Genomic DNA, 288,358 nt, shown 5'->3' with positions numbered 1-288,358 from the left:
AGCCAATGGTTTATAGCACCTCTTATTCTATATAATTCACATTTTTGCACTAAAACCAGATGATGAATAGTGTCAAATGGCATACATAAATCAGTAAACACTCAATGCAAGATGTTTCTTAGAAACATTTTTTGGTTTATTTTCCACAAATTCAATTACATCTGGAGAGGTTGGTTGTTTTTTCTCAACTCATACCGATGATTTCCAAGCGATTCTTTTTTCTTCAAATAGTTATCAACTCTTTTACAAGTATTTCACCTAGTATCTTAGAAAACTAAGGCAACTGAAACACAGACTTATAACTTAACAAAGATTGCATCTCCATAGATAGATTGCTTTTGGTACATTCATCTTATCCAGAAAATGTCTGTTAGGAAAGATTGTTGCATAAACATGTAAATGGCTTTAATGCAGAAGAAATGACTACTTTTATTAGCAAATTGATAGTTAAGTGGTATATTAGAGAAACATTTTAATAGTAAAGGGTTTGACATGATTCTCTTCATATGCGTGTCCATATTTGTCATAATGGTGTGGAGGTTTTGTAGGACCAACTTGAGAACAGGAGGGTGGGAGCCAGAAGGTGAGTTGAATCTTTAATAATAATATTTGAACTTACGATAAGGAACAGAGGCAGGTAGGCAGACGTGGAACAGGAAATCAATGGGGACATGGAGCAGGGAATCAACAGTATGTACCTGTGATGTGAACAGAAAATCAGGGATTCTAAATATCGAGGAAGGGAGGAGAATGGAACAATGAACTAGAGGAGGTAGTCAGGGTGAGAATCAGGAGCAGCTGGTGGAGAAGGTAACTGAGGTAAGGTGACTAATGAACACAGATGATCATGGAGTACAGGGAGGTAACAGAAAACATCTAGGTAAACAAACATGAACTGGGGGGAACCCAATCTACAAAGGAATATAAACAAACATAACACAGACTGATCAGTCTAATTATTGCTTTTCAATGCATAATTCAGAGACTAAACAACAGATCTAGCCTGCTGGTCAAACAAACACACAAACTGCCTATTAAATCATGTGCTTGTAAATTGTGCACAATAATGGCTGGTATTGTTTTGGTGAAATAACCATGAAAGTCACCAGGTCAGCAAGGTCTTTTTCATGTGTGCAAGGCCATAACCAACTCACAAAAGCTCGTATTTACACTAGTTTGGGGAAAGCTGTGACCCAGCATTTGATTCATTAGTTCCATGCGCCAGTCAACTAGGAGCTGATCTTGTGCTATTTGTTCAACAACAAAGAAAGCTGCCAAGAATTTAGACAATATTTCATTTTTCTTTTAACTTTCCATTTTCAAATATGTTCTGCAACTGAAATATATGGTAAAAAAGACTGACCAAAAATAATGACCAGAAGGCAACACAGACAAAGATTGTTGAAAAATGATGGCATTATATCTGGAAAACCAAACTCTGGCATCAGTGCATAACCAAATTGCCATGCAAGACCAAAGTATGAATGGCAAAGTCCCCAGCAGGAATTTGAGATCATAAAGTGACGATTTATTTGTGACAAGGGGGACATCAGGAGAACTGTTGTCTGACTAGGAACCTAACAAACTGGTACCACATGGGATTTAAAGGGATGTAAAAATAGACTGTAGTGAGTCCGGTCTGTGTGTATTTCAACACACTGGGGAAAGATTGCTGATGACAAAAACTGCAATTTAAACTAAAATTCTGGCAGCATTCAGTTTAAGTTTTGCTCCAGTTCTGACCAGCATTTTATCTGATGGCCTCCCAATTCTCAAAATCTCAAAGTCATCTGAATACTTGAGCTTTGCAGTGAATTTCCAGGTCTAACCTACCCCGTCTGTATTGTACTTATGAGCGCTTTAATGTATCACTGTCTATTCGGGGGTTCTGGAGAGGAAGGACTGTCAGATAGTCGAACCTCGGATTCAGGAAGGGCAGTGTGGTTTTTGTCCTGGCCATGGAACACTGGACCAGCGCAGCAGGATCCGGGAGGGTGCATGTTAGTTCGCCCAACTAGTCTACATGTGCTTTGTGGACTTGGAGAAGGCGTTCGACCGTGTTCCTTGGGGAATCCTGTAGGGGGTACTCCTGATGTCAGAGCTTGGTCTGCATCACCGGCAGTAAGTCGGACTCGTTTCCGGTGAGGGTTGGACTCCGCCAAGGTTGCCCTTTGTCACCGATTCTGTTCATAACTTTTATGGACAAAATTTCTAGGTGCAGCCAAGGTGTTAAGGGGATCCATTTTGGTGGCCTTAGGATCGCGTCTCTGCTTTTTGCGGATGATGTGGTCCTATTGGCTTCATCAGCTTGTGATCTACAGCTCTCTCTGGAGCAGTTCGCAGCTGAGTGTGAAGCGGCCGGGATGAGAATCAGTGCCTCCAAGTCCGAGGCCATGGTCTTGAGCCGGAAAAGGGTGGAGTACCTTCTCCAGGTCGGGGGCGAGGTCTTGCCTAAGTGGAGGAGTTCAAGTATCTTGGGGTCTTGTTCACCAATGAGCGAAAAATGGAGCGGGAGATCGATAGATGGATAGGTGCTGCATCAGCAGTGATGCGGGCCCTGTACCTGTCTGTTGTGGCGAAGAGAGAACTGAGTCAAAAAGCGAAGCTCTTGATTTACCGGTCGAACTACGTTCCTACCTTCATCTATTGTCATGGGTCATGACCGAAAGATTGAGATCACGGATACAAGCAGCCAAAATGAGTTTCCTCCACAGGGTGTCTGGGCTCTCCCGTAGAGATAGGGTGAGAAGCTCGGTCATCCGGGAGGGACTCGGAGTAGAGCCGCTGCTTCTCCTCATCGAGAGGAGCCAGTTGAGGTGGCTCAGGCATCTGGTTAGGATACCTCCTGGACGCCTCCTTGGTGAGGTGTTCCGGGCACGTCCCACTCGGAGGAGGCCCAGAGGAAGACCCAGGTCACGCTGGAGGGACTATTTTCTCTCGGCTGGCCTGGAAACGCCTTGGGATTCCCCTGGACAAGCTGGCCCAAGTGGCTGGGGAGAGGGAAGTCTGGGCCTCTCTGCTTAGGCTGCTGCCCCCGCGACCCGGCCCCGGATAAGCGGAAGACGATGGATGGATGGATGGATGGATGGATGGATCTATGACTGTCTATAGTTAGGTTTTCTCTCAACATCATGTTATTGGGCTCTAAAACTTCAAGATTATCCTACAAATGTTCTGGTTGAAGGAAAGCCTAAAATACAGATGGCCTCTCCAGTCGAACGTTCTCACCTTCGTTTAGGTGAGACACAAACTAAAAAACAACGATACTGTGGCTAATTATTTGTTAAAGAAACTTGGAGGTCTCATTGCCCAGCATTCCTTTCCCTAAAACCAAGAATTCTATTGTTTTTATAAAGAGATGTTTTTAATGATTGAGAAAGCAACCATTCATGTATTTGCTTTTTGCTGAAGCCACATCTGTAAGCTATTTTCACAAAAACAGATTCTTGACATGGCTGCCATCTTCAAGCTGCCTCTAGCGATTCATAAATCGCACACAAAGGCCACTTCCCAGGATCATGTGTGTTTTAATAATGAAGCCAGCATAATGGGACCAAAGGAGTCTTGGTTCAGCATTGCCGGGAAGTGTATCAAACTTCTTCTGTCTTCAGAATTGATTATGTTCATTTTATTTTTTTATGTTTTTAGATCCTGCTCATACAAACTTTTCTCACCACATTCCACCACTGAGCCACAAAGCCAGCATTCTCTCTCATTTGTAAGTCTTAATGGCTTGGTTGTTACCTACCTTGGCAGCTCAGAAGGAGTGTTGTCTCGAATCCCCATCAGTTCCTTTACAAATCCAACTGAGAAATCAAATGTTTTGTGGAAGACCCTACAGTCCCTTAGCCACTTAATGGTTTGTTGGGTAGTTGTCACCTGTGGCTGTCTTCTCATGGGAAGAAGAGGATGTGAGAGGAGAAGCTCCTAAATGGGTGTAAAAACAGAAACTCAGTGATTGCTTGTATTCTCTGTGCAAACTCAGACATCCATAAATGATGTTTCCCATGGATCAGACACACTTGTTACTTACTGTTATTGTAAATAAATGGAGAAAGAAAGAATGGGGCTGCGGCTTTTCGAACTTTATGCATTTTTTTTTATTAAACTAACTATGGTAAACACAGAGGCAGACATGCTCTGGGAATCCAGTTCAACCAACAAAGACAAGAAAGAACTAAGTTTTACTATTTACAAAAAAATGATACCGTAAAACCCAGATCATGTCTTCACACTTCACACCTGATGCGCACTGTGCCTCTGCACTCCCACAACTACACAGACCCAATGTCTATCAGGGGGATTAATATTGGGAACCCCAGCAAAGTCAACAGCTGAAAAGATACGGGCAGCGCACAGCTGATGGGTCACAAGACGGATCACAGCTTTGAATGTCTTTAAGTGGCTGATGAGACGCTTCCTCTTGGATCAGAAAATCCTCTGGTCTCTAAATACATATTCTCTTCATATTTGAAATAATCTCTATGATATTACAAATACTACTATCATTAATACTACTATTACTATAATTGATAATACTAATGTCTTTAACAATAATTGTTTCTGCACTAGTGTGTGCATGCTTTAATATATACTCATATAATTGTTTAGCTTCTTTTCATAATGTCACATAAAGGATCTGTGTGTTTAAGGTGTCGGCTTCAAACAAATCCACTGATGTATCTCTATTTATCACAAATTTCATGAATAATTCAATCAGAAGCTTTCAAAAACATGATATCAGCATCATATCGGCTTCCCAAAATGGTTTAAAGGCATGTCTTCATGTACGCAAAAAAAATGTATTCAAAGATTCTCAAACAAATTCTCTCAGTCAATTTTCTGGCATTCAGCAAATAAATAATCCTACATAATACTTCAAGTAATCCCAACTAATCTAAAACAAAGAAAGTTCAATCTGTTTTAATGTGAGGAAAAAAACATATTGTGTCTTTTAAACAGTGCGTTTAAAAAATCTGGTTTTGACCATATCTGAAACCACCACCTCTAAGAATAGTTACTTGCAGTGGCTGTTCTTTAGTTTTAGGTCACCGCACATTTCAAACACATTGGAAAAACTTCAAGAGTAACTCTGAACATGCTGATGGAGGTTGGAGAGAACAGCTTGTCTGCCTAACCCAGAAATAGTGTCAAGGGAAATGTTGAAAACATCTTCAGAATTGTCACGGGACTGATAATCAAAGCAAGGTCAGCATGCTGATCATCTTTAATTAGAGTAAAGAAAGTGAAGTGAAAAGAGTCATACATTTCACAGTGTTGCATCCTTCTTCTCTGTGATTCAGGGCAGTTTTTAATATTAGATACAGTTAACTTGAATGTGCAGAGGTTTTAGCAGCACAGCTACAATCTGATCTGGTTAATATTGCTCTCCCATATTGAACAGATCATAACACAATATTCTCATAGCTTTTTCTGTTATTCTCAAGGTGAAGGCTTCACAATCTTTCAGCAAATCAGCTGGTAGGATGATTCCTTCCATTTCTACTGTCATAAAATTACCAACACATCACTGTAAAACCCTTCAAAGCACCAGTAAGTACTGCTGTTAGCCACAGCACTTACTGGTGCTGCCGTTAGCACTGCTGTTAGCAACAGAAGAGACATATTTCCCACAGGAGGTATCAAAATAGCTTTTATAAAGTGTCATACGTATTCTATTATTTTGGTAAGAAAACGATTTATAACCAACCATAACAACTATCTTGCTGTTGTAGTTGCTGAAGGTAGAGTGCTATTTACATTGTACTGCACAATTATTGCCCAATTGGGGACAATAAAAATGATGAGGATGATGTTTTATCCAGTCAGGTATTCTAGGGTGATCACCTATCATATCCTGTATATATCCTGTAATATATATACAACCAGAGGTGTGTAGAGAAGCCACAAATTGTACTCAAGTAAGAGTAGCACTATAACTTATTTTTACTCAAGCAAAAGTAAAAAGTAGTCAAAGTAAAAATTACTCAAGTAAGTCTCCTCAGGTACTGAGTATCTGGTCATAACACCTGATTTAATATTTAGAAAATAATCAATCTATTATGATCTGCATGTGATAGGTTTTGAGTTTAAGTTCATAGTCTTTTTTCCCTATGTTCTTCAGTTGCTGTTATTTGAGTTTGTTTAGATTCGTCATTTTAATATATGTCCATTTCTGACAGTAAGTCAGAGTAGCGTTACTTCAAAATATTATTCATGTAAAAGTGAAAAGTACAGTGCAGTAAAGCTATTCCCAAAAGTACATTGTTCTCAAAAATATATTGAAGTAAATGTAACTAGTTTTTACTCTACCAGAAGCCACTATGTTTTTTTCTTTGAGTAAGAATATTTTTACTCAGGGAAAACATGTTTGAGTGTATTTATAAGGGCACGTCACACCACTTTGTTTTGAAGGGTGACCCCGAACCAAAAAAGATCATTATTTTAAGAGCCACAAAATTGTTCCCCGTCTTCCTCACGCTTGGCAGAAAATTTGCATGACCCACTTGCAGGACGCAAAATGTTAATTAAAGGGTTCAAAATTAAGTTGATTGGTAGAATGGGATAACTTTTATTTTTGTTCATTTTAAGAAAACCTGACAATGACAAATTTAGTAAAGCAGAATACATACACAAGTAAACATACATACATCAGCATTAAATCAGAAAATGGAGAGAAATTGTGGTAAGACAGAGCTGGGCATTTAGCAGCCGATGGACCACATCCAGCACTTTTAGTGTCTCAGAATGTCTTGCAGTAAGCAGTCTATAAACAAGGAAAATAAAAATGTTGCATCTGGTGTTACTTCCACATCAAATATGAATATTTTGGTTTTATTTTGAAAAAAAATATATATATTTTTTAGTTTGAAGGAGACTGCTATTATTCCTCTGTCTGTGGCTACATTAGGGTGCTCGTTGTTGGCTCATGCAAAAAAGAAAGACAGATACCTAATGTAGTTTTAACAATACATGCACTTCTGATTAAGCTGCACAAGATACAATCATCACAATATCAGTGTGTGTGTTATTAATATTGCAAAATGCTGAAACACAATATTTGTTGTGGTTGGTTGTTATTTCCAACTGTCATGAATATGCAGAGCAATAAAGATGTTCCTGCATGATATCTAACTGCAGTAGATGCTCACAAAAGGCACAGATGATGGTGCCCAAAATGCAAAAGGTTATAAAGTTAAAGGCATCATCACAATCCAATTTCCTCATATGTTGCAGTCTTTCTATACAGGTCCTTCTCAAAATATTAGCATATTGTGATAAAGTTCATTATTTTCCATAATGTCATGATGAAAATTTAACATTCATATATTTTAGATTCATAGCACACTAACTGAAATATTTCAGGTCTTTTATTGTCTTAATACGGATGATTTTGGCATACAGCTCATGAAAACCCAAAATTCCTATCTCACAAAATTAGCATATTTCATCCGACCAATAAAAGAAAAGTGTTTTTAATACAAAAAACGTCAACCTTCAAATAATCATGTACAGTTATGCACTCAATACTTGGTCGGGAATCCTTTGGCAGAAATGACTGCTTCAATGCGGCGTGGCATGGAGGCAATCAGCCTGTGGCACTGCTGAGGTCTTATGGAGGCCCAGGATGCTTCGATAGCGGCCTTTAGCTCATCCAGAGTGTTGGGTCTTGAGTCTCTCAACGTTCTCTTCACAATATCCCACAGATTCTCTATGGGGTTCTGGTCAGGAGAGTTGGCTGGCCAATTGAGCACAGTGATACCATGGTCAGTAAACCATTTACCAGTGGTTTTGGCACTGTGAGCAGGTGCCAGGTCGTGCTGAAAAATGAAATCTTCATCTCCATAAAGCTTTTCAGCAGATGGAAGCATGAAGTGCTCCAAAATCTCCTGATAGCTAGCTGCATTGACCCTGCCCTTAATAAAACACAGTGGACCAACACCAGCAGCTGACACGGCACCCCAGACCATCACTGACTGTGGGTACTTGACAATGGACTTCTGGCATTTTGGCATTTCCTTCTCCCCAGTCTTCCTCCAGACTCTGGCACCTTGATTTCTGAATGACATGCAGAATTTGCTTTCATCCAAAAAAAGTACTTTGGACCACTGAGCAACAGTCCAGTGCTGCTTCTCTGTAGCCCAGGTCAGTCGCTTCTGCCGCTGTTTCTGGTTCAAAAGTGGCTTGACCTGGGGAATGCGGCACCTGTAGCCCATTTCCTGCACACACCTGTGCACGGTGGCTCTGGATGTTTCTACTCCAGACTCAGTCCACTGCTTCCGCAGGTCCCCCAAGGTCTGGAATCGGCCCTTCTCCACAATCTTCCTCAGGGTCCGGTCACCTCTTCTCGTTGTGCAGTGTTTTCTGCCACACTTTTTCCTTCCCACAGACTTCCCACTGAGGTGCCTTGATACAGCACTCTGGGAACAGCCTATTTGTACAGACATTTCTTTCTGTGTCTTACTCTCTTGCTTGAGTGTGTCAATAGTGGCCTTCTGGACAGCAGTCAGGTCGGCAGTCTTACCCATGATTGGGGTTTTGAGTGATGAACCAGGCTGGGAGTTTTAAAGGCCTCAGGAATCTTTTGCAGGTGTTTAGAGTTAACTCGTTGATTCAGATGATTAGGTTCATAGCTCGTTTAGAGACCCTTTTAATGATATGCTAATTTTGTGAGATAGGAATTTTGGGTTTTCATGAGCTGTATGCCAAAATCATCTGTATTAAGACAATAAAAGACCTGAAATATTTCAGTTAGTGTGCAATAAATCTAAAATATATGAATGTTAAATTTTCATCATTACATTGTGGAAAATAATGAACTTTATCACAATATGCTAATATTTTGAGAAGGACCAGTATAGTATTTATTTACTACAGTTAAAGGCTCTGTTTGTCAAGAACAGACTGCTGTTCTCAGTGTTGTATTTTTTGCCTTCATGACTTTCAACAGAATACATAACCTTTAAGAATTTCATTTTTGTTGACAAGTTTTGTTTTTAGAAAATAAGCTTTTCTAAACAGCAATATAAAATAAATTCCTGTTTGTTTTTCACGTTATTAATCAGTTGCAATGACTACTGCTACCAGCAGCAGATAAAATCTAATTTAGTTTATTATCAAGTATATTTTTGGAACATATGTGTCCCTCCAGTAATCTGGCTCTCTCCAGCAATCATAGTTACTCATCTGATCTCTATTAGCAAAGGACATCATTGCACACCTTCAAGATTAAATGGTAACTGTGTATGCATCTGTACTCAAAACGATCTTATAAGCCTTTTAATAGAACTTATACCTGAGTGTCACTAAACTCTGTGGATATATAAGTGTAAACACAAACATAGAATTATAATTAATTATCAGGTCTTTTGTTTGGGGGTTTTCATTTCACCTTTCTCTTATTCTTATGAGCAAAAAAAGCCTAAAGGAAATCATTTAAGCCTGAACACTGACTGACAGATATACATATCAGAAACTGAAGGTTTATAGCAAAAGTTTAACTAGTCTAATTCTACTCAAAATGCAAGAATTTATAACATAAATCTAGACAAACATTCAGAAAATAATACAAATGGACTTAAAACAAGAAAAGTATTGAATGTTATGTGCCTAGAAGCACATGCTTTAAAGTTTGGTCTGTTTGGATTGAGGTATGACTAGTTTGTTTTGCTGAGGGAAATACATTTTGCAGCCACTGATCAATACAGGAGTATTTTTATTTGGTCCCTATACAGAATGTTTTCATGCAATATGGATGATTTGTTTTCTGAATCATGGTTTTCCTCCAGACTAACCTTAATCAGGTACTTTTTATTCCATGAAACAGAAATGATCTGCATGATCTAAGACTGAGCTTGGAGATTCTGCTTCATAATCTTGCAAATTACTCAGGAGCCATGGCTGATTGGATCTATTTTTGTTTGTTGCTGCTGTTTTTCAGCTATTTTTACGCTGTTGTGAATATGCTTCCAGTTATGTTTCATGCTGCGCAGCCTTTTGTTGCATTGGCGTAAACAACTGAATAGTTGGCATCTTTTTCTCTACCAATCTTCCTGTCACCAGATCAAGTTTTCTGATGTTGCGTATGCAGCGACGCTTTTGCTGCTCCTCGGATATGTCTCAGGGGGATTTTCTGCACAAAACCAAAAGGACAATTCAATCTTGCTCTTTGCTTTTGTTTTTTGTTGTTGAAGTTAAAACTATCTCCTGTGCCTATTTGGGGTTTCTTCAGGTAAAGGCTTACACATGTGGTTGCTGTGTCTCCTTGTTAATTGAATTACCGAGTTGTGAATAAAGTGGTATTTTAAAACTTCCATTTGAATCGTGGAAGGACCATAATAATTTTGCTATGTCCACCTGATATATTTTTCTTGGAGCCTCTTAGAGCAAACTCTGATGAGGTGCTTTGAATTAATAGGAATGCTTCCTTGAATTACAACTTGAACCTCCAACATATGTTTTCCCTATTTTGATTGATGTTTGGGTCAATTTCTTCATAATCTCTTTCAAACTTGGCCTGTTTTTAGGTTTACATGTTTACATGCTACAGGTTGTTTGAAATTGATTTTCATTACATTGGAGACCGTGTGAAACCAGCATATTTTTTACTAATTTGCTAATTTATGGGTGCAGCAATAGTGCAGCTGTTAAGTGTGCAGCCCATGTATAGATAGGCTGAGCTCCTTCGACGTGGTTGTCCCCTGGCACGGGTCCTGGCCAAGGTGAGCTGTTCTGCATGACTTCCCCACTATTTGCGCCATTTCCTGTCTGCCTACAATGACAAAATAAAGGCCACTAGTGCTGCAAAACAAATCTAAAATAAATTTGCTAATATATGTCCATTTCTGCCGGAAACGCATTCCAATAAGAGTTGGGAACTTTAAACACTTCCTAAAGCACAGATATTTTAGTGCTTTAGGAAGTAGTTTTAGGAAGGTAAACGTGAAAATACAATAACTTAGGAGGGTAAAAGTATATATAAAATCGAATTAATGTGAGAGATAGATTTTGACTAAAAGTATAAAACAACATGCCACGGCCTGTTGTTCTACTCATTTTATTGAAATTTTTTTATATAATCACCAAAAATATATATCCTTCTAAAGATAAAGCAGTGGTCAGTTCTTCTTATGTATGGGTCAGTCTGTCACTTTTAGTTAAATACGTCTTACATGGTGCCACAGTCAAAGCCCAGCCAGGGCCTTTCTGCATGGAGTTTATATGTTCTTCCTGTGCATCTGTGGGTTTTCTCAGAGTACTCCATCTTCCTCTCAAAGTCCCTTAGTAGTGATTGTGTGTATGCCTGGCTGTGCATGCATGACCCTAAAGCCTGTGCAACCTCCATCTATGATGATTGCTAAGCAGAAAGACTTATTAACCCAGTCCTCCCAGCTCCACCACGCATGCACCTGCATGCCATATAACTACTTTAGTTAACTAGTTGATTTGGTACAAGCAGAATATAGAAAAATATGCATGGATTCCAAACAGAAATCTAAGTACAGGTTTCAAAACAATCCTCATCTTCCTATGTGTTTACCTAAGCTTTGCCATTTACAGGCATATCCATCATAGCTCGAGGATCCCCTGAGGCAAACCTTGGCCGTAAACAAAACACATTAAACCCCTTGACACTCAAACGTTTGCTATTTCTGATCTTCATTCTATTTTTCTGTCTGCCTTGTATTCTTCTGAATGTACAATGGCATCTATCAAAAGTTGTTCTTCCAACATAATGCTTGCTAAAGCCAACTGCTTATATCAAATCTGTTGTCAAATCTTGCTGCTTCATGTAATGTTGTTGTGACAATTACACATAAAGATTGCTTTAAAGAAGGTTGACTGGAATGTTCAGAAGTTGCATTCAATGACCTTCAGACAACAATCATCAGCTATGTTTTTATTCTTGGAACAATCATCAGTGAAGGAAAAAACACCTTTACTAGATCCTTTTAAAAATCTCAACTCGTTCTCTTGTTGTGGAAAGATAAACCTCCAGACAGGCATGTCCAGTAGCTGCACCTATTTCCTCAACCATGCATTTTTAAAATTCTTTGTTATTATTTTGCATTGTTTTGTTGAAAAATGGATGGAGGTCCTTGTAAACAATCTTGAATACATATGTTGTCTGCTATTTAATTTTCTGCATTAATGCCGCCATTACAGCAGTGGAAATAAGATTTGCTGAAGGCGCTGATTCAATGATATACGCCATCCCATCTCTTCTAAAATATACCCCCACATTGCACCATGCTATTCCAGTCTAAGCTATCAGCAAAAATAAGAGTGACTTTTTAAAACCGTGAGAAGCCTTCTGAGCCAGTGTTTGCTTTATTTGTTCTGTGCTGCAGTAGAAACATGACCGTTAAACATTGTGGACTTAATGGATGAGGATCTGTGTTTTCTGCAGATGTAATAAATGGCTTGCTATAAGTTACAGAAAAGCACTGTTCTAATTTTTCGGTGATTATGCTGGCATAATCAGCAGTGCCATAATGCATTTGCAATTATGCCGTGAAAATTGGAAACACCCCTTATGTGACTGTGATCCTTTCCCTTTCTTATTCTTATAACCCCCCTTTTCTGCATCTAACGACTAAGATCTGCATACTTTGTGCAATGGAGACAGAAAATGTCCATGTTTTCACCCACTGCAGTTAGATTGTATTGTGGTATTTTATGTGTCTTAAAAGGCATGTCATGATAATGAAAACCAAATAGACGTTGCTTCAAACTGATGGCTAAAATAATAGGGAAAGCAGGTGCAAAAATGCAATATACACAGTATGTGAACTACCTATCTACGTGGCTATTTTTGACTTTAAACTGTTACATTTTAGTGCTATCAAATGGCTAAAATAAATAATTCTATAATTGACAAGCCTTGAAGGGTATAATCAAAGGAAGTGTCATTGTTTTAGGGATTTGTTTGACCCACATGGAAAACTCACTCAGGAGACCAGACAAGGTTCAAAGGTTTATTTACAACTACAAAGTTGAGTTCCACCAGAAACAATGGTTGGCAGGTTCTTCAGGTCCACTGAAGAGAGAAGTATTAATTAGTTCAGGTCACGAAGAAGTAATATCCATAAAGTCCAAGGTGTTAGCTTACTTTGATCACAGAGCAGAGATACACAGGGGAATCATACCACTGGGCTTCGGAGTTAGGTGATCCAGAATGCTTGTCCAATAATACAGTCCAGAGCAGGTCAGAGTTCTCACAGAGGCTGGAGTTAGGAAGGTTAGTAACCGAACCACAGTCTTGAGATGAATAGTCCAGAATCACAAACAGTAGTAGAGGGTGCAGGATGTCCAAGTCCAGGTAAGAAGGTAGTAGCCCACACCTCACAGGTTTCTAGCAGGAAGCAGGGAAAAACAAACAAGGTTAGCACAGGCTCAGGTCAGACTGACAAGGTTTCTCTGGCTTGGTGATTACCACTTGGGCAACAACACTCAGGCAACGAAGGACTTGTGGCAAGCTCCTAAATGCTCCTCCCAGGTATACACAATCAGCCAATGATCTGGAACACCTGTAGAAGAGTCAGCAGTGGCTGACCAGAAAGACACTCCCAATACCCAACAGTACACCCCCCCCCCCCCCCCCTTTAACGACCAGTCCAGAGGAGGTCGAAGGACGAGAGGCCAGGAAATCAGTGATCAAGGAGGAGTCACAAAGGTAAGATAGGGGAACCCAAGTGCAGTCTTCAGGACCATAACCCTCCCAATCCACCAAGTACTGCCACCCGCGACCCCGTTGCCAGGAATCCACAATACGGCGAACGGGGTAGACAGGATGCCAGAGGGCAAAGGTCACTGGTGTGGACGGGCTTGATCTGTGAGACATAGAAGGTCGGGTGAATATGTAAAGAAGCAGGTAGACGGAGACGAACAGCTGAGGGATTGATAATGAAGTCAATAACATAGGGTCCGATGTAACGTGGAGCCAGTTTCTTGGACAGGGACTTTAAAGGAACATCACAGGCAGACAACCATACCTTTTGGCCAGAAGTATATTCAGGTGCCGGGACGCTGTCGGTTGGCATAACGGCGATTCTGCTCCACAGTGCAGTGAGGGGCGGCCACTGCACTAGCCCACACTCTCTTACAGCGATGTATGTGGTGTTGGACAGAGGGAACAGAGATCTCCTTCTCATCGTCAGGGAACAGTGGGGGCTGGTAACCCAGGGATACCTCAAATGGGGATAGCCCTGTAGCAGAAGAGACATGTATGTTGTGTGCATATTCAACCCACGGGTTGACGGAGTAGTAACTGGGCCATCTGGAGAGCGGAAGGGAGTTTCTTTAATGCGATCAGGTGGCAAGACTCGGAGAATCTATCACGGTGAGGATGGTGGTCATACCACGAGAGGGTGGTAACCCAGTAACAAAGTCCAGAGCAATATGTGACCATGGTCTCTTGGGGATGGGCAATGTTTGAAGGAGTCCAGCCGGAGGATGGTGTGATGGTTTGCTGCGAGCGCAGATAGTACAGGCTCCCACAAAGCTCTTGATGTCATTGTGTAATGAGGGCCACCAGTAACAATGAGAGATCAGGGCGATGGTGCGGGAAGAATCAGGATGTGCTGAGAACTTTGAATTATGAAACCATTGTATTAGGCGAGGACGAACAGATAGAGGAACAAAAGTTCTGTTTGGGGGACAGTTGTCAGGGCCAGTATGAGAGGGTGAGATGGAGATGGTGAGATGATGAACCGGGAGAAGAATAGGGACCAACGGGACTGACGTGGGTTCAATCTCTTTGCCGACTGAAGATAGGAGAGATCCTTGTGATCCGTCCAGACCAGAACCGGGTGTTCCGTGCCCTCCAGCCAGTGGCGCCACTCCTCCAGGGCGAGCTTGATGGCTAAGAGCTCACAATCTCCCACATCATAGTTCCTTTCAGAAGTAGAAAGTCTGCGGGAGAAATAAGCACAAGGGTGGAGTTTGTTGTCTTCACTAGAACGTTGAGAAAGCACTGCACCTACCCCAAACTCAGAGGCATCAACTTCCATGACAAATTGTTTGGACGGGTCAGGCTGGAGAAGAATAGGTGCTTTGGTGAATCTTTCCTTTAAGGCCCTAAAGGCGACGTTAGTCTCAGGCGTCCAGGAGAAAGTGACTTTGGTGGAGGTGAGGCTTGTGAGAGGGGCAGTCATTCGGCTGAAGTCCTTAATAAAGTGTCGGTAGAAATTAGCAAAACCCAAAAACCGTTAGCTGCTTCCTGGAATCCGATATGGGCCATTCTAGTACAGCATTTATCTTGGTGGGATCAGAACATAACTGACCACTGCGCAGGATGAAACCCAAAAAGGACACTGTGGACTTGTGGAACTCACATTTTTCGGCTTTAACAAAATTTATTTTCAAGCAACTGTTGCAGCACAAGTCGAACATGTTTCCGGTGTTCAGTCAGATTCTTGGAAAATATTAGGATGTCATCTAAGTAAACGAAGACAAAAACGTTTAGAAAGTCACGCCGGACATAGTTTACCAGGGCCTGAAATACAGCGGGAGCGTTGTATAAACCAAATGGCATCACTAAATACTCAAAATGACCTAGTGGGGTTTTAAAAGCCGTTTTCCACTCGTCACTTTGTCTGATGCACATTAAATGGTAAGCATTGCGCAGGTCAAGCTTAGAGAAAACTGTAGCACCCTGTATAGGCTCAAATGCTGCGGACAAGAGTGGAAGAGGATGTTCATTTTTAATAGTGATGGCATTTAACCCCCTGTAGTCTATACATGGACATAAGGAACTGTCCTTTTTGCTCACAAAAGAGAACCCTGCACCTAGTGGTGAAGAAGAATGACGTATGAGGCCTGCGGCCAGGGATTTTGTAATATAGTCTTCTAACGTTTGTCGTTCAGGGCAAGAGATGGAGTATACTCTACTACAGGGTAATGGGGCCCCCGGAAGCAGGTCGATGGCGCAGTCATAGGGACGGTGTGGAGGAAGGGACAGCGCTTGTTGTTTGCTGAACACGGCGCAGATCAAGATACTCAGCAGGTACGTCGGATAGTTCACTGGGGTCCGCTTCTTCAGGGGGCACCGGCATGGGAGTTCGAAGCACAGCGGACTGCAAACAAGTAGAGTAACAAAGAGACCAGGATTGAACAGTAGAGTTAGCCCAATCAAGATGAGGATTATGTTGGCTCAACCAGCTAAAACCCAGAACGATTGATGTGTGAGAAATGGGAAAGACATAAAAAGAAATTGTCTCCCAATGATTACCTGAAAGGACTAGCAGCAGGGGTCTGGTACGGTGGGTAATACGGGGCAGCTCTTTCCCATCTAAAGCAGTGGCTCTTAAAGGGGTAGAAAGCTCCTCGGTTTCAATTCCCAACTGTTCAACAAGAGTACTGTCAATGAGGTCTCATTCACAACCGGAGTCAATGAGAGCGGTAAGATCATGTGATGCGTTTTGCAATAAAATCTTGGCAGGGAGAACTAAACGGGGAAATGGAGGCGAGGGGATCTGTTCAGTCAGACTCCCCGTTTCTACTGACGGACCCGGTCTTTTGGCCGAACAGGACAAGTGGCCAGAAAATGTTCAGGTGAACCACAATAAAGGCAGAGGTTAGCTGCTCGTCTCCTCTGTTTTTCTTCTGGGGTTAGAAAGGCTCGTCCCATCTGCATGGGCTCAACCTCCAAAGACAGACTAGAGAGAGTCTGGGGGTGAGCAGGTCTGAGAATTGTGTAATTCTCCCTTTTTCCAGCAACAGGATTAACAGGATGAGAGCGCTTCTTTTCTCTAAGATGGTTGTCTATACGGGTAGCCAAAGCAATGAAATCATTGAGTGCCTTCAGTTCATCTAGAGTGGCTAATGCATCCTTTAATGTTTTGTTTAATGCTTGAAAAAACGCAGACTTTAAAGCGCTTGGGTTCCAGCCGGAGGCAGCTGCCAGAGTGCGAAGCTCAATTGAAAACTCAGAAAGATCTTAGCCCCTGTTTGAGACTCAGGAGACGGCCGGATAAGCTAGGACAATCAGAAACAGTAGAAAAGGTTAGACAGAATTAATCAATAAATTCTTTGTAAGTGCAACCAAAGCAGGTAGGATTTTGAAATCATGCTTCTGCCCAACTTAGTGCTTTACCGGTTAGTAAGGACAAAATGTATGATATCCTTGCATCATCAATAGGAAAGGAGTGGGGAGAGCGATTAAACACTAAGTAACATTGGAGTAGAAAACCTCCACAATCCACCTCACCAGAGAATGTTTCTGGGTTTGGGGTTGTGACGTCACGTAAGGCTACGGCGTGTGGAGCCGGAGAAGCTCTAGCGCCACTAGGCAGAACGGAGGTAGTACCAGCACCAGATTGCAGACTGTGAAGAAGACTTTGCATATGTACTGCCATTTGTTCCAAACATTGATTGGTAACAGAAAGCTGGTCATGTAACGATCTGAGCTTGGAGTCATGCGACTGGATTAACTGATGCTGATCAGCTAGTTGAATCCTGAGTGAGTCTGCTGGGTCTTCTTGACCTGAGTGTTCTGTCATTGTCTTAGGGATTTGTTTGACCCACATGCACAGGGAAGACACTCCCAATTCCCAACAGGAAGTATCTTGCTAACATTGTTAATGTTATATGGAACAGAATAGGAAGGTTATATTGAGGAAAAGGAAGATTTCAGATAAATTATTTAATAGAACTTAAAATTATTGCTTTGATTTTTTTCCCCTTTAATGATCACAATGTAATTATATGGGCATATATAATTTGTTAAGATGTGTGTGTATGTGTAGCAATTGCTGTGTTTTAATTGTACTTAACTGTGCTGATAAATTCAAGTTATATTTTGGATTAATTTTTCTGCTCTCCAAAGACACTAGTCTCCAATTTTTCATCCAGGACACCATAAAAAAAATCAATCTGAATTTAATTCAAATGCATCTGTCTAAATCTGTGACGTCATGTCAGTTATAAACATGTTAATTACATCACCCTCAGTCTCTACTTATCGTGGAAGAGATATGTTTGGGACAGCACTTTCTTTTCATCTGACAGTCCTTGCTCATACATATTGTGTGTAAGCACAGCTACACTAACATTTGTTTGAATAGTACCCATCAGGTCACCCACCAGTTCACCTAAAGCTGAGGCATCACTATCCCCCCACTTTCACACATCATTGCCCCAACTAGAGCCTGTCCAAGTGCTGTCAACTGATTGTCATGGTGTTTGCTACTTATAACCCAATCTGTCATGCATTGTTAATGTTTCAAGGATGTAGATGTGTGTGTACCGTTTGTGGCAGCTACATCAAAGGAAGGTGGATGATGTGATTGGACAAGAGGGCCAATAGATTATGGATGCATCTGCCTGCGTCTTTGATATTTACATGTCTTGATTGTTTTGTTTGAACATGCTCAGATTCGTGTTGATTATAAATGACAATGTTTAAAGTCAAAAGAGTATTATATGGGTATATTATACAGGATTAAAACAATCTCATGCCAGACAACCATCTCCTTAAAACCACATATTCACTGATTTCACAGCTTCTTGAAAATACATCTACGATGATAAAGACAGCTAAAGTCAACAGGTCCCCTCGGCACCAAGCAAAAAATATTTTCTATACATATGTTGGATAATATTTTTTGATTTTTTGATTTTGCAAGTCCCAGAAATGGTTTGAGATTCTCACACTATGAAACCCTTGACTAAATATTCCACTGCCCAACACTGTCACTCCAATGTGCACAAGTGTGTCCCAGCATGGGTTACCCAATAGCTGTGTCGTAAAAATACAGTTTATAGTATATAAAACATAGCAGCAGTCAAGCAGCTGAAAGTCAAGTTTTTCCACATGCAATCAGTAAGTATTTTCTTAGTGAGGGACTAGGTACACATCCTGTCAGTATGTCGATTGACATGATCTGTCATGCCACTTAATTTCTGTACGTCTACAGTTAGTTTTAGAGTAAATGCTGATATACAATCAGACAGCAGCTGCAGGAAAGTACCCTCCTTCATTTGGCTCAGACACTGACAAAAACGCCTCACTGCTGCAGCTAATTATTGTGGGTAAGTATGCAGAAGAAATTTTGGAGGGAGTGACTATTAAAATAAGTTAATAAAGTAATAAGTTAACATCGGACATTTTATACCAGCAGAAAACATGTAAAAAATAGTAGGTGACACTGTTTCTTACCTTATGCTCACAAACAACAGCTGCTGTCTTCATTGCGGTCTGACTACTGACTTTGCTAGAGCTGTTTGTCATCGCTGTGGGATGAATTGCCCTATTTAACATATTCCCATTTGAAATGCTTTTTTTCTTGCAGAAAACAGTCTGTTTAAAATAGTCTCAGACAATATGCCATCATCAGTAAAAGGAAGAGCATTTCTGTTTTAGAAAATTGTTTCTGCAAAGACTTTTTGTGTTGATAAAATGCATTTTAAAAGTTCTATTTTGCTCTAAAAAACATTGAGAAGAGGCTATTTGTGATTTATTTCATGTATATATTTTCAAAATTCTCAGGTTTTAGGGCGCAAAACTAAATAATTGTTTGGTCACCTGTAGCTGCGCACTTACGGGCAGTGCACAGCAACAGGTGAGTGAGGGGCAGTGCTGTGCAGTTAGAGTAAACTACAGCCACCACCACCTTTTTACACCAAGGTATACCTTCATAACAGTAACATACTATATATGATATAAACAGGGGTGAAAGTAGTTTTAAATTATTGCCGGTACTTAGGGGCGGAGCTAGGGGGTAGGGGGGTGGGGGGTAGCTGGGGAGGCACTGGGGGCATATATGCATGCATACATATATGTATATCAATACATATCTATATCTATATATAAATATATACATCAGTGGCGATTGCTCTAAGACTGCAAGGGAAGCTCAGCTTCCCCTAAAATGTCAAAAAAATAAGTGATCAAATATATTGTTGTGTGTACATGTCATTAACTAAATATGCGCTACAACGCGCTGAACTTTTGTTCAGAATCAGCTTCTTATTGCGAAGCAAAAATGCTGGGCTTTGTCCCGCCCATCGGACGCTCAGCGTCTCTGGGGGTCTATGGGGCAGTGGGCTGGCCTTGGCTGGCCCGGACGCTCAGCTTCTGCATGATGATTGGATGATCTGTCTGAGGCTGAATCCCTTTTTGATTGACAGCAAAATGAGCGAATCAGCGATACACACACACACATACACACACACTGTGTTGTTGTAATTCAGCAAAATAACATGAAACACAACTAGGTACTCTCCATTTGCTTTTAACTGGGGTATTTAGCGGCGAGCAGACAGACATTAAACGTAGTGGTGCTCGTTTTAAAGACTGGGCGTTCACAAAAGCCTCGAGCTCTGAGGGGAGAGACGCAAAGCAAGAGCATTGAGGCTCCATCATAGCAGAACAGTTCAGAAACTATTTGGAATGAGTGGAAAAAAGCTATATTTATAAACAGATCAAGTCATGTGTTAGACTGCCTATTGGTAGTGGATCTGATCTGTGTGTGCTCGTGAGTTTTTGCAGCCGTAACTGGTTCTGGATGACGGCTTCATAGCAGAGAGCCGTTCTTCTCTCTTCCCGGTACTGCGTACCGGCACAGGATCTTTTAGTACCTAAAACTATGACAGTTGGGTTTGGGAAAACTGACCGGCTGACAGGATGCATCAGCATTTTAGTCCTTTTATTAGGAATCCTTGGGTGATTTTTGATAATAACTTCAAATTTGACAGACAGGTCAGTGCAGTAGTAGTTTCTAATCATCTGGGGCTAGTTAGTAAAGCCTTAGCCTTCTTCCTCATATTGTCCTTAAAAGGGTCATTCATGCTTTTTTTTTTTTTTTAAACTGGACTATTGCAACACTCTTTATAGTGAGATTGGCCCTTCTCCAGCTGGTCCAGAAATTCAGCGGCCCATCTATGAATCTTATTCTTGGTTTTGAAATGTTTAAATGGACATGTACCTCCTTATCTTTCTGAACTCCTACAGTTATCGTTCTGAAGATGAAATGCTCTTGGTGGACTCGACATGTGACTAAGGAAGACAGAGCCTTTTCAGCCGCAGCTCCTTAATTTTGGAATGATCTTGCTCTTTCTGTGAGGTCTGCCAGAACTCTTAATGAATTTAAATCTCTTTTAAAAACTCATCTTTTTACACTGGCTTTTAACTGAAGATCATAGGCCGGCCCTTTCACTGTCTTTTATCATGTAATTTTTAGTTTTTTATTGCATTGTTATTGCTTATTGCTTTTATTATTATGATTTTATCTTGTATTTTTTATTCTGCTGTGCAGCACTTTGGTTGCCTAATGGTATGTAAAGAGCTCTATAAACGAAGTTTTGATTTGATATCTTTCTATCCTTATAATAAATAGGTCAGAGAAGTCCATTCTCTCCTTTTATAAACTGTATTTTCAGCACGGTGAAAGCTCAGAAAAGCTGGTCAGATTCCCACTTTCAAGATCAATACCTTATAAATAAACTGTTGCTGAATCACAAACTTCATCTCCCTCCAACTGTGGAAAAGTAGATGATAAGCTACAAACTAGTCAAAAGAGGTCATGGACAAGTAGTAACTTTCTGAAGCCAGGTGTAAGAGCTTAGGGTCTAAAAAGTGCTACTGCTCCAAATTCTTTGGACATTTAGTTTTCTAATTTAGGTGCTGTGGAGGCATCAACAGGAGAAATAAATACTACAATCATTAAAATTAAATGTGATTTTGGGTAACAACTGTCACTATCTATGATTTATTTAATGACTGGAGTTCATTCAGTTCATATAATTTCCCATTTGAATATTTTAAACAAAATATTCAGAAATAAATTACTTAACTTTCAGTAAAACCTTTTTGTTCATGATAAGAAGTGCTAGAACTTTTAGAAGACCTAGCAGAGCATGTCTGCATATTTAATAACCAACAGAAAGTCTAGCATACTGTGTCATAGTGTTGCAAACATCATCGATTACCATTCAGCAATTATTATCACTGGTTTACAAATTCTTCTCACGTTACGTTTTTTATGTGGTAACAAGAAGCCATGCAAGCATCGCCCATCCCAAGTAGCAACATAATCAAGTTGGCAAGTAGGCAAGAAGTGGGGGCATTGTGTGCAATGCTCCATTATAACTAATAAGGCAGATTGATACTGCTGGCAGAATAAGCCACCGTAACTTTGCATAGTAACGCATATGTTGTACAGCTTTGAAAACAGAGACAAACCTATCGGCTAATATAATATTTACTTTAATTTTATTGGTTTAACAGGGACAAACATTTCATATGTATAAGACAAGGTAGATGTCAAGCATAAGATATTCTGGCCAGTCAGCCAAAACTAATTTCCAACCCCTGTCCTTGGCTAGGATGTTTAGCCAATGTTTCACATGTATCAGAAAAACTTTATTAAACTATACCCCATAGATATGAACTTTTTTAGTTTGAGTTGTATTAATTATTCTGCCTAATTAGCAGAACGTCCAACAAGCCTTTAGCCTTCCACTGTTCTGAGGATTTCTCTACGAACTTATCTGTCTATACAGGTAAGGGTAATATTACTTATAATTACTTCACAGAACTTTACTTCAGAAAATCACAGCAAACCCTTTAATGCATTCTGCAGATGGCTTGCATGTCACTGGAGTGAGCGCAGAACCTCCTGTGCAAGAATGATTCAACTAAAACTTTTACATTTCCTGGGCAGGAGACAAGCCTTCACTTATGCTTACAGTAGGTTTAAAGCATAGGTAGAGGCAAGGTAGAGTGAACAACTTTTCCAGATTTTTGTTTATATTCCTATATTCACTTGCAGGCTCAGTTTACTCCCAGCCACTAGAGAGCCTCATCACTTTGTCTTAAGCTGATGATACTGGGAGGTCTGCGGTGTCCTTATTTCTTGCAGGATAAAATATGAATCGAGAACAAGCTACCACTTTGCACTACCACGCTGGAGTTGTCAAACATTCCGCTGTGTTTGTGGCTAATGTATAATGCATTGGTTAATGTAACAACTGGCAAATAAAGTGTTTACCTTTTATAGCAGTTATTCGGAATGCACATCTGAACTTTGCGACTTCTTGTATCTCCATATCATGTAAATATTTATATTTGTTTTTGTCAGAGCTCCTCTGCAAATTGATTTCAAGCTGTTGTAGTCAGAAAATAATCTTTATTTGAGAAGGGAGACAAGAAAATGATGATTCTCCAGAAATCCCTTGTAGAAAGGGGACAATATAACCCCTTCCCCCCTTGTTTCCACCTCTCCTTCTTTCTCTTTGTTGAAGATTGTACTGATTGTGCTGCAATATGTCGCATGACCACAGTCACCGCTGCTGACTGGGGAGCAGTGTCCCATGCTTATTAAATCAATGGTGTGTGCTTTTTGAAGCAGTGTGTGGCATACATGCGTTCATCGCAGCATCTCACTGCAGGCTCTCTTTAAACAGAACAAAGCACAGGCTTGCATTTGTTATCAAAATGGAAAAAACCAAAAAGAAAACGACTCCCTTTTGATCCTTCATCACACATTTGCCTAATCTCATTCTGTGTGGGAATAAAAGAACTCTCCGAATGTGTTATCTGGACATCTTTTCAAGGAGATGCTTTGATATTTATGAGGATATCCTCATTAATATTCATTCGCACTAACTTGTGCATGTTGACTTTTTTACTTGCTGCATTGCCTGCATTTGTAGGAGGCATGAAACCGCACGTTGAGTCTCACTGCCGATTTTACCAGGAGTTAAAGTGGTTTGTGGGTGTTTGAGCACAACAGGACCGAAGTGAAAGGCTATTGAGCCTGTTTGACTGTTCACTGGGCTGAGTGAGGGATGTGCCCCTAGACATTTGCACTACAGTATCCTGCTGACTTGCTTTGCTTGCTCGCACTGCCATAGAAACAGGGTTCCAGAGTGCAGTGGAGGCTCATTCTGTGCAGGAGCAAGCAAGAGAGAGGATCGGGAAGAGAGAGTGAGGAAGCGGGGGAAAAAGAGAGAAAGAGGCAGAAAGGAACACAGAGAAACAGGGAGGGAAAAGTGAGAGTAAAGGATCAAGAGAGGGAAAAGTGAAAGGCGCTGTCATTGGTGAGTACACACCTGTCACAGGAGATTGAATCACAGGTTTAGATCTGATGCTTTGAGTGCTCCTTTTTTCCTCTTTGTTGGCTTTTGACGATTGATTTCTCCAGCTTTGGTTCAGTGGTGTGAAACAGGTTGCATGTCGTGTTTGTGCTCTGATGCAGAGCAGCAGTGGATTTATTGTATTTGCCTTGTAATCTCCTGTTTGTTTAATCTTAGTCCAACACTGCATTTACTGTTGAATAATTCATGCTGAGGTAAAAACTTCTTTTTTTGGTAGTCATTACACACCTCTGTATCATTCATGAAGCACGGCTTTAATATTTGATTAGAGTGGATGTCTGCAGCAGCACTTTCTGTCTCTGTCTTACACATCTTTGTCAATTAAATTAGTGCCAGAGCCACAGGGAAATTATTCAGATATTGACTCGTCTTCTCTGATGCTTTTATCAATTATTGAACAGCTGAACTGACGCTACATCGCTCCACCTGTACGGCAGAGGTGTAGAAACTCACTCAGCTGCATAGTGTAAAATGTTAACCCAGGTCACTGCTGTTGTTTGCCTGTGTGTGTGTGTGTGTGTGTGTGTTTTCTGTTGCATCCACTCTTGTGCGCACACTTTTTTTTTGCCTTTTCTCTGTCACTCCTACTGGGTTTGATCAACTTGCATCATGACACTTTGATGAAGCACCAGAGCTGTTGGGCTAATATGGGAGAGATACCGCAGCATAGCCTTTGCCTCCTGTCAGTCTTAGTAAGAGGAAATTGTGTTATCCTCATCACTGCTAGCCTTGTTGTCACTTAGGATTTAAAGTGCGTGGGATGTGATAATAGGCTAAGATTTATCTCAGAGCAAATATCCGCCTCAACTTGTTTCTGGTAGAGTGATAATCCTGTTTATCTGTGCAGCTCCCTGCTTATGTTCACCTGTTCCTGGAGTGCAGTTTTACGTTTTTCCCTCCCTCAGGCAGCAGCCAGAAGCCTGAATTAAACAAATACAGCCACCCTTATCAGTTTCTTGCTGCCTCCTGGCATGACTGGACCCAGTGGCCTTCCTGCAACATGTGTGTCTTAGAGTTTATGGATGCATGGGGACATACATGGTTGCAAAGCTCTTGTGACTGAGTGCATGCATGCGTGCAAGTGTGTGTGTGTGTGGGTGTGTGTGTGTGTGTGTGTGTGTGTGTGTGTGTGTGTGTGTTTGAGTGTGTGCACCGAGAGCAGGGCTGACATGATTGTGTGTGATCAGGATGGCCGCAGGGGTCGTTTGCTCCCCTTTTGTGGGCAAATTCAGGGATTCTGGCATTTTGTCTTCCTTCCTCTCTCCTGTGACACGTTTATGACTTCTTGTTAAAATGTCACTCACTAAGGCTGGACTGTAAAATACCCCCGCACTGTGGCTTACTGTGTGAACAATAGTGCGCCCTGGTGTGATAAAGCCCGCTAAAGCACACATCTGGGAGTACAAGGCTGCAGGATGGGTGAGATAACACTGAGCTCTCTCAGGGGCTGCCTTTTACTGGCACTTATTTGTTTCAGTACAATATAAAATTGGGTTAAAATTTGACAGCTTTGCAGCTTGAATCAATAAGCTGGTCACTCATGAGGGCAAACAACACCATTCTTGTAAACAAGAGTATATCCTGTGTTGACAGTAATTGTCCATGTTTAGAAGGAGCGAAAAAAGCTAATGTTAAATGCGGTACCTGGAAGGAAATCAGGATTCTGAGCTTACGAGTTTGCCAAATGGTGCTCCTCAGAGAAAAGCTGCAGCTAAAATGAAAATGGCTTTCCGGAAAGTAGACAGATTTTCATAACAACATCTCTCTTGGTGAATTATCTGGATTTGTTAAGCTCCGAGGCTAAAAAGTCTTCTACCAAATTTTTCTTTAACATAATCTACAGGAATTCCATGAAAGAAGCTTCAGAAGGACTGAATATTCCTCTCACATATTGCTTTCCAGCAGTTTTTCTTTTTTTTTTTTTTGCTTAATTGTGTGAACTTTATATGTTTCTATTGAGTTCACTTCTCTTCAGAAGATAGAACTCGGCTCTCAAAGTTAGGTATAGCACGCAACTTCAATGTGTTTCAACATGTAAAACTGGTGAAATTTCCTTATTGTTTTTCTTAGAGATCAGTAGTGGTGTGACTTTCAATCCAGCTCACAAGACAAGATGCTCAAAATTGAGTTCATGAGATTAAAATGAAAACTTTGCGGAAAACAAAGAACAACAATTTAATTTTTCTATATTCAGAAACAAAGGATTTACTAATGACAAACTGTGTAAGCAGTGTACAATAATTCAGTCCAGGTTTGACTAATCCATATGTAGAGGTTTTTATGTTTCTTTCTAATACCAAAACAGCATTGAAAATGCTCCCCTTTCTGTTACAAGTAAAATAACAGCATCAAAATCTTCACAATGTGTTTTTAAAAAAACTATGTGCAGTGTAGAGTAATTTTGTTCAGGTTTGATCAGTGAGTACTTTAGATTGTGAACCAGCAAAGGGTATGTACAGTCCTAGCTCATTAAAAACTTCAAAGTAGCTCTTTAGTGTACCAATAGTAAACTCTAAAACATAGGCCAACTTCATTTTCATTAGGTTAGCCACTCATGGCATTATTACAATGCTTTGTATGTTGTCTATGGTGGTCAAATAATTATATGCTAAATTATAAAAAAAATATCTATAATGTACTCCAAGCATTTGACATACTGATGTGAGTGAATCTCTATCAGTGTAAAACAACAGCTCATGCAACTGAATTTGTCTAGAAAAATACAAGTCAGACCCAAGGGTGACTATGGCTCAGTGGGAATAGTAATTCAATTCCAGCTTCCCCCTGCACATGATGTGCCCCTGGGCAAGCTACCTGCAGATATGCATATCGATGTATGAATGTTTTTGCATTTGTGATTGCATTTTGGTGAATGTGCCTAGAAAGTGGTTAGTATGACTGTCTTAGCTTGAGGTTACATTATGTATGCTATAGAATCAGTATTGACCCAAGCAAATAAATGTTAAACATGCCACTCACAACTTTCTCTTGTTTGGCATCTTTATCTATCAAACATACTTTTCACATAAGGAAGTTTATGTGGAACAAATAAGACATGATTCCAGAAGCCAACATTTAAACTCTCTTTGATCCTAATACATCTCCTGAATCAGACTATTCTTAGATGAGAGAATACACCACAAAGCAGACATGTCATTGTCCCTGCAACCAGACAAGTCTTACTTTTAGTACTGAGAGCACTGACTTTAATTAGCAACAGCTGGCAGTTTTATACACAAGTCTGTGGTATTAAAAAACTAGAGTTTAGAAAGTCGATGAGATACTGTTTTTCTTATCCAAGAACAACTTTCACCAACATCCATAAATGCATTCCCTGCCTCAAATATCCTCATCCTTATTTATGTTGCATGGTTGAGCAGACCAGCAGGGATAGTTGCACTAAATAAAGAAAAGGTTAAACATTGATCCAGTCATCATAAAAATAGACTTGCTGATTCTTTGCGTGAGCTTCATACATTTTTTGCCTTCACTATAGCAAGCCATTGTGTCACACATTTCTGCTGCAGATGTTACATTATTAAGCCTGGAAACACCAGATTAGCATCAACAACCTCTCCTCACCCTAAGTAAGGAAGCCAGCAAGACCTTTTGGCCACCCTGGTTCATGGAGGTGTCAAGTAATGTCTTCAGACTACATTCATTTGCACTGTGATTTCTTTAATTTCCTTAGCTGCTTCACAGCCGCAGCTGTGCAGCTAAAAAAAAAAAGCGTAAGGACAGGGTTAATGAATGTCACAAAGCGTGAGAAGCCTGACGCCTTTCAGCTCTGCACAGTCTCTCTAGTTTCAGGCTAATATATTATTTCACCCACTTACAAGATGATTTCCTATTCCATTAATCAATAACTAAATCCATGTGACAGTCTAATCGAAAGATTTCTTTGTTTTAAAAAAGGTAGTTGTCTTGGTAATCAGACAAGCACTGTCTACTTTTACTCTACATTTTTGTTTCATATTGTCTCTCGCTTAAATTTGTGTTTTTGTTATCATCTAAATATTTATTAATGAAACCATGTCTCTATTTGGTGTAAATCAGGTGGAAAAAACTGTAATCGAGAGCTCTGTAGCAATTTCCGCTTGTCTTTGAACAATTTTTGACAAAACTATCCCTCAATTTCAGTTGCTAGTCTTGAAAACTATTTTGTACATTCACTGGCCATTTATTGTGAACACCTGTTCAATATTTCTTAACACAAATTGCAAATCAGATAATCACATGACAGCAACTCAATGCTGATGACTTACTGAAGTTTCAACAGAATGGGGAAAAGGGGGATTAAGTGACTTACAACATGGCATGGTATGAGGGGCTCAGAGTATTTCACAAACTACTGATATCCTGGGATTTTGATGCACACCCATCACTCTGGTTTACAGAGAATGTTATGAAAATAGAAAAACTATCCAGTGAGCGGCAGTTGTGTGGATAAAAATGCCCTGCTTAAGTCAGAGTTCAGCAGAGCAGACATTTTAGATTATGGATAGGCAGCAGCAGCTCAAATAACCACTTGTTATAACCAGTATGAAACAATAGAGTGAGACAGCGGCTCTCAGTTTTTTTACTGATCCCTCCTTGCAGTCTGTAAGTATATGTTTAATTTTTCACTGAATATTCTTAAACTATTGGGATAAAATTAAAAATAAGAAAAGTTTGATAAATAGTTCCATTGTCCTTCTCTGCCAAGTTGGTTCAAGCCACCGTGCCCCTGTGTGTTACAGTCTGATTCAGAAATACAAGTCGCTTCATCGCAATAACATCATTTTAGTCACACAGTTCATAACCATGGACAAGAAAGGTAAAATAAACAGGATATGACTCAGCTTTTTATGTGTTATAACAGTGCTGTATATCTCTCACCATTAGGAAATGTTAACGGCATCATAGCCTGCCTCTGCAGGAGTGACATGTATGTTGCTACAAACTCTTTTAATTGGCTTTTTAAAAAGCATAATAATAGATTAATTCACCAGTTTGTTTCATGAACTGTCTGGCTGCTGTTTTTTTTTTTTTTTTATGTAGGGTGCAAGTACACATCAGAGAATTGTATTCCTTTAATCTGATTGGATTTCTTGGGTAATGATGGACGGGTGATGTGGTGGCTGGGCGAGGCTTCACTCTTTTTATTTACTTTTGTCAAATATCCTTTCCAACCGCCACTGCAGTCACTTAATGTTAAGGAATTTAGGGAATAATTTGGACAGGATCATCATAATTGGAAAAACATTGCCTGATTCAAGGAGTCTTTTTATTTGAGCTGTGGCATTCAGATGGTAGGACCAGAACTTGGGGTAAACAACATGAAATAATTAATCCATTCCTTGTATCAAGGCTACAGGCTGCTGGCGGTGGTATAATGGTTGGGGGATTTTTAGTTGGCACACTTTGGGCCCTTTAGAAGCAGTTAAATATCCTTAAGCATCACACCGTATGTGCGTATTCTTGCTGAGCATGTACATCCCTTTAAGGCCATAGTTTACGCATCTTCTGGTGATTACTTCCAACAGGATAATGCACAATGTCAGAAATCTCAAATCCTTTTTCTTTAGTTTCTTAAACTGGTCAAGGATTTCAGTGTACTCTATTTACCTCCACAATCACCAGATATCAATCCCAAAGAGCAGCTTTAGGATGTGGTGGAACAGAAAATTTGCATTATGGACACTGAGCTGTCAAGTCTGCAGCAACTCCCTAATGCAATGATGTAATTATGGACCAAAAGCAATGCATTCTTCTTCTGAGAGGAAAAGGGGGTCCAACCTGGTACTATCAAAGTCTACATAATAGCAGCAAGTGAGTGTATATACTCACTGGCTCACTGGAAAGCCATTATTTTATTACAGCTCAGACTTTCACTGGAACTCAAGTTGCAGCTACACACCACAGCTTTCAGCACAGCACATTGTTATTGTTCAATGCTAATCCCTTTTTACTAATATACACATAACAACTAAACACCCTGAAAGCACTGTTTTATACTGTGTCCAGTATAAAAAGTAAATTAAATATAGGTTTGCTGGAATTGTCAATCTTAAAAGTCAACATGTACAGTTTCAGAACTGTGGATTAAATTCAAGAGACCTATGTAAACAATAATATCCTTTCAGTGGTGTCACAGGATGGTGGGGTGTGGTTGGACCGAGAGGCTATGGCCACAACTACTACTGCACCTCCCTAGCCTGACAATCTTAAATGCACACTGCTTTTATGGGTAGCAATGCTGGAGGAATTAAGGCACAGATATTACTATTGCTGACACTTATTTATAAGTATGACTTTAAAAAAGGAGAGGACAAACTTTAATGAGGTACAACGCTGAGAGTTTGCTCAGGTTTTGGTGTTTGGTGTGACATTTCCATTGTCATCAGTGGCCCCCATCTGACCTTTGTATACTTCACCTATACAACATGCTAAACAATGAACATAGGTATTATGGTCCCTTTTGTTTGCAGAACAGATTAAACAAGGAATTCTTCAGGAAAGTTAATAAAATTGGTGCCATGTATATGCATTTCAACCTGGTCGCTTTAAAGTGTAATAAAATAAAAATGGTGTACTTCAGTATTATAATTGTACCCCACCCAACTTACTGACCAATGAAACTGAAGTATCAGGTTTTTTGTTTTTTTTTATATCAGCAACTATTGTGTGCCAATTTCATTTTCTGCTGGTCAGCCTTAAGGGCAGAACATAGTTGGGCATTGTGTAAGCAGCAAGGAGTTCGTGCACACTGTCCATGGACGTTTGAGGTTTCAAAGTTGAGCGTACAAATCTTCTATGTTCCTTGTGAGAAATTCCTACATTTCCCACACTTTCTGCCAATGGCGTCATTGGACAGGGAGGTAGAGCTAATATGCCGTGTTGCTTTGAAAAAACAAAAAGAAAAGAAGGTGGCGTTAAAGGCCATTAAAATACACTAGAGACGAAGAAGGGGAATACACCTGTCAGTGCGGCGCAGAGTGGCAGTGACGCTGCACATACTCGTGACCGGTGCTCGGAGCAGTATGTCACATATAAAACAGTTCAAAGTGGAGTCTTTTTCCTGCTGACCAGTTTGTGTAACACCATGTACGCAATCCTAAAAATTAAACTTTGTGCAGACATGTCTAGCGGACATGTGCTTTAAGTTCATGCGGACTCCGCGCATACGTCCATGGTGTCAAGTAGGCCCAACTGTGTTCTGCCTTTTACTCTACATGTCCAAAGCCACAAAGCTCACTAAACTAAATTTTTGCTCCTGCTGGCGAATGTTTTCATAATGAGCAGTTTGCTAAAGAACTAGGCTAACATCAGTATGTTCACCCTGTGTTGATATGACTTAATAATTCAAATGAGTGGGGTTCCATTTAATCATGTCATTCCTGCTTTATAAACAAAGAGATTTGATTTAAAAGTCATAAAATCAGATGACTAGTGCTTCTCTGCCCTTCAGCGACAGCTGTCTGAAGATAAATGAGCATAGTGCAGAGCCGCTCACATGACAGACAAACAGGAAGCTGCTGCACCCAATAAGGTCTTTCAATATGAAGGCTTTTGTAAAAGCTGAAAAAAAAATCTTAAGCTACTGTTATGGCTTGCGAGATAGAGGACCCCGGAATGCAGACTAGCAGGCAGCATGACGGTAAGTGCAAAACGATTTAATAAAAAAAATAAAATAAACTCACTCTCAGAAGAGGCAGGAACAAAACAATAAACGGAAAGGCAGGACAGGCTTGGCATGATCCACAAAACAAGAAATGAGCATGATCTGAGAACTAGACATGAGCATGATTTGGATATAATTCCGCCAGGAATAACCGGATAATGTCAATTGACAGAAGAACAAAACGTGGCTGGAGCAAAACAGAGACTCTTGAACACAAACTAACAAAAACTAGAAAAACATGAAACAAAAGCATAACCAGATCCGAAAACCAAACTTGACAAAACATGAACAAGACGACAAAACTAAAGCATGACCAGAAAAACAAACTGAAACATGATTCTGTCACGGTGTGGTTTTGGATCAGACCAAATTGCAGACAAGAGCTCAGCTGGATCATCTTTATGATTCATCGGTTTATTTACAAGATTCAAAAAACGTAGCAAAAAAAACACTGCAGGACTGAACCGGAGTCCAATTACAAAAAAACTCACAAAATCACTGCAGGTAACAAGGCAAGACGTAGCAAGGTTTTCCAAGGCGAGGCAAGGCGTAGCATGAACATGGGCGAGAACGAAGTATGACAAACACAAGGAACCAGCAACGAACAAAGACACAAAACCAACTTATATACTGTGAGATAACAAAGGCAGATAATCAACGGAACAGGGAACAGATGCGGCAAGGAGGCAGGGAAGCAGAAGGAACAGGTGAAACAAATACAAAGGCTGAGGATGGGCGAAGTAACTAATAAACAATAAACAGAAACACAGACCAAGCAAACCTATAGACAAAGATAAATAATCAAATGGGGAATAAGAAAACTAGAATCATGACTAAAGTAAACAGAGAAACTAGAGGGAACATAGGAACAACAATAACAACCTAAGAACAAACAAATAACCCATAAAGAAAACCTGAATACAAAAGTAAACAAACCTAACCACACTGATTGAATTAACTGAAAAGGAAACAGAAAATAAACTAGTAAACAAGACGAGTGCAAAGGAACAAATAATAAAACACAATTAAACACAAAGATACTAAAGAGAAATAAAACTAGAGAATCCAGGGAAGACCAAGAACTATAATAATTACAATAATAATAATAAACCATACCAAGTAATAAGAAAACAACCATAAAAGAACGTAATGAGGGAGGAGAACAACAAAACACCAGGAGGCAGTAGAGGGACCAAAACAAACTAATAAACTTAATAGAAACATCTAGACAAAATAAACCATCACAAGAAACCATAAAACAAAGTCCAAAATGTCACTCCATGACAGATTCAAAAATCTAACAAGAACGATAATAATAATAATAATAATAATAAACAGAAGAACAATTCAAAACCTTAACTGTGAAAAACATAAAGAAAAAACCCGAAACCAAAAAACCAAACAAACCTAAATCATAACAGCTACTGTCACACCATTCTTATCTTGCCATGTGTGTTGGTTTATTAAAAACAACCCAACCTAAATGGATCCCAAAAATGAAGAAAATGTGTGGAAAGAATCTAGTCTTGTCAAATCCATGAAGAATGTGTATCACTATTAATGTGCCTCATCATCTAGGGTATGTGTGCATTGAAACCTTTGCCATGATGTCACTGTCTTGTTTTATTCAATTTTCCCTTTGCAGATGCTTGGCTTGCTGGCTAAGACAGTGGGTGCAGCTAACATAAAATCTCAATTCACCTACAAAGAGATTGGAAGCTGAGCTTAGTTAGGGGCTCCACTACCATTCATAGTTTGCATTGAATTGGGACATCACTTTAATAAGACGTGAGACATCTTATAGAACATTAAATATTGCATCCTTTTATTATAGAGAGAGAAAAGTCCAGTGATTGCTTCTCAACTAACACTGTAATAGTGCAGAGTGGACAAATCTCCTTTCACTGGGGAGAAACCTCCAACAGAACTAGAAACTAGTAGGATGATGTGCAGAGTGGAAAAGATAAGTGCCAAAGAAGGATTTACCAGTAAATACTGGGACAGTTATTCTAGTCTGTAACCAGAGCAAGAAGAGCTCATTAATCACAACCATATGGAGGAGATAAATGAGTGGATTATGCTGCTCCCGAGCCATGCTGGAGCTCATCTTAGTCCGATAAAACCCCCATCATGATGAAGCCCCCTCACTCTGCCATTTTTCTTGTTATCAGCTGAGCTATCATGCATCATGAGGCTACTTGCTTCTGAGCACACAGGGCCCCAAATGTCAGGCCACTCTTGATTTATCTGCTCTGGGGAGATGGATGCATCATGTTCCTGAGCTGAGTTGTTATTTTCGCAATCATTCAGGGCCCCAAGGTCGAAGGTCACATACAACTGGAGGCCTGACCCCATAAAGAAATCTGATGTGGTGGCACTTTTTAGTTAATGACAGTGTCATTTAAATGTCCCACAAATAGACTTTTGAGAGATTTTGGAAACTAAAGTAAATGATAAATACACTTTTTGTCAGCATTTAATAACAATAACTCCCAATTTATTTAAAATTTCACAGTACCTTTATTTAGAGATTCAGCTGACACTTAAATTGTTAAAAAGATAGAAATAGATTTCTTGATCCTATACTATAAAGAAAAACTATGAAAAATGTGAAAAAACAAGTCAGAAAGATATTATAAAGAAGTTGTAGAACACTTCATTCACTACCTCCAAAAAGATTATATTGTTGAGCTGGACTGTTTGTCTTACTGAAAACCTAATTATATTTTATGGCATTACCTTTTGGTGATAACATATTGCTTGATTTTTGTTATGAGAACTAAGCAGATCTGTTCTTGTTAATCCTTTAATGAAGAATCATCAATATAATTATTTTGTTATATTATTTATAGCGCTCAATATGGGCATACTTTCTTAGAGTAAGGTTCAACCCTGCTTATCTAAAGGGCAAAAAATAGTCATGCGTACTTGATTCCACGGACACACGCGCGGTCCGCTGGACAGATCAGCGCAAAGCTAAATTTTTACGACATGCTGTGCACGCTGTGCCACACAATAAACTGCTTGGCGGGAAAAAGTCTTCACGTTGAATTGTTTTATATACAGGGGTTGGACAATGAAACTGAAACACCTGGTTTTAGACCACAATAATTTATTATTATGGTGTAGGGCCTCCTTTTGCGGCCAATACAGCGTTAATTCGTCTTGGGAATGACATATACAAGTTCTGCACAGTGGTCAAAGGGATTCTAACCATTCTTCTTGCAGGATAGTGGCCAGGTCACTACGTGATACTGGTGGAGGAAAACGTTTCCTGACTCGCTCCTCCAAAACACCCCAAAGTGGCTCAATAATATTTAGATCTGGTGACTGTGCAGGCCATGGGAGATGTTCAACTTCACTTTCATGTTCATCAAACCAATCTTTCACCAGTTTTGCTGTGTGTATTGGTGCATTGTCATCCTGATACATGGCACCGCCTTCAGGATACAATGTTTGAACCATTGGATGCACATGGTCCTCAAGAATGGTTCGGTAGTCCTTGGCAGTGCCCATCTAGCACAAGTATTGGGCCAAGGGAATGCCATGAGATGGCTGCCCAAACCATCACTGATCCACCCCCATGCTTAACTCTGGGCATGCAACAGTCTGGGTGGTACGCTTCTTTGGGGTTTCTCCACACCGTAACTCTCCCGGATGTGGGGAAAACAGTAAAGGTGGACTCATCAGAGAACAATACATGTTTCACATTGTCCACAGCCCAAGATTTGTGCTCCTTGCACCATTGAAACTGAGGTTTGGCATTGGCATGAGTGACCAAAGGTTTGGTTATAGCAGCCCGGCCGTGTATATTGACCCTGTGGAGCTCCTGACGGACAGTTCTGGTGGAAACAGGAGAGTTGAGTTGCACATTTAATTCTGCTGTGATTTGGGCAGCCGTGGTTTTATGTTTTTTGGATACAATCCGGGTTAGCTCCCGAACATCCCTTTCAGACAGCTTCCTCTTGCGTCCACAGTTAATCCTGTTGGATGTGGTTCGTCCTTCTTGGTGGTATGCTGACATTACCCTGGATACCGTGGCTCTTGATACATCACAAAGACTTGCTGTCTTGGTCACAGATGCGCCAGCAAGACGTGCACCAACAATTTGTCCTCTTTTGAACTCTGGTATGTCACCCATAATGTTGTGTGCATTTCAATATTTTGAGCAAAACTGTGCTCTTACCCTGCTAATTGAACCTTCACACTCTGCCCTTACTGGTGCAATGTACAATCAATGAAGACTGGCTACCAGGCTGGTCAAATTTAGCCTTGAAACCTCCCACACTAAAATGACAGGTGTTTCAGTTTCATTGTACGACCCCTGTATGACACAGGGTCACAGCTACTCTCTGCCTTGCACTGACAGGTCTCCGTCCCTAGTGTGATTTAATGGCCTTTAACACCACCTTCTTTTGTTTTTGTTTTTCCAAAGGCGTCATCGCAAAAAGTGTGGGAAATGTAGGAATTTGTCACCAGAAATATAGGAAATTAGAACGTTCGACTATTAAGGCGCGGACAGTGCGTGTGGAGTCCGCGCTGCTCACAGTAGGCCCGACAAATAATATCATTGATTAGTGTTAACACAACAAAAATCTTTAAAGAATATAAAGATAGCAGCTAATTAATGCAAAATAAAACCTTTGTCTTTCCTCTGTCTGTAAAAGTACATTTGTGTGGGCTTGTGGTGGATTTGTGAGGATTCTAACAATTTTCTACCTCAAATGCTGACTTCTCGTGCCGTTTCCACCTGAATTTTGTAATTTTATTTTTTAGATAAAATCTTGTATTTTGGTGGAGCTCTATCAGGGACAACTGTTTATGTTTTAAGAATGTATAAACCAACGTTACACAATACACAGGTATTAACTGTGTATTAGAAAGAAAAACTACCAAACAATTTAAGAGTTGCAATAGAAAAAGGACTGTAGGAACTTGAGGAGGTAAGATGAAAATTAGACAAAGCAAACAGAAAATGGGGCGTATCATAAACAGAGGAGCCAGGAAACTGTCTGTGTTAGGACTAATTTATTTAATTCAATTTAATTCAAAAGGTTTATTCCAAGTCGGTAAGAAAACAGATGCAATACAAAAATGTACTACAGAATACAAAAAAAAAAGATAACTTGGAAAGGAATAGGATGAAGAAAAACTTTACTCCCACCTCCCATTCCTTAATAAATTATATGATTGCTGTTATTTACAGCTTAGTAACGGAAGCTACGTTGTAACTATGGTTTTGTGAATTCCTGGATGACAGCCAGTGACAGTAGATAAAGTGGATATGTCTCCTCGTGCTCTGCACAGGCCGAGATTTTCTGTAAACAAAGTCACATATGTGACGTGTAGCTTGCCTGTCTGCTGCGTCACCAGGAGGCCACGTATTACAGGTAAGTTGCTTTATTGGCTCGCACAGACAATATTCTGGATTATGTAATCATCGGCCTCCTGGTGACTCTTCCTCTGCACTTTGGTCCGAAATAAAACCAAATCATGACAGAAGAACAACGCCACGTGGACCAAGCAGGGAAAAGGCTGATCGGGTTCAGAGTTGGAGAGGAGCTGTTCCGATAAGCTGCTTTATTGGCTCGCACTGGCAATATTCTGATCAGGCCACAGACTTCTCGACATCAAGACTTAATAACAACATCATGGGGAACAAGGAACAGGTGCGGGTCAGGCTACTGGGAGACATAGGGAGTGAGACCAATTAACATTATAACACAGACAGAAGGTAAACAAAGACTAAACCAGGTTTAAAATAAACAAAATACTATCTAATACACAGACAGATCCTGACAGTCTATAAATAGCACCTAGGAGGCAATGTTCGGTCTCCTGGTATCTTCTCACTGAAGAGAAGTTCCGAGTGACCGGTGTGACTGGCAGTCATCCAGGAATTCACACAACCATAGTTACAATGTAACTTCCATTCTGTTTCATTCCTTCCTTAATGGATGACTAATGCCAGCAATGTCATGAGGAACGGGGTACCCACCTATCGTTCAGCAGGTGGTCGCCCAGGATGCCGCTGCACAAATGTTCCCAAGCGGCACAACCCTTGTTGGCCTTATTGCTGCCCATGTAGTCACACTCCTGGTAGAAAGGCATACAACACACGAGGGAGCAACAGCACCAACAGATCTATACGTTAGCGAAATGGCATTAATCTTCCAATGCGAGAGGCTATGTTCAGAAAGTGCCTGCACCTTCTTCCCGTCGGGACATACAAACAACTGGTCCGACTCCTGAAAAGCACCTGTAACTGAAACACAGTTGCAGTGCTAGCACTGGGCACAGCAAGTTTGCCAACCTCTGAAGCAGTATCCCAAAATTGACCCCAAGGGTCTCGCGCACCTCGCTTCCTTGGATGCTGGTCCCATGCCCCCGCTGTGACCACCCCAAACTTCTAAGGCCAGACTGAATTGCCACCAGTGTTCCAGAGTCCTTTCAGCCTCCGGCCCGAATAGCTGGTCCGGCACTACCGGCAGACTCTGTACCTCCCCTGGATTGTGCGTGGAGGCCAGGGTTCTCACATCCCTGCCATGGTGACAGAACACCCTTGGATCCTATCAACAGCACTTCTTCCAAGTTCTTCCAAGAAGGCCAGTGACCATGGCCCCTCAAATGGAGGGGCCATCGGTGCATTATCCGGCCTGACTTTGGTCAGACCTGCCATGATAATGGCTTGCAAAGGGCAGGGCTCTTCCCCCAGGTCGTAACTCACCGAAGGAAAGTTCCAGAAAGTCTCGTTGACCTCCATACTTGGGGATTCTGGAGCACCCTTGCTCGAGGGTCTGAAACTCTGAATTGGAGGCCCTCACAGACATCATGTCATCCAAATCGCCACCTGACTCCCAGGCATTTTCAAGGGAGGCGGGTCAGGGGCTGGCGTTCCCAAAAGGGCCTTAAGGTCCTCCACCTAGGCCTTCAAGGAATCCACCTCCTGCCAAGGGAAATGCTGCAGCTTTGCCTTCTTTCGCCTTGGGATGCCACAATCCCCAGCCGACCTATCATCCCACCGCCCAGAACATGTTCAAGGCAGCTCTTCAGCAACAGGAGATCTTCTACTTGATTTCTTCTCTCACCAAGACGGGCAGGATGCTACAATTCATGCATGGGTCAGTCAGAGCCTCTTAGAGATGACCTACCCCTACTTGGGACACAACTTATGGTCGTTCTTCTACTTGGAGTGAAGCCCCACAAGAAGTGCATGCCAACATCTTTGGTACAGAAAAAAAAAGCGGTCCAGCCCCAAGCCAGGAAGACTGAGCGAGAGCTTCAATAAAACTGAAGAGCACAAACAGTTTTGCTGACAAAACTGGTTACTACACAAGCTAGATAATCCAAGCGAGAACTGTGGCAGCCACAGAGTGCGGTCATAACATCCAGCCACTTACCTAACATCAACAACTATCCACTTTTCCTCGACCAGGAAAAAAAAGTGCCAGCCAGCAAGCTGTGTCAACACTGGAAGCAGATGAGCTGTCCACCGTCGGATGCTCCACGCACCTCCTAGCAAAAACCAAAAACAAAAAAACCAAACACAGCCTTAGGGGGCAACAAAGTGTACTCCGACAGTAAAATCACAGGCAGGATAATGCTGTACCACACTCAAACGTGTGCCTACCTTTCTTACACCTGCAGAAAACCATTAAGTGCACAAACATGAACTTATGGAGCAATCAACCTGCGTAGCATGGCAAATCAAGGAGAATGAACGTGGCGTCCCAGGTGCCATTTATAGATGCAGCAGCCAGGTAGGCTACACGTCATGTATGTGACTTTACATAAAATCTCCTCCTACGTGGAGCACAAGGAGACATATCCACTTTTTTTTACTGCCACTGGCAGTGCAGAAGGAATGAAACAGAACAAATTCTTCACTGTCATAAAACATAACATATTACATTAATAACAATGTACACAAAAAAAGAATCAACATATGCAATACATAGTTATCATAGCAACAATATACAAATATATTTATTCGAGACCAAAATCCAAACATTGCACAAAAAGTGCCAAATATAACAATAGCTTCACAAAATAATTAGAACATTAGCCAACATTTGCAAAAAATTTAATATGTTCTTCCACCTGAATGATTTCTATAGGAGCTCATATGAACCAGCAACCAATATAAATTATTTCTGGTTGTAGCACAAATAGTGGCTCATCCAAGATGAGTAAGGCTTCTCTTGCACCACAATGGCTTTTTCCATCAAAGAGGTTCCTAAATCAGGGCTTTTGCTATAGACAGTTCTTAACTTCTTCTTATAATATGCTTGAAGTCACTGACTTGAAGCAAACTGCTGGGTTTCCTTAGAAAGCTTTTGACCTCATTGTTCGCCAGAAGGGCGGAGGAAGACTTAGAAGGAGAGGATTTTATCTTTTGACCAGTAAGTAGAAACATTCAAGTACAGCTATGGTTTGTTTATTTGTTGTTTATCTGGCAAATACCATTGTAAAATAAGCAAATTGTCAGCGTTGCGGGTTTGGTGGCAGGACCAAAATGCAGATCATGGCGAGGAGGCCGCATGGTGAGTAGAAGATGTTTTTAATATTAAAGCAACAACTTACATGCAAGTAGTCCAGGCATATAGTCAGGAGATAAACAAACCATAAGGAGAAACTCGGGAATACAACAAGGGTTGTCAACATAAGGAATACAACAAGGGTTGTCAACGTAAGGAATACAACAAGGGTTGTCAACATAAGGAATACAACAAGGGTTGTCAACGTAAGGAACCAGTGGGGAACAATGAAAACTAGAGATCTTATAAGCTGAGGGAAGTGGAGTATGGACCAATGAGACAGGGAGGCAGGTAATCAGAGGAAACATGAAACAGGTGTGGACCAGGCTGCAGGGAACTGAGGAAATATGTTACTATGGAAACGGGAACTAGAGAACACAGAGACAGGAGGGGAAAATTAAACTAAACTAAAGACAACTCTAGGGAACATAAATAGTAATTCTAGGAAGGACTAAACAGGGGCATGGGGAAAAGCTAAACTAATGGAAAACAGACCCAAGGAACACTATATAATATAAACGCTAACATAAAACACAAGGCTAAATCTGGAAAGAACACTAACTTGACAAAGCAGGGACATGAGGAACTATACTAAAGAGCTAGGCTGGGAAAGAACAACTAATCTTAAGGGGAACAAGCAACTGGGTAAATAACAACAAAAAGGGGTCTTAGACCGAGGGGAAAAGGGGAACTAATAAACTAGAAGAATGCAGCACAATAAAGAAGCACAGAAACACTAAGCGAGAAACTAAACTAGAAAACCCAAAGAAGCAAAGAGAACTGTTCTGATAATATTATTAATAATAATAATAATAATAATAATAACCAGAGGAGAAAACCATTCTGAGTAATAAATAAATGAGAAAGCAACCACCAAGGGAACTATGGGCGAGGGGAGAAAGAACTACTAAAACTTGGGGGCAGGAGAGGGAACAAAACTAACATCACAAAAGGAATAAACAAACATAACTACTAAACCCAAAGGAATAGAAACACCTAGCTGAAAAGTAAACAAAACACAAAATCAAAACAAAGTCCAAAATGGCAGATCCTGCCACAAATAAATACATCCTTGAGTGCTTGGGGAGAAGATTTGTGTTTACCTGTGTATGTTCATGTAAATGGAGGGATGGAGAGGTGCTTTGCTTACCTCTGTGAAGCTGTGCAAGACCTTTTATTACTCTTTGGACTTTTAGCTTGCTGTACAACTGTATGTCGAAGGATTCAGGCATTACAACCTTTTGAAGTTCATATATAGAGGTGTTTTGTTTAGTAGCCATTTGGAGACTTCAAATGGCCCTTTTGGGAAACGCAAGGACATACCCAAACAAAACCTCCCAGAACAGTAGTTTTTTTGTTTTTTTTTCATGCATTTTCATGCATTTTAGAAACTTTAAAACAAAATAATGTCATTAGAAGATTAGAACAAGCTCTTACATTTGTCTCTGTTTAAATTATGCTATTGTATTTTCCAAAGATTTATTTCAGTTCTCAACACTGCAATTCCCAAAAGTAAAAAAAAACAGCAACAGATAGATGTCTTCTGCTTTCACTTCCTCTGGTAAACAAATTATTTAACAGGCTCTCAAGAAAATGCCAAACCATCAACAGTTCAATTTTGTTTTTGTGACAATATTTTGTAACACATTAAGAGCTGATATCTTTTTCCAGCTACCTGAATATCTCTCAGTTCCTCTTTACACACATAACAGTGTTCCTGCTGGTCACATTTATTCATCATGCCTAATAATACAGTATTCCAAAGCAGTGGAGCATTGTTCAGTAGAGAAAAGGTTTTGTTAAGCAAAATCAGACACTCTGCATCCGTTTAAAATCCCTGGTGATATGGATTACTGAAAATGAAAATGAACTTGAGTTGTTTTTACAGCGGTGGATCGCAGATAGTTATTTTTATTGCTTTACCTCTGCAAATGAAAACATCCATACAGCGGTATATAGAAAGCACAGATCAATAAAGGTCCACCTGCCTTGTAATGTCATAAATTGCTAGCCTTTATTATTTGATAGCATCATGCAATTCACCTGCTTCACTGGTCTCTGGAGTTCCTATATTGGTGAACCACTAACTGGCGTTGCTTTATGATATTTCCTTCCTGTACATCTCATATAAAAACAAATTTGAATTCTCCATATTGAATAGAATATTATATCTCTCTATATGGTAAAAATTCATTACTCACATAGTAACAGGGTAAGTCCCTGAAACAAGGCTTGGGAGAATGATGAATCAGGCACAAGGCAGATGTATCACAGGTCAGCTGACTGGGGAATGAGGCATGCATCTAACCGACAACAGACGCAATGATGAGGCAACTCAAGGTTAGCGACTCATAACCTGAAAGACAGGAACGCTGTCCAGTATTCCATGGCTCTGAAAATTGCCCAAACCAAATAAAATCCCTGCAGAAGGGAGGATTGGTGGTTAGAACAGTTTAATTAGATGGCATACAAACTTAGAAACCTATTATTAGAACTCATTTGACACCACAGCACCTATATTTCCTATATTTATAATACACATGCTTTACTGTATTTACAATCTCTTTTTGCCAAGGTAAAACAGTCACTTCCCAACAAGAGTCCCTGAATCAGTAAGGGAAAGAATGACATTTTTCTGAGAAGTACATAATAGCCTAATGTTGCTTTCTGTGACGTCAACAAAATATTATATTTTATAATGGGAGAATATATTTTTATATTTCCATTTATTAGATTCGATTTTATTTCTTCTGATGATACAGTTTTAGTTGTAATGTAATGTAATACCATGTGTAACAGTAATTGTCAAATTTACTTAAATACTATATAATTGCTTAAAAGCATAGTTGATTATATTTTAGTGCTAGTCTGTATAACTGTAAAACTCTGTATTTCAAATTGGATGAGTAATTTTAAAAATGCCAAAATGAGGTTTTTAGAACTGTTGAACCTGGCTTTCAAAATCTGCACCACCATTTACCATGGGGTGCTGTATGGTATGGAACACAGACTTTGCTGAAAAACAGGAAATGGAGGAAAAGAGGTTGAAATGTTAACTGCTCTGTCAAACTTTCCCTCTACATGATTTTTTTATCCTACAATAATTTACTTGTCGCTCAAGTCATTTTTTGTAGATTAAAACCTGAAAGGGAAAAAGATTGGAGTGAGACAATTTACTTATGCCGAAGATCCTTTACACAGAAAATGTTGGAGAAATTTGAACTGCTTTTTTGACTTTATCAGTATTTTAACTTTTATCCACCATTTAGATGGACTTAAAAAGACTTTTTATTCCTAATAGCATTTGTTGAGAGAAATCCAACTGCCGGTGGACTTACAGACTTTGAATGGTGTGACTTTTTCATTACTACTTTATTGGTCGCCACTGAGTTATGCATTAATACCATAGATTGTTGTTTTATATGTAAAATCATGACTGTCAAGCAGCTTTTAAATGTGCGCTCAGCTGTCTTGTGCTTGGTTTCTTTCTGTTACACTTTGTTACCTGAGCACAATAAAAAAAATAAAACAAAAATTTAATCCTAGTAGAAATACCAAACTCACAAGAGGAGAACAATTGGAATTATGAGCTGAATAAAATAACAAATATTATTGTATTTAGGACAGCTGATGTGTTTTTTTTTTTATTTCAAGACCTTTTTATTTTAATTTAGATGAGTTGATAGTGATAAAAATTAAAGTTACCTTTGAGCGGTCTCTTGTCTTTATAGACATATCCTCAACAGGACAGAAAATTAGCCCTAGAGTGACCATAAAGATGCTACCATCCTGTCTTGTCATGTATGCTGCCATATTAAAAGATACATAACGTGGGTAGCATTAGGGCTACAAGATATTAGAAACTCTTGCAAAGGGAATAAGGTGTGAGCATCTGCTGCTGTGAGACGCGGTCTAACCTATTACATTAGCATGTAATTGCCTGTTCATGACACTTTGAATATATAACCCATCAATTATAGCAATCCAAACAGTCACTTGCGATATGATTCGAATTCACACTGTACTGCTGAGTCAGGACATGGTACGTCTCTTTTGTTGTGATGTCAAAGTCTCGTTTTAGTAGTTGTTTTCATATTTAAGGGCCAACTGATCATCCAATAATTGAATTTTAATTATCTATGGCTGCCCCCAAGTTGCAAGTTAATTGTTAGTTAAATTTATTACAAAGAAGCTAATGCCAGTAGATCAACATCTAGTTTCAAGTAGGCCTGTCACAATGAGCAATAAATCAGTTAATCACATGAATTAAATTAATTGCATGATAAAAAAAATGAGCTTGATAATTTTTGTTTGCATCCCTGTTTGATTTTTTGTCTCCCTCTCTTTCTAATAAAGAGACTGGTTGACAAAAGGTTTCACTCCGGTGCATCAGTCTTGACCTCCCTCACTTGAGCTCTTGCGTCAGGTACTTGTCAGGCACAAGGAGTACAGTGAGGAGTACCAAGCCAGAAAAATGCTGGTTGAGATTTGGAAAACCAGAGATGGAATTGGTTTCAAAGCCAAAAGCGACAGCTGCAGTGAGGGAGAACTTTGGATTCAAACCGAATGGTGAACCATTTAACCTGTGCAAGCCGGTATGTCGCATTTGTTGTAAAGCAGTAGCATCTAAACATGGATATACAACAAACACACATCTGCACCTAAAACATTATCATCCGATGCAGTTTTCCCATCTGGGAAAGAAAACAGGCTTCCCGACAGTCCACAATCACTGTAGCGTTTAATAATTTAATCATGCCAGACTAAAGTAGCTACAGATTCACATATGACCTGTTGAGGCATCTGCTCTTATTCAAATGAAGTGCTTTTGTTGTTAGTTTGCACTGTTTGCACTGCCAGTTTTTTATACAACTGGCAGTTTTGCCTGTTTTCCCTGGCTAAGCCTATTGATTAATATTTTTGAAGGGCATTTTTGAGGGGCAAATTTACAGAGACTTTATAATCCATTTTATTCATTGTTTTTGGTTGTTTATTTAGTTTAGATACTTAAAATGTCTTCAAGTGTAAAATGTTCTTTAGAAATGAAAGTTTATTGATCTTCAAGAGGGTGTAGCTACTTGCATTATTATGCCATTATCATTTTATTAGTTCAAAATGGTCTACAAATTACATTATTATCATTCATTGCAATAGATTCTGGGACAATTTATCATCCAGCAAAATCTGTTATCATGACAAGTCTAGTTTCAAGGATACAGCATGCTAAGGTGAGCGCAACATTTACAAAGCGTAGCATGATGTAACCCTACGGGCGTCACTTCTCTTGGCCAGTATAACTAAGTGTGATTAGAATCAGGTCACAGACACAGGACTGCTCTTCAATGTTCTTTACTGCAAGGATCTGGTATAATAAACAGCACACAATATTCCATCAGTGTGTGTTTGTGACAACTGTCTCTACCAGCTTCCATTATTGCTTAAACACCTGTGACAGATTTGTTAAATTAGCATAAATACGGCTTTAATCTGGTGTTAAGTGAAGAGCGGCTTCACTTGCACCTACCCTTACCAGTCTCCATCATTGCTTTGCTGGGAGAGTCTAGAGGATGCCTAAAGGACCCCTTGCATGCAGCTGCGCCGATCTACCAGTAGGTGGCTTCAAAAAACTAACAACCACTGCGCATCAGTTTTGGTGAAATCCGTTAAACTTTTCATCTCGGTTGAGACATTACATAATGTCAGTATTGGTTCAGTCCTGCCATATATGTAGCAGTGGCCTGGGTGATATATTTCATAAGTTGCTTTATGCCATTGAAAAAAAATCCAAAACAGGGCTGTTTTAGAAAGTTTAGCATTAGTAAAATAATATATAAAAACATTTAATTTCATGTCAAGGATTCCTTTGGTCAGTTTGTTTAAATATATTTCACATTTATGCCCCCAAACTGTCAGTTTTAAACAATAATTACATCCTGTTTTCCTCTCTCTGAGACAGAAGAGAAGGCGTGTGAATGACCCTGATGTGTGAAGGCGAGCTGTGTGCAGATGGGGTCCCATGGTCAACAAGCAGGTTAATTGTGTGACAAGAGCAGGTGCCAACACTTAGGTGGACCTCAATTCACATCCTCACCAGAGGTTCTCTCGTGGCTGCTCATTGGCCGAGGAAGACAATAATCAAGCAACTTTTAACAGTTTGGAGTGCGTTTTCAAAGATAAAAATCTGTTCTGCTGTATTCAGTTTAATATTTCAAGTTTGCTGTATAGATCATAGTTTATAAGCAGTTAAGCTACTTAGAAAGAATGGAGCCTGGAGACTGTGCTTTGAATAAACTTCACACTTGCAGAGGCGATAACTGCTCTCAGAGTCTCTGCTGGTGGATAATTAAGTGCAAATGTTGGCATCATTAGGACCCCTCTTAAGTCCAAATAGCAAACTTGAGTTTATATGGTAAGGCAGTGGTGCCAGAAGTGATGAAATTATGGATAGAGATGTTAAGTACAGAACGAAAGTTTAATATTCAACCTAAATTAAATTTATAAAAATGTTTAAATATAATCATAGCAACTACCAGATGATGAGTACAGTTTTACGTCCCTGTTGTCAGTACGTTAACTTATCGACACCATTGCACTTATTTGTGAGTTGTTATATTGTTGGGAGTATCAGCTGTGATGAAAGGCAATGCTGACACAATATTTAAGTAAGGCCTTGTATCTTCATACACCCTAACAACACAAGGCAGATATTTAACAGTATGGTGGGGGGATTAGGAAATTAAAATGTTAGTTTGTTAAAGCAAATAAGTAAAAATAATAATAAACTCTTTAATTTCGAAAACCCTCATCACACTACTATGAACCTGCCTTGCTTCTTTGTGGCATAGACAGACACGTTGACCTATAAATAATGCTTCAGAACCACCTTTATACATATTTAGACCTGCAGAATATGCAATTTGAAGAAGAAGTATTGAAGAAAATTCAGTAATCCAAATGTAGTAATCAAAGCAGGGGTGTACCAAAGGTAACACGCAGTTTAAGAAAACCTGTTGCACAAATATATTGTATTTTAATAAGATTATAAAATCACTGAAGTTCAACAGAATGGTTTTCTCATGATAGGTTTACTGGTATATTTTTATTATAGATCTTTATTTTTTTTAACCCATGCAAGGCTAACTTTCCTTGACCTCATAAAATTGTTCAGGGTACATTTTTCAGAAAAAGACATATTTTATTGCAGCTAAAGCCCAGATACCTACTGTGGAGACAGGTTAACATAGATAAAAAATAAAAAATGTTTCAGGGGTGATCTTTTTACTAAGACTCTAACTTTAAAGTCTGAATGAATTAACCCTGAGGTGTGAAAGTCAGATAGAGGGAGAGGTTCTCGCCTTGGGACCATACAGAGGAGAAATACCAAATCCCCACTTAATTTGTCCAAATGTTGAATTGTCGGCTTTTGCCCTATCTTCATGAGCTCACTCAAAATATTTAAGACATCCACAGTCTCATATTTGACCTTTTCAGTGTGTTGGTTAGTAATGCATTTCCTGGTGGATGTTTTTGTTAAATAGTTTCAATTCTTGCATTTTGCTCCATGAGATAAAATTATTTGAATCTGTGGCGCAGTTGGTAGCACTGTTGCCTTGCAGCAAGACGTTCGTGGGTTTGACTCCCAGCCGGGGGTCTTTCTGCATGTAGTTTACATGTTTTCCCCATGCATGTGTGGGTTCTCACTGGGTACTCCAGCTTCCTCCCACAGTCCAAAAACATGACTGTTAGGTTAATTGGTCTCTCTAAATTGCCCTTAGGTGTGAATGAATTTGTGCATGGTTGTTTGTCCTGTATATCTCTGTGTTGCCCTGTGACAATGATACTGGAATTTTTTTTTTTTTTCAATTAACCAAATACAGAATGTGCCTAGCTTGAAAGAATTTGGAACCTTTCTTTTCTAAAAATGCCTAAACTTCAATATAATTGATATTTTGCATTCCAGGGACAGAATCTATCAGGCTGCATGCATCCTTTAGCTGTCGAGCAAAGTTTAAACATCTTCACTGTCACGGCTTTCTGGACAAGACATCTCTGTGGCATATGTTGGCAAAACTCAGACTGAAAAAGCACCAGCTGCTCAAAACGACAACTCTAAACTATTTGAACAGACGTCTGCAAGGATATCCCGGGATTCCAGGTGGAAGCCAGATAGTGATTGAGCTGGAAAGAAAAATTAAAACAAGTTCACGGTTTCAATTTGGAGAGAAGGTGCATCCTCCAGATATTTTCTGTCAGTAATGTTGATGTATATATATATATGTATATATATATATATGTATATATATATATATATATATATATATATATATATATGTATACATATATATACAACCATCTTGTTAAAGTGTGGGAGCATGTTTTTCCTCTCCAATTTCAGATCTCACCTTGAACTGATTTGCTGGACTCTGAACTCCTCTTTGCATGTGGTGTTGAGGCTTTGGGGATTTGGGGATCCAAAGGATTATGGGATTTGATGATTGCTCTGGAAAGAAAAAAGACTCAGATACATAGAAATGCAAAAAACAGCTGAGGTACCCACATCAAGATTAGAGTGTATTATTTCAGCTGTTGGGGAAAACAGTAAAGCCACAAGTTACAGCTCTGAAACAAGTCTGTAAAACATGTTTAATTTCCAGAAGTTTAGACAAGCAAGCATAACGAAGTAATAGATCAGTTACACATAACTGGTGCATGATAATTCTATGAAATGTCTTTGCAGATTGTGAATGGTGGACTCTTTTAAAGTTATTCTGATCTCTGGAAATAATAACAATAATAATACAAGTTATTTATAATGCACTTTACATCATTTTACAGATCTCAAAGTGTGGTAAAAAGACAAATAACAAAGTTTAATTAAATAAAAAAGAATAAAATCACAAATTATTCAAATAAAGTTAGTTTAGAAATCTGGGAGAGACAAGGAGACAATGGAGGAAACAGAGGTCTGGTGGAATGTGGTTATGTGTTTTTAGTTTTTTTGTTACAATTCTGGCAGCACTGTTCTGAATAGACTGAAGCTTTTGAATATTTTTGTTTGAGATACCAGGAGGGAGGTCATTACACTAGTCCAGCCTTTAGGAGATGAAGGCATAGGCACGTTTTTCAGTGTCAAGGAGGGTGAATGATGGACAAAGGCTTGCAATATGTTTGAGGTGGAAGAATGGGGTCTTGCAGAGGTGCTCAATGTGGGAGTCGAAAATGATTTGGGGGTCATACTGGACACCAAGGCTGGTGACAGAAGAGGAGAGTTGGATGTCCTGACCAGAGAAACTGATGGTGGTCCTGGGGATGCGGGGAACTGATGGTGAGTGCCATTTAAAATTACTTTAGTTTTGGAGCTGTTCAGTTGCAGGAAGATGTGGTTCATTCTTGCTTTTGGCCCTATTTACACGACAACAATTTAATCAATCCATTGAAAATTGATTTTTTTTCTGCTAACACATCTACACAAAAACTTTTTAATTACAATCTCTGTTCACACGACAACAGTAGAGACGTAAAAATGGTGTAACTACCCTGCCACTCCATTAGTAGGCGGTATGGTCTTTGAAAGTCATGCCCAAACCCTTCCTGCTTACAAAACGGGAGAAAATGAGCAGTAAGAGATAAGTCCAAAGATTCAAAAATGCCAGTAGCATGAGTAAGTACTCTGTAGTCTGCTATTGTTATTTTTGATATCTTCATCTTCTGTGCCTTTCAAACTGGTTGGCAGCCGTTATGTTGTGCGCACACATTTTTCCTGATTTCAGTCATGCAGAAATCAGTAGAAAACGTGTGCCATTGTCATGTAAACAAACAGTAGAAATGCAACTAACGTCTTCCATTTTCACCAGAAAACGTCGTGTAAACAGGGCCTTTATCTCTCCCAGGCAGAGGGTGAGTGTGGACAGTTATGGCCTTGGTCCGTGGACGATGGAACAGGGGATGTCTATTTTTATGTATAGTTGAGTGTCATCTGCATTCCAGTGGTATGCTACTACATAGCGACTGATGACTTGGCGAAGGGGAAGCATGTAGATGTTGAAGAAGGTGGGACCAAGGATAGATCCTTGAGCAACTTCACACGTGACAGGGTGAGTCCTAGATTTGGATTTTCTGGTGGAGATGGACTCTGTCCATTTGGTGAGGATATGAAACAGTTCAGAACAGTGTGACTAAGTCCAATGATGTGTCAGAGTGGTTTATGAGCATCCCCTTGTGAGTGGTGTCAAAAGCCACAGACAGATCAAACAGGATGAGAAGGGATGGTGAACCATGATCTTCTGCCATCATCAGATCATTTGTGACTTTGACCAGTGCTGTTTCAATGCTGTGTGCAGACCAGAATCCACATTGGCAGTTTTCAAATAGATGATTGGTTTTGAGGGGGTCATGCAGCTATTACCTTTTCCTGAACCTTCAAAAGGAAGGAAAGGGTTGCCTTTGGTCAGTATAGCTCAAAATCTGTGGAGTGAGCGTGTTTTTTTTCTGCAGTGGCATTATTATGGCAGTTTTCATTATACATTTTAACATATCCAGCACAGAGGGACTGATTAATGAGGAACAGTACTGAGGGGAAGGGGACAAGAGCACATTTGGTTGGGTTCAACCTCTTGATCTTGAGAATCTCCTGCTGGGAGACAGAGAGGAAGGAATAGAGAGAATGGAGAGTCCCAGACTATAGAGGTCTGGTGGGGTGAATTGGATGAGGAACTCAGGGCAGAGTGTATTGTGCAACTATCAACATAGGCGAGTGAGCTACGTTAGATTATGTTAATGGTTGCACAATTTAACCGATTAACATTAATAATTACATAACATCTCATAACAAGGCGATAACTTATATGAGAAGTTATATGTTTCACTTACCGGTCCCCTGTCTCTGCGAGAAGCCATGTTGAGGTCTCAACTGTCTGAACCCCACCGAGTGCATCCGGGAACACCTCCTGGAGGCGCGGCTGTAAAGCATCATGTGTTGTGTTGCATAACTGCGAATGAAACACCCAACACCAATGTAAAGAAGAAAAGACCAAAACTCGTTACAAAAACAAGAAGTAACACGTCTATTCCCTGGGGATTAAATCTACTGACTGCATTGACAATCAGATTTGATGAGTAGGATTTTGATATCTGTTTTATTATTATCATTAAAGATTTCACTATCCCTTTAAGAGACTTGGATAATTTGAATTAGGTCCCATTTTATTTCTAATATTTGTTGCCTATATATTTATTCAGCTGCTGCTGAATATTGCAGTCTCCTATGACCGCCAGAAAAGCTTGCACCTCGTCGTTGCTCCAAGGGGTGTCTTTTCCGGATAACTGTGTGGACTCCATTATATGTTTCTCTCACTCGCTTGAATGCATGTTTGAAAAGGCCGATTGTTTTTTTTTTACGCTGGTTGACTCTTACGGCTGGCCGCATCCACGACCAATCAGCATTAGTTTACGTCAAATACAGTACCGACTCGGCCTCGCTTAGCCCTGCTAAGAAGGAGGTACCAAAAAAGTAGGTACCGGTACTGAAATAACAGTAATGGAAATGCTCGCGAAGCAGCCGAATGGAGCCGAGTCGGGCCAAATCAAGCCAGTGGAAAAGAGGCATAGTACAGATCCTGCCTTTCACCCAGTGACCTCTGTAGATAGACACAAGCCCCCAATGACCCTGCAAGGATAGTAGATATGGATGGATGAATTGATTTATTTTGATCTCATAAATTTATGGTCTTTTAATAAGGGTGTGGTGACTTTTAAAATCCACTGTACATGCTTTTGGTTCAGACTTTCTAAACTGTGTTTTTCTTTTGGAACCAGCATTTTGAGTAGCATTTATGGTTTTCAGTTACTTGCACTACCGGTCAAAAGTTTTAGAACACCTTTCTTCCTTAATCAGTCTCTTTATGTTCATGACTATTTAAATTGTAGATTCTCCCCAGAGACAACAAACCTGTGAATGAACACACATGGAATTGTGTGGTAAACAAAAAGTGTAAAATAACTCTTAACATTTTTCGATTTTAGATTTTTACAAAATAGCCACCCTTTGCTTTGATGATTGCTTTGCTCACTTGGTATTCTCTCCAAGAGCTTCATGAGGTGGTCACCTGAAAAGGTTTTCCAGAGTCTTGAAAGAACTTCCCAGAGATTAATTGAGAGATGGATAAAGGTTAATATTTCAGTCATCACAGCAAAGGATGGCTACTTTAAGGATTCTAAAATATAACATATTTAAAGTTATTTTAAAATTTTTTGTTTGCTACATAATTGCATATGTGTTCATTCACTGTTTTCCCTCATTGAGAATCTATGTACAATGTCAATAGTCAGAAACATGAAGAAAACCATTAAATGAGAAAGGCGTTCTAAAACTTTTGACTGGTAGTGTTGCTATTTGAATCACTGCCTGACTGTGTGGGAGCCCGATCCGACCAGAGAGCCCCCATGTCTTCATCTCACAAAAACACAATCTAGGGTGTTTCTTTGTGTGCTGTAGCGTGCAAATAACATGACCTCCCTATGAATAATAAACTGCATAAACTATAAAAACTATTATTTACTTAACCCAATCACTGTTTTATAGCAGCTGCTTAATGAACTGCAAATACTAACAATGAATACCTGAACTTGAATTGGTATAAAGTTTTGTCGACGATGCCTCTGTTGGAAGAGCTTTATACTCTGCTGCTTCTATTTGACTATTTTTTATTATGCTTTATCAGTTTATTTATGTCATTACAGTCTGTTTTGATTTTTACTCCTCTTTTATTTGCCAAACCAAATTCTGTGGTGACCAACAATGACTGTAAACTGAATCTTGTCTTGCTTTTTATGGTTGATCAACAAAACATTTTTTTCTTTACAGTGAAGCTGTAGTCTGTTTTAATGGCATTATTACATAATCTCATTACGATCTTATGGTGGTCCACCATTTACAAGACATTATTTACACCTATATGACCTTTTTAAAAATAGGTTCTGCAAAGGTTAACTGAAAATTAAAAAACAGAGGTCAATAAACAGAAGTGTTTCCTTAAATTGCAGTGACTGATTAGTTTATTTGTCAAATTGGTGACTGTGTGCCAGAACCTAATTTGAGTCCCAATCAAACTGCATGAAAAGCTCACTCATTGTGTGTTTCTATTATCTGAGCGTTTTCCATAATGGGGTGGAATATTCCTGCCACAGACAATTCAATTCAGCAAAGCAAACAGAGTGAACACTATAATGACTGTGTTACTATAGAAACCAGGTCAGATCTGAAAGAACTTGATTAGAAAAAAGGCACAGGATGTAGTTTTCTCTCTGACTTCAAAACAAACCTTAATTAAACATTTGTGTTGTCAGAAAGACCAGATAAGGTTTAGAAATGCTACCTCTGGATGAAACCTGAGCATCACTGGTTGCTTGCCACAGGGCACCAGCATACTTTGGTATACATCCTATAGTAAAGCATTTATTTATAAAGCTCTTCAGTCAAAGAGGAATGAAACACAGCACTGGATCCACCATCCATTTGCAGTTGCTTCCATTTTGTCTGCCACCTGCTTCAGTTTTGTACCTGTACACAAACTAGAGCATTATGTTGACGTGTGCTTAAATATAACATATAAGTTTATTTCTCTTGGTATTTAGGTATTCTCCTGAGTAATGGTGATGTCTAAATAAAAAAATAAATTCAAAGGTTTTCTTTCACCATTTTTGTACCAAAAATTTAATAAACAGTAAGAAATAAAATTAACATGAATCAAAAATTGTAATAGGTTTGGACAAAGCTATGCATGCCAAAAAGTAGGTGACACCTGTGAGCCAGGTCAAGCAGTCATCTTGAATGCTGCTTCACGTGTGATCTTCCACATACTCCACAGAACATTTTAAACATACCTTACCAATTTGGGTGGCTTATTTAAGCCTGTTTAAGTGTTCTGCATCATTCTGCATGTAATGTGCTACTCCTGCTTGCCTGCGTCTCTGCTGGTTTTCAGCCCCTCCACCACCCCAACAGCCATCCATGGGCCTTATGGTTAGACACTGTTTCCTCAATCCATGGGATGCTGAAAGACATGTTTGGAAGGAGTTACCATCACTCCATGAAATGTTGGGCATCAATCACGGACTGATGATGTCATAGCCTACACCAAAACCTATTGTACATATTCTTAAATAAAGATGTATATTTAGACATTTACGTGAGAGATAGTGAAAACATGGATTTCTTCCCTGACCATATGTGGAAAATGACGTGCAACATGGAAAAACTTGCAATGTCAGAAGCGTCTTAATTTGTGTGTAAGGTTTTTTTTCAAATATGAAAACATTGTTTTTTTTGTTGTTATTTTCTTTGGAAATAAGCCAAAATATGGTGCTGCCAAATTTGTTGAAAACGCGAAGGTGTGAGTATACATAAAACAAGCAGCATCTAACAAACCTCTTGATGCCAAAGCAGCAGAAGCCCCTCTGCTTTCGTTGTTGATTTTGTTTTTTTCTCAGTGATGCTCCACAAATCCATGTTACACAGATAGGCATTCTGCAAGCTTTCATAGAAATACTCAGAATGAACACTAAGTAGGAAGGGATGAAAGGGTGACCTTTTCCAGAGCTACCATACCAGGAAGAAGCAGTGCTGTAGCTGTTCTTTTTTCTAAGCTGCACCTTCCTAACAGCTGTGATGTCCCGTAGTTCTTCACAGTGACTTTATTTAGTCCTATTATTAGCTAATAAACAAGTAAGGACAATTATCATTCCCAGCCCATTCAAATTAAAAACTCAAGCAGATAGTGATGCAGATATACAGATTAGCATTCTGTCAAGGCTTGTGGATTGTCAGAGTAATAGCTCAAGCATAAAAGGCTAAACCTCTTTGTCAATTTACTCTTCAGCTGAGTTGAATTGCACATGGAAAAAGTCCATCATTCTATATGAAAGTGCAGAACTAGAATCTGTCTAAAGTTGCCTGTCAAGCATTGTGTTCATTGAATCCAACAAATCACCTCAAAGCCAAGTTGTTTACTACAATTATCACTGTACGTCAGTGCTTACAACAGGATGTTCGCTACTTGGGAATAAAAGTTTGCTGGTTTTTTGTGTGCAGTTAAGCTTTTAAATTCTTGACATTGTTTTGTTTGCTGTTGTTCGTTTTAGTTTAGAAGTATGCAGTTGTTGAAAGGGAAATGCATATTTGAACGTTTGCTTGAAAATCTGCTCTAGTCTCTCACTAGAAGGCGATACAGAGATGCCAGCACCAGAGCTCGTACTCGTACTCGTTGTCTTCCGCTTTATCCGGGACCGGGTTGCGGGGGCAGCAGACTCAGCAGAGACGCCCAGATGTCCCTCTCACCAGACATCTCCTCCAGCTCCTCTGTGGGGAACCCGAGGCGTTCCCAGGCCAGCCGAGAGACATAGTCCCTCCAGCGTGTCCTGGGCCGTCCCCTGGGCCTCCTCCTGGTGGGACGTGCCTGGAACACCTCCCGAGGAAGGCGTCCAGGAGGCATCCGGTATACAGGTCCTTCTCAAAATATTAGCATATTGTGATAAAGTTCATTATTTTCCATAATGTCATGATGAAAATTTAACATTCATATATTTTAGATTCATTGCACACTAACTGAAATATTTCAGGTCTTTTATTGTCTTAATACGGATGATTTTGGCATACAGCTCATGAAAACCCAAAATTCCTATCTCACAAAATTAGCATATCATTAAAAGGGTCTCTAAACGAGCTATGAACCTAATCATCTGAATCAACGAGTTAACTCTAAACACCTGCAAAAGATTCCTGGGGCCTTTAAAACTCCCAGCCTGGTTCATCACTCAAAGCCCCAATCATGGGTAAGACTGCCGACCTGACTGCTGTCCAGAAGGCCACTATTGACACCCTCAAGCAAGAGGGTAAGACACAGAAAGAAATTTCTGAACGAATAGGCTGTTCCCAGAGTGCTGTATCAAGGCACCTCAGTGGGAAGTCTGTGGGAAGGAAAAAGTGTGGCAGAAAACGTTGAACAACGAGAAGAGGTGATCGGACCCTGAGGAAGATTGTGGAGAAGGGCCGATTCCAGACCTTGGGGGACCTGCGGAAGCAGTGGACTGAGTCTGGAGTAGAAACATCCAGAGCCACCGTGCACAGGTGTGTGCAGGAAATGGGCTACAGGTGCAGCATTCCCCAGGTCAAGCCACTTGTGAACCAGAAACAGCGGCAGAAGCGCCTGACCTGGGCTACAGAGAAGCAGCACTGGACTGTTGCTCAGTGGTCCAAAGTACTTTTGTCGGATGAAAGTAAATTCTGCATGTCATTCGGAAATCAAGGTGCCAGAGTCTGGAGGAAGACTGGGGAGAAGGAAATGCCAAAATGCCAGACGTCCAGTGTCAAGTACCCACAGTCAGTGATGGTCTGGGGTGCCGTGTCAGCTGCTGGTGTTGGTCCACTGTGTTTTATCAAGGGCAGGGTCAATGCAGCTAGCTATCAGGAGATTTTGGAGCACTTCATGCTTCCATCTGCTGAAAAGCTTTATGGAGATGAAGATTTCATTTTTCAGCACGACCTGGCACCTGCTCACAGTGCCAAAACCAGTGGTAAATGGTTTACTGACCATGGTATCACTGTGCTCAATTGGCCTGCCAACTCTCCTGACCTGAACCCCATAGAGAATATGTGGGATATTGTGAAGAGAACGTTGAGAGACTCAAGACCCAACACTCTGGATGAGCTAAAGACCGCTATCGAAGCATCCTGGGCCTCCATAAGACTTCAGCAGTGCCACAGGCTAATTGCCTCCATGCCACGCCGCATTGAAGCAGTCATTTCTGGAAAAGGATTCCCGGCCAAGTATTGAGTGCATAACTGTACATGATTATTTGAAGGTTGACGTTTTTTGTATTAAAAACACTTTTCTTTTATTGGTCGGATGAAATATGCTAATTTTGTGAGATAGGAATTTTGGGTTTTCATGAGCTGTATGCCAAAATCATCCGTATTAAGACAATAAAAGACCTGAAATATTTCAGTTAGTGTGCAATGAATCTAAAATATATGAATGTTAAATTTTCATCATGACATTATGGAAAATAATGAACTTTATCACAATATGCTAATATTTTGAGAAGGACCTGTAGATGCCCGAGCCACCTCAACTGGCTCCTCTCGATGTGGAGGAGCAGCGGCTCTACTCCGAGTCCCTCCCGGATGGCTGAGCTCCTCATCCTATCTCTAAGGGAGTGCCCGGCAACCCTACGGAGGAAGCTCATTTCAGCCGCTTGTATCCAGGATCTCGCTTTTTCGGTCAGAGCACCAGAGCGATGTGTGTAAAACCACCAGCTGCTGCAGTCTGTGCAATCCGAAGACCTCACAGTAGTCTCCACATGAGGAGCTAAAGATCTAGATAAAGATCTAAGCATCTGTAATGCCAGGATTGGTCTGATCTTGTCACACCCTTTACCTGCTGATGAAATTAAAGGTTTTAATCAAACATTACCTGGAAATGTATTAGTCTGTTACTGCAGTGGTTTACACAGTCATCAATAGACAAACATTTTTTTAATTTTGCTAGTCTAATAACCAATAATTTCCTATTAATTAATCTCTTTGGTGACTGTGTTAAGTAGAAGGATGTTTAAGGTCATGTCACAATACCAAAGTCCTGCTGCATTCAAGCAAGTTACCTTAGCTGAATGTTAGATACATTCCTTTCTTCCCTAATGATCCACTTTCATCCCATGAAACCTACAGTAGAAGCATGCTAAGAAGCTTTATGGTGACACTGATTCATCCTTCGTAAAGCTGATGGTGAATGCTATAAAGTCTTATTTTGATTGACTGTAGGATAGCGATAAACTACTCTACCATGGGATGGGTATGATCAGTAAAAGAATGCTAAACCCTGAGGTTGGTCTAGGCTTGGGCTGTAGGGTGAGATTTGGTCTGGAGGTACTAATATGTTCACACAGCTCTGCTTCATTACCCATCTGTCTAGAAAGAAAGAGCAATGGCTTTTTCTTCCATTCTACATTTCTCCAATACTTACACCAGCTCTCTTTCTCTGACTCACTGCATCATTAGCTGTCTGCATTTAGTTTGTCTCATCTCCTCAACGCTCGACACAGAAGAAAGGAAGAAAGGATGAAGAAATTAGCATTTCAACGCCTTTATTTTGAAATTCATTACAGCATATATACAGAGAAAATCTGGAGTCCTCTCATTGACCTCAACTGACGTTTTGTGATAAGATTCAGCTGCTGTGATAACTGACAGATATACATCAAAGGTATAAAAAGTTAGAAGGTTTTCTGCTTCTTTTTCTCTGATTGTCAGGTTTAGAAGGTGACAAGGCCTTCTTTGGTATGCCTTTTTTTCCAGGAGCATAGCTAAACATAAAGCTCTAGTTGGGTTCGGACTCACTGATGTTTAAACAGTATGTTATTTTGCAGAAATACATTAGAAAATTGTTCATTGAGGTAAAAGGGAGCTCAAATATACCCAAATGCAGGTAAGGTGCTAGAGGCAGGTGATTTGGTGTTTATCAAAACTCAAACACATCTGAGGCAGATTGTCCAAGAATACAGCCAAAGGAAACTTGCAATAGAGAATGCCAAAAAGACATTATACATAAGAGGGAAACATAGAGATCAGTGAAAACTACAGTAACAATTAAACATGGGCAAAATAATTCACTACAGTTCATGTTAAACCTATAAACAAAAACTATAAACCAAACGTAGATGAAACATAGCAACAGATTCAACTAAAATATAAACCTCAAAAGACACAAAACTCAAAACAAAACCAAAGTGTTACAGATCATGAAAAAGCTCCATTTTAGCCACTTTTCAAATTTTGTTAATTTCTTTGAACCAGGAAGTATGTACAAGCCTAAACTAGCCCATATCTACAGACAGAGCAGTTATTATAAAGTGTAAAACTGGAACAGCAAGGCTGGATGAGAGCCCAAGTTTATTTTGCCCCCCCTATACAGTGAGGGAGCTAGAGTAGGAGAGTAAAAAAAAATCCCTAAAGCTCAATTTGTTTTGTGTCTGCAGTAATAAAAGATTACTTTTAAGCATTTACATATCTGTACTAGGGGTGCAAGCAAATATGGATGGCATCTGTGAAACACAAAATACTTAACAGGACAAACATCCCTTTGCAGGGCATTCTGAACATTGATAAATGTTTTTGCAGATGTAAAAATCATATTCCAAATTTTAATTTTTTCCTTTTTTTTCCTGTTTTCTGAGCTAAAGTCTATCCATGTCAACCTTTATTTACTGTCAAGTTTTGGAAACATTTATGTGTTTTAAACCACCAGCCTGAATGTCTGGCCAACGTGGAACAACTGAATGTTGCACCACCTTTCTTCTCTACATATATCAGGGTTTGTTTTTTGGCTGTCAAGGGTTCTACATCAGTATTGGCGTGGCCAAGGTTTGCTCTACAACAGGCAGATGTTGAAGGGCAAACTATATAGATGAGCAGGTACTTTCTCTTCTGGGAGTTAGGGAAATACACCAACCTGGCAAGAGATCAGTGGTTCATCATCACAGCACTTGTTAAGCTTCGGTGACACTATGACAAGACTTAAAATTTCCCTGTGTGTGTGGGTAATCCAATGCGACACATTTGTGAACCAGAGTTTAGTGGGTATTCAAGTAAATGTGTTTATTGGATTGGAATATATATCAGGATGACCATAATGACTGTGTGCTAATAAGCTTATCTCTGGTCAGCTGAGAAAAAAAAATCCTCTAAATAAACAAGGCTAATTAACACAATCATTTGTTCATTAGTCATGCACACAATGTGTGATCTGTGAGCATAGATGAGATATGCAGAATTTCTTTAATTGCCTCAGAAAATAGACTGTGCCAGAGTACGCTACTGTTTCCATCAACAGGCCATGATTGCCCAACAGCATTCTGCAGCTGGTTATGTCAGCTGAGTTTGAATTGAAATTCAGATGAGAACGGAAAGTAGTGCTATTGTTTGTGCTACGCTGATCTACCCTGGAGTGTCTGGCAACAGATCTTTTGCATGTTGAAGGGTGCCTTGCAGATCTTTCTTTGGACTAGGATCTATTTTTCAGTCTATTGGAGGACCTGAATGTATCCAGCCAGGATTAGTGGGCAGGTTTGAAAGGTGTGTTGTCCAGTTGGATCAAATCTGATGCTGTTCGGGAGTTCTGATTCTAGGGATGAGCATGGTTTGCCTTAAACAGTGAGCAAATGATTGCTTTAAGGTTATGAGGGGGTATGACAGTGTCTTTACATACAGATAAAACTCTACAACATATAAAGTGCATTGCAAACGTATTTGTACGTTTTGAATCTATTCATTTTTTTAATGATACAATCACAAACGTTTTTTTATTCTGATTGTATGACACAGTCCAACACAAAGTAGTGCAAACTGTAATTATCAAGTAGTAGGACAATTATACATTGTTTTTATACTAAGTGCATTCAGTGGGTATTGCCAGAGATTCTCAATTGGATTTATTTCTTGACTTTGTGACTGAGCCATTCAAACATAATTATGCTCCCATCTGACACAACACATAGCTCAGGTTGTTTGTTTGATAGTCTGTCTGAGTCTCAACTCTTTTTTTTTTTTTACCTCAAAAAGGTTTTCTTCCTGATTGCGCTGTATTTTGTTGCTCAGTATCAATCATCCCCTCAATTATGACCAGCTTTCCTGTCTTTATATATTGATATAGACTTTATAGACTTAAGGGTGATGTATAGTTTTGGTAATTCTCCACAAAATGGGATATATATGTAGGCCAAAGTAGAAAAGGAAGCAAAAGGGGAAAAAAATATCTCTCCAGAGCATTTTCTTTCACGTTTGATATGTTCCCTACATGGTTTGTGTTGAGTTTTCAATAGGACTTGCTGTGCAATCACGATTTTATTCTTGCCACTCTACCATAAAGGCAGATGTGTGGAATGCACACTTAATCAACAGATTCTTCCACTTAAGTATCTCTGTAGCTCCTCCAGAGTGACTGTGGGCCTCTTGGCTGCTTCTGTCATAAATGCTGTTCTTGCTTGACCTGTCACTTTAGGCAGATAATCATTTCTTGGTAGTGTTGGCCATACTCTTCCCCTTTTTTGATGATGGTTTAAACTGTGCTACATGAGATGTTAAAAGCTGAGGATATAGTATATACAATGGTTAAAATAGTCCTATAATCCTCCAGAACCTCTGCATTCAAAGATGATTGTGTCAAGGTCAAAGTGCCAGGTAAATAATCACAACCATATTAAGATCTTACGTCTGCTCACAGTCATTTTTTTGTGCCACGGATCTTTGCACCCTGTGAGGGTGAACCTCACTGGGTTGCATGAGAGGAGAGGGACCAGTGAAAGACTGTTATTATCTCTGTCAGCAGCCGAGCTGCAGCATTAAAATTCAGACTCAGATGCATTCAAATGTGAGCACACACAAATGATCCATTCCCATTCAATGGGACCTGGACTGCCACCGTGTCTGACGCACAGTCACGCTTGAGAATGTAATTTTTTCTGTAACATAATAATCAAGTCAAGGCTGTTTGTTCATCCGGTGCAAGCAGGGACTTCTAAAGTTAACAGCAAATTCATTCTAATTTGATCATGTCAGCTTGAAGAAATGTAAACAGTTCATATGTAAGCATGAAGCAAACCAGGTGTGATAAAATGCATTAATAAATCCACTATGACTGAAGTTCGGAATTACTTACTATAAATCAGGGTTGATTCAGTGTCCTACAGCATGTGTGTCAAAAATGTCCCTGCAGTAGAAAACCAGTAAAACTAGAAGGAATTACATGCTCAAATAGAATTGCCAACCCGTCAACACTTTTTGCAGTGAAAGACTGAGACGTATGGCAGCGTCTCTGAGAGCACAGCCTGGGATCAGCTTCGATTTGCTGTGACCAAGGATGAAAACTGCAAGCGACAGTCCAGTCCGGATGAAGCTTTGTGGAGAGCTGTGTGAAATTTCCCATGACATGTGGAGGCCAGGGCCGCGGACAGCTGAGACATGCTCCTCAGGGATAAATCCCTGAGAGTTGAAATCCAGTCCGTTGCATTACTATGCCCAAACGTTTCCTTAAAAGACTTTCCAATTAGCTCGGCTTCTGCACAATAAATCCCAAAAATTGGGGCACATTGTGATGGAAAATTTTAAAAGTAGCGTACTGTCACATTAAATGAGTTCCTTTTAAAAATGTATTAAAATTATGGCCTTTAGTACCTTCACCCTGATGCACATCCATATCAGTAGATTATCAGTGGGAACAAAACTCTATTTATTCCAATACTTTTATCTTAATAGTTTCAGGATGAATGTTACAGATTTATGTATTTAAATAGCAAAGATCTGCTCTTCCTCTGTGGAAATTGTCACTTATCATTTTTAATTTTGTTTAATTTAAATTAAGTTTATTTAGGTAACCACTATAAAAATCAATCCAATTTAAATTCAGTCTGTTCTTTTCAGTCACAACATTCATGTTCACATCCAGTTCAATAACAAACAATTCAGTTCTATCCAATTATAAAGTTGTCAGTCTAAGGAAACCAATAGATTGTCCTTTTTTCTGGGGGATTCCCAACAAGGTGCCTTCAGTGCCAAACCAGAGCTGGTGCCCTAGAGCCAGTTCTTTACGTTAAAGAATCAAACTCCATATCTCTTCCTTTGTTGTATTCTTAATTTTTGTACAGTTTAGGAGTGCAGAGAGACTGTTTATTTACACAGATTACTGTATTTGTTTTGTTACCACTGTCTACCATTGTTTTTCAATCACCAACCTAATTTTATAAATGCTATTTTACGCAACATTGTGAATGCATGAGACGGCTACCCATATCAAGGTATATAACGTTTTCTGTCATACTGTTCCTGCAGTTTAAGGTCAACCAGTCTAACCAGAAAAAATGTAAGCATTTAGTGTCAAAGCATCCAAACTTCACATAATGTATAGGAATGAAGTTGCAAGTGTTGTTTTTAGTTTACATTGACCTTCATTAATGACATAACAGGTGATATTTAAACAAGCAGGTGGAAGATGAGAAATAATGACCTTCTGTTAAACCAGTGCAAAACTACCTAGAGAGTATTGAACGTGGTGCTTACATTTTGTCAGCTCTTCCTTATAATATTTATTGAAAGATATTTTAACTAGAAAAGATCTATTATTAAAGTAAATGTAAAAATATATTTTTACAAAAATGCATAAAAGGTTGACTGCCTGCATCTTTTTTAAAAGCAAACAGGAGAGCCGTAAAGTTCCTGTTTTCATTCTAGCATAACTAAAATGATTCTATGGAACATTACACAGGTGGAAGAAATATTGTGGCTCAAGTTATTAGTGTTTATTGTTTCATTGGGTTTAATTGTCTCAATACTAAGAGACAAATCTGTGTTGGTTAATCCTCAGTCAAATTATGGCAAAATGACCTCATATTTCCAGTGTTTATGTAATTCTTCCCAAGATGTATCCAGCACTGCTGTACACTAAACATATGATCTAACCTGGAAGAACACCAGCAGCAGTTTTCTGCTCATGTCAGTGCTCATATTTGAGTTTTGGTGAGAAAAGGTCGAATCAGAGCCATTCTCACGTGTCTCCATACAACCTTTTGCTGTTTTTCTGGTGTATTTTGTAAAGAAGAGTTCAAGCATCCTCCAAGTGGCCACTCAAACTCTGCTCTGCATGTTTCGTAGATAAAACTAAATTGAAAAGGAACGCTGAAGTAGATTTTTGACAGCAGAGTTTAAATCCCCTGTGAAGAGCGTGAGAAAAAGACATTCTAAGCCACAGGTGCTGAGTGTAATATTTATTTAAAGGAAAAAAGGCTGCACTCGGAGTCTGAGTACACTTCCCTGTGGATTTTGTCCTTCGCTCATTGTGAATCCCTGCAGGGTGCTTGACAGCCCTCTTGGTATATGTCCAGCTCTTTGTGTGCTGCTCATGTGAAGGATTTTAATAGAGCAGAAAATAAGTAAGTTTGACCATGCAATAATTTTCTTTTCTGTCTCACCATTAAAAATACCAGAGATGTTTCTCACACATTGATCACTAAAATATTACATCTACAGCTAATAACATTTCAAAGAAAACAGCAGTTTGTGAAATGTAAGAGCAAGCTTTGCTGTCTTTGACATTATGTTTACATTGCTTATCCCTTGGCTGAATTTACTAATGGTGGTTTGTTTTAAATATTTATGAGGCACATTTCGCACTGTACTTACACAATGCTCTGTGTTATGTAGAAGCCACTGATGCAACAGCAGAAAAAACCATGTTCTAATAGACTCTCTTTCTCTCTGTTTCCTCTCTCATCCTTGTAATCACCATCTGTTTGTCCATATTGTGTGATCCTCTGCTTCTGGTCCCCGTGGCTTACCACCAGACGGTACTTTTGGCCTTGTGCTTGCTGTGTTTCTTGTTTGCGGCCTCGCTCTGCTGGGCCTCCTCACATTAGTCTCCTGGAAGCTCTGCTGGGTGCCTTGGCGGAGCAAGGCCCAGTTTCCAAGCCCATCTCTCAGTCCGGTCTGTGGCCCACAGCACAGCCCGCTCCAGCCATCCCTCCCACTGCCCAGTCCCCAGCAGCCAGTGGTCACCATGGCGACAGAGAAGGTAAAAGACCCTGTGGGTTCGATGGGCTCGATGGGCTTCCTGGAAGCGGCCGTGAAGATAAGCCATACTTCCCCTGACATCCCCGCCGATGTGCAGCTCTCCATGAGGGAGCACTTCCTGCGCCGCACACAGCGCATGCAGAGACAAACCACTGAGCCAGCCTCCTCCACACGGTTAGTCACACGCAGGCATGTAAATGGAAGCCTTATAACATACAAATCTGTCTGGTATGTTTTGTCCAAAATAAATAAACACGCTTGGGTTGTGTGCTGGTTATGAATGCAGAATTCTCATCACGCATTGTAGATGCTCCATTAATCCAACATGGAATATAAATTATGTAAATCAGAAATAACCTCAAGCTGCAACACATATCCAGAGAGTAGTCGCTGAATAACTTCAGTATAATAAGAGAATTCCAATTTCAAAGCGAATTTGTTCTGCAGAGATAAATTTTATGTATATCCAGGTTGTTGATTAGATTCTGCCACAACTCTCTGTAGGTCATCCTCATGAAACTAATATGAGTCCTCAAACTAATTAATGAAACAGAGTGCACAAACATATGTTGTACCATAAGCACTTGCAGTATGTATACAGCAAGTTAGGAAGCCAATATCAGTTTTTTAATAGGCCTGTTTTACAGTGCATTTCACACATATTGCATACTCGGGTAAGATGTGTAAAAAGCCTTGAAATAAAGTCAAACTTTATTAAAGCAGGATAAGCTCACGATGAAAAATGTTGAAAAAAATCTCACACTTAATTTGAACATTTTAATGTATTTTGGAAAAATGCCTCATTGAGAAAAAATTATTCATCACAAAATCACTAGTGCCACAATGATCCGTATCACTAGCAATTCCTTTTAAATAAATGAACCATATTTTTATTTAATTTACACTTTTCTTGTTTCATTTCAACAGCATGCCTAGAAACTTTCATTTATGAACCCGTTACTTTTGAAAATCAATGTATTGATCAATCATGAATGTCAAACTTCCAGTTTTCTAAATTCCACAAACAGCAGAACAGACCATCACCATGATGTAATTGCCACCATGCTTGACAGTGTTCAGAAGCCTGCTTGTGACATTTTTCTTGCTTCTGTTGGTAGATCTCTTAATCTTTGTCTTGTCTGACCATAAATCCAATCTTCAGAACTTATTTGGCATGTTAATGTGGACCGCATCAAATTTACACCAAGCTTGTTGAATTTAGATCAGTGGCTTCTTTCTTAGTTGGCACCAAGTCCATGCTGATGTTAAACTCCCTTAACTGTGGACAGTTCCAGCATCTTCAAGTTCATGACAGGTTTGAGCCTTGGTGGTACCTGGGTTGTTCTTCAAAATTCTAACCAATTTTCTTTCAGCTGAGGCTGACACTTCGGGTCAAATGAGCGAAACTTTTCAACACTGCTGGGTGTTCCAGCACATCCATGATCCCAAACAGACATCAAGAGTGCTTTTGGAAAGGATAAACCAGGCTAACTTTAAGCTCCTGAAATGAACCCAACTTCAACCTGCCAGGAAACCAAACACTTCAAATAAGCTCTTTTATTTCTGATAATGATTAAAAGGCAAACCAGGATTATTCCAGTCAATTGCTGATACCTACAAAACGTATGTGATAAAGATGTAACTTGCTAAGGGACACGCACCCAAGTATTAGTTTGACGTGTCAAATACATTTTTGATTTTAACATTCATTAAATGTATTTGTTGTAAAATCATACCACACCCAAACAACAATGGTTAAAAGCTTTAAAAAGTCAAAAAATAAATATGGCATTCATGCCAAAGTGTAATATGTGTAAACTTCTGAACAGCACTGGGTTTCAAACCATTAAACCTTAAATTGAGGGCCAAACCTCCACTCCAGAAATTGGGATAGAGGTAACAATAGAAATGATTGTATTACTCAACAGCCATAGCTACATATTGAGTTGGTGGAAAAATGTTAATTAAAATCTCTGCTGTATGTGATTGAAGCCATGAAACATGTTTATATTGTTTATAATTGCTCAGCATATTTAGATGTTCTTTCTATTAGAGATATCTGGGTTGTCCTGATTGTTAGAGTCTCTTACTTAGAGTGAAAAACAATCCTCTGCCCTTTGTCAACATGAGTGTGTCACTGCCTGTTAATTAAAACAACTCCCACAGTCATTCTCTATATTCTCCCTGCAGCTTTTTAACACAAACTTTATCTACTCATTTATGTCTCTTCAGGCACAACTCATTCAAAAGGCACCTTCCCAGGCAAATGCAGGTGGGCAGTTTAGATCTGGGAAATGACTACATGGTGGATAGGGACGAAATGCCAACCAGCCTGGGTCGCATCCAGCCAGAGCTCTACCAGCAGAAAGCCTCAGAGTCAGAGGATTCAACCAAGAATGGCAGCGAGAAAAACTGCGGGAGGATTAACATCTCGCTCAAGTTCGACTATGAAAATGAGGCATTACTTGTCAATATTCTCAGGGCAGTAGACCTACCGGCCAAGGACTTGTGTGGTACCTCTGACCCTTACGTGAAGGTCTATCTGCTACCTGACCGCAAGAAGTTCCAGACCCGCGTCCACCGGAAGACGCTCAACCCCACATTCAACGAAAGCTTCCAGTTTCCTGTGCCTTATGATGAGCTGCCCATCAGGAAGCTCCACATGAGCGTATTTGACTTTGACAGATTTTCTCGACATGATATGATCGGGGAAGTGGTGCTGGAGAATTTGTTTGAGATGTCAGACCTATCAAGGGAGACAAATATATGGAGGGACATCCAGTACGCTACAAGTGTAAGAATCTCCTTTTTTCTGTTTCTTCCTATAGATCTAACCTATACATCCTTCCATCCATTGTCTATACCTGCCTATCCTCGCAGGGTCATGGGAGAGGCTGCTGCCCATGTCCAGCAGTCAATGGCCGAGATGCAGGGTACACCCTAGAGACCCATTAGATTTATTATCAAATTACTAAACCACACACTACAAAGTGTGTTATTTATACCCCTTCAACGTTTAAACACTTTGACATATTATCCCAACTTCATTGTCTTATTTCTCAAGTCTATTGCTACCTCCCATGGGCTTTCTTCCAGGATTGTAAGATTTAGCTGAATTCATCTTTCCATCAAGTGTGGTCAGCTTTCCTGTCCCTGCTGAAGAAAAGCATCCCCACAGCATGATGCTGCCACCACCATTTTTCTTCACTACTGGGATGGTGTTCAGGGTAATGATCAGTGTCACATTTTCAACACAAACACAAAAAGTTTAAACAAATTCAGGTTTGTTGCTGAAACCTGAAAAAATGTGGAAAAGTTCAGGGGTGTCTAATATTTTTGAAAGACACTGTGTTTTTAGACTGTGGAGCAAAACTGCATTTTAATTACTTTATTACTTACTTTTATTGCTACTACAAGACCCATGATCAACTGTTTCGACACTGTAGACATGCCTTTAGGATATTCCTGCACATATTATTCATGATTTTGTTTTAATTATTTGGTTTTTCTCAGCCAGGTCAGGTAATATTTGAACTGCCTCTAAAGCATTTTTTTCCAAAGATTTACTGGAAGACGGAAGATGGCTAAAAGTATGGTTGGTTTAAAAGATCAGTAATTCCAACACATAATGCTTTCCAGATGCATAATCATTTGTCTCAGAGCTTTAAGTCTTAAGCCAATGTCAAAAAGGTATATTATCAAATGTATATGCACATTCAGTTTGATTTCTGACAGTATTTTTAATGGGTATCATTTCTTACTTTCATTTTTGAAATTCATTTTCACTGCCAGTTATTGTGATAAAGCTGAGCAGAAAAGCACAGGGAGATTGAGTTGTTGGAGCTATGCTGAGCTTCTTTAATGGATTACAAAAAATGTTTATACTCCACTTTCAATGCTGTTAGATTAAATATAGTTAATTTTGTATTTCTGAATTTTGTCTTTCATCTAACATTGCAAACAGGGCTTCTGCTGTTTCCATCCTTAAAATGTACGCTGATGATGTAGTATTTTGGTGCTCAGCATGCACCCTGCTTGTAGTTGTAAATTATTGCTAAAAAGAGGCATCTCACAATCACAAACTGAGCATTTGATTCTTCTCCCCTGTTGCCCAATCCTCATCTCTGCTTGAAGTTACATGAGTGCTGTGTGAGACCCCTTTATTTCTTACTACTCAGTATAACTCAGATGATTCTGGTATGCTACATTCCAAGCAACCTATTTTCAGAAATGCAACCTTTCATGTGTAGTAGCCCCATGGATGAAGATGTGAGGAGGGTTGATTTGGTGTCTGGTGAACTATTTCTGTGTTGTTTTAATTTTAAATCCCAAGGATGAGGTATTTTCAGTTTACTAGCAGAGGCCACCAGATTATATCCTAATATTTTGAAGAGATCATGAAACAAACATACCAAAACGGTTCCCAGGGTCTTTGGAGGAGAAATTGGAAGCAGAGCACCACAGATCCTCCACCATGCATAACAGTGGGCACGAGGTGCTTTTCTGCATATTCAGTCATTGTTTTTATGCCAGATGCTATAATTAAATGAAGAGGCTTTTGCTGGTAAACTGCCTATTTTAAACTTTTAACTGTTATTGGGGTTGAGTTTAGGGAGTACCTATTTTTTGCAGACATTTACTGACTCATTAGTTCTAGACGTGTGGGATTATGTGGGACCGCAAATAAAAGTTTTTACAGATCTTTATCCAAGGTACCAATCAGAGTTGGAGGCACTGCTGCACTCATAACTTTGAAAGCAAGTTTTGTAATTTCTTAACAATTTCCAGAGGCCATTTTCAAGAATGACATGTTTACTTGTTGCTGGCAGCATATTAGGCGCCTCAGAGCCCTTGTCACTTTATCAGCTCCACAGGGTGCCATTACCTGAAAGCTTTCTTCGCTCCAGTTGTTGAACTTCTTCAGGGGTAGTTCAATAATCTCAACATTATTGCTATGTGGGCAGAAAAGCAGGCAGCCTTTTTTGGTACACTAACTTAATTGAACCACCAATAGATTTTCTGACAAAATGCCTTGCTTTCATCAACTCCATGATAGGTAAAATAAAGAATGCACAGATGGTGAGTGTTCCGCTGAAACAAAAAGCAAATGTAATTGTTTTTTGGTGTAAGATGGTGTAAGGCTTAATGAGTGTAAAACACAACAATACTGAGCTATCTTTTGCACTCTTGGAAGCTCTGATCAGGGGTGATATCTACTGATGACCTCAACCTTGAAGATAAGGATTACTGGTGCTGCAGATAATAGATACATATTGATTTCAAGCAATTTGGGTTTAATCAAAACATGAAAGATTTACCAGAACGTTTTCACTGGCTAATCGCATACATGGATAGAGGTGATTATTGATCAGACAGAAGTGACTAACAAAGGTGACTGATATTAAACTAATAAAGACATCATAAAGATACATTAAAATAGAATAAAAATGGAAAAAGTAATAAGCAACTAGATTTAAAATATGTTTAAGCCCTCTTTATTTAGACTATAAAATACATTGACAATTTGACTATTTAGCCCAAACGACCTGTTAAAATTAAGCTTTAATAAAGTCTGGCTTGGTTAGCCCAGCCCCTAACACATGAATATGCTTTTAAATAAACCATTCAGTGGTTCTTGCTGAGTTTTATTAGAGAAATCTTTGAAAAATAACGCATAATTGTCTTTTCACTTCACAATAATGTGCTACTTGGTGTCAATCAATCACAACACAAAAAAATACATTTAGTGTTTTTTATGTGAGAAACGGAAGAGTTTAAGAGGTACTTTTCCAACACTATATCTCAGACTGTGCAGGCTTTTATTAAGTGATGAAAAATATAAGCCTATATGTCTCCTTCAAAGTTAGTAAACACTGAGACGTTGAAAGTGCTTCAACATTTTAAAAGTAATAGATGTCTTTGTGTAGACTTCTTCTGGCTTTTTACTTCTCAACTACATTTTAACGTTCTTTGGATGGAAGGAAATGTTATCTTTTATGTATTTGAAAGGAATTTGCTCAGGATTAGGTTGTATTTTCCATTGTTTACCAGTATATTAAATTCCCTTAATAAAGCTGGAATTTGATTTCCAACTTCTCTAATCTACATGTATACCAACCAAACATAAACTAAACACCAGCCTCTATTACGTAAAACCTGTTACCTTAACGTCACCTTCATATTAGTGTTTTGCTGAAAGTTGTCATCCTGATCAAAACAAAAAGTCAGCCACTGATATATCTTGGTCTCTATTCAATACTATACTTTCTGTGTGTAGGCACCTTTAACCACATTACCCCAGTGTCGCTAAAAAAGATGAGTGCAGTGCAGATGTTACTGACATTTTCCAGAACAGCCTATAATTCTGCATGGACAATCAAAGTGTCACTTTATGCTTTTATAGCTCTTGACATATTTGCTGTGCTCTCACATTATTCGTGAACCTTCCCACCCTTCGAACAGAATCCCACACTTACATACCAGAGAAATCCGGATTGCAGCTGTATGTGTGGAATTAAGACTGCAGCACTCAGACCGGCGGCTTGGGGATTTGCCAATCATCTGAGTTCTTCCCAAGCTCATTCAGTGCGATTAGGGCTTTGTGAGACTTTAATAGTGTTGATGGGGGTAAGAGCCCACATGTAGCAGATATCAGGACACTCATTCCACCTAATACTATTAGCCCACTAGGAACTCCCGCAGGACTTTCTTTAAATAAGTTAATATTTAGCATGTAGGCAGGATTATAAGTATGTTGGAAATTAGTCAATAAATGTGGACTGTCTTAAACACATTTCACCAACGATTACCAGGATAATTGGTCACCTAAAAGTATAAAGCTGTAGCAGTTATATTCTCATCTGAATAGCCTTGAAGGCCTAAATTGAAGCTGTCTATTTTAGGTTGCTGGTTTGGCACCCTCAGGCTTTTCTTTAACACTTTTTGCAACTAACACATCTGCCTGACTAATGGAGCATGTGGAGCAACAGCTTTTGTTAAATAAAAAAAACAATCTGATTCCTCCCTGCAATTTTACAAATTTGCAAGGTCTTTTAATTCTAATTTTGTTTTCGAAATAATTGCCAAATTCATGACCCATTATGCTTCACCTTTGAGTTGGTTTAGTTCAAATCATCCTGAGCCTGATTTTTGAAAAACAAGTCTTCGTAGTTCACTGTTATCTCTACCAGCATGTGGAGAAAACAAAGAAACAAAATCTTACTGGTGTTACAACAGTGGTGCATTTCTCATACTGGCCACAAATCAGTCAAATTAATGTATGATGGTTTGCAATATCTCAAGTAATTTGGTTTAAGCTGTTTAGATCTCATTAGTCTTCAGAAGTGACAGTGCTGTACATGTCTGCTTCTGAGGACATGCAAACACATGCAGGTGTTATCCAGTCTGTGTCTGGTTCCTCACAACTTGTAGAAACATCATTCCAGTGACCGTTGTAATGGCTTAACCCAGTGGTAAAATTACATAAAAGTGTAGCCAAAATTTGGATGGATACATGCATGGATGGAAAGATAATACAACGTTCACAGTCTGGAGATACATTGGTTAATAATTATAAAAGTATAACATTAAAATATAGTTCTAAATCTTCCCTGTCTTTCTGACTTTGCTGCCCCTTTGTGTAACCTAATCTGTGTCCACATCTGTGCAGAACTAGAATTTACCTGAGGTTTTAGCAGCATCAAAACTGATAACTCCCACAGCTGTAAACAAATTTTGAGTTCAGGACAAAGACATCTTTAATACATAATCAACAGTAGTCTTCCTCCATTACGTATTGGATCTATCAAGGAACCTGCAGCACTTGTTGAGACTTTACACATGTATCAGGTGGCAAAAGCCTAATCATTGCATCTGTAATAATGACCAAATTTTCCATGAAAACGCCTTGTAATGAAAACCAGCATCTTATATAAAAACCAGCATCTTATATAAAAATCAAACCATACAATTGCACACTACACGCCTTTTTTCTTCATTGGCGCTTATTCTGAGAAAAACTCTTAACGTAGCTTGAGGCCCCTAAACAACAAAAATCAAAATGACTTATTTTACAATATCTGGATTTCAATTTAGATTTGCCTATACCTGTTAGTGTATATGACATGATGTGTTCAAGAGAAATCTGATAATTATTGATACATGTTTTGATTCATGAAACATTTTCACCTTAAATATTTGAGAATGTCCCATTTTGTTGTGTACATCACACAGATCAATCCTGGTGAACCACATGAGATCATGTGTTTTCAAAACATGTAGCTGGTATCAAGGAACTAACGGGGGCATGGCATAACTCAGCAGCATTGATGTGCTTTAAGCACTTTTCCTGTAGCCAATAATATCTGTCTGAGGTCTGTCTGGCAGTCCTTATCCTGATTGTCCAAATGAATGCAGTGTTTGAAATACACGCACATGTCATGATCTGTAGGAACATCAATTAAGTTTGGTAATTCCGGTCAATTTGTAGCATCCTATGGTTCAGTGAATTACTAGTATTTCTCCTTTCACTCAGAGCCTCAGCCTCCTAGTCTCTCACAGCTGTTCCTCATCTGTTCATTTTCTCACCTGTGTAGCATTCAGTAATTAAACTTCCCATTTTAAATACTCTTTGGTTCAATTACTTCATTGTCTGATCCTTTGTGGCCTACAGCCTGCTGTTATGGTTGCCAGTCTGGTCCTGTCTCTTTATTTAACATGCCTGCCTGCCTTGGTCCTGCGTCTGAGTTCTCATCAATATACAAATATAACAAAGCTGTTGTGCTCCACATTTATTTATTGGCCGGTATGAATAGAAATACCTTTTTTTTTTTTTTTACACAAAAAATTTAAAACATCATCAAATTGCTTTTATTTGATTCAGAAGGGTAACAATTATTCAATCTAAAGCACAGCACTTATTTACTGTTATTTTGATTTAGATATGTAGACTAAAGCAAAAATGTAGAATAAACACCCATTTATTTAGTAGCACTCTTATGGTGGAAACTTTTTTCTTTGCCCTACTTGGCCCTTTATTCTTTGCAAAAATACCCCATACTCAGTCAGAGTAAATACAAAACATCTTCAAACACAAGTTTTCAACTTTTGCCACAGATTTTCTGTTAGAATTAGGACTGGACTTTGACTGGGCCATTGAAACAAATGTGTGTAGCACAAACCATCTTCCCAAGAAGTCTGAGCACCTTCCCTGTCTCTGCTGAAGAAAGGCATTCCCACAGCATGATGCTACCACCACCTTGGGGATAGTTTGTTAAGGCTGATGGGCATTGATAGTTTTCACATAACACTTTGCATGTAGCTCAAAAAGTTACATTTTAGTCCTATCTGACCAGAGCACTATGTTTCACATGTTGTGGCAATCTGCAAACAGGACTTTTTGTGTATTTTCTCCAATAATGGTGTTCTTCTTCCCATTTTTCCATAAAGGGCGGATTTGTGGAGTGAATTGGTGGGGTCCTTGGTTTTCATGATGTTTATTCACTAATGTTCTCACAGAGCAGCTGCATCTGACTTTAAATTACACAGAGGTGCCTTTTTTTTATTCTAAAGGCAATTAATTAAACTGGAATTATCCTTAGGGATATCAGAAAACCGGGGGCCATATAAAAATACTCACCACACTTTTTATTTTATTTTATTTTTTTGGGTGTGTGTGTGTGGCGAGCCATTTAGTATTTTCCTTTCCCTTTATTTGTTGCTTTGTGTTGGTCTATCACAAAAATCCCATTAAAATACATTAAATATATGTTTGTAAAGGGATAAAATGTGAAAAGGTTTAGGCCTGTGCAGAGTTTTATGGGGCACTGTAAATGCTTAAAGTTGAGGGGCAGTTCAACAATAACTTATTCAATTAAGAGTTAAAAAGTTTGTAAAAACTGCACTGAGAATCTAGTCTTTACAAGGAGTCTCCAGATATGTTGTATATCCGCTCACTGTGAACTGAAACTTCAGGGCTGTATGTAAAACTGTTTGATTTTCTTCTGTTTGTGTTCTAAAAGGAAAGCGTTGACCTTGGGGAGATCATGTTCTCACTGTGCTACCTGCCCACCGCAGGCAGACTCACACTTACCGTCATCAAGTGCAGGAACCTCAAGGCCATGGACATCACCGGGTACTCTGGTGAGACATCTTCTCTTAGTATGATTCACTTACAGTGACAGCAAGTCAAAATAAATGATCCTCCTCTAAATACCCATTTGTAGGCACGTCAGAGAGAATAAAGAAGCCGTGGAAGATAGTCTGCATGGTTGAATTCGGATTATTTCAGCAGTTATTAATACCCTGCATCTGCGTGATTAAATCTTTTTCAGCAAATAGTTGCAGGCGGTATGTTATTTTAATAGAGTGCCATCCCACTTCTCTATTAAACCTTCTCCTACAATTGGGAAATCACTTGTGAAAAGTGACATTTATGAGGCTTTAAATGCCAGAGTTCAGGTGGTATTCAGAATGAATGTGGTGTTTCTTTCCTCATACATTTAATGACATTTCTCAGTTTTGATGTGCCTTACAACTTTAATTCCCTGAGTTGTCAGAGCTTTTACTGTCAGCCATTATTTCAGTCTGTTCATTGTAAACCCAAATCTATTGTATTTTTGCCTCCCAGCATATCCAACTGTTTATAGATCAAGAGGAGCTTCAAAATGACTAAAACCCAGCTTGATGGATGACATGCACTGATTTATCACTCACAAATGAAGAGTGGAATCAGCATTCAGGAAGCTTTCTCAGTGATGCTACTTGGAAGCTATCTTTGGCCTCACATCCATTTTGTTTACGCACGGCGATGAGTCACTTTTATGAGCGTTACAGATGCCAGGTCCTCCAACATTGCTTTCCTGTTTAAGTAGAAACACTCATGGACTAGTTTATCAAAGCCAGAAGGGATGTTTCTTTGCTGATGGCAAACATTTAAGCTTTGTCTTTTTAAACAATAGTAAGTCAGATTGCTACTGCTCTGCCGGTGAAGAAATTAGATGAATAACAAGGAGGATGTACAAACATGGTGAAGTATAATTTTTTTTTTCTCTACTTCTTTTCTTCTTACCATTAGATCCCTATGTCAAAGTATCGCTCATTTGTGACGGCAGACGTTTAAAAAAGAAGAAGACAAGCATTAAAAAGAACACCCTGAATCCCACATACAATGAGGCCATCATCTTCGACATCCCTCCAGACAGTATGGACCATGTCAGCCTGCACATCTCTGTGATGGACTATGATTTGTATGTTTATCCTAGGGCTTAAGTCAAAAGTTATATTTCATGATGATTATGGTTGCCAATAAGTATTTGCCTCTTACAGATTTCTCCTCTTTTGCTTTCTTGTTAAACTTAAATGTTTTAAATCAAACAGGTGTTAATATAGGACAAAAATAACCTGAATTAATACAAAATGTAGTTTCAAATTATTTCAATTACCCAAGAACAAAAGCTATCCAATCTGAACCAGTCTGGCCTGAGGTAAAAACGTAATTGTCCCCCTTGTTGAATTGTAAATTTCATTAGCCACACCCAAGCCTGAGTACTGCCTGAACTGTAGAATCAAGATATCAAATACAACTTGTCTTTATACATGAATAACACTAAAATATCTCTAAAAACAACACATCATGCCACTATCTAAGGAAATTTAAGTACAGATGAGAAACAGACCAAACGTCACAAAGGACCAAGAACAACTAACCCACAGGTCCTTGTTCATTATTCAATACTAGGAAAGACACTTGGAAAAAAAGGTATCTGTGGGAGACTTCCAAGGTGAAAACCGCTGCTGAGCTAAAAGAACACAAGGTCTGTCTCACATTTGCTAATCCTTTTGACTTTTTAGAAAAAGTGGAACTGTTTGAAATGTCTCTTACAGTCAGTCAGTCAGTCATTTTCTACCGCTTATTCCATAGTGGGTCACGGGGAAGTTGGTGCCTATCTCCAGCAGTCTATGGGCGACAGGCAGGGTACACCCTGGACAGATGTCTCTTACATCTAATGTTATAATCTAATACAGCATTTCAGAGAAAGAATATTATATATACAGTATATTGTATTGTGTCAATATGTGCGTGATGTAAGAGGACCCCAGGAAGAGTAGCTGAAGCAGCACCCTACTAAGGGTAATGGTGACTTAAAATAAGCACAAAATCTACACAATCAAACATGGTGGTGGGAGAATGATGGTCTAGGGCTGCTTTGCTTTGTCAGGACCTAGAATATGTGGAAGGAGAATATCCTGCCATCAGTGTAGGACCTTAAGGTGAAGCGCACTTGGATTTTGTAGCATGACAGTGATCCACAGCACACCAGCAAATCCAGCTCTGAATGCTTCAAACTAAAAGAAAATGAACGTTTTGGAATGGCTTAGTGAAAATCTGAAATTAACTCTATTTGAGATGCTGTGGCATGACCTTAAACAGGCTATTCATGCCTGAAAACCCTCCAGTGGCTCTCAATAAAAATAATTCCGCAAGGAGGTGATTACTTTTTCACAAGTTGTTTTGGATAGCTTTTTCTCCTGATAAATGAAAACCATAAATTCACATCTGCATGTTGGGTTGTCGTTATCTGATAGAAAATTTAGTTTGATAATCTGAAACATTTCAGTGTGATAAAAAAAACAAAAACAAAGAAATCTTTGAGGGGCACATATTTTTCACTGAAATTATATGTCATGAAACAAAACATATCATGGATAGTAAATGAATCATAATAGACTAGACAAATTTGGATTTAGCACACTACACAGATTTAATTATAAGACACATTTGTCATTGCAATTTGGTGTAGTAAACACTGAAACTTCAGATAAAGATAAGAGCAAAAGCAGTGCAATATGGTGTTTTGTGTTTATAGAATGTGACTCTGTCCAAGGAATGTGAAAGGAATGGTTGGAGTGCAGACAGCTGACAGAATGAGAGCATGCATGTTAAAGGTCAGATTGTGGGTATTTTTCTTTTTCTATTCCTCTGTTGTAAAAAGGAGTGGATACCTGCAGAATTAGATTCGTAGCCCTTTGTGTTTTATTTACAACCTGCCATCATGGAAAGACCTTACCGGGTTATCTTAATAATCTAGGGAGTTTCAGAAGGAAAGAAAATGTACATTCATCCACAGTTTACTAAATTGTTAACAAAGATCAGCCGTAATACCTTTGCATCGACTCAGTTTAAATGCCACAGAGACAACCAGCTGCATCAGTTGAAATGTTGCATCAAGTAAAATCAGATTTATTCATAGTATTAAGTGTTTGTGCCTCCGCAGGGTGGGTCATAATGAGATCATTGGTGTGATGAGGGTTGGAAGCCATGCTGAGGGACTTGGCAGAGACCACTGGAATGAAATGCTGGCTTATCCACGGAAGCCTATTGCACACTGGCATCCCCTCTTGGAGTCCAAGAAATCAGAGAAGGAGGTGAGTAAGATCCTATGATTATCATGGAAGAAGTGTTTTATGAGGGGCTGAAGTTTTCCAGCTCTCAGATCAAGGCCAATTGAAGGACAGATTTCCACCATCTGGTACATCTCAAACTAAAAGCTGTGTTTACTCTCTCTCTCTCTCTCTCTCTCTCTCTCTCTCTCTCTCTCTCTCTCTCTCTCTATATATATATATATATATATATATATATATATATATATATATATGTCGTATCCTTTGCATCACGGAGTTGTTTTCTTTGTTACTATTTTCTTAAATGAAATACATCCATATTATTATGCCTCAGTAAACGCACTATAGGGGCCAAATGTTTCTTTCCACTGAACAGTTGAGACTTGTTCGTCTACTGGTGGTATATGCTAGTGACAGTGGCATTTGTTGCACAAATAGTGTCCTAGTGATACATGTATAACAATATAATAATAAAATGTCTACGCAAGACTGACGATATTTTTGAGAAACATTAATATTGCCCTATTTTTTAGCTTCTCAAATGGATTAAAGGCTTAACAAATTATATGGTGGGTGTCAAAGAGTCTGTGATTTATGCAAAACATTGTATTTCATTTATTGTCTTTATCTTATATAGTCCAAACCCCAAAATGCTTTACAAATGTATCTTTTCTATTTTTTGACTACTAAAATGTCACACTGTATTGAAAGGAATCTTTATTCAGTGTTTAACAACCCACTTGAGATTTGACCTGTCTTAAGGACAAAATAAAGCCAGGTGTACTTGATATAGTATAGTATATCAAGTACATATAGTAATGTAATATAGTGATGTAGAACTTGGTTGTAATAAGCAAACCTTTGAAAGATTAGGACTTTTATTTTGCAGAGAATCAATTCATTTTTCCTCACCAATATAGTTCAGTTTACACTGTAGGAAGTACTTACCACAACCCAAAGCTCCATTGATCTATTAAAGGATAAGCCCCCCACTCATGATGGAGCCTACTTTACTGTGACATGTGCAAAACATCTCCAGTGGGATCTTCTTGTCATGTCTCCAACACTGGATGCCATTTGGATCGTCCAGATTTATTTTCTTCTCGTCTCGTCATCTTTTAGTATCCCATATTTGCTGCTCCAACTCAGTGAAGCTGAACATTTACCTCTTCAATATTTTGTCAGGTAAACCTGAAAAAATTTTGAGCCATTTTAAATTGACTGTCTTTTTGCATCCAACCTTGGTAGTGAAGGCACATTGCTCAAGGCCTTCCTTGTATAGCTGAACAATTCTGCCACATTCAGAAACCCACAGCCAACATTTTTCTTTTACCATCACTGGGTCAAGACAGAGAGAATGTCTGGCAGAAATTCACATGAAATCTAAAGTCATGAGAAAATGTGACTTTTTAGAGTCCTAAATTTTTGATCAGCTGACAAAAAGTCTGTTTGAGTTTAAATGTTTTCAGATATTTGCCTACTATATTATTTTCTTGTAGCTCTGTTTTTTTCTTTATTTATTTTTTTCACTTCAAAGCTCTGCATTAGACCTGGCAAAGTTCCATCAACACACAAGGCAAATAGCTCAACTCACCGCAACAGAGCAAAACAGCAACCACATCCCCCCTGACGAAGCCCCAACCTGTCTATTCTTCTAGCTCTACATCCTACCATCACTCATGAACTAAACACCAAGATCCTTGAACGTCTCTGATCGAGGCAGAGACCAACCCCCAGCTCAGAAGGAGCAGACGTCCTACTTCATTTCGAGAAACATAGTCTCAGACTTGAAAATATTTGTGTTATTTATAAAAATGTGTCCAAACCTTAAGTGATACTGTAAGGAATGGCTATCAAGACCTAGGGTATAATCTTAAAGCAGTGAAGACATTAAGAAGATATAGTTCTATGTTTTTGAGAAAAATACCCATTTTGCCCAAATTGGTTTAACATTACAAGTTTCACAGCACTTTGTTGCTTGTTATTTGTTCCTGGAGTAGTTCTCTGTTTGCTCTGTAACGGAAGTGACTACTGCTGCATATGCCGAATGAATAACAGCCTTGTGTCTGCATGTCTGTCCCACAGTGGAAGGCGAGAACTGCCAGCTTTGACAGCCAGGGCTCCTGCCCCTCACCGAGGCCCCCTGCTAGTCCCTGAGATGAGCTACCTGTGATCCAACAGCCCAGAAGGGGTTTCTTCCCTCCTCCTGGTCCACGTCCTGTCTGTGTGCTTGAGGAGAAACACAATCCCACTGTCTCTCCCCTCTCCCTCTCTCTAATTCCTACCCCCTCACTTCCTCAAGTCTAGTCCCAGAGCACTCCTAAGTACTGAACTAGGACTTTCTGTCTGTCAGCGGTGTGAAGCTCAGGCTTTTCTCGACATAGCTGGTGTGATGGCCTGAAGCTAGCTTTGTTTTCTAGGAGAATTGCTAGAGATCCTGTCTGCAGGCATTGATTGTTGGTTTTTCCAAGCTGAGGTAAATCAAGCTTGATGGCCTCACAAAGGACTTGGAAAAACAGAGGTTTCAACTTTGAACCATGGAGTCTGTTTGATGTCGGATATCGCTCCATGAAAGCAGCAGTTGTTTCACAAAGGGAAGCTGAGCACGTACATTGCCAAGGAAGGAAAAAGAGACGACCTCACAAGCAAGCTGTTTTATCTATGCCACACTCACATTTATTTCTGCAGTCCTGGATGACATAAAATATATTTTTTTTTATAAATTATGTATAATTAACTTTAAAATGTATTTAGTTTACTGTATTGTCTATTTCATTATAACTTAAGATGTCCATCAGGCTAAAATATCAAGTATCTCTGGTTGATAGTTTACAGCTTTGGTGTGGCTTTTAAAATCATTTCATAAAGGCACAACAGTCTTACATTCTTTAAAACAAGAATTTTTGAAATGTGTGTAAAAACAAGGAACACTGTTAATGAACAGAGGTGCAAAGATCTCCACAAACCGGAACGTTTCAAGCACACTTTTAACACCCTTACCTTTTATCATGTTGGTGTTCAGTTTCTTCCAAAATAAAACAAATGCTTGATTTTCTTCCAAAATACACTACAAAAAAAGTCCTTTGTCTCCTGGTTAGGTTTATTTTTGTTACTTATTTTGGTGGATGTAAATATATTTATGTACAGATGTTTTGCTGCCTGTTTTGTTTTTCTTAATGAAAGAATAACAAATGATAACACATAAAATTCAAAAAGAGGATATTTTGAATCTATGTGACATTGTTGGTGATTATGATAAAAAAAACAAAAGAGAAAAGGTAACAATATTCCCCTTAATGCAAATTTTTTATGTCTGTTATTTCACTAAATATTAGCTCCATATGTGGGGATTTGCAGTAAATAATGATTCTTGAAAAAGGAAAAAAAAAAAGACCTTAGTATGTCTTTCTTCAACAAAATGCTCTAATCCCAAACCGAATATGTGGAAAGTTTTGATAAAACAAGCAGACAACCTTTCTTTCATGTTAGTTAGTGACATTAGCTATAGGCATTTAGTGCTTTTGGTATAGAGCTTGAGATTCCATTGAAAATTAGAACACTTTTAAACTGTAATTGACAAGTATATTTTTTATTTAACCATCTCACAGTGGAGCTTCTGCCTTCCTTAATTATTCAGCACCACAACATTCTGTAAAAGTTTCTATTTCTGCTAATGTTTATCTACTTATGCTAGTCTGAGAGCAAAATCTGTCATCTGATGTAAGTTATCTCCCGATTTGAGTCACGTGTAAACTTTCTTCATCAAATTGAAGTTGCACATGTCCTTGTTAACTGATAAGAAAATATCCATAAATGTGCACTTCATGATCGGAAAAAACACGGCTGACCTTTCCAGTGATACCTGCCTCATCGATATGGCACTAAAACAAAGTCAGAAGGTATTGCAATGGCTCACACATACGGTACATTAAGCTATAGGTAGGCTCCAGCACTAACAACAGTTCAGGGTCTTAAAAATAAACGGCTCCAAAACAACCAAAAATTTCCATCATACTTTTAAACAGGTACCAGACAGAGTGCTGGAGTGAATGTTTTAGACTAATGGCCATCCTCCAACTGTTGCTGCACACGTCAGGTCAGCTGGCTGAAAGAAGACAATACTTTAAAACTACAGTTGGCCATCTAAGAGCAGCATATCTGCTAAGAAGCTGACTGCAGCTGGCTACCTGAGCAGATAGCCCAACTATTTAACCAGCTAATCTAAGCTTTCTACTATTGAAGCAGAGATGGAGAGCAAAAAGAACATTCTGCAAAATAAGCGCATTTACTAGACAACTACAACTAAATTTAGTGAGTGTTTATTCTCTATCAATTTCCTAATTGTAGATATGAAAATTCTCCATACATGCATTGTCAATGCCTGCTTACCATTGAAAGGATGCAGGTAGTAATTGGAATAATTGTTGCTGTTCTGCTTTAAAAAAAGAAAAGAAAAAGAAAAACAGCAGTTAGATCCTGTCCTTCATTTATCAACCAGGTATAAACCAACCAAAGTTGGAAAAAGTATGTAATATTATCAAATTGTCGGCCTGGAAAATATATTATATATTTACAGATTCCTAATTAAATTGACAGACTTTGTCTTAGTCTATCTTGTTCTAGATATTACATTTAGAAAAAAGTATACATTTAATTTGTTCAAAATATTTTTAAAATTATATTTTGTGTTAAATGTTCAAAATATTATCTTTAACTTTAACAAAAATAGTACAGGTGCATCCATTATCTCACTGGTTTAATGAGTACGCAACTTTTAGAGTTGTAATGCTAACATTATTCATGGAACAGCAAAACGTATTGTTTATTCACTTCAGTATATATACTTTTTTCTAAACCTGTATAGGGTAGAAAGAGGAATACAAGGTGTGAATGTAACTCACATTCCTCGTATTAGTGACTCACATCGAGTGGCGACTCATATCGGGTAATGACAGGGTCTGGATTGTCTGTTTTAGATTCTGCAAACAACCATCTGCTGCTGAGTCTGCTAGCTGTAATCACATTTAATATTATTGCTACTCTTTTGTTAGCAAGCTAACATAAAACGTAGTGAATTCTACAAACATTACAGCTGTAAGATAAAATCACATCTATCTTGTATTTGTATTGGTTTATGATTGTTTTATGTTGTAATACTGAAAATTATTATAGTGGAAATGATCATGGCATTTTGGGATTTCCTACAGTACCTCTCTGCTCTGTGCTTGTTCTTAACCATCGTTTTAAAAATCAGAAACATGTTTGTTTTTACTAAAATATGTAAATCAGGTCCCATTTATTGTAGCTTCCCGTTTCAGTTTGTTTTTCAGTTTGAGCCTCCAGAAGCACTAATTGATGTCGGGCTCCTCATTAACACATTTAGAACACAACATGAGAAGCTGCACTCTGGAGACGATACCTTGCAGAACAGCTGCTTAACAACAATCACAGACTACAGTTTGGTACAGTTTGTACAGATGCATTTTACTTCATGCCGCAGAGTAGGTCATGGGAAAATCGAAGGCAGACATGAAGACATAAACAGATGGATTCAGCAGGCCCAGAAAGGTCTGCTTTAGACATTTCTGTAAAGGATACACTTACCCAAAGCATCGAAGTTCAGCACCGTGGTGTTAAACTGGAAGACTAAGATGACAGCGAGGGAAGCTGTTGGGCTGACAGGTCAGCATCAACAGAACTGTGGCATTTCTCTAATTGGCACTTGTTAGAGCAAGAATGAGTCAGTGCATTGCTCGTGCGTGATGTATTCTATCATAGCATCAACACTCTGGTGTAATTCAACTATTTGAATGTTGGAATTCCTCTTTAGACCAATGGCATTATTAGATTTTTACTATATAAACAAGTGGGTGACTTACAGTGTCGTTTCTGCTCCTTTGTAAAAAAAAAAAGTAGTATTTTATGATGGTCATATTCCTTTGAGAATGTGGTGTGTTTTCATTGTCGGCGGAACCTGTTAGATCAATTGCCTCAGTTCATGGACTATTTTAAGACCTTTTAGCTTTGCCTAATATTGTACTGTTTGTTGATATAATCTTGTAATCCTTTCCAAATGTTTAACAATCCCTAAGGTTTAAATTTTTTATTAAACATTTTGTATCTGTAATAATAGAAATGTTGGTTAAGACAAATGAGTTGTAGCTAAACTCAGTGATCCAGTGTGTAATAAAGTAAAAATGAAACAGAAAACAGTATTTTCTCCAGCACTTTTCGTTTCTTTGTTTCTAATAGCTGAAAAATGAGCATCAGAAAAATTGCTTGTTGTGTTTTCTCCCATGGAGCGTGATGTGTTCTGTGACATGATTTCCCTTCTTTTGATTAAAAGACTTATGCAGAAAACGGGCCTCTGTGATGCAGGTTTCTGAGAGACACGCAGACAACACCAATACTGACTTAACAAGCAGATACTGGCTTAGAACATGGTCAAAATAAATTAGGGTTGGACTCACAGACCAAAGACTTGTCATCCTTTAATAAAATGAATTCATTTTAGGTTTCTTTATAACGTGCATACAAAATGTAAGAAAACAATTCATCAGCAGTTCAAAAGCTAGTCAGTTGGTTCCAGTTATATATTGGAATAAACTAACTACACATGTTTTTACATGAACAGTCTTTTCTAATACTATTATCATTGTGAGGAATTTCAACAAAATTGAAATATAGTCTCACGGGGATTCCCCATGCATTTCCTATGCTTATACCCTATCACATAATTGTGTATCTTCCTTGGGTTTTAGTCTCATAAAAAGATACACTGGCTTAGGTAAAAAAAAATGCTCCAGCATCACCTTTTAATGCGTATGATACTGTAGCGTACGCAATTTGATCTCCAGCTAAAGGTTTTTGTGGCATTTCAAAAACTTCAATGTTGTGGCTGTGAGACTCCACATCTATTTCACATATGCACAAGTGCTAAATAGTGCATCAATAACCCAAGAATAACGTAACCTTACCTTAGGCTAAGCTATGTAGACGCTCTTCTTGGACTGATTAAATTCCCTCACCTCAGGAGGCTGAATGCTAAACTGACAGCAGTCTGAATTACAGTGTCATGAAAAAATATTTGTTATTTAACAGATTATCATCTATTTTTGTCATATTTCTTTTTATTCTTATCTTTTATATCACTTTTAAATGTTTCAGATTATGAAACATATTTTAATATAATGGAGAAGTATGGAACAACAGTTCCTTCTTGAAAATGAGACCCAGTGTCTCAGTAGGACCCACCTGCATAAATGAAGGATATGGCGTTACAAGAAAAGTGACTTATCCCATCCTGACACAGTAAAATAGTGGGAACTCTACACCCTTAATGCCATCACACACACTACATAAAATGGGGGTGAATCAAAAGCCTCACACATATTTTAGAGACTTGATTAGACTTGACATTGACCAAAATCCTTTTCTTTACATTTAGACCAGAGGTGGAACCAAGTCGTTGTTTTGCAAGTCAAAGGTAAATCTGAAGTCTTTCCTTTCAGCTATGAGGTCAAGATTGTAGCAAGCCACGCAGGTTCCAATTCAAATTCAGATACAAAATATTCAAATCCAGAATGAAATCCCAAATCTTAAAGTTAGACTTTCAGTCTAAATCAAGTAATTTGACCAAGTATGACATCTCACTACAGAATCACAATAGTTTCCATAAATCATTAATGCTGACACATTTTTATTCGTCAGAACAAGCAAAGCGGAACTTTTTAAACTCAAACAGATGGTGATGTTGGATTTCACAGTAAATGCCAACCCACTTTGACAACATAAGTACTTTTAATGTTTCTGTGTCTGTTTTCATCTGAACACATCAAACTGGACATTATAGCATTTTTATGCTTTTCTTCTCATTTAAATTCTATCTATTTAAAACAGACAAAACTATGCAATTGTTTGCTGATTTTTTTATTACTTGTTTAGAAGACCTGAAAATGCTGTCAAACAAAATACATCTGCACATTGTTATGGTTAATAAATTGGTTTGGTGTATAATAATAATAGTAAGTGTGCCCCCGCCACACACATACAGACACACAAACATCTCTAACTCCACAGGAACAATAGGGACCCCCTATTCCTTACAAATACAGGGTTGAGGGCCAAGTACAGCATAAAGCTTGTGGCTTCAAACATGATTCCATCATTGTAAGTTCGAGAGTCTGTGATAACTTAAGTTGGTTCCTCCTGTTCTTCTCTGTGTTAACAGTAGACAGAAGAGCGATCACCAAGGATGACAGATGGAAATACAGAATGTGAGAAAACTGATATGTCGGGACCTGTGGTTAAGCTCAAGCACACTTAGGTTATGTAGCAGGACAATGATTTAGAGCACAACAGGCAGGTCCAAGTAAAAACAAACTTTGCAGTGGTCTTGTCAAAGTTTGGACTTAAATCCAATTGAGAATACCCCCCAAATGTGGCTGAATTAAAACAATTCTGCAAAGAAGAGTAGGTCAAAATTACTCCACAGAAATGTGAAAGGCCAGTTACCAAAAATACTCAACGGAACCAAGGATTGTGCAACCAGTTATCAAGTTTAGGGGCTGTTACTTTTTTTTTACTTAATAAATGAAATCATCATGTGAAAACTAATTTTTGGGGTATGTTTGTCAGAGGTTAAAGTTTGTTTGATAATCTGAAACGTTAAGAGTGACGGAGCAGAAACAGAATAACTATGTAAAAGTTATTTTTTGCACCACTGTATATCCAGTTTGGGGGGAAAAATCTAAATGTTACCATGTTACAAATGTGGTATCTGCAGTACTAAAGCTTTAATTGCACAGCAACCAAATGCTCAAAATACAGACATGGATTATTCTTTTCAAAGCAAATATATGGTGAATAGATTGAAGAAATGTACTGTTCCTATCCTTCCTTTGTATTTTACATGAATATCAATTCTCTTCTGTCAAGCCAATAATTTCCTCTTCATAGTCAGTCTGTAAATGATTTGGTAGCCATCATCCCAGCCATAAACTTGCTTCTCTTCAGGGTTGTATTTCAAACTAGCATGAGCTCCATACCTCCTAGGGAAGTAAAGCAGTGGAGCCTCTTCACTGACCATCATGTCATTTACGTCATACACACACTGAACTCGAGATCGGCTGGCCAGGAGGGTGTTGTAAACGACATAGACAGTCCCGCAGACTACAAAAGCTGCCTCTGCATTGTCCCGCGGGCACCGGGTGTCCCAGATTTGTTCTATATCGAGCGTGGCGGTGTCCATCTTTGCAAGGCTAATGTTTGGTTCACTATCAGTGGGGGTGAACAGGAGCCACAAGCCCTCATCATCTACTGCAAGATCTGCAACAGTCTCAGGATTCAAAGTGTAAAGACTAGCATGCCTCTCCATAGGGAACATGGCTGTGTCTGTCACAGAACCACTCCTCAGGTCATATTTGACCACCTGCACATCTGTATCAGTCTTCTGCTTTATGTAATACAAATAACCATCATAAACAGCACTTCCAGGACTGGTCCACTCAAACGGAAGGTGGATTGTCCTGCTCCCCATCACTCCCAGGGATCTGGAAAAGTCACGAATAGATTTGAACTCATAGACTGTGTCTCCTGATGTGCCATTAAAGATGTAAACCTTGGAGGACTTGGGATCTCTGGTCCACATCCCTTTGTGGCTGCCTATTCTCTTTAGGATCTTCACAGATCTGAAGCCAGAGATTATTTCCACACAGTCTGAGGGCAGACAAATACAAACAAAGACGAGGATTAGGATTTTGCTTTTACAGAAACCTGCAAAAAAAGAGAATATTTTTACAACAACGGTTTTGCTGCTTTGATTTCATTTTTCTTGCACAGAATGTAATAAGATTATTGGATGAAAGCAGCCGCTGGGTGTGCAGCTGTAAGGGTCAGGTAATTATATCATTGGGTAGATAGACCTTATCACTCCACCTGGTTTTTACTGATACAGTGTCATCATAAGCAGGTATTACAGTCCATGTCATGTGGCATTAAAAAGGTCGTAAGCTGAATTTGCTGAACTTGCTGAAAAGAGGTTGTTGCATAATTTGGAACAAGCAGGAAAAGGAAAATGGCATTAATCCAGATATTTCACAAGTTTAGAGTAAAATGTTAAGGAATAAATGTTTTTAAGACAATCACCAGTGGCACAGTTGTTGGTTTCAATGCTGACAACACCTAAACACTATAAAGTCTTTGGCACATTGGCTACTATATTGCCATGTATGCTGATGTTTGGAAAATGCTTTTTTTCACATTTATATAAAGGTTTAAGTGTGAGAAAATTACCTGGGAATGAGTGTTGTGGAATAGTGTGCAGGTTGGTTTTATGTTCTCCCATTCTGAATAATATGTGTATAGTGGGATCATTAGTGTGGAATTCACAGTGTTCACACTTTTCATGACATCAATATCTCTGTTTTTGTTTTGTTTGTTTTTTACAATTTTTAAGGATCAACGGACCATTTGGAAATGAAAGTTAAAAGCTCTGTGAGCACCCACAAGCATCAGAAAATTATGTAGGAAAATAATCAGACTGTAATGAATGTCGTATTTTTTACATCCTCATTTAACAGTCATACATGGTGTATGAGAGATTCATTGGAATCTTCCAAAAAAATCTGTGGCATCTTATCTGGTGAGCTGTCTATGGTACTTTGCCAGATTGATTGTATGGAGCTGCAGAAACTGTCTTTTACTGTGGAAAATGTCATTTGCCACTAAAATGTAAGGCAGGCAAACAGAGTGATGGTATTAATACGGGTATTACTATTATTTGATCAGAGTACACAGTTCCAGTTAAAGAACCAGTGAGGTTTAACAAATTCCACACTATTAAATTTGTGATGTTTTTATAAATTTATTTTTTGTTAATGGACTCATTACTCCCATTCTACCAGCTGCCGTGTAGCTCATATCTAATGGTTATGAGCTTATGGAGATGCCACGATGCCACTCTCAACTGCAGTTCTCTAACATTAGGAGGATTGTGAAATGTGGTACACATATGTAACTTGTCAAGACCTACAAAAAGGTCTGTTGGGGCATTGGTCCAAACCCAACAGGAACTCGGCCATTTTGGGTTGAAGTTGCCATTTTGACCCCAGATTTGCCCTTTCTAGCCCACATATCTGAGCAAACTCCTCCAACAGCTTTTGACTTAGAGACTTGAAAATCACTCAGTTTACTCTTAAGGCATTGGGGATCAAAAGTTATCAAAAACTTTTTGATACATTAAAGCGTGTGGGCGTGGCAACGCCTCAAAATATGACTTCTCGCCATAAAAGATGAAATTGATATAGCTCCTACAAGGAAAGTCACAGAGACCTGAAACCTTCTCAGATTGATCTACCTCTGGCCCTGAACAATATTCACTGATCAGACGCTGACATCATTGAAGCCCCCATCCCTCCCCCCTTGAGAACAGGAAGTGTAATGTTTCACTTAGTGTGGCCCATATTTGTTCTCCTTCACCTAATCAACATGAAACTGTCTCCAATGACAGACAACACAATGGTCTAACTTGGTCTCCAGTACTGACAGGTTTGGCTGGAGGGTGTGGCCGTGGCGCCATGGCGAAATCTGATGTCACGCCATGGCCATACGTTTGGCTCTAATTTCCACATCCATCATCTGATCTGCACCAAATTGAATGTGATTGATCCTAGTCCAGTCCCCAACAGATATCTCATGACATATTTGGTGGGCGTGGCCTAATTTCTCTACAGCGCCCCTAGAATATTTAAAAAAATCAGCCCCAAGCCATGCTTTGACCGAGGATTGTGAAATTTGGTACACATATGTAACTTCTCAGAACCTACAAAAAAGTCTCTTGGAGCATTGGTCCAAACTACACAGGAAGTCGGCCATTTTGGATTGAAGTTGCCATTTTGACACCATTTTTGCTGTTTCTAGGCCACGTATCTGAGCGAACTCCTCCTACAGCTTTTGACTTACAGACTTTGAAATCAATGAGTATAGTCTTAAGGCATCGGGGATTAAAAGTTATGAAAAGCTTTTTAATACATGAAAGCGTGTGGGCGTGGCTAAGCCTCAAAATCTGACTTCTCGCCATGAAACAAATTATTATAGTTTCTACAAGGAAAGTCACAGAGACATGAAACCTTCTGGGATTTATCCATATGATGACTGGAACAATATTCAATGGTCAACTGCTGATCAACATGAAACTGTCTTCAATGACAGATAACATGATGGTATAACTTGGTCTCTAGTACTGACAGGTTTGGCTGGAGGGTGTGGCCGTGTCGGTGTGGCGAAGTCTGATGTCACGCCATGACCATAAGTTTGACTCTAAATTACACACGCATGGTCCGATTTACTCCAAACTGTATACGCTTGATCTTTGTCAACCCCTAAACAGCTCTTTTTGATTACATTGGAAGATGGTTCAACGGTGCCCCATAGGACACTTCAAGTGCTCTATCTCCCTCATACATCTTTGGATCCACCTCAAATTCAGTATTCATCATTGTGGATCAATGCTGAACATGTTCACTCAGTTAATTGATGACATCACCTCAGCCCCGCCAACTAAAAAACAACTGAGTGTAGCTTTCATCAGGAAGGTCAGATTTCAGCTACATTTTTAATGCTTCTCGCCAGAACAGTACTCGGCTTCACCGAAGATTGTATGACAGCCTGGTCACACTGCCGCCTACTGGTGATGTGCACAACTGAGCAGCGGGATCATTGGTGGCGTGGAGTAGGCGATGCCAGGCTCCCGCGGTCGCCGCACAGGCCGAGTTGCGCTAAGGTGCGAGGGTCTTCAATGATGCTTGCAGTTTTAATTTGTTATTGTTTTCTTACCATTGGACACTTCCCTCACTGCAAAATGCAGTCAAATTTAAGATTAAATGTTCCTGTTTTTTAACTGTGGTTTAAGCTACTTCAACAAAAAGTGTTTTACATATCTTAACCAGGGCTGTCAGTAAGCATGGCCAGCAGATTATGTTCACCTTATAATAAAGAGTAAAATTACCTTCCAGTTGTTTGACAGGATCAGGTTCTTTAACATGTTTCAGGGCAGCACAGTGTCTTAATGGAAAATGTGGCTTTCCAGCCTGCAGCCACTATATCTTGGCTCCAGTTCTTAAAACTGAGGCAAGTTTAACGTCAGGGTAAAATTAGACACAAACTCATTATGAGATGAAGATTGTGCACAGCTCACGGACAGATGTTTGTAAAATAAAGTATCCTAACACAATTCTGTCTCTGAACCACAGGAAAAGAAAAGAAAACTCCCACCCACCCTCACTGATCGTCACCCATCCTCGCTTTATTTGTCCAGGAGCCACATCAGAATTAAGTTTTCCAGATCTGAACTGGCTCCTTGCTATGAAGAAAAGATTGTTCCGGATCACTTCACAGACATTCACTCAATGGATCTCTATGTATGAAGCTCATTTCTGTGAACATGAGCATGGAGAGCAGCGTCGCTGACCTCAGGGCAGTTTTCTGTCCTTCTGCAGCCACTGACAGCAAATAAGAAGTAATAGAGTGGATAGAGTAGTAGATTTTTGAGCCCTGGACCATCTTAGTCTCTAATAAACATGAAATGAAAGGCCAGCACTATGATTCTGAATGGATGCTTGTTAATATTACGGTATAATGCTTTTATTATGTCTAATTGAGTGATTTTCCAATTTATCTCAGCTGGGGCATTAAAAAAAAAAATTCTTAATTTGTTTATGATGACAATAAATGAAAAGAAAATTGTTGAATTTTTCATTTAGCACACATTAAAGTGCAAAAATGTAAGATCTTCAACAATTTACAGTGCCTTGAAAAAATATTCATACTGCTTAAATTTTTAAATTACAAACGCAAACTTCAATGTATTTCACTGGGATTTTGTAACAGACCAAGACAAAGCAGAGAGGAAGGAAGATGAAACATGGTTTTTAATTTATTCTATTATTTTTTGCACATATTAATCCCAAAATGGTGGCTTGCATTTATGTTCAACCCCTTTACTCTGTTAACCTTAATTAAAATGTAGATCAACAAACCGGCTTCAGAAATTCCCTTATTAGTATAAGGAGTTGACCTTTGTGTAATTTCATTTAAGGTACTTCAAAGGATATGTGTTAGATCTACCTAAAATCTGTGATAAGGCTTGAGAATTGCTGTTTATTCTCTGTCCAATCTGACAGAACTTTAACTATTTTACAAAGAAAATGGAAGAAGATTTTTGTCTCTAGCGATTCAAAGCTGGAACTGCAGTCGTAACTGCAGCAAAAGGTGCTTCTTGAAAGTGTTGAATTCAAATGCACTCCACACTTGCGAGGGTATTTATTATTTTCCTTTCACTTCACAAATGTGCACTGCATTATGCTGGTCTGTCAAAAAAAAACTATAAAACTTAATGAAGTTTCAACAAGACAACATGTGGAAACGTTCAGGGGGTAGAAATGGTTTTGCACATATATTCTTAGAAATTTAGATAAACCTCCTACATTATGATTTAAATAAGCTTTAAGTCCTTGCACAACCTGAGTAAAAACCTTATTGTAGCAGTTGGGTCTAAGGCCTGTTTGTAGCAGCACATCTTTGGATGTGAGGATTATGATGATAAATACTTTTCTCAAACAGGGGAGTAGCTGTGCAAAAATAAATGACTTGCATAAGATCACGCTTTGGCTGGAAAACAAGACTGCACAGAGACTCAGAAGCACTTGCTATAGAGCTATGTTTGTCTCCCCATTTTCCAGAGGCAAAACTTTTCCAAAAAAACAACTCTGTAAAATGTTTGATGTGGTGCCTTTTGGGATGTGTAATGTGTGTAATACAGACCACAACACCTATATGTGTTATGGGTTTTGACTCCTCTAGGCTTCTTGCCTTGAATGTAATCTAAGATTAAATATCTCCAGAGGTTGTTTGGCTGAAGTAAGAGAATACTTCTCCAAGCTCACCAGAGACTCTGGACTGCAGCTCCTCCCAGTCGTCCTCCACCTCCACCTCATCTCTCTCCTGCCGACCCCAGGCCTCCTGCTCTATCACTTTGTCAGCCCTGTTCGCACAAGCCCGTGGAGAATTCTGGGTCTCCACGTATTCCAGTTCTCTTTCCACCAGGTTCACTCGAGCAGAAGCTCCTTCCAAGTCTTTGAAAATCATGCTGTGGTCATTTCTTAGTCCAACCATGGCCTCTGAGGTTAGCTTTTTAAAATCCAGCATCTCTGTGTGGTATTGATGGGCATGGTCATGCCACAGCTGCATCCGGTCCTGTAAGTAAAGTGGACGGCAGCATAAATGTTAGATTGCCTTGCAGGGCAAGGTTTCTCCGTTTTCCAAACTGTGTTCAGCTTTTATGTCCAAGTATGCCAATCTGACAGTCTAACCCTTTGGTGCACATTAATAACAGAAACAGGACTGCTTCTCAACAAGTTTTTATTCATCCACATCCACTGTTGGAGAATTACCTCATAGCATACCAGTTTGCTTTAACAGTATGTCTTGTTTACTGTAAATGTAACCAATAAGGAAAACATTAACTTGCCTCAAACCTGTTAGGAACAGGTCAGTATTTTTTGTCAAGGGTGTTCAATGTTAGGATTATGATAATTGATTAATTAATATTTATCAAGAATTATAATTAAAAACCATAATTTGAGAAAATGTATTTCTTAACCAAAAATCCTCATTTATGAATTGAAACCAGAGATGTCCTCTGGTGTTGTAATTGTGGCATAAAGCCCTTGATAATTACAATTATTAAATTCTCGGTAATAGTTGGTAACTATTATTAGATGTCACTGTTTAATCAACCGTTTCTGCTGAAATGTGGGGAACTTTAACCTTATTTTGACTGACAAATCACTCTTGCACAAAATAAACACAAACGCCTTCTCTTTATCTACGTGAATATTTATTAAATCAACAGTCCTGACACAATTCGCTCTTCGATTCAATAATCTTCACCTAATCAAACATGCAAAGTTCTACTAACAAGGGTAAAATATCTAACTAAACAAGACAAAACAAACAGCAGTGGGTGTGTATGGAATCAAACCAACAGTTATGGCAAACAAGTGATAATGTGACGCTGAGCCAAGCTCGGAGAGGCCACCCATCGAAAGTATAGCTCAGCGGGACACAGGCAGTCATAAACTTCCTCCAAGCAAAGTTGTAAACCCAGAGGACAAAGGGTAATAAACTTTTAGCGGCAAGCTAGTAAAGCACGAAGTTGAAGACAAAGAAAATGGTTGATTTTCACCATAAGGTTGTTATAGTAGTCCAGTTTCACAACCACCTGCGCTCAGGTGTTCGCACAGTAAAAACACAACTTGCAAGACTCGACGGTCTCCGAAATTCAACAGCAATCAAAAAAGTTGCATGCACACACAATTCAGAACACGTTAGACTATAAGTGGCGACTCTAAATTGCACTAAATCCTACTCCATCCTGCCCACGCTATTTCTAATAAAGAAATAAAAATAAAAGGATGGATTTTACTTGATCTTGTCTCCTCTGAGCAGAGGGAGAGAGAAGGAAGGGGGGAAGAGTTCCACGCGTCCGCGGATACTCAGCAAAGCAGTCCGTTTTTCGTCTTTTGTGACCTCCTTGGCAGAAAGGTGAAAAATATGACGGACCGTCACTAGTCGACTGGAACAAAAAAACAAGGAGGAAAAATTGCGTCTCCTTGAAACTCCGTCTTTTTTTTGGTTACATGTTAAGCCCACGTCTTCGATCGGTAAAGTTGGCCAACGGGGAGAATGAATGAAAATCCACGTGGGACTTCTTCTCCAGAATGATGCGCTTCAGATGACGGTAACCGCGTCTTGGTCCCAAGCTGAAAAGCACCTCCTTGAAGGGGCCACCTTCCTAAATAGCCTCCTGGGATTTGTAGGAGCAGACTATCCTGCGGTACAAAATGGCCGATGACGTTGGAAAGGCATAGGAGCGTCCAGCAACGTGCAAATGGTCCAATATTCAGCAAACAAGTGGTCCAACATCAACATTGGCTATATTGGAAAGAAAACATAAATAACACCAAACATCTTACAGGTAGGGTGTGGAAAATATCAGCCGAATCAAAAGGTATGGAAATGACTCTTTGTTGTCATTGTAGTTACCTTTTTCAAAGTTTTGTAATCTTCTAGTGGATAAGTTAAGATATCAATTATTATTATATCTTTTGCAATTGGCCATTGAGACACAAAAACATTTGCATCACTTACTGATACTGAACACTATTCTCAACTTGATTGTACCCTGATACAATCAGATGTAAATTAAGCAGAAAGAGCATGCAGACGTGCAAAACATGGCGCAGATTGCATTTGTAAATTCCCCAAAGTGTCTCAGTAACCTTAGCATTCACCGCAATGACCTTAGCACTAGTGTTGGCTTTTTCAATCTTTGTCTAAATTTCCCGGCACTGGGACTTCCTGTTTCAATCTATCAAAACATCATCACTACCTCAAATGCAATACAGCATTGTGTTTTTCCACACAGAGACTGACAATGAGAGTGACAGCAAGTAATTCAGAGGAAGACGTAATAACTTCAGTCAATGTCATTGTTTTGCTTTTTTTCAGGTTTCAATTTCACTTTTGGTTGCAACGGGCCTAAGCCCAAACAGAAGTGAAAGCACATTTAAAGCTTGCTAATGTGTCATCTTCATACAAAAGTAAAAGTCGAGCCAGCAAATTGTAGCTGAAAGTATTGAAACCGTTGGTAGCTTTAGCTGTGGTAAATAGATCATTCATTTTTGTATTACAACCACATGATTTATAAATATAAAAAGGAAATGTGCAAATTTTCCTTTGAAGAGCTTTTTAAAGGAGAAGCAGAATACATAAACCTCTATTATCACATAAACGCATGTGAAGTTTGATTTCAGCTTGAGATATGCAAAAGTGTATTTCTTCCCATTTTGTCACATTTCAACCATAAACTTTAATGGATTTTATTGTGATTTTCTTAAATAGACAAAGCAGTGCATAATTTTGAAATGAAAGCAAAATCATACATGGTTTATATCATACTAGTATCATACAAGATTAGATTTATACTAATACTAATACTAATGTTATTAGTAGAGTCCACCTGTGTGTAATTTAATCTCAACATAAATTCGCCTGTGTTTTTAGAGAACATTAGTGACCAAACAGCATCACAAAGAGCTGGTGAAAAACCTGACAGGTCAGGTCACTAGCACTGTACATCACCATAAACACACCACAGTGTGGAAAGCTGGTCCACCGATGGGAAGCTAGATGGAGATAAATGCAGGGCAAACCTGAAGAATGTTTGCTACAAGACACTTTAGATCAAGGCCAGGGATTAGCCTTCCAGCAGTAAAACGAAGAAAAAGAGGCAGCCATAGCTGCAATAGAATGGTTTAGATCAAAGCATATTCATTAGTTAGAATCTGACTGAGATTGAACGGTTTGCAAAAAAGGATGGGCAAAAATTGTAATCTCTAAATACAAGGCTGGTAGAGATATATCCAGAATGACTTGCAGCTGCAATTTCAGTGTAAAGTGGTTCTACAAAGCAGAAAGCAAATACAAATGCACACCACTTTACATTTTTTCACTACTTTTTGGGGGTGATTAACATAAAATCACAATAAAATACTCTGAAGATTGTATTGTGACACGGTGGGAAGTCCAAGGTAGCAACTATATGTCCCAGTCAAATTTGATTTTAAAAAGCTAAAACATTACTTTTTAAATGTTTCAGACAATCAACAGCTATCTGCGCAGGACAGCCAGACTTAAATATTCCTACTTTAGATTTTGGCTGGCCACAACACTTGACTGGTTCTCCCAGAGGCTTTCTCAGAGTACAAGAGCTGATGGGTTGTCAGAGTGGCTGACATGTAATCCTCTTGTGTTTCATATCACACTCAGCACACACCTTCCTTCCAAGTGTACCTTCACACAAACTGATCCTGCTCTCATTTTGGACATGATGCTGCAAAACCTCACTTTTAAACTCTTAGCAATTGGATCCTCACCCTGAGGCAGTTGGTTGCTGCACAGCTTCATTTTACCTTGGCACATTTGACTCCATTAGACTGCTGATGTGTTTGATGCAACACCAGCAAAGGTTGTACTCATTTATGGTGTGTCATTGTCTTATATGTTGTAATAAGGCTGGACAGAAGCTGCTTGTTGCATTAGAAGGAGCTCTGCATGCATGAACTGTTATTCCCCCCAAGGAACTTTAGAAGTTGATGAGTCTGGCAGAGATTGTATTAATTAGCTTGCATGAGTTAGGACATTAAATTCGTATGAAAGGAAGAGGAGAAGGTTATCAACTGGTGTCTCTAATTTTTTAATGACTACAGAGAACTCTGTGCTGCAGCTTAAAGAGAGTCATTTGTCAAAAGTCATTTAAAAAGGGAGCTTGTTTCTTACCTCAATAGCCAACAATCTGTTCTCAAGATAATCCATCAGTGCCTGGTAGTAATTCTGGGCTCCAATTAAAGTCCACGCACAGGAAACGAGGAGGACGAACAGCAGCTTCATTGTGAGCTTTTCAGCAGCACATCTGAGTTTCTTTGTCTCCACAGATTGAAGAGGACTCCTCAGGTTTCTCTCTTTCCCGTATTCCACTGCTAAACTGTCTGTACTGGTCGCACAATGTCTAAACACAGTATGCCATGATATATGGACTGTGCAAAAAGGTGAGAACGATAGAGTAGGAGGCCACTCTGAGGGTTTCTGAGTCTTTCACTGCTCTGACTTTGCCGGAATGTTTTTACAAACTCTTAGGGAGGAGCTTTGTGCCTCTTACCCCGCTTTTTCCTATCTAAAGTGCACTCACGTTGTGCAGATGGGATTGTTTCATGTGGTGCTGATACTGTTTCAGGTGGACATAAGCACAGAGAGAATACATATGACACCTACAGATCATTCATTCACCTAATTTATATTGAATGCCACATATGCTTGATTCATTTCACAGACATTACATATAAATAAACGTTTTCCAAACTGACATGTCATTGTAAACTGAGATTTTATCTGTCATAGTGTGAAAAATACAGCTGAGACAAATTTTGTTCCATCAAGACCTCTTATGACAGTGGCACAACATAAACAGTAACAGGACCCTGCAATAACCCTGCCTATAAAGAACCCTGTTATCTTGATGCTATTACATAGTCAATATTAAAGACAAGATTTAAGCAAGATTGCAGAAAAAAACATTTAAGGACAAAGACCTGAACATCTTTGAAAGTACATCCGAATCTTTATTTCCATTGTGTTTCAAAGTAGATAAGTAATTATAAAATATGCGTTTTATTTTTGAAAGAGTCTTTAAAGCAATGCCTCTATAAAACTGAAATACATGACCATATATGGATAAAGGCATGTCATCTGGAATTGCAAAAATTGACTGAGAGCTTTTTTTATAAAAAAAAAAAAAACTGCTTTTTAAACAAAAAAGTGTCCAAAAACGTATTTGGCAATAAAGCTTTTCTGATTCTGATTCTGAAACAATCTCTCTGTCCAAAACACTAGGATTATAAAAATTATTTGTATCTTGGCTTCACATGGAAGGAACAACCCAGGCCTGAGGGATGGGGACACAAGGCAATCCATTTATAGAACAGGTAACTCTAGAAGACTCAGCAGCCAGACCATCAAGGTGACTGCAGGTGTTGTTTGTGGGAATAAAGTTAAATAAATAAAGGAGAATAATTTTAGCTTTTGAAATTGCAGTTTTTATCATAAGTGATCAATCAAAACTGTGCTTTAAAATCCCTGGGTGTTGTGCTGGTTTGTTATGTTTAAAAAAATCCTCCTTCTCACTGGACAAATTGCCTTGAGGTCGCTTGAACATTTTTTACATGGATATAAGTGCCATAAGCCACAAGCCTGAACACAATTAGAAAGGAAGAGTTACACAAATTCTACATATGTCCTTTAAAGATGTCTCTACTCATGCACCCATTCCACGCAAATTAGATATAACTGAATACATTTTCGACTGCATCAAGTCACTGACTCAGTGCAATTTGCTGGGTTTCCTTAAATAGAAAAATTCTTAACCAATTTGAATAATAAACTAAATCAAACTGCACTGTTTGACAGCTAGGACTCATTGGAATGTATGTCCCTGACTTGAAATCTGTATAATTCATTTGAAATGACTTTGTAATGTGCCTTGAGACGACATGTGTTGTGAATTGGTGCTATATAAATAAAACTTAATTGAATAGAATTGAATTGAATTTTACAGTGAAGTGTTTCATATTAGAATGTTCTTCATGGTTCTCCTTGGAAAATTCCAAGACTATTGGTGGGATATTCAAAAGGTAATCCACACATGGTAAAGTGGGTGCTAATGTATGTACTTTATAGGCAGCACAGAATGACCAACATGTCGTGCCTTGAGGTGGAGAGACTACAGGGAAGAAGGCTGTTTCTAGCTGGCTTGATGAATATTCAACTCCACTGAGGCTGCAGATGTTAGATGCTGAATTTAGCATCAACAGCACAAAACAGGCAAGGAACCAAGAATACTTCAATATACAGGTCCTTCTCAAAATATTAGCATATTGTGATAAAGTTCATTATTTTCCATAATGTCATGATGAAAATTTAACATTCATATATTTTAGATTCATTGCACACTAACTGAAATATTTCAGGTCTTTTATTGTCTTAATACGGATGATTTTGGCATACAGCTCATGAAAACCCAAAATTCCTATCTCACAAAATTAGCATATCATTAAAAGGGTCTCTAAACGAGCTATGAACCTAATCATCTGAATCAACGATTTAACTCTAAACACCTGCAAAAGATTCCTGAGGCCTTTAAAACTCCCAGCCTGGTTCATCACTCAAAACCCCAATCATGGGTAAGACTGCCGACCTGACTGCTGTCCAGAAGGCCACTATTGACACCCTCAAGCAAGAGGGTAAGACACAGAAAGAAATTTCTGAATGAATAGGCTGTTCTCAGAGTGCTGTATCAAGGCACCTCAGTGGGAAGTCTGTGGGAAGGAAAAAGTGTGGCAGAAAACGCTGTACAACGAGAAGAGGTGACCGGACCCTGAGGAAGATTGTGGAGAAGGGCCGATTCCAGACCTTGGGGGACCTGCGGAAGCAGTGGACTGAGCCTGGAGTAGAAACATCCAGAGCCACCGTGCACAGGCGTGTGCAGGAAATGGGCTACAGGTGCCGCGTTCCCCAGGTCAAGTCACTTTTGAACCAGAAACAGCGGCAGAAGCGCCTGACCTGGGCTACAGAGAAGCAGCACTGGACTGTTGCTCAGTGGTCCAAAGTACTTTTTTCGGATGAAAGCTAATTCTGCATGTCATTCAGAAATCAAGGTGCCAGAGTCTGGAGGAAGACTGGGGAGAATGAAATGCCAAAATGCCAGAAGTCCAGTGTCAAGTACCCACAGTCAGTGATGGTCTGGGGTGCCGTGTCAGCTGCTGGTGTTGGTCCACTGTGTTTTATCAAGGGCAGGGTCAATGCAGCTAGCTATCAGGAGATTTTGGAGCACTTCATGCTTCCATCTGCTGAAAAGCTTTATGGAGATGAAGATTTCATTTTTCAGCACCACCTGGCACCTGCTCACAGTGCCAAAACCACTGGTAAATGGCTTACTGACCATGGTATCACTGTGCTCAATTGGCCTGCCAACTCTCCTGACCTGAACCCCATAGAGAATCTGTGGGATATTGTGAAGAGAACGTTGAGAGACTCAAGACCCAACACTTTGGATGAGCTAAAGGCCGCTATCGAAGCATCCTGGGCCTCCATAAGACCTTAGCAGTGGCACAGGCTGATTGCCTCCATGCCACGCCGCATTGAAGTAGTCATTTCTGCCAAAGGATTCCCGACCAAGTATTGAGTGCATAACTGTACATGATTATTTGAAGGTTGACGTTTTTTGTATTAAAAACACGTTTCTTTTATTGGTCGGATGAAATATGCTAATTTTGTGAGATAGGAATTTTGGGTTTTCATGAGCTGTATGCCAAAATCATCCGTATTAAGACAATAAAAGACCTGAAATATTTCAGTTAGTGTGCAATGAATCTAAAATATATCAATGTTAAATTTTTATTACATTATGGAAAATAATGAACTTTATCACAATATGTTAATATTTTGAGAAGGACCTGTACAGGGGTTGGACAATGAAACTGAAACACCTGTCATTTTAGTGTGGGAGGTTTCATGGCTAAATTGGACCAGCCTGGTAGCCAGTCTTCATTGATTGCACATTGCACCAGTAAGAGCAGAGTGTGAAGGTTCAATTAGCAGGGTAAGAGCACAGTTTTGATCAAAATATTGAAATGCACACAACATTATGGGTGACATACCAGAGTTCAAAAGAGGACAAATTGTTGGTGCACGTCTTGCTGGCGCATTTGTGACCAAGACAGCAAGTCTTTGTGATGTATCAAGAGCCATGGTATCCAGGGTAATGTTAGCATACCACCAAGAAGGACGAACCACATCCAACAGGATTAACTGTGGACGCAAGAGGAAGCTGTCTGAAAGGGATGTTCGGGTGCTAACCCGGATTGTATCCAAAAAATCATATACAACACTCTCTATGGTTTCTTAAATCCTGGGGTAAATATGTTTAAAAGGTCTTTGTCATGTTTTGTACATTGAGAGGAAAAAAATACAGAGAGGAACTTGGGATGAGCATGGTGGAAGTTTAATGATTAAAACAGAACACCTCCAGAACTTACACAATGAGAACAGGACATGGAGCATGGGCAGAGCAACAGGAGGAACAAGCAAAGAACAATGAAACGAATGAGCTTATATACACTGTGGTGAGAGTGGAGAATGACATTGAATGCAGGTGAGTTAATCAGGGAAATAGGAACAGCTGTGGAGTAGAGCAAACAGGCAGACTGAGGGAAGATGAAAAATCAACACAAAGGAAGCTGAAATCTAAACAAAAAAGAATCTACAAACCAAGGGGAAAAGATTAATATGACCTTATGGATGAACTACAATAAACAGAGAACAGAATATGGCAAGACCCTTTGAAACAAGATAACTTTAAAGTGATCAAAATACAAATTAAGAACAAAACACCCAAGGATTATAACAGTCGTAAAATAAATTACACTTATATTGCAGTAGCATGAACTGGAAAATTTGAGTTGAATTGTTGCATCTGTGAGGCTGCATGCAGGATGCTTGTGACTGTATACTTACATTTTTGTCCACAGGGTGGCTCCAGACAGGCAAACTGCACAGTTGTTCTCCATCTGCTTAAAAAGCAGTGGAGTTCCTGAGGTAAAACGCCAGAGAATTCTCACTCACTGTGTGGTAATCAGGCCTCCTCTCTTGTGACTCTCTTAGTCGTCAGTAACTTGCTTACCTTCTGTGTACCTTCTCCTCGAGTGTATGTTCCTTGGACCTCCACTGTATAACTCACCTTCTTCAGCCTCAGAAAGAACTTACCGTTGGTCTCATTCACTCCTTCCTCCCTGTCGCGCCTCAGACCGCCACCTGCCTGTCCACCCTCCATCACCGGCTGTTAGAAGAGATGATCATTATACGCAGAGCCTTCCTGGAACTGCCAACCTCTGCCTCCACAGATGCACTTTCTACCCCACTCACAAATACAACCTAAGCCTCTAGTAAGACTATATACATTCATGTATCTCCATACTGAACTTTCATCCAGTCCCTTCATTAATGCTTCTGTCTCTCTCCAGAAGAGTTCCCTGAAGCTCCCTGACCAGACAGTATTCATCATTCTGCATTATTCTGGCTTAAAATAAACCTTTTAAAATGGTTCTTGCATCCATGGTTGTTGCTTGCTTCCGGGGTCTGGCTAAAGCAGCATTATGACATGAATAAATTATGCATTGGGGAAAAAATCTGTGTTATTTCTGACAAAATTACTGGTGTCTTATTTAAAAGACAGTGCTAATCTAATTAAAGCATTTTTTATTCATACCTCATTTTTAGAAGTTGATTTAAAATCAATTCAAAATATTTTGATTAAACTGTCTAGGAACTTTAAGTAGTCCATGACTTTCTGTTTCTCTGGGTACCAATGTGACATGACACACAAGCTGTTAGCTACTCTTCGTTACTGTGAAGACAAGAGATCATGCTGTTTAAATAAGGCAAATGCGCCAATTTTGTAATTAGAAAAATGTTTGCATAAAATTGATGCTTGCCTAGTCTTGCTTAAGATTTTGCTACAGCAACACTCTAGATGTGTTAAGTGTGACATAAAGGATGAATATGAGTCCACTGTTGGAGCACCTGTTACCTGTGTAGGCCTGATTTTTTCTAAACTCTTTGATAACCTTGTTAGAGTCCAGGGCATCATAGATTCTGTAAAGTAGGGAATCCCAGAAAGCTTCAATCTTCATTAGGTCTTTTAGTAAGGTAATGATAAAAACTAAACAGCCAAATCAACACTGAACTGGTTCACAAGACACAAAACCAGCCTTTTCCACACGCTTCCTCAGACCTAAATCCTATAGAAAAACTAAAGCCTGAGCTGAGAAGGCCCTTGACTTGGTCATTCCAATAAAAACACTTTTTAGGGTTGTTATTGTTGTGTCACATCACTCAGGTGCTGAGATATTCGCTTCTTAAAATGGGCATCTTGGTATTTTCAATAAGGAATTTCAATAAACATTATTTTTGTCATTTGTAACTGCAGGCTATTCTGTCCAGGTGCTACAAAAAAGGCCCAGATCATGATGCTGCCAACACTTGTGCTCAAGTCAAATGTTTGATGTTTAAATATCTTTTTAATTTAAAGCAACTGTGCATTTATTGAAGTAAGAAAGCACACCTTCTGCCATTAGTGGTGTTTAGATGCATAAATTATGAAAACAATGAGAGATACCAAATACACCAGAAACCCTAGATTGTAAGAATAGAAATATCCTTTATTGTCCCTCAGTTGGGTAATTCCGGTGTAGCAGAAGCAAAGTGACAGGTTATTCAAAGCATGCAGATTAACAAAGAACAAAGAAAACAAAGAAAAAAAAATGTAAGAGTAGAATAAGAGACTGACAGTAAGAACAAATTTACAACATCGGAAAAAAGACTGTACAGGTATCAGGTTTTAAGAAATGTGTAACTGAGTAGTATAATTAAAAAAAATATTAGTGTACATTTCTGCATAAAAATACAATAACGGACTATTTACAAGAAATTGAAAAACTGTGCAAATAACAGCAGGGATGAGTTTACTGAGTATGTTGTGAGCAGTGATGGTTGTAAAGTCTTACAGCTGCTGAGGGAAAGGATCAGTGATAACAGTCCTTGGTGCTCCTAGGATGCAGCAGTCTGTCACTGAAGGAGCTCTCCAGTTCTGCAACAGCTTCATGCATGGGATGGGAAAAATTGTCCAACAGTGATGTTATTTTTGCTAATTATTTTCTGTATCCCACCACTTGCACTGAATTGAGGGGGCATGCTAGGACATAGCTGGTCTTCTTGGTGAGCTTAGGTAACCACTTTCTCTCATCTGTAGCCAGGGGTGAAAGTGAGCCGGTGCGGTCCGGTAGAGCGTACCACTAAAAGATTCTGCGCCGGTACGCAGAAGGACCATTATATCATGAAATGGACTATAATGCAATTAAATATGCCACAGAATAATTAAGTATAATTTTAAAGACGACATGACGTAATTAGTGGTACATTTAATATTTAATGATGTATTAAATAAATTGTACATTTAATGGTACATTCATTTTTTTTTCTATTTCACAACATATTTATTTAATATCTTCCCTTGATGAAGCCTTTCTACGAGGTCCGCGAGGGGACATGGGGAATTTTTTCTCTTTTGTGTCCCCACGCAATAGTCTTTGCGTTATTTCGCAATACTTTGTGGGATAGTTTCCAAACCCGATAACTGCAAAATTGAAACAAACACTACACCCGTTTTGAGATTTATTGAGTTTTATTTTGAAATCAGCCTTAAATAAAATTATCTTCAATCAGACAAAAAGACAGTTTTTATCCACAAGCTGTCAAACAAACTACTGAACTCTGGACCATAAAACTGCACGAAACCACATCTGTGACACTTTATTTCCTTATTACTGCTGCATGATGTGTACTTTTTTTTTTGTACGCCATTAGTGTTTTTGTTTTTATCGTGATTTGAATGGTTCTTCTTATCCTAAGCATTTAATCGCATTGTTTACTGCGTGTTAACCTGCATATGACAAATAAACCATATCAATCACATATCAGTGCTGTTTGTTTTATGAGCAGTTTATCATCTGTGCTGTTGCTCCAAAATGCTGAACGCAAAAGTATTGCGTGGAGACGCAAAAGAAATAAATTTCCCCATGTCCCCTCACGGGCTTCCGTACCTTACCTCTTAAATCTTTAGTGCACATGCAGCAATTTTGTTGGTGAGATGAGACTTGACACATGTTGGTACTTTTGGTTTGATGAATGAAGAGAAGCAGGGTTGATTTAATCCAGAATCTGTTTTACAAGTGTCCCTTAATCACTGGTGAACTTGATTACGACTAAACACGTTTTACAAGCAGCAGACTGCGTGTTAAAACCGCTACATTCAACTCTCCTGAAGTTCGGTAATATTTGCGACTTTCCTGTCAGCTCTATAAGTTTAATAGATAAGTCCTTACTTCTGACTTTACGTTGCAAATCCAATTTTACCACGTCCAGTTCTCCACCTGCGTTTGTTCCCTCCATCCTGAACGCAGGTGGAAAACACCGAGCAGAAGCACTGTTGGTTTGTGGGTCGTGTAGTTCGTTTGACTCACATTATAGTATAGGCTTCTTGGAAAAAAACTACACAATGGCGGCGTCGATCCAAGTTTTTTTTTTCTTAAAGTTTATAACAAAGTCTCAGTTTTACATTTCCAAAGACAATTGATCCTAGTTTATTTCCCTCCTATTAGTTAGCTCCCGCTCCCGTCTGCTCCCGTTCATGTTTTATCCTGTACCGTCCCAATCACGGGATCTTTACTGATGCTGTCTCCCGTCCCGCGGGTTTCCCGTGGGAATCCCGTGACCCGTGGGACTCCCGAAAAAATGTCAGCCTCTAATGCAGACGTGCACAGCGCCTCCCACCGAACAAGATGGGTAGCTCGGTCAGCAGGGAGCTGAGGAAGGGCGGCTGCTGACGTCACTCTTCTGCGCCCGCAGCTCGGAATGCTTTTTCGTTTTCGAGTTCTGGGCAGTACTTTGCGGGCAGACCACGAAAACGAAAAAGCAATGTCTGCTTTGTTTTCTTTTTGATTATGGCATAAAATCTGCAGTCGTTAAGAAGAAAATGCAAATGCAAATAGGATGATTGATTACTAATTTTATTTATGGGTCAAATGACGCAGCCGCATTCTTAAAATGAAAAAGCATTTCTGGAAATGCTTTTTCATTTTCAAATTTTACATTTCAAATTGAATTTTGGTATCTATTTGCCGGGGTACATTTTGAAAAATAAATCTCAAATGTCTTTTTCATTTTAATTAAGTGAAAGAATGAGCAGTCTTGAAGAAGAAAATTAAAATGCAAATAGGATTATTGATAACTAATTTCATTTATGAGTCAAACAATGCAGCCACATTCTTAAAATGAAAAGCATTTCTGAAAATGCTTTTTCATTTGAAATATGGTAACAATTTGCTTCCATAGTTAAGCTGCTGCTCCGACATCCTACACCATAGAAGACGGCTGGTGCCACCAGAGTAAAAAAAGGTCACCAGGAGCACCCCAAAAGATTTTAGTCTCTTTAGCAAGTAGAGTCTGCTCTGACTCTTCTTGTAAAGAGCATTAGGGTTGTGACTCCAGTCCAGTTTATTGTTCAGCTAAACACTCAGGTGCACTGTCTCAGAGGCAGTTCCCTGTATGTTCACCTGTGTGGTGGGTAATATGTTAAGCTCTAGAATTTCATTGGGCATTCCTCTTGTTTCTTTTTTTTTTTTTTACCATGACCACATTCATAGAAAAACTGCAGACCTAAAGAAATAATGATGCCATTATTGATGGAGGTTTTGTCCCTGTAGCAGTGCCTTGCCCACCATTATTGCTCAGTGTCCTTCCAGTGGCGGACTGGAATGGAAGGACACCTTAGTCAATATGACAGGCGTTTAGTTGCTGAGATGTTACACTTCTTTTAAAATAAGGATGATTTAACATCTTGCTTTAGGAGTATTTTTTTTAATAATACTTTGGGAGGCTAAAAGCCCTCCTGGATTTTCTTTCCTTGAACAACCCAATGTTTCTCAGATTTTTTTAAGTCTATGAGCAACAAATCTTGCTTGAGATATTTTAATTTCAAAAGTATAATCAATTTTTGAATATTCTCTGCTCTGTAATTAAAGAAAACTTGCAACCACTCTCATTAATCATGCAGGTCTGCAGAATTTAAAAGCTCACAGATCACTGATTTCATCAGTAATTTTTAAAGTGGTTGTCTTTATCTGCTTCTCACACTTTTAAGAATCTGAGAGGTTTTCTTTACATTTTATTTGTGTAGAGATGAAAAACAAAGAAAATACTATATGGAAAGATTACTAGAGATTTTTTTTCTTCATTATAATTATAGAATGAAACTAAAAAAAGGCAATACATGGCCATAAAATATCTAAGAAGAGGCAACAAGGGGCGTTTGAAGTGTGAAATGAGGTGTGAAAACACAAATTGTGCCACCAGAATATTTTTAAGATGAAACATTCTCTTCAGCTTGTACTATAACCATGGTTATGTGAAAGTTTAGGAAAGAAGAACAACTTCAGAAGATCATTTGCTTCATTAAACCAGATCACATATTTCTGGCCTCACTGGTTTCCCACTGCTGATCTGCCTTATTGCTCTGATTATGCGCCTTGACTCTACGTCTCACAGCCAGAATTAGTCAGGAGTGCTGCGATGCTACTTGGAAGGAGATTGCTTATTCTCGATGTATGCATTTATTATTCTTCTGAAGCATCAGTGCATCTGATTTGATTACGCAAGGAATGACTGCAGACTGGGCACCGGAGTTCCTCACTGTCCGTGTTAAATTTATTACATAGATTTCAATGAATATCTGCAGAATATTGGTAGGGTCTACATAAAGCTTTAGTGATTGATTATTAATGTTAGACATGCATTTCAGAATCCCAACATAAAACATACGCATGTTTATGGTTAGAATTTTCTAATAGTTTTTAGTCATTATCCAAATGTCTGCAGTTTGGTGTTTTTATGTAATCCTGCAAGATTTCACTGGGGCATCCTGAGAGTCTAGAAGACCTGGAGCCTTATGTAAAAATACTTGCATGGATTTCGTACTAAAACATGGTGTAGACATAACTCAAGAAGACAGAGTACATATAAACAAATCTAGATGTATAAAACAAATTATTCTGAAAGAGGTCCATTGTATACCCCAACCAAAGTGGAACTGAGTTCAGAAGAAGGAATGACAGACTCCTTCCTGGAGACGTCTCTATTTAAATAAATGAACAGTAAAATATGTCTTTCATGTGTAATCCTCTTCTCTGAATGATCAACTGTCATGTCTACTGGCAAAAAGAAGACATTCTTGGAAAGTGAGTTGGACAGTCTCCTATCTGAGATAGACTCAAAAAGTAGTTAGAGTTCATGTGCAAAATCAGACTCTTACCTTTTAGTGTTAAACACAACTGACATGGATTATACACACTATTATTGTAAATGAATTCAGAAGTGCACCAAGCAAGGTGAACACAGAGGAACACGAAACAGTAAACACAGTGAAACTCAGAGGCTTGGTACAACGCTCTGACACTGTCATTAACCTGCAAAAATAGGATATCACTCACTTGAACCAATGACTAGTCTAAATGTCGTGAAGCCAGGATGATGTCTGGGATGTACAGGCTTGATGCATATCAGCTGGTTTAATATTACTACAATTAAACAAATGTTCCAATGAAGAAACCAACTATCTAACAATGTGCCTGCTTCTAGTCTGTTCCCAATCATGCTCAATAATTGAATGAAGTTTGCACTGAACCAGGCCAACCTGTCATGATGTAGGTTAGTTACATTTGTGCATAACATATAATCTATCCTTTGAATTAACATGCTTCATAATAACACAAACAAACTCATGCTCTTATAGCAAATACCGACTCAATGTAGGCCTAGTAAACTGCATGATATTGGAATTTAATAAACTCCATCCCACACTGCAACATTTCTTGGCTCAGGGTTAACGAGAACACTCCCTATCTGTTTGTCAGTTTCAGCTAAAATATGCCTTTTTTACCAACCCCAGCAAGGTAGGCAGCTGTATAGGTGAGGGCAACACAAAGCTCCTTGACGCTCTTCAAGCCCAGCCTTCACTCCAAAAACAGGATTGCCCTTACAAACAAAATGGCTTTCTCTATATGCATCTTGCATCAGAATGCGCCATTTGAAATATTCTCTAATAACCATAAAGCAGCTTCACAGAACATACATGTTTGTTCTTATACACTCTTTCTACATTAGGCCTCTGGTCCTTTCCAGGTTCTGAAATTATTGAACTCTGACCTTCAGTGTCCAAAGCCACATCGGTGATTCCTGCATTTCATGATTTGATAAAGTTGACCTTAGACCAAAAACCCTAGATACATACAACATATCTAAACCCTAGAATTCACAGAAGAAACCAGTCAGTCAGTCATTTTCTACCGCTTATTCCATAGTGGGTCGTGGGGGAGCTGGTGCCTAACTCCAGCAGTCTATGGGCAAGAGGCAGGGTACACCCTGGACAGGTTGCCAGTCCATTGCAGGGCAGCACACAAACAACCACACACACACTCATTCATATATCTAAGGGCAATTTAGAGTGACCAATTAACCTAACAGGCATGTCTTTGGACTGTGGGAGGAAGCTGGAGTACCCGGTGAGAACCCATGCATGCACAGGGAGAACATGCAAACACCATGCAGAAAGACCCCTGGTTGGGAATTGAACCCAGGACCTTCTTGCTGCAAGGCAACAGTGCTACCAACCACCGTGCAGCCCCAGAAGAAACCATTTACTTTTTTTTAATCATGACTGTGTATTGTGGTTGTGGACCACATCTTTCTCACAGCAATCTTCTTGTGCATTTGCCACCAGTTTGTAATCCAGTTCTTTCTGTTTGTGGTCCTTGTACAGCTGTGAGGGGGTCTCCAAACATGACCTTTGGCAACCCAAGTCTCTTTGCCCTGTTTCGACACTGCCACAGTACATCAAGCTGGGAGCAATTAAGCTGAGCGCACTTCAGGCAGCAAACAGCAGCTCAATGCTTCATCATCAAAGTTTGATTTGGGGACCAATGCCAGATACAGTGTGACGTCTGTTCTAACCATATTTTTTTATTGTCTGTTGCCCGGTATCATCTGAGGGAGTCCTTAACCGAACCACAACTCCCTGTCTATTTTTACGCTGCCAGACACCAGACCAGACTGCAAGTGTCGTCATGGTAACAAAGTGCAGAACGGCTGCATTTAGAATCGAAATAGGCAACCTGGAGTTTGATCTAATCTGGAACATGTGGCCTGTCTGCAGCAGGCAACCAAAGGTATTAACAGGCAAACGTCTGCAAAACCTGGGCATGTTTCTGTGCTCTATGCTTTCTAAAATTATTGTCAGGATTTACTCAATTTCAGTTTTAAATACTTTTTTCTGATTTGTGTGTTTTTTACTTCACGATGTATCTTCAACTCACTCTTAATTACTTGCCTAAGTGTATCTTTGTGCCCTGTCATTTAGGATTCATTAGGTTCCCAATATTGACAAAGGATGCTCTCATGACCTTTGCAGAGTCAAAGTAAGTGAATTACAGAAGGATGCAGCTGTTCCTTTTGTTCAGGGAGGGACTTGTTGATTGAATTTATTCACGCAAAGGGACAGACACCCAGCAGCAGGGTTTTTAAAACCTGCTGTTGCAAATGGCATCTTTTTAAACCTGACCACAAGATGGCAGCATCTGACTTATTGTGAAAGTGCAACAGATTCAGAATTCAAATATAGGAGTTTAAGTGTATACAAAGTGAGCATCATGGTACCTATGTTAGCAGGGAACTGCCTATCTTAGGTCATCTGTGAAATAAGAACTGGTTTAATAAAAACTATTTTCTGCTTTATTAAACATGTGTTTTATATTAAGGAACATTTTAACATCAACTGCAGTATTTCAGTTTTGTCATTTAAATGGCTTAATATAGATATAATAAATATTTTCAATTCAATTCAGTTTATTTATATAGCGCCAATTCACAACACATGTCATCTCAAGGCACTTCACAAAAGTCAGGTACATACATTCCAATTAATAACTAACCATTGAGCAGTGCAGTCAGATTCAGTTTTTTATTCAAATTGGATAAAAAGTTTTTCTATCTAAGGAAACCCAGGAGATTGCATCCAGTCAGTGACTTGCAGCATTCACTCCTCCTGGATGAGCATGTAGAGACAGTAGACAGTCACTGGCGTTGACTTTGCAGCAATCCCTCATACTGAGCATGCATGTAGCGACAGTGGGGAGGAAAAACTCCCTTTTAACAGGAAAAAACCTCCAGCAGTACCAGGCTCAGTGTGAGCAGCCATCTGCCACGACCGACTGGGGATTTGAGAGAACAGAGCAGAGACACAAAAAGAACAAAGAAGCACTGATTGTTATGACTTGGGGTTGTTTGGTTTTTGGTTTCGGGTTTTTTCTTATATTTTCACAGTTAAGGTTTTGAATCGTTCTTTTGTTTATTATTATTATTTATTATTGTTCTTCTTAGATTTTTAATCATGCTTCTGTTTATTATTTTTCTGGTCATGTTTTAGTCCTGTTCATGTTTTGTCAAGTTTGGTACTCGTACTCGTACTTGTCGTCTTCCGCTTATCCAGGACCGGGTCGCGGGGGCAGCAGACTCAGCAGAGACACCCAGACGTCCCTCTCCCCAGACACCTCCTCCAGCTCCTCCGGGAGGAGCCCAAGGCGTTCCCAGGCCAGCCGAGAGACATAGTCCCTCCAGCGTGTCCTGGGCCGTCACCTGGGCCTCCTCCCGGTGGGACGTGCCTGGAACACCTCCCAAGGAAGGCGTCCAGGAGGCATCCGGTATAGATGCCTGAGCCACCTCAACTGGCTCCTCTCGATGTGGAGGAGCAGCGGCTCTACTCCGAGCCCCTCCCGGATGGCTGAGCTCCTCACCCTATCTCTAAGGGAGTGCCCGGCCACCCCACGGAGGAAGCTCATTTCAGCCGCTTGTATCCGGGATCTCGTTCTTTTGGTCATTAGCCAAAGTTCATCTCCATAGGTGAGGGTAGGAACGTAGACCGACCGGTAAATCGAGAGCTTTGCTTTTCGGCTCAGCTCTCTCTTCACCACAACGGACCGGTACAGTGCCCCCATTACTCTGGCAGTGTCAAGTTTGGTTTTGTTTGTATATTAGTCTCTGTTTTTGCCGCAGCCACGTTTTGTTCTGTCTGTCAATTAAGTTTATTCGGTTCACCTGCTCCAAGTTAATCTGTCTCCTTGCTCCACCTGGTTTTCACTCCATATATACACACCTGTTCAGGGAGTCATCGCGGAAACATTTCTCATATCATGTCTTGTTCTCAAATCATGCTCTTGTCTTGCTTTGTGGTTCATGCCAAGCCTGTCCCGCCTGTCCGTTTATTGTTTTGTTCCTGCCTCTTCTGAGAGTGAGTTTTTGTTTTTTATTAAATCGTTTTTGCACTTACCATCACGCTGCCTGCTCGCCTGCATTCTGGGGTCCTATATCTCGCAAGCCATAACACATTGATCCAGGATTACTTTCTAAGGGAAGGAAAAGTAAATGTTAATGGATGTAGCTCCTTTAGTCGTTTCACCTAGAAAGAAAGAACAGATGAACGCTGAGCCAGTTTTCAAGGTTAGAGTCTGAAAGAGAGCACATAGAGTTTGTTACAGTTAAGCTCAGTCAATTGCCATGTCTAGGAGAGAGAAAGGGTTAAACACTGAAAGACAGGGCCATGTGGATCATCGGTAGAAGGTGAGCATTAAGTTGTTGCCAGCAGAAGCTTGGACGATGCCCCTCTCCAGAAAGGTGTCACAGGTAGACACAGAGCCAGGCCAGGTGTAGCTTCTTGGAAGAGAAAAGAGAGAACAAAGTTAAAAGCTGAAATAACAGCAAATAATGCAAAATTGTAGAGTAGTGTGAGAATGTAGCAAAGAGGGTGAAAGTGGTCATTATGTCCTCCAGCAGCCTAAGCCTATAGCAGCATAACTACACAGATAGTTTCAGTTCAGATTATTTTGTTAAACGGCGCTTATTTACAACAATGTCGTCTCAAGGAACTCCACAAAGGGTCCCACTGATGGTCATTGTTATACTAAAAACCACAAGGATTGGGATCCCTCCCTCTGTCAGACTGATTATAACCAATGGAAAAGAGAAGGGGTCATACAGGTAGCAGAAATGGAGGGTGTGTTTGGACCTCAACCATAACTGAGCCGGTTTAGGCTAAACTTGACTCCCCCTTACTCCATCCAACAGGGAGGTAGGAAGGCTCCCTCCCTGATAAACTAAGCCACTCTAACTATAAGCTTTATTAAAAAGGAAAGTTTTAAGCCTAGCCTTAAAAGTAGACAGGGTGTCTACCTCATGGACCAAAACCGGGAGCTTTTCAAGGTTTAAAAACTGGTAAGCACTGAAATAAAAAGTAAATGTGATTATACATTTTATGATCAACTTTTCACTTTGTATTTAGGCCTAAAATAATACCAGATGCACCAATCAAGCAGTCAGAGATCAGAATTAGCATATTTTCCTTTGATTTGCTTCAAACTGTGATTGACAGGTCAAATATTGTCATTTGTTTTTACAATAATCATTAAATGCATTAAAATTAAAATTAAGAATGCCCACCTTTTAAAGCCTATGAATGGATCAGCCAACATCTTGCATTTTTGAGTTTAAAAAAATAAAAACAATAAAGGTTAGAAACATGTGCTTTCGTGAATAGTAGGAATATCTTGTAAGTTCATTAACTTTCTGTTGGATTCAAAAAGGCCACTTTTATTAAATTATTTGCAACATACTTTTTCCCCTTTTATGTGTTACAGTTATAAAACAGAAACCCTTATCAGTTCAAATCGGAGTTGGTCAAATCTCAGGGAAAGCTAGAAATCGGTATCTGCAAAAAAAAGCCTGATTAGTGTACTTCCAATATTAATTAAAAACCTAAATCATGTAATTTGTCCCAAATACATTTTTCGTTTTTTAATAAGAGATAGTGACAAGCCCCCCACAGCCTTGCAAGGTTGAAACCCTGCTAGGTATGGGCAATGGATGAATATAACTTTAAAAGTCCTGTGGTATTTGTCTGAGATGTTGTAAATAAACTCTCTTAAAGGAGCATACTATCACGATGTGGTTTTGGATCGGACCAAAGAGCAGACAAGAGCTCGGCAGGATCATCTTTGAAATTCAAAGATTTATTTACCAGGTCAAAAACGTAGCAAAATTAAAGCAGGTTTCCCTAGGCAAGATGTGGCAAAAAACAAAGCATAATCATGGACGAGAACGAGGTGTGACGAACACAAGGAACCAGCAACAAACAAAGACACAAAACCAACTAATATACTGAGGGATAACAAAGGGCAGGTAATCAGAGAAAACAGGGAACAGGTGTGACAAGGAGGCAGGGAAGCAGAAGGAACAGGTGAAACAAATACAAAGACTGAGGATGGGCAAAGTAACTAATAAACAATAAACAGAAACACAGACCAAGCAAACCTATAGACAAAGATAAATAATCAAATGGGGAATAAGAAAACTAGAATAATCATGACTAAATTAAACAGAGAAACTAGAGGGAACATAGGAACAACAATAACAACCTGAGAACAAACAAATAACCCATAAAGAAAACCTGAATACAAAAGTAAACAAACCTAACCACACTGATTGAATTAACTGGAAAGGAAACAGAAAATAAACTAGTAAACAAGAAGAGTGCAAAGGAACAAATAATAAAACACAATTAAACACAAAGATACTAAAGAGAAATCAAACTAGAGAATCCAGGGAAGACCAAGAACTATAATAATTCAAATAATAATAATAATAATAAACCATACCAAGTAATAAGAAAACAACCATAAAAGAACTTAAGAAGAAAACACTAGGAGGCAGAAGAGGGAGAAAAGAAAACATGATACAAAAACCGAAATAGAAAAATCTGAGCAAAAGGTAAATAAACACAAAGCCACAAACAGAGTCCAAAAATGTCACTCCGTGACACATACACTTTCTATTTCAGTTTAAACAAGACATTTTTCTTAGATAAAACATCCTGTCAAAACATGTGAAGTCATGTCAAAGTATGCAGAGTCTTAAGCAGCAACTGTACTTTAAATGAATGTACCAGAAATGAATAATGACTTTTGTAAGAAAAATAAGTGCATAACTTCATGTCTTATTTACATTTATCATAAAGGAGTACAATGTGTAACATATTAAAGGGATAAAAGAAGTCAGGGTAGTAACAGGTTCACGAGAAAGGGAAAGACATACTGTAAAAAGCAAGGATTTATTTTACATTTTCAGACATAAATTAAAATGTGACCCCCCATGGGAAAAACTGCTTATTATTATTATTATTATTATTATTAGATTTGTATTATTACGATTCAATGGTCTTCTTCTCATATAATGCCATGCTCTAAGAGTTTTTCTGTTTTGATTTCTTGATTTGTCCTGTTTCAAAATTCCATGGCCACAACTATGCTTGACAGTTGGTAAAATGTGGCAAATCATCAACTCATCCAAACATACTTTTAGTCATTGTGTCGAATAGCTCAATTTTGTCTCGTCTAACCAAAACACCTTTAACAAGAATGCATTTGGCTTTCAATGAAACTTTTTGGAGTTAGTTTTGAAGCATTTGCTTTTTTTTTGGTCAGTGCCCTCCAAGTTCATTGCAGGGTAAAACTTGCTTTCAGTATGGACAGGCAACACACTGGTGTTCCTGCAATTTGCGGATTCCTAATCAATTTCTTTTCATCTGAGGGACACAGTTTCAGCCATTTTCCAAACCATGGAAACACAGCTGATTACCGTGAATCTAAAACAGTCTGAACTGATCATATTGAAATCTGCAATCTTTAATAAACTGCTCAAGACTTTCAATGCTCATGATGAGTTTATGCAAACGTCTGAGCACAACTGTATACCTGTGATGACTGGATTTAATGCTTAAATTAAAAAGCTTGGTGCTCATGTGATGTTTATTCAATAATAATTTGTTAATTAGACTACTGAATCGCTCCCAAGCTTTTGGTATTATGTTGATTAAACGTGTAAACAGGTGTGAACTTGCATGTGGATTTTGTCTCTTTGTGTCAATGTTTAGGAGTAACATAAAGCAAAGGATGTAATCTCATGTCTGTCTGTGTTTGACTACACACCAGGCAAACCTTCTTCCTCTGCACCTAAACAAAAAGGTAAACACCCATAAAGGCAACGTACTTTATTACCCTTTCATATTGATTGAGAAGGTCCAAAAAACGTACCAGCTCTGTGCCAGGTCGTATAAAAAGCCCAGACCGAGAGGGTGAGGCCATGTAAATCCCTTAGTCCCTTGTAAAGAGCTTTAATGCACCCGAGGCGCCAAATCACTTGACCTGTGTTAGCCCTGCCGCTTGGGGCCTTTCTGGCTGACTGAGCAGTGTGGAGCCAGTCCTTCTCCTCCCATTCTCTGCCTGTCAGTCCAGGTAATAGTCAAGGTCTTATTAGCGACACCATAACCCAGCATGGCTTCAAACCTTTATGAGCTGGAAATTGGCCACTGAGGCCAAGCTTTTTAATGCAGACAAAAACCAATTTAGAAAAACTGTCAAAAGATGTTTCAGACTCTTTTTCCCATTCTTTGAAGAATCAGTCAACAACCATTAAAGCAGCATCAGTTTTTAGCTGATTTTCTATATTTTGTTATTGCAAAAGTTAAACACCTTTAATTCGTTGATTCATCTAAACCAACCTGTAAATATGTGAGACAAGGTACCTATTAACAAAAATTTCTAAACATTTTTGGTAACTTATAAACAAAAGCAACATTTGTTGTGCAACTGCAAATAATAGAAATTGAATACTTTGTTTTCTTTTGTAACATGCATGTTTTTATGTACATCAAAGCTTTTATACAAGATTCAGAATTCTTGCAGAAAACTGGCTATATAAACAAGGTTTGTAATTTTATTTTTTATTTTATTTTATTGTTGTTTTTATGTACAGTAACATCTTAACAAATTAGTTTATCATTTATATTAGTTCATTTATTTCAGTAATTCAATAGAAAAAGTACAACAGTGATATTTCAAATGCTAAGATGCTCAAATGCTTGAAACCTGCACAATTTGGAGTTTTAATTTGCACAATACGTCCTTTTATAACAGTAAGCCATGCAGTTTTATTTCTGTTAATTTTGATTAATTTGCTTCATTGGCGATTACCTTTTGTGTCCTACTCTCTACCACTTTTAGAGAGTTGATGCTTGTCTGCTGGACAATGTTCAAGTCAGTCTTCTCTGTGACACTTCAGGCCAAAACAGCATTTCAGTTGTAAAAATCCTTTTTTATTTGGTCTAGTCACAAAAGTTTCGGGTTGATTTGCTGTAAGTCATAATCTTTAAAATGAACAACAATAAACACTTTGAACACATCCCTCTGTAATAGGTTCATATAATATGGGTTCACATTTTGAATAAAATTGCTGAAGTTAGTACAATTTTCAGTTATTTAATGAGATGCCCTAGAATCAAGCTAAATAGCAAAATGAAGCAGAAAAATGTTGGTCTCATTCTTCTGTCCCCCAATGAACAATATCAGAGCCTGTCTGATAATCTGAATCCCCAGTTTCCACTCAACACTAACTGATTGCTAACTGCACCAATAACAGGTGGGTCAGTGGAAGGTATCTATGGCAGAAAATTTTTTTAGCTGTACACACCTGGGTCTGTGATCTCTGTTTCTTTTTATTTCTTTCTTGAAGAAAATAAATCCATTTCCCATAAAGGTTCTGTCAGTGGTGCCAGATCTCTGTTTGTGTTATTGGCCTCTGTAATCTTGGAAAGTTAGCGGCTTAGTGTGACTAGAAACGAACTTTGGGAACGTCCACAGAGCATCAGTGAGTCATGTAGTTACCAGAAATTGTGAAATGGTTTGAGGTATGAGGTGTATCCAAGCCAGATTTCAGTGAGGTATGCACAAGTGTACACAAGTCAAGTACTCACAGAACACAGGTGTGTCTGGTTTCTATTTGGTGCATAGAACTGCTTCCTGACAAAACGAGTCTTTTCTTAAAAGCACAATCTAAAATAAGGCATATTTATGAACATAAACTGACTCTCAGCTAAAACATTTGCTGTCTTTGAGGCTGCCAGCATGCACTTGTTTTGGCCGCTGAGCATACAAGTGACTGACAGGCTGCGGACAGCTGCCCCTGAGGGGAAAAACACTTGACAAAGCAGCACTTATCCGTAGCTGAAGTTGCATAGGAGCTTGACCCCTGAAAATAAAGACACAGTATGTTAGAGAGTACCCAAGGAAATGCTGTCACTGGCAGTTGTCCCTTCATAGGCACACACAACTGTTAGCCATACGGCTCCACAGTCTAGACTGCTGTCTGCTGGGTGGCGAAGCATCCATGTACAGAATATGTTCACTATCCCTGTGAGGAGGAAGGAATTATTACAGTGTTGGTTAGCAAGGCTACAATGTGGTGAAAGTTTCCCCATTAACAAGAACTAGTTCTGAATTTAGTTAACCACAGTTAAAACTGTAGCAATTCATGCTAATAGTTCACCACCTAAACATTTAAACTAAATCCGCTGTCCCAACATGAACATTGGACCCTAATGTCCATTCATAATTTTTTCAATAAATAAAGCCATTAATAAAATTGACGTCATGTGACAGATGGCATATTAACCATGTCACGGCGTGCACTTTGCAGCCTGACCCTTGCCATCCTATTTATATCGGTTTAATTTTCTCCTGCGTTTTTTTTTGCCCACCATTGTCAGTCTATAAATAGATCAGCCAACAACCTGTACTTTGATGCGCTTTTTGAGTTTAATGAAATATAAAAAAAAAAAGGTTAGAAGCATAAATAGTGGAGAAAAACTTTCATTACCTTTACTTTCTGTTGGATTAAAAAAAGGTCACCTTTAGTAAATGTGTTATAGTTATTAAGAAATTAAAATGTATTAATACAGCTGTAAAGTTTAAAGCAAACAACTTTTTCATTTGTTTGCACAGAAAAGAGTTTAATTAGTATTAACAAGAAAACAAGCAAACTTTAGAAAGACCTTTGAAAATGGGCCTTTAGTTTCTTTGAACATGCACAATTTGGAGTTTTAATCTGCACAATTAGTCTCTTTATAATAGTGTGCTATGTAGAAATCAGGTTACATTACCTACACGCCCATTCAGTCTGAGCTTTTCTACATAACATGTTTCAGCATTGTTCTTGTTGATGTTTCTGGCCTCTGCAGGTGAAAGGGGAAACATAGCAGGAGGTGGGCTTGTGCATACCATTTTATTACCAAGCACTCATTACGGGAGTGTCTCCCAGAACCTCTACACCAGCAGAACATGTCACCTCATGCTGCCCGGCCCATTGTGAAGACCACAGCACTCAAACCTAACACTTCTTTGGCAAAGTGTTTCGCTCAACCCATGACTCATTTGGGTGAAATGCCTCAAACATTAAGGCTGCCAATTGCTGAAGTGAACAGAAACGTATGCATTGGGTTGAGCTACAATTTCCTGCAATATGGAGACAGGGTTGGTGGTGTTGCATGGAGGTGCTTACAAACCTGCAAGCCTGTTTTTCACTAAGAAATGTTTTGCAAGCATACTCTCAATTTACAGTAAATACCAGAGTGGAAACAAGTTCATCCCACTCAGTGTAATTGCTTAGGTTAATCATATAGGTTTTGCAAAATACATTTTCATGCTGATTAGTGCTTAAAATCAATGCTCAATTGGTCATCATGCAGAAAATCTCAGTATTATCTGCTTTTATGTTTTGTTCAGCATAGATAAACAAAGTTTCATTTTTCAAAAACAATTTACTTTAGAATTATCATGTTTGGGTTAGAGTATGTTCATTCTGCCCCTGGAGTCATCTATATTTACTCAATAATTACTATGTTGCATATAATACAGCTCCAGTACATCAATCATGACATGCATTGCATCATGTTGCAAGCTGCAACCATTTGCCAAAGTGCATTGCTCCAAGGCATAGGAAATTTAAGGCTTTCACTGAAATGAAATTAATATTTGGAGAAACATTTAGTATTTTGCTTTCATGAAGTTTTGTGGAATGCCCCAAGAGCACCTATTTGAGAAGCTGTGTCACAATCAGAGCATCCCAGCAGACCAGAGCAGGACTCTGGAGAGGCAAGCTTGTCAGCAGCTGTTCAAGGCTGTCACTTGGTGAAGAAATGCTCTGTCATTGCCTAACTAATGATAATTGTTTGGAGCGGTGAGAGTCCAACCGTCCTGTCTGCAGGCTGGAATCTCAGGGGTTAGCAGCGGAGATGGCAGCAGTCGTAGCTGAGCAGCCTGGAGGGTGGTTGTATGAATGGTGGGTGGAGTATCTCTGTTGAAGAATATTTCTTTAAGGTTCTGTGTTTGGTGTTTGGAATATAGTTCTGGTCAGAAGTTTACTTTTTTTTCATTATTGGCATGAAGGTAGTATTAAGTGCAACAAATGCAAATAATTTTAACAGCAAGAACTGGGTGTAAAATATGCCATTTTGTAGATTTTCTATGCTAATATTTGGTGAATTTGCAGAAAAACACACTTTTGGTACCCATCAAGTAGATTCTGGCAAAATTCTGGCTGAATATTTGACCACTGTTCTTAACAGACATGGTCAAAGATTCATGGTCAAAGCATACAGTGCCTTGCAAATGTATTCACATTGCTTAGAGTTTTCCACAAAAGTGTTTGTTTGCAGGTTAATATGACAGACCAACACCTACTGTAGTACAGCATAACTGAATTTGAAGGAAAATGACAAATTTTAATTTGTTTTTACAAATAAAAAGCTGGAGACACAGGCCAGGAATAAAGTTCGGAGAAGTTTAAAGCAGGGCTAGGTTATAAAATAACATCCAAAGCTTTGAATGTCTAATGGAGCACTGTTCAAGCCTTCATTTAAAATGCACACAGCTGGTACAGCTGCAAACCTGCCAAAACATTGATGTCCACCTAAACTGACAAGCTGGGCAAGGAAAGCATAAGATAAATAGAAGTTTATGGCTGTTACATGGCAAAATGTAAAACGTTTAAGTGGTAAGAATATCTTCCAAGGCAACATTTGAAATAATTGTATAAATTGTACAGTCCTGAGAGCGAGGACTTATTTAAGGGGTGACATTGACAACTTATACAGTTTGACCTGCTATGTGGAGGTTGGTGTTGTCAGAAAATGAGTAAATCTGGGGAGTTCTTCTGTTATAACTTTATGTTTTGCAATCCTCTCAAATTTAAACCCTGTTATATAGACCTTCTGACAGCAGGAGAGGTAAAGAAAAGGGAAAGAATGGGAGACAAGTCAAGAGGGATAAAAACTGCCAGGAGAGAGCAATGGCATCTCAGACAGACTGTCTGGCTGCAGCAGGATCTCCAGCACTCAGCGTCATGTGATTCTGAGGTCAGAGGTTATCCCCACTGATGAATATCGAGCTGAGCCTCGTCTTCCTCACAAAAGAGAGGGAGTCGTTTTCACTCCCCAGGTCTGGAAAGTTTATTTCAGGAGTTCATCCTGCCAGTACCAGACAGTAAACTTGTCACAAAGAAGAAGACTTACATTCACAAGTATCACTTTTTTTAGAGGTGTTATCAGCCTGCCAAAACAGTGGGTTTTTTTTTTTTTTTTCATTCAAATGCTTCTATTGGCTGTAATCACACAGAAAAGAATGTATCACAAGTGTGTATTACTTGTGAAACATACATCCATGGGATTCTGACAGGATTTGGAAGATTATAGTTTGCAGACTGTGGACTGTGTGAAAATAAACTGATGTTTTCTATGTATCCTGCTGAAAGACCCAACCCACTTACTGTTTCATTATATAGTTTCTTAAAATTTTAATGTAGTGGATTTAGGAGGATTTAGGTGACTTGGAATGCCAGTAGGTACAGAAAGAAAAATCTCAGATGGTTTTCCATTACTCTGTTTTTGCCCTTACAATTATTCTGTGCATGTTTAATCTATTTTATTTAAAGATTATTACAGAGAAACTGTCAATGGGATTTCTTCTAAAAGCCTATTTGAGATCATAACTACATATGTGAAAGAAGTCTGACATATTTAAATAACAGTTCATTTAAGGGGACATGGCTTAAAATTCACAAATGCTTTGACTTGTCTTGATTTGACAGTCAAAGACCAGAGTGCCCCACCTGCTGAGCCACATATACACTAAATTGGGTATTTGAAATTATGTTGGTTTTCAGAAGAAGCCGCCTTCCTTTAGGCTTAATGCAACTGGTTTACTTGAAATGTTGATGGAGCTAATAAGACAGGGTGTGGCCAGGTTACTGGGATCAGAAAGATAGATCACTGCTATGTGACTGGGCCAATATAATTAAAGCTTATACAAAGGTATGGCCTTTTCAATAAACTTTCCATGTGATACCTGGTATTGGACATAGGGCTGTTATTGTAATTTCAAAAAAACGTGCACCAGACAAATTAAAACAGCTTAAAATACAACCTTTTACCACATGTTTATTTTCCTGGCATCAGATACTACTGTTCTGCAAAAGGGGTTATTGTTTTCATGTCTTCTCTCCTTACATCTATTCTGGCTCTTGGAATATTTAAATACAAGAACAATATTTTGGCCATCATGTGCTGAATGCTTGCAGTTCAAAGAACCAAAAAAGGCCACAGGTGTCAGAAAAAGTGATGGTTTTCAGGTCAAAACTATCCCAGCTCACAATAAACCATTTTTCTTTCTATTTAGCTTTACCTAGAGGTTTATTTCTGTCATGGCTCCTCTCCTGTATACGTGTTTCTTTTACATTAGTTTAACTTGTATTTTTAGTCTGTTTAATCAAAAAACGTTTGTGGTTAGCATAAATAAAAGGTTTGTCTCACATTGGTTTGGAGTGGACTTATTTAAGTAGTTATAAGCAGTTATAAGCTTACCCGGAGTGGACATCACTCAGAGCAAACTTAGATTATTGTACAAGGGTCAGTTTCTCTACTTTGCACCATCTGAAATGGATCAAACTCAAAGATTTGTAAAAAGGTTGGTTGAAGTGTTTTTTTCTGTACTTTTCATGACTTAATTCTACTAACAGCACCTTAAGGGCTGGTGTCATGCATGTTTTAAATGAGTGTTAGCAATCACCCTACATGCAGTTAGCATTGCAGCAGGAATGTCAGTGATTTAAAAAAACAGCAAAAAGGATTGGAACCAGTGCCTCCTTTTCCAAAAGGGAATGTTTCCCTGAATCTCCAAACTGAGATTCTTTTGACTGTTTAATGCAGGTAAGATCCTTACAACTTGTTTGCTGACATCAGCAAACTAGATGTTGTAAAGTCGTTCGTTCGTCGTCTTCCGCTTATCCAGGACCGGGTTGCGGGTCAGCAGACTCAGCAGAGACGCCCAGACGTCTCTCTCCCCAGACACCTCCTCCAGTTCCTCCAGGGGGAGCCCAAGGCGTTCCCAGGCCAGCCGAGAGACATAGTCCCTCCAGCGTGTCCTGGGCCGTCCCCTGGGCCTCCTCCCGGTGGGACGTGCCTGGAACACCTCCCGAGGAAGGCGTCCAGGAGGCATCCGGTATAGATGCCCGAGCCACCTCAACTGGCTCCTCTCGATGTGGAGGAGCAGCGGCTCTACTCCGAGCTCCTCCCGGATGGCCGAGCTCCTCACCCTATCTCTAAGGGAGTGCCCGGCCACCCTACGGAGGAAGCTCATTTCAGCCGCTTGTATCCGTGATCTCGTTCTTTCGGTCATGACCCAAAGTTCATGGCCATAGGTGAGGGTAGGAACGTAGACCGACCGGTAAATTGAGAGCTTTGCTTTTTGGCTCAGCTCTCTCTTCACCACAATGGACTGGCACAGCGCCCCCATTACTGTGGCAGCCGCACCGATCCGTCTGTCGATCTCCCGCTCCATTCTTCCCTCACTCGTGAACAAGACCCCGAGATACTTAAACTCCTCCACTTGAGGCAGGAACTCCCCTCCAACCTGAAGAGGACAAGCCACCCTTTTCCGGTCGAGTACCATGGCCTCGGACTTGGAGGAGCTGATCCTCATCCCAGCCGCTTCACACTCGGCTGCGAACCGCAACAGCGCATGCTGTAGGTCTTGGCTAGAGGGGGCCGGCAGGACCACGTCATCCGCAAAAAGAAGAGACGAAATCCACTGGTCCCCAAACCAGACCCCCTCCGGCCCTTGGCTGCGTCTAGAAATCCTGTCCATAAAAGTTATGAACAGGACCGGCGACAAAGGGCAGCCCTGCCGGAGTCCAACATGCACTGGGAACAGGTCCGACTTAGTGCCGGCAATGCGGACCAAACTCCTGCTCCGCTCGTACAGGGACCGGATGGCCCCTAATAAAGGGCCCCCGATTCCATACTCCTGGAGCACCCCCCACAGGGCATCACGAGGGACACAGTCGAAGGCCTTCTCCAGGTCCACAAAACACATGTGAACCGGTTGGGCAAACTCCCATGAACCCTCGAGCACCCTGTAGAGGGTATAGAGCTGGTCCAGTGTTCCACGGCTGGGACGAAAACCACACTGTTCCTCCTGAAGCCGAGGTTCGACTATCGGTCGGACTCTCCTCTCCAATACCCTGGCGTAGGCCTTACCAGGGAGGCTGAGGAGTGTGATCCCCCTGTAGTTGGAACACACCCTCCGGTCCCCCTTCTTATAAAGGGGGACCACCACCCCAGTCTGCCAGTCCAGAGGCACTGTCCCCGACCGCCACGCAATGTTGAAGAGGCGTGTCAACCATGACAGCCCTACAACATCCAGACACTTGAGGTACTCAGGGCGGATCTCATCCACCCCCGAAGCCTTGCCACCGCGGAGCTTTTTAACCACCTCGGTGACTTCAGCCTGGGTGATGAAAGAGTCCAACCCCGAGTCCCCAGCCTCTGTTTCCACCACGGAATGCGTGATGGCAGGATTGAGGAGATCCTCGAAGTACTCCTTCCACCGCCCGATAATGTCCTCAGTCGAGGTCAGCAGTCTCCTGCCCCCACTATAAACAGTGTTGGCAAAGCACTGCTTCCCCCTCCTGAGGCGCCGGACGGTTTGCCAGAATCGCTTCGAGGCCAACCGGTAGTCCTTCTCCATGGCCTCACCGAACTCTTCCCAGGCCCGAGTTTTTGCCTCTGCCACAGCCCGGGCCGCAGCACGCTTGGCCTCACGGTACCCGTCAGCCACCTCAGGAGTCCCACAAGCCAACCACAGCCGATAGGACTCCTTCTTCAGCTTAACAGCATCCCTTACTGCCGGTGTCCACCACCGGGTTCTGGGATTGCCGCCACGACAGGCACCGCAGACCTTACGGCCGCAGCTATGGGCAGCAGCATCGACAATAGATGCGGAGAACATGGTCCACTCGGACTCTATGTCTCCAACATTCCCCGGGATCTGGTCGAAGCTCTCCCGGAGGTGGGAGTTGAATACATCCCTGGCCAAGGGCTCCGCCAGGCGTTCCCAGCAGACCCTCACTATGCGCTTGGGCCTGCCAAGTCTGTCTGGCTTTCTCCTCCTCCAGCGGATCCAACTCACCACCAGGTGATGATCAGTGGACAGCTCAGCCCCTCTCTTCACCCGAGTGTCCAAAACATGCGGCCGAAGGTCTGATGATACGACAACAAAGTCGATCATCGACCTCCTGCCTTGGGTGTCTTGGTGCCAAGTGCACTGATGGACACCCTTATGTTTGAACATGGTGTTCGTTATGGACAATCCGTGACTAGTACAGAAGTCCAATAACAAAACACCACTCGGATTCAGATCGGGGAGGCCATTCCTCCCGATCACGCCTCTCCAGGTGTCATTGTCGTTCCCCACGTGGGCGTTGAAGTCCCCCAGCAGAATAATGGAGTCCCCGGGAGGGGCACTATCCAGCACCCCCGACAGGGACGCCAAGAAGGCAGGGTACTCTGCACTACCACTCGGCCCGTAGGCTGAAATGATAGTCAGAGACCTTTCCCCAACCCGAAGGCGCAGGGATACAACCCTCTCATCCACTGGGGTAAACCCCAACACGAGACGGCTGAGCTGGGGGGCAACAAGCAAACCCACACCAGCCTGCCGCCTCTCCCCGTGGGCCACTCCAGAGTAGAAGAGAGTCCAACCCCTCTCAAGGAGATGGGTTCCAGAGCCCACGCTGTGCGTGGAGGCGAGCCCGACTATTTCTAGTCGATATCTCTCGACCTCCCGCACAAGCTCAGGCTCCTTCCCCCCCAGCAAGGTGACATTCCACGTCCCTAGAGCCAGCCTAAGCATCCGGGGATCGGGCCGCTGAGGTCTCCACCTTCGTCCGCCACCCAATCCTCTTTGCACCGGTCCCTCACGGTTCCCCCTGCAGGTGGTGGGCCCACTGGGGGAGTAAAGTCGTTTATTAGAAAACCTCATATATGTCATTAAAACAAACACCGAGCCAAAGCATTGGATGGAGAAGCATAACACGTCCTAACATTCAATAACTTGAATTTACCATTAAAGTTTTTTGTTTAACATATTTGTTGATGACTCAAAAATAATCTGGGGTTAATTTTGTGGGTAACAACTAAGAAAGTAAGTAACAACTGCATTCTTTCAGCAGCAATAACTTTAAGAAATATGATTGACCTTAAGATATCTTACATTTTTCTAACAGTTTTGGTTCTGTTTGTTGAGGTTCTAGTGTTCTTGGGATCACTGTCATTTTGCAAAGTGCAGTTTCCTCCAAGCTTAAGCTGATGGACAGATGGCCCAACTTGTGAAACAAGAATACTTTGCTATACTGATGAGTTTGTGATCAACTCAATCTGTGCAAGGTGCAAAAGGTCCTGCCTTTGCAAAACAAGTCCAAATCCTCATACCTCCACCACAGTGCTTGATGTGTTTGTGCGGCTGTTAAGTGTCTGTTTTTCACTGTTCGAAGGAAGTCTGCCAGGTTCTTTTCAGAAAGTAATATATTCAATGTTCAATATTTTTCTAATTGTTAGGTCAGGAATTTTAAATAAAAATCTATCCATCTGGAGCATTTGTTCCTAGGATAATTGCCATCTGTTTTGATTGTTCTTCCTTTGTGATAGATTTATATCATAGAGTAATGGGCTCCAATTACTTAATGTTTTGTATGATATTTATATACAACACCACAACTAAAACATACTATTTTGTCTATAACTGTATTTACCTATTTTCACCCGTAATTTAAACATGCAATCAACGTTTCACCTATTTCAAATATAGATTATATTGTACCTCTACAGTTTTGTATCTATTACTTCCACTTTATATGGAAATAAACCTCCGCTAAGAGGTGATGCTGTAATTCCTTGACCAATAGCACTGTCTTTGTAACTGAAGACACTGGGTTCAGTGACTTGTACATCTACAATTACACAAAACTAGCCTCATCCTTCATCAGGTCGCACATCAGTCTCCAGACTCTCTCTCTTATCTGGGCTAAGATTCAGCTTATCCCCTCTATCATTATCAGGCTGGCCACACCCTTAGACATGAGGTACTAGTCAAGGACAAGACCAGCAGTTCGACTGAAGTCTTCCTCCAGCTCCATCTCTGCTATCACACAGGAAAACATAATGAGGCATATTTACCCTTATTAGTGCCAATAGTACTATTAAGGTCCAATTATGTGTTATACAGATAGGTCTGGCATAGCGAGTGGTCTGGCTCAACTTTTTTGTGGTATACGTCATTGCTTTCTTGCTGACAGCATGATCACAGACAATACCATTCTTCTGGCATGCTCGAAACTAAAATAAATTAAATATGATCATTTTTCAATATGGCATAAAGAGTGGAAAGAAAAAAACTAGCATGTGTGTTTAAAAGGATTTGAACCTTCAAATGTAAATAAAATTTTCACTGACTGTATCTCAACTATAACCTAAGATGAGATATAGATGCCATAGAGGGGAAAGGCAAACGTAGTCATTCCCCTTGCTCTTTTTCACCTTTTTTTCATATTACAAAAACAAACATCTAAGAATTCTATTGGGATTGTTTTACTTCTAAATAGTGTGGCATGCATTTGTATTCAGCCCCTTTTACTCTGATAAACTAAATAAAATCACCTAAATATTAAATAATTGTTGCCTGTGTGTAATTTAATTTTAGGATAAATCCAGCTCTTCTGTGAAGGCCTTAGGTATTTGTTGGAGAACATTAATGAACAAACAACATGAACTGGCAGAGATGTCAGGAAAAAAGTTTAGGTTATATAACAATATCTCAAGCTTTGAACATCTCACAGAGCTCTGTTCAATTAATTATTCAAAAATTGAAGGAGTATAGCACAGCTTCTATACCTACCAAGATACAGTCATCCATTGCCTAAAATGACATTCTTAAAGCATTATTGAGAGAGGCAGTCAAGATGCTTATGGTTACTCTGTGGGAATCTGTTGACAGAACAACTATTAGTCAAATCTGGCCTCTATTGAAGAGTGGGAAACAGAAAGCCACTGCTGAAACAAAGTCATGTGGAAAAAGATGCTGTACTCAGAAGAGACCAAAACTAAACTTTGACTACAAGTAACTATGCTATGTGTAGCAGAAAAACAAATGCTGCACGTCACCCTAAACACACCTTGGCTGCTGTGAAAAATGATGGTGGCAGCATCATGCCGTGGGTATGCTTTTCTTGAGCACTTTCGAAGCATAATTTTTTGGCCTAAAGGCAATCAGTATGTTTGGCAGAAAAATAATACCTTAAATACATCATCTTCACAGTGAAACATGGGGGTGGCAGCATCATGCTGTGGGAATGCTTCTCTTCCGTAGGGATGGGGAAGTTGGTCAGTAAGTTGATAGGAAGGTGGCTGGAGATAAATACCTGCTAGAGACTGCAAAAGATTAGAGACTGACTGAGCTGGAGCTGTTTTACAGAGAAGAATGGGCAAAGATCTCAGTATGTTGATGTGCAAAGCAAATAGAGACAGATCCAAAATGACTTACGGCTAACTTGCAATGGAAGTTGACTCTGCAACCTGTTCACTTAGGGTTGCTGAAAAAGAAATGCATGTCACACTCCTCACACTTTTATTTATAAAAAATGTAACATGTATCCTATTCCTTTCAATTCACAATTATTCTCTGCTTTGTGTTTGTCTATTATAAAATTCAACAAAAATTAAGTTTGTGTTTGTAACATGTGAACAGCTTTTAAGGAGTATAAATGCTTTTGAACTTTAACTGATGCAGAAAAAAGCTAATACAATTTCTATAACGTCAAACTGTTACTCTATGTCATACAAACATAACAAAAGCAGCATTTTGAACCATGAGAAAAGTCAGGGCACACATCTTCCAAACAAATACAACAGAGTATGTCTGTGCAATTGTCCCTAATTATGACTATGATTTAAGGGAGCTCCACATTCCAGTGCCGCTTATGGATTTGCTGCTATGTATCTTGGAGCCTGTGGAGTCATTAATATGATACCAATCTCATCAGTGGCTCCAGTTTGGGTCGCTCATGGGCTCCTGAACACAACCTGTCCAGCTCAGAAGGATCCAAACAACCAGTCTGCTAGTCCCACTGTGCAATCACACATTTTTATAGTCAAGAAGGTGGACTTCAAGACAAACAATCCATGTTAATGACAGATTCATGTCAGACAGAGGACAATTATGGGTGCCATTAGTTGCCATCATCTCCACTCCAGCTACAACGGATTCCTTTCCTGCTGCCTGTTTATGCAGTAAGGCTTCCCTGTCTGTGTGAAAATTAACCAGGACCAGCATGTATAATAGGCACTGGGTTCTTGTATAACTCTGTGTATAGTTGCTCCAGAGGTTGTTGAGCATGCCTGTAGAAAAACAAAATATAGACATGAAACATTGGATACTTTCAGAGTAGCTCTCAGATATTTAGACTATTTTCAACAAGACGATATTATTGTGAAAGAAAAAATGTGACACATTCAATTTTATCGGGTTTGCAGAGAATGATTCCGGGCAGCCATTAAAAACTGGTATATAATGATAATATCCTGCACTTGCTGTATGAAAATAGAGCAAAATTCTATGCAATAATTAGATTACTACTGATAAACAATATATCACATCCATCTTTGTACAGTTTCCTTATAGCCCCCTTTCCTCCAAAAGCTCCAGGATTTAAAGCCCAGGATTTGCTTTCCGCAGGTAAAAGGAATCCTGGGAATTTGAGTGCCTTCTGTTTCCACTGCTCAGAGAGGCCACAAACCATTTATTTAAATCAGCCTAATGACACATGGGGACGTTGCGAAGAAAACTCCAATATACCTTCAGTCCATCAGACCAGCATTACTCCTTTACTCCATTTAAAATACTCTTAGCTAATAAATAATGTTTATGTTTCAACTGATAAATGTTAGTAGATGATGAGCAGCTTTAGAGTTATACAGCTGATTATTTCCTTCCATAATTCCTTAAGTTGCGCTGGATCCATAAGCAGGAAAATATACATTTTTATTTTACATTGAATTTTTTACCAACCTGCGTCAGGCCAGAGTTGTTGTTTTAAAACTGCATGAATTATTTACAATAACTACTAAACACTGATTAACACATTTATTTTTCTTTAATGATATCAGGCAAACTCATTTCAGATATCAAACAGAAAATAATTTTTAGTAAACATTTTATTTATTAGAATAAAAAACAACAGATAATCAGTCCAGAAGTACAAGAAGTTGATACCTCGATGGTCTAATCAACAGCAAATATTTATGCAAAGTAGAAGATGTGTAGACAGTGGAGTAGATGATGGTAGGACTAAGAGGATCACCGGGAGCTTTTGGGAAACTGCATCCAAACCTGGAACTGTTGTCTCTCCTCCTGCAGAGCCATCTGCATAAACCATGAAAAATTTAAAATAATAAATAGTTCAAACTCTTCTAAGTTAGGTTTACATAAAAGGCCAATCTTAAGGAAATGTGTACTTTTAAATTTAAATTGCTCATCTGTACTGTATTAAAGTATTTTTCTTGCAGAACTGTGGCGAAGCATTTTATAGTCAATGCCTACATTAACTTAAAATGTCAAAAAATCTCCGGAGACAAATATTACATGTTATATTCTGGTACTTGCAGTTATTCACCACATACTTACTAAAAACTTTGTAATCACTTTCATCCCCCAAAAACAAATAACAAGTAGTCCCAGAGTGTCGGGCCGAGATCAGGCAGTGGTTAGTGGGGAAGTCCCAGTCCAGCTACCTTGTTAGCTTAGCTTAGCAGCCAGACCAGCCTGTAAGCAGAGCTCTGCTGCTCTGAAAACTCCAAAAGAACACAGATAAAGTTTTGAGGTACATTTTATGCTTGAAAACATCTTAAAACTACATTTTGAGACAAATTAATAGTGTAAAAACGATAAATTTGTATACTAACAGCCACCGTAGGTTTTAGGTCTAAGGACTCAGATGGCTACAGAACAAGTTTGGTCTTATGTCCTCTGAAACATAATTTATTAATTTGATCATTGACTCATTGATTTTTAGTTTGCCAGTAGAGTTCATTAGATTTTTAATTAAGATGTGCTGGTATTTCAAAGGTTTATGAGGCCACGCACGCTGACAGGTATAGCAGGTCTTTGAAAGCGAAACAGCCTCACAGATCCTCCACCTTACTAAACAGTGGCTCTTTTCCATCCCAGACCCACCTGGAGTTCTTGCTGCTAAAAGCCTCATCTCAAGAACATAGCTCCAATTAAAGTGCCAGTAGTGTCTGGCAACCTCCACATGTTTACATTGTTATGGGAGGATGAAAGATGATTTTGTTGGCATGCTACCCATACTGTGCATACTGGTATGGAGACTTGGTGTTCAAGACTCGCTGCTCTTTGCAGCAGTTCTCTCACAGTGAGCCCTGTAGATTGTTATTAGCAATGTTACTATCCTCCTCACTGTGTTTGGTAGGAAGATGTTTTTAGATCCTTGTCCAGCCATGAGTTAAATTTATCAACCTTCTCACCATTGGTAAAATTAGTAGATATTTTCTTGTTTCTTGGCTTATAAAGACACACATCTGCCTAGGCTCTACTGAACTGGGCTAAGGTATTTCTTCACATAGGGCCACATTAGTTTGGATATCTTTTTTTAACTTTGTCATTTGAAAACAACAGTTTGTTTTTACTCAGGTTATTTTTGTCTGATATTAAAACTGTCAGATGATCTGAAGTGTGACAGAAAACTGTGAAAACAGAAGAAATCTGTATGGCAGCATGTAGGTTTTCACTGCCCTGTATTTTGCAAACAGACAAATAGGCATTCCAGATCTTTTTTGGATGAAAACTTCTTGGGGTTTTCTAGGTTATAGATGAAAAGGACCAGACAGTTATCAACAACAAGTCCAAAGGCCAAGGGTCAGTGCCCTTGACAAAAGTAATTTATACCCCTGTGAAAAAAGCATTGAAAGATTCAGAGTGCCTTTATCAGGACAATATCACTCTGAGCTCAGAAAGATTATAAATCATAGGTTTTATTCTGCTTTACTTCTCTCATGTTGCCTCTGTTGCATCTGCTGATGTTCTGTTTGCTTCTCAGGTTGCGACAAACTGCATAAACCAGTTGTACAGTAGTCAATCTAAATACTTTTAGGCAGGAAACCCTTTTATTACAAGGTGAGAAAATAGACTCTTACCATAGCCCATTTGTGATTGAATGACCAAGAATAAATGTGTTTTGTGTCAAAACATAGGCTTTCATGGCAAAAGAATTTTGTCTATGTCAATAAAGACCAAGTCTGTACAACAGAGCTGTAGACCAACCAATTGTTAAGAAACAATCTGGGATGTTCAAAGCATTTTCTGATTTCATTAAGACTATAGAAAGATTTTGGATTGTGAGAAGCGGCAGAATTTAACAATTCTTTGTTGCAAATATGCAAAGATTCACAAAACCAAGAAAATATGATAGCAAAGGCACTTTTTGTCAGCATTTCTATTTTGTTTATTGTCATTCCATTGTAAACAGCGCCTTGCAAAAGTATTCATTCAGTTTTTCACTTTGTGTCATGTTACAAGAGGACAGTTAATGGTGCATTCCACAAATCTGACCTTTATTGAAGATGGAGAGAAAAAAGTAATTTTTAAAAGAAAGCCATAAGTCAATTTGTATTTTACCACAAGGTATGTAGAGGGCAAAGCAAACAGGTGGAAGGTGCCCTGGTCACATGAGACCTAAAATTACCATTTTGGTCTACATTCAGAAGGCTTTGTGTGGAGGAAAATGAACAATGCACAACTCCCTGAAGACACCATCCCCATGGTAAAACACAATGGTGGCTGCGTCATGTTGTGTCGCTGCTTGCTTCAGTGTGAAATATCATCCATAAACAAATACATAAAACCACAAATTAACTGAAATACATAAAATAAGAATGTGTACTCCTGTTTCCTTGCCTGCAGTATTTTAGTTGGAGTATTACACTGAAATGCAGTGTGCCAACACACTTAAAACCACAACTCAAAATGTTATTATAATCTTGGGTGGGAGGGAGGGAGGGAGGGAGGGAGGGAGGGAGTTATGTTTGTTTCTAAGTTCATAAGACATCTGCACTCCAAGAAACTAAATGCTATACACTGTTGCTGATGCTGACACATCATGACCTCTGGTAGTCGATGATCGATGATACAAACCCACAAAATGTGAAAGAACAGGATGCATGGGCTGAAAATCGCATGTCAATTTGGGTTTTTTAAGGATTTATGTCAACTAATTTTTTTCCAGAACGGAAATATTATACAGCATAACAACAGTTACTGTTAGAATACCTAATAGGAGCACATTCTAAATTCACTACATTAGGGGTTTAAGAGATGACAATGGTTGGAGGCCAAATATGAAACAGATAGGACAGATAGGACTCTTTTGAGCAGACAGCAACATGTCCAATCCGATCCTTTCTGTCTTTCTTCTCTGTTTGTCAGCACTTCCAAACATGGCTACCTGCAGAGAGCCACAGACACTGAGGCTCTCTTTTAAGGATGCCAGGCTCCTGTGTATTATGTTTTTAGCATGCCTTGGATTTTTTCTCAGCAGCCTAAGATACACCAAACAAAGTGCAGCAGCCCAAGTCCTGCTGATACCAAGCTTGATGATTGCAAACCTGTTGCTATGACACCATCTCCCCAAGCGAATGGGGTGGATAAAATAACAAAACAATGCAGCTCGTTAGGTTCAATATAAACTATTTTGTTAAGGTCATGGGTTCGGAGGGAAACTCCCACCCATATACATTTCCTGTCTGAAAGCCTTATATGCATAATATTTTATAAATATAAAAATGAGAGAGGAGAGAAAAAACTTCTGTGTGTTACAAGATCTGCAGTTCTAATCAGTCAAGTCTGCATACCTTCAACATGGGCTTGACTGTAATATTAATTTTGGGCTTTCAGTAAAACATCCTCACCATTATTTACCAAGACCCAATGATCATTTAAAAAGAATTTTAACCAATTTTAAACACAAGAACTGAGCAAAGATGTTTAAATGCATAGTTTATTTATTTATGCACACAGTTTCAAAAATACACAAACAAGCTCCCTATATGTGAAAAGACACTTATCAACTGGCAGAGAAACTAGACTGTCTGCTGAAATCCCCAAGGTCTCTTCTCATCAGAAATGTAACACCCTATTTGACTTAACTGGTTTGAGAGCACCGACACAGTCAATGCATTTTCCAAAGGGTTGAGGTGAACGCTATAGCTTAAGCTAAATGTTAGCCTGCTTTATCCATTCCAAAACCAGCTTTGATGTGTGCTTGTAATCATTATTCTGTTGGAGCATCCAATTGTGTCCAGATTCAAACTGTGTAGCTGTTGATTGAGGTGAAATTGAAAACTTTGGAGGTCATCCTCTTTTTTTTTTCAATACCTTTTCTGCAATGCACCAGTATCCATGACAGCAAAACAGCCTCTCAGCATGCCGCTGCCTCCACCGTGCTTGATAGTCGGTACAGTGTTTTAAGATATGAAAGCCTTACTCTGACTCTTCCAGCCATGCAGTATTTCCTGTCATTATAGCCATATAGCTAATTTTCCTAACATGTGACCATGAAACGTTTCTTCAGAAGGCTCTAGATTTGCCCATGTAGAAAGGTGCTAATTTTAGTTGAGATTGACGTTTGGAGCAGGCACTTCTTTCTTGGTCAGCTTCTTCTAGGTCCATGTTGATGTAAAATTCACCTCACTGCAGACTGTTACACTGGTGTTCTGGCAGCTTCCAGTTAAGGATTGGCTTGAGTCCAGGTGATTCCAGGGACACCCATGGCCTAGTTTCTTTAATGTACAGTTTGATACTTGAAAACAACAGTCAGACCAACCACACAACCAAACTGGTTTTGAAATGGACAAAACATTGGAACATTAAGCTTCTGGAATGGTTCTGACCTTAGCCCTTTCAAAAACCCGTTGACCATGTTTAAAATGACCTTTTTTCAAAGAAACTAGCCAATTTAAATGAACTCTAATAATTATTCCAGTGTGGCTAAACCTTCAGCTAGAATTTAGCAAAAAGCTTTAAAAGCCATTAGGTTGAGGTAACTAAGCTTACTTAGGGACATTTAACCAAATATTCACAGGACTGTATGTATATTTTTTGTCTGTATTAATCTTTTTGACCTTGTGTGGTTTAGACAAAATGTTTTAATAAATTCAAACGTATGCATAAAATTCTTATTTTAAAAAAAAACTTTAAAATTGTAAGCAGTATAAGGATTTCCCCCTGGAAAAAGAAAAGGCCAAAAATTATTATGACATCCATACACCAATGATGACTGCATGTAAACGTCTCACCAGAACTGAATAAGCAGTCTGTATGTGAAGTCTGTGACCATATTAAAACTAACACTTCTCTCATATCACAATCACACCCATTTAACTCTGCATTTTACTCTTGCTTTTACATACTATCAAACAGACTGTCATGAAATGCATTAGTCATAAAGGTTTGATAGCCTTAACAATGTTAATAAAAAGCATTATGACCAACTCACAGATTGAGGTCATTTAATAAATATGTGGTACTGCTAACTGCTCACCTATGACATCTGCTTTAAAGTGGTTCTTCAGAACTTTCGTTGTGTCTCTGTTTGATATATATGGTCCCTGGTCCCACTGGCTTTTGTAAGCTACACACAGAAGGATTCGCATAAAGCCGTCGCCCATTGAGCCTGTCGCTAAGGTGGAGAAATCTCATAATTAAAGCCTCATTAGAGCCATACAGCCCAACTCTGTTGGTTTACGGGGCAGACAGGAACCTCAAAGATTCACAATGGGGCCTTTCACAATACCTGACTTCTCTCAGGAAAAATGGAAAGAGCAGTCGCTCTTAGCATTCAGGCAGATGTAATTGCAATCACTCAGCTTGTCTGATACTGATAATAGGGCAATGGGAAATTCCTGTCAGAGTTGTGGCGCAGGGTGGTTTTGCAACCACTTTGGCTGGCTCCACGATCCACTGCAGGGCAGCGAATGCGTTACAGCATGCTCACATAGCTGTCATCAAACACATTAAGGAAAAAAAAAACTTAAGACAATCAAAACACACAAGTGTGTGTCACTTTCCTACTTTTTGCACAGTAAAAAGGCAAATATTATATCATCTATCATCCCCGCTCAGTTAAAGATGTTGAAAGACACAGCTTATGAAAAAAATGTAAAGTGGCTACGCTTCAATAATCCTGCTCCAATAATACACTTTAGATTTTGAATCTGTAATATAACATCTATTTATTCATATCACTTTCTTATTGCTTGGTTATGTGGAGAATAAACAGTGAAAAATAAGCATATAGTTTAAGTGGCGCCTTAAAAACATTGGTTAGTCCATTTACAATGAATATAAATGTAATGTTTTCTTTACAAATTATGGCTGCACCGTTTAGCAGGCAGCCCATTCCTGCCAGACAAATGCTCTACAGTAGGTGGCTGAAATAGCACGTGGGTGTGACGTTCTTGTGGTCAGACCTCGGGTACAGTTTGTGACACTTGGCTTCTGACCAATACCTCCCAAATAAGCCTCTAGAGACATTCATGCAATGACGCTAACAGCTTATTTTGCTGGTTGGACAAACATTCAGGCCAAAGAGTCCAAGAACTTAGTGCTTTTTGAGACCACCCATGAAATGATCTATCCCAAATAAAAAGCTAATGACCACAAGAATAACAATACAGACCAAGGTTGTAATGTGTACTGAGGGAAAGCAGCTATCCAGTTTTAATTAGAGGATAACATTTCATCCAGATGACAAGCAGGGCAATTTGTACTAATTGCCATATTTTGAACAGCAAGATGTTAAGTCAGTAAATCCATCTTGTTCTTAGAATGTGTGACACATTGCATGAATTCTGTTGGCAATTTGTGTTTCATTCAATTTCACAGCAGACTCGTCTGTTAAACTCCTAAAGTGTGCAGATGATACCACTGTTATTGGTCTGATCCAAGGCAGGAATGAGTCTGGATACAGACAGGAGGTGGAGCGGCCGATACACTGGTGCCGTCAGAACCACCAGAAGCTTAACATAGACTGTAGTTCCTGTGGCAACTCAAGAAGTACAACTTTCCACAGGAGCTGCTGGTCATCTTCTAAACTGCCGTTATTAAATCTGTCCTGTGTTTGTCCATCACTCAGTGGTCTGGTTTATCTACAAATCAGGACAGGTCCAAACTTTAATGAACCATAAGGTCTGCGAGAGAATCATCAGGGCTGACCTTCCCTCCATCTAGGACTTGTTCAGGTCAAGGGTCAGGAAAAGGGCAGCGAACATCTCTGCAGACCCCACACATCCTTGACACAAGTAGTTCAGACTTTTACCTTTGGGTCAGTGATATAGAGCGCTATTTGCAATAACCAGACTCCACAGAGACAATTTCTTTCTTCAGGCTGTTTCTCTGTTTAACACCTAACAGTCAGAATGCCCAGATTGATGCTAGGCATGTTTGGACTTATATAACCACGTCTTTTCTTTTGTAAAAATATTGTAGTTTTATTTGGCATTTATATTTCTGAAAAAAATCTTTATTTCGATCAAAGTGAAACCTAATTCAAATTCCTTGTTTGTGTGCACAAACGGGCGGATTTCTTGAAGAAAAAACGTTCAAATTTGGCTAAAATCTGTAATACAACATGGTGGTGGCAGAAACATCCTCTGGGGTTTCTTTTCTCCTGATGGAACTAGGCTTTTTGTCAAGGTGGATGAAATTAATAATAGGTTGAAATATCAGTCTGCATTGAACCAAACCCTTCAGATGTCATCTTAACACCTGGAAAGGAAAAGGGGCTTTATTTTTCAGCTTTACACTAATTCTAAGTATATGTCCAAATAAAATATAATAGTTTGTTTTTCAGATACATATTTTAGGATGTTTGTCACATAAAAGATGAAGAAAGTCTTGGAATAATGGTTCAATTATTTACATCGCAAAAACCTGTTATTTTTACAGGTTTGTGTACTCTTTTGAGAATGTCTAAAAATAGATTTTCACAGAGTTTGGAAATAAAAAACTAAATGCTTATTATACTTAATCAAAAGAAGCTTGCATTCAAGTTTTATTGCAGAAAAGTTCAGTATTTTAAGGGATTGCTTCTTTACTCCTTATTAGAATTAGGTAAAATTGAGGTTCTTTAGGGTTTTGCTGACTCAACAGTAGAGTAATTTTATTGAGTTCCTGCAGCTTGTAAAAAGTGTTGATTTTCAGAACAGAAACACAGTCTAAATTAAATAAATACACATGGGTACCCTTTTCATTTTGTTGACACAACTATGATACTGTTTAAAAGCTTAGATTCTATCATTTTGGACTTCATTTGAGGACAACAAAAACAAAGAAAAAAATAGATGAATGAGCAGCTTTATTGGAAATTTGGGTGTATTAAGACACAGTATATGTGAGCAAAGGGAATAACTGAGATTCAAGGGAATTTTAAGGCTAAAAATATAAAATAATGATGTAATGGATATCCTCATTAGCAACTGATGTCTACAACAACATTTAGTAACATAAAGGTTTGGCAGATCTTTGCTGCTTTTTATTGTAAATAGTTAGCAGCACACATTTTGTTGCACAGAAACATAAAACGGTAATAATCGACCACTGCCTCTCTGTTTCAAGTAAGTTTTGCTTAAAGATTTACTGATTGCTGTTCAAAATTTTCACTTTGCTCCTGTCTGTTGGCTTTTAATCAAATATAATGTGGATTTTATCCTCATTATGTGCTAACCTTCACATATTCCAAACCTGGACAATTGACATTTATCATGCATTTTAGAATGGAGAGAACTAGTAAGGCAAAAAAGGTTAGAAAGAAGAAAATAATTAAATTTATATCTTTAGGAAGAAATCAGATTACCCAAAATCCCACCTAACAACCCCTACTGTACCACCTTCTGCCTCTCTTTTTGTGAACTAGGTGGCCTTCTATATCCTCAACCACATCATGCTGTTACTAGTTAAGAGAGAGCAAGAAACGAAGAAAACTGTTTTAATCCCTAATACTTTATTTACTTTGGGATTAATAAAGTATTTTTGAATTGTATTGGATTCAATACAAAAGTCAGCCAAGTTTGACCAACATGAACCTTAACTTTTTGATGGAAATTCTAAATCTGTATTTGATAATATTTGAAGTGCATGCTTTTATTACAAGTGTCTTTGCTATGTCAACACTGAGGATCTATCCTCTCTTCCATTCGCCTTGGAAGTCTGAGCTCTGATCTGGAACATCCCCGCTGCCCATTTTGTTGGACAAGCAATGTGAGCAACCATGGCAACACATGCAAGAATATTGGACAATGTAAAACAGTTATTAAGGGGAGATGGGGATGTTCATAATGACTGAAACCTATTTGATGGACTAATCACATAGTAGGTGACAAATTATGCGCACTAAGGCTAATAAACTTTTCATACATCGACATTGAGAACTACTTGGTGTTGTGAGTGAAGCACAACTAATTTGAGCATAGCTGGATAAGAAATGTTTCAGTGGCCTACACAAAGAGGGCTGCTATTACTGGCAAAGGAATACATTTTATTTATTTATTTATTTATTTTTTTGCAATTGCTTGAACTGACAGCCACAAGCTTTCGATATGAAAACCTACAACTCATAAGTGAACTCCACAATGATAAGCCTTAATTTAACATGTACCCAGCTGCCTAAACCCATAAAATTCACTGCATTGTTTTTCTTTTTGCTTATTTGTGTGCATGGGCTAAGACATTGTTTTATGATGAATAATGTTTGAAAACAGACTCCAGGCTAACTAATAAAATAATGATCTAACTAATAATTCCTCTGTTTACACATCCTGATTTGGGATTTGGTACCGGTAAAATAAGCTCATCTCATCTAATTGTCTCTGATTCAAACGGTTCACAGGAGCTCATAGACTTAATTTCACATAAAGAAAAACCTTGGTTTTTGCTCTGTTCTGTGTGTGATGTACTATTGAAACTGTTATTTTTATGTGCACAGCAGCCATGTTGGATTTTGAGTTCGTCATTAGAATGACCATCTACTTTATACGTAAAAATTTAGAATTTAAGGACCTTCCAATTGATTATTCCGATGCAGAACTTTTAACTTCCAGATAGAAATAGAAAGCACAATCTGATAACATAATAGCGTTGAAAGAGTTTAGTATGTTAGCACGAGTTACTGTTTCGTAATTAGCATGTCTCCTGAGGTATTTGGTTTTGTTATTGGACAGTTACTGTTTTTTACAGAATATATTATATTTCATTCTAAGACACATATATTTTATGATACCATGCACATCGGTTTTTGAAGAATGTAACTGAAGCCACCTACCGACATTTTGCAGAAATCTTTGCCTGGGGGTTGACCTTAAAATCTGTTCAGTGGTTTCTGAGATATTTCTGGGATGATGCACAAATGTATGAAAAGTTACTGCCATGGGAAAAGTAATATTTCCCTGTCAATAAAGGCATGGGAAAAACTAATTAAAGGAATCCATCTGGAAAGGATTTTAAGGCTATTTTTGAAGAATTTGAAGTCGACCGTTAACTAGTAAGAAAGTGAAAGGCTGATGAATTGCTAATTTCCCCAGTCCAAGCAAGTTTCCCCCGAGGTCAACACATTTGAGATGTTTAGTCATTGTGCACTACTATGGCCTATGTTTGGGCAAATCAAACATAGTGTTTCAACACAAACAAAACTGTTAAGCACCCCAGTAAAGGTGTGATGGTTTGGGCTTGTTGTACCAAGACAGGGACTATGAACCTTGCAGTCATTAATCTAACCATGAACACCTCTTCATGCCGAAGTATTCTAAAGTCAAATGTAAGACCACCTGTCTGACACATTAACATGTAAATAATTTCAAACACAGCAGCAATTTTAGTACTGAAGACCTGATATAGAAAGTGATCAAGTCACTGAAATGACCCCACCAATGTCCACACCCAGTCTGATTGAAATCCCAAGGGGCCTCAAGAGATAAATGATTGCCCATAAAACCCAATGAAATGAAGTAATGTAATAAAGAAGAGTGGGCCAAAGCTCTTCCACAATTATTCAGGAGAAAAGTGAGAATTATTGCTGCTACAAGCTTTTGAATGCTGGGGTGTACTTAGTTTTTCCCATGACTGTATGTTGCCAAATCATAAGGCCTATCTAGCTTCAATCATCCAGTGTACTCACAGAGTCTATGCACCATATAATATACAAACATTTATATATACTGTAGCTGTGAATTTAAATCCAGAAATACTATCTCACAAGTGTGTAAATGACAAATATTGTAGACAAAACAATTACATATCAATATATATTAAAAGGATGACTGTAAAATGTAATATTCTTTAGCTTTTCCACCAATTACAGTGAACAAGAATAATGTTTGGTGTACTGCAAAGGTCTTAAAAAGCCATAAAAATATACTGAGGCAAACATGATCTCCATTTCATGTTCAGGTTATTTTAATACGTGAGGCAGCATGCATCCAAGTTCCCCATGGAAGTGGCAGTGCATTGTGAAAAACAAACTCAGCCTTGAAATTCTTCAAAGTGTCCTTTCACCATCTAATGGGCAGTAAAGTCAATATTAGCTGTTCATCTTTCCTTCAAAAATCCCATGTGGTTTCTGTCTTGTGTCATGGTTTTAAGAGGCAGTTCATTGAAAGATATCAAGAACCATGTGACACCAGTTGATGGCTTGGAGGATGCCTTTCTCCAGTGTGAGGCTATTCACCTAGCAGTATGCCCATGAAATCTGAACCACTTTGTATTGTGATAGAAGCACCAGCTGCATTATCTACATATACGGATGTGTACTGGCCAGCCTGCAGAGAAACACATAAAGAATGGTATTAATGAGAAAATAAACAGTTTTTATTCTGTGCTTTTGGGCTTTTCTCTCACCTGTAGCTCCAGCAGTCCCTGAACACTGACAGTGAATATCTTGCTGTTGCTTTCTAATCCAATGATCATTTCAAGTGAACTGTAATGATAATATAAAAACAGTTATTTAAATATGTCATGGTCAAGGTAAAGTCTATCAAATGAAATATGACATCTTAAACAGAAAAACAGACAATTAGTAATAAATGGACATTCTTGCTTCAGTAATGTTTCCCAGGGAAATTTAAATGTGTTTTTTATTTTTATATTATTAGTGGGATTTCACGAGGTGCTAATGTTAAACAAATCACTGTATCTACTGCATATTTAACATGTTGCCATGTATTTGAAAACACTGAGGTATTTGGAACATGACCTAATAATAAGTACCCTGTAAGTACACCTGTTAATAACCTTTAAATTACCCCAAAGGTACCTCTGAGTTAAACTCTCAGAAACACCAGTAGTACCTTCAGTGTACCCTATGAATATACTGCAGTCCAAAACTGGCAGGTAGGTACCCTGTTATCATACTGTAACTAAGAGGCCATTTAGGTACCCTGTAAGCAGTCCCAAAGGTACCTGCTAAGTACTCCATAGGTTCTCTGTAAATAAGAACAAAAATACCATGTAAGTATCATTTAGATACCCTGCAAGTACCCCTATAGTTAACATGAATAACCCTACCCAAAGGTTCCCCTAGGTAAACTGTAAGCATCCTGTATCATTATGTTTAGCCTCTAAGTAAGTTAAGTAGGCCCAAGTGTACCCCTAAGGTACCCTGTATGTAACCCCAATATCACCCCAAAGGTACCCGGTAAGTTGACCATAGGTAAACCCAAATACTGCCTTAATTGCCCTGTCAGTAGCCAAATATGTGCTGTGCGGGGACCCAGTGCCCTTTAAGTACCTCCATATGTGCAACATTAGTTCTAGATTGTATTACATATAGCTACCTTGTTTATTTATAGAAATATATTACAAGGACTACCAGCAGATATATTTCATGAAAGATTTTTTTAGTGATAATCTGTTCAAGGCAACATGCCTTGGGAGCAACAACATGGTTGCAGAAAGTATTATTTTGCTTTAGACTCCTACTCATCAGTTAGGTTTAGCTTAGCTTCATACTTGGTTGTTGTAGTGATCTTTGTCTATCTTTCATTTACAATTTTAGGCAGAAGGTCATCTGCTTTTACTGGCCTAAATGGACAGGGGTATGGTGAAATTAATGTAACAGAGATACATGCCCTGACTCTGCATTAAGACCCAAACAGGGAACGACTGTGTATGTGTTATTATTTCCAATAGTCTGGTTTCTATTGTCTGTTGATAAACACTATAAATAAATCTTCTCGATATGTTCCCGTTAGATGGATTTTTCCAAAATATCCACTTTCAGTGACCTTTTAACGTGTTTGTATGTGAAAGCAGAACATAACATCATAATATAACAAGTTGATTTGTTAATCTTCTCCTGGCTACAACAAACACATTTTCAGCAAGTAAAAATTAACTTATTGGTTAGGTTAAGTTACCTAGTTGCTATCATATATATACAAGTACAGATTAAAGAGTGACATGACTTTCTGAGCAAGAAACCAAATAAGCCCTTTTATTAAACGTCTTTCTTTACCCGTTCAGCTCTATCCTGCTTAGATGGTTGAAACTAATCCTCAGCCTTTAACAACACAGTGGGAGAGCTGGCTTGTGTTGAGTGGAAAATGCTAAATTTTTTATAGCAAATCAATTACATTTGTCTTTGCTTGAACTGCCATCCCAATGAACCTCATTTCACATTCTCCTCATTTTCATGTGTGGGAGTGGGAGACAGACTGGGGTTTTGGCTCAAAAAGCAAAAGCCAAGTACTCTTTGGTTAAGCAACTCATCATAATAGTATTATTTACACATTTCCCTTACTATACCACACTAGAAGAGTGGCTTTAGAGCTCTGGGGATACTTCGGGGAGTAATTCATTTCAACCTTTTTTTCCTGACTCTGTGTAAATAGACATTTTGAAATACGGGAAAGAAGAAAGACTTGTTGTGCTTTTTTTTAGTCCCAGGCAAACCAATCATATTTTGTTCTTCATTATCTGACTCCAAAATCCCAAATAAGGGCATTTAACTATGAGGGCTGTTGTATGTAACAGGGTGCCTGAAGTGTCAAAGGTGAGTCTATAAAGATTAGTTTGGCGACAGGGACGACTTTTCTAAATGAGGGGACAATTCCTTTAAAGACGTGCGTTGCTTTTATACAGGAAATGCCACACGACTCTCATACAAAGTGTAACAGACAACACCTTTAACAGCTGATAAATTCCAGTGAAAGTTGAGGCAGCATTAAACACCATTTAAATTTCACTGTTATAAGGCAAAGGTAAACAAACTGTCAGAGCAGGAATGTCAAGCATGCAAAGTGCAGTTGTGCTGCAGTTTTGTTAAATTTTATTCATGAACTTTGGGGTTTTACTTACCATCACACATTACCAAATGGAAACATAATGCATTTACACGGGCAATACATTTGATTTAGATTAATAGCTGAGTAAAACTAATCCTTATCAGATTTAACTGCTTTCTGGAACACCTACGTGTATCTGTGGCAGAGTGATTCAATACAGATCAACACACGGATGTTGTCTCTGGCTTTAAGCTGACTTTTGCTCCTCTTCACTTCATTGTGATCTGCAAAGAGGCAAACAGTTACTCAAATATTTATAGAAGCTCAAAGAAACAGATTTTCTTTTAACTCTCCCAACAGTTCCTCTTCCCACACTGGCACACCTGTTCTAGATGTGTTTAAAGTCTGTATACTAAATAAGTCTGTATACTCTAGAATTATCAGCCATAACAACAATAATAAATGCTATAATATTATAAATATAAGTATTATTTCATAACCAAATAGGTAAAATTATAGCCTTTAATTTGTGCACTTTTACTTGGTGAGTAAAGAAAGTTCCATGTTCAATTCAATTCAATTCAGTTTTATTTAGTCAGTCAGTCATTTTCTACCACTTATTCCATAGTGGGTCGCAGGGGAGCTGGTGCCTATCTCCAGCAGTCTATGGGCGAGAGGCGGGGTACACCCTGGACAGATCGCCAGTCCATCACAGGGCAACACACAAACAACCATGCACACACTCATTCATACACCTACGGTCAATTTAGAGTGACCAATTAACCTAACAGGCATGTCTTTGGACTGTGGGAGGAAGCCGGAGTACCCGGTGAGAACCCACGCATGCACGGGGAGAACATGCAAACTCCATGCAGAAAGACCCCCGGTCGGGAATCAAACCCAGGACCTTCTTGCTGCAAGGCAACAGTGCTACCAACTGCGCCACCGTGCCACCGTGCAGCCCAGTTTTATTTATATAGTGCAAATTCACAACACATGTTGTCTCAAGGCACTTCACAACAGTCAGGTTCATACATTCCAATTAATCCTAACCACTGAACAGTGCAGTCAGAGTTACTTATTTATTCAAATTTGATAAAAAGTTTTTCTATCTAAGGAAACCCAGCAGATTGCATCCAGTCAGAGATTTGCAGCATTCCCTCCTCCCGGATGAGCATGTAGAGACAGTGGACAGTCACTGGCGTTGACTTTGCAGCAATCCCTCATACTGAGCATGCATGTAGCGACAGTGGAGAGGAAAAACTCCCTTTTAACAGGAAGAAACATCCAGCAGAACCAGGCTCAGTGTGAGCGGCCATCTGCCACGATCGACTGGGGGTTAAAGAGAACAGAGCAGAGACACAAAGAGAACAAAGAAGCACTGATCCAGAAGTCCTTTCTATGGGAAGGAAAAGTAAATGTTAATGGATGTAGCTCCTTTAGTCGTTTCACCTAGAAAGAAAGAACAGATAAACTCTGAGCCAGTTTTCAGGGTTAGAGTCTGAAATAGAGCACATAGAGTTAGTTACAGTTAAGCTCAGTCAATCGCCATATCTAGGAGAGAGAAAGGGTTAAACACTAAAAGACAGGGACATGTGGATCATCGGTAGAGGGTGAGCATTAAGTTGTTGCTAGCAGAAGCTTGAACGATGCCCCTCTCCAGAAAGGTGTCACAGGTAGACACAGAGCCAGGCCAGGTGTAGCTTCTGGGAAGAGAAAAGAGAGAACAAGGTTAAAAGCTGAAATAACAGCAAATAATGCAAAATGGGAGAGTAGTGTGAGAATGTAGCGAAGAGGGTGAAAGTGGTCGTTATGTCCTCCAGCAGCCTAAGCCTATAGCAGCATAACTACACAGATAGTTTCAGTTCAGATTATTTAGTTAAACGGCGCTTATTTACAACAATGTCATCTCAAGGAACTCCACAAAGGGTCCCACTGATGGTCATTGTTATACTAAAAACCACAAGGATTGTGATACCTCCCTCTGTCAGACTGATTATAACCATTGGGAAAGAGAAGGGGTCATACAGGTAGCAGAAATGGAGTGTGTGTTTGCACCTCAACCATAACTGAGCCGGTTTAGGCTAAACCTGACTCCCCCTTACTCCATCCAACAGGGAGGTAGGAAGGCTCCCTCCCTGATAAACTAAGCCACTCTAACTATAAGCTTTATCAAAAAGGAAAGTTTTAAGCCCAGCCTTAAAAGTAGACAGGGTTAACAAATAAATGTTTTTAATAAAATCACTAGTACCACTCTTATTGGCACCCCTACTGTTAATACATTGTACAACCACCTTTTCACAAGTGGTACATCTCAAAAGATTAGAATATTGTGAAAACCTTCAATAGTTTTTGTCACACATTTCAGAAAGTGAAACAACTATGCTATACAGATTCACTACAGATAGAGTGAAATATTTGGAGCATATATCAGAAGGCATCTAAATGGCCTCTCAGTCTGGGTCGGTAGGCTGCACAAGGCGGGTAAGTCGCAAAACGTCATTGTTAAAGAAACTGGTTGTTCACAGAGTGCTGTATCCAAGCATATACATAGAAAGTTGAGTGAAAGGAAACATTGTAGCCCAAAAACTTGCACAGCCTTGAGAAGATTGTCAAACAAAATCCATTCATGGGAAGGCTGGAGTCAGGGCATCAAAAGGCACCAAGCACAGACAAATCCTACACATGAGCTACAGTTGTCTCATTTCCTGTGTTAAGCCACTCCTGAACCAGAGACAACGTCAAAAGCATCTTACCTGGGCTAAGGAGCAAAGCAACTTTTGCTCAGCGGTCCAGTGACTTCTTTTCGGATGAACATAAAGTTTCCTTTTTCATTTGGAAATCAAGGCCCCAGAGTCTGGAGGAAAAGTGGAGAGGCACAGAATCCACGTTGCTTGAAGTACAGAATGAAGTTTCCACAGTCAGAAATGCTTTGGGGTGCCATGTCACCTGCTAGGGTTCCACAGTCAATGCAGCTATCTACATGGACATTTTAGAGTAAATGCTTCCTTCTGCTGACAAGCTTTATGGAGATGCTGATTAAATTTTCCAGCTGGCCCACACTGCCAAATCGGGTTCAATGACCATGGTGTTTCTGTTCTTGATTGGCCAGCAAACTGGCCTGACCTGAACCCCATAAAGAATCAATGGAGTACTGTCAAGAGGAAGATGAGAGACACCAGAACCAACCATGCTGATGACCTGAAGGCCTTCTATCAAAGCAACCTGGGCTTCCATTACACCTCAGCAGAACCACAGGCTGACTGCCTCCTTGTCATGCTGCACTGATCCATGCAAAAAGAGCCTCAACCAAGTGTTGAGTTCAAAGAAATGAACATACTTTTCAGAAGCCTGACATTTCTGTTTAAAATATATATTTTTTATTGATCTTTTATAATATGCAAATTTTCTTAATAAATGAAGGCTTGAAATATTTCACTCTATGGATAATGAATTTATATAATATATAAGTTTCACTTTCTGAAATAATATTTCATTTTTTCATAATATTCAAATTTTGTGAGATCCACTGGTAGTAGTAAGTCTTTTCCTATAACACATGGTTGGAGCATACATCTTTGGGATCTTTGACTTGTCCTCTTCACAATTTCTCTAGATCATTCAGACTCATGAGTCCTCTCCTATGCTCTCTTCTCTTAAGCTCACCCTACAGGTTTTCTATAGGATTTAGGTATGATGACCATGCAATAAGGCTATTTATGTCTTATTCCATTTCTGAGAAGTTTTGACTAAATGTTTTGTGATATTGCCTTGCTAAAAGACTTAATGATCATCCACTTTCAGTCTTCTGGCAGGAAACCAGATCTTTATTTAAAACGGCCCCGTATTTTCAAGAGTTCATGTTGTGATGCATAACAAGGTTCCAACAAGGTTTCCAGGACCGGTGGAAGGCAAACAGGCCCACAACATCACAAAAACTATACCAAATTTGCATTTCAAAAGTTCTGGCATTCCACAGAGGTCACGATGCCTTTGGAGGACAAAGAAGCTCACAGCATCACAGATTCTCCTCCATGCCTAACAGTGGCCATATGGTGCTTTTTCTCATATTCATCCTTTGCTTCATGTCACCTTGTTTTCATCTGTGATGGAAGAACAAGGCCTTTACCCTGGCATGCTTCCAGCCAGTTGGGATGTAATAAGTGTCTTGTGCTTTTTGGGGATGAGTTGACCTCAAGATGCAGAATGGTTATTTGTAACATTTATGATGCGGCAATAAAAGGCTTTCTAAACATCTTCACAGGGGTTGCAGAAGGCACAGGAGTTGTAATTCTCAGGATCCCACGTTAGCTCCCAAGCTGCGTTTTACAACAGTTCTTGACAAAATTATATTAGAAATAACAAATCAAATATATTTTCTCCCCTTTACCCCTATATGTTGCACATTGGACACAGTTTTCTCATATGAAAACTGCAGCTGAATCAAAGCCGTCCCTTTGCTGTTTTCAGCATGCGTGGATAAGGATAATGATGATGTTTTAACATTTTAACAGAATCCACATAAGTGCTAGGGTGAGGTCAATGTAAACACACCCGCTGTCTCCTAATAATTTGCTTGCAACAGTCTGAACACGTATGAGGGTGTATAGGGGGCTTTAAGGCTTTACTGTGTGAAAAAATTACATAAAGGAAAGTTACTGCGTCTCACCTATGTGGACATTAGCAGAAAACTGGTAGATTCCAGTGATTTGGGCTGTGAACCTCCCTGTTGACTGGTCCATTCCTTTTCCTCTGAGGAAAGCTCCTTTAGCAGGGGGCTGAAAGCAAAGAAAGAACTCAAGTAATATCTGCACTATTTATTACGGAGACACGTTGGTTGCTTTGAGACAACAACTGCTTCAGTGGAATGTATTCTCTCTTCATGAACCAGGAAATTAAATAAAAACTGTCTGTTTAAAGGTGTCAAACATGAGTCAGTGAAGATTAGTTTGGCAACAGGGATGGGGGTTAAAAATGAGCGGGACTTGCTCTGCCAAAACATGCCAACAATTTAAATATATCTAAGCAAAGAGATGTGACAAGAAGGGAGAACGTTGTGAGTTCAGCCGACAGGGGGATCCATGATATGACATTCCTCCCACACTCTGAGAACATAAATGTCAGCTTATATGGAGAGACTAAATCAAAGGTGTGCAGCTGGAGGGCCTGTGACCTACATTTTCTAGATGTCCCTGCTCCACCAGACTTTAATCTACTAGCTGAATTCTCTCTTTGACATGCCAAACCGCTGAGGACTGGAGGGGTAGCAAGATCTCGCTCCACAAGATCTCACAATATTGAAATGCGCCAACGTCTCTCTGCAATTAAGATGGCCGCTAATGAAGGTAGCTTTTTCTTTACGGCTTTGGCAGCTTATATCCAGCTTTGAATTAGAGCAACCAAGTGAAGGCAGGAGAGGCTGGCATTTCACTTCTTGACCATTTCATGCATTGGAAGTTTTGCCGTTCCATACCGCACTGTTTCAAATACATAAAGGAGATGCCTGCCACAGGCGGTCAATTTTTACTTGGCCTGCCCTGCAACTGACTTCAGCAGATAACAGGTGAGCTGAACAGAGTACTGCAAAGTTGTTTAGTTTTATCCTTTTAATCTCTGTTGTCTGTCATGGAACTTCCTGAACTTGGAAATGTTGGCAGTCTTTTGGAAATCTCAGAGTTAAGGTAATGGAGCTGCATTACTTATGAAATACACACAGAAACTGCTGTTTGCACTAATGCACAACCAGACTAATTATGTCAACAGCTAATTAAAAATACTAAATGAAGTTTCTTGTTGTTATTGTATTCTTTTAATATTTGCCACTGTGATCTTTCTCTAAAAAAAAGTTGCACTATTTTTCTCTACTCTCATAACATTCCTATACAACTTGTTTTTGTTTTTAACTATATATTTCTAAATGTATTAATGTCAACTTCGTGTTTGTCTGTGTTTAGCACATTGCCACCAAAGCAAATTCCTTGTATGTGTGAAACACTATTTGGCAATAAAGTTTTTTTCTGATTCTGAAATTTCAACCAGAATCAGCAGGTCAGAGTTCTAGAAAAAACAGAAATCTGGAGTTTATAATTGCTGCATCTCTCTTTTCAGCTTCCACTTTTCAACTGTAGTTACACAATGCATGGACAGAATTTAAAGTTGTCCTTTTTATGTCTTTTCAATGAAATTTGATGATTTGATGAATGATTCTGACCTAGATCAAATTAATTGCATCTGAATGTTTTCTTTCAAGTGCCCCCTTTTTGCTTTTGACTCTAAAAAACCTAAACCATAACAGTCTAATCCTCGGGTAACATGTTGGTTTACTACTGTCTTAAACAGATTGGCATATAATTGTCCCTCCTCTAGCTACATTATGTCAGCCCGCCCTAACAGGCCACAGTTCTTCTTCTGCTGCATGCTTCTTCTAACAGTCTCTATTTCTGTCCTCTCCGCACATTATTCCAAGTCAGAGACAGAGTGCCCTTTGTGTGCTGCCCTGGGAGTGATGTGTAGGATTGAAAAAAGGGGATATTTTTGACCAAACAGGCAGTCTGAGTCTCAGAATGGCACTGCATGCTTTGCCAATGCCATTTACCCGGGGGAGGCTTGATCCTCTCAAAATCCTCCCACATCCAAAGTAACCAACAATTACTAAACACTCACTCTTTCACAGTTAAGACTGAAAAACAAAGCAAACAACAGTATGGAGGAGGGTCAGGCATAACTTCACTTTTTCAAGTAGGGGAGCAAAGCTGGATTGATTCAAAGACATTTTCTTGGTTTTTAAACAAACTCACTGTCTGAAAGTTCTGGAGCTCCACCAGAGTCTTCTTGTCTACCACCACAGGTCCCTTGAGCTTGCAGTGGAAAGCTTCTTGTATTCGGCGGTAGGAGGCCATTCCCTCCAGTGTAAGGAGGGCTGTAGCTTGCTGGTTGGGGCTTGTTTGCCTGTCGAGTGCTGCTGCCCTCCTTTCTGTAGCCTCTGAGAGGAACACAGCCAGGTTGTTACACTGCAAAGTCACTTCACTACAATATTATAACTTTTCAACCACAATGTTCTCATGAAACAATGATAAATTAGATCTTGTTTGTCATAAAATACTTAAGAGAGGATAGTCCCTGCAAAAAAAAAAGAAAAAGAAAAATGGCAATTTAAACCAGCTGAGAAATTTACTGATGATAAAAAACCCTTTGATAACTGCCAATACAGTCAGGGGTAAAAATGAAGAACAGCTTGTAGAACCACCTTTCGCAGTAATAACTTAAAGTATGGGTTTTGGCCCACTATTTGTTAAAATATTGATTCAGTTCATTTGTTTACGAACAGCTCCCTTAAAGTCTCACCACACTGTTTAAATTGGTGTGAGGTCCGAACTTTGACTGGGCCATTGCAGCACATTGATTCTCTTCTTTTTCAGTCAATTTTAAAAACAGTTCGTTGTCCTCTAGTCAGGAGAGAAAATCTCTTTCTGTCATCTCTTGGTTTTTTACATATCAGGAAATAATGCAACCTCAAATATACAAAAAGGCAACATTTTTATTATTTATTTATTAAAGATGTAGGCATATTTGTGTGCAAATTTAAGTACATGACATGACTGATTAGTCTGTAGAACCACCTCTAATAACGCTAATTTATCAGTGTCCTGTGGCTGTCGTTTAGTGTCCCACCACAACACTTCAATCAAGTTGAGGTCTGGTCTTTGTCTTTGCCATTTCATCACCTGTATCCCTTTTCTCTTCAGTCATTCTGTTCTAGATTTGTAGTTGTGATTGAGATCATGGTCCTTTTGATGACCTTATTTCGGTCATGTTTAGGCTGTTGGACAGATGCCTTCACATAAGACTCTAAAACACTTTGGGAGGAGTTCATAGTCGACTCAGGGAACACAAAATATCCAGGTCCAATTGCTGGAAAACAAGCCCAAATCATTACGGCTCCACCACCGTGCTTAAAAGCTGAAATTAGATGTTTGTATGAATATGTTTTTTGTTTTGTAGCCATTATAGGCAAATATCTCTACTTTGGTCTGGCCTGACCAGAGAATATTTTACAAAAACTCTTTTTGTTCATTTAAATGCAGCTTTGCAAACCTAACTTGTGCTACCAAACTTGTCAAGCCTTTTTCAACCTGTATTGTCAAGTGATTCAACATTTATCATGCTAACTGAGACCTGTATAGTCTGATATTGAGATTTTAGTTATTTTGCTGAGTACCACGCAATCTGACCTGGGAGTGAACTGGCTGTGATGTTTACTCCTGGGAAGAACGCAGGTTTTTAAATGTTTTCCACTTGTGAATTTTCTTTCTCAGTGTAGATGATGGACTTCTACGTGTTTGAAATTGGCCTGCTATGCTAGTCCAGATTGATGTGAGGCAACAATTGCTTCTGTTGGGTCCCTGTTGATATCTTTCCATCTAGGTGTTGTATCAGCTAACCCCTATGTACTACAAACCAGCAAACTCACAAAACTCCTAATTATTAAAGGTGATCAGTTAATTAACCGTATCTCATCAGCAACATCTGGCTGCTACCTTTGCTCTTAAATCCTATAGAAGCAGGATGGGTGTATTACGTTTTTCGCATGACTGCAGAGTAAGCATGTGTTTACCTTTAATCATCTCTTTGAACTCCTGCAAAAGAACTTCCTGGGTCACCTCAGCCCCTGGAGAGCCAGGCGGTCCTTGAGGGCCTGGGGGACCTGGAGGACCCGGAGGTCCAGGCTGATGGAAGAGAAAAACAGTCTTGCTTTAAAATGAATAATAACAGTTATTTTTTACAGATAATTAGTGAAAGTAGAATGTCTTTTCAGAGACTGAAAAGACAGCTAGGTTTACCAGAGGTCGTTTGCGTTTGCGACACTTCCCAGGGAAGTTTCCAACAGGCCTTTTGACAAAATCCATCCATGACCCTAGTGGATCCACTCTTTGGTGATCAGGAGTCTGCAGCATGGAGAAGACTGTGTCACTGATTAAGCCCATAGGTAGATTGACCCATCCATTTTCTACAACTGTTTCCTTCTATTTATGGTTTTGGGAAAGATTTCCCCATCCTGTCAATGGGTAAAAGGCAGCGTTCACCCAGTCACAGCAGCACCACAAGCATGCATAGGACAGACAACCATGCACACAGACCTGAGATCAACTTAGAGTAGAAACTGACCTGGCATGCATGTGCTTTAACATGGGGGGAGCCAGAGAAACCAGAGAAAACCCATACATGAACAGGGAGAACATGTGAACTCCACACAGAAAGACCCCGACTGGGATTTAATTCAGAACAATACTGCTCCAATTTGGACATAACCAAGCTAAAAAGAAACAACCAAGAATAAATAACCACACCTCCTACATTCTGTTTCTCAGTAACACAAAAATATTTAAAACAGATTTTGCTTTAATGAAAAGTGTGTAAAAATGTTCTGTTAACAAACTAATCATTCATTTTACAGTAAAGGGATTCTGTCTAGTGCGATGTAATGTAATCCAAAAGAGCCGCAAAGATTAGGACAAAGAGTTATTATTGCTTCTTTTAAAACCACTTTTGGAAAAGTTCATGCTAAGATACAATTAAATGGTGCCAGACAGCAGGGAATGCTCAAACTGAGAAAACTCCTTCTCTCTTTCTCTCCTAGCTTGTCACCATCAGGACTTTTCTCACTGGCATTAGTGATTTTCCTCCCTCCTCATTTGCTTTTTTCTCTATTAATTTACACAGGAGGCCCATTACATTTTACACTGCATCACAAAATTATTCTTACACTGCAAACTTTTTCATATTTTGTCACATTATAACCACAAACCTTAATATCTTAATATTGTATTGTAATTTTACATGATATGAAATACAAAGTCATGCAAAGTTGTGAAGGAAAAAGGAAATTTATATGGTTTTCACAATTTCTTGCAAACAAAAAAAAAAATTTTAATCCTTGAGATGTCACTTAATTGGTTAAGAGTCCACTTGTGTGTGATTGATCTCAGTATAAATACAGGTGTTCTGGAGTGGCAACAAAAAATGTTGGAGGAGTCCCCTTTAAAGTTTCCCCCAATTCAAGTAGGACACAGAAAACATGTGTAAAAAGGCCAAAACCGAGCTTTTTGACCTACATGCAGAACGCTACATGTGGAGGAAAATGCCGCCAAGACACTTTGGAGTGCCAGCATCATGCTGTGGGAATGCTTTTCTTCAACAGGGACAAGAAAACTGTGGGGAAGATGGATAAAGCTACATAGAGGGCCGTTTTGGAAGAAACGACTGTGACAGAGATTCACCTTCAAACAGGACAATAACACTAAGCATACAGCCAGAGCTACAGTGGTATGGGTTAGATCAAATCACATTCATCTGTTAGAATGGCCCAGTCAAAGTACATACCTAGATCAACATAGAATCTGTTGCAACACTTGAAACCTGCACTCCACAGATGCTCTCCATCTAAATTGACTGACCCTTAGCTATTTTGCTAACAAGAATGTACAGACATTTCAGTCTATAGATAGAAAGAATGAAAGACTAAATACAAATCCATGCCATTCTTTTCTGATTTCAACAAATGTTGAAAAAATATTTCATTTTCGCTCCACTTCACAATTCAGCACTACTTGGTGTTTTTCTATCACATAAAACTCATGGAAAATACATAAAAGTTTCTGGTTGTTACAATATGTGGAAAAAGTAAAGGAAAATGGATGCTCCTAGCGAGGCTTTGTATTGGTTAATTAGGCAAGGAGGATTAATGTAAACATACATTGTTATGTTTGCGAGGTTTTTCCACATGAACATTTCCATGAGCACCCTGCTGCTCTATATGATGCCAATCCTATACTGACTTCATTAACTGTACTTTATGATAAGCTGAAAACATCTGACAATGCTTTTTTCCTTGCTCACAGACAGAATAGTGTTTTCCTTTTTAATGCTGAGTTGAGTCCAATCAAAAACATGTGTCTAACAAGGAAGACAGCAAATTAATGCAGAATGTGGATATATATATGGATATTGCTCTGAAATACCTCATTTATAATAAATTACAGCGGCAAACAGACTGCGATTTGTTAGAGAGATAAGGAAACATGGAAGCAACATTTTTTATGTCCATTGCTGCAACTGGTTTGTTTTCATTTGGGTAAAATGAGAGGCATAATGAATTCCAATTAAATGGAGCTCAAATGTTACCCCAACGTTCCCCCGAACATCCAGGAACCTTTAGCTGAGATAGAAGAGGAGATACAGACGTGCCATGGAGGTGAGCTTTCTGAAATGGAATTTGTTTAGGTTTGGCAGCAAAACATGGATCACTTATCTACTAAACCAACAAGCTCCTTTCTGCTCCGCTGACGACATGCCTCTTGTTGCACCGCAACAAAGTAACTCCTTGTTTGTCTTTATAAAGCTGCAGTAAAATTCTTCTCTTTTTTTAGTTTTGGGATTTGCAGCACTTGCTCCCTGTCTCTTGCTGACGGCAGACAAAATAAACAGATTCTGTGCTGGCTGGGTGTCAGGTTATTCTGTGTTTTTTTTTATTTTCAGGTTTGGAAACATATAAAGTAAGACTGATTGGATCAAGAATAGTTTTACACTCCATTCATTTTCTTCTACACTGGAATCCTAGTTTGATTCAAAACGTCTTCCATTGCTCCACTACCTTTAGTTCTTTCATTCTTTTAAGTGTTGAATCTGCATGAAAAGTTAAACGTTTTTCACTTTTATATCAATAAATCTCTGATTGTAAAGTCGGCTGTTTTATTACCTTACCCAGGTTGTCTGTTTGTTGTGGGACAGCTCTGCATTTATTGGCACCCCTGGTAAAGATGTGAAAATGCCTTACAATAAATTCTATTTCTATTTAAGATTTCATATTTTAAAGAGTTCATGAAACCATGCACTCTTCAAAACCAGGCGTTTGTACGGTAAACAGGCCCACAGCATCTCAGACAATACTTTTCCACATATTGATCCTATAGTGTTTGTGGACATAAAACTCCAGCTTTGTCTTATGTGATCAAAGTAAATGGTTCTAGCTAAAGTATCAATATTGTTAAGACCAATTTTACATATGTAATGGCAGGAGATGAAAGATTTTCCCTGGCGTTCCTCCTAAACAAGTGGTCAGCACACCGATAGCGTACAATGGTTGTTATAGAGATCTGGTAAACCAACTCTTCAGCCACTCATCACTTTAGTTCTCTTGTAGTGAGCTTACAAGATTTTTGTAGCTCCATTTACCACCACCCTCACTGCACGTGGTGGGAAGATAAACTTGCATCCTCATCCAGCCTTGTTTGTTAGAGTTACAGCTGTTTCAAACTTTAATTAATTTCTCTGACTGTAGAAATGGGCAAATATAAGTGAGTCTGCTTTTTTTTTTAAAACAATCACTGGGCTTAGGAAGATCAATACACATCTGCCTCATTTTAATGGCATGATCCCTTGTTCTTCCCATTTACCCTGAAATACACCTTTAAAAAGCTTATATTAACAATTCAAAAATCATTTACCAAAGAGTTGTTTAACTGAGCTCAGCTTGATCTACACATTTTGTTTATTAAAGCACCATGAAAGCTCACTGTCTTCTTTTTTTGAAGATTCAACACATTGAGAGTTGGCCCACACACGCTATATTAGAAAAAAGGTGAATGCTTGCCAAAATATCAGTCATTTTCTTCAAATGTATGAAACACAACATTGTAATTAAACCATTAAACTTTTCCCCTTGGGGATTTTCTGTACCCAGGGAAGAAAGGCTATAACTAAGGTAATTATTACCTTCATTTCTGAGCTATGGAATAACACCAAATCACTGCATAAATAATTGAATCATCAGCTAGAGGAATGCTTAGCTTTTTCCATTAAACATCGTGTTCCTGTCTCGATACATACTGTCAGAGAGATACAAACACTAGTGATGCCTGGAATCACACAAACAACTTGCCAAAAATTGCCTGATTCATTGTGTGCAGGTGGGAGCAAGAACTTCAAAGAGTGCACACATGCAGACACAAAAACAAACCTCTACTGCTTGCTGTCAGAGGCTTTCAATCTCTCACTGGCTGCTTTCGACTATGGTGTAAAGTGAACTATGGATTCCCTGACATTTCTTTGCATCGGCTCGAGCAAGCCGTTAACAAATGATGGAGCGAATGCAGGTATGAAAGCTCCGAGTTGATGAAGAACAGAGGTGCACTGGCTTTGATCACTGCTGATGTGTGAGGGCCTTAAATGTGTCTCATCTGTCAGCGGTTTCGAGCGCACACCCTCCCACCACAGTCCGCGAGAATGTGTCAGTTATCATGTGTAAAGGTGAGAAATGTTAAGTCCTCCAGACAGTTTTTATCCTCGAAAGAATGGGCAGCATTGTGTTCTCTGGTGGGAAAAGTAATCAGACTTCTACTACAGTAAAAGTCAGTTCAACAATATTGATGTAATCCTCTTTTATAAAAGAAGGAAGACTGGTGAAAGACCCTTGATGGCACTTTTTGTCTTGTCAGATAAAATGTTATAGCCAGCAGATATTTAGCTAAAGGTTAAGACTAAGCAGGAAAATAGTTGCACAGGTCTTTCTAAAAGATTTATGAAGCTCAATTAGTTACATGCCATTTTAAAAATTTGTATAAAAATTGTTGATTCCTGATAAACTACATGTTTGCATTTTTTTTTTCCTCTTAATGTTTCTAATGGAATGGTTTATTATATTTTGGGTTTTCATGTGTCCTGCCGCAGCGTTTCTGGTATACCATATGGAACAGATGGTTGCCTCCATGTGCCAGGTCAGGTTTGCTCTACAAAAAGGATATCTTAGAACAGTATACTAATTGTGTGATTAGCAGGTCACACTGATGTTATTGTAACCTGTTTTTGTATGACCTTCAACCATTTAAGCAATTGTGTGTTGTTGCATCTGTGTAACTGTGTGTGTGTTTGGGTGCTTGATTGAGCATATGTTAGGCATAGGTATGTTTGTGTTGAGTGGCTGTCTGTCAGCAGGGGTTTGTCACCTGGAAGTGTACATTTGTATGTAAGTAAGTGTGGCAAGAACGGTTGAAGGTCTGTAATCCACGGCACCTAAGAGAAACAATGAACAGGTAGATCCGGCTCCGGAAGGCAGCAGCAGTCCCAGGCAGCCAGACATAAAACATCACTCCAGGCAAGGCACAGGAGCAACAGTGCCCAGCTCAAAGAGGCACGGAGTGAGACGCAGGGCAACCAACCCCCCCCCCAGCCGTGCAGGCCAAGCATGGGGTTGGTACGGGACCTGGTGGCCAAGGTCCCACACCGACCCTGGTAGCAAGACCGTTTAGCACCTTCGCACCTTCCTTGGTGCTAGACGGTCTTGCTACCAGGGTTGGTACTACTGAAATAGTAACATAAATAATAATAATAATAATTTTAACAAGCTACTTGACCAGTTTAACATCAGACTTGATAGTTCAATAAAATTAGTTGGTTTCCTGGCACAAACCAGCTTTTAAGCATAGTCCACAGATTTGTAACAGGGTTGAAGTTGACCCTTTGGGAAGGTTAACGTTAGCTTGCGTTATCCATCCAAAAACCAACTCGGATTGGGATAATTGTCTTGTTCGAATTACCAATTTTCAGCTGCTTAACTGTTCAATTGAGAGAGACTTTTAAGAATGTGAAGAGAGGTCAGCATGTTAGTTCAAGATTCATCTAATATTATTGTTTCAACATTTACTAACATTCATAGCAGTTGGCATCATTGTCTCATGTATGTCATTTTTAGACATGAATCTGATCAAAATGCCATTTTACTTTCACTGGGTTTCATCACAGACAGCTGTCAAGACATCTTTATTTCAACTTTCCTTCATCTAGTCCTCTTGAGGAAAGGAATCCCCCAGAGATGAAACTCTGATCTCATAAAGCTGCGATCTTGAATAAAACTGGATCTCATAATCACATACAGAGCGACAAGGCTTAACGGGAAAGACACTTCGATCCAAGATGAAAAGAGCTGCACAGATCCATGTTGCAAGGTGGAGCCACAAAGTTAGCAGAGAGAAACAAATATTAAATAAAGTGTGTTTCCATGGTGCTTCTCTGAACCTTTATGACATGAAATTTAATTACACAAAACCACCTAAATCTCCCCGGGGTAGTTATCTGTGAGTGTTGCCTCACTCATTCCTTCTATACGGTAGCCCAACGTTTGCTGAGGGGTGTTGCTGAATGTGTTAGAGTGAAAAATAAAGGTTCCTCCATCCAAAATAATAACCAATAAAACTGTAACCAATGATTCTTTTACAGCGGTTACAGTCTATAACTTATCTGAAGTCACTCCACACTCAACGTTGTAGGTGTAAAGCAGTTAGATGTATAATGAATGGAGACTTCCACCATCACTGCATTGATGGCAAATAGATCCGTGACAAAGAGATGAACAGGAACACCAATCAGAATTACAATCTGGTGTTTTACAGCCCTGACTTCTGATTTTACACTTTGAAACAGAATCTAAATCCTTCCAAACTCAGAGGAAACAGGAAAAATTAAACAGGATGAATAGAGGACTTAAAACTATTTATAAAACACATTCCTTGTATGTTTTGGTTGTTCTTATGTGTGCCGAGGAATATAAACACTATAAAACATTCTAAGGACACAATGACTGTAATATAATCCGAAATTCCACCAATCCAAAAACATTAAGCTGACTTTCCTCACAAAGGCAAAATTGTGTAGTTAACGACTAATAGTTGTCCCGTCTACATATTTTGTAAACAAAAACAGATTTTCCTCAGGTTACATCTAGGATTGTCATTTCCTGGATAACTGAGAATCTACACAAGTATCTTTAAGTTGTTTTATTCAGCAACCAAGGAGGGTTTTGAACATGAATGGCATGTTTGAGGTCAGGCCACAGCATCTAAATTAGATTTTGGTTTATACTTTGACTAGGCCACTCCAAAACTTTCATTTTATGTTATTGTTTGTGCTATTCAGAGGTGAAATTGCTGGTGCGCATTTAATAATTGTGCTGCTGCATAATGATCCAGGGAAGGAAGAAAATGGCACAACAAAATTCTTTGTGACTCCTTCTGGACCGACAGATGTCAATGACTTTGTTTCTCATCTGTTTCTAAATTTTCTGCGATTCAGGGGCTGATGGATTGATTTTTCAAATTTTGTTGCCTACTTCATGTTGTCAGACAAGTTCTGTTGAAGTAATCTTGTGATTCTACAGGTCTGGCAGTAATCAGAAGTTTGTGTGGTAGTGACACTGAACACAGAAATTAGGTTAATTACATGATTTAACAGGGAGGTGATTACCTTTCACTTAGAGCCAGATGGGATTTTTTCCTTGTAAAATAATTCATCATTTCAAATCATTTGAAAACTGAATTTTCTTTTTACTCAGTAAATCTTGAAAAATAAAAATTGACATAAAACCAAAAACAGAAGAAATCTCTGAGGGCTACAACTCTACATGCTTATTCTAATTGAACAGTTTTCTAAACTGCCAGCTGTGAAATCTGATCCCAATCCTGCTGAACTCATTTCTAAGGTTGCTGATGATGATTTTACCATGTAATCTTCAGACTTTCATTGGTAAGTAAGTAACCCCAACATGGAAGGGGCTCAACATTTGAGTTTGTTCATTGGGAACCTTTACAATACCGAAAACAACATGAATGTTTACTGTTCTTTTGTTGTTCTTGCTTTTTTGTCCCTTCGGGCCCTTTCAAGGGACTCAAAATAATTTATTTTATGGTTACAATTAGTTCTACAACAAAATTTTAAGTTTAGACTTTGCAAGATTTGAGCAAAGTTAGTGTTTTGAAATTGTCGGTGGTTAAATTTATGTTGCAAGATGTGTTACACATAATATTGCTGTACTTTATGAACTTTTGAATCTTCTTTGTGAAATCTTAATCATAGATGTTTCTGGCAGCCCAATAAATCAAGAGACAATGCAACACTGCTGCATCTGAGAAGTTTCAACGTAAACATGTTTTGTCTTTCCAATGGTGATTGTTGTGATAATCAATGCAAACAATAAAATATATTTTTATTGTTTTATTTTTCATCACGCAGGCTAGGGAGTTTAAAGGTTTTGGAATATTTGGTGAAACAGTTGTAATCATGATAGATTGTTCACATTGAGCCATGAGATTTTATTACCCGGAGAAAAAGAGCTCTTCTGTGTTCGCTGCTTTTAATGTGTTTTTCATGTAGTTTGGGGAAAATTAGGTTGAATTTATTTGAAGCAATAAAACGGGAAATATTTCCCTAGGGCAGCATGCCACCAAAAACACAAACACAACTGTTAAAACATGTCTCTGAGGCTGCAACCAGATACTGAAACTCTACGCTTCTGCAGGCAGCTCCTGAATTCCTCCAGCTGAACTTATCTTGCTTTCACGTCAGCGTTATGTGTTTTCCTACCTGTACGTACACACGAGAATCATTTAGCTGCTGATAAAGAATGTTGCACACGGAGGTTTAAGGTTGAGCAGGATGATGGAAAGTCTTTTATAATCTCTTGTTTTTACATTGCTGTACTGCTCCCTGTGCAGTCATCCATGCGTGAGTTGGAAGGGCCTAACCTGGGGCCAATGCCGCCCCGGGAGGCAGGGATCCCCAGGCTTTGTGGGATGAGGGGATCTTGTTAACCTGCATGCATCCCAGCCATCATCTATCCACATTCGTGTTTCCCATCACTGCTCTTCAAAGACAGATTACCTTGTGGATTTATTGCAGGAGAGCTAAATACAGTTAGGAATGCAATGTTGACTCTGCACTGTTTTCACTATCCTCTTAGACAATAGGAAAGCATTCTCTGCTAAACATAATCACTCTGACACACACTGAAGTTTCTGTCATTAGCTCTATTAATATCTTGGGAACACATTAGAAAGTTTGAATGGAATATGGTCCATAATTATTGTTGTTGACAATGTTAATGAGAGATTTTAAAAAATGTACATTCAGTACCTGGCCAAAATATTGACACCGCTTTAATTTTTTCACATTTTGTCACATTACAACTTTAGATTAGGATCTATTTTATTGGGATTTCATGGGACAAACCAGGGTTCTGCTACCTATGGCTCCAGAGCCCTGTGTGGCTATAGGTCCTCCGCAGTTGCTCTTAATCACCTTGGTCAAAAATGATATAGATATTAGCAGTGTTTCTATATTTAAATGTAAAAAAAAAAAACTATTTCTACCAGTTCTTTCATCTATTCTCATACAATGTCTACAGAGAATGCTTACAGTAGACAACAATACTAATGACAGCGATTTTCAGTCCTTTTGGTATTAGGCTGAAAAAAAGATTTGCCTTGCTTTAGATTTTTTCCTTTATTTTAATTAAAACAAGAACTTTCCTCTCAATAAAAGTATTTGTTGTCTCATTGTAAAAATTCAATGTTGTTTTTAGCGCTAAAACCTGAAAAATACAGTATGAATTAGTGGTTATTTTACAAATGTAATATGCTAGATATTTTTAGAACTTAAGAAGTTGTCCTTGTTCTAAGTGTTATGCAGGTTTTGCAGGTACTGGATACTAAATTACTGCAAAGTGGAAGGTATTCAGACCCCTTTAATCTGATACCCTTAAATAAAATCTAGTAAGTCATCTAATTACTAATTTGACTCCACCCGTGTGTAGTTTAATCTTAGCATTTATACAGCTATTCTGTGAAGGCCTCAGAGGTTTGTTTGAGAACATTAGTGAACAAACAGCATCATGGAGACCAAGAAACACAAAAGACAGATCGCGTCTTCAAGTTAAACATCACAAGTCATTGTGATGTTTAAAGCTGGGTTAAGTCATAAACCAACATCCCAGGCTTTGATCATCTTAAAGAGCTCTGTTCAGTCCATCATCTGAAAATAGAAAAAGTATGGTACAACAGCAAACCTACCCAGACATGGCTGTCCACCTAATGCAAGGACAGCATTATTTAGAGAAGCCCCCAAGTGGTTCATGGTAGCTCTAGAGGTGATGCAGAGGTCCATGCGCTCAGGTGGGAAAAAATGTTGGCAGGACATCTATTAATCGTTAACTGCACAATTTGGCGTTTATGAAAAAAATAACAAGGAGAAAGCTACTATTGAAGCCCCATTTAAAGTTTGCTACAAACCATGCAGGTGACAGAGCAAACTTGTTGAAGAAGGCTCCTTGCACATATTTGACAAAAATTCTATTTTTTGGTCTACATGCAAAACAGAGAAAAATAACCCCAAACATACTCCTCTAATGGATGCTTTTCTTTAGCAGACACAGGGAAGCTAGTCAGAGATGATGTGAAGATGGATTTTTGTTGGAGGCTGCAAACGACTTGTGAGAAAGTTCACTTTCCAACAGAACAATAATCCCAAATATGCAGCCAGAATTAAAATGGAATGGTTTGGGTCAAATCCTATTCATGTGTCAAAATGGTCTAGTCAAAGTATAGATCTACATCCCATTGAGAATTTGTGGCAAGACTTCAAAACAAGTGTTTACTGATGCTCTCCATTTATGCAACTGAGTGATGCCAAAGCATGAGCAACAGTTTTGCTCTCTGACTGTGTAAAGGTTTGCAGCAAAATGTAGTTTCACAAAGTATTGAGTCTAGAGATGAATGCAAATGCGTGCTAAACATTTTAGATTTCTCATTGTAAAACAGTTTGAAAACTATGTATCATTTTTCTCCAATCTACAAATTTCCTATACTTTGTTTTGGTCTACCAGATTACACACCAATAAAAAACACTGAAGTTTGCAGTTGTAACGTGAGGCAAGATGTGAAAAAATGTAGGTGGTATGAATATTATTGAAAGACACTATATGTTTTTTTTTAAGTCAGCAGAGAAAATAGTGGCTTTCACTTCATATAAAAAGGCTATATAAGATTAAAAGATATATGATTGCCGGCTAACATCTGTTGTCTGTACAAATTACAGCTCCAACGCTGGAGTGAGTGCCCATTTTCCCTGTGGTAGGTAAAACGAGCAGTTGAAAAGCAGTAGGATCCTGATCCATCCCAGATACAAAGTTTACCCTGTGGTTTGACTGTAGGTAGAACATCCATCTAAGCTCATCAGGGGCTCTGAGCTGAGTTTGAAAGCGTTTCCCTTTTTCACTTTATCTGATGGACTGGGTTGTAAGTGCTCTACTCATGCAAACAGGGTTTACAGAGTATTCCCACTGCAGCGCTGGAAGGGATCTTTTGGTTAAAAAATAATGCAAGGGAAAATTCATTAATATTTGTTTTTATTTTAGAACGGGGAAATTAAAGCTTTTTAGCATGATAATCATGTTGTTGCTGCTTGCTGAACGTGCCATTGACATCCATAGAGAGTAGATCTTTATTCTGTCCCACTTTCAAGCAGGCCTTTTTGGTTTAATTTATTATAATAAAACATAGACTTTTTTTTTTTTTGGTAAGGGCTTTCAGAGTAGAGGATTTCAATTTGCAAACAAGCCAGAGTTTTCTTCGCTAAGGTTTCTAAGCTTAGCTGAAAATGTTTCCTTTTGCCCTTAACGAGGTCAAGTAAAGGAAGTCGTCACTTTTGTCTCACTGAGACAAAATGAGTGACCACTGTGTCCGATCTGCTAGTAACCTAACACCTAGTTATTGTTACTGTTCCCAGTTTGACAGCTAGATGTCACTGTATCATAAACACTGGCACTTTAAATGAAATTCTGGAAAACCTTTAAAATAAAAGATTTAACTAATACATTTTCATTTACTTTGAAGGAAATTCATGAAATGTTCTACTTTCTTGCTGAAGATTCTAACATCCCTTGTTCAAACACAACACAAACCATACTTGTGTTCCGGGTTGTTATTGATTTTAGCATTTTGCAATTTAAAAAACGTTACTGAAATTTACAGAATATAAAGAAGCTTTTCCACTATAGTTTTAAACGTTTTTCCACCATAATATTTCTGCTTACAGTAACAGTCCTGACCAGTACTTGCTGGCAATATCTTGCAGCATAGCCCACAGAAAAATATTTCCAAAGATCTCTCAATTTTTCACATGCATATTGCCAAATCTACTAGTTTTGTTTGTGCATTCTTCTTCATTTATTTTTATTTTTGGTTAGTGACCACTGCTCTTAAATTACACTCAATGGCGCCTCCTTTTGATAACGGCACATACCTGACTCAGTTTTGAATGCACATTTTCTGTTTAGCAAAATTTCTGAATGCAAATTCAATGTATGTGCAGGATAAAATTGAAATATAGTTCATTTTGTGACGGTAAATGTGCACATCTATTTATCTTTAAAAGCCAAAAAAGACAAATCTTAGAACAGTGACCGATGAGTAGAGTCAAGAAAGATTAAGGGCTTTTTATAAATCTGACATCAGCCCAAATACAACGGCTGCTCTGCATCTGGAGTGAAAGCACAACCTTTTTGTTTATTTTACTTGCAAATCCCAGATGTGATGACAAAAGACTGTTTATGACTTGTTTCTTTTTACTCTTTTGCAGTTGACTTCATGAGATCATTTTCACAGTGTCAAACCAGCTTAACCTTTGTTGTTTTCTGACGCAGTGAAACCAGAGTTCAACACAACGCCACGCAGACTATAGACAGTTCACGTTATGTGTAGTATACGAGCTGCCCATGCTCTCTCAGTGGTCTTGCTTCCTGTGGGACTCGGCTCTGTCTCTTATGTGGGGGCTGATCCTGACAGTCCCACACGCCGTGGCATTAATCATCACCAGGGATGAGAGATAGGAAAAAAAAACTTCAGCTTCAGGCTAAACCCTGCTATTATTCAACATGCTGGGTGTGATGTTTAACTTGACTCTCTCCATTACAGCCATCAGAGATTCCTTGCTGCTCTGAAGCAGCGACAGATTCCTCTCATCTTAAGAGTGGATTGCTATAAGGCCTAAATGTTTGACATTGTGCTTTAAAAGTGTAGAATACGATGGGTTACAAAGGTCAGGATTGTTTGAAACATTCAAAATCTCCATGAAAGAAAATTCCTCTTGTCACAAAAATGACTGTTGGGATCTGTCTCAAATGGAAAATCTCCTGAAGAATGCAGCATCCAACTGGACACTGCTAGCAGCCCACACACTGAATTGGTCAGATAGACATGCCATCATTAGAACCGTTTCCACTGGCCACAAAGGGGAAAAAATGTAAATGCAGAGTGTAAATGTTTGGCTGGTTTGAGAACACAAATTGCTTGCCAAGACAGCCACAACTGGATGCGTTGCTTTCTCTGATGCCTAGTAGAAGTGTGAGAGAATAAACTTACAAACTACCATAAGAAAAACAAGTTTACCACTTTTCATGGTTTGTGTGTGTGGAGAGATTTATTTTATTTTCTTGCAACAGAAAGCATGATTATGCTGCACCAAAATAGTGCAATGCAGAATTGTTCCCTGCTACAGACTTAACTTTTAAGATTCCTTCACAATTAAGAACTGTACAGAGTCCTGCTTTTGAAGTTCTTAAAATTTGGCAACATTACAACCACAAACTTAATTTTAGTTCATTAGTATGTGATACACAACCAACACAATATACTCCATAACTGTGAACTGTGAAGAAAGCAGTTCATGGTTTTCAACATTTTATTTACATATTTAAATATCATAGTAGGTCTGGAAGAGCTGTAGAGATTCAAAACTCAGGTGGTAGAATCTGTTGGTCGGACAGTTGCTGTACTTGTTATTTATTCCCCGTGTCTGGAAGAATGCCATTGTTGAAGGAAAGCCATGAGAAGTCCTACTTGCAGTTTGCTGGTGGGCACTGCAAACATGTGGAAGAAGATGCTCCATTCAGACTTGAGCTAACAACAATGTAGTGGAAAAGTAATACGCTGAACACACAATCCCCACGGTGAAACATTGTTGAGGCAGCATCATGCTCTGGGAATTCTTTAGCAGGATAAGGAAAGCTGGTCAGAGTAATTGGGAAGATCAAGGGAGCTAAATAAAAAAAGAGTCCTGCAAGAAAACTTGTTAGAGACTGCAAAAGACTTCAGGACGTTAACCTTCCAGCAGGACAAAAAAACGTAAACATTCAGTCTGAGCTACAATAGAATGGTTAGACGGCCCATGCCCTGCATCTTTTAGATGTTGCCCTGACTTAGCACATATGAATCAAACAAATGGGTCATTAGCAGGTCTCTGCGGAGCTAGGTTACATCCTGAGCAGGTCATTCAGGCATTTAAATCAGCTGTAGTGGAGCTTAAAACCTGTAGGGCACTGGCCCTCTGGTGTTGGACACCTTTTGTTTAAATCAAAGCATAGCCCTGTGTGAGAATGGCCCAGTCAAAGTCTAAACCCACGACGCAGCCATCCTGAGTTTGAGTTTTGACCCTGGAGACCTATACTGCATGTCTTCCCGCTTTCTCCACCCCATTTCCTGTCTACTTACTTTGAAAAAAACAACACAAATAAAGGCCACTATTACCACAAAAAGTCTAAAATATCAATTCAGGAATGCTCTCTATCCAGTTTGAGCTTGAGCTGTTTTGCAAAGAAGAATTGGTACAAATGTCAGACACTAGATGTGCAAAGTTGGCAGAGACATGATCAAAAAGACTGCATCTGTAATTGCAGTGAAAGGTGGTCTGCAGACTGTTCACTCAGAAGGGCTGCATACAAATGCATCCTGCACTTTTTTATTTGATGTTGAAAACCTAGAATAATTTTCTTTCCTTATCACAAGTATGCTCTACTTAGTGTTGGTCTGTCACATAAAATCCCAATAAAATACATTCAAGTAGAGGTTCTTTAGTGACAAAATATGAAAATGTGTCTGAAAACTATTTCCAGGTCCTGTCACTTTGCCCGGTAATTATGTCATTAATGTGTGATTGTGGAAAATGAGATGAAAAGAAAAGAGGGAGGCACCCGGGCCTAATCCTTACTGAGGTGTTCCCTTTCAGGGCCCTTTCTACAGCGCTTTATGAGGGGCTTACATGGCACGCTGCCCTAGTTTTCAGGGCCACTCCACTCCTATCAGATGTCCCAGACACAGTGGAGGCAGACTCGGTCCATGCATGACAGAATCAATGTGCTGAGAACATCGCCACAGGTCTTTTAATATCTGCCCACCTAACTTTCCTAAACTTCCTAGAGGTTACATCACAGACTGTAAGGCTTCTTAGTGAGTGTGGGGCAGGAGATCGTGGGTAGTGGGGGGTGAGGGTTTGCAAAGACTTTGTGCAGGACGTAGCACAGAGATGAGACACCGCAGAGGTTCAATCTTTAACAGGCTGCAGGGGCTGACATAAGGTCATCCTTCATAGCTGCTGCTTTTACAGGGCTAACCCAGTCAAATAAACAGGGGCAGGCCACAGCCACCTACAAAGTGTTCTTAAAGATACAAAGGAGATCTCACTGCGCGGTTTCAGGGTGGGAGGGGGGTTACCACGAGACGTGATGACTGGTATATATGGCAGCAAGAATTACATGAGAATGCCAACATAATGGGTGGGCTGAAAGCAAAATAAATACCATGCTGGAAACCATCAGAAATATGCAACACCAACAAGAAAACCAATAATATAAAACTGGAGAGCAACTTTTGCTTCTCTTTTTTAACTGGAGCATGTACAGTGCTCTGCAGAAGTACTGATTTCACTTTTTTCTCTCATGTTGCAACCACAAACTTCAATGTATTTAAGTGGGATTTTGTGCAACAGATCTACAAAATACAGCATATATTTGTGAGGTGGAAGAAAAAATCTGTCTATTTGCTTCACAAAGTTGTGTAAAGTGTGGCATCGATTTAAAGCATTTCTGCCTTTTGCAGCAAATAAATGGTCTTTCGGGGAATATTATTACCAGCTGTTATGGATGTATGATTCTGTGGCTTTTCTAATCATCTCTTTGCTGCCCTAATTAAATATATCTGCCCTTGTTGCTTATCTGCCGCACCGCTCACTGCTACAGCTTACACAACATAACTGTTGATATCACATAAGATGCAACACATAGTCAAGGATAAACTGATACAAGAGGATGACACCCTTTAGCAGGGTTAAGAACAGGCATAGATAAAAGCAGGACTCACGCTTCATTCTTGGCTCCTCTCGGTTCATCCCTAAGATGGGCTGAGGGGGGCCCGGTACCGAAGGTGAATGTCACTCTGTATCTGTTCAGTTGTATTCTCTGTACACTGATCATTTTGGCATTAAATCTTGATTTTATACTTAACCGTTTCTCATTATTTCACAAGGTAAATACTGCTGGTTTTACTGGTTGGGTCTTGGAACTGGAGAGAAACAGACCCGGTGGTGCACAGGGAGGAAAGAGAGTAAAAACTCCCTTTTTACAACACAGCTCTGTTCATCTTAAAACTACAAATCATGCCTCTTTTTCTTTGTAAAATAGTTCAAACTCAGTCAGATTGGATGAAAGGTGTCTGTCAACTTAAATTTTCAAGTCTTGCAACAGATTTTCAATTGGGTTTTGGTATGGACATATAAATATGCTTCAACCTAAACCATTCCAATATAGGTCTGTCTTTATTTGCCACAGTCTCAGGTCTTTTGCAGCCTCTAACAGGTTTTTGTCTGGGATTGTCCTGTGTTTAGCTCCATCTATCTTCCCAATAACTCTGACAAGCTTCCCTGTCCATGCTGACAAAAAGCAGTTCCAGAACACAACACTGCCAACACCTCCATGTTTCAATGTGTGAATGGTGTACTGGATTATGTGCAAGGTCAGTTTTCTGCCACTCATATCATCTTGCATGTTGCCTAAATTAAAAGAGCACCTTCTTTCACGTGTTTGTAGTAAAAGCCTACAGGGCTTGTGACAAACTGCAAATGGGACTTCTTATGGCTGTTCTTCCATAAAGGCCAGATTTGTGGAGAGCACAACAAATGGTTGTCCTATCAACAGATTTTCCCACCTGAGCTGCGGATCTTAGCAGCTCCTTCAGAGTTACCTCACAGTTCCTGGCTGCTTCTCAGATCAATGCTCACCTGTTTTTGTAGGTTTGCAGTTGTGCTGTTCTCTTTCCATCTTTGGATGACTGATTGAACAGTGTCTTTGAGGTATTTAAAATTTTGAATACTTTATTTCATGACTTAAACCTGTTAAACGTCTCTACAACCTAATCCCTGACCTGTTTGGTGTCACTTGATCTGTTTTTTGGGTGGGTGGGTGGATAGGAAAGTTAAACAGGTGCTGAATACAAACTCTTCAGAAGAGCAAAACCTTGTTTATTTTTATTTACAATTTCATGCTACTTTGTATTGGTCTATTACATAAAATCCCAACAGAATACATCATAATCAGTGGTGTTGGTATAAATAATCCTAGTCATTGTATCTAATGAAAAAATTAGCTATTTTCATAAATACCTTTCAATTACCCCTGTTTTCTCTCTTCAAAAGAAATACTTTTTGTAATCTTGTTCAGTTATGTTAGTGTCCTTACATAGGTCTTATCTTGCAAGTAATCACATCTTGATTTGTTCACACGCGCTGGAAAATCAGTGGAAGACACCCGCAGCGTGTGCTAATTGATGCACAGATCAGCCTCTGGATGTCCACATTCCAAGCATGCTTACGGTAGTCATCCATTCAAGGATTCACACGTTTTTTGTCTGTCACACTCTCTGAAGCTTGACCTGGAGGGGCACACCTGTCCTGTGATGCTTTAGCCTTTTTTCGCACTTTACTTCCTCCAGCCAGACCTTCACATCTGTGTGTTAACCTTAGACTCTCATTTGAAGTAGAGTGCCCGGCAAAAACAAGTTTTCACATCTTATCATGCTACAACCATATTTTTTGACAGTTTATGTCATAGCAACACAAAGTAGCGGATAATTATGAATTAGATGGAAATTATACATGGTTTTGAACAATTTTTATAGCATAAAATTTCAAATGTATGCATTTGATGCATTTATATTCAACCAACATGAGTCAATTGAATCACCTTTCACTGCAGTACTCTGCAGTACCCTGCAGCGAGATGTTCCAGCTATATTTTTTACCAGCTTTGAAAATTTAGACTGACATTGCTGCTCAAGGCGGAGCTCCGCTTCTGTCTCTTGTCTTTTGCAGCCCCTAACAAGTTTTCTTCCAACTTTCCCATCCCTCTGAAGAAAAGTTTCACCAGAGCCTAATGCTGCCACCACCATGTTTTACAGAGGGGTAGTGTGTTTGGGGGAATGTGCAGTTTCTACTTTTTCACCACAAATAGTGTTTTGCATGGAGGCCAAAAAGTTTATTTTGTTTTTTCCTGCCCAGAGTATGCTCCCTTATGTTTGCGGCGTCACCTACATGGCCTGTGGCAAACTGCAAACATGACTTCTAGCCTTGGCTTTCTTCTTGCCCCTCTTAAATAAAGGCTCGACTTCTGAATGCGCAAGGTTGCGCTTCATTTTATTTAGGAGTGGGGAGTAAAAGGGTGGTAAATACAAAAGCAAATCAAATTTGTAAATTCGTAAATTTACAAATATGTGCCACTTTGTGCAGGTGTATCAAATTAAATCTAAATAAAATATACTGAGGATAATAGATGCAATTTGATAAAATATTAAAAAAAAGTTAAGAGTTGCACTGTAAGAAGCTCTACTCCCTACCTTGATGCCTCCGCCGACCTCCTCGCTGTTGGACAGAGTCACATTGTATGCCTCTGTGTGTTGTGGTGCGGCCTCCTTTGGCCTCTTTCTCTCCTTCCTGGCTACCACTCCGTCCAGAAGGATGCACTGAGTCCAAAACATGGCAGCCACCACTGCCAGAGGGCCAGCCCCACACCTCATCTTCACACTTTGAATCACTGCAAAGGGGCCTGAGGAAAATCTTGCAAGAAATTGATGACCAGTAGCGTTGATTCACAGAAGATGAAGATGCTCACTAGGCTCACAAACACTGGAGGAATTAAGCTTCAGGATGTCCTTCTTCACGAAGTTCTCAGACTGAGTGGTGCTGCTGTGTTCCTCCCCTCTTGATGAGGTCCCAGTCAGCACAGACTTGCAGGGGCACTGTTAAGTCTAGCCAGACAGCCACGGAGGCTTACTCGACTATGAAATGTGTGAGGCAGAATGGTCCAGGGGAATGACAGAACTGCGCAGAACTGACAGCAAATAAAGCCATTAGTGAGATTTTTCACGCTTTCTGCTCTGTTGGGGGGGTGTTTGAAGGAGGGCACAAGGGGCAAAAGAGGAGAAGAGAAGACAGAGAGAGAGAGAGAGAGAGAAGGGGTGTCCAATGTCCAAAGCAGAGGGTGGGCTGTAAGAGATGCTGGAGATGGATGGTTAAGTTCTCTTTTTCCCCTCCTGCTGTTTTTTATACTGGGAAGAAGTTCCAGGCTTCATCAAAGTGGTGTGGTGGCTGGATAGGCAGCAAGATCCAAAGAAATGACAGTTTCCCTTAAAAAAAAAAAAAAAAGAAAAGCTGCACGGTCAGCACTCAAATAAATTAATCTAAGCACCAGAACTACTCTTTTGGAACGTCCTTTCCTTTTCCTGAAATAATTATTTACTCCTGTCTGCTTCCACAATAAACTCAACAGGTAGCAGATGCCTGACGCTGCTCAGGGGCTGCTCACTGATCCAACAAGTCAATGTACAGAGAACCTCAGAGTCTCCCTCAGAGTCTGCTGGGCTGCTTTCTGCCTGCTCCGCTGCACTCCCTGCCCTTTTTTCAGTCTGGTCTGAGTCGCTCCTTTGCTCTGAGCCTACAGAAGGGCTCAGAGTGGCGTTTTATCATCTCCCATTCTCCCTCCCCCAGCTCTAGCCTCTCTCTCTCACTCTGCTTTACCTCTCTGTGTTGGCAACCCTACAAGCTTATTCGGCTCTGTTTTATCTCATAGATGAAATACTTGAGCCGAGCAGGCTCTTTGGCAGACAATGAAGTTGTGTGTTTGTATAAATTATTGTATCTGAAATTTTGGCTCAGTATTAGTTTACCCTTCCAAACTCTTGTGTTTAGATTTGGGGTAAAAAAAAAAAAAAAAACGTATACTTTATAGTGACCTTAATAAGCGCATCTTTGGAATTTGCATTTATTTGTTTTTAATCCCTACAGATGCTCATTGAAAATGCTTACGTTTCACAAGAAAATACACACATCTCTAATCTTAAGAAATCCTTTGAGATTTTCGAGTAAAATGTTTTTTTTTTGTTTGTTTTTTTTTGTTTTTTTTTTGTTTTTTTTGCCTGAATTGAATATTTCTGGGAAAATAGCTTGATACATTTGTGCAATCGTTTTCACTTTCTATCTTATTTTTAGACAGCTTGGCTTGTTTGCTTTTGTGTTGTTTTTTTTTTTAAAACAGTGACATCTCGTGGATGCCGACCGAAGTACCGGTGTGCAACACTTTGTGTCATCACTTCCTGTATTTGCTGCCACAGCTGTGTGAAACGTAGTAGGAAGCTGTGTAAGTTTTACCCCAGCCCACAGACCACCGGAAGTAGTTTTATATTTACCAGTAAGAGCATTAGAAAAATATCCAAACATTTGTTTTATGAAAATTAAAGTTTAGTCCATACCTTTAGCTATAATGTTTGTTTGTTTTTATATTTTATTAGTTCTTATTATGCAATTGTTACACTTAAGTATCAATATGTACAGATTTTAGGTTCTTCAGGATTGAATCTTCTTCAGGTGTGAACTTCTTCCAGCGGCGTCTTCTTCAAAGAAGTTCTAATCAAATTATTATTTGCTTTGAAGCAATCCCTGAACTTGGGCAAGCATGTGGTGACAGTAGAAAAGATGAATCCCTTTTAACAGGAAGAAACCTCCAGCAGAACCATCATCATTATGTGAGGACAGTCAGTCAGTCAGTCATTTTCTACCACTTATTCCATAGTGGGTCGCGGGGGAGCTGGTGCCTATCTCCAGCAGTCTATGGGCAAGAGGCGGGGTACACCCTGGACAGGTCGCCAGTCCATCGCAGGGCTATGTGAGGACATCTCATGTCAAATTTCAGATTTTTTTTATTTTATTTAATATATTTATTTTTACTTTTGTTGCTTTTTACATTAGTAAGGTGACATTGTGTGCCCTGAAAGGCACCTTTAAATAAAATGTATTGTTATTATTTATTATGTGAACAACTGGGGCTTGGAAAAACTGGAAGGATTCACGGATAGAACACAGAAGCTCTAAACCAATGAGTAATGGCTCAGTCAGAGGTGTTGTTGAGGAAAGATACATCAAAACACAAAATAATTAATATTAATCTAAGATATTAAATTTTTAATCTTAAATTCTTGTTATTTTGTGATTATTTTACAAAATACATTTGTTTTTTTTGTTTTTTTTTTTGTATTACTTAAAAAAACAATATGACCAAATGAAACAAGATCTTTGCCTTTGGGTCCTATGACCATGTGAGTCATAACCATCAAGAAAATCTTACTTTAAGGATCTTTCACAATCTTTTTTCACGGACTCATAATCAGTTTTATTATTTGAAAATGGTAAATGATAATACCAAGGCCCCATTAGTTGTTGAACGAACCCCAATTTACAGTCATCTTATTTTGAAAGATATTCCCGGAAGTGATAACTCCAAATACGAGTAGTTACATAATTCATAAGAACAGCGGTAGTGGCTAGTTATCAGAAAATCAACCGCAGTTTTCAACCTGCCTCTTTTGTGAGTCCTCATTGTTGACTAGACTGAATTGTACTACACTTTTCACAGGGTTTGTGTCGGAGGATCACTTTTACTTTACCTGGGATTGGAGAGTGACATCTTGACTGACGTACTGAAACCACCGCAGGTCGGTATAACTATCAGATATCAACGCTAGCTAGCAGGTGACGTGCTTTCAGTCTTTAAAGTCACCTTTTTTGTCATATCTAGTGGTATTTCAGTAGCAGGTTTATATTTGAGGCTATTTAATGACCCAAAAGGCGCTAGAAGAAGCTAGAAGCTATTGGCCACATGTGTACTTCACTTACGTGTTAAAGTAATTCAAACTATGTGTTACAAATATTCACCAGTTTCATCTAAAACTGAACTGCTGCAACCTCAGCTTTGTCGTTGTATTTTATTGTAATACTATGTAAACACTGGGAAGCCCGGTTTAGGTTTGGACCTTGTGCATTGGGCTGAACACACAACTCGAATGTTTAGAATTAATTAACGATAGTAAACTAGATCAGAAAACAGACATTGCTTAGTTTAAACCTGTACTGTTTAGCATAAAATTTTATTTTCATAATTCTTAGAGCTTTTTCTTGTCATACTACGACAGTACGAACAGAATAAGCGTTCTCGAGGAGCACAAATTGGACTTTTGAATGGACGTTTTGAAGTACAGAAATATCTGAACAAACGTGAACGCAACATCAAAGTTGAGGCATTAGTTTGATTGTTCGACCTACAAAATAAAGTTATGGTAAACAACTTAGGTAAACACTCTGGATTTGTGAAGCACCCTAATAATTATAATACATTTAAGCGACATTGCTGTAATTAATAACATAAATGACATAAAATGGAATCAAACACAGTTGAGAAAATAATTAAAAAACATAAACCAAAAACAAACTACCATGTTTTTTGCATCTCTTTGTGCAATCGTGGCACCTTCAATGTATTAAAGCATTTAGTTGACTAATTGAAAACAATATTGTTCAGTTTTTAGTTAGGCTTGCAAGATATTTGGAAAAAATGACAATTTACTGTTGTTAATTATTGAAATGAGTATACTGATTGGGATCAATCCAGATATTTATCAATATATTTGTTCTTTTCTATCATTATAGGGTCCCCACCCTTCCCCCTGAGATTTAGCATCTCGGTCACTTAGATTAAGATCAAGTCTGGACATAAAAGAGAATGATAATTCTCCCAGTTGGTCAGATATTTTTAGGGCAAACAGTATGAATGCATGGCACCTGAAATGTCACAGGCAAGCAAATATTGTACCCAATCAGTCATTCACAATTGCAACACTGCACAGATTGAAATCATGATGACTGAATGCAGTATATTGTGCGGATCTTGATTCAATAATCTTAAAAGGGAGCTCGCAGATCAGCTTTACAGGATAGAGCCTGGTCATGTACCTATATGTATTTTTGAATTACAGCCATAGATTTTAAACTTAATTAGATCTGAATTGTTGTCGTCTTGGTCTTCCTTTTCTGAAGGATAACGTGAATTATAAGGTGGCATGATGCATTATTAAGCTAAAAATACAATATTAATGTCCAGCTATGAATAGATATAGTGTAGAAATAATGATCTACCCTGCTCCTGGAGCTGACATGCAGCCCCATATTATCAATGACTGTGGAAATATGCTTGTTTTCTTCAGGCAGACGTCTTTAAACATTTTATTGGGATAAAAGCAACCTATCTTTCCTTGATCATCATCTTGAACATAGCAGATCCAGGATTCATCCCAGAATCCCCCTTTCATCCATTCATTCACAGTCCACTGCTTCTCCTTTGCCCACTGGAACCTTGGCTTTCCCCTTGATCCTTAAGAAATACAGCATTTACAAAATGTAGTAATTTCTTCCGAAGCGTGTTATACACGGTTGATATATTGGGCTTTTACAGAAAAATAGTCATTTGCTTCATATCTGTGATTGAGCATGCTCTAGAGATGATTGCATTTTCTTCTAAAAATTGGCTGTTTGTTAAGCTGGTCTGGTTATTCTTTTGCTTTTTTGTTTCCAGAAGAGATCATGGTCGTCTGGAGAGAACTGTGGTCCAGGAGCCTCCTGGCTCTCTCTTTGTTTGTCTACATCCTTCTCACCCTGGATGTACATGCACGCCCGGCCAACATGTCATCCTCCAAGGATAAGTCTCCAGCCACTAAAGACGAGAACGAGATCCTTCCGCCGGACCACCTGAACGGGTTAAAGTTGGAGATGGATGGTCATCTCAACAAGGACTTCCATCAGGAGGTGTTCCTGGGAAAGGAGATGGAGGAGTTTGATGAGGATTCAGAGCCAAGAAGGAACAGGAGGAAGCTTATTGAGATTTTTACCAAGTAAGAAATATTTTAGTTTTTTTTGACAGTCTAGAGTCTCTGCATTTCTGAGCTAGGTGTGACAAAGTTTGTCACAACGCTGAAGGTTAGGGCTGAAAATCCTTCAATACTAGGATAGAGTAGAAGATTACAGTTATCCTTTATTGTCTGTGGGGGAGATCAGCAGTCACCAGCAATTAGAAGTACACCAAGATAAGCGATAAGCAATAATAAAAGTCAGATAAAGACAGTGCAGTGATGCCAATTGTACAACAACAAAGAAACTATACAGTTACTAGAATGCTGCAAAGAGGCTAGATGTTTAGAGTATTCCAGAACATAAGAGAACTGCAGAAACACAGAAATATTGTGGTGTTGTAGATGTACAGTCACGGTAGTGCTGCTTTCAGGTACCCTTTATGTTGCAGTCAAGAGGAGGTAAAACCTAAAGGGCGAGCTGAGTAACCACACATATACAGTACAGACCAAAGGTTTGGACACACCTTCTCATTCAAAGAGTTTTCTTTATTTTCATGACTATGAATATTGTAGCTTCACACTGAAGGCATCAAAACTATGAATTAACACATGTGGAATTATATACTGAACAAAAAGGTGTGAAACAACTGAAAATATGTCTTATATTCTAGGTTCTTCAAAGTAGCCACCTTTTGCTTTGATTACTGCTCCACACATTCTTGGCATTCTGTTGATGAGCTTCAAGAGGTAGTCACCTGAAATAGTTTTCCAACAGTCTTGAAGGAGTTCCCAGAGATGTTTAGCACTTGTTGGCCCTTTTGCCTTCACTCTGCGGTCCAGCTCACCCCAAACCATCTCGATTGGGTTCAGGTCCGGTGACTGTGGAGGCCAGGTCATCTGCCGCAGCACCCCATCACTCTCCTTCTTGGTCAAATAGCCCTTACACAGCCTGGAGGTGTGTTTGGGGTCATTGTCTTGTTGAAAAATAAATGATGGTCCAACTAAACGCAAACCGGATGGAATAGCATGCCGCTGCAAGATGCTGTGGTAGCCATGCTGGTTCAGTATGCCTTCAATTTTGAATAAATCCCCAACAGTGTCACCAGCAAAGCACCCCCACACCATCACACCTCCTCCTCCATGCTTCACGGTGGGAACCAGGCATGTAGAGTCCATCCATTCACCTCTTCTGCACCGCACAAAGACACGGTGGTTGGAACCAAAGATCTCAAACTTGGACTCATCAGACCAAAGAACAGATTTCCACTGGTCTAATGTTCATTCCTTGTGTTCTTTAGCCCAAATAAGACTCTTCTGCTTGTTGCCTGTCCTCAGCAGTGGTTTCCTAGCAACTATTTTACCATGAAGGCCTGATTCACACAGTCTCCTCTTAACAGTTGTTCTAGAGATGTGTCTGCTGCTAGAACTCTGTGTGGCATTGACCTGTTCTCTAATCTGAGCTGCTGTTAACCTGCGATTTCTGAGGCTGGTGACTCGGATGAACTTATCGTCCGCAGCAGAGGTGACTCTTGGTCTTCCTTTCCTGGGGCGGTCCTCATGTGAGCCAGTTTCTTTGTAGCGCTTGATGGTTTTTGCGACTGCACTTGGGGACACTTTCAAAGTTTTCCCAATTGTTCGGACTGACTGACCTTCATTTCTTAAAGTAATGATGGCCACTCATTTTTCTTTACTTAGCTCCTTTTTTCTTGCCATAATACAAATTCTAACAGTCTATTCAGTAGGACTATCAGCTGTGTACTGTATCCACCTCCTGCACAACACAACTGATGGTCCCAACCCCATTTATAAGGCTTGAAATCCCACTTATTAAACCTGACAGGGCACACCTGTGAAGTGAAAACCATTTCAGGTGACTACCTCTTGAAGCTCATCAACAGAATGCCAAGAGTGTGAGGAGCAGTAATCAAAGCAAAAGGTGGCTACTTTGAAGAACCTAGAATATAAGACATATTTTCAGTTGTTTCACACCTTTTTGTTCAGTATATAATTCCACATGTGTTAATTCATAGTTTTGATGCCTTCAGTGTGAAGCTACAATATTCATAGTCATGAAAATAAAGAAAACTCTTAGAATAAGAAAGTGTGCCCAAACTTTTGGTCTGTCCTGTATGTCTGCATTCCAGAAAACCTGCTTTGTTGATTCACCTTCAACTCACTTTAACTTTCTTTGTATGTGAGCATGTGTGATGCATTAGATTTGCAACAAATACCTAAAACCCTCATTATTAATAAGATGAGGGGAAAACGCTGAAATGATTTTTTTATTGCCATAGCTATCAAAACATCTTGAAGCAGAGGCAATGAGAATTGGATCAGAGAATGCTCTGAAATTAATTAGAATTCAGTCAAATAAAAGGAGAAAAAGGCCAAGTTTTTAAGCTTGTTGACACCTTGAACATAAATGCCTCAGTGGGGTTTCTTTTTCCCTTCAGGAGCTAATAGATTACTTCATTCAATAGGTCTTTTGCATTTTAGTAGAAGAAAGAAACGTGCAGTTGAGTGTCGTTGTTAAATACAAGCCAGACAACCTGCAGAGCAGACAAAGAACTGTGTTTCAACTCTAATAACTAGCAGCATTTTGGACCTTTACAGTGTGAGTTTTTCCTTGTTTTTTTTAGTGTGTTACAACTCTACAGGTTTGACATAGTTTCACAAGTATTTCGTCTTTACCAGAAGTGTACTAAGCCATTGATTTGAGTGAAGATACTGAAGTTCAATGGAAAGTGTAACCAAAGAAACTTTAGACCATGTAAAAATTCTTCAAGTCAAATTTGTGCTTAATGTAACAGGTTGTCTCAAAATGGCCCGGTACATAAAAAAGGAAAACCTGTCTAAAATAAATCCTGGTAGATATCTTGGTATTAACTTTGTTTTGCATGGCTGTGGCATGCAGTTATCTAAAAAACACTGCAAAGAAGTGAAACTAGTTTTTAGCTGGTTATCACAATAAAAACCACAAAATGTCATGATCAAATTTTTAGGTCCATATTGGCCACCCCTAGCGCCCCGTATACAGAGGCTATAACCTGGTCACGGCTGTCAGGAGTTCGGTTTCCGACCCTGGGACCGCTGCTCTTCCACCCCCCTGCCCCCACCACCCTTCTCTCTCTGCCTGTTTCTTGTCTATATATTAACAACTTGCCAACAACGTTGTGATCATTTAAATATGCAAATATGTTTTCCAAGTTTTTCCTTTGGGGGAAGGCAGCAAAGCTGGACCTGTTGTGAATGCAGAGGAACTAAATAGGTTTGAACGTTAACACACAGCTCCGTTGTAAATTTGGCGGTTAGATATTACGACAGTCATATCATGTTGTAACTTTTGGCATAAAGAAACAGGTTCTGCTTTATAGACTTAAATGAAGAAGAACAAATGTATTTCAAACTCCTGAAAATTTGTTGGACTGGAATGAACATTGTATAAATAATAAAGGCCACATTTTAACATATTCAGATTTTTTAAGCAACCTGTAGCATAGATTATGCTGTTATGTTTTAGCCACCAAGCCGCACTAGTTAATGTATAGCTGAGGGCTTGGGACGTCTAACCAATTAATGCTGCAGTTTAGGCACCCAGGAATTATAGTCGCATTTGGATATAATTTGATACACATTTCGACCCGCAGTTAGCATGTAAATGACTTCGCCTGCATGGAGATGGCACACTCAGAGGGCAAAGGTGGTGATGACATCAGGAGTGGAGTGAAAGTCTAACATGCACATGCTGGAGCAGCCGAAGGTCATCAGTCAGAGCAGAGATGCCTTATAAACAGCAATACCAGAACCTGATAGTTTGATTTTGTGGGTTTCAGTGAGACAGGGTGGTTGTACGGTGTAACAGACCCCAGATTAAACTCTTATTAAACTAAAACAATACCGGCAATGCTATCTAATCTAACCCCCCTATCTCTGCTAATCTTCACTTGTTGTCTGACTGGCCTCTAGATGCTCCAGCTACTTCCTGTAACACTATGACGCCTCCTATGCCCTCTGGTGGTTATTCTGCAGATGACAGCTCATTGCAAATGGAATCTTTTATAAGTGTATCACTGATCTCCATGTTTACCAGATTGGTTCTTTCTTTGGGGTGGTCAGCTGTTTTTATCAGTGAGTGTAGTTGCATGATTACTTGGGCCAGGCAGCCAAAGTTATTTTGACATTTAATAAGAAGCATGATATCCTAGTGCAACAACTTTCCTCTGTAGAATTGTACACCTCTGATCCAGGAAGGGCATCCCACATGTCCCTTTTTGTTCCTGGTGCTGCAGCTTTTTTACATGCTTGACAAAAAGTTCAGCAAATTAAATTGAATTATTTTGTGAATTCTCTCGTTACAGAGTTGACGTCAACAAGGACCGCAGTGTGAGTGCCAAGGAGATGCAGCACTGGATCGTGGAGAAGACGAAGGAGCACTTCAAGGAGGCCATGAAGGAGAACAAGAACAGTTTCCATGCTGTGGATCCAGATGGGGATGGTGAGGGTCAAGCCGCTTGTTGTGGCATTGTGCCTCAGAGAAGTATTTTAAATATATTCAAGGGTTAAATAGTTTTTTCCTCTCTGTAGGTTATGTAACATGGAATGAATATAAAGTGAAGTTTCTGGCCAGCAAAGGTTTTGATGAAATAGAGATTGCTGATAAAATAAAGAAGAATGAAGAGCTGAAACTGGATGAGGACAGTAAGTGTAAAACTGCATGAATTTCTTGGTGTTAAATTTAGGAATGCTTTAAATTTTTGCAAACTAATGTTTTTCCTATCTTTATACCCGCAGCTCAGGAGGTGTTGGAGAGCTTGAAGGACCGCTGGTTTCAGGCTGATAACCCTCCTGCCGACCAGCAGCTGGATGAAGAAGAGTTCCTCTCCTTCCTCCACCCTGAGCACAGCAAAGGCATGCTCAGATACATGGTGAAGGAAATAGTGCGAGACTTGGGTACATTTCAGTTTTCTAAATCTCTGTAGGCTGAACCGGCTGTAAGCCATCGTTGGAGTTAACGTTTAGTTTTTTTTTTATTACTGAGTCATCTGTCCAGTCCTGTTTCTGATCATGACAGTAAACGTGTGTAATGTGTCTAAAATAATGAGAAAACGTTACAATTGGTAACAGAAGATATCAGGCCTAAAAAAAAAAAAAAAAAGACTTCTTTCAGTAATAATTGGTGTGTGAAATATTAGTGGCTGTCAGCCACTAATAAAGGACTGACTGGTTCAGGTTCATTAAATAAAAGGAGCTAAAATGTTAAATGTTGCAATGCTCACCTGTTTTAATATTACTGTATATAGAGGGGTAATTTAAGCTCTGCTGAGTGTAAATCAGAGGTTTCCTTGCTTCTCCTGCAGACCAGGACAGCGACTGGAAACTGACCCTGTCAGAGTTCATCTCTTTACCTGTGGGCACCGTGGAGAACCAACAGGGGCAGGACATTGATGACGACTGGGTCAAAGAGAGGAAGAAGGAGTTTGAAGATGTCATTGACTCGAACCATGATGGTATCGTAACCATGAACGAACTGGAGGTGAGTTACAGAAGGACAACCCTCCTCCTCAGGCTGTATTTACAGCTGTCCAATGGAAGAAAATACATTTAGTTGCTTTTATTCTAGTGATGTTTTAGTTATTGTCCAAACTGTTGTGTTCCACATCTGATCCTATTTTTTTTTATCTCTTTTCACCATTTCCATAGAGAAGAAGTACAGGTCACTAAATTATCAAGCACACAATTGATGCATAAAGAAAAGTGAAATTTTAGAGAGCAAATTACCTCTGGAATAATGGCAATCAGCAAGTTTACAATATTTCAGAAATGTTTTCAACTTCAGTTGTGAAATTTCATTTCTTTAATTCTGCTCAAACAACTCAGAAGAAATTTAGAAATGATCTTGTAAAAGTGTCAGAACTTTTCCTGTTTTTTGGATGAGTTTCGTTGGCGATTAGGCTTCAGTTGGTGTTACATCTCTATTCAGGAGTCAGCCATGCTTGTTGCCACTGACGGCTGATCCTCATTGCTTTTTTTTTTCTTTCTCCTGCTCCTTGACCCGTCTCCCAGGAGTACATGGACCCGATGAACGAGCACAACGCCCTGAATGAGGCCAAGCAGATGATCGCCGTCGCAGACGAGAACCAGAATCACCGCTTGGAGTTGGAAGAGATCCTCAGATACAGCGAATACTTCACAGGCAGCAAGCTCATGGATTACGCCAGAAACGTGCACGAGGAATTCTGAGCACAAAGTTAAGAGACACCTTCGCACTTCCACACACACACAAGCTCCTAGATCTGCTTCAGGGACATGGCGATAAGATGTTCTACTGTCTAGTTTTCTGTTTAATCTCATCACCGGCCTGTTTCAACACTGACTCTTTACCTCCCCCCTAAACATCAAAGCTAACAGTCTACCTTTTGTGCATCGGTGGGTAATTTTGGGATTTTGTCTTCTCCAAATGAATTCCTGAAATTGTGAAATGTGTGTATATGATGAATTTTGGTCCAGGTGAGGCTGTTTGTTTTGGGCTGATGCAACCATCTAGCCAGCATGTTTGTATACAGTGTAAAAATTCACATTTGCTGCATAGCCATACATTGTTTTTGGAGAGAACAGAGCTGCTCAGGTGTAACATAGATGGCTAGTCTTGTTAAGTCATTCAGTTCTGATTATCTTCCAAAATGGATTTCTGCTGCTTTTCAGTGTGTGCAGGAATAACCGGACTCATTGAAAACCTGTTATTATTCATAGAAGCAGCATCAGTGATAAACATCGCTTAAAACATTAAAAAAGAAATTAATATATATATATTATGAGTGGTTGATGTTTTGATGACAACGAAACGGTCATCACGATAAATAAACTGCACCTGAATGCAACACGGCATCTTCTTTTATATTAAACAAAGCTCTGAGTTTTCCTAACAGCAGCTTGTCTTCTTTATGCTTTCATTCATGCGGATGAAGATGGATTTTATTTATTGACCTGTTTCATTTTGAATGTTTAAATGCCTTGCACATATTTACTGCAGGTGTCCTTGTGTTGGTTCTTCATAATTATTCTAGTTTGTGTTTAATTCTCTAGTAGTAATGTTTTTTTTTTAATGCATGGAGAAAAAAATTTAAGTTGATACGTTTAGTGTTTGGGCTCCTGCTGCTGGCTGTGCTTTCCTCAGTCTGATTGTAAAATAAGATTTCTAACAGAATGTGTCAGCTTTATAAAATGTACCACAAATAAACAAGAAAATAATAAACATTTCTTATCAACTAAAACACAACTGAATATTTTTAATGGATTATATATGCTTTATTGTCTGAAGGTAACATTGCTAAAAGAATTTAAAAAAATGTTGGAAATCTGAGAATAAAACCTGTTGCCTCCAAGTTTCTTAACATTTGCAGTAAACCCAAAGTACACTATTTGAAATTTAAGGCTTTTATTCTGATGTTTTTATGTATAATTAAGAAAATGTTACGCTAAATATAGCTTACAATGACCCAGCATTCTAGATCTATTCTCTAGAATAACAGTTTGTCACTTTAGAGACAGTAAAACCTTTATCCTTCTGTGCATTTTGTTGGGACCCACAGCCATGGAAACAACATGAAAGGCCAGTACAGACTTTCCTGGAACTTTCAAAATAAATTGCATTAACCTACTTCCGGCACAGCCAGGAAACGGGATAACTGCGGACTTCCGGTGACGTCACTGTCCAAATAAAAGCACCGCTCTTGCTACATCCTGCCTCTACCACCCGGATTCCTTGCAAGGCTGGCCGGGGAGACAGCGCGCTAATGTCTCTTTGCTGGAAAACAGACACAAACTCTTCAAACTCGATCCAAGGGTGTCATAAGATCATCGATCATATGCACTGAGTTAAGCCTGCAGAAGCAAACTGTGTTCCAGAGAAGTCCCCAGTAGAGATGCTGTCTCTACGAAGCCGAGTGGAGCGGTTTTCCCAGTCTGAGAGGAGGACAACAGGAGCCGCATCACCATGGTAACGGGCAGTTTGGTTGGCCCACAGAGCGTTTTCAATCCAGTTAATAATATTTCCTTAACATTATTTGACTAAACTTGATAACTAAGTAAACACCATTAAGCCCCAATTTCTCCAGAAAGATTTGGCTCTTGTCCAAAATATTCCCTTAAATATTTTACCACTTCCTTAATATTTCTTTGAATATTATTTTAAGAAATAAAGGCATATAATGAGACACCGTTGAGAATTAGTCATCCATTAGGTTGGTTTTATTCAGCAGATCATTCTTTAAACATTTTATGAAAATATTTTATCTGATCTTGCATTGTGAATGGTTGTCTAAAGGGGTACTAATTATTGCCTAAGTTGGTTCCAAGACTAACTTAACTTCATTTCCAGATTCTTCAAGATAATCCTTGGTTCTCAAACATAAACATTGCATGGTAATGTTGCATCACTCTTTTGGTCATGATTTCCAATCATCTTTAATCAACTTGTTTATATTGTACATAGCCCATTAGTCTTCATTATTCTTTAATTCTTCTTGGTACTTTAGTTGGATTGTTTTAGCAAAGTAAAGAGTTTGTTGATTGAAATATGTTTGACTTTGAGTTGACTTATTTTTGTTAATAAATTCTTGTATTTTAAGAAATTGTGTGAATTCATTCCATGTATGTACAGAGTTTATGCTGTTCAATAATGTCAGAGCTCGTCTCACACCGTTCTATTTTGTCCTAATACCATCGCCTTACTGGGCCGGTATTCACAGGACAACCCTTAACAGAGCAAAATATTATTTGATAAAATAAATTATTATTAAATATTTTCAGATTCATAGTCACAACATACTTCTAACACTAAACACGCTCCACTGGCTCCTCTTTCAGTGTATGAGTTATATTGTCACATACAGGCCTGGAAAGTAACAAATTCAGTTGGTTTTTGTATGAATGAAAAGATTTCTAGAAATTATGCTGTATTCATAAGGAATGTATTAGAAAGTTGAATGACAGATTGTATCAAATATACATTTGTGCCAATGAGGCCTAAAAGCCTTGAAGTTGGTGTTTACTTAAACATAAAATTGTTGTTAAACTCCATGTGTAAAATAATCTTGTGTTTGTGGGGCACCAAAAATGGACCCACCCAAATCCAGGTAAGCCCAAAATTATTCATACGCCTGACAGATTTAGATAAAAAAATGTTTGTATTCATTGAACAAGCTTGTTTCTGATGAAAACTGAGAGGCATATCTTAAAACATAATGGAGCAATTTAAAAGGAGTATCAGGTCTGAAAAAAACAATTTATCAAATTTTATTTTCTAATTATACCGTTCTCCATCATCAGTAGAAACATCTACAGACTGAAATATTATTTGATAAAATATTAATATTAAATCTCAAGATTCATAGTAACAACAATTAAATACACGTTTAAATGTTTTAGTATAGATGTTACATATTTGTGTTTTTCTACCATTTTTCCCTCTTACCATTTTGACCATTTAAACTGTAATTGAGTAAAAACATCTTTGCAAATTTGCTCTGGTTTTGCTTCTATAGGTTTTGAATGACTTTGTAGGTCTTGTTAAAGGAATAGTTTAGGGGTGCACCGATCGGTCGATGCTTACATGTGAAACTGATATCCACCGATCTTAACTACTTGTCTAACCTATTGTGCAAGTTTTGTTAACTATACGAAAGACTAATGGCACTGCCTTGTGGAGTTAAAACAAGTTTGTATTTCATGGGTATTGTTCAGTGTTAATTTAAAGATCGGTTATCGGCCAGAAAAACTGCAATAAGTGCACCCCTAGGAGGTTGTGTTGTATTTAACTCTGGGTCCCTGTTTTTGTTATTTGTACATACTTTCACAATACTTAACCGTTGCATTTCTGACTGAGCTTCACATTAACAAATGTTATTTTGGGGTTGGGTTGGAGCAAGAAGATAACTGAATCAAAGCTGGAAAAATTGGGTTATCAAAAATAGCATTTTTAAAATAATTGTATGAATTGTTTTGGTCCTTAAATGTTTTTTTTTTTTACAAGCCTTTGCTTGTATCTCTTTAAAAAAATAACTAGTTATTACTTGAACCTAACTAACAGAATCAGATTAACCCTAGATATTCCCCACAGAACAACTTGCACCTAGTCTAGAAGTGGCTGAATGATGAGCCGGTTTTACCCACCAAGTCTGTTTTGGGTTATCCCAGAAACTCGGAAAACTCCCGAGTTCAGTCTCCTTTCGACCAACAAATCTACTCTACATATTCTATATTGAATCAGAAATCAACACACGTTTATGTAAAATCCTTTATAGAAACGATAAAATACACAAACTTACCGGTCTTCAGCACAATCCATTTTATTGTTGAAAGCCTCGTCTTTGGAGGAATCAGCATCTTTCACATGGGTTGTTTGTAATGTTCACAACTTACCTGCTCTCCTACAGAGAACCCGGACTCCTTATGTAGAGGTATGTATTCTTCACTTAAAAGTTGCACTATCCCTTCAAAAGTCACAGAGACACAGATGAATGTTTGAGATTTTATTGCATACATATAGGTCCAGCATCACTGTGTTCTCTCTGATGTTGCACTTAACACAGCAAGATGTAGGAACAGCCATCACATTAACAAACTGATTTGCTTCAAAGCAGCAACATACTGAACATTAATTTATCTCTTTAATTATCTTTGTCAGATTTGCTTCAAATGAAATGCAGAAATCTGTTCCCACACAGACATACCTTATTGAACATTTGGTGGACGTTTTACTTCACAGACACCACTTCACAAGACAAACTTGTACAATCTCCAATAAAATGAACACTTGTGTTGTATAAATCTCCTAATCTGTCTGAAGAACCAGTTACAAACCTCTGCTGAAGTCTACTCCATGGCAGACGCATGTAGTCTTTATGGGTCGTTTCAAACTGAAAAAAGTCCTGACTGCATCCAACTTTACACCAAAACACCCTGCATCCTTCAACTCACTGAACCTTTGATTCGATCTATACTCCGTCACATAAAAGCACTGACACATCAGTACACAGCACAGTACGTTAACGTTTTGTTATAGAGGAAAGTTAAAATACAAACACACTACATTCATTATTCGAACATATTAATCCAACTTACCACAATGTGCAGACGTTACATGTTTAAATAAAGAGAAGGCAGTTGAGTTTGTAAATGTAAAACTTGACAATTCTGTCAAAATTAAAAGTTTAAAAATGAAAAGCACCACAAGTTTCGGTTTCTCTACAATACAGCTCTTTCAATAAAATGTTTCCATTTAAGACAGACTGACTTTCACCAGATGGGCTGCGCTGCTCGTCACAGTGATGCAGCAGAAACTAAGTGGAGCAGATTAAAATAAACACACTTTCTGGGAGCAGAAAGCCACTCAATGTGAGGAAACAAAACAAGGTCTGTGCTCGTCTGCAGCCTCAGTTTGGGTGAGGGACAATGCTGCTATCTTAGCCATCACAGGTAAGGGGGATACTGGTTGAGTTTCCTCTGATAAGCGGCACTGGAACGTTGGAAAGGTTGTGGCTGTGGGTTGCTGTACTGTCCGGCTGCAGACCCTCCGAAGGCTAAGCCGGCGTTCTTCTGCAGCAGGGCCAGGGAGGAGTAAGCTCCGCTTGGCCTGCCGCCCTGCATCTGGTCCACTGCCTGGGACACTGAGGCCAGGGCGGCAGAGGCTGGATAGGTGTACAGGTTTGGGGCCGAGCTGAAGAGAGCGCCGTCTTGAAGGCGGTAGGACGAATGAGAGGAAACGGGTGGAGGGTAGGTGGGCTGGCGCCGTAGGGAGTCGCCACTTCCAGTATGACTGTATGAGGACGGCATCACGGACTGATGCACCTGAAATAGATTCATAAAAGAGATACACTGTGACTAAACTTAACATTGATGAGCTGCTGCAGATGGAAAGTTCTGAGCAGAATGATGCTGTTCTCAGCTGTTTACCTGCTGCACCCAGCTGACAGGCACATAGAAAAATCTAGCTTTTTCCAAAGACACGACATCCTACCTCAGTGAACATTTAAGGTTCTCAATAATTCCTCAAAGTTTTTGTATCGATATTTTAAGAAAACCCACTGGAGTACCCACTGTACTAGCTTCATCCATCTTCCAATCAACTCTGAGCAGCATCCCCGTCTCTGCTGGTTAGGGCAGCCTCATAGCATGTTGCTGCCACCACCATGAGGATGGTGTGTTCAGGGTGATGTGCATCTAACCCAGAAAGTTCAATTTCAGTCTCATCTGACCAGAACACCTTCCAGCTTTCTTTTTACCACTTTTCTAAAGTCACATCATCATCTGCCCGGTAGAATTTCCCACCTGAGCTATGGATCTTTGCAGCTCCTCCAGAGTTATCACGGGCCTCATACCTCCTCCTTTGATTAAAGCTCTCCTTGCCAACCTGTGAGTTTAGGTAGATAGCCATGTCCTGGTAGGTTTGCAGTTGTCATACTCTGTATGTTAAGATGATGGTTTGAACAGAGCTCCGAGATGTTCAAAGCCTAGTTTATCGCTTTATAACCTAAACCCTTTAAATTTCTCCAAAGCTTTGTCCCTGACCTGTCTGCGGTGTTCCTTGGTCTTCATGATGCGGTTTGTTCACCAATCTTTTCCAATAAACCTGAGGCCTTTACAGAAAAGCTGTATTTGTACTAAGATTAAGTAAAGTAACTCAAATGTGGACTTTTTTTCTGCTTGGTTAGATTCAGTCGATTTTATTTTGGGGGTTTCAAAGTAAAAGGGGCTGAATACAAATGGACAACATTTTGTTAGTAAATATAAGTTGAAAACCTTGTATGCTTTTCTTTCTCTTTACAATTATGTCCTACTTTGTGTTAGTCAATCACATAAAATCCTCCAAAATTCAATTCAGTTTATTTATATAGCACCAATTCATAACACATGTCTCAAGGCACTTCACAACAGTCAGGTTCATACATTCCAATTAATCCTAACCATTGAACAGTGCAGTCAGAGTTAGCTTTTTATTCAAATTGGATAAAAAGTTTTTCTATCTAAGGAAACGCAGCAGATTGCATCCAGTCAGTGACTTGCAGCATTCCCTCCTCCTGGATGAGCATGTAGAGACAGCGGACAGTCACTGGCGTTGACTTTGCAGCAATCCCTCATACTGAGCATGCATGTAGCGACAGCGCATAAAAGGTTATGAATACTTTTGTGCTGTTGTACTTCTGGTTATGTTATCGTTACTGCTACTACCTGACTGAGGTTAAGAGGCTGAGATCTGCTGGACGCCGCACGTGGCTGACGATCGGCGGTGGAATCTCCTGACCGACACGACAGCTGGGCGGATGCCTTCTTGGACTTTCCGGAGCCTCCTGCAGCTTGATCTGGTGGTCAAGAGCCAGAGAGGAAACTGTGAGGATGAGTGATTTCTACAAGATTAAAAAACAGGGTATGTTCTTAAATGTGTCTCCTGTGGGCATACTACGAAAATACTAATGTGAACTGGACCTGAAGCTGCCACTGGCTTGGTGGTTGTGCTCTCCCTGGGCTGAATCTTCACTGAGGGCAGGATGATGGCCAGAGACTGTGAGGGCTGTGAACTGGTCTCAGGGCTCAGAGGGCTGCTGCTGCCAGAAGAGTCGGAGTCGTGGGAGTCGTGCACCGTCACGCAGCTGATCACGTTTGTTCTCTGGCTCGCACCAGAGCTGCAGGAGAGCATCGGAGCAGAGTAAAGCACCATATACATTTCACATAGAAAAACAACAACAAAAAAAAGGTTCATATCCTGGTTCTGGAACGATAAACTTAAAATAACGTAACCAAATGAAAACCGAAGCCGCATGTCAGAAAATAACGTGAAACGTGACTAAACCAAACAGTTTCAGAACACAAAATCTTTTTGATAACTGAAAAAACTAGAAGACTTGCAGCTGTAATTGTAATGAACAGTTTAAAAAGGTTTTTCTTTATAAAATTAGACCATGTAAACCATGTATCTTTTTCCTTCCACTCCACAATTAGCCACTACTTTGTGCTGGTTATGTGTCATTCCTTAACCACATGTTTTGATGTTTTATATTGACATGTTGTCACATCAACTCTGGATGTGTGGGTTCATGTAACACACGGATCTCAAGTAAAATAAAGCGTTATGTTTATAAGCCACTTTTTCAAGTTCTTGAACCAGCTTTAGGTTTAACTCTCACCAGGCAGCCATGACCTTCGTCTCACCCTCGTCCTCCGAGTCGCTGTGGATGGTGATGATGCTGACGGCGGGACTTGGCGTGTCAGAGATGACTATCGGCTGAGACTGGTCTCCGAGGAAAGAAGTGCTGTGGACAACAGTGGAAGCCAAATGCAGCCTGAAAGGGAGGAGAGAGAATGATGCGTTCTTACTGCTTAGCTGCAAGCAGCAAAATGTTTCAGCTACAACTTATCTCCCATAATGCAGCATCCCTGTTGCTTTGACCTCATTTTTAAACACTTTCCTGAAAAATCTGCAGGACAGAATAAATGTCGCCATGTATGTTTTACACAATATAAAAAAAATGCATGGAAAATATATTTTATGGAGTACAAATGTCGCCAGTTATCTTTAACACATTGGTTGTAAAAATGCTACATGCATAGAAAAAAAAAAAAAAAAAACAGTATCTGTTTAGTTATAAAAGTTAAATGATACAAAAAAACACTGGGAAAACCTTGTGATTTTCTTTTTTTTAAAGCATAAAATTAGGTTAATTTTGTTTTTTAATTTGAATGTTCTGACCAGGCTTTGAAGGGTAAAGCTGGCTCCCTTTGGTTATAGGAGGGCCCTGACACAAATTCTAGAATTGCACCACTCAAGGTGGCAGCAGGTTGGAGTAGTTCTGTTACTACTGATTCTGATTTATTCTTTTTTGGGAACTATACCTCTTGTGGTGGATACAGTTGTTTTTTTTTTTTTTTGGATGACTATCCACTCCAGTGTCGGATGCTGTGCAGCTTGGAGGATTTTTCTTAATACTTTCTATTTTTGAACATTTGTTATGATGCATTGCCATGGCAACGGGGTTGTTTCTTACAACCGGGAGCAGCTGATTAAAATCTCAAAAGCTCAAATAATACTTCAGCTACAACTCCAAATCCCTGATGAGTAGAATAGGAGCAGAGCAGGAGCTAAGAGAAGAGAGAGAAGGAGGAAGTTCAAACCATCTCTTCCGTCGATTTTGATGGGCAATGTGAGATCGTTGGGAAACAAGTTGGATGAACTCCAAGCCCTACAAAGGACCCAGCCAGAGTACCGGGCATGCAGTATCATGTGTTTTACTGAGACATGGCTGCAGGATCATATCCCCGACTCCAGCGTCTCTCTGCCGGGCTTTTTAACCATACGAGCAGACAGAGATTTAAGGAGGAGCGGCAAATGTAAAGGAGGTGGACTGGCAGTACTTGTGAACAACAGATGGTGTAATCCAGGACATGTTACTGTGAAGTGTCATCTCTGCAGTCCAGATATTGAACTGTTGGCAGTAAGTTTTCGTCCATATTATTTACCCAGAGTTCACCAGTGTTATTTTGGCAACAGTTTACGTTCCACCTTCCGCTGTTGCCGACACTGCATGTGATGCCATCAGCTCAGTTGTTGCTAAGCTACAGACACAAAACCCCAATGCTTTTGTAGCAATTTCAGGTGATTTTAACCATGCTTCACTTTCTGCTACACTTCTAACGTTTCAACAGTTTGTCAGCTGCTCTACCAGAGAAAACAAAACATTGGATTTGTTTTATGCAAATGTCAAGGACTCATACATCTCTACAGCAAGACCTCCTCTAGGCAAATCAGATCACAATCTTGTTTTTCTCTGCTCGAAATATAAACCCCTTGATCAGAGGCAACCTGTAATAAAGAGGACTGTCAGAAAATAGTCACAGGAAGCTGAAGAAGCTCTGCAAGGTTGCTTTGAGGCTACAGACTGGGATGCACTGTGCCAGCCACATGGAGAGGACATCAATGCCATGACTGAGTGTGTAACCGACTATATAAACTTCTGTGTGGATAACATCATCCCCACCAGAACCGTGAGATGCTTCCCCAATAACAAACCTTGGATCACCAGTGACCTGAAGAACCTGATTAACAAGAAAAAAAGAGCCTTCATAGAGGGAGACAGAGAATTATTGAGGAGTTTACAGAAGCAACTTAAAGTCAAAATAAGAGACAGCAAGGAGGTGTACAAGAAGAAGCTGGAGAGCAGCTCCAGCAAAACAATATCAGAGATGTGTGGATAGGGATGAAGATCACAGGCTTCAAGCAGAAGGATGATCAGACCAATGGAGGTCTGGACAGAGCCAATGAACTGAACACATTCTTCAATAGGTTCAGTTCAGAAACAAGCTTCACATCCTCCTCTCCTGCTCACAACCAAACAGACATTCCATCTTCCTTTGACCCACAGGACCCACAGCTGTCCAGTAACACCTCACATTTTTTATCTTCCACCTCAGCCCTAGACCCTTCTACATCTACACGTTTGCCTTCAACCATATCAGAAGATGCTGATGCTTCCTTTGCTTCCCCCTTCCACCTGTGTGTCTCATAGAAGTCAGGTGAAGAGACAACTGGAGAGACTGAATAGGAATAAGGCTGCAGGTCCAGATCATGTCAGCCCTAGTCCTGAAGGCCTGTGCAGAGCAGCTCTGTGGGATTCTGCAGCACCTCTTCAACCTTAGCCTGGCCCATAAGAAGGTTCCGGTGTTGTAGAAGACCTCCTGTCTTGTTCCGGTACCAAAGAAAATTCACCCATCAGTCCTCAATGACTATAGACCTGTTGCCCTGACATCTCACATCATGAAGGTCCTAGAGAGACTCCTGTTGGCCCACCTGAGTAAGCAAACAGTAAATCATCAGGACCCCCTTCAGTTTGCTTATCACTGAGGAGTTGGAGTTGGAGATGCCATCATACACCTGCTTCAACAAACCCACTGTCATCTGGACAAAGCCAGCAGCACTGTGAGGATCATGTTCTTTGATTTATCCAGTGCATTTAATACAATCCAACCTGATTTGCTTTGTCAGAAACTCCAGAAGACTCAGGTGGAGGCCTCAACAATCTCCTGGATCAAAGACTACCTGACAAACAGACCACAGTTTGTGAGACTGAAGGGTTGTGAGTCTAACCAGGTAGTCAGCAGCACAGGAGCACCACAGGGGACTGTACTCTCACCATTCCTTTTCACTCTGTACACCTCAGACTTCCAGTACAAGACAGACTCCTGTCATCTGCAGAAATACTCAGATGATTCTGCAGTTGTGGAGTGGATCAGAGATGGACAAGAAGCTGAGTACAGGAAGGTGGGCTGGATACCTGGCTCTGCTTTCCGCATGTCGGACTTTCGGTCTCTTGGCTTGTTGGGATCTTGCGTGAGCAGCCCCAGAGCTGTGGTTCTGCACGCCGGCAAGGCGGCTGACGGTGGAGTCCTGTTGGCTAACTCCGTTGTACTGGTTGCCATGACAACCCCTGCAAAAAAAAGCATGCTTTGCATCACTTTGCGTTTGGATATGTGAGGTGTAAAGCAGAAGCCAAGTCCTGGCAGGTTGAACCCACCTCCATCCAGGAGCCTGTTGGCTGTCAGACACTGGAGCTCCCACGTGCGAGTCAGGGACCACAGCCTGGCCCGGGTTGTGGATGGACATGCCGGGCATCTGCTGCCATGTGGAAGGTATGAAGATCTGCTGTGTCCCTGCTGGCCATCCCTGCTGTTCGTTCACACATAAAAAGAGAGTTAAATGCAGATGTCCAGTTTGTTAACCGCAGTGGTTCCGGTCGGTAGTGGGTCGTACCTGTGTCAGCATGCTTGGCTGGAGGTGAAGAGACTGGGAGGACTGGTTTTGAGTGACTAAGGGTACAGAGTTGTCCATTCTCACTGGGTAACCAGAAGGCTTACTGGTGGTTTGGAGACCTATGTGGAGAGAGGACAGACATATCCCACAGTGTGTGTTTTAACTAGCTGTTAGCTCTCTGTGTTCAGCCAATGACAGGTTGGATCAGTCTCTCACTCTGGATGGTTGGAGGGCAGACGATGAGCGTTTGCTGGAAGGGCTCGGTCTGGGCACACAGCTGAGTCGGTCTGGTCTGCAGAGGAACACTCTGCTGGGTCAGGCCCGGGATGTTGATGGTGGCCTGCTGGTAGAGGCCCGGCTGATAGTTGATCAGCGGGACATTGCTGCTGAGGGACAGCGACTGGCCTCCTGTGGATGCCATCTGAGAGCCCCGACATAGAAAAATGTTTTCGAATTACAGCTGCTGCTTATACAGACAAATGGACTGCATAACAACAGAGACCAATAAATATTACTCCGTAGATTCATAGGTTCATTTAGGGAAAAATCTGCACAGAAAGACAGGAAAAATATAGTGCCTTGCAAACATATTCATACCTTTTCTTCTCACCAACTGTAGTGTTTTATGTGGTTCAACAGAAAATAATTCATAATTGTGGAGTAAAAAAAAAAAAATGGCTTGAAAAATGTTTCACACAGGAAAAAAAATGGCCTGCATTTGTATCCCGTACCCAATCTGATACTAAAAAATAAAATCCTGTTTTAAAATCCAATCAATCATCTAAACATGAAAAGAATATGGCACAACTTCCATATTCGACCTTAACTGACAAACCAAGAAAGAACATTTTTAATCAGAAGCAACCAAGAGGTCCATGGCAACTCTGGAAGAGCTGCAGAGCTCCACAGCTCAGGTGGGTGAACTTTATGGAACAGAGGCCAAAAAAAAAGTAATAAAAAAGTCCTGTTTGCACTTTGTACAAGCCATGTAGGGGACACATAAAACAAAAAACAGATGCTTTGGTTAGCCAAGACCACAGCAGAACTTTTTCACACTAATACATAATCCTCTATGACAACAAATTGATCTGTTGTACTGAGAAAGCATGAAATATCCAGTATTAAGAGACAAAAATAGTAATTAATAAAGAATTCACATGGTTTTTATCCCTAGCCAGCTTTCATCCTTATTTTCAATTCTTGTCACAAATTCTCAATTTGAAGGAGGTCTAGACTTTGACTGGGACATTTTAACAGATGAATATGCTTCGATCTAAACCATTCCACTGTACCCTAGTCTGATGTAGCTTCTGTTTTCTCACAGTATTATCCTCTCTTTTCCAAGCCATACAGTATAGGTGCACAGACATGTGTTAGTATGTCTGGAGTTGTGTCATAGTCTTTCCATGTTGAGACGATCGACTGAATTGCACTCTGTGAGCTGTTAAAGCCTGGGATATTGTTCTATAACAAGAAAAAGTTACTCAGTGTGATGCTACTAGTTTAAATCAGCAGGTGAGTAGTTTAAAAAGTCTCTTGCTTTGGAAAACAGACGAGTTTTGTTACAACCAGATGGCATTCCTGAGTGAGAACCGGATGCAGAGTAAAAGATTCCTGGGGCGGATCAGCGAGTATGTTCCCACCTGATTGTGTTGGTTCAGCTGGCTGCTGAATGTGACCGTGAGGTTGGTGGCTGCGCTTGGAGTGGTGCTGCTGGCAAACATGTTCTTCCCGTTCTCAAATGCGCTGCATCTGCGTTTGCATATTTCCATGTTTTGGAAACAGGACTTCACGCTGGTAAATAAAAAATAAAAAAAAGAAACATAAATCATGAAGTAAATACGGCACCAGAGATTTAACAATTATGATGTACCCAGACTGGGCTGCCTTACTGTGAGCTGTGGGGGAAGTGCAGCAGGTGTGTCATGGTAACAAAAGGATGGTTCAGCGTCTTCATGGGTGTGATCCTCTTGTCGGCGTCGAGAGTAAGCATCTTCTTCAGCAGGTCAATGAACTCCCGTCTGTCGGCCTTCTCTGCCAGGATGTCCGTGCCCTCCAGGCTGGTCATGTTCACCTGCAGGAGGTCAGTGTTTGTAAAACATCACACAGCAGAGCTGGCAACCTAAAACTCAATGGCCAAACCACACATCAATTCATACCTGCATCATGTCATCCAGACAGTTGAAGATGTATTTTCTTGCCTCCTTCGACTTGATGCCCATCTCTGCCTCATGCTCTGCAGGTGTCTGTAGGGGGGGGTAAGAAAAACTCCTCATACTACATACTGTAGACAAATCTAGATTAGGAAATACTGTGCAGAAAAGAAGCCTGTAGAAGTAACTGACTTTGAGTCTCCAGAGAGGGTAGCTCGAGTCGGGGCCTCGGTTGAAAAAGCGGCTCGTCTTGGTTCCTGCACTTAGCAGGTACTCTGCTGGAAGACCCTGTGTCTGGGAAATATACCGAATCTGAAGAGAGAGCAGTGCAAGAAAGCATTAGAGACATGCATTCTCGTTTTACATCAAAAACAAATGGAAGTGGGTCACGGGGGAGCTGGTGCCTATCTTCAGCAATCTATGAGCGAGAGGCGGGGTACACCCTGGACAGGTTGCCAGTCCATCGCAGGGCAACACACAAACAACCATGCACACACCTAAGGGCAATTTAGAGTTACCAAAAGGTTATTCGACAAAGTATTGCAACAGCTGCGCTGAATACAAATGCATGACCCACTTGTCATATTTTTTCTATGTAAAAAATTTAGGAAAACCTTTTTTTTTTTCCCCTCCACGTCACAATTATGCTCTACTTTGTGTTTTTTTAACATCACACTCTCTTGCCCTCGGTGGAAGACACACATGTTTTCTCTCCCTCCCTCCCTGCTTCTGCTTTTGTCTGTATTTTTCTCAGAGCCTCGCTTTGCATATCCTCCAAACTTTTAAATTATAGATTTGGTCAGCTGGACTCTCAACGCAATTGATCAGTTTTTTTCAATGGGAAGACAGGGTACAGGAGACCCTCTTGTCCAGGCGGGACGTTCTTCTCTGGAAACACAATGGATTCTTGGCAGCAGTGGAAGATTGTGTGCCTGACTACGACGCCAGTCGAGGATGTAGAAGATGTGTACATATTTGGACTTTTGATAAAGGGATTTCTGCTTTTTGGAGTTGGTGGTTACTTGGCTGATCGAGTGATTCGGCGGCTGTTCAAAGCATTCCAAAGCTGCCTGCGATGTTAGATGGAGTCTGTAGAGCGATCAACACTCAGACTGAAATGTTAAGAGAGCAGAATCGCAAGCTGGACACGATTCTTGAACAGAATCGCAGCCTGGCAGCGGTTGGACTCAGAGGTTAAAGGATATAATCTTGGAGAAGTTGTACGCTCAAGATCTGCGGAAAGTACCAGAAATTTGGCTATTTGGATTTGCAATTTAGACATACCAGTAAAACTCTTAAGGTAGTTGGAAATTCACAACTGCCTGAACCACAACATTTATTGTTTTTCTAAATCTGGCTCCCCAATGTGGCCTTGGAAACTTCTGCTAACTGCCTATCGACAAAATATCTCCTGGATGTTATATAAACACGACGCTCTTCCCCAGCACTCCCCTACCAGGTGTGTGCTGATAGGATTATGCGGCTGATTGATAAAACTTCCACCGCTCTTCTCAAGGACAATGGCAATTCGATCAGCGTTGACACTCTAATTCTTGCAAACACATCACACTTACAGGGGTTGGACAATGAAACTGAAACACCTGGTTTTAGACCACAATAATTTATTAGTATGATGTAGGGCCTCCTTTTGCGGCCAATACAGCGTCAATTTGTCTTGGGAATGACATATACAAGTCCTGCACAGTGGTCAGAGGGATTTTAAGCCATTCTTCTTGCAGGATAATGGCCAGGTCACTACGTGATACTGGTGGAGGAAAACGTTTCCTGACTCGCTGATTTGCGCTCCTTGCACCACTGAAACTGACGTTTGGCATTGGCATGAGTGACCAAAGGTTTGGCTATAGCAGCCCGGCCGTGTATATTGACCCTGTGGAGCTCCCAACGGACAGTTCTGGTGGAAACAGGAGAGTTGAGGTGCACATTTAATTCTGCCGTGATTTGGGCAGCCGTGGTTTTATGTTTTTTGGATACAATCCGGGTTAGCACCCGAACATCCCTTTCAGACTGCTTCCTCTTGCGTCCACAGTTAATCCTGTTGGATGTGGTTCGTCCTTCTTGGTGGTATGCTGACATTACCCTGGATACCGTGGCTCTTGATACATCACAAAGACTTGCTGTCTTGGTCACAGATGCGCCAGCAAGACGTGCACCAACAATTTGTCCTCTTTTGAACTCTGGTATGTCACCCATAATGTTGTGCATTTCAATATTTTGAGCAAAACTGTGCTCTTACCCTGCTAATTGAACCTTCACACTCTGCTCTTACTGGTGCAATGTGCAATCAATGAAGACTGGTTACCAGGCTGGTCCAATTTAGTCATGAAACCTCCTACACTAAAATGACAGGTGTTTTAGTTTCATTGTCCAGCCCTTGTATCTTTACACTGCTCAAAAAAATAAAGGGAACACTTAAACAACACAATATAACTCCACGTAAATCAAACTTCTGTGAAATCAAACTGTCCACTTAGGAAGCAACACTGATGGACAATCAATTTCACATGATGTTGTACAAATGGAATAGACAGACCACTTCTCAGTACCGATGCTTTCTGGCTGATGTTTTGGTCATTTTGAATGTTGGTGGTGCTTTCACACTCGTGGTAGCATGAGATGGACTCAACAACCCACACAAGTGGTTCAGGTAGTGCAGCTCATCCAGGATGGCACATCAATCCGAGTTGTGGCAAGAAGGTTTGCTGTGTCTGTCAGCATAGTGTCCAGAGCCTGGAGGCTCTACCAGGAGACAGGCCAGTACACCAGGAGACGTGGAGGAGGCCGTAGGAGGGCAAGGCAACAACCCAGCAGCAGGACTGCTACCTCCACCTTTGTGCACGGAGGAACAGGAGGAGCACTGCCAGAGCCCTGCAAGATGACCTCCAGCAGGCCACAAATGTGCATGTGTCTGCACAAACGATTAGAAACTGACTCCATGAGGATGGTATGAGGGCCTGACGTCCACAAGTGGGGGTTGTGCTCACAGCCCAACACCGTGCAGGACTGACAAATTCGCCACTGGCGCCCTGTGCTCTTCACAGATGAAAGCAGGTTCACACTGAGCACATGTGACAGACGTGACAGAGTCTGGAGACACCGTGGAGAGCGATCTGCTGCCTGCAACATCCTTCAGCATGACCAGTTTGGCAGTGGGTCAGTAATGGTGTGGGGTGGCATTTCTTTGGAGGGCTTCACGGCCCTCCATGTGCTCGCCAGAGGTAGCCTGACTGCCATTAGGTACCGAGATGAGATCCTCAGACCCCTTGTGAGACCAAATGCTGGAGCAGTTGGCCCTGGATTCCTCCTAATGCAGGACAATGCTAGACCTCATGTGGCTGGAGTATGTCAGCAGTTCCTGCAAGATGAAGACATTGAAGCTATGGACTGGCCCGCCCGTTCCCCAGACCTGAATCCGATTGAACACATCTGGGACATCATGTCTCGCTCCATCCACCAACGTCACGTTGGACCACAGATTGTCCAGGAGTTGGCGGATGCTTTAGTCCAGGTCTGAGAGGAGATCCCTCAGAAGACCATCCACCGTCTCATCAGGAGCATGCCCAGGTGTTGTAGGGAGGTCATACAGGAACGTGGAGGCCACACACAATACTGAGCCTCATTTTGACTTGTTTTAAGGACATTACATCAAAGTTGGATCAGCCTGTAGTTTGTTTTTCCACTTTCATTTTGTGTGTGACTCCAAATCCAGGCCTCCATTGGTTAATACATTTGATTTCTGTGTGATTTTGTTGTCACCACATTCAACTTTGTACAGAACAAAGTATTCAATGAGAATATTTCATTCATTCAGATCTAGGGTGTGTTATTTGAGTGTTCCCTTTATTTTTTTGAGCAGTGTATATTCGCACCCTCAAGATTCCACCGTACCCTTGCTAAATCTTTACTTATGTGTGTGTTGCTTACCCCTGCTGAGGTTTTTTTGTACTACTTCAGACTGTATTCTGCTCAGAATAGAGTCTGAAATATGATTTATTTTTTCTCCTATCTTACTTTACCTAAATGTGATTTCATAACTTTTCATAGACTTTCAGATTTCTCAGAAGGATTACCAGCAAAAGCCAAATATTATTAGTATATTAAAATTTCACTAAAGCTGTTTTTACACCAATGACTATAGATGTTTAGATTTCTTGGATTGTATTACAACAACATCATACCAGTGAAAGCCAAACATTATTAATATTTTAAAAGTTTGGACTAAAAATGTTTTACACCAGTGACCCAACTTCTCTACTTAAACTTCACCACAGAGGACTTAATGATCTAATCACCTCTATTAGAAAGATTGGATTAAAACCAGCTCTTACTAGTAAACTCCCTAGGATTATTAATGTCATTTGATTTGTTTTTCTGTGTTTGATTTTCTGTATCATTGTAATGTTTTTCCTCATGTACAGCGCTATGAGTGCCTTGTTGCTGAAAAGCGCTATATAAATCAACTTGACACATAAAATCCCAAAAATATGCATTAAAGTTTAAAGGCTGTAATGTGATAAAATTGAAAATGCCAAGGGGTGTAAATACTTCTTCCAGGCACTGTACATTTTTACACTGTGCCACTGACCAATTCAGATGTGCAGAACAAACACTAATACCAATTCCTAAAATCCACAGGCTTCAACAGAATCCCTGCTGTCAGCTAAACAATATTTATGAAGTCGATTGTTTAAAGTTAATTATGAATGACTTGGCCAAATTTTCCCAAAGCCTTAATATGTACCCTCCTGTTACCCTGGGTCTGAATGAGTCAGGAAGCACATGAAAACTGTTTTACAGTGCATTGCATGTGCAGGTGGTGCAGATGACCTGGTCGTACTCTGATGCACCAGGATAAAGGGGCCATCCCAGGAAAAGCTCGGCGATGACACACCCCAAAGACCACATGTCGATCGCTTCACAGAAAGGGAGGCCAAGGATAATCTCTGGAGCTCTGCATAAACACAATGACAAATCATGCACACACAGACTGAATCAATCAGAATTCAAAAACTTTGGACCAGACCAAATTCCTGACCTGTAATATCTGGACTGCAGGTAGGTGGAGCACACCGCTTTGGACACGTGGCTGGCAGAGCCGAAGTCAATCACCTTCACCCTGTATGGCTGCCTCAGAGGGTCCACTAGCATGATGTTCTCAGGCTTCAGGTCGGCGTGGATCAGCCCCAGGCTCTTCAGCTTCATTAGCGCCGTGGCCACCTGCTGCAGGATGGGCCGGATGCACTTGAGCATCAGAGGGCTGAACTTGCTGTGCTTCAGGAAGTCGTAGAGGTTCTGCTCCAACATCTCAAACACCAGGCACGTGTGGTTCTTGTGTTGGAAACACTCATATGAGCGGACAAAGTTGAACTCATCGGCGTTCTCTGTGCTCAACCTGCTGAGGATGCTCACCTGTAGGTGGAGAAAAGAGGGGATGACAGATTTATAGATGTTCCTGCTAAAAAGGTTAGATTCATACGTGACCGATTAAAAACAGGTTTCCTACACTCATTGAAAGTCTGGAATTTAATGTATGCATTTTCTGGTCCTATTACACATCCCTTCTTTCCTTTCTGATCTTCCTTCTTTTATCCCTCCTCCATATTTCAGTCTATGGTTCCTTCTTCTTTTCTTGCTTCCTGTCTCTTTCCCTTCCTCAGCTTGCTTTGTTCTTACCTCGCCGTCTTTCTTTGTCATTCTTCCTTATTTCCCCCCCTTCCCATTACCTCTTTCATTTCTTCCTTTAATACCTTAACGCCTTCCTTGCTAGCTTCTTACCTTTTATCTCCCTGTACCTTCATTCCCTCCTTTTTTCCTTCCTTCCCGTTTTAAATCCCTGCTTCCTGACTTCCTCATCAGAAATTGTGCAAAATAGAAAACAAATCATACAATTTGAATCTGAAAAAATACCAAATTTGAAGCCAATGCTAAGAACCCAGTAAAAAGTTGCAAGAACTTTTGTATTTGATGTTATAACCCATTTATTGCGATGTTTAGATGTAACAGTTTTATTAATCAACAGTCTTAGTTTGAGATTTTTAGCACAACAAACTCACCTCGATTTGGCCCTGTCGTGCATAAGAAGGATGGTTCTTGAGTATTTTAATGGCCACTATCTCATTTGTGCCACGTTTCCAGCATTTTGCCACCTGCCCGAAGGTGCCCCGCCCAAGAAATTCAAGCACCTCATAACTGTTGGACATGGAGCACAGGATCTCATGCTGGACCAGCTGGTAGTCGCCTTCACTATGAGAGTTGCTGCTTTTGGTGGTGGAGGTGGAGTGTGCTATGGACTGAGCTGTAGTGGTTCCTCCTCCACCACCGGCACGGTTCGACACCACAGGGGCCGAAAGCTCCTCCAGTATCTGGACGCTGTCGCTGCTGTCCACCTCCTCGCTCTTCCTCTTCAGGCTGTATTGCTTTTGGTAAAGCTCGCAGTGTTGGGAGGAGGATCCTGCATCCTTGATGTGGTGGCTGGAGGAGGTGGAGGAAGAAGAGGGGGAAGCAGGCCCACGAACGCTTCCTGTGCTGTCTGCAGCCCGCACCACCGTCTGCTCCCTGGAGCCGGCTGTAGGAGGATGAACCTGGCTGGAGTTGTACACCAGGTCGAAGTTGGAGCCGGAGGTAGAGGGGACAGCTCCCTGGGAGGGGCTTTGCTGAAAGTAGCCGCTATCCGCCAACGGGTTGGAGACATCCCAGGTAGGGTTCTCCACTTTCAGCCTCTTTGGCCGAGAGTAGGCACTGGAGGAAACAGAGGGGGAGGAGAACCCCTGGAGCTGCGAGGACATGTCTGTAGAGGAAATGGAGACAAAATTGATACTTCTGAGCAAGCTTAGCTTAAATGCAATCAAAAGTGTACATTTTTGTATTTTCAATAAACTATAAGCCATTTATGTCAAAAGACAAGGGTCGTTTCTGTACCTCTCTGGCTTTGTACTACAGAAGTCCAGAAGGGTCAAACTTAAAAACTGTCTCCGTTCGTTGAAATGGAGAATCTTTGCCAATACATGTCACTCTATCATTCAAACTTGTTCTTTAGTTGTATAAATTTGATCCTGTTAACTTGCAAATCTTAGCATGTTATCATTTTAGTGATGCTGTTGAAAAATACGTAAGCTAACAAAGTTTTGGTTTGGTCAACCTTTCTTTCTCCACAGTACCTGAAAGAGAAACCTTAATGTTCCCAAATAGCAGAGTTTCAGTGATAACTAGGAACTCTCTTTGCTTTGTTTTGTCGTCACTTTTTTAAGTTGCATGGTGGACCTAGTTCCTCACGTAAACATCCTGGATGTGTTCTGGAATAAAACAATGGTGTTTTTATTTGGTACATAGGTCTGCATGAACCCAAAAGGGCTGTACCGGATATTTTCGGTACAAATACGTGTACCATTCCACCCGTGTCTCCTAATATTTTGCAGTTCTTAAGTGTTTCTGCTCCACTCCATCTTCAGTTGATTTGCTAATCCAATTAAACATACATCCTCCAGATTGCATTTCTAAAGTAAACTGAATTTGTTGTTGATAAACCTATTAGAAAACTATATAAAGTGCATGTCGTCCAAGTTAAATCAAATCCAGAGGTGCAGTAGTGCTCGTAATTGAAATAAAGAAGACTATTTGTTGCAGTGTTTACAAATTATACAGAATATCTGTTGCTATATGATTACTGAAATCTTGAGGTGATAAAGTTAAAAACATCTATACATATGGAAGATTTGAGGCCAATGGAGTTAAAATTAGAAACTAAAATACTGTATATGATCCAACAATTTGCTTGCTACTTTTGGTTTTCCAAGGTGTGGGAATGCATTTTGTCTTCTGTTAATTGAGCACTGTGACAACATCGCCTTGCTCTTTTGGCATCTTTATTTTGGTGTTTATGTAAATCATAGTTTTCCTTGTTCTCTTCACTGCAATAACATCATTATGAGTTTTGCTGTTAGTAGTTGGGAATAAAAACAGAAAAAAAAGTCAGTTAAAATGTTGATTTATTATTGCACATCTGTTTTCCATGTTCTCAACTGGTTTAACATTTCCATTTCAATATGTTGTTACAGTCAATGGCACCAAGTCATTTTAAGTGCTTCCATATATAAATAAGCTAGATTAGAGTCACCCTTTTAGATTGACCCATGCACTCTATTACCTTAACTTAGTAAATGTCTTTTTCAATAAAATATAGCAAATTTATATCAAAAGACAAAAGGGCCGTTCTCTTTACCCATTTATCTACAGTAGCCCACAAGGGACAAACCAAAAACTGTTAATTACTTACGTTGTTGCTATTCAACATACAAAAATGCAAATAAAAAAAACCTAAAATAAAGTTGCTGTCTTTAAGCATCCAAATGTAAGCGCAGATGAGGAGCTACATTCACAGAAAAGACATGCACACCAAAACCTTGTGTCAAGTTCAGTATCACATAAACCCACACTAATAACCGCCTCCTCTATCTGCTGAATCACAATGAAATAAAACCGACAGTGGATGACATTACCTGAATTTATTGACCGAGCACACCGTCCCCAATCTGACATTCAAGGCCTCGCCATCTTCCAACCGGGGTCTGTGTGTCGCTGCGGCGGATCAACTGAGCCCGCAACGCCGGCTGCAGCAAGACAAGCAGGGAGAGCAGGAGCTAAGCTAGCAGCGGCCGGCTACAAGCATCCGAGTCATACCTGATCCCCGTCCACAGGCGCATCATGCATCTGGAGAGCTAAACCCATACGGTGACACTGAAGCTGTCATATGTCTTCTAAATAAGCAGCAGAGACTGGACCGAGCTCCATCTTCACGACCCGTCGGCCTGCTTCCTGTCCTGTGGACGAACCCAAAGGCAAGACGCACTAGAAGTAACCGAAGATTGTCTATTTAAGCAAAATCAGTCACTCTTTAACGCTTGAACTTCATCACAAAATATATGGAGCAACATTACCAAAGATCGTCTATTGAGACATACAGCTTTCTCTTTTCCTCTTTAGCCAAGTCGCATTGAGCGTAGCCCAGCAGTCTTCCAAAACGACAAGATCCAAATTCGCCGATTTATTGATACATTTTAAATATTTGTTGATAATAAGCAATTATTTCAATAAATTCGATTTTCAATGAATAGTTTAATGATTTCAGTAATTCGAGTGTAACTCATCCAGTAGATTTCAAAGCCGCACACACCCGTGTTAAAAAACATTTTTGTAATATAAAAAAAGACCATAATAAATAATTTTGCAACTTTTTGAAATTGTGATGTGGCATATATTGTCTAGGCGGTAGAGTTGGAAAGTTAATTGTTTGGACTCTTTTTGTTCCAATTCACACTTTTGATTATGAGATAAACAATTTACCCATTTATAACAAATGAAATTACATCTATTTACCGAACTGGTAAATTCTTCAGTTCTTATTTGAATTATCCAATTAATTAGTAAACAAATCTATTCAGGTTTGTTTTGCTTTTTTAAAAAATATTTCTACGATTTTGCCACAGAATTCAGTGTCTCATTTGGATAATAAATAAGATCATTAAAAAAATTATATTTTAGGCTGAGTTGTAATGGAAGCCCGGGTTGCTTTGATAGTGGCCTTCAGGTCATCTGCATTGTTGGATCTGGTGTCTCTCATCTTCCTCTTGACAGTACTCCAATGATTCTTAATTGGGTTCAGGTCAGGCCAGTTTGCTGGCCAATCAAGCACAGCAACACCAATCAATCAATCAATCAATCAAAGATACTTTATTGATCCCCGAGGGGAAATTAGAATTCCAGTACAACCCATGCAAACATACATCATGACACAAGACAAGGGGGGGACGGGTCACCGAGGCTTTGCTGCCCACTCACAGGTGCTGCCCTTGCTAGATGAGAAAAGAGGCCACATTAGGTAAGTAGAGGGGAAAAAAAAAAAATCATATTTCACACTTTATCCTTCGCAGGATACAGTTTGAGATTGCAAAAAACCTCAGCACAAAGAAGCAACAAATTTACAAAACAACATCATGCCAGGAATGTTGAAGGTGGTGTGAGGAGGTGCATATGTTTATCTTGAGCATGTGTGTGTGTGCAAGTGAGTGTGTGCAAGTAAGTCCATGAAGCACTGTCACAGAGGCCATTGTCCTTGATGGTACGTTGGAATGTACATCAACCGGCCACAAAGTTCTGAGCAGGTCCACAGATGTCCTCAGGGAAGGGAGGGGGGCAGAGCGTCATGTTTACATAACTTCCAGGAGAAGTTGAAGATAGCCAGCCATCAAGGCCGTGCAGGGGAGCCAGATTCAGAAAAACAATAATTATTTGGGTTAGGCTGACTCTTAATTTTCCGTCAGCCTTGAGAGTCTCACTGGTGCTTCTCAAAGGTGAATCCAAACAGCCAAATTCCTGGTCTTCCTGCCAGATCCGAGCGAACAACTTTCTCCAAGATTTATCCCATTTCACCCCTGAGTCCAGGAACCACAACCTGCTTGCGATCCTGTGTAAGGATCACATCCAGTCTGTCATTCAGCTCACGTAACATCTCAGTCTGAGTGTTGATCGCTCTGAAGATCCCATCACACATGCCAGGCAGCCTCACAATGGCCAGAACAGCTGCTGACATTCTCCGAATTTCTCGATATGCCAGGTAACCGCTGACTCCAAAAAGCAGAAATCCTGATATCAAACATCCAATTATATACACATCTTCCACATCCTCGACTGACATTATCGACAAACACACAATCCTCCACTTCTGCCAGGAGTCCATCATGTATCTGGAGAAAAATGTCCCGTCCGGGCAAGTGGGCTCTCCCGACCCCTGTCTTCTCGTCGAGAAAATTTGATCAATTGCATTGAGAGACCAGCTGACCAACTCCATATTTTGGAAGATGTGCAAAAAGAGGCTCCAAAAAAAAGACAAGACGCAGAGCTGAAGCAGGGCAGATATGGGAGGGGTGCGGGAGACAGAGAAAAAGCGTCCACCTCCACCGAGAGCAGGAAAAAGCTTGGACCAGCTTTTGGTACCTGTTGCAGTGTGGACCTGTACCATGTCCTGCTGAAAAATTATATCAGCATCTCCATAATGCTTGTCAGTACAAGGAAGCATGAAGTCCTTTAAAATTTCCTGGTAGATGGCTGCATTGACTGTGGACTTCAGAAAACAGAGAACCAACAGCACCAGATGACATGGTGGCCCAAATCATCACTTACTGTGGAAACATCAAAATGAACTTCAAGCAACATGGATTATGTGCTTCCCCCCTCTTCCTCCAGACTCTGGGGCTTTGATTTCTAAATAAAATGCAAACTTTACGTTTATTTGAAGAGAACTTTGAATTACTAAGCAACAGTCCAATTTTTTTCTCCATAGCCCAGATCATATTCCTCATGGCTTGACAGGAGGACAGCAACATTTGTAACTCGTGTGTAGGATTTGTCTGTGCGAAGTGGCTCTTGATGTGCTGTCTCCAGCCTTAGTACACTCCTTGTGAAGGTCCTCCATATTCTTGAATGGCTTGACAAATGTCTGGTGCACCTTTTCCTACCACACTTTTTCCTTCCGTTCAACTTTCTATGTTTATGCTTGGATACAGCCCTCTGAACAACCTGTTTCTTTAGCATTTACCTTTTGTGGCTAATCCTCTTGCAGAGGGTATCAACGACTGTCTTCTGGACATCTGTCCAGTCAGCACTCTACCCCATGATTGTGAAGCCTATGACTCAGACTGAGAGACTGTTTTAAGGCTCAGGAAACATTTGCAGGTGTTTTCAGTTAATTAGCTAATTTGGGTGTGACATCAGGAGTTTTCAATATTTAACTTTTCACCATATTCTAATTTGTAAACATGTAAACCTTCTGACAGTAAAACTCGCTTCTCCAAGTTCATTGTTGATCTCTTTCCTTCTTGGCATTGTTGTAACACAAACCTGAATGTCACAAAGCAGGAAACCAGTAAATTTATTTTCTCATAGAGCCATTTAACACTGGTTATTAATGCATTACCAGCAACTCACTACCCACTAACGGTCCTTCAGTACTGATTGTTAAACAAAAACTATAAAATGTTGTTGTCAAAGGTTGAAAGCACCTGATTAAAAAGGATGTTTTGTTTTTTATTTATGTTCTGAAATGTAAAACTTGGAAACCTAGAAATTGTAAAAACGTTAAAATCCACATTTTAGTAATGACCCATATTACCACCATGGGGCGCTGCTGTTTAACCAATAAAGAAACGCACAAGAAGGTAAAACACAGACAATTTATATTTGCACTCATTTAAGATATATTAACATATTATTTTGCTTCTCCAGCATGCTTACAGGACAAAAAGACCTCATCTCATAGCGGTAAAGCAAAGTACATTCAAACAACATACTCCAAGGACTAGACCAGCGTAGTCGATGCAAAACCGAACACATTTCCTATCAAAATAGGCTGCACATTAAAAGAAGTAACACTACAAGTGTATGATGATGATGAAGACTAATGTAACACTAATTAGCTGTATTTGAATTAAAGTTTAAGTATAAAATGTAATGCATGCACACAGGAAAAAAATAGGGTAACAATAAGATTCCTTCAATGACCAGGACACTTATAACAAAAAACATGGTAATATGTACCAGCTCAGCCAAAACAAGTCCTCAAACATTTTGAGTGAAAAATGTTTTTATATTCAAATTTAAGAGGAAAAGACCAGCAAATCCTCAAAAAAAAGCATTGTCCTACCAAAATAAAGTTTTATCTGAGACACAATTGATTTACCCTAAACACATTTTTGATGTATAACAGGAAGTGGTAAAGTCTAATAAATGTGCAACAGCTTTAGGTTTCTCTTCCAGGTCACTTGTTATTGTATCCCAGCTCTGACTCAAGTATGAAGGGGAGCCAGTCCTCCTCTTCACATATTTAGCGGGCTACCTGAAGGAATGTCGGAAGTGCAAACTCCTGCGCTTCAGCTTCTCCGGGTTGTGGGAGGCCATGTGGGAAAATTCCCTGAAGATGTCAATGTATGTTGTGTCTCCTGATAGGATACAAGCAATGGGGAGACATTAATGAAAAATCACAGCCTGAGACCAGGATTTTGTTTTTTCTTTGAATGGACACAAAATGAAATCCAAGCAAGAAAAGAAAATCACAAAGAGAGAGAGGCTTTGAGGCACCCTGAAGCTTCCCCTCTTTCAGCGTCCCAAATACTGAGCATTCACGCCTGTCGTTGCTATGGTAACTCTCGAATCTACGCTCACAATAAAAGCAGCCGTGAATTGTTCTGTGTCTGGAAAATCTTTTGGTATTCACTAAGTAAAACAAGAAAATTCCTCCTGTGAGAAACTTGGAGTAAATTTGAAGTTTTATCAGTACTTTTTTTTTAACTCTGGCATTTGGTGCTCAGAAGCTGCATATATGCCATTTACTGTTAATACTTATTTTCTGCTTCCTATTTCTATATCACACATTATCCAAAACCCATCTCCATTCATTGCACTGCCTTCTCATTACTCCTCCTTGCATGTACAGCACCCCCCGTTTTGGATGCTTGACCTCAGCCACTCAACGCTTCTCTGTTTGACCCATTTCCCTCTGATTTACACCCAAACTTTACTTTAACCTCCAAAATAAACTATTGAGAACAAATCATCAAGTGTTTGATTAGATTTAACTCAACTCAAAGTTGTATAGTTGTATATTTACTGCTATTTCCATACTACATTATTATCTAAGGTTCCTATATGGATGGAAGTAAATCAAAAGCTGCAAACTTGTGATAAAAACTTTCTACCTGCTGTTAGCTTATATTACATTACGCTTGGATTACTGTAACTCTGTGAATGCTGGTTATGATAAGTTCTCACTTCCTGGAAGGAAGATGGTACATTGTTTTCAACTTATATGTGCATTTGATATGTGCATTTGTATCTAGTCACCTACTTTATTCTGATATCCCTAAACACAATCCAGGGCAACTAATTTCCTTCAGAGGTTACGTAATTAGTACATAGATCCCACCTGTATTTAATTTAATCTCTGAATAAATGCAGTTGTTCTGCATGAAGAACAACTGCATTTGTTGTGAAGAACCCAGAGGGTGGATGGAGAGCATTAGTGAACAGCACCATGAAGACAGAGGAACATAGCAGACAGCTCAGCGCTGAAGGTTAGAGAAGACAAAGCAAGGTCAGGTTAATAAACAATAGCCCAATAAATATGAGTACTTTTGTAAGGCACTATGGATTTTTGTAGAAGCTTTGATATGTTATCTGTGTATAATAACTACACCATGCACCTGAAGATCTTTGGCAGAAGAAAATTTAAAACGTTCAGCAACAGCACAAAGCAAAGCAAAAGGTTAGTGTTAGTTTAGTCACATATTGTTTATTTTCATGATCATTTTGAAGGAAAAAGAAGGAATACATATATAGTCTTAATAAGCACAAGTACAGAATATTTAGAGAAACAGATTTCTTGCAGTATTTAAAGACGTTTTACAGATAGTAGTCAGAAAGAAAAAACAATACAAAAGTTAGAAAAAGGGATGTCAAAAGAAGCATGTGTTAATAGGATTTAGTATACACTATAGTCACTGTACAAACACCACACTGTACAACACAATCGTTCATTGGCTTGATGAAAATGATTGTTAGACACAACATCTTTTTTTTGAAAACTGTGAATTTTGTTGTGAGATACTGCACGAAACAAGAAAAAGGCTGCATGAAAAAAGTGCTTTTGGTATATCAACAATAAGAAAAGAAAAAGAGAGAGCAGCTCTTCTCGTCACTGCAAATAACTGCAGAAATATTTTTGTGTGGCAAAAAAAAACTAGAGGCTGTGTAAAAAATATGGATGTGGTTTAGGATAATACTGAATATTCCCCGTCCTGTACAGAAGGTCATAAGAAACGACAAAGTCAAATAAAAAAGTAGGTCTTTTCTCAGGGTTGGTCGTTCTTCTAATGGCTGATTTTTAAGTTTTAGTTTTGAATAAAGCAGATCATGTGAACTAGGAATGAAAGACTTAACAGGACATTTGTCATGGAAAAAATACTAATAAAATTTTGTATTTTTCTCACATATACTAAAAAGCAGCTTATTAGAAAAAATTATTTTCTCTAAATCTAAAGAATTTACAGCTTACCTGTAAGCTTTAACATAAACATATACATATTAGCTTGGGTACGCTAATTAGCGTTTAGCTTATCTCATAGCTTTGCTGTTGTGACAGTTCAGTTTATAAAAAATATAAATAGAAAATTAAAAAAAACAATACATTTTAGTGGCATTACTCACACATTTTGTACTTGTGACATCTCTAAAATCTTTTTTTTTTTTTTTATTATTATTATGTTTTGCAAAAATTTGGGCTGGAGCATCCAAAAGCAATTGGGCGGTGAAAACCACTTTTCTTTTGGATCTTCTATAAATTAGAAGAAGTCCAAAATAGGATAATAGATAAATACTTCTGAGAATATTGGTCAAATATTTTATTTGTGAACATTATTTTAAATTTTCTGCCATTGTACAATGGTGCAGCGAGAAGATTGCGATTAGTCACATTTTACTTTAACCAAAAAACATGAAACATTATTCGCCCATTATACCCTAAAATCACATATTAGCTGTAACACAAATAAAAGGGGAAGATGCTTTGAAAGCGAATGCAATGGCCTAATGGTAGCTTATTAGCTCCGTAGCTTAGAAATAACTTGCTATTTGAAACTCCCTAAGCAAATAATATAAAGAAAATTAAAATAAGTCTTAATACTATGCAGGGTGTTGGTGGAACAATGACTTTTTTCATTCTTTCATATAGAATTTAATATAAAGACCATTGGAAAACCAATATCAAGAGTACTACTTTGTGAAAAATATAACAGTATTTAAAGTGTTTCAGCTGTAATCTATTTTATAACAGCAAAATGTGCATTCCAGCTGCCATATGTGCAGATTTTGCACCTCAGTTATGATTGTCTCATCTGTTACTAAGCATGCAATCAACAAATGTAACATAATTCCAAATTGTAGTCCCCATCCAAACAATTTCTGCACAGTTTATTTAAAGAAAAAAACAAAACACAGTCATGTCTTACTACAGATAACAGAAACTGCGTTTAAAAACGGCTGGTTTTTCTTTGGTCAAAATTAAACCTAATTGACTTATTATCCAGGCAGCAACAGCAGAAAAAAAGGATCCTATTTCTGGAACAAATTTTTATTGCTTGCTCCACAATGATTTGGCAAAAATAATGTAAATACCAACATTATTTAGCAATACTAAATGTATTAACTGAGAGGCAATGGGCATTTGGAGGACAAGGTCAAGATCTACTCATGCATTCGAAACCAAAACAACTTTAATATTGGCCTAGTTGTAATAAAGCAGCTAAACAAATATTTTTACCAGCAAATGCTTAATACAGCGGTTTTTCTGTGATTTATTGTTTTAAAAAGCCAATCTTCCAGCTTATTCGGGAAAATAAGTGAATAACAAGTGAATAAAGTAAACTATAGAGATTTTCTAATGAAAACATAATACTGTGCATCTGAGTAAGTGCTCATCTAACAAAATCCACCCTGTTTTAGAAGAAAGAACCCTGATACATTATTTAACAATACAAAAACATACTGAAAAAGTTATTGCACCATTGCTCAGGAAGTTTTAACGTGAATAAAATTAGAGAAACTGAACTCCTCATTTGTAAAAAAAAAAAATTTTAAAAAAGTGCATCATAAAAGCTTCACTTGATCAGTTTGTTGATCAATACACAGAAACGACTCTGAAAATCACTCACAGTGAATATATTTAAAGAAAGTATGACAGTATGTCATCGGCGTGTGAATGAAGCTCAGGACAGGACTTTAGTCTGAGACATCGAATAGCAACCTTTTGCACTCAAAAATCATCTGCATTGACATTTTTAATTTTTTAGTTAAATGGTTGGTCAAGACTGACTATTGTTGGAGAAAACACTAAGTTCCAGTTAAACTGAGAGAGGAGCTGACTGCAGGGCAGTTCATGGTCTAAAAATCCCTCGAACACGGCAGGGAATAATACAAATATTTAGGTGTAGAAAAAAACAAAAACCCTACACCTCCAACATTCCCCATCACAGGTCTACTGCTGCATCACTCTGACTGAACCCGATTAGCTGCCTGCTATATGGATGCAGATGAATTCCTGAATGCACTTTTTATACTGCTGCTCGGTGGGGCTACTGATAGGGTATTGACCTGGCTGTCCGAAGGGTCCCTCCGACTCCCGCATTTCCTCATTCATCCTGGCCAGTCGCAGCCTGAAACAAAATCAGGATGAGCCAACTCTGAACTTTACATCAAAACTGGATGAAACAGGTGGATCTGAAGTGTATTAGTTGATGAACTTACAGCGTGACTATATCTGCATTGGCTTGCTGCACAGCTATACTCAAAGGGTCCTGGCCGTCCTCGTCGCCGTCATTCTGTGCAGCTCCTCTTTTGAGAAACAAACACACCTGCCTGGAAACACAAAAACAAACCGGAGTTAAACAGAGCCAATTAAAGCCTAAGAAAAATTAGATAAATGTTACTTAAAAACAAACAAAAAAATCGTTCTTATATTTTTTCTACTTACTGCTAATGCTAAGCAGTAGGTAAACTTTAAATGTTTGTAAGTCAAAAGAAGTTTATTTGTATAGCACCATTCATACACGAGAAGATTCGAAGCACTTAACAGAGACAAGAGCGAACATTGAAAGTCAGGCACTTTGCACAGTCCGGATTTCAAATGACCTAACAGTTTCTGCACATCTGATGTTTTTAGCCTCACTGACCAATACAGACTTCTATTCAGTTTTTGACTCACCCTGTATGTCCCAGATATGTAGCGTGATAGAGGGGGCCCCTCCCTCTTGCGTCTCTTTGGTTAACATCAGCAGCGTTTTGCAGCAGAAACTCACAGGCAACCAGAGAACCCTGAAATAAAGTTAGAAGTTAACCAGTTTAATTTGGAAATTATGATCAAATATTTCAAAAGACTATAGAGCAAAATACCTATTTAGAACCAGATCTTTAACTATTTACAGCTAAGGATCATTTAAGTCACATTTTAATATACAATTAATATTGTCTTAGGAGTCGTACATGAAAAGAACAGATTGCCTTTGTTTGCCGAGACTAACTCACCCCAGTAACAGCTTGTATAAGTGGGGTCTTTCCCTCGTCCTCATCATTGACTAAATTAATGTCGGCGCCATGGGCTAGAGCTTCAGCCATGACTGGCAGGTTGCGAGCTTTAGAGGCTTTATAGAGCAGGGTTCCAGGATCCATCCCCCTTGTGTCCTCCGGGTCTGAAGTCTCAGCCTCAGTCTCACCACTCGAGTCTTCAGACACTTCGCACTCTGCAGATCACATTAGCATAGAAAGCTGCTCACAAAACAGTGCTGAAATATCTTCCTGTAACTGTTACATACACAACCTTCCCAAACTAGACCCACCCTCTTCTGTGACGCTGTCCACCACCGAGCCGAACACCAGGATGTCTGTACTTCCGTCTGTGCTGCCTCCCAAGCCACTGTCGCTGCTCAGACCTGCAGGATCAGGAAGATGCCACAACATGGACACATTGGAAAATACTCTATTTCAGGCTGGCAAATGTTTATTTAATGCACCTGCTTGCGCAAGATTTTGGGTTGTTCTCACATGGTTCCTATATTTGTCTATGATTAAAGGTTAGAGTACTAAATCAACAAACTTACTTCGAGGACCAGATCCATTATCAAAGTAAGAGAACAGAGAATCCAGCTCATCAGGGCAAAACAAGGACTCTCGTCTGAATTTGGCCGTTGCTGTAAGAGAGACATGAAAAGCACAAGTTAAGGGTTTTACAGTCCTGTGATTCTGTGGTCCACTCTGTACAACACAGCTCCGGTGAGAGTAAAAAGAAAGTACACCCTCTTTCAGTTCTTGGGCTTTAGATATCAGGACAAAATAAAAATATTCAGGCATTTACTAAGTTCTAAAATGACTTAAATTTAATGTTAAGCTGACAAACGCACAATAAATTCCACACTTTAATTATTTATTAAACAAAGCCAAAAAGAGAAAAGCTATGTGTGAAACACTAAGTATGTTCTTGCTGTTCTCATAGTATTTAATAGGGAGTAGCTGCTAGGGGCTGCCTTATAAATAAACTTGATTACCTGATCATCAGATAGTGTGACTTCCTCTATAAAAGCAGGCGATGTGGTGGTTTGCTACCATTATACAGGTGTGTGTTAACACAATGTCAAAATGGAAAGACATCAGTGGTGACCTTAGAGAAGCAATTAACATGGCTATCAATCTGTAAAGGATTAAAAAGACATTTCCAAACAGTTTTAAGTCCACCTTTCCACAGTGAGAAAGATTATTCACAAGGGGAAAACGTTTCTAGTCTTTCCACACCAAGGTAAAACTGAGAAAAGCTCAAACCAAATGACCAAAACCCAATATAGCTCCATCTCAGACGCTACAGGCCATAGGTAGCATGTTAAATGTACAATTTTAGGACAGGAGAATCAGAAAAAGACTGATCTACTATTGAATGTTTTGTATGGTTCCCAAAAAAAGATTATGTTTTCTCTGAAAAGAATTTGGCACCACTTTGGTTTGAAAGGTTGCACCCAAATGAACCACAAGACTTCTGAAACAGTGTCCTTTGGACAGATGAGACCAAATTAGAGATGTCTGACTATAATGCACTGATATGCTATGTTGTGTTTTGGTCAAACAGGATGGAAGCAGAGAAATCCTCGTGCCATCTGTCGAGCACGGTGGTAGAGGATTGATGATTTGGGCTCAATTTGCAGACACAGAACCTAGGTACCTTAAGGTCACTGAGGTGACCATGAACTCCTCTGTTTACCAAAGTATTTTAGAGTGAAACATGAAACCATTTCTTTGACAGCTGAAGCATGGCTGAAACTGGGTCTTCAACAGGACAAGGATCCCAAACACAGAAGCAAATCTAAAACAGAATTGCTGAAAAAGAAAAGATTCTGGCCGTTTCATAGAGTCCAGACTGCAACCTGATAGAAATGCTGTGGTGGGGCCTTAAGAGAGCTGTGCAGAAATGAATGTCTGCAAACTTCAATAAATTGAAGCAATGATTTACAAAGGAGAGTGTGCTGAAATTACAAACAATCAGAGGCTGTTGAAGCCAGACACAAAACAACCACTGAGACTTACTGCGAAACGCTGTTACATCATGAGGTGTACTTAGTTCTTCTACACACAGCTTTACCATTTAGGCTTTGTTTTGGTTTAGTAAATAATGTGGAATCTGTTGAGATTACATTTAAATAGATTTAAGACCAGATGATTATGTTATTATGTCCTTATAATTAAAACCCTAGAACTGACAGAAGATCTTTCTTTTTACAGTGACTGCATTAATATTTGTTTCCATATTCTGTAATGATTAAAAACAGCTCCCATCTGTCACTAAATTAACCATTTTAAAAAAATACAACTGGATATTGGACTTGCCTATTGAGAGAGCAGAAGGTGAGGTGCTGCCAGGCTGTTGTCTGTATCTCCGCTGTGTTTTAGGAACAGTGGTGGCGCTGTTGTGTCGCCGGCACTTCTTCACACTCCATCGCCTCTCTGACTTCCTCTCCCCATTAACGAGGATCTCACTGCAGCCCAGTTTTTTCAGGAATTTCTTCTCCACATACTTCGCTCTAATCCATGCCTCTTTTTCCTGCCTGCACCAGAACAGATTTTAATTAATTTTACTGCCTCAGAAATAATGTTTTATATACTAATTAGCTGTGTTTTTACACATCCTTACCTTGAACTGGACGGTAATGGTTTCTTCAGACCCTGGTCTTGGTATGAACCTTCATAAACGTGGTTGATGACACTGTTTCCAAGCTCACACATCAACTAGTAATATAAATGTTATTATTGGTTCTTACATGGTCCTTAGGAACAAACAATGGGGTTGTTCTGGAAATCATGATCTATTCAAAGTATTAACCATACCTTTAATAACTCTGGTTCCCAGGAGTCAAGCGTCAAGGAACGCACCTTCGAACAGTGGACCCCCAGACTCCTGCCATAAAAACATTTCTTACACTATTTAGCAGAACTGTTTAATATGTTAACATGAAGCAGGAGATGGCAGTCAGTTCAGGGAAAAAAATGCAGCATTTATTTGTTTTTTCAACTGATCAAAGGAAGATAAACAGATCAGTCACACATTCTGGAGTTTTGGGTAAAACTTCTTTAAAAGGCTACACGTGTTATTTGAGGCTCCTAATGTGATGCAAATTACTGTCTGGAATCCAGGCAACAGTTGTATGCTAGAAAGAAAACTCTCCACGTCTGATTCCAACTGTGAGACAACGAGCCTGGAGAGAGAGCATGCATATTCAACAGGTGGGAGCAAACAGAAGAACCGGGTTTCCTTCAAAGTAAAACATGCAAATCTTGCACTGTTTCTTTTTTAAATTCTCACCATGAATTAAATTGATAAAAGGCCTCTTCTCTCTGTAAAAAGTCCCACACTGATCCCGGGAAGCATATATTTGCTTCTTGCAGCCATGCTAAGCACTCCATTAACACCAGCAAACAGGGAGGTGCTTTCAGGGTAAAGCTAATGAAAAAATAACTTTTTTTTTTTTTACTTTTCTATTAATTTTTGTTACATCACCTGAACCATAACAATGTTTCTGATTGCCTCCATTTGGACACAAACTGTAGACTGAGTTTAGATTCTTTATGAACAGTTTTGTAACATTTTTTCGGCCTGGTGAACAAAAAGCAGCTGTGTTTTGTTCTTTTTAATTTTTAGAATGTGCCATTTTTTCCACCCTTGTATTGATATTCACAAGTGTAAAGTAAATAATTTTGATACAAGGTGAAGGCTGTGCTTTTGTAATCCAATTGTATTCATACTTTCCTAAGACTAGGGTTCTTACACATTTTTAATTTCACCTTTTCAGACACAAATGTCCACATTTCTAATACAAAATTCAAAAGTTTACTATGGATGGTTGGATGGATGGATGGACGGACAGGCAGACCAACATTTTAGACAAAGGTTTTGGAATAGCGTTTGGAGAAACAAATATTTTTCCATACTTTCTTCTTTTATACTTATCCAAATCCGAAAAAAAAAAAAAAACTAAAACAAAATTGCAATATTATACTAGGTGATTATTTTCAGTAGTAGTTAAACTTAGGTCTTTAAGATGGGCTGGTTTATATATTGCTGGTATGTTCCTCTGTTTCTGACCTGTGGATGCCGGAGCACTCGATGCACAGCAGGATTCCCAGGTTGATTGAGGCCCAGCGGGGGTCTGCCTGCGTGCAGTCGCAGCACTGCTCGTTCCCTGGCAGACTCTGGATGCGGTGCAGGATAGTCTCGCCCCTGGCACTGCGCTCCCGCGGCTCGCTGGCTGAATCGATGCTGCTGGTGGATGGAGAGGCTGTTCTGTCCAGATGCTGAAAATGGACCGCATGAAAACATGCTTTAGGGTGTGCAAAATGTTTAAATTTAGATATACCCAAATAGTTTCCTGAAAAGTGTTAAGCTTGAAAAGGAAAACTGTACCTGATGACCATATTTAAGGTAATGTGTTTAACAGCCTTGAAACATAAACATCTGGTGAAATCTCTTAAACAACCTGTAAACGTTTCCCTCAAGCATTTCATGACCACAAATAGTGACTCACCTCTATGTAGAAAGTGTCTGGGCTCTCTCTGTATGCTGAAGCAATGCTAGCTTGAACTGCCTGAATCCAAGCTTGTCTTAGCTTCTCAGACTCGGCCTGAAGCATGCAGCTCCTGTAAGACAAGACATTTTTAAATCAATTGTTTGGTTGGTTGGTCTGTTTTGAAGGTGTATTAGTTGGTGTGTTGAAAGTTCGACTGGATGGTTACATGGTTGGTTGGGTTGTTAGAGCATTAGATGGTTGGTATGATGGATAAATTGTGAGGTGGATGGATGGCTTGATAATAGTTTGGTCTGATGAACAGTTGGTTTGTTTGTTGGCTGCTTTGATTGTTAGATGGCTACATGGTTAGTTGGTCTGTTGGATGTTACATGGTTGGTTGGATGAATCGTAAGAGCTTTAGATGGTCATTTGGATGTTGAGTTGGATGGTTAGTTAGATGGTTAGACGCCTGGATAAAGGTTGGTCTTTTAGTTATTTGAATTCTTTGGTGGTTAGTCTGATTTTGACTGGATGATTTCAATGTTGGTTGGATTGTTGGAGGGTTAGAGGTTGGGATGTTTAGTTGGGTGGTTAGATAGATGGGTGACTGAATGGTAGGTTGGTCTATTGGATGCTGAGTTGAATGGTTTGGTAGTTAGATGGTAGGTTAGGTGGTTGGTTTGTTGGATGTTCGGTTGGATAGTTAGACAGATGGTTGAATAGCGAGATGATGAGAAGGTTTGTTTTGATGCATACATACACTCACTGGCCACTTTTTTTAGGTACACCTGTCCAACTGCTCGTTAATGCAAATTTCTAATCAGCCAATCACATGGCAGCAACTCAGTGTATTTAGGCATGTATATATGTAGTCAAGACGATCTGCTCCAGTTCAAACCGAGCATCAGAATGGGAAAGAAAAGTGATTTAAGTGACTTTGAACGTGCCATGGTTGTTGGTGCCAGACGCGGTGGTCTGAGTATTTCAGAAACTGCTGATCCACTGGGATTTTCACATACTACCATCTCTAGGTTTTACAGAGAATGGTCTGAAAAAGAGAAAATATCCAGTGAGCTGCAGTTCTGTGGGTGCAAATGCCTTGTTGATGCCAGAGGTCACAGGAGAATGGCCAGACTGGTTCGAGCTGATAGAAAGGCAACAGTAACTCAAATAACCACTTGTTACCACTTGCGGATGGGCTACAGCAGCAGAAGACCATACCGGGTGCCACTCCTGTCAGCTAAGAACAGGAAACTAAGGCTACAATTCACACAGGCTCACCAAAATTGGACAATAGAAGATTGGAAAAATGTTGCCTGGTCTGATGAGTCTCGATTGCTGCTGCGACATTCGGATGGTAGGGTCAGAATTTGGCGTCAACAACATGAAAGCATGGATCCATCATGTCTTGTATCAATGGTTCAGGCTGGTGGTGGTGTAATGGTGTGGGGGATATTTTCTTGGCACACTTTGGGCCCTTTAGTACCAATTGAGCATCGTGTCAACGCCACAGCCTACCTGAGTATTGTTGCTGACCATGTCCATCCCTTTATGACCACAGTGTACACATCTTCTGATGGTTACTTCCAACAGGATAACACGCCATGTCATAAAGCACGAATCATCTCAGACTGGTTTCTTGAACATTGCAATGAGTTCACTGGACTCAAATGGCCTCCAGTCACCAGATCTCAATCCAATAGAGCACCTTTGGGATGTGGTGGAACAGGAGATTCACATCATGGATGTGCAGCAGACAAATCTGCAGCATCTGTGTGATGCTATCATGTCAATATGGACCAAACTCTCTGAGGAATGTTTCCAATACCTTGTTGAATCTATGCCACAAAGGATTAAGGCAGTTATGAAGGCTAAAGGGGGTCCAACCCGGTACTAGCAAGGTGTACCTAATAAAGTGGCTGGTGAGTGTAGTTAGATGTTTGGACTGATGAATAAATACATAAATAGGCCAGTAGTGCTGTGAGCTGTAATGTAGCAATGTTTACCCGGTTCAGTCTTTGAGGATTGGGATTTTAGGATACTTATATAATTCTTTCCTCAGATATAAACAGGCCAAGAAAATAACTGCGTTAACCTTTTGTGTAGCAGCAAAACATATTTATTTAAGACACAACTTAGCATGCTATTATGATATTTAAACAATGCATTGTCAGTGATGTGCACTAATGTATTCAAAGGTCAGTCAGTCAGTCATTTTCTACCGCTTATTCCATAGTGGGTCGTGGGGGAGCTGGTGCCTATCTCCAGCAGTCTATGGGCAAGAGGCAGGGTTCACCCTGGACAAGTCGCCAGTCAATCGCAGGGCAACACACAAACAACCATGCACACACTCATTCATTCATACACCTAAGTGCAATTTAGAGAGACCAATTAACCTAACAGGCATGTCTTTGGACTGTGGGAGGAAGCCAAAGTACCCGGTGAGAACCCACGCATGCACGGGGAGAACATGCAAACTCCATGCAGAAAGACCCCCGGTCGGGAATCGAACCCAGTACCTTCTTGCTGCAAGGCAACAGTGCTACCAACTGCGCCACCGTGCAGCCTGTATTCAAAGGTGCAACTCTTAATTAAACTTCGAACGTAACAATTTTTCATTTGACCTAATGAATGTTTTAAAGTATGTACTGTGATAATGTAAATCTCAGTGGGCATTGTTGACGTGTTGACATCCAGCTACAGATGTTGAGAATGTAGATATGTGTTTTAGAAATGTTACCATGAACCAAAAAAAAGGAAATAATTTTTTCTTGAAAAACCAATTTAAACATACAGTTTTATGAGTGTTCCATACTTGAAGGGGGAGACGACCTCGAAGCAGAACCTCCTCTCAATGTCTTCATATGGTTTAACAGAACACAATCGAAGGTCCTCCACTACCACCGTAAGAACATCCTATTCACACAAAAACGACTTGTTATTTTTGACCGCATGAAACAGTCACAACAGAAGACAGCAGCTGTCCATCCCTGATATTTTTCCTCCAAAAGGAAATCTCCATGTAACTAACCAGGTACAAGCATGCCATCTGTTAAAATGAGTGCTGGAAGATTACTAACAGCTCTAATATTTTTAACCGTACCACTTATCTCTGTGTCAACAGATATCTGCTAGTATCTTGATACTTTATCTGCAGAAATATTTTCATTTCCCTCTTCATCATCAAACACAGATTTCAGAAAAGATAAAAGATTAATGCAAAATACTAAATCTTTCATCTTTCAGGAAACGCAGCTGACTTAAAGATTTATGGACTTGCCTTTAGTTTCTTCTGATAGACCAGCTGATTGTTCTGTATGGAAAACCACCGTCTGTAAAAGAAAAGCATATTTGTAAAATTTTAAGACAGAAGTGAACATTTTGTCACATTACAGCAACCGACTTTAATGTATTTTATTGGGATTTTATGTGATAGATCAACACAAAGTGCACAATTGTAAAGTGGAAGGAAAACGAGATACGTTTTCAAAAAAATTAAATATATATATAAAATATATAATCAGCTTACCTCACTAAGATACCCTTAATAGATTTCAGTGGAACCAATTACTTTCAAAAGTCACTTAGTAAACAAAGTCCACCTGTCACATAATCTCATTATAAGCACAACTGTTCTATGAAGGCCTCAGAGATTGGTTGGAGAAGATTTGTCAACATGACTAAGGAGCAGTGACACATTTATGGAGAAGGCTATAAAACAATTTTCCAGGCTTTGGATATGGATCACTTGTCAGTTTGTTACCCAAAAATGGAAAGAGCATGACAACAGCAAATATACAATGGTTATCTACCTAAACTGGCAGACCAAGTAAGGAGAGAGAAGCTGCAGACATGACAACTATTGGTTGCACAAATCTGTCCTTTATGGAGGTGTGTCCAGCAGAAACCACACTGTGCATCCAACACCCCCATGGTAAACACATCATGCTGTGGGATGCTTTTCTTTAGCGTGGACAGAGAAGCTGGTCAGAGTTGATGGGAAGATAGAACAAGCTAAATACAATCAAGAAGTAAACCAGCAAAACACTTGAGGCTGGGGCAGAGGTTCAACTTCCAGGAGGACCCTAAACCTAAAGCCAAAGCTACAATGGAATGCTTTAGATTAAATATATTAGTATGTTAAAATGACTTAGTCAAAGTTCAGACCTAAATCCAATTGGTAAGTCCATAAGAATAAAAAGAAAATTGCGTTTCACAGATGCTCTCCATCCTGTCTGCCAGAGCTTAAGGTTGTTTTTTATACAAAGAAGGTTGAGCAAAAGCCTCAGTGTTCAGATCAACAAAGCTGGTGAAGACATATCCCATAAGGTAATTACAGCAAAAGGTCATTCTACAAACTATGAACTTAGGAGGATGAACATAAATGCACTTCACACTTTTCATTATTTTTTTATAAAAAAGTTAAAACTGTTCATCCTTTTCCTTCCTTCATAATTATGTGATACATTGTTTAGGTATGTTACATAATGAAACACATAGATGGTTGTGGTTGGCAAGGGGTATATATCCTTTAGTCTTTAGTAAAGTGTTTTCTGATGTACTTATACTGATGTTGCATATACATTTTCCACTACAAATCTCTATCCCTCTTTTGTTGGAAGGCCTTCTATGAAAATTATTTTTAAAATATATAGAATATTTTTCACACTCTTGTAAAATAAAACAACCATCACTTCAACTATTGCACAGATTTGATATGTTGAAGTATACAGATCGATGATTCGCCGTGGCGGGTACCTGTTCCAGGTCTTGAAGGCGTTGCTAGCCCTTTTGAACAAGTAGCCCTCCATCACCACGCCATTAGGAGCATCCACGTTAAACTCCACCTTCGAGTCGTCATATGAAAAATCCTGCAGGAAGAAAAGGACTTTATTTCTGGATGTTAAAGATCCACAAAGGATAGAAAACCCTGTCATTTAGCAAAGAGGGTGCAGGTGGATTCCTCTAGAATACCAGCAGCTTTCAATGTCTGCAAACTAACTGAATCATTTTAAACTGCGTGATCATGTGTACATATAAGGGGCATATCATAACTCAAGATGCATAAAGATGAGCCCGACTGTTACATAACGGATCCCAGAATCCTGTTAAAATGGCCTGTAGCCTCTGCATGACCTTTAGCATCACAATAAGACACTAAGCAGAACGCCAAGCAGGACACGAGAAGTCCCAATTGGTTTTAAGGGGTCCAAGTTATGGTTGTAAATTCCTGAAACACAAAAATATGCAGTAGAAACAAATGTATGTAAATTATGGCTGTTTTAACAAGAACATCTACAGTATGAAGTGACATTTCTTCTCTATTTTCAACACTTTAACTTATTTAGTTTTTGCACATTTAAATCAGGCTTGGGTTTGGTGATCTGGAAAGGTAATCAGAGTTGACAGTAAGAAGGATGGAGCTAAATATATTTTAAAAAAAAACCCTGTTGGAGGCTGGAAAAACTGGGATGGATGTTCACCTTCCAACAGGACATCCAGCCAGAGCTGTTAGATCGAAGCACATGTATGTGTTAGAATGGGCTTTAAAACTACAGGCCTAAATCCACTTCATAATTTGTAGGAAAAATTAAAAATTATTGTTTACAGACACACTATCCAGTATGACTAGGCTAGAGCTATATTGGAAAGGAAAATGGTCTATCTCTATATGTAAAAGGGTGGTAAAAGTTTTGAAAACTTGCAGCAGTTATTCAAGCAAAAGGTAGTTCTACACTTTTCAGATCTGTACATCTTGAGAAATTTGAAAACCTCCTGATTCACAGATCTGCTCCTACTTTGCACGCTATAACGTGTGTCAGGCTCAGGGTTCTCTTGTTTATGTTTCCCATGCCCTCATGTTAAAAAAGAAAGTTCAATAACAATATTTCAGTAAAAAATAAATGTTTAATCTGAAAGTAACAGCAGAGAATCAAATAAATACAGTTAAAAAAGGATTTAAAAAAAATGAAGACAAATCATTTAAGAGTACTGTGAAATGTCATCTAAAAACAAGAAATGGTTAGAAATACAAATCCACCCACCGAGCCACGACTCCACCAGCAAAAGATTTTCATTTGTAAAAGCTGAATGTGTTTCAGCAGCATGGAAAAATATTCAAAAACTTAAATGGAAAAACAACCAAAAACCTGCAAAACTCTAAATCAGGGTCTGTGGAACAGGATCATGCCTCTCTTCACTTTCAGACTGTGGGACGTCTGAGCTGTTGAACTCTGGAGAGTATTTCCAACACTGACGCTCTGACCCTTGTCCACTGCAACGTGAGCCTCAGGATTACAGCTAATTACCATACAGCTGCCACTGTATCCATGACCGCAAACATTTTAATTTACACTGCAACACTTCAGCTGCTCTTGACCCAAACAGCAAGTAGCAGATAGCTTGGTTTGCATTAGCTGTGAGGCTGTTTCAGTACACCTCCTTTGCTGAAGGTGGGATTTTCACCCTCATGGTGACCCAGCAAGAATCTCCCCTGGTAGGCAGCCATGACCACCCAACAAAAACCTCAGCAAGCTTGATTTAACATCTACTACTAAAACAGACTCTGCTTGCTTCAGACCCTAATAGCTCAGGTAAAAAACAAAAAAAATCAAGTCAAATCAACTTACCTTCCCTGTTTCTGTTTTAAATGAAGGGCAGAACCTCAGAAACAGAACAAGCACTGTGAGATCCTCTAAAAACCCTCCAGCCCTACAACAACGGTCATCTATTTTTAACGGTCCAACATCAAACAGACCTATAAGAGCATGACTGAATTATTAAACAAGCAGGAGACTTCTGAACATTACGGGCAAAACACATAAAATGTTGAGCAGCAGGCAGGAACAAGCAGAAACATGGAATGATGCAGTCAATGTGCTGTGATACGTCATCCACCTGCTGCTCCTGTCGGCCTGCAGACCGTGCTGTCGGGCTGGGTTAAGCACAGTTGGCACCTGTGAAGGCTCTGCATATCACCTGGAGGATGCTCCTGTGTCTCATTATCACTGCATCTTTCAAAGTGTCACTATGGCAGACATTTGCATCCTTCTACCTGCTCCTCAACAAAATGATCAGATCCCATGTTGATCATGACGGCTCACGAGCCTTCAAATCATTATGCATAAGTAAGACAGCAAGGCAACAAAATCACCAGGCTCAGGTTAATACTTAATCTGGGAAATGAGATTGTATGCAATCTCTAAGACATTACTGGATTAGAGACCTCTCCTTTACATGCCTAAACAACAAGCACAACTTTCATCCGGACGCGTTTCCCTGGGAACTAACCTTTGGATGTTGGAATGAGCTGATTCCTACATCTTAATGAGAATATTTTAGTTCTCCTTTATTTCTTGCTCAGTTAAGTTCATGGATACTCTGGGTAGGTGACTGGATGGATGGACGGATGTCACACGCAGACTTGGGAAATACTTAAATTATAGACTTTTTCAGACTGTGTTTAACCCTGTATAATGGATATAAGGGTTTGTGAAAAAACTGATCTTGAAGAAAACCTGTGAATCAAATGCCCGAGATCTTTAGGAGGGCACCTAAAATAAACAAAGCAAAAGAACATCAGTTGCAAAATATAGTTGATGAAACTTCAAGTGTGTATTTCCCATTTCCCCTGTTTCCATTTAATGTAAACTTGCCTTTAAAAACTCTATTTAAACTTAATCAAAGTTCAGAAAGTTTAGAAGATTTTCAAAGATGCCACATTTACATTTTATTGCTGTACATACTCGGTGACACTTTTTTACTCGATACTACAGCCAGGTTATTTTAATTAATAATAAAAAAAAACACAGAACACAATATTGAAGGTAAAATATTCAGTTGGTATTTCCTTCTGACATCCATGTGCAGCTTCAGGCAGCAGAAATAAACCCAGAATGCAAAGGAGCAGCAGGCAGCTGCAGCGCTGTGCTGGTGAAGCAACGACATCCTCCAACATGACATCTCCATTAAAGCCCAGATAAAAAATAAATGGCTCTGACATCTGGGACCTTTTGCTTCTCTGCATGCCTAACCAGCCGCAATAACAATCTTTGGCTTGAGAGCTTAAACTTTCTCTTTGTCCTTGGTAGGTTTATTTGAGACTTATTGTGCATGGTTAAAGGTGATGAAAGAATAGAAAAATGGAAAGAAGAATCCTAATTCTGTCAGAACACAATATCCATAAACAGACATTTCATTATAAAAATCAGAACAATTTAAGCCCCTTCTTGGCTTTATTTGCTCTTTGCATTGCTAGATCTACCTTTCAGGTTCTATGCAAGCCACTCGAATTAAGTTTGGTTTGTGCATTATAAATGATTCAGGATCCACTTCAGCTTGCCTCAAAGCTTCTAAAGTTCAAACACAGCTTGACAAAACAGTGTAAGCAGTGAATGTTTGCAGACTTCAGGTTAACATGCAACTCTGCATGTACTGAACCAAAGCATCCAGTGAAAATCGAAATCCAGATAGGGAAATAAATGGAGGGTTACTCACCTGCATGAGGGTCTGAGATGATAAAGATGGAGCCATTAGGGACAATAAAGAGACAGAAAAGATAAGAGAGGATTAGTGTGTCCAGCAGCAGCCGTATTGTTTAAATGAGGATAGTGGGATAATCTTTCAAGTTCAACGAACTGCTTATTATCCTCAATACTGAGCCTCAATCCCACTTCAGCAGCAGAAAAACATCACCCATCAGTCTCAATAACATCTTCATTCAAAGTTTACTTATTTGGTGAAGTGTCTTAACAGTTCAGGCACAAATGGATCAATAATGGCCGCACGTCTGACCCCAACCCTTGCCTGCGGGTCTGTCCATATCAGAGAGCGCAATGCCTGGAGGGGGAATGCAGAGCGGAGCTGTCTGCCAGATGGCCACTGATCCTGGGGTATACAGCAGACAGACACTGGCCTGCTGAAAATAACACTATGTGCATTATTAAAGATGGAGATGCCAGACAACAAGGACCTCCCTGCCTTTATGGACTTTATTGTTTATTTCTGCTCCACATCTTCCTGGATCTACCTGGAAGGATGTTAAAGTATTGCTAAACAAAAAACTTACATATTAAGCAACTTTATTCAATACAATATGGTGAAAGGTCAAGTGCATTACTTTGTATACAAGTTTGCCATTAATATTATACATATTACGTCTAACATAGAACAAAACTTATTTCTGATAAAACTGCAGATTTGCTTTTGGCTTTTATGACCTTGCCAACCGTAAACATTAACCAGTACAGTGTCTATTTTCCTAAGGTTTGATGCTTGTTTTGATGCCCTTTTATCGGAGGTCAATTATCAGAGCACAATGGAGTCTGGTCAGCCTTAGATACATTTTAGTACATCCTTAGGTCTGATGTTTGGTCTGAAGCCATTTGGTCTTTTAGGGCTCGGTTGCAGGCACTTTGGTCTCAAATCCAATAGTAATTTATCCAAAGTCTGATGCCTTTTTTTGTCTGCAGTTAGATGTTTGAGGTTACTTGGTCTGAGATCTGACTACGTGAGACCTGAGGGTGTCCTAAACTGTGCACTGTAGACAAATATGACTAATTGTTAGGGGCCCTTTTATTCTGGTGGCTATTAATTGGCACTATTAAAAAATGCATCAACAGTAACACCAGCACTGAAAACTGGTTATCTTCTTAAAAAATGACCAAAATCCTTCTAATTATTACCTTAAATACGTTTAAGCTTTGGCTTTTCTAACCTTCTGCCACAGCTAGCTGTGCTGCAGTCCTAACCCTGGCTTATTCAGGCTGTTTAAGCAGACTGCTGCCATTGCTGTTGAGGTCTGGTCTGCCAGTTCAGATTTTCCTTCTAAGAACACAAACTAGTTTGTGTAAACTTTGTTTTAATTGCATGTTAACAGTTTGTTACATTTGGTTTCTCACAAGAGTTGCCCTAGCAATCATAAGGTAAAAACGAATCTATGGAAAATATGTTGATCTTAATCACAGACCTATTAATAAGTGTTTCAATACGGAGAATGGGTTTCAGCTCCTCCTCCTCCTCTAAAACTGTCCTATAGCTCAGAACATTTTATTTGTATCTCTGCTTATGAAAGAATAACTTTTTTAAACACTGCCTGTGTAAAACTGTGTTCTCCAAACAGGGTGAGGGTGAGGGTGAGTATATATATAGCAGCAGATGAAATTTGAAATGTGTTTATTTCTGCCAACAACAGAAACAGGGACAACTGCAATTTTTGTGTAATAGCAGGTTGAAGAAAATCTCTGAGAATTATACAGGTGAATATGTAAAATAAACTTTTCAGTCTGTAGTTCACAAGACTAACAGTGCTTTGAAGCTCCAGCTTATGGATCAGCACAAATATGTGCTGACAGTTGCCAGCCATCTACAGACGACTACAATAGGATTAAACGTGCTAAAACACTTAGTTCCACCTGATTTGAAGCTTAAATCAATGCAGCGCACTTTGTTTGGCAGATTAATCAAACACCTCCCAGCTGCACAGGTCTTAATCCCCCTCCCGGTCACAACAGATGCCCTGGAACAAGTGGTAACTGAAACCCAAGAGGAGGAGTTCAGCAGCAACCTGTCCACCTATTTAAAGATCCAAACCTGAGGCAGAAACATCATAACTTACAAAGGACAAGCAAACATGGAAGTATTGGGTTTAAACAGGCTACCATCACCAGCACAGCATAAAATCCTGTATACAACTGATAAAAAAACATTTCACTTAAAACAAATGATCACATTCAGCACAAGCATAGGCCTTCTTCAGATTAAACCGGAGGTAATAACAATCCACAAACTTTATTCAACTGTTCAAGAGGAAAACAGGACAAAACAGTGACTCACCCTTTGTTGAATAGTTGCATGTTTATGTTCCATTTCCCTCTTTTCCATCGCAGAATCAATGACCAGCTGATCTAGCTGAAAGTCAGTTCACAAAGACAAATGTGAGAACAAAGTACACACTATATTTATGCTGCTTCTGCAGTTGTGCTCACATGTTTACATACACAGGCAAAGCTTAGAAAAAAAGCTAAAGAATTGTAAAAAAAAGGATCTGCAGGAAAAGGTAACTGAACTTCCTAAACCAGGAAGGAAAAATATATATTATGATAACAAGTGAAATGGGAAATCCAATCAAAGTCATTTCAAACTCCAATTAAGAAGTGGAAAATAAGGGATTGTGTTGAATTTAAGTCAAAATTGCCAGAAAGAGCATTAGGGATGCAACAAAAATAGGATGTTCAGTAATAAATTCAGCTGGCATACAGGACCTTAGACGCTTTAAGATTCACAATAAGGAGGCACTTGAAGAAATATGGTCTGCATTGTTGAGTTCCCAGAAAGTAGCCCTTTCTCAACCAAACAGCACAGAAACAAGCCTCGAAACCTTTGGAATAAAATTATTTGGAGTGATGAGACCAAAATCTAACTTTGTGGCCACAACTATAAACGCTATGTTTGGAGAGGAGTCACAGAGGCCGATGATCAAAAGCCCACTATGAAACACGGAGGTGGATAGTGATGGTTAGGGGATGTGTGAACTACAAAGGTCTGGGAAGGACTCGCAACCAGTCCAGGGTGTACCCCGCCTCCCGCCCATAGCCTGCTGGAGATCCGCACCAGCTTCCCTGCGACCCACTATGGAAGAAGCGGTAGAAAATGACTGACTGACTGACTGAACTACAAAGGCACCAGGGTCGCTGTTCAAAACTGATAGCAAGATAAAGGCAGCAAATAATCAGAAATTACCAGAGGATAATTCGCACTAATCATCTCAGAAGCTACACATAGGACGGGCTTAGGTGTTTGAACATGACAATAATAGAAAAGACTGGGCCAAGTTGACCTGTCACTGGCTACAGCAGGAAAAAGTTACTCATTTGGAGAAGCCATCTCAGTCTCCTGAACTCAGCATCAATGAGCCAATAACTCTCAAACATTGGTAATACCCAATTATTATTGGGTAATAATTCACCACTAAACATGAGTGCCAGAAAAGTTTTTTGTATCATCATTCATATTCTGAGAAAAAATGCCATAGAAATCTGAAATTCTTCCAGGAAATGCAAACTTATGAGAAAAACTGTATGTGACACAAGCTTTACCGCAAAGAGCCAAAACTAGGAAATAAAACAGCGTTCTGTAGCTTAATTTTCATGTTTAAATTTAATAACAGGATTCTTATACATTCTAAGGTTAAAACTATTTCTATTTCCAGAGTTCTCAGTGTTTTGTAGCACTGAGAAGACTGGATGGATGGAAGGATGGATGGATGGAAGGATGGATGGATGGAAATTTCAGTCAACAGGATTTATTTTTAGCACTTTGTTTTATTTTCCGTACTTATTGAGAACTAGAAAATACCTAACTCCATATTTTTCCATAAAGTGTAGGAACCTTGGAAAAACCAATTGCCCTCAGAGTGCAACCATGAAGGCACAGGGGCTTGGAACGTGCATTAACCTTGCTCACCTCAGAAGCAAGTTTCTTCATGTAGGGGTCGAGCTCATCGAGGAGGTTGTAGCCCTGCTGGAACAACGAGTACTGGGCGTTCATGAATGACAGCATCTGCATGGGAAAACATTAAGGTTAAGGATCAGCATGAAGTCTCAGATCAGACGTGTGTGTGTCTGTAAATTTGGAATGACGTACCGCATCTAAGATCTCAAACTTCTTCTTTGCCTGAAGGACGTTAATCTGAGGAAAGAAAACAACAGATAATAGTAAAAAAATAAGTACTGAGATGACTCCCTCTAGTGGAAGCTCTTTGTTACCCTTTTCGCAAAGTGCAGGAACACCATCAAGTCTGACTGGAGTTAAGTCTGACAAAGACGACCCTCAATGTGCCTTCTTGCACATGGCCTCGTTGAATTCTTTCCTTCACACTCCAGCGGCCACAGAGCCCCAGAGGTACTTCCTCAGTTAAAAGCTTTGTACTGTATGTCATAACAATGCAAAGCTAAAAGATATTTTGTGCTACATTTAATTGGTCACTTAGATTACATACAGTGAAATGCCTGCAGCTTTGACCTTCTCTGCAATGAGACACATTCAGTTAAGGGTTCAAAAGGTTGAGATGTCTAAGAGCTGCATAAGAGGGATGCCAGGAGACAAACTGAAGAATAAAAAGGGGTCAGAACCATCCGTGAGATCACTCTGAATCAGTCTCCTTTGTACCCCGCCGGCAGTCATCGGCGGCCATCCAAGTATGCAATCTTTGTACTTCCACTGATCATTTTCCTAACCTGAAGGACGTAGTCCAGAGCAAGGTGTCGGAAGCACTTGCGGGTGACGCTGAGCGAGCTTGTGGCTTCTTCGACCTCGTGTGGCTTGTTCCTGGGCGCCTGAGCGTTCTTCACCTGCGCTATTTCCATATCTTCCCGCACCCGGTCGAAGTGCTTCTTGGTGTCCTTGAACTTCCGAACATCCCTGACACAAATGAACACAAAAACACGAATCAAGCCAGACATTTCCCCGAAACTTCACACCAAACTTTGTCCTAAAATCAAAATTGCTGACAGCATGTTTAGGTCACAGTAAGTTGTTCTCAGGTTAATATTTCAACAAAAATGGTTTCAGGACAGAAAAGGACACATTTGCCTTGAAAATGGAATAGATATTCTTGAACTTTTTCCAAGTTTGTCAGACTAATATCACAAATTTCAATGCATTTTATAGGGATTTTATATTTTAAATGAACAAAAAGCAGTGCATAGTTGTGAAGTGAAAGGATAATGATGCATGGTTGTAAAAGGTTTTTACAAGTCCAAAAAGTGCAGCAAACATTTGTATTCAGGTCCCCCTGGTCAATATTTTGTAGAACCACCTTTCACTGCAGTCAGTCAGTCAGTCATTTTCTACCGCTTATTCCATAGTGGGTCGCGGGGGAGCTGGTGCCTATCTCCAGCAGTCTATGGGCGAGAGGCAGGGTACACCCTGGACAGGTCGCCAGTCCATCGCAGGGCAACACACATACAACCATGCACACTCAGTCATACACCTAAGGGCAATTTAGATTAACCAATTAACCTAACAGGCATGTCTTTGGACTGTGGGAGGAAGCCGGAGTACCCGGTAAGAACCCACGCATGCACGGGGAGAACATGCAAACTCCATGCAGAAAGACCCCAGGCCGGGAATCAAACCCAGGACCTTCTTGCTGCAAGGCAACAGTGCTACCAACTGCGCCACCGTGCAGCCCGAACCTTTCACTGCAATTACAGCTATTCAATTCAATTCAATTCAGTTTTATTTATATAGCGCCAATTCACAACACATGTTGTCTCAAGGCACTTCACAACAGTCAGGTTCATACATTCCAATTAATCCTAACCATTGAACAGTGCAGTCAGAGTTAGTTATTTATTCAAATTGGATAAAAAGTTTTTCTATCTAAGGAAACCCAGCAGATTGCATCCAGTCAGTGACTTGCAGCATTCGCTCCTCCTGGATGAGCATGTAGAGACAGTGGACAGTCACTGGCGTTGACTTTGCAGCAATCCCTCATACTGAGCATGCATGTGGCGACAGTGGAGAGGAAAAAATCCCTTTTAACAAGAAGAAACCTCCAGCAGAACCAGGCTCAGTGTGAGCTACAGGTCTTTGTGGGCATGCCTTTACCATCTTTGCACATCTAGAGACTAAAATGTGTGAAAATTCTTCCTTGCAAAGTATGAATATGTTTGACGGAATGGAGAGCATCTGTGAACACATTTTTAGTTGGATTTAGGGGAACCTCCACCCCAGTCTTCAATGGGTTTTCATCCAGGAGTGCCCTGTATTTAGCTCCATCCATCTTCCCATCAACTCCGACCAGCTTCCTGTCCCTGCTGAAGAAAAGCAGTACCACAGTATGATGCTGCCACCACCGTGTGTCACTCAAATGTTATGTGATTTGCATGGAGGTCAAAAGGTTCAATCGTCTCATCTGACCAGAGGACCTTATTCCACATATTTGCTGTGCTGCATACAAAGCTTGTGACTAACTGAAAATAGTCTTTCGCTACAAAGGCCAGATTTGTGGAGTGTACAACTAATAATTGCCATGTTAATAGATTCTCCCACTTTAGCTGTGGATCTTTGTAGCTCCTCCAGAGTTACCAAAGGTCTCTTGGTTGCTTCTCTGATTGATGCCCTCCTTTCCCAGTCTGTCAGTTTCATTAGACAATCAATCTGAGGCATTCACAGGACAGCTGTAAATTAGAGTAAATTAGGCAAAAAAACAACTCTTTTTAGGTTTATCTGAGGAAAAAAATATTTATTATTATGTGCTGCTTTTGTTTGCCAATCAAATAAATGCACTGAAGTTAATGGTTATAAAGTAAGAACACGTGGAAAAGTTCAAGTGTTATGTCTACTTCAGCAATACTTTTTTTTTTGCCAACTTATATAATGTGTACTTATGACTCTTTTCTACCTGTGTTAAAATGTCCATGCTACTCAAACTGCAGAAACTGAAACAGCAAATGATGAATAATTTTCTCACTCTTTCACAAAGTTGTGCAGCTGCTGCTTCACAGAACGCTGGGCTTGATCAAACAGTATCTGAAAGAGATGAGAAATAAAAACAATGACTTCTGGTCACTTGTTGGAAACTTGAGGGGGAAAAATTGAGGTGGGGGGGTCAGACATCACTAGTTGCATCAGACTAAGAAAGTTAATTGTTAATGTCATTTATCTGTATTCTAGATTTTCAAAGACGTGCAATACCATGAAGAAAATTGATAATTAAATCAATAAGCAGAAACAACAAATACCAAAGCCTTGATGACTGATATATTTTTTTTTTATATTTCTGTATTGTTTTTTTGAAGTTGATGAAAAAAATCTGGCTAAACTAACCTTATTTTGGTTTTAAAATACAAAAGTAACCGAGTTATGCACTAATAAAGCAGTGCAGGACAAGAAACAGATATAGTAAAAAATGGTTATGTCTCTTTGAAAGTGAAAGACTTGAAAAACAACAAAATCCCCATACTTCACTGTTTTAGATTCTCGCTAAATACTAAAAATAAACGTATCCACACAATTTTTAAGTGGTGGTGCTTATCTATAAAACAACATTAAATACAAACGGTCTGAGCACGATTTCTAATACAGTTACTATGATGGGAACCTCTTTTGTCAACCCACGTGCATTTTTACCCAACAGAGGGCAACAAAGCACATCTTTTTCATTTGGTTCCTCAAGATGCAAACAAGTGATTCATAATTGATCAAGTCTGCTTGCAGAAACGAATGGATGGGGAATGCTGCTCCAACTTGAACACATCTACTCTAACACAATAACGGGCTGCTTTCGGATTTAAATCCAAGCCCCGTCCTTGTTTCCTGCGCCCTCTGAACGCATCGTCTGCTGCGGTTGCTGCTAAATAGGTCACTCTGGCAGAAAGAGAGGGAAGGAGGAGGAGAGGCTTTTGGTTCAATGTTGCCCAGCAGTCACATCCAGTGTAAAACAGAAGAGCCTGCCCAAACGTACTTGGTGTTATCAACACAAATCAGCAGCTAGACTGGTCCGGCCTCACTGTACAAGACAGATTTAGAATCTAAAAGTAATCTGGAAGTGGTGAGTTTTAGTAGATTTCCAGAAACCACCAAGGGAGTCATTTTTGTGTTGATGTTGGCTTTAAAAATGACTTTTACTGGCCTGCAAAGCAACTGGATGTAAAAGTATCACCACTGAGAAACCTTTGTAGATTCCTTCTGTGAGAAGCCTAAGCACTAGCATAGGCCCGATTGTGAGCATGAGGTGATTCTGTTTAACAGGCCCTTTAAAAAAAAAGAAAATGTTTTGGAGATGCCGATTCATGCCACCAGAAGCAGCTGCGGTGCAGCAATAAAAATAACAGGACAGCATCAGAATAGTTTGAGCACAGAGCTGACGGGACTGAAGCGGATGGTGGCACAATGTTATCCACACGCTAACCCAGCATTCCATGGTCTATGGTGTTTGTGTGTTGAAAGAGACTTCCTGGCTCTGCTAAATTTGCAGCTTGTTGCATTCTTAGACTGCTTTGTGGCAAACAACACCAGACTTTCACAGGATGAAGAGCAAACAGGTTGCCCCTCCTTTCTCCAAAAAGTCTTGCAGGTCAGAAAAGGGTTTTACTTATTCAGCACACTACACACATTACAATATTTTAATTGTGATGAAATATTTTAGTTCAGATACAATTTTTTGCATTATTTTTTCATTTCAGTTAGAGACTGTGTTAACAATACCAAACCTGAAACCGATTGGACCTATTTTACATGAGCAGCTGGTGAAGATCACATTTAGATCACATATGTAAACAAAAATTAAAAATCAAATTTATTTCTGCCTATTTCAATAACCTGATGATATCCTATATTTCATACAAATCTAAAGGGTAATGACTGATCTGGGACAACTGGCATGCATAAATTGGTGGTCCTGTTTTTAATGTGTTGTTCTTATGTTACCAGCAGGGTGATAAACTGGAGAACTGACCCTGAAATACAGAATCTGGACATAACTCCACACTTCGTAACAGATAGATTTGCTAATGTGGTTTCAAAAATGAAAACATTTATTTTTCTATTAAGCAAAAATGAATCATAAAGTCATTCTCAGCTCTGCACTGCAAAAACATGCACTTAAAAGACTTCGATGTGCAATCTTTCTACATCCAAATTATATTTCTCAGATGATGTGGGATTTGAATAACCCCCCCGCCCAAGATGAAGGAGAAGTACTGTACAGACAGTGATAGACTATATAGATTAACAAGCCCAGATATTATGACAAGGTTGTTGACAACATAGGTGATGAGACAAGATTATTTAACTTTATGTACAAAGAATTCAAGAAGAAATCATAAGGATTTTTCTCTGCAGGGTAAAGCAAACTTCTACTCAATCTTGAATGTTTTTCAAGAATGAGTGACAACAGTTCAGTTGCAGGTCTTTATCTGAATATCTGAGTCAATCTTCCCTCGTTTCTAATGTATATGAAAGAGGCAAACCCGAGTCAATATTTAGTCATGCTTGAATTAGGCTGAAACCAATACAAATAGCTCAGGGTTCCTAAACATTATCAAAGGCCACAAATCATTTCCAGACTCCGTTATTTTAGATCTCAGGCTATAAATATAGAACATCTGGATCGATAGATCGATAGGGGCAGACGTTGCTAAAAAAGTTATTTGCACCAGTGCCACCATTAATCTGGAGCCATGGTATAGCTTAGCTTACTAATGAGTTGCAACAGATTTTATTTACACATTTGCAGCAACATCCACATTTTTCTGATTACATCAATTCGATGTGCATCATTTACTTAAAATCCAATACTAAAAAGCATTCTAGAGCTGCTTACTTATAAGATAAAAATAAGATGTTTATCATATTGATAATGGCACAGAAAATAAATTATGGAAACACATTTATTTTCAAATTCTATAAGCCATGTAGGAACCCTGAATGTTGCTCAGGTCACAATGTTTCCTCTGTCCATGAGAACGAAGCATCTTTTGTGTAAAATCTTTGGAAAAGAAAGGAGCTAGTTTGGCTTGCTCTCCACCAACATTCAAACAGAGCTTGTTTGTCCTGGAGCATAGTGTTAGACTGGCTGAAGCCACCAGGAAATTGAGGTAAGCGTGGGCAAAGACTCCTTAGCACTTCTCATAGATCCATGCTAATGTTTTCGCATGTTTCTGCTGATCCATATGTGCTGTTTGTTTATCTTTCCAGGGTTTTAAAGCCAACCAAGCATGGGTGCAACAAGCATATCTGATACTCAGAGCTCCCCTGTGCGCACTGCCATTTAATATTCTTGAGTCTGCAAAAGCCAGCAGAGCATGCAAAATAAGGGAAATCCTTCTCAAGTGGCAGCTATAACCATCATCATTTCTTATTCATTGAGGTGCGGCGGGAGTGCAACACAATTAAATACGCATGCTGCATCTCTGACGGAAAACGAACATGTAGAAGAGGCCAAAAATATTACTCCACATTGCTGTTTCGTCTCAAGGGAATGCCCTCGTCATGCTGCACTCGCATCTACCCTCTCTGTTCTGCTTTACATCAAAGAAACAAAGAAAACCATTGATGAATTATAATATTGTCCACTCAGACTGTCTGCTCCAATGGATTGGAGGGGAGGAAGAGGGGAAAACGAGAGACCGAAAGCATAGCTGAGACTGGGGTGGAGGATGCCAGGTGGTCCCAGGCCAAGCGCACTCTCTCATGGTCTCTAAAGTGTGACACACTGAACCAGACAAAACAGAGGATCTGCCGGTCTGACAGTTGGATGAAAATCAAACAACTCATACAAAGTGGAAAGCAGTTAAAACAAAAAGCAGTATGTAACATTACATTTTCAGAGTTCTCCTATGAATAAACTCAAGTAGTCCCAGCAAATCAAAAGGCACAGCATCAAACCCTTGCTGAAAATTTAATGAAATAAACATTTTTCTCATGTTAATGTTTATAGTTAATGAAGGGATATAGTTCTAAAATGGCTGCGCAATGCAGGGATCTCTAGGTTAAACAAAGAAGTCTTTCTGAAGGCCCTTATCTCACCCCTTTGCCCTGCATTTCAATGAGTTTCGTATTTTTGCCCATATAATACGACCAGTAGTCGAAATATGCCTCATGTAATCAAACTTCAGTGTCACCATCACTGTAATGTAATAAAACATCATGCCTCTTGTGACTACAAATCTAACACAAATGAGCTGAGAATAATTATCATTTAGTTAGCTCAATAATAAGACTAAACAAAGTGATTGCAAACAAATTTACTGGATAAGAAAGCATTAACCAGGCACAGCTTAGAGCACAGAACAGCTCTGTTTTTATTTCTGCTTATGTGGCTCTAGAACAACTTATCTCTTCATTCTTCCAATTCTTCCAATGTTCAAGGAAAACAGGATGGGTTTATTGTATCTGCAAGTAGAGCTGCGCAATATCCCGATTTGCAATCGCCATTGCATTAATAATATGTGGAAGACCTCCTTAGATCTGGCAGGGTATCACATTTAAATTGCATTGCATACAAATTCAGCGTACCGAAAACATTCTTTGGCCTGTTGAATAGACTTTTCCTGCCTCCGATCCCCTTTCTTGATGTATATTTTTAGTGGTCAAGATGCTAAAGCTCACAAAGAGCTGTGAAGAATTGTGAAGGAGAAAGAAGAGTCAGGAAAATCTGCGTTAACTGTAATCGATATTATTGTAGTTACATGATGTTCTGATATCATGCAACATGCAAGTATGCTTGAAGCATGTGCATCTGTGTAGCATGAATATGTTGCATATCCGGGCTAAAACTGGTATCAGCAATGAAGGGGTGCTGCTTTGAAGTTGAGACAGATACTGCTTGGTCATGTATACTCCTTTGGTGTTTTTTTGTTTTTTTTAACTGGCAGCACAGCCTTTTTAGAATATTCTGGAAACCAAAACAAATAAGAAAGCAAACAGAAAACGTGGTTTTGGTGGATCCTACTAAAAACGACTATTCCACACATTATCTTGTGCTAGCAAAGTAGGTTTTTTACATCCTGTAACCCTATTCCATAGATGATATGGATGAGCCTTTTCACCATCCCGCTCAAAATGTTAAAGTGTATTTCTGACATCTTTATTCAAACTCGGATTGTTAAACATTTGCTAATTTTATTCGTTCATTTATATTAGCATTGTGGTGAAAAATAAGGGAGAGAAAATGTATAAATGCACTGATTACAGATTCTTAAAAAAAACATTTATTTGTGAAGCTTTTACTCTATTTGTGAAAAACTAAGAAAATAAATGTAAGTTCTTACTTTCCCCCTAAAACTGCTAAAATCTCGTGCTGTTCTTGTGAAGCCTACTTCATGTATCATCTCATCTTGTAAGTTTGGTGCATCGTTACAGCCCTGCTCAACGCCTAAGACTTGATTCTGCTTTGTTTAATCTTCATGACTATACTGCTCAGTGGTCACCCTGTTAAAAATGACAAAATACCACCAACAGTGTCGCAGAGTAACAGACATCTGTTGAGCAGCTTTCTATTGTAACCATCCATTCATCTGTTCCTCCACTGCTGACTGTGCATTTTCCATCATCCCGCCACCCACAAATAATCTCTTCTCAGCCTGAAAGTACACACCAGTTTGAAGTTTTTACAGGAGCTTGTCTGTAGCATTTTTTCCTGCCAAGTTGGACCGATTTCCCCACATGCAGCAGAGAATGAAACAGTTCAAAGCTGCTTGAATTTTCCTTCATGTGTTGCTCTGCAAATTTAACAGCCAACTTCCAATTCCTGGTGTTGTGACGTTCTTATGTCAAAGTTAAACCGATAGGCTTGCAGCCTCTGATTTAAATTTCCCATTTCAGGAAAATTACAAAAAAAATGTAAATGTCAATGTTGGTTTGCTTCAATGTGGTTTAAAAAATACAAACCTGAGAATCCAATTTTTTGAATCTGGCATTAAACAGAGTCCTATTCCATTCAAGAGATTTTAATGATATTTTATTATAACTGCATTAACACTTAATGGACTCATGTTGCGATTTAATACCCATGTCAAAAAAAGACGAATCAGAAGTTAATTTATGTCACCAGGAATTAGTTATTTCTCTTACAATGCTGTGAAAAGGTATTTACCACCTTTGTATTTATTTAGATTATTTTAATCTGATTTTAAAAGTTGATTGAAAAAGTGAAACATTTAAATGTAACAAAAAAGTAAAAACGGAGGACATCTGTAAGGGGCAACAACTGCATTAATTAGATTATTTTATGATAATAAAAACTTGCAATCGGTGAAACTTGAACCCAAAATAAATTCAACTATTCTGAACTGGAGATGTTTGCTTCAATAGAGGGAGCAGCAACAGCATCCAAAGTCTATTGTGCAAAAATTTAACAGTCTGCAGTCTCAGTCAGAAACCTTTTAGGACTGACTTTATTAGCATGCAAAATTTGAAATGAAACTAAAGACTTTATATTTTTCCAAGGCCTCTTAAGTCTTTTAAAGCAGAAACTTTAACCCACAGAGGGGCTCATAGGCTCCAAACAGCATCCATACATGAAGTGCATGAGCCAGCTTATGTAATACACTCTGCAATATGTCGAAGTTGTGCAGGGTTCCTATTGTCCAGCAGCTAAATCTTATTGACACCCGCCCACATCGGCTGAACCATTAAGCCCCCTCCACTGGCCTCCCTCCACATCAATAGACTGGGAGCCAATGGGAAGAAGGGAGTAGCTGATTTGTTGGGACACCCAATTGTTGCAGCCTCAAAGAGGAATGTCGTTGTCACATGTACACACAAGCAGAGGCTGTGCAATTTGCAGCCCTGTTGGTTCAAGCTAATGGACTTTAAAGGACCACAGAGAGCCACGGCGCTGGGGTGTAGGTGAGGGAGGTCAGCAGCCTTAAAAGTGAGGAGGGTAAAAACACAGCGGTGAAGCACATGCTCTGCTTCATGTTAAAGGACAAATGTGGAGGAAAAAAATAAAGCATTAAAGCAAGAAAGAAGACCATAAATAAAAAGCGCTGCAATTAAAATTCCAGAGTTGGCGTTTCTTTTGAACAAACACTACATCAAAGTTATAATTTTGGCAGAATTTAAAAAACATACAAGTTTTAATGTCGTTCCAACTCCCCATTACAATATACTATATATATCTATATATATATATATATAGATATATATATATATACATACACACACACTCACCGGCCACTTTATTAGGTATACCTTGCTAGTACCGGGTTGGACCCCCTTTTGTCCAGAACTACCTTAATCCTTTGTGGCATAGATTCAACAAGGCACTGGAAACATTCCTCAGAGAGTTTGGTCCATATTGACATGATAGCTTCACACAGATGCTGCAGATTTGTCGGCTGCACATCCGTGATGCGAATCTCCCGTTCCACCACATCCCAAAGGTGCTCTATTGGATTGAGATCTGGTGACTGTGGAGACCATTTGAGTCCAGTGAACTCATTGTCATGTTCAAGAAACCAGTCTGAGATGATTCGTGCTTCATGACATGACGCGTTATCCTGCTGGAAGTAACCATCAGAAGATGGGTACACTGTGGTCATAAAGGGATGGACATGGTCAGCAACAATACTCAGGTAGGCTGTGGCGTTGACATGATGTTTAATTGGTACTAAGGGGCCAAAGTCTGCCAAGAAAATATCCCCCATACCATTACACCACCAGCTCCAGCCTGAACCGTTGATACAAGGCAGGATGGATCCATGGTTTCATGTTGTTGACGCCAAATTCTGACCCGACCATCCAAATGTCGCAGCAGAAGTTGACACTCATCAGACCAGGCAACATTTTTCCAATCTTCTATTGTCCAATTTTGGTGAGCCTGTGTGAATTGTAGCCTCAGTTTTCTGTCCTTAGCTGACAGGAGTGGCACCCGGTGTGGTCTTCTGCTGCTGTAGCCCATCCGCGAGTGGTAACAAGTGGTTATTTGTGTTACTGTTGCCTTTCAGCCTTTCAGCTCGAACCAGTCTGGCCATTCTCCTGTGACCTCTGGCATCAACAAGGCATTTGCACCCACAGAACTGCAGCTCACTGGATATTTTCTCTTTTTTGGAGCATTCTCTGTAAACCCTAGAGATGGTAGTGTGTGAAAATCCCAGTGGATCAGCAGTTTCTGAAATACTCAGACCACCGCGTCTGGCACCAACAACCATGCCACGTTCAAAGTCACTTAAATCACCTTTCTTCCCCATTCTGATGCTCAGTTTGAACTGCAGCAGATCGTCTTGACTACATATATACATGCCTAAATGCATTGAGTTGCTGCCATGTCATTGGCTGCTTAGAAATTTGCGTTAATGAGCAGTTGGACAGTTGTACCTAATAAAGTGGCTGGTGAGTGTATATAGTGTATATAGTGTGTGTATATAAATATATATATATATATATATATATATATATATATAGTATATAATTATTCACTATAAGATATCTTAACTAGATTGCATTTAAAGAAAGCAATATTGCAAAATCCTATAAAAAGTGAAATTTTTACAACAAAGAAAGTAATTTGAGAAACACTGAAACATCCGTTGGTGACCTGAATTGGACATGGCCTTTATCAGTGATTGGCCAATCTGAAAATAAAACTTCAACCTTTTTATCTCGGTCAGGAACTGCATCATACCTAAGTGCTAACAGGTTGCACCGGCAACAGCACTTGAGGCCAAAGTTGTTATTGAGGAAATAGGCTGTAAGGTGCTTTTAGAAGAACATGTATTTTCTATGGAGGCATGTATGATGTTTCTTAAGGCTGCTACTTTTAAACAAATCGGGAGACTTTTGCAGAAAGCTGGAAGCTGAATGTACAACAGCAAAGTTGCTCTGTTTTATCCTATTGAAGAGTTCGATTTTATCTGAAATGAATCATGCTGGCTTCAGAAAACTTTCACTGCTACAAGGGGCTGGATAACCACAAATAGATGCTAAAACAGAATGTCAACTCTGTAATCATTTTGTCTTTGTTTTGAAATATTAGACAAGTCCTCTTTATCTGTAGAGCTGTGTAATACCACCTGCTCTTTCTCACCCTTGATCCTAAAATAAATAACTGATCGCTCACAACAGAAAGGCTGTTTAGACTTCTTTATAGATAAAAAATATACCTGATTGATTTGAAAACTAATACATAAACTAATACTTAAACAGTAAATCAGACATTTTGTCCTCACAGTTATTTATATTGAATGAATTTTGTAGAAAAAATGAACATCTTGTGGCACACTACATTTCGAGGCATGCAAAAAAAAAAAAACAACTTAGTAAACTTAGGTGTGTTTTTATTGCAAATTAATACATTTTTAGATTTTATCTAAAGCACTCCACACCAAAACAATACAGGGATGGTTGGTAATAATGATGTACAGGAGCGTTAAGACCAGCTGGCTGGTATTTTTAATCAGCAGTGTAAAAATGTTTTGGTTTCCAGCAGCAGTGCAGAGTGAGGCTCGGATGTATGGAAAGCCAAAAGGGTCACAAACTGTACAATAGTGATACTGAAAAGTGAAATTATGATGGTTTAACATTTTGTTTCGAATTTAGAGAAGTTGAGTTAGTTCTTCATTGCGTTTTATATTGCAGAAGTGGAAGTCTAAATTAACTGAAACAACAGAAATAATTTTATTTGTACTGTTATAACAAGAAATATACTTAGCAGTTTTGAACTACTTTATAATCCTTGTTTGACATTTGGCCTCTAGGAGACTTTTTGTTCAAATTAATAGCATATTGTTGAAATGCTGTATACAGCTGTCCACTTAAGAGCCTCATAACTTTCAAATATTGTTTGATTTCTTTCTCTATTTTTGACGGGTTTATTTTCAGTTCAACATAAAAGAAACTTAGTATTTGTCATTTGTTTTGTTTGTCAAACTTATTACAAAGCATGACCTCAGAACAGAGGTACTAATACAACTGTATTATGGAACTTAAATTAAAATCTTTAATAGTCTAGCAGTTTTGTAGCTTTTAATGGACTAAGAAAATCCACTTGTCTTTCTGTAAACAAAAAAGGTAAAGTACCTGCACATAAGAGACCATCACAATCTGGCATCAATGAAATTTCTTTTTATTAATTCATAATGTCATTAACTTCCTTGCTGTTATTACAGGGGTATGTCTTCACATATAATAAATGGTGAAATATGATACTGACACAAGTTGAATGGTGTGTTAAAGAAGCTGGAATCAGTTCAAATGTGAACCTCTCGTTGAATTAAACAGAAAACATGCTTGCTGTGAGCACCAGGTCATGATAGCATTGTGTAGCTCTACTAAATGAGCAGTCCATGGTTTACTTACCATGTGGTAGTTTATGATCTCTTGCAGGCTTTCCCCGCACTTCTCCAAGCACTCCTGCAAAAAACATTACAACATGCACACACAATAATTTCCGTTACTGCTACCATTTTGAACTTTTTGAGAATTAAGGAAGCCAATAAAAGCTATTGCAAAGAAAATGTTGTGTTTGACTTTAAGCTTAGTCAAAGCTGATTAATATAACTGAGGTGTTTTTAACAACGTACGGGAAACAGCTATTACTCTAAATGTGGTTCACTTCCTTTCCTGAATCATTCCTTATTTTATGATGGAAAGTACAAAAATGAATAAGACTTTAAATAGGAAAATAACAATTAGTCAAAAGGTTGAAGCTTTTAGTAGAACGTTTTGTCAGCGACCATTAAAACAGTCTGAAAGTCCAACCACAATTCTTCCAGGTCTGCTCTGATTTTCACTGACTAATCTGTAAGTAATAACATTTAGTCACATATAAACAGAGCTGCAAGGCCAACACCCAAACATCAGGGAACTTCCCATTCACTGAACACATTTTATAGGTCGAGTACACAATAAAAACCAGAGTAATGTACGTAACGGAAAAAATCATCGCACCCTCACCGAGATCATCTCATCCTTCTTGCACTGCTGAGACAGATCCCGGATGCCATTGACAAACAGCTTGTTGGCACTGATGTATGCCTTCCCAGCCTCGATCATCCCGCTGCATAGCTTCACCAGCTGTCGAGGGGAAAAAAAGACACACCAGAGGGTTAAATACAGTTCAAACAAAACTGCATTTTTGATTTCGGATGATTCAGACATTGTTGAATCCAGTTTTATGAAATCCATTTAAGACCAGATGAAACAGATCCAGGGCTGCACGGTGATGCAGTTGGTAGCACTGTTGCCTTGCAGCAAGAAGGTCCTGGGTTCGACTCCCAGCCGGGGGTCTTTCTGCATGGAGTTTGCATGTTCTCCCTGTGCATGCATGGGTTGTCACCGGGAACTCTGGCTTCCTCCCACACCCTAAATTGGCCTTAGGTGTGAATGAGTGTGTGCGTGGTTGTTTGTCCTGTATGTCTCTGTGTTGCCCTGCGATAGATTGGCGACATGTCCAGGGTGTACCCTTCCTTACGCCCGTAGACTGCTGGAGATAGGCACCAGCTCCCCCGTGACCCACTTTGGAATAAGCGGTATAGAAGATGAATGAATGAAACAGATCCAAAATATTCCAATTAAAAACAACTTCAGATGATCACAAATTGCCAGTTAGTAAAAAGTTGCCCAGGAAAACTAGTGGATCAGATCTTTATTTCCATGTTTTGGGTAAGAAAGCACTTAGGGACAGTGGAGAAGAACCACTCATAAACTATGAGAAACCTTTAGCAGAATGAGATTCAGGGTGAGCAACCATCTATTGCAAACAGCTGGGGGTTGAGGGGACAGACACAGTTGTACAGTGAAGCACTGGGCCAGGAGTAGTTTCTACAGAAAAAAAAAAACCAAGACGAAGGAACTGTCCAAATTGTCTATAAGAAACAAACAACACATGAAGAGTTCACAAAGTTAATCACAGCAATAGACCTAAACATAGAACCCCATAGAAACATAGAACATGTGACCCCACCGGCCCCACTAGTGACCTTAACGGCGCAATTAGGGTGATTGTTCTGACTACAACTTAGATCTCCGATCCTTCCACTCCATGTTCTGAACTGAAGAAGAAGAAATCCCTTATTCTTTCTCGTTATTTCTTTTTGTCCTCTCCTCTTTTAAGTGGACAGTATATTATGAACAAATATCCATAACACACATAATATGGTCTTAAAAGTAGACAGGGTGTCTGCTTTATGAACAGAACTGGGAGATTGTTCAACATGAAAGATCCGTTTCTTGTAGAAATAAATGTCATCTCAAGACACTTCACAAAACAAACAAATTTAATTCACACCCAATTATTTAGAATCCAATTCGCTCCAAATTCAGTTCTAAATCCAGTTCATGTCAATACAATCCAGTCATGTAGTCTGAAAGCAGCGTTCTGTTGAGAACAGAAAGGAATGTATAAAATAGGGTGGAGCTGGGTCATTCAAAGCTTAATATGTAAAAATAATCACTTTAGACAAGGAATAGAAACTAAAAATGAAGAAAAATGATATCTGCCCTGTGATGGGACTGCTGATCTCTCCAGGGTATACCCAGCCTCTCGTCTGATGACTGCAACACACAGGCAGCAACCCCCCTTCAACCCTGAAAGGATAAGCGGGTATGGACAATCTCCTTTTAATTCTCATCAGAACCCTTGCTGCAGCATTTTGGATCAGCTAAAGGCCTTTTACAGAGTTATGAATTTAGGAGATCCTAATAACAGAGAATGAAAATTGTCCAGCCAGGTAGTAAACGCATGAAGCAGTTTCTCGGTATCACTCTGGGACAAGATATTTCTAAATTTGGCAAAAAAAGAAAAAAATAACACAAAAAAACAATAAATTAAAACTAAATCCAAACAAAAAAATCAAGCAGCTTTCTTTGGGGAGTACATGAGGCTCACTATAATGAAAAGTATAAGCGATCGTACATGTAAAGATGTTCCTGGGTTTGTAGTTGGAAGTGATAGATGGAAGATTAGAAGATCAAATCATGGGTAGAAAACAGAGGATCCAGCACTGATGGCAGTAAAAGCCTGACTAATCTCGTCTCCATCCGAGACACTCGGATATAAAGTCAGGATCAGGGTCAGGGTCAGGGCAGAACCAGATCAAGTACCAAGACAATATTAAATGACCTCTTGCTGAACTGTTTAACTGGACTGAGTGACATTAGATGTCTATTATGCAGAGAGCAGGCAGCCAGTGGCAAACCCCATTAATGTCAGGAGTATGGCATTAGGTACTGCTTGGACAGATAATCAGAGTCCAACAGGAAAACTGTGTCTACTGCCTGCTGCAACACGTTGCGTTTTCCACTCATTTGATATGCAGAATTACTACCATGCATGCTGCACATCTGATCAGTATAAGACTAAGAAACATGAGGTCTATATGTTGCAGGAAAACTTAATTTCCCCTGAAAAGGGACAGAAGAAAACATGCAACCTTCAGAACATGTGGAATTATTCACCTATTTAGAATTTGGATGATCTTTCTTATACAGCAAACGAAGCTAAGACCGACAGAGGATTGTTATTTTAATCTGATGTATGCGGCAGACTTGATCATTTAACTCCATACAGTGTGCACTTTGTAACTAATTGGCTCCCATACAAAATTGTTTTTAGCTCTAAAATAACTGATGTAGACCAATGACTATATTTTGTATTCCATGTAACAGACCAAGTGATAAATGCAGTGGCTTCATTTAGATATTACGGTCATCTCATCAGGTTTGCTTTGTGTAATAAGGTTGTTGTCTCTTAGTGCTATAAATAATGTGCATGAGCTGAATGCTGAAACTTCATTTTTACATGTGTAAAGTAGTAAAGCCTCTAGGAATTATTTTAATCCAGTTTATCTTTGGTTAAAAAACATCTAGAGACAACTCATGATATGTATGAGTCCAACATGCAGTGCTGTGATAAAAAATGTTACTATCTAGATTCATGTATACTTTTGATGAACATTATGCTTTTATTTACAGGGTTCCTGCTCAGTCTTAAATAGTCTGGAAACGATTTGATAATTTTTCAAGAAAGGATGGAAACACTACAATTAACTATGGAAAATGACAATGTTTGAGTTTTCAGACTTTATTACTCATTTTATTATACCCTCCATAAATGTACGCAAAGCTTAAAAAAAAAACTTTAAATTAAAATGTTTAAATAAAAAAAAAGATAACTTTTTTTAACTACTTTAGTATAAAAACAATATGCAAATGTTAATTAAAAAAATTATATTAAATGATCTTTAAAAAAGCTAAAATTATGTTTGATTTAATGCATAACACCTTGATCAGTTGTGTTGCTGCAGGGTAACCTGCGATAGACCAGGTAAATGCATACTAATTCACAAATTAGGAAAAATAACTAGTTTTACTGTTTTCTTTTAAACTGCTTGGTTCTTAAACTGGGACCGGTATAAAAACCAAGCAAAATATTTTAATTTGTGCAAACAAAATAAAGTGCATCACAAACCTCGCGCTAAAGATTTTATTTAGGATTATATCGTCTAGATTTTACATTTCTAAGTTTTATAGGTTTTGAAACAGCAGGAATAGGTTGGTTTAGACGCCAAAAAAAGGTAGCGAAATGGCCTTTTAACATACTGCCAAAACATGCTGTATTGTGGAAAATATAAGTAATATAACCCAACGAGGTGACAGTGTTTTGTACTCACCCGCCCAGAATAGTTTAAAAATGTATGAAAAGTCTAGAAATTTGAGTCTGTAAAAGCATTACAAAGAACTTTATCCACAATGATTCATAAATCATTGTGGATCTCTTCAGGGCACAACTACAACTACAGGTGTCCCTTCAAGCAGCTTTTAGCTGAAGAGATTTTTTATTTCCAATTCACAACACATGAAAAGCAAAGAAAAGTTGGTCTGCTTTAAACCACATGCAGAGCATTAACATGAAGGAAGTATCAACAACATGGCCTGGCATACCTTTACATGAATGTCAGATAATTGGTGCCGTGTAAATGAATTCAGACCAACACAAAGCAGTTATTTCAACAATGGCTTTCTTCTTCCCGCTTTCCCATAAAACCCAGATTAATGCAGTGCATGATTAACAGCGAACAGATTCTCCAAGCTGAGCTGTGGATCTCTGCAGCTCCTCCAGAGTTACCATGGGACTGATGGCTGCTTCTCTGATCAATGCTCTCCTTGCATGGCCTGTCAGTTTAGGAGGACGGCTATGTCTTGGTAGGTTTGTCTGTAAATATGCTTTATCCAGAACCCCTAAAGTGGCGTAGCTTTAGCTTCATCTGGTTCAAATTCTGCAACAAATCTCCTATTAAGCACCTTATAATCAAAAAACCAGTAGGCAGATTAATCAATTATCAAAATAATCGTTGACTGCAGCCTTACATGGCACTGTATAGCGAAGTCATTGCCACTAAATCACAAATTAGCTATGATGACATAATTATATTTTCCTTGAAAACAAAAAAAACCTTAAATCTTTCTAATCATCACCAAAAATTAAGTGTAAATATAATAAGAATTTTACCTTATCTAGTTTTGCTTCGATCTCCACAACTTCTGTCTCCACTTCATCAACATTTGCCCTGTAAAAAAAAAAGCAAAGCACAGGAGAAAATCACTTCAGTGCAGGAAAACTAATGTTTCACCGCCCCACAACTCCAACAAATTCCATGAAGGTCATTCATCTCGAAGGAAAACAGCCGTTTTCCAGTCTGCTAGTGCTTTCCCACATTCTCACAGAGTTCTGTGACACTCCATAACTCTGCCAGTGACAGATCGGGTTTGCGTGGAGCAGAAGCCAGACGTGTTTGAGCTGCACCCACAGAGAGTTTGGGTGTGCTTGGATAGAGCGAGACGCCGCTCTGGGAGCAGCGTGGCTCTGTCAAAACAAAGTGACAGACGTGGTCTCCGGACAGTGAGGTGAAACATGGCGGTGGTGGTTCATGACAGAAACCACCCACACACTGCTGAAACTGTCCCCACAAAATCCACACCCAACCGTATCTGGAGCCCCCACCCCAACCCTTGAGAGAAATGTGATTTATGCGAGCATATGCTGCATGATGTAGCCCTTACAAAAACAGTGCTGATGTCAGAGTGGGTGGACTATAGGCTGATGTGCTCCAGCTATCTCCCATATTCTGCTAAAAGGGAGATCTTATGGATTCAACAAGCCAGCTGCCTTATTGCTCTCTCACTCATCTTTACATTTTTAGCACTAATTTGAAGCCCTGACTAAAGTGATTGTAAGCTGGGCGGTCTAGATCTGCGGTTGGAGCATAAATCTCCCAATAACTTCACAACGTCTTGACTTCAACTGCAGAACTTGCAGTGAGGTGAAAAAGTATTTGCCCCCTTAGTAAATACATAAAGAGATTTTAAAATTAGGGTCTCATTTACAAAGGAAAAAGCTATCGAAAACAACCTGACCTTACGTGAAAAAGTAATTACCCTATAGACATTATAGCAGCTTGTACCACTATTCACAAGAACTGCCCTCAAATTTTCGTAATAAAGGGACAGGAGTATTTTACATCACTGTGTGGAATTTCAGCCCACTCCTCTTAGCAGAATTGTTTGAATTCAGCTGCATTGCATGTTTTTCGAGCATGAGCAGCTTGTTTAAGGTCACACCACAGCACCTCTATCATCTTTAGGTCCAGAGTTTGACCCGAACACTTCAGAACCTTCATTGTGTTTGTGAGCCATTTATCATTGCAATGATTAGTGTTCCGCTGCATATCCCAAATATGCTTGAGCTTAAGATCACAAACTGATGACATGCTCCTTCAAGTTTTTTTGATAAGGTCATCCTGAAGCAGCCCCCGACCATCACACTAACACCACCATGTTCCACTGCCGGTATGATATAGGAATTGCTGTTAGTTTTACAACAGAGGTAATGGGACAGACACCTATCAGAAAGTCCTACTTTTGTCTCATCAGTCAAAAGTGGAGCCTGCTGTAATTTAATGTTGTTCTGGGTTCTTTTCTGATCTCCTAGGACAGGGTTTGATATCGGGGGTCCGGCAGTGGTAAAGCACACGACCCATGAACAGAGGCTACAGTCCTCGACGCAGTTGTCACGGGTTCAAGTCGCGGCCCATTGACCTTTGCTGGATGTCTTTCCCTCTCTCTCCACAAAATTTCCTGTGGGTCACTCCACAAAATAAAGGCCACTAGGGCCAAAAAAAAAAAAAACAACTCTTCCTCTTGGAGTCATTTTGGTTGGTCGGCCGTTCCTAGGAAGTTTCCCCACTGTTCCATGTTTTCTCCATTTGTAGAAAATGGCTCTCAGTGTGGGCCGCTGCATGGCTTTGTAACCATTTCTAGACTGATACATGTCAGTAACTTTTTGATAGGTAGGGCTGGGCATGATGCTTTGCTTTTTGAGATAGTTTAACCTACTTAATGTTGTCAGACAGGTTCTATATAAGTGATTTCTTGATTCTGCAGCCCAGGCAGTAAGTAGGCCTGGGAGTGGCTCCTGAAATTCAACCAAAATAAAGTAATTTCTTAATAAAATTATTGGAAAAGTGCATTTTACTTTTACTCATGTTATCCTTGTCTGATATTAAAATCTGATATAAGTTTAACCATGACAAAAAAGCAAAACAGTGGGAATCTATAAGGGGGATAATACTTTTTTCACAACACTATATATTGATTTGCAAGATTAAATTACCCACAATTAAATAAATAAGAGATGTTATTAGTTAATAAGATATGTTATACATTTATCTGGGATGCACTGAACCAAAAGATGTTCCTGTTTTTTTACTATTTTAAAATTTAAGAGTATCCTTTATTTAACGCCATATCATAAAATATTATCTTGAAATATGTTAGAAGTTTGAAGCCATTTCTTTAACCTCTAAGCAAAAATAATACCCATTTCCTTACCTCCTGTTGACCCCTCTTGTTTGCAGCTACATGCTCTGGTATGCTGTCTATATAAATTCTTAATAACTTTAATAAAATGCATTTTTACAGTTTGTAGAAACGCACTTAAATAATTCTTACTGTAGTGATTCAGTAAAGTTGAAACACTTCCTAAACCTTTATCTGAGAAGGGAAATGATTGCTGGCAGCTCATTCAGTTGGGCTTCCTCACACACTTGACTTCATTTGATACTGAGGTCATGCTGTGAACCACATAGCGCCATCATGACGAGAGCATTTGTGGCGTATTTCGGCCACGGCTAGCCCTAACATAACTTGAATCTCATCTCTTCTCTCTCTTCCCTCTCTCCGAGTGGATGAGCCCGCTCAGGGGACGAAGGCTGGCATGTGTTATCCACCCCCACAGCTTCTGCTACCCTCCATCGGCTTTTATATGAACCAAGAGAGGAGGAAGGAATCCTCCAGCGAGGAAATGCATGTCAAAAATCATACCTCACAAGACTGGAAATATGCATTACCAGTCCCATATTAATGCACGTGGTTGGATGTTATTATAAACTGGACCGATCTCCTACTGAACAGCTTGGGATACTGTCACAGTGTGTAAACATCTCTTCAGTGCTCCAGCTTTTTTTTTGGTCAACCTCCTCCATTTATGTAACAATGCAGAGCTTAGCAGGCACTCTCTTTTCTTTGGACCCGTTGTCTTCATGCCTTTCAGCCACCGCCAGCTGATTCTGAAATATCAGATTTTATTTTCCAAATGTCAGCAGTGGCTTTCAGAAGCTTTGCTATTTTCAGATGACTGGCGGTTTATCAGAGGCAGCTTAATATTTCCTCTCAGTAGCCACATCTACTAAAATAGCTGACGTTTATAATAGCTGAAGATTATGCATGCAGAACTAATTTCTTTAACCAAAAGGCATATCATTTTCAAACATACCAGACATTTCGGGGGATCTTTTGATTTTATCTCAAGATTTATACTCAATAGGGTTCTTAATGTCACAAGGGGTTGTTTTTGCTTTGTTTGACAGAGGCCTACAAGCATACTGGTGTTATCTAGCCCGAGCAGGGTGACTAGCAGACTTCTTGTTCCACTGGGGTGTTTTTCCAAACTATTGAAACAGCAACACTTCACTAGCAGATCTCTTTAACATTACTCATTTAGATTAGCACTGGAATAACCTCAGCTCTTCCAGCTGATGTTTTAATATCGCTGCTTACGTTGTTAGGACACTTTAAGGTTATTTTGCAAGGATATCAAACGAACAACTAAATAAATTAGAATTGAACAGAATCAGTGTGCACAATATTAAAACTTGAGCTTGTTGGATAGAGTTTCACAGCAGTAGACGCTTAGATTTGAAACTGATTAAAGAGCCTAAGATACTAAAGATCACGGAGAGTGTTGGATGTGTCCTAGTGTAGGGTCACCATATATTCAGGCTCTCTGTGCCTGTGATGTATGTGATGACACTTTATGTTTAATGCAGCATAAACATTTTAGAAGATACAGCAGTAGTAAGCTGGTTAAGAAACTACTGCTGTTTACAGTTGTCCCATACTCTTTACAGTTTCAAATGACTGATTGAAAAGTGCTCCGGGATATCTGTTCAAAGCCCGACATATTGTTTTATAACCTAAACCTGCTTTAAAGTTTATCCCTGACCTGCCGGCCGTGTTGCTTGATCTTCATGACGCTGTTTGTTCAGTAATGATCTCAAAACAAACCACTGAGGCCTTCACAGAACAGCTGGATTTATACTGAGACTAAATCACACTCAGATGGACTCTGAAGGTCAGAGCTTCCTTTCCAACTAATTGCTGTACAAGTGATTCTGAAGATAACTGGATGGTTTTATTTAAGAGTATCAGAGTAAAGGGCGCTGAGTACACTTCGGATTTTATTTTGTAAAAACGTCTTGTCCCTTACTTTTGCAGGGCACTTTATATTTTAAGAATATAATTTTATACGTTTAAAGAAAAAGAACAAGACTCCTGCGGTGGTGAACAAGGATTCCACCTGGCTTTTACTGGACGTCACTCTGCAGCCTTCAGCCAGAGCGCTGCAGCAGATGTGCACTCTCTGACTCATAGGACAGCTGCTGCCCTCAGGTTGTGTCCTCCACCGCCTCCATCTCAATGCACACGCCTCCCATAATGGATGCACATGCTGCCCCGGGCCCGTAGCCATGGCAACCGTCTCCTAAGTGGGACGAAGATTTCCCAGTCGTGCAAGTGAGCTGACCCTTGTTCACACAAACTACATAGCCAATAATACTACAAGCAACAGGGCTCTTGTGGCAGGGGGATAGTTAAAGCCTTGTCAGGAGACTATTACACTGCAGTAAATCAGCCTGTGCTTCACAGATCAAGCCTGCACACCCTGTCCTTAATGGATGATTAGGACTAAATAGATGAAAGACATTAAACACAGAAATGGCCAAACTGCGTGAAAGTAGTGTAGGTAGGCAGTGCTTTAACAGCATAATAAAAATAGATTATGCTGAGCAAGCTGCAGCTCTGGTGGTTTCTGCCTGGCGACGTGCTGGCTGGGAAAGCAGAGAAAAGGCTGGAGTGCTCAAATCTTCTGATCTGTTTTACCTTAAGTAAACAATAGGAGCATTTCTTTGCAGAAACCAGCCGGAAATACGGCTATAAGAGTAGGAATAGAAAGAGAAAAAGAAAAAAAAAGGAGCTGAAACTCCTGAAACTCTAAAGAGGCAACAGCTCAGTAAATTACATTTTTGCTCATGGGTTTATGCTGTGTGTGTAGCAGATGTCTAAGCAATGCACAGCTGGGTTTCAATGAACCAGAGAGATATTTGGAGAGTCAGGCCACAGAGATCCGTCTGGTGGTTTGGTGCTGGGATTCTGAGGAGTATGTCAACAACCAGTTGCAGATAGTGACCCCCACAATAAAACAAGACCCCAAAACCATTCTGTAGCTGAAATCACTAAAATCAAAATTGCAACAAGTAAGATGCCAAGATAACAAGACCTTTTTTCTTCTTCCCTTTAGAAATAAGGGGGAAAAAAATCTTCATATAATGTTTACAAATTGAACTGGTTTTGCTGTGTAGTCTACATGTGATTTGTGGATTCAGAATTGGCTTATGGCAGTCTACAGCTAAGAATTTTGCAAGGGTTGCTGTATGAGGATGTGGTGCTAGGGATGTTTTTCCAGGGTAACCAGCCCTTGTGCAATTAATATGGTTCAAACTTCAAATCAAGTGTGATCCCAGTGTGGGTTGGACTCCACTAGTGCTGCTCCTGGTGCCTGATCCTGTTTGTGGTGCTGATGGACAGGATTTCAAGGCGGTGTCTGGTTTAGGACTTCAGGGGCCCATCTTTGCTTCTTTGCAGATGATGTTATTCTGCTGGTGTCTTTAAGCCATGACCTGGTATAATGGTCAGCTCCTCAAACTTGATTGGACTGCTCTGTCCGGGTCAGCGATCAGTCTCTGATTTGAGAGGATTTCGATTATCATGGTGTTTTGGTCCCAAGTGATCATATGATTAAGCAGGAGATGGATAGATGGATGGAGACCTCACCTGCAGTAATGCAGGCACTGCTCCGGTCTGTCATCGTGAAGAAAGAGCAGAGACACAAAGCAAAGCTCTGGATTTATTGTAAACATTTTGACCCTCATTTATAGTCAGGAGATATGGATCATGACCAAAAGAAAGAAATCCTGAAGAAGGGACTGAAATGAGTTTTTTTTCTGTAGGTGGGCCAGGGTTAGCCTTAGACTTAGAGTGAGAAGCTTCGTCATCCAGAGGAAGTTTCAAATAGAGCTGACGCCTGTATGTATTTAAAGGAGTCTGTTAAGGTGGTGTGGAGCCCTGATTCACCTGGTGGGAGACCAAAGGAAGGACCCAAAACTTGCCAGAGGGACCAAATAAAGAACACCACGGGATCATCCATGATGGATCAGAGTATGTCAACGAGGGAGAGGGATGCCTGATGTTTTAGAGCCTTAAATTAAGCTGGAATAGAGAGCTGAATGGCTCATTGGAGCAGGTGGGTAGAAGAACTCTGACTGTAGCCTTGAGGCTCAAGTTATTTTTAGCATGGTGTCTGCTAATGGCTTCTGCCTTCTTCATGCTATTCTTCTCCTTGCAGAGCACAAGACAAACTAGGAATTAAAGAGGTACCCACTGGAAAAACACTGTACACTACATTTTATGAATACTAACTACGCATGAAATATTTTCCTTTAGGCCACTTGTGAAAGTTCTTCCAGCAGTAACTTCTTGGCCAATCAAGCGGTAGATGTATTTTACTGCGTACTGCTACATGCCATTATAATTCCCCCTGGTTTGCTAGGTTGCAGTGTATATTCTCACACTATAACCAACTGATGCTGTTAGTCTTGAACTAATGACCTTAAAAGAGACTATGCACTCAACCAGCTGGCATCACATTACCTCACCTCATAATACTGTAGTTTGAGCACTTTCACTGCACTGTAATTTGCACTAACCCAATCCTAATGCATTTAAGGTGGATGGGTTTTAAATTTCTCCAATACCCTCCAACTATTGTTTCTTAGACCTGAGCTTTTATTTTAGCTTAAAAGCTTAAACATGCCCTTCATAATAAAACTACTTTGGATTTCTGTCCAGGAAGTGGGAAGCTCACATTTCTGGTTCAAAAGTCCAACATGACGCTATATTAAGTCTACAATCTTGTTTAGCAACACGTATCTGCATTATTAGCCTTGCCTAAATGATGAGAAAATAACTTTTATTCTGTATTCATGCTGTATACATCACAGGGTTGTTAGAGGTTGGACAAACCCCCAGCACTGTAAGTGTGCTCTGCCAGTTTGCTGTGTGTGTGGCCAAACAGCTGACTGGCAACGATTCTTCAAGCTTCATTTCTACAAGCCCACCCACTATTTCAGTGGGTTAAATACAGAGACCACAAAAGGATTTTCTCCAAGGGGCCTCAAGTCAGACAAACATGCATGCATGTATATCTATCTATCCATCCATCCATCTGTGCTAAAACGAGAATATACTGAAATGAAGTTGGATGATCATTTGTGTCAGAGCAAATATAGCTTTATGTGTTTTTTTTATATAGAGAGTAAACATTTTAAGATTATAAACTTGTTTGCATTGTAGTATTATGACCTAGATCATTCTTCAGACCAAAAAAAGGAAATACTGGAAATGAAGTGTTATTTGCTGAAAGATGGCAGTTTGATTTAATATTTAGATGAAAGCTGTGTCTTTTCAATGTTGGGATGATATACTTTATTGTTAAAACAGCTCTTCCAGTTGCAATAATAAGTTTCATCTCTTCACGTACTGAACTGGTGCTGCTGGTGATTTTCCAACATCTTTATGCAGAACAGGAAACTAGTGAGCCAAAAAGAAAAAGTTGCTCGTCCTCTCCATCTATCATCCATCTTTCTTTTCCTCTGGTGTGTTTTTAAAAATAACCCCTATGCTGCTGACGGGAAACATGAAAAACGAAGGCGAAAGAAGAGGAGTAAGGTAAACCTGAGTTGGCTAAGAATACATATTCCTCTCTCCTGACTCCACACAGCTTCTCCAAAATCAACACTCTGCATTTCTTTATGTCTGAAGTGGATATCTGGTCTGTCAGCAGGCTAAGTGCTCTGCCAACCAGCCTGCTGAACTTTTGCCCGTCTGCTCCCAAATACCGCTATCTCTTCCTCCTCTCACGCTGCCAGTTATCCTTTTAATACGCTCATATTTTAGTTGTGTGGTGAATCTCTTAAAGCCACAGACCACATAAACCCTAAAGGAAATGAGGAGCCTGTGGATCAAAATAATTTCTTAGGAAGTGCATCAACAATCCTAGAGCAGAATTTAAAAGCTCAAAATAACAGTAAAACTTACAGATCGTATAAATAGTTTAAATGCCAACTCTAACACCACAGAAGAAAATCAGTATCATGTTTAAATGTAACCACTGTGAGAATTATTTACTGTAACGTTATATTTACAGTTGTACATTAGTTTAATTGAATTCGGCTGGTGACTGCAAACAGTTGTTTTTTAGTTTGACTAGTCCTGACTGATAAATGGCCAAACTCATAAATACGATCTTTTTGGATAAACACTATCAGGTCAAATCAACAACACCTCCTTCATTGCGGACACTATAACTGAAGAGTCAATATTACTTATTTTCAGTATCAGAGATGCAACAACATGTCAACACATGTATAGTTATTGGAGACACGGTACTAGGGGGCGAGCCAGAGCACTTCTTAAGGCCAATCGGAGTATGGGTCAGAAAAGGGGCTGGAGACTGATCCAATAATTTTCTCTTCTCTTTATTTCCAGGAAACATATGAGGAGGGGATATTTGTACGTGTGTGGTTTCCTATAAAATAACAAACACAACTTAGGTTCTAACATATCCATAAATTAGCTTAACCAATTACTGTCAACAGACTGGTATAAACAGCATAAAACAAATAAGGTTGGTAATTAAAGATTACAATATCCCTCTACAATAGTGGTGTATTCAAGTTGCGACAGAGTGAGAGAGAGAGCGAGACATTTAGCAAATAACAGGAAGGCTGAAGGGAGTACAGCTAAGTTTCTCGGTTTTATCCTGTTTGTTTGGATCCTCTGTCTGTCATGGATCATGCTGGATTTGGAAATATTGGGCAACCTCGAGGAATGTCAGAGTTAAGGTAAAGATGTGTTCCACTATACACTAATGCTTGAAGTAGGTTTTACCAGGTTACTAGCTAACCCAAGTCCAAATACAAACTGTAATCCAGAGATGTTAAACTTCGCAAAACTGTTAAACACTGGATTATACCAACTGAGAATGGATTGAATGAAATCACTTCTGGTTGTATTCAGAACTTCCCTAGAGAAAAAGTTCAACAACTTCCCAAACTTAGCGTGCCAAAATTACATTTTTATGCTTTCTCCCACTGCAGCCTCAGCCTGTGACTATCATGCCGGACCTTGAGCATGTGCACATATTTTCAGAATTTCCCTCGGCGAGAGACATTAGTTTTTCTGCTGTCTGTCATACAAGAGTTTCACATGTGGTAAAGCAAGCATACAGGCCAGCGAGCAGGCAGTCAGTCCCTGAGCTGAGGATAACATTCCCACTTACAATGAGTCCAATTCACCCAACATGCACACAAAGCGAGCAGAAACATTGTAAATCAAAAGTCCTGCATCTAAATTTAGTCCAACAATCGCTGCAGCCAAGATCTTTCTCTGATAAATCCAAGAAAAAGGAGGAAAATCTGTCAGTTTCAGACCCTGAGTCCAAAGTATGACATTTTTGAGAAAGGAAACGTCTTTTTTGGCATAACTTGGGCAGATAATCAGAATCACATATGTCCATCAGTTTTGATGAAGAAAACTCACATGACTGATCACATTTCCTCCCACAGAGTTAACATTGTAAGAAACAAAGGGCCATAGGTAAGAAACAATCAAACCTTTTGAGTTAAACTAATTAGTCAGCCTCTATCTCTATTTTTCTCTCATTGAAAGCTGGAGTTTATTGTCACCTTAAATGGGAAGGGGGAGAAATTCTTGATATTATATTGAGTGCTTAATGCTTTTCCCCCTATATTTTCAATAATGATTAAATGCCCAATTATTACTTCCGTTTTACCAATTTAAATATGATTTTTTGAAGTATTTGCATGCTACACCGTAATTTTAATCACACGCATACTGTTTTCTGTACATACTTTGCCTGGTGGACACTAGCTGCCAATTAAATGATTTTGTTTATTAATAAATTTTGAAATCCAGTCTTATCAACATTATTTATTGTAATATATTTATATAAAAGCCTTAATAAAAGCAAACTCTTTGTAAATGGAACTCATTTCTTTATTTTGCATAAACTATATGGATGGGTGCATAAAAGCAAAGGCCTGAATTTCCCAGCCTCCCACAGCTACATCTTGGATCAGTGAGGTTTTTGTCCTGTCAGACTTTCTGCTGATATTTCAGAGGTTTCACTACAGGTCAGCTGTTCTATGGCAGGTCCCAACACCAAGTCCTCCAGTCCGGATCCAATATATATCCAATACAAGTTCTGCTGAAACTATTTTAGAGCTGTAAAACAGTTTGGCTTTGTTCTCGCTGTATTTAATAGATGTTAAACAAAAATATATGAAATAGATTTTTTCATTCTTGTTCTGAGAAGAACTGAGGGAAATCTTTTGATTATTCTGATTTAAGAAATAAATACCCTATGAGATTAAACTGAATATTAACAGAATTACAGCCTGATGCTCACATCGCTCACTGGTCATTTTACTTTTCTTCTGTTCTTCTTTTCTGCACATTTCCATATTCAGAGTCCTAAGAGGTCTCTAGAAGTTTGAGTTTCCAGACTGCGGTTTTCACTGTAGCAACAAGAGTATGAAAGATAACAGAGAACAGATCAGAAAAGCACAATTTGCTTTATCAGAGCAAAGGAGATCATGAGGCCAATTTAAAATTGCATTTTCAGCTGTCAGTTTCTACACTGAATTTAATGAAAGACATGCTTGAACTTCCTGTTGAAACCACTGTTCTTTGGAAAAACTTGCAAAAAGACAATAAAAGGGAACGTGGCCAGCGAGTCCTAAGGGACCTTAAGGTGTTGTGGGTCACCGGTGAAGTCATCCATGGGATCTCTTAAACAGCAGGACACAAACATCCAGTTCTCACTCTAATTCTCACCACTTTTTGCTCGATAAAAAAATCCGTGTGCAAGCCAGTGGAGCAGAGCGATTAACGAGAAGAGCAGAACCAGTGATGCAAAAGTCTGTAACTGCACTTGGACAAATTTCACACTGTAAATATTGTTCTAACCACACCACTATATCTTTGAGCAGCGGTCTGGTGATACCAGACATAAACGGCACAAGAGGAAGAATAGCAGATGCAAACTGATAGCTAGTACTCTTACAGTAGTGCAAATAAATGCTGAAGGGTATGACATCCTTCCACCACTGGGACAGGGAATGAATCCAGGAGGAGCTCAACTAAATGGCAACCAGTGTCTGAAAGGCAGTCATTATTTTAACATTGACTGACAAACCTGTACAGCGATATCTGGTTAAGGATTAGCAAAAAAGTACTAGTATAGGTATTCTTAGTAATTTTTGTCATCTATTTGTCATGATGCATCTCATAAGGCAACAGGATTTAATTTCTCAGCTTATCATCCTGGCAAAATCAGAATGTGCAATATCAGGTATTTAGTAGGACAGCTCAATTTTGGAAATAAAATGATAATCACAACTTTTTTGGTCAATATTGAAATGAATGTTTATTTATTACACTTATGTATTGAGTTTTCAAACACATTGCATTCATTCACCAAAATGATTCGAAATTTAGTTTTCTCAGTTTTTCAGTATCCAACATATATTAAATATTCATAAATAAAACTGTATTAAATTCTAAATAAATTATATGTAAATGCAGCAGAAGGTTTTTCAGTACAACATTCAATGTTTTTGTGAAGTTAAGGGATTGAAAATCTACTTGTCAGTAATGTAACTTCGGGCCTGAACGAAACTCAAAAATCTGATATTTTTCTGTACCATACTGATACTGAGTTACTCTAAGTTATCTATTTTCAATATTAGTCAGATGAAGCAAAACATGCGTAAAAGCTATTTAAGAGGGAATTGTATTTTCTACAACTAGTCAAGATATGTCTGTTTTTTTTTTCAGGTTGCGAATGAGCGAGAGAAAGCAAGAGTTTTAGCAGAAAACAGGAAGGGTGACCGTATTACAGCAAAGGTTCTCTGTTGTATCCTTATGAGCTTTCAACCTCTGTCTGATATTGGAGATGCTAGATGTTGGCTGTGGTTCGAAAATCTTAGTTAAGACAAGAATCTGCATTCTCCAGAGAAATTGACAGCTATTTTAGTCCTGCCTACCTCATTAATGGTGCTTAATGCTAATATAAGATGCTCAAGTTAGCATGCATCTGGTAATTAAGTGATGACTAAACTTACACAAAGTTGCTCTCATGGTTAAAAAACTGGACTTCAGCAATTAGCTTTAAATGTCAGTTTTTAAGTTCGAGTGCTTCAGCTCTGCACTGTGCCCTGATCTTTTCCACAGATCATATTCACAAATTAACAAATTCCACAAATTCTATGTTTTACAGTGGATTCCCCTATCTGGGTTTGCTACACTGTGGATGTCTTTGGCTTTAGTAAATAAAGGAAATTCGGTTTTAATAATACGTTTTGTCAATAAAATTGTTTTGTGATTGTTCGGAGCTCCACAGCCTTAGGTCCTACCACTTCCATATGAATTAAAAGGTCTCTCTATTGTCAAAAGAGCCTTTAAAAATGGCTGTAAGGAGTATAACACATTCCTACAAAAATAGTCAAAGCTCCATTAATTCATGTGGTGAAAACAGATGCAGGAGTTGGATAGGATAGATACAGAGGCGGGGGGTTTATACAATTAGATCACCAGAGGCAATGAATGAACAATAACAAAAAGGGTCATGTAGAGGAAGTGTGACAGTACAACTGATGTGTATTATTTATACCATCAGATGGGTCAGAGTTTGTTCTTGGCGGGATTTGGGTGTCCAAGTCATGCCTTTGCAAAGGAAGTAGACTGAACTACAGCGTCAGATTGAGTGTTTATTATTACATAGGATGTAGGCAACGTCTCAACAGCCATTGTAGGTTTGGGTGCGGAGAAGGCAGGCTGTTGATCAGCAGGCTGACAGGCCAAAGACAGGTCAGGGTATGAGGGGTCTTTGCTGGCAGTGGCGGTTTATATCAAGACAGGGTGGTCTGACTGAGATGACTGCAGTGCACAAAAATGTCAAAGAAGACGCCCGGTGCGAGGGAGACGAGAGAAAGAACACACACAAGAGTAGGCCTGGGCTGTGAGAACCGGCCTGTACAATGTTCCATTGAAGGAAGGAAGACAATAAAGTGCACAGACATGGAGCTTCTTATTTCTGGGCACAACACCATGGCTGACTGTGGAAGAAAGCAGCACAGAATAGCTCCCAGGAAGCCAGTCCTGCTGTGCAACACTCTGACATTTTGGTGAAATAGCTGAATTCCCCCCACTGAAAATCCCTGAGCAGACGTGATGTGTTGCAGCGGCTAGAACTGGGAGTCTTCCCGGCATTTTTGTGGGTTAAATGTGCAGCTTGGCTTGCACTAAAAAGACATACCAGACCTGTGAAGCATTCAGCTTCTTCCTGTCTCGCAACTTTGGAAAAACAGAGCTTTAGAAACAAAAGCTTAAGCAGTGAGCAGCTTTTGCGCAATTTTCAGATAACCTTAACTGGACAGTACTTTGTCTTTTTAGTAGGCCATCATGTGAGTGTCATCATGTCTGATCAACTCAGTGACAGACAACACAGGAGTGGTCCCTTCCTCCTGGTGTTTCCTCTAATCTGAAGTCAGCACGATTCCCCTTGGCCCTGACGTCACTTTCTGATTCCCCTCCATGACTTCAGACCCTGTCCTTTCAGACAGTGAACCAGCAAAAACCTGACCGCATTGCGACACAGCTGGCAGGGAAGCCTAACAAGATAAACCACAAAGTGTCCCACACACAGTCCACAGCTTTGAACACTTAAACCGGGATCCTCACATGCAGTGCAAATAGAAAACAATGATCGCAAAGCGAGGTAAAGCGTGCCATGAGATAACCGGTTGGTGTCGGACAACACGGCAGAAAAATTGAAAATTGAGAAAATTACAGCCACAGATCTGCTCGACTCACACGCAGATAGCACAAAAAAAAACAACTAATTACACAGTTGTACGAGGAAAAAAACAGGAGGTCAAGTTGCAGGTTTTTACCAAAAACCTCAGTCTTCCAGGAAGGGAACAAAAACATTTCAATACTAGCAAAACCGTAAAAAAAAAAACCCACATGAAATCCGATGCAAACCAGTAAGTGAGCTGTTTAATTAGTGAAAGGTTATACGTGGACTGGGGCTTTACTTAGATTGTGTGAGGATTTTGGGCAAGTTCAGTATAGCGTTCAATATTTATTCTAAAAGTCATTTCTAAAAATGTTCTTGCAACAAAGACATCGTTGTAAGAAATGTCATTCACACAAAAACACCAAAACACCTAAATTGGGACAATAACAATGCATTTGCAAGATTCTGAAGAGCTGTCCTAATATGCAAAAATAGTAAAAGGCATAAGATGGCCATTTTTCATTTAGTTTAGATTTGATGGTTCCAAAGCCTAATCATTGATGGATAATGCTGCAACATGTCTGCAATAAAAATGCAAAAAATATTTTTTAGGGATGCAGAATATATAGCATATTTATCATCATCATCAGTTTATCAGTGTACACAATATTAATATTCCAAAGGACTGGTAAAAATGCAAAATTTGTTAGCTAATACATTCCAAGTGTCCTGAGCTCACAATTTGAATCCCAATACAATATTTAGCCTGTGAGATGTGGCCACACCTCCTGACATAGATAAAAGTGCCCAAGGTTAAAGGTCACAGAGAGTGCTTGAGTCACACATGAGAAAGAGAGGAGCGAGGAAAATGTGGAATTACTATAATAATGTGGTATTCAACTGTCTTGTAAGGATGTGTCTCTGTTTAAAAATGAAAATTACATTTAAACTTGTGTTTAAAAGGGGCAGATCACACTTGCCATCATTTAAAGTGCCTCTGATTAAACCCAAATACAGTTCAGCTGCTCTAGCTGGCTTTTTTCTAGTGACCTTTTCAGTTACACCTTGCAGCAAAACCCAAGGTCCTCAAGGAGCATCCAAAGCATTTCGTTATCTAAAATAAAAGCACCCAAAGCTGGCTAAACTTTGCAAAAGCATATTTAAAATTCCCCAAAAGAATTGGAGGACATTTTTGGCCATGATTCCAAAAACAACACAGCACAACACCAAAAAACAAACATCATGCACACAATTAAGCATGGTGGTGGCAGCATCATGCTTTGGAATGGTTTTTCTTCCGTTGGAAATGAGGTCTTAGTCAACAGTTCCAAATTTAAGACAATGTTGGAACAAAACCTTCAGATTTCCACTAGGAAGGCAACACAGTACAGCAACCACCCAAAGCATACATCCAGATCAGCAAAAGAACAGTTTCACCAGAAAAGATAACAGTCTGGGAATGGCCCAGTCAAAGTCCAGACCTGAATTTGATTTATAATCTGTGGGTGATTTGAAGAGGGTTGTGTGCAGGAGATGCTTTTGCAGTCTGAATATTTGGAGCATTTTTGCAAAATATAGTGGGCAATTTTTGCTAAGTTATGATGTACCATGCAGATAGTCTCCTATCCAAAAATACTGAGAGCAGGAATGACAAGGTGCTTCAACAACATAGTAGCCTGGTATTGTTTTTCAGTTTGTATTTGAATGTATAGGTCATCCATGGGTCACATTAAAAAGGTGGAAACAGTTCTGAAATGATTTATCTTGGTCTCTCATTTTTGACATCACAAAAACCTTCCATTTTAATTGATGTGTGCAGACCTTTTATATCTGCTGCATTTCTACAGCAATTAGTTTGTAAAGACCAGGGGAAACTGCTAAACCCACAGACTGTAAGGAAGAGAATGGATCCATGGATCGATTAAGGGTTTAAAAATGTCCAGGTAATTCAAACATCCACAAAAATGACCCACAAGCACGGAACCAACTGGAAGAAAAAATTAAAAACTCTAATTCAAAACCCAATTATTAACCACTTAGTGAAAGTAATTTGGTAAGAAATACAAAAAGATTTGGCAAAAAGCTGACAGGGACTTTTAATAGTGGGCAAACTAACGTAAAGGAAATGAGTCTCCTTGTGTGTGTAGGTGGTCTGTCATCTAAATGTTATCAGAGCTGGAAGAAGTTAAAAGGATTGATCTTGTGACTCAGCTGGGTGTTATAACAAGAGAGTCGGCAACTTCCTCGCACACTCGACGTTCAACTCTTTAGTACGAATCTGCTTTCAATATTGGAGCAAAGTAACACTTCCTGGCCCATCCCTAGACGCAGTTCTGGCCCAACAACGACCAGAAATCTGCCCCCGCACACCCAGAGGAGTGCAAGAAAGAGGGAAAAGGAGAAGAGACAGGGAGAGTGTGAGGCCAGGGACCGAGCACAATGGGAGTAATCAGAAACAGATGCTCAGTCTGAGCAGAGATGGAGACTCAGTGGCTGGACATAAAGTCATTCTTTATTCCCCAGGTGGCCACGAAGGGCCACAGCTGTGGAGATGAAATCTCAACTCCTATCCATAACTTTTTGTCCCATTTCCTGATCCAAAAGGTGATACCAGTGGAATACCCAACCATATTCGCTTAAAGGCAGAGGCTTTCCAAGCAGCTTAGTCGTCAGGGGAGTCATTTCCCATATATGATACTAAACAAAGAAACCTGGTAGTCATAACTTTCTATTAGTCAGTTCTAACCCAGATTCAGCATGCTGCGAAGCATCAAAGTTCACAAAGTGTGAGGGCAAACACAGGTTACCGTGTCTCCTTTACGTGACTCTGAGGATGAATGGCACAGAGCCAAACTGGGAAAACTGCACCTCACATATGCTGTTTTCCACGAGAGGGTTAGCGTTTGACAAACAGCACAGGTTGTAAAGTTTGGTTTAAAGAAATAACTAAAATATGGGCCAAAATTCAGAAGTGATGCAGAGAAAAGTTGAGAAATCTGGGCAACAATTAGAGAGGCAGTTGGAAATCAGCTGGTGACCGAAACTGGAAGGTTTAAAGCTCGTCCACACTTCCCCATTGATAGAGCCAGTTGGAAAATGAACGCAACGTCATTAAGAGCTATGAGGTAACTAACATAAACGTTCTTCTGCGTAAGGGTTCTTACTGAGGGAAACCAGAGATCGGAAAATCGACCACTAATCTCTCATAATCTCTAACAAAAGCCTGGGGGGAGAAAAAAAAATCACATTTGAATGTATAAAAAAGGAGCATTTTAAAATGAAAAACCAGAAACAATCAAGGCAGAGGGTTGGGTGGGAAGACCCACTACCCTTTTGGGTCTGACAACTTATCAAACCTGAAACTAGTCTATTCAACTGAGTATTTTCTCAGTAAAATAAACGTGTAATTTGTAACATCTCTTAAAATGAAGTCAGATGAAACATAACAGGCATGAGAAACTAATAAGTAAAAGATTTTCTTACAAGGTGTGTCTGATTTTCTTTTCATTCCCCAATAGAATATAGGAAAATATTTACTGCCACTTAAAAAGCTGAAATTATAAACCAAGTTACTTTATGAGAGCTATAAAAAATGTTAATAACTTAATGTTTTATTAGTTATGATCATCAAGCTGTATATTTATATAGTTACAAAAAGGTGAAAATCTGTGTTCACCTCCTGGTTTATTGAATTAATTTTCTTCACTTCTATGCTTTGCTTTGAGGAGGCAACTAATAAAAAGAATAATATCCTGGTTTATAAAAGGAGATTCAGCAACTTCTTTAAACTTGGGGTTTATTTAAACAAAAACCTGGACTTGTTGAAACACATAATCTAACGAGTCCAGACCTAATTGGCAGCATTCTCCCATGTATTAGAAGAAAAGTACATTTTCAGCCATGAATACTGAAAAACATTGGATATCTGGTCAAAAAATTGAAATCATATGTTCAGCTTCCATTACCATAATCCAATCTGCAGGAAAAACTTAAATTCATTTCAGAGGGATTTTCTTCAGCCCCACTTTGAAGTGAGACCAAAGGCTGGAAAAAACTCTAAGACTGTGCAGTCCTCACACAGGTCACTGCTGTTCTCTTCCACCATGATCAGTGCCAGGAATACTAATGTACATTTGCTCCAACATCTTCATTATTTAGGCCTCAAGAGCTGATTCAGAGCTGCTTCAGTGCAAGCTCTGGCAATACCAGCCAACTAATCTAAAAGACACTTGAATGAGTGGAAGCTGTGAGATTTGGCTATTAGATACTTATACATTCAATAAACTGTTTGTGGTTTCACACTGGCAAGCAGCCAATGCAAAGCCCCAACCCTCTAGATGTCCAAGACAAGACTGTAGAACCAAGTTTTTTCCATGGATCTTTGTGTGCCCCGTCTGCAAAACGTCTTCCTATTCATGCAAGTGAAAGGATCAGGACAGCCAGAGCAGGGAAGCGCGCCTCCTTCTACGCAAAATCAACACAGAAGGGTGACATCATCTCTGAATCTAAAGGCCGTTTTAACAGAGGTTCATTTTCAGTGACAAATCAGCAGGCTTCAGGGATACAGGACAAATAAATAGACATACTTTAATTTAACCCAGTACAGATGATTTTAACCTTATTGGGGCCACATATTTACCTGTTAAAACTCTACATAAAATTAATTATTAGTAGTTTGCTAAACAATTTGGAAAATTCTAATTACAGGTGAAGTGATTACTCAGCAGATGAACTGGACATTTTTCATCCTAACATATAATCCAACATTCAAATATCTAATTTTATATTCCTCCGTCTGTGAACACATTATCACTAAGTGGTTAGTTTTCATTTTGAAATGAGCTTTGTATTTTTTTGAATTTTATTAACTTTTCTCACCTTTTTTTAATAACTGTTAATTTATTAATTTAATTTTATATTATATATTATAAAACATTTATATTTTTTACTTTTCCAGAGGTGATCATTAAATGAAGGTTATTATTAATAGGGATGTACCGATATACAAATTCAGGCCAATATCGGCAGCTTCTCTAATTAAATGTTAAGACATATAAGAAAAAAAGAAGTACACCGTACTAATATCTTCCCTATATTTTCCAGAAAATACTTATGATTTGGGATTTCTGCAGTTGCATCTCTTTGCAAAACCTGATTCAGCTTCCCAGATTTTGTGACTTCAGGAAAACAATTGAGTTCTCCCTGTTTCAAATAGATTAAATGCAGACTCGTTAGTAATTTTGGAAAAATCACATATTTCATCTGCCATCATTCTGACAGACAGATTTTAGTCCAGCTTAGCCCTTATGGTTTGCAGTCTATTCAGTTTATAGGCTGTAAATAGGAAAATCCATTTCCTCTAAACTGGTATTTAGCCCCGATCCCGTGTTTGCTGCATGGCGGGAGAGCAGCAACATTGTAATCAAGAAGCCACACTGTTTTAGGGATCACTAAATCGGTTTCCACTCTTTTACAGGAGGACAGCTAGGTGTTCAGCCTCCAGGTGGTGCACCTTATCATGCACAGGACTGAGCAAGCAAATGTAGGCCAATCCCTGATTAAGACACGTTGCCGCTCACATGCTCTGTGCTGACCTCATGCCTGTCACTTTCATTACCTGCAGTTCAATGAGTTCAAAGATGCTAGAAAAGCCCGACAATAAGCCCACTGAGCTTCCGGCATCATTACCAAGCAGGAAAAAAGGCAGATTATTCCCAGAGCTTTTGCAAAGATTTAACCTGAACACAAGAATAACAGCCACTAGAAGTGCACATTACAGAACATCAATCATTTATAGGATCTTGTTTTATGATCAGTATGATTTTACCTTCCAGATCCAGATTATTTAGGTTAAAAAAACTTCAGTACATTTACTTTCATTCAGACAGGGTTTGATTTCCAGTATCACTGCATATCAAGCTTTTAAGCATTTACAGTTTCCAAACTGGAAACATTTTCCGTCATGCCGTTCCTACGATTTAAAGTCCTTTTTAATGAGGTGCCAGAGCCAGCGCTGGAGGGACCTGAGATTTTCCAAGGAGTCCAACATTCTCCAAACACTGTAGCTGCACACTGCCAATCAGCTGACCAAAGGAAAGTTAAAAAGGACAAATTTGGCCGTTTCAGGTCCTGAAAAAGATGCCAAGTCCTGGCATGGAAGCTAAAAGGAGTTCCACCTATCCCTTTTATTAAAGTAAGGCTGTTTTAAAACTACGATTGGCATGCTGGAAAGTGCCCAACTGGTTAGTAACTACTATTGAAATCCTTGTTTTCAAGCCAAACCTCCTTTAACATACGTTCACCTCTGATGACAGAGCAGGTAGTAGATAAGGGTACAAGAGTTTTTATTTTAGTTGCCTAAACAAAGTAAAACAAGCCAGTTTCAGGAGCTGATCTCTTCACGGGAAGCTAGAATGTTCTATAATAAAGTTCATTAAACTGGGTCATTAGCTGCCATCCTTGGCCTTGTGGTTTTATCACAGTGGAATGCCCAAATTCCTCAGCCAGGACTACAGATATAGATATTTGAAAATATACACTGCTCAAAAAAATAAAGGGAACAACATAATATAACTCCAAGTAAATCAAACTTCTGTGAAATCAAACTGTCCACTTAGGAAGCAACACTGATTGACAATCAATTTCACGTTGTTGTGCAAATAAAATAGACAACAGGGGGAAATCTTTGGCAATTAGCAAGACATTCAATAAAGGAGTGGTTCTGCAGGAGGGACCACAGACCACTTCTCAGTACTTATGCTTTCTGGCTGATGTTTTGGTCATTTTGAATGTTGGTGGTGTTTTCACACTCGTGGTAGCATGAGACGGACTCTACAACCCACACAAGTGGCTCAGGTAGTGCAGCTCATCCAGGATGGCACATCAATCCGAGCTGTGGCAAGAAGGATTGCTGTGTCTGTCAGCGTAATGTCCAGAGCCTGGAGGCGCTAACAGGAGACAGGCCAGTACACCAGGAGACGTGGAGGAGGCCGTCGGAGGACATGTGACAGACGTGACAGTTTGGAGACACCGTGGAGAGCGATCTGCTGCCTGTAACATCCTTCAGCATGACCGGTTTGGCAGTGGGTCAGTAATGGTGCGGGGTGGCATTTCTTTGGAGGGCCGCATGATCCCCCAGGAGACCATCCGCCGTCTCATCAGGAGCATGCCCAGGCGTTGTAGGAAGGTCATACAGGCATGTGGAGACCACACACAATACTGAGCCTCATTTTGACTTGTTTTAAGGACATTACATCAAAGTTGGATCAGCCTGTAGTGTGTTTTTCCACTTTAATTTTGTGTGTGACTCCAAATCCAGGCCTCCATTGGTTAATAAATGTGATTTCCATTGATGATTTTTGTGTGATTTTGTTGTCAGCACATTCAACTTTGTACAGAATAAAGTATTCAATGAGAATATTTCATTCATTCACATCTAGGAGGTGTTATTTGAGTGTTCCATTTATTTTTTGAGCAGTGTATATATCTAGAAATTTTACTGCACCATACTTTTTACTTCCACGTAAGTATTATTTTCATCATGGGAGAAGAAATGGAGGTGGTGAGATTGTACTTCTTAAGAAGCTTCTGTCTTTCAGTGTTTGCAGCAAGATGCTGCATATCTTCAATAGCTCTGCTGTGGAGAGTGCAAGTTCTTCTGCCATCATCTGTTGGGGTCCCAGCATCAGAGTCTGATTTAAAAACTCAACAAGCTGATAGAGAAGGCAGGTTCTTTTCTGGGGACTGCTCTGGAACCTCAGGAGAGTGCAAAGAAAGATACTTCATAAAATGAAGAACATTACAGACAACCCTCAGCATCCTCTTCATCAGATTGTCAAACAACAACAGCATGTCTTTGGTCAGAGCCTTTTCCAGATCTGCTGTAATAGTGACTGCTACAGGAGATCCTTCCTGTCTGTCTGATTGCCTCAACAGTTATTCGGTTCTTTATTAGCCTTATTACCAAATGCCTTATGCCTAGTATAAAATTTCTGGACATATTTAAGACTCCTTGGTGCGTTTTAGGACCCTAATGGAAATTCTGTTAAACACCTCCAGGAATTGTATTTTTTGATGGGGAGAAGCTTAAAAGTTATAGCCGCTGTTACTCAACAATCTTCATCTACGTCCTGTCATTAAAAAGCTCCTCTGAGCCCTACTGAACCAAACAGAACCAGAGAGAACCACTTCGATCACCACTTCTTGGTTCTGGATAGTAAGTTTTCCTTTCCTCACCAAAAGCCTTGGCTGCTTTTGTGAAATTTCCCAGAAGACAGAAAGTGTGCCAGATAAGATCTGCTTTGTGACAGATTAAAGCCGTTTTCTCTGCTAAAGGCGGAAAGCTAAAATCATCGCTAAACTGACACATTTTTACTGTTCGTTAAATTTATGCCAAACATGCTGATCATTATTCTGATTTCTGACTTAATAATAAAATGTTGTGTAAAACAAGAGACGCGGTGGGAATTTTTGCTTAACGAATGCCTCCACATAAAATTATTAAAAGGCAACTTATTTCATCGGATGTAATAATGATGAATCTTCAACTCTTAACTGGGTGGAGTCACAGTCGAGGGTAAAGCACCCTTGGCTGAACAGAACCCACTGACACAGATTTAAGTTAGAAGGAGGTCAGTCTGAACTAGAGCAGAAATAACAAGATCTCCTTGTAAAAATCCCATCCAGACTCCTGCAGCTGGAGACGCAGGTCCTCCACGATTACAAGAAACACAATGATGATGAGCTGAACTTCAACCTGAGGTGAACCTGATGCAGCCCATTGACTCCATGTCTCACATGTTCTGGAGAACTCAGCAAAACTGGGTACAGCAGAATGTGATAGAAAAGCATGTGTTTGAAAATGTACTGGTACCCTTTACATAGAGCCTTCATCACAATCAGACGGCAGTCAGAAGGAAAGAAACTAAAAATACAACTTAATATGACAGCTTCAGATGTCTTCTTTAAGTGTTTACCTTTTAGCAGTTTGCTGGAGCATATAGCAATGCCAGGCAGGAAAGCAATCAGCAATGGCATTAGAGAAGCATTTGTTGCTGTCCATCAATCTAGAAAGCTTAAAGTTAAACTTAGAAAAATGATGAACAACAAAAGCTTGCTTGGATCCTTTGGAGAAAGCCTGTTCTCCATAAAAAGAAAATGGTAGCACAACTTCAGTTGTGTCTGAACAAACAACAAGACCTCAGGAGAAAGATATTTTGGGCACAAAAGACCAAAGTCAAGATGTTTGGTGATAATAAACTGTTTTCTTTGAAGAAAACCGAACAAAGCATATTAACTGTGAAGCATAGAGGTGGAGGGTTGATGACTGGGGCGTTTTGCAGCCACAGGACCAGGTAATTTACAGTCAACCATGAAATACTCTCTACATCAAAGCATTAGAAAGTCAAATGTGAGGCCATCTGTCAGATGAAGATTGTCCCAAACTTAGTCATGAACACGACAAGCATCCCAAACCCAGACACAGATCTGCAACAGAATGGCGGAAAAACAATGAATGAATCAAAGTTTTGCACTGACCCACTTAAAGTCCAGACCACAACCTGATTCAAATGATGGGACATTAGGTGAGCTGATGGAGATGATGCAATGTTGTAAAAATGATCATAAAGAGTCATACAGAAAACACTAATTTAATATACTGCTGCTTAAGATTAAATAATGCCGTTAACTTTCACGCAACTTTCATTATTTAAATGACAGCGAGGAATCTGCTTTGTGTTCAATTCAAATCAGTCCTGAAATGTGAAAACCCACAGATTACATATTTCACCTCAACCTTATTTCTTATCGAACTCCATCTCAACAAGTCTCACGTACTGGACTGATTACTTAGCATGCTTTTTATTCTAACCATCTAAAATATGCAACCTTCATTCAGCCTGTAATCTGAATTTATGCCAAGAATTCATCCGTCCAGCGGCTTTTCTCACAGAAACTGAGGATTCAAACACAGCGAGCGCCACAGGTCACTGGCCTTGGATTCCCCGCCAGATGGACCGCTCTGCTCTGAGACTCAATGTGAAGCCCTTCATCATGACGGCGGCATCATCTCAGTTCTCTGCCCCCACATTAGAAGACTCACTGCCTTGGGCTATTTAAACACAGAGAAGAGTGTGTCTCCCAGCGGAAGTTACCAACTCACTGGACAATACTTATATTCAGCTGAAGGATGGGAAGCTCAGTGGGAATTGTCCAGAACAGAGGCTGAAACTCCCGCCAGAATGAAATATCCCTGGAGCTCAGCGTTCAGAAGATCTGGGTTTGAAGCAGGTTGGGAAAAGTTATAATTATAAGAAGAGGTTGAGATGAATTAGACCTAATGTTTATATCTTCCCCAAGGAGTGTGACCTTTAATTTAGCATGTTTACACAGAGAAAACAGCTGCCTGTTGCCAGCGTCGTGCCAGATTAAACACAAACCCAGGAGTGTGTTCAGCAGTGCAATCAGCAGACACCAGCACAGATAAATTAACAAGGAAAATTAAAAATCGGTATTAGCCAGTGAGAACCTGATCTGTGCATCTCCAGATACAATTTAGAACTTCACCAAAAAAATAGGCTAGTGACCAAACTGACGATTTTCAGCTTGACCCACCCTATCTAGTGATGGACCAGTGTTCTGCTAATCACAACACTCCTCAGTGTGGAGGCTGTTACCGAGGGAAGTTAAGTCAAATCACGACATTTTCATCATCAGCAGCATTGATAATGAAATCAGAGAGCGCCATTCAAGGGGAAACAAAGCATTTCAGTTGTTCATTTAGGCTGCTACAGCAGACGGCCAGAGTTTGACTTTGTCCTGTTGCTGCTTCAACGTTTTGTATTTTACCAGTTTTCCTTGTTTCGAGGACGCATCTGCCACAGGACCTGAATTCATCACTCACCTTGCGGACATTTAAACGATTAGGTGCTGAGGTCAATTGGCCTGTAGCCGCCATCAGTAGTCTCAGAGTTAGGCTAAGGCTCCACATTCTTTAGGGAATATGCAGTTAGTAATGCTTAGTGCTAATGTAAGATGCAAAAGATGCTAAATCATTTTGTCTGTTTTTAGCCTGTTTTATAGTGCAAAATCTCTCAAACACCCACTGCAGTGCTCTTTCTGCTCCTGATATAAAGAGGAAGTATTTTCTAAGGAAGGAAATATATTTAATGCTGTTACAATAAACCAGAAAAAAAGGAAGCAGAAAAGGTTCAGATTCAGAATCAAAGTCCAGAACAAACAACTAGCTTGTATCAGTTTAAGCTTTAATGAAGCAGTCCTGGATCAACATTGACGATCACATTTTGCATTTGCAACAAAAATGCAAAATGAATAACAAAGAAACAGTATTACCCTTTGCATATATTGTGCATTTATATCTAAACATAGCAATTTTATACATGCAAACCTTACAACATGGAGTGTGTAAGTTTTGATGTAGAAATTAAAAATAACCAAATTAAGTTTTGGAGATGCATGTCTGTACTTATGCTAGTATAGATCCTAATAAACAATAGGAACTGAAACAGATCAGAAGGTTTTATGAGAAAAAAAAGAGGGAAATTGTACGTCAGTCACAAAACTTCTCTATTTTTTCTCAAAGGATCCATAAAACTGGTGCAATGATTTAGAAGGTGAACTAATAAAATATTCCTGTACTCCTTTTATGATCGTGTTCTGCGTTTTTAAGCTCTCATCAATGGAAACTGAAGCGAACAATGAGAATCCCGTCAGAAAACAAGGGGACAAAATGATATTAAATAAAATCAAGTTATCATTTGGAAGCCTGTGCACCGTCTCCTTTCACTTCCCTGCCTGGGAGACTCAGTAAAGCTTACCTTTCACGCAGGCAACCCTTCTGTCAGTTTTGACCATTCTATTTGACACGTGATCATTTTCGGTGTTAATGATATATATTTTAGTTTAACTGAATAAATTCTTCGACAGTCATTCATGAGATGGGTTGTAAGGATCCCTACATGTTGCCTAAAGAAAAGCAGGTCTGCTGTAGAAGGTGCTCTAAGCTCCAGCTGGCAAACAGAGAAGCTGCCTGTCAGAAATAACTGCACAGACCTGATTTCTAACATGCGTGGGAAACGGCAGTGTGTCAATCCCAACGGTGAAAAACCCCAGATTTTTTTTACCTGCGTCTTTCCAACTATCCACCTCCAGGCCTGTTACAAAACACCGCCTGCTGTAGCACTGCCTTTAGCTCCACAACGCAGCCGTTTGAAAACCTTGTTTCATTCAGGCTTCAGCGGCTGCCTGGACGTGCATTTACTTTGTCTCTTTCAGCATCTCTTCAGGTCGCTTAAACATCCCGGGCTACAGATAAAAGGCTCTTAACTTTCTGTTAGGTAGAGGATAAAGTTCACACATGAGAACATATCTCCTTGACAGGCAGGGTAGTATTAGAAATCTGCACAACATTTAAGGAGGAGGAGGAGAGTGATTTTCACTCCACATTTCCAGATAAGAGACAACTCGATCCACCCATTGAGGACACAGACACACCAAATGATCTCAGAGATTTAAACATGTCAGGCATCTCCTGAGCATGCACAGCCTTTGCTGCACTGCTGAACATGTGGAACAATGAAAGCGGCGGTTGGGTGACACGGCTCTCTCCAGCTGCAGTGGGCCGCGATGAAGGTGCTGCTGCCAAGTGTAGAAGTCTTTGATTTCCAAGCAGAGGCTTTATCTGCAGCAGGAAACATGTGCTCTGTTGGGAAGCAAAGAAATGTTCCCCAAGTCTGGATTCAAGTATTCCTTCATAAATGTTATATTTTTAGTTACTGCAAATTTAAAGTCTTATTTTTTATCTTACTGTCCTTCCTGTTCAGTATTGTAAGTAAGTGGGACTTTATTTTTAATTTCAAAAATGTAAAATTTGAATTAAAATGTACCTGTCTTAACATTTCTTTTCATTTGCACATTTCTGTTTATTTCGCTCTAAATGGACAACTTCATTTATATCTCCTTCAACCAGGTCGACAATGGATGGATTCATACTGGTAATTCTTTTAACTCCATGATGATCACCTGGGAGCTCTGGAGGAAAATCTGCGCCATTTCCCTTCTTTTCCCTTTTCAAGCAGCAGATTATTTTTGTTTGAGGCCATCTATTATATTGCACTTATTCGAGATTGATTCGCAGAGACACTAGGATGAGAAGGGTCAGTCCCAGTGTCTCCACCCAGTAGGACATGCCCAGAAAACATCCAAAAAGAGGTGCACAAGACGCATCCTGATAAGATTTAGAGGAGCATTGATTCTACTCCAAACTCCTGACCTTATCTTTGACAGTCACCCTACAGCATTAGGTTACTTTGGCCTCTTGTATCGAGGTTCACGTTCTTTTGGCCTTGATCCACATCCCATGACCACAGGTGAGGACCAGGACATAGACATCCCTACCATCATTTGTGAACGTGACTCCAAGATACTTGGACTCAGCGTCATGTTCTTCAGGTCGGGTTTGATCTATGCAGTCAGTCCCAGTTTTATTTACTCTTGGTTTTATTTGTTGAGCAACTTAAGAGCACAACTTTAGAGTAGCATTTTCTTTCTACCAGGATTTAAATGGATTTTCTCAAATCAGTAGAACAGGAGTGGCCGAGGGGCCAACCAGTGGCCCTCTGACCAATTTTGTATGTATTTGTTTTGGATCTACAATTATTTACAGAACCCTTTTTTTAAAAAAATTTAAAAAAAAATACGTAAAACAATGTGTTTATTGTTGAGCAGGTAAAAATGATTTTTCTTTGCAATTTTATTTTAAAAATTAATAACAATTTTTTGGCCCCTCACTGTTTTTCCTTTTCTGTGAATGAAAGGATGCAGGACAAACAGGTTCTCACTGTGGGATCAGACAACCAGGTCTAGAAGTGGGTTTAGAAAATTCCTTTCCTCCTTGTGTAAACTTTGATTTGTAGCCACTTGGACGCTTAGCACAGTCTATGTGGAAATCTTCAGTTACACCCTATGAGTGTTTTGGCCAGAGCTAAAATAAGAAATCAGCTGACAGAAAGCAGTCCCTCTCTGGTTGATCACATGAGCCAATTAAAAAGATAAACATCAAGCCATTATTACCTGCATAATCAGACAGACAGTCAGTCATCTTTAACTGAACTGAATTAAAGAGTCTCATGTTCAGAACATGTGACTGCCCATCAATAACACAGAGGCGCTGATCCTAACAATCCTAATTGTCCTGCTCCATTAAATTGACCACATGTTTCCGATCCCCAATCGAGCCGTTTGTCCGAGCTTTTAGTCGCTCACAGCGGACCCATGTGAGGGTCTGAGGAGGTCTGTCATGCAGACCAGACTGAAGCGTTCAACATTTTAACATAATTGGCCTGGCGCGTTTTTTCTCTGTTCTTACCTAAACCGGGGAGAATCCTTGATACAGTCGTCAAAATCAACCGTCATCTTGGATTTGAAGTTTCCACGCGATTTAAAACTCGGAGTTCATTTCCTGAGTGGGTTAGAGTACTTAGATGCTAAGTATCCGACAGACAGCAATCCTCTGACTCCTGCCCCTTCAGCAGCGGTTTACTCACTGAGCGCCGCTCCGACGACCCGAAGCCGCCCCACTCACTACAGGACCCTCTGCTGCCTTCACGTTCAACTCGGATTTCACAACGTCTATCTCAAAACTCAACAAGAAAACGCTAATTTGACTAAGGTGGCATACGTTGTAACGGAAATAATGGCGGGCGGTACAAGTACATACAAGTTAATATGTACAAATAAAAGTGAACAAAATATTAAATTAATTTATAATCAGACAGACAGAATTCTGATATCCGAGGTAATTACTTCCATGGCTGCAGGTGTATGAAGTTTGGTGTGGAGAAACTTGACTGGCCTGCACAGAGTCCTGACCTCAATCTTTTTGAACACATTTGGGATGAATTAGAGCAACTCTGGTTTTCTCGTCTAACTGTGAACACACTCCTAAGCCTTGTAAATGATGTTTACAGAATAGTTAAAGTTGCTATTGTTGGCAACGGTGAGTCCATCAGCAAATTGGACCTTAAAGATTAAGAATAATCTAATTAAACCCACTTTCACCTTCTTTGCTACATTCTCACACTACTCTCCAATTTTGCATTATTTGCTGTTATTTCAGCTTTTAACTTTGGTCTTTCTCTTTTCTCTTCCTAGAAGCTACAACTGGTCTACCTGTGACACCTTTCTGGAGAGGGGAATTGTCCGAGCTTCTGCTGGCAACAACTTAATGCTCACCCTCTACCGATGATCCGATGATCCGCATAGCCCTGTCTTTTAGTGTTTAACCCTTTCTCTCTCCTAGACATGGAAATTGACTGAGCTTTTACTGTAACTAACTCTATGTGCTCTCTTTCAGACTCTAACCTTGAAAACTGGCTCAGAGTTGATCTGTTCTTTCTTTCTAGATGAAACGACTAAAGGAGCTACATCCATTAACATTTACTTTTCCTTCCCATAGAAAGTACTCCTGGATCAGTGCTTCTGTGTTCTTTTTGTGTCTCGGCTCTGTTCTCTCAAACCCCCAGTTGGTCGTGGCAGATGGCCGCTCACACTGAGCCTGGTTCTGCTGGAGGTTTCTTCCTGTTAAAAGGGAGTTTTTCCTCTCCACTGTCGCTACATGCATGCTCAGTGTGAGGGATTGCTGCAAAGTCAACGCCAGTGACTGTCCACTGTCTCTACATGCTCATCCGGGAGGAGTGAATGCTGCAAGTCACTGGCTGGATGCAATCTGCTGGGTTTCCTTAGACAGAAAAACTTTTTATCCAATTTGAATAAATAACTAACTCTGACTGCACTGTTCAATTGTTAGGACTAATTGGAATGTATGTACCTGACTGTTGTGAAGTGCCTTGAGACAACATGTGTTGTGAACTGGCGCTATATAAATAAACTGAATTGAATTGGGTGTCATTAATGTTCATCTACATGTAAAAACGAAAGACAAATACGTTTGGCAAAAAGTATTTTCATAAACCTGTAATCTCCAAATGGGAATCTAGCTATGACTGAAAAATAAACGGGATTTACACTTCTTGCCAAAAATTTAATGGGCACACATATTCTGAGTATTAAGATTTCGAATGGCATTTGAAAGCAACATTGTGGTACACTGACGTCAAACTCATTTGAATAATAACAATTTTTATTTATCGCCCCATTTCAGACAGTAAATACACAATTGACTGTTTTTGCAGTTATTTAATATCTACAATAAACTGTAAAGCATTTTGCTCATATCATCATGTTTTACTGTCCTATAAGCAAAAACCTATTTTCTCTACTAACTGGCTCCAGGTCATAGAGCACTTCATATGAACTATTCTTCCCTCTGTATTTTCCCATGCAGCTGGTCAATGATGTCACAGTGAATAATTTTCCCTAGAACACTTATCTTTATTTAACAGGAAATAGGAAAGCCAGGAGGAAGAGCAGGAGCTTGGGATTTCACTACAGTTGTCAATGGCGTCATTCTTCCTTCCTGCCTCGGTTAGAGGTCATGAATGGAAATTATTTCATAGATTTTCAGGCAGATTTTTCGTGACCATTGGCTTCCATTTGCACAAACATATTTCACATGAATAACAGGACTTTAATAGGAAACAAATAAGTTTTGTTCAGACTCAAATTTTACGGGGAATAAAAATGGCGTTTATTTTTTACTTATATATTAATATATGAATTAGCTTGACCCATCCTCTAACATTGCTTGGACTTTGTCATATCCATGGCATTAAGAAAAAACATAAGGATTTTGGTGTTCTCTTGAAGACAAATTTTGCAGTGTTCTGTTTTTTATCCTTTGGCACTTGAAATTGCACATAAAACTACTGTATCTGGTACCCACAGTTATTTTAAACTATGCAATAAACTTTATGTTACCCACTATAGTTTACATTGAGTCATTTACAAGCACTTGCCCTGTAATGCCAAACATCACAAATTTTGAACAAAATACCTCTCTAGATAAAAATGTTCCCTGACTTTAGGGACCTATGTTTGTTTCTTTTGAAAACAAAGTTATAGTTGGGTTTCTTTTCAACAAAACCTTCCTGAGAATACTAATGGATTAACTATAAATTGGCCATTTTCAAGTTCCAACAGCATTATATGGATGTCTCATATTTCTGAAAAAAAAAAAGACATTAACGTCTTCCTGTAACGTTTGACTGTTAGCAATTTTCTCAGATAAATTCTCGAAATTCAAGTTATGTATTAGATTTATCTGTGACAGAATGTCTTCTTTAATAAAAAGCTCAAAGGCATTTTAATACTAGCTGCAGTGGGTTTGGACAGGTTGACAGAAAAAGTCAGGCAGGAGTCTGAGATAGATTGTGATGTTTGCAGATGACATTGTGATCTATGATAGGAGTGAGGAGCAGGTAGAGGTGGAGGCATGCTCTGTAGAGAAAAGGAATACAATACCGGAGTTCCCAAAATGTTCTCTGATGAACACCATACAGCCACAGTAATCAGTTGCTCTACTGTGAAACAAAATAATCAGATTTTCACTATTCCAACCTGCCCTAAAAAAAGGTGTACATACACATATATGTAGACAGTATGCTTCATGTCTGTATGCTGTGAGCATGTAGTTGGGCCCAGCCATGGGATGAAACAAGGACTGAACTTCACATAGATAACAAAGGAGACTGGTAAAAACTCTTAATCCCAGAATGCAGTTTTATGACACCTCCCAGGAAAGGGGAGTTTACCAGCTGACCCATGACATAGTAGAGCTATAAAATGCATACATTACTTTCTCTTTGCTCGCAGCCTCCATAGGTTGCACTGGGGGGACACGTGGGTCAGTGTCTTGATCTCTCTGGCCAAGTAAAGACTGCAACTTTGAAAAAACGTTGTATCCAAATGAAATTACTGTGTCAAGTTTTTGTATCTGGTGACTGTAAACAGGACTAGCTGCCTGCACCTGGCTGTTTGAGGGTTGTTTTTCTGTTCATCTGACCTGCTGAGCTCAACCTGCTCTCCTATTCATCAGAATGGTTCACAGGAAGAGGTTGTGTCTGGGCAAAGAAAACTGGTTTAGGATAAAACAATTTAAATATTGTTTATTTCATTGTGTTTTGCTTTACTTGTGGTGCTTAACTGTTTGAGTGAATTAGGCCCTTGAGCCTGATGCTACAAATTGTGTTTTAGGTTGTACTTTAAAATTGCAACAATCTTTGTGTTAATGAGTGGTTTAAACACTGATGTTCTCGTAATGTTAGCTTGCTCCATTTTATCGGTGTTTTCCCTTCCTCTCCTAACACTAACCGCTTAGTCCTTATAAGCATGGTATATTGTGTCTCCATTTTCCCAGCCACCAATGCTAAAGTTAAAGCTCTGCTAATGCTAAGATGGTAGCCACCATTAATTCTCATGTGTTTACAACACAGCTCGCTCTGTTCGCGCTGCGGTCAAACGGAGCATGCAGCTATCACTCATTCACACATTAATATTTGTATTAGTGGTACTTAAAGGGAACATATCATGTTTTTTAATCCTTCCTTTTCACACTTAAATCATTTTGCTGTGGTCTGTATAAAGTGAAACTACAATGCTTTGGTCTGAATTTCTTGTTATTGTAGCTCCACAGGCCCCTCTTTTATCCCTTTTCTGAGGTGCATCTGAAAGTAACTTGTTTTGGTGCAGTTTCGGTAAATGCTGTTGAGAAACACAAAACCCTTCCCCCCTCAAGGTCAAAGAGCACTCCATTCTAACCTGTCAGCCATTTTTGTGGTTTGATAGCAGAAATCCAATTTTCTAGCGGTGCAGAAACAAGTCAAAAAATGACAAAAACTATGAAGAACTGTTTATGTAATTCAATTCAAATTAAATTCAACAACACTTAATCCCAAAGGGAAAATAAATGTTGTAGCTCATATTATGAAGGTTTCTTCAAAGAGCCGTTGTAGATGCTGATTCTGTGGGCAGGAAGGATTTCCTGTAGTGATCTGTTTTACAGCAAATCTGAAGAAACCTCTGACTGAAGACACTGTTGTTGTTGTTGTAGGACAGTCTCATGAAGAGGGTGCTCAGGGTTTCCATAATGTTCTTCATTTTATGAAGAATCCATCTTTGTACAATAATCTCCAGAGGTTCCAGAGGAGTCCCCAGAACAGAGCCAGCCTTTTTTATCAGCTTGTTGAGCTTTTTTTAAGTCCCTGGCTCTGATGCTGCTTCCCCAGCAGATGATGACAGAAGAGATCACACTCTCCACAACAGACTTATAGAAGATCTGCAGCATCTTGCTGCAAATGCTGAAGGACCTAAGCTTCCTCAAGAAGTACAGTCTGCTCTGTCCCTTCTTTTAGACGGCTTCACAGTTGCATCTCCACTGCAGTCAGTTGTCCAGGTGAACACCGAGGTATTTATCATCCTCCACCACCTCCACCTTTACTCCCTTGATGGAAATAGTGTCTGACCTATTCCTGTTACTCTTAAAATCTACAATCTTCTCCTTTGTTTTATTTACATTCAAGATGAGATAATTGTTTCCACATCATGCCACAAAGCGGTCCACCAGCTCCCTGTGCTCAGCTTCTTGCCCATTTCTGATCCACCCCACGACTGTAGAATCATCTGAGTATTTCTGCAGATGACAGGAGTCAGGGAGCTAAAAGCTCAAGGAGCTAAAAGCGAGCACACAGCACTGACATAAGCAGATGGCACAATGCTACTGCTATCAAAAACAATGGCTGGTACGTCATATCAACACACAATAAATTCATGTCTAAAATAAAGTTTGTCATTTTAGCGTTATTTGCAGCTTACCGCTTTGCTGTCCATTGTTTCCATAGACAGAAGGAACTGATCCCTTAATATTGTGAAATCTTTCTGCAAATCCTTTTTGATACTGGCGGAGGCTGATGAAGACACCCGTCCTTGAAGTTTCGATGAAAAATAGAATTTAACCAGGCACTTTGAAGAGGTTCTGATGCTGGGGGACGGTGTAATAAATTGTGTGGGTTAATACACCCAACAACCAAACCAAACTTATTCTCTTTCAGCGTAGGTATACTTGAGCTTGGAGTTGTGTTTACTCTGCATTGTGTGGAGGTCTTTGCTGTTTAAGAACAACAGTGCGCAAATTCACTCTTTCATCTGTTCTCCTATGATACCACACCTCATCAGGCAGGCAATGAAATAACTGACTGAGACTGAAAGCTGTTTGGTTCTTATTTCCTGATAATCACATGGTGCCCACGACATTCATTTTTAAATAAAATTTCCAACCTTATTAATAATTGCTCTTGACACTTAATAATGATTCATAGCCAAACCTATTGTTGCACAGCCGAGTAAAATCAAAGTTAAATTTCTTGTTTGGGCACACAGTGTTGGCCGATAAAGCTTGTCCTGATAAACAGTTGTTTTTTCAACCACTTTTAATTCCATATGTATTTTTTTTTATTTAGTCAATTTGACATTTTTCCAAATCGTCCAAGCAAAGCTGGTTGATGGGTTTCTATGAACTGATTCTTGAAACAAACCAATCCACCAAGAAATCAAGTAAATAGGCAGCATAAGAATCTAAAGTTATAATACATTATTTTGACTGTATATTTTTATTTAAGAAAAAAATCAAAAGAAGAACCCAGAAAGTGTTTTTACATCTTGTATATTTCAATCTTTAGATAAAGAAATACTTGTAATATTTCTTCTGCCACACATTTATGTTGTCACACGTATCAGAGTTTTACTTCTTCAGTCGATTCAACTCAACTTTGAAGGCTAAAACAACCATTATGCTGTCTTTTGACTATCCTCAGCTCCTTTTACAAATCTGTGATCAAAGCACTCTCTGCCTCTATAAATCTGTTGAGTCAGCAGTTGGCTGATGCTAGAGTGCAAGCTGCAGCAGAAAGCTTAGTGGCACTAAGTTTTAAGCGGCACAAACTTTGCAGTATGCGTTTAATCAACACTGTTATGGATTTTAATACAGGAGTGCAAGATCTTCGGATATGATGCGCAAGAGCTCAGTGATGCAGCAGATATAGAAATATCATTAGAGTCAAAGCATAAATGGCCACATGATGTAAACCACTGACTTAATGTACAGCAAAAGCAACATAGTTCCTTTAAAATATAGGAGAAATTTAAGGATGTGCACAAGTGATTTTGGCACCAGAGTAAATGGTAACTTGATTTCAGATCTGTTTTAGGTAATTGTACAAGGCATTGTACTCATCCAATATTTAGTGGTCAGATTGTCTTAATTTACACACAAAATACATGCCAACACAGAGCATAACACATATACTACCTAAGGTCAAACCTCTTGGACCTCTCCAACAAATGGCAAAGAAATGTTCTGCTTTACAATGTCAAACATGTAATATTTTCATCTAAATATGTGACACAATACAACTGGTCTGACCAACGTTTTGTTTCACTGCTTTCAGTTTTTATAAAAAGTTTACTCATGTGTGTAAATATAATTTTGTTTTGCAGTATTAACCATACTCAGTTTTTGCAGGTGCATTGTGAAAAACATTTGACTCACACATTTCCAGGTTTATCATATTTGGTCAAATGTATAAGATGTTTGGTCCAGATTAAATCAGTACCAAAAATAAAGATGTGTGATTGGCTATTGGGTTGCAATGCACAGTTGTTCTTTAATTAGCTCCCCCAGAGAGTTGGAGCCATGCTACAACCAGTGTTTGGGGACCAGAGTAATTGTTTCACCAGTAAGAACAGAAGTAACAGAAAGAACTGGAAAAAAAACCCAAAAAAAAAAACGAATTAAGCAAGCGGTAATACGGGTGTAGCACTGCAATGGATTTGGCAAAAGGAATACCTCGAAATTACCACCTATAGATAAAATCATTGACTTCTCATTTTCCTCTCTTGATCTTAGGAAATACTTTAGGAAATCAAACAGCCTCTGATTAGTAGTATTTTTCTCTGTTTAGTGGATCATTAATAACATCTGGCTATCTACAATTAGATTTGATACTTTTGGTGTTCATATCCTCATATTTTTGTGGCCACCGCTATCTGAGATGTACCATGTGCCTTTGTACAGTACATGAAGATTAAAAAAGCTTTTGAATCCCAAATATGCTTCCATCAGAACCCCTCCTCCTATAACATACCCAAGCACCACTGCAACACCGAGAAAGATGTATAGCTCTCTTGGATGGTGACCTACTTTTGCTCCCCTCTTTAGTCTGCTGGAAAGAGCTGCAAGTTGAACTGCTGGGTATGCAGCATGTAATTTTATCCCCTTTGACTGCAGGTACAAAACAGTACAAGCCAGAAACTAAGCCTGTACAAACGGCAGATAAATAGTATGTATTATGCATATTTTTCCCCCTTTTGAAACAACATATCTAAATTAGTCTTAACAATTAATGTTGATCCTTTACCATGGTGCTCCCATCAGTATTTGTGTAATGCTGCTTAGACATACTAACCAGTTGGGCAGGAAGGAGAAATGCCCTCAAATGTCTCGTTATTGATGAGAAGAAAAGACTGATCTCATGGATGTTTCATATGGTAAATATAAAAACTGGTACATGGCTAATATAACATAAATACTACATTCGTTAGCCTGCATGGTCAGAACCTGGATCTGGTAGTGATTACACACCC

The 288,358-nt window shown here is 39.5% G+C and overlaps 6 protein-coding genes and 1 long non-coding RNA gene across 12 annotated transcripts; 3 read left to right on the top strand and 4 right to left on the bottom strand.

The window, feature by feature from the left end:
* Positions 1-23,579: 23,579 nt before the first annotated feature.
* Positions 23,580-84,670, top strand: syt6a (synaptotagmin VIa). 3 transcript variants are annotated; one of them, XM_047367718.1, is made up of 7 exons: positions 23,580-24,042; positions 64,684-65,083; positions 67,142-67,703; positions 74,929-75,049; positions 75,984-76,155; positions 78,184-78,334; positions 80,396-84,670. In XM_047367718.1, exons 2-7 carry the CDS (start codon positions 64,896-64,898, stop codon positions 80,465-80,467), a joined length of 1,266 nt encoding a protein of 421 aa, XP_047223674.1. In that variant the 5' UTR covers positions 23,580-24,042; positions 64,684-64,895; the 3' UTR covers positions 80,468-84,670. The 3 variants fall into 3 exon arrangements, with proteins under 3 accessions (XP_047223674.1, XP_047223665.1, XP_047223655.1); XM_047367699.1 differs by lacking the exon at positions 23,580-24,042 and adding an exon at positions 49,491-49,624; XM_047367709.1 differs by lacking the exons at positions 23,580-24,042; positions 78,184-78,334; positions 80,396-84,670 and adding exons at positions 49,476-49,624; positions 77,776-78,168.
* A 106-nt stretch (positions 84,671-84,776) lies between these two features.
* On the bottom strand, positions 84,777-98,037 carry olfml3a (olfactomedin-like 3a). The gene is made up of 3 exons (XM_047367734.1): positions 97,709-98,037; positions 93,253-93,562; positions 84,777-88,027 (listed from the first exon to the last, which is right to left on the bottom strand). The coding sequence occupies exons 1-3, from the start codon at positions 97,817-97,819 to the stop codon at positions 87,243-87,245; spliced, it is 1,206 nt and encodes a 401-aa protein (XP_047223690.1). The 5' UTR covers positions 97,820-98,037; the 3' UTR covers positions 84,777-87,242.
* A 3,520-nt stretch (positions 98,038-101,557) lies between these two features.
* LOC124866515 lies at positions 101,558-102,920 on the top strand. Its single transcript, XR_007037849.1, has 3 exons — positions 101,558-101,582; positions 102,511-102,577; positions 102,786-102,920. It is a non-coding gene; the product is annotated as an uncharacterized LOC124866515 (long non-coding RNA).
* Positions 102,921-139,325: 36,405 nt separating this feature from the next.
* c1qtnf12 (C1q and TNF related 12) lies at positions 139,326-173,882 on the bottom strand. The gene is made up of 8 exons (XM_047372423.1): positions 172,799-173,882; positions 154,100-154,204; positions 153,874-153,985; positions 152,057-152,241; positions 149,929-150,037; positions 145,450-145,543; positions 142,876-142,954; positions 139,326-142,796 (listed from the first exon to the last, which is right to left on the bottom strand). Exons 1-8 carry the CDS (start codon positions 172,976-172,978, stop codon positions 142,698-142,700), a joined length of 963 nt encoding a protein of 320 aa, XP_047228379.1. The 5' UTR covers positions 172,979-173,882; the 3' UTR covers positions 139,326-142,697.
* Positions 173,883-175,736: 1,854 nt separating this feature from the next.
* On the top strand, positions 175,737-185,406 carry sdf4 (stromal cell derived factor 4). Its single transcript, XM_047379035.1, has 7 exons — positions 175,737-175,948; positions 177,862-178,177; positions 182,494-182,630; positions 182,720-182,833; positions 182,927-183,085; positions 183,493-183,668; positions 184,199-185,406. Exons 2-7 carry the CDS (start codon positions 177,870-177,872, stop codon positions 184,373-184,375), a joined length of 1,071 nt encoding a protein of 356 aa, XP_047234991.1. The 5' UTR covers positions 175,737-175,948; positions 177,862-177,869; the 3' UTR covers positions 184,376-185,406.
* Positions 185,407-188,649: 3,243 nt separating this feature from the next.
* hipk1a (homeodomain interacting protein kinase 1a) lies at positions 188,650-207,135 on the bottom strand. Of its 3 annotated transcripts, XM_047372832.1 has the most exons (17): positions 207,037-207,135; positions 206,599-206,947; positions 204,157-204,890; positions 203,139-203,512; positions 202,931-203,054; positions 198,278-198,397; positions 198,092-198,178; positions 197,825-198,006; positions 197,576-197,726; positions 196,149-196,353; positions 195,933-196,051; positions 195,697-195,848; positions 195,457-195,609; positions 192,316-192,471; positions 191,618-191,814; positions 191,363-191,493; positions 188,650-189,982 (listed from the first exon to the last, which is right to left on the bottom strand). In XM_047372832.1, the coding sequence occupies exons 2-17, from the start codon at positions 206,636-206,638 to the stop codon at positions 189,605-189,607; spliced, it is 3,303 nt and encodes a 1,100-aa protein (XP_047228788.1). In that variant the 5' UTR covers positions 206,639-206,947; positions 207,037-207,135; the 3' UTR covers positions 188,650-189,604. The 3 variants fall into 3 exon arrangements, with proteins under 3 accessions (XP_047228788.1, XP_047228797.1, XP_047228780.1); XM_047372841.1 differs by having other exon boundaries at positions 195,697-195,845; positions 206,599-207,038; XM_047372824.1 differs by lacking the exon at positions 207,037-207,135 and having other exon boundaries at positions 206,599-207,035.
* A 3,178-nt stretch (positions 207,136-210,313) lies between these two features.
* Positions 210,314-280,346, bottom strand: acap3a (ArfGAP with coiled-coil, ankyrin repeat and PH domains 3a). 2 transcript variants are annotated; one of them, XM_047361751.1, is made up of 25 exons: positions 280,131-280,346; positions 251,702-251,759; positions 247,147-247,266; positions 246,550-246,603; positions 236,219-236,277; positions 233,979-234,162; positions 233,386-233,430; positions 233,206-233,301; positions 231,577-231,651; positions 229,240-229,251; positions 225,502-225,614; positions 224,024-224,075; positions 223,559-223,659; positions 220,762-220,873; positions 220,323-220,531; positions 219,068-219,137; positions 218,874-218,968; positions 218,570-218,787; positions 216,799-216,888; positions 216,538-216,630; positions 216,227-216,441; positions 215,907-216,016; positions 215,450-215,560; positions 215,297-215,358; positions 210,314-211,092 (listed from the first exon to the last, which is right to left on the bottom strand). In XM_047361751.1, the coding sequence occupies exons 1-25, from the start codon at positions 280,175-280,177 to the stop codon at positions 210,986-210,988; spliced, it is 2,508 nt and encodes an 835-aa protein (XP_047217707.1). In that variant the 5' UTR covers positions 280,178-280,346; the 3' UTR covers positions 210,314-210,985. The 2 variants fall into 2 exon arrangements, with proteins under 2 accessions (XP_047217707.1, XP_047217717.1); XM_047361761.1 differs by lacking the exon at positions 229,240-229,251.
* Positions 280,347-288,358: the final 8,012 nt, after the last annotated feature.

The sequence above is a fragment of the Girardinichthys multiradiatus genome, chromosome 1 (genome assembly GCF_021462225.1).
Source record: "Girardinichthys multiradiatus isolate DD_20200921_A chromosome 1, DD_fGirMul_XY1, whole genome shotgun sequence".
Classification (NCBI taxonomy): domain Eukaryota; kingdom Metazoa; phylum Chordata; class Actinopteri; order Cyprinodontiformes; family Goodeidae; genus Girardinichthys; species Girardinichthys multiradiatus.
The sequence above is the reverse complement of the archived record's forward strand: the minus strand, read 5'-3'. Positions and strand labels throughout refer to the sequence as shown.

Excerpts from the sequence above, each read along its gene's own strand:
- syt6a (XM_047367699.1), top strand. The coding sequence starts at position 49,594 with ATGGTGGTCCTGGGGATGCGGGGAACTGATG. Across the intron at positions 65,084-67,141 it reads GAGCCAGCCTCCTCCACACG|GCACAACTCATTCAAAAGGC; the intron begins GTTAGTCACACG and ends ATGTCTCTTCAG. Across the intron at positions 76,156-78,183 it reads TCTGTGATGGACTATGATTT|GGTGGGTCATAATGAGATCA; the intron begins GTATGTTTATCC and ends GTGCCTCCGCAG.
- olfml3a (XM_047367734.1), bottom strand. The coding sequence starts at position 97,819 with ATGAAGCTGCTGTTCGTCCTCCTCGTTTCCTGTGCGTGGACTTTAATT. Across the intron at positions 93,563-97,708 it reads ACAGATTGTTGGCTATTGAG|GACCGGATGCAGCTGTGGCA; the intron begins GTAAGAAACAAG and ends CTTTACTTACAG. Across the intron at positions 88,028-93,252 it reads GCTGCAGTCCAGAGTCTCTG|ACTGTGTGGAAATAATCTCT; the intron begins GTGAGCTTGGAG and ends GTCTGCCCTCAG.
- c1qtnf12 (XM_047372423.1), bottom strand. The coding sequence starts at position 172,978 with ATGAGGTGTGGGGCTGGCCCTCTGGCAGTGGTGGCTGCCATGTTTTGG. Across the intron at positions 153,986-154,099 it reads GCAAACGCAAACGACCTCTG|CCTGGACCTCCGGGTCCTCC; the intron begins GTAAACCTAGCT and ends CTCTTCCATCAG. Across the intron at positions 142,797-142,875 it reads AGGGACTGCTGGAGCTACAG|GCTGGCCAGTACACATCCGT; the intron begins GTGAGAGAAAAG and ends GTTTCTCTGCAG.
- sdf4 (XM_047379035.1), top strand. The coding sequence starts at position 177,870 with ATGGTCGTCTGGAGAGAACTGTGGTCCAGGAGCCTCCTGGCTCTCTCT. Across the intron at positions 178,178-182,493 it reads CTTATTGAGATTTTTACCAA|AGTTGACGTCAACAAGGACC; the intron begins GTAAGAAATATT and ends CTCTCGTTACAG. Across the intron at positions 182,834-182,926 it reads GCTGAAACTGGATGAGGACA|CTCAGGAGGTGTTGGAGAGC; the intron begins GTAAGTGTAAAA and ends TTATACCCGCAG.
- hipk1a (XM_047372832.1), bottom strand. The coding sequence starts at position 206,638 with ATGTCAGATTGGGGACGGTGTGCTCGGTCAATAAATTCAG. Across the intron at positions 195,849-195,932 it reads AGCCAAGCATGCTGACACAG|CAGGGATGGCCAGCAGGGAC; the intron begins GTACGACCCACT and ends GTGAACGAACAG. Across the intron at positions 189,983-191,362 it reads AGCCTCTTAACCTCAGTCAG|GTGCATCAGTCCGTGATGCC; the intron begins GTAGTAGCAGTA and ends AATCTATTTCAG.
- acap3a (XM_047361751.1), bottom strand. The coding sequence starts at position 280,177 with ATGACGGTTGATTTTGACGACTGTATCAAGGATTCTCCCCGGTTTAG. Across the intron at positions 220,532-220,761 it reads CAGACACTTTCTACATAGAG|CATCTGGACAGAACAGCCTC; the intron begins GTGAGTCACTAT and ends GTCCATTTTCAG. Across the intron at positions 215,561-215,906 it reads ACATATCTGGGACATACAGG|GCAGGTGTGTTTGTTTCTCA; the intron begins GTGAGTCAAAAA and ends TTGTGTTTCCAG.